This window comes from Taudactylus pleione, unplaced genomic scaffold (genome assembly GCF_031769625.1).
Source record: "Taudactylus pleione unplaced genomic scaffold, aTauple2 ptg000125l, whole genome shotgun sequence".
NCBI lineage: Eukaryota > Metazoa > Chordata > Amphibia > Anura > Myobatrachidae > Taudactylus > Taudactylus pleione.
In genome coordinates, this window is record NW_028284527.1 from 11,440,367 (window position 1) to 11,728,724 (window position 288,358).

Below are 288,358 nucleotides of genomic sequence, written 5' to 3' on the forward strand. Positions count from 1 at the left end.
GCCGTGGTACCCCAAGCACCGTTGCAGACCGCTGTACTGGGATCAGATTGTATCCAGTTTGCCAAGTTTGCAGACAGCAATGGGGACATTGATGGACATTTGCAAGTATTTGAAAGGACTTGTAAACTACACGATTTACCCAAGCAGGAGTGGGTCAGACACCTGGTGCCCACACTGCATGGAGAGGCCCTGGAGGCCTATCAAGGAGTGGCCACCGAGGACTGCGGTGACTATGACGAAGTCGTAAGGGCCCTCCTACAGCGATACTTTGTCACTCCTGAGTCCTACAGGAAAAAGTTCCGGGACTTGTCCAAGAACCCTACTAGCACCCATGAGCAGTTCACCACCCAGCTGAGGCAGTACATGGTGAAGTGGGTGAAGGGATCTGGTGCTACTACTTAGGACACACTGATTGATCTGCTATGCCAAGAGCAGTTCTACCGCAAGTGTGCCCCAGAGGTGAAGGAGTGGGTGCTAGACCGGGAGCCACCAAGCTTGAAGATGGCGGCCCAGTTTGCAGACAAGTATGTGGCAATTCGGCCACAAGGGCAGAAGCGCCCAACTAGTAGCTGACCCCAATGGACTATACAACCAGGGGAACACCCCTCTTCTACTCATCACCCCCCAAAGCGGGCATCCTCCAACCCGGGTGCTCTTGGCCAGCAATCGCCGAGGGGAGAACTGCCATAGCTGCACGCTGGGGGTCGTGCTCCTGATACCCCAGTGCAGGAGGTCACACATGGGGAGACCGGAGAAGCCGGCTCCCAGTGCATCGTGACTGGCCAAGATAGGGTGCACAGGGGGCCCGGGCTAGCCGGCTCCCTGTGCAGTGTTAGAGGGTGCGCTGGGAACTGGGAGCCTAGCTCCCAGGGGCCCCAGCAGCATGGCCAAGTGGCTGCACACTGGGGGACAGGGAGAGCCAGCTCCCCGGACCCCCAGCGATGTGAGCAGGATACAGCAGAGAGCCGCAACAGTCCAGGACTGCAGGGCTAGGGGAACCCAGCGCTGAGCGCTGGGCAGTGTAAAAAATAAATATAAATGCATTCAAAATGATTTGTGCAGCACTGAGCCAGGACAGCAGGTCCTGGGCTATAGTGCTGCAGTGTGTAACAGCCTGATGCAGGGAACAGGCTTGGTGTATATGTAACAACATGAAATGTATATGTTTAATGTATAATTTAAGAAAAGTGCACTTACCTGTGAGCTGTGGAGGTCCAGGGGGATCCGGAGCTCTCTGTGGGCTGCTGGGTCACCAGGCCTCTTCCCTAGAGGAATAAAATGTTCTAATATGCAGCCTCATGCCTGGAAGTGGTATGAGGGGGTGCATAGGAAGCTGGCTAATGCAGCCAGCTAAGTGGGTTTAGGGAGCTTCAAATCGCTTCCCTTCCATGGCCAGGAAACCGTGCCCGGGGACCCTGCTTGGCCACCTCTGGAGCTCAGATTCAGGCAAGGTTAGCAAGCTCGGTCCCTTAGTAGGTTCCTGTAAGTCCATTTTTGGAGGGAGATCCTTATCTTCCCAGGCTGTATCCAGATGGAGCGGAGCCGTGGGCATTGCCCAGCTCCGAGGGTGAGCCCAGGCACAGGGTAGTCACCACTCCCCCTTGCCATAAGGGACAATGTTAAATGTGCATGTGGCCAGCACATGCACAGGTCATGCACTTATGATGATTGGTTGGAAACCACAGGGCGGGCTTACCCCCTGTGGAAATGTGTATTAGAGTGGCATAAAAGAAGGGCTTGTGCCTAGTACCATTGCCATTGTACATCCTTGTGAATCCTGTGTGGAGAAGAATTGCTGTAACATCTTGTACTGTATGTTGAAATTCCCCTTCAATCCGAAGGGAGGGTCTTTTTTAAGACTGAGAGCAATAAACAACTTTGCCTTTAAATTCTATTACATCTGTATCCTGCGACCAACAGAATTGCGCAAAACGCTATTCCGTTCTCCTGCTGTTCTGGGTAAGAGCTCCGTGTCTCCAAGTTCAAGCCCTCTGCCAAGCTACCGTGCAGACCTGGTCCATTGCGGGGATCAGGTGGGAACAGCCGACACCAAACAGGAGGTGTGTCTGCAGTTGGTCAATGCATACGCAGCAGAAGTGGTTCCAGCTGCCTAGGCAGGAGCCTGATTGTACTTAAAAAGCCGTTCCAAACGCCGATGGTTGAGTTTGGTGGCGGCAGCTTTGTGAAACGCCCACAGCGCAGTGGGCGGAGTCAGTGACAGGCGGTCACTGACGGAGAGTGGGAGTCCAAAAGCGCTAACCCGTGACCAGTGACGGCCTAGGCGAAAGGCGTCCGGTCACAGTCAGCTTATAGGAATAGGTGTAGTTAGAAATGCACTTTCGGTGGAGTAGACCATGCCCCCACAATGGCGCACAAAGTCATTTTCAAAAGTAGGCAAGTATGCACCAACATATATTTCTTCACTTGTCTCAAAATATTGCCTAGCTCATGACCCCTATTTCTGCACAAGATCTGCTTCTCTCATCCACACTCATTACTCATTACATGCTCCCATTCACAGTTACAGGACTTTATTCAGGCTGCACCCACTCTGTGGAATGTCTTTCCTCACCCACAAAACTTTCTTCCAGCCTTTCTTCTTCAAGCATTCTCTGAAAACATCAGGCAAGCTTATCAATTGCCTGAACCACCCACCAAATACATAAGCTATTCTATCCAATTAGCACATACGTTCTCTGTTTACACTCACACAACCCAATGACCCTGGCCAACATTGCTGTGTGACTGGATCATACAGCCCACCAAGAACCTCTGCAGTCTGGCTGGCTGAATTAGCAATATGTAACACTTATGCTAGGTACACACTGGCTGGCATATTGGCCGTTCAATTGAATTGATATATTGTGTGTACGTCGGTCAGTATGTACAGACAATATGTCTGTGAACTATATCGTTCACAGACATATTGCATTGGCTGTGCAGTACAGACAATGGCAGATGTGTCTGCATGTGCTGTGTGTACGGGTGGTCGACAAAAGCAGAGTTCCCGGCAGCGGAAGCCCGACAGCACTGGAAATCCTGATCGTCGCTAAGGTAAGTATAAACTAACCTAACCTAACCCCCTAACCCTCCTTAGGGGTGCCTAACCCTAACCTGCCCCCCAAGTGCTTAACCCTAACCACCCCCTTTCCCCACTGCTTAAACCTAAGTCTCCCGGGGGGATGCCTAACCCTAAGTCCCCCCCAGGTGCCCTAAACCTAACCCTCCCCCCCTGCGGCTGTCTGATCATGGCGCCCGGCATCCCTTCGATCGGGATGCCGGGCGCCTGAGTCCCGGTGTCGGGGAAATGACAGGCGTCTAGATATATGCCTGGCATTTCACCCTCGCCGGGATATGACAGTCGGGAAGCCGGCTGTCAGTATTAAGGCAGCCGGTTTCCCGATAGTATACCGTATGATGAACCGTTATCACAGATATGCAGTATCTACTGATCAGTCGATCTGCATATACATCTTTTAAGTGTGTACCCAACTTAATCCTCATGTGTCAAACTCGTATTTCCCTGTAGATTGTAAACTTGTGAGAAGGACTCTTTTACATCTTGGTATGTTATTACTAGGGGACAACAGCAGCACAGCACAACACAGCCAGCCCCTATGGACTTTGGAGAAGTGGACAGTGGACACAGCCCCTATGGACAACAGCAGCACAGCACAACACAGCCAGCCCCTATGGACTTTGGAGGAGTGGACACAGCCCCTATGGACAACAGCAGCACAGCACAACACTACACAGCCCAGCCAGCCCTAACTCCCACCCTCCCTCTTCACTATCCACAGCCGATTGAGAAAATGGCGCAGACGCGGGTATCTTATATCGAATCCAAAACCCGCGAGACCCGGAAGGCGGGATGATGATGTTTTGCCTCGATTTCAGATCCGAGTCAAGCGGGAAAAGTCGAGCCTGACTCAGATCGGGCTCGGATCGGGGGGCTCGGGGGGGTTCGGATTTCAGAAATCCGAACCCGCTCACCCCTAGTTATTACTCAGTATTATTTTATTACTGTTATTTTCCCAGGTATAAAGTGTAGAAGAATATTTTGGGGCTATATAAATAAATATTAATTAATACATATACATAAAATTGAAACTTTGTTGCAATTGCAACATTTTAGGTAGTTTGAACTTTGTTAAATATGTAGCTAAGGCGCCAGTGAGAATGCACTGTGTGCTATACTGCTGGTCAAAAAAAGCCGCACACCTATCAGGGGTCTGCCACACTCCCAACAATAAGTACCTAAAAACAAACAATAGATAGACGGCGCTAAATTAGCACAGCAGATAGCGAAAATGTGCAATATAAAATTTATTAATATTTATTTAATTAATATACACATATAGTGTGTGAATAATCCCTAAATGGGTTACCTAAACAACAATCCTATAAGAAAAAAAAAATATATATATATATTAAAAAACATATAATACAAAAAATGACAATAAATAAATAAAATAAACTATAGCAGCCGGTGGGTAATGATCTCCAATACCCTGTAATACAGGATGCCAAAGTCCTTTCCTGAATCAACTGATAAGACTGTGCACAGTATTGACTCCACATCCAGTAGTAGAAATAATGTTTCCAGTGATTGTGACACTATGTAACAAACAGGCCACAAACTAATATTATGGCAACATTGATATTAAAGCACAATGCAGGTGAGCTGAATGGAGTATATGCTGATGGTCGAGCGGTACTGGAGCAGAAATAAATGTGTATAAGGGCTCAACTGTACTCACAATCCTCCATAGGGCTAAGTCACTCCGGTAGTGATAAATAATAAGCAGCCTCCAGTATCCCGGGTAACGGAACAAATGTCCGACAGGGTCTCCCTCTCACTGAGCCGCTCAGGCGGTCAGCAATCGGTGGTATTCGGTGGTGTGACTCCCTCCTGTACTGCTTGTTGCAGTGTGAGACTTTGCCTATCTTCATCTTCACCTTTTCCCCCTCCAGCGGTGGACACGCTGATTGACCTTTTCCCCCTCCAGCGGTGGACACGCTGATTGACATACAGCAGCTTGCCGAGATCCATGCGAGCAACGCAAGTGATTTGCATCACGGTATCGGTACCTAGGAGGAGTCAGTCACTGCTTAAATTTACCTTTCAAGGAAGTCCTCACGACTAAGGAAACATTATTTCTACTACTGGATGTGGAGTCAATACTGTGCACAGTCTTATCCATTGATTCAGGAAAGCACTTTGGCATCCTGTATTACAGGGTACTGGAGATCATTACCCACCGGCTGCTATAGTTTATTTTATTTATTTATTGTCATTTTTTGTATTATATGTTTTTTATTATATATATATATATATATATATATATATATATATATTTTATTATAGGATTGTTGTTTAGGTAACCAATTTAGGGATTATTCACACACGATATGTGTATATTAATAAAATAAATATTAATAATTTTTATATTGCACATTTTCTCTATCTGCTGTGCTAATTTATCTATTGTTTGTTTTTAGTTTGAACTTTGTTGTATAGTTTATAGGATAACTAGATCTAATGTGTCATTTTTTAGAGTTTTGGTATGTCTGTCTTTTTGTTTGTTCTTGGTTAATTCAAAAACTACTGAATTGATTTTGATAATACTAGTATATTTGGTATAGGCTATATTTCATTGTGGCCATTCTTAAGAGGTGTAAGTAGTAAACAAGAAAAGCCTCAATGTGAGTGGTGAGAGCAGCCATGGCCAGCAGCAATATGTGTGTGCAGGGCTGCATTACCTCATGACAAGTTGTGGGTGAGGGCGCAACCTCCACCAGGCTGTGTAATGTTGCTGATCAATTGAAAAAATATATCGACAGAAGAGACTTCATTGTTGAGTTTGTTGTCATTCATTTTTGTCCTTAGGTATTCAAAGCAGTTAGGGCTTCAATGTATTCTCGGGGGTAAATACCTAGTCTTCCTATTTCTGTTATGGTTCTGCTCTATTAACAACTTTGGTATGGAGATCCAGCTCTAGTAGAGATGAGCCATTTGGATTTTTTGGAAACCAACTTTGGGGTTCTGTGTTAAACTGAGGCATGCCTCAGTTCCCCCAGCCAAATCTGGGTATCAAATCAAGACAACATGTAATAATCCTGAAAATGCTGGATCCTGCGTGTTTTGGATTGCATATAAATCCCTCCCAGTCTATGCCCTAGTTATTGTTCCTCCATGGAGCAGCTCTGACTTTGTTGGTAGGCTGATAGCACTGTTCAGATCAGTTTCATCTATGCAGGCTTAGTTATGTGTAGAAAAAAAATAAAATATATAGATAATTAAAAAATAAGCATGGGGTTCCCCATGAATTAATAACAGCCTTGGACCTCTAAGCCTGGGCTGGTATTGAAAAATATGGGAAAAAATAGTGTGGGGTTCCCCTTATTCTCCAATGATCAGCACCAGGCTATTTTCATTATCAGTATAGTTGTGAATGCTACAAGATGTCTCCACACAGTATTTACTGGCTTTTAAAAATCTGTATTATACTTTGCCAGTAAATATCCATAATGTTAATTTTCATCAAAAGCATAATTTTGACTATATGTTATGAGGTTACACAAGGCCAATATGTCATACTTTACCTGGATTTTGTGTAGTATAATCTGAAAAGTAAAAAGACAAAACATTAAAAGCAGAAATTGTTAAATAAAGGGATACATTTTAGAGTTGCAAATGTCCAATTGAAGGAGCACATGTAAGATTTCTAATTCATATTACTTTTTATTATTATTATTATTATTAACTATATATTTATTTTATAAGGTTTTTTACTGTGAGACTTATTTTGAGGGAACGGCTGAATGTGAAAATATGTTTGCAGTAAATAAAATTCTTACCATGTAGATGTGCCAGTCGAAAAGAAAAATGAGTTTGAGGCAACAGTTTGGGTGTGTTCCTTAGTGTGTTATAATGACAACATTCCCACTATCATGATTGGACACACTAGATCACATGACTGTTGTGCATTATTTCACAATGGCTACACACTTCCCAGCGTAACCACTCACCTGAACTACTGTCACATGGCAAACCCAACTGTAAACAACAGCATCACTCATACAAACGCTACTAACAGGAAAGTAGCACATCCCTGCTTCACTAACACTGGCACATCCCTGCCTCACTGACAGCAGCACATCCCTGTCTCACTGACAGACATATACATTTCTTCTGCCTTCCTAACCATAACAGAATGTCTTCCCCGAAGCAAAACAAAAAAAGAAAACATAAGAGCCTTACTGGAAGGTGTGAGTGATCAATGGGGCGCAACTATATGTCTCAGGCAAGAAAGAATGAAGAGTACTCGTAATGTGAGTCTCATTCCAACAACATTTACAACCAAATCAAGAGGCGCAGACACAGCCATCAGTCATCAATCTCTAGACAGTCACCTGAAATGGAGACATTGATGGCACACCTTGAAATCCCCGATTTGAACAGGGCCCTGACACCCCCCCATTTCTTAATCAGTGAGATATTAAACCAATTTGGACATCACCACTCTGAGCACTTAGCCGATTTCTGTTTGCCTAATATCTCAGATGAAGAAGAAGCAGAAGTGATTCCTCTCTTAATGGCAACTATAAGAAGACATAAACCACAGCTTCTCTGCACATTGAATACTGTTTTTTTTGTGGGTTAATACGATCTAGGCCCTCTGTCCTTCAAATGTGAGTTCTGCAGAGCTTAACATTTCGATTGCTAAAAGGTTGGTGCCAATGGTGGCTCCAGAGTTAGGGCTGCAGAGCGGTCCAATATTCAAATAGGGAAGCCACACCAACCACAAGTAATGTTTGGTAGCAGTTGAGGTGAAAGTTGGTGTGGCTCCCCTATTTGAATATTGAACCATGCTGCAGCCCCCCCTCTGAAGCTGTCACTGGTTGGCACCAAGAATAACTTTCACTTTAGTAGCTGTTGCCACAATAAGAAAGTTCTCTTGTCACCGGCTCTTTCTCACCTATTACTTGATAGATAGCCAGATAGCAGATGATGGTGGTTCAGTGTGTATGATGGGAATCGGTATGAAATATCGCCAGTTCGACTCCCGGCAGCGCCTGGCCGACAAAAGCAGAGTTCCCGGCAGCGGAAGCCCGACAGCACTGGAAACCCCGATCATTGCTAAGGTAAGTATAAACTTACCTAACCCCCTAACCCTCCTTAGGGGTGCCTAACCCTAACCTCCCCCCCAAGTGCCTATCCCTAATCCCCCCTCTAAGTGCCTAACCCTAACCCCCCCTTCCACGCTGATTAAACCAAAGTCTCCCGGGGGATGCCTAACCCTATGTCCCCCCCGGGGGTACCAAACCCTACTCTCCCACCCCCTAGCCTATCCCTAACATTCCCAGGGGTTTGTCTAACCCTAAATCCCCCCCGGGTGCTCTAAACCTAACCCTCCACCCCTGCGGCAGTCCGATCATGGCGCCCAGCATCCCTTCGATCGGGATGCCAGGCGCCTGTCTCCCGGTGTCGGGGAAATGACAGGTGTCTAGATATAGATGCCCGGCATTTCACCCTCCCCGTGATATGACAGTCGGGAAGCCGGCTGTCAGTATTAAGGCAGCCGGTTTCCCGATTGTATACCGTATGATGAACCGTCATCTACAGATATACAGCATCTACTGATCAGTCGATCTGCATATACATCTTTTAAGTGTGTACCCAACTTAATCCTCATGTGTCAAACTCGTATTTCCCTATAGATTGTAAACTTGTGAGAAGGACTCTTTTACATCATGGTCTGTTATTACTAGGGGTGTGCACTGGCCTCTTTTCGTGTTTTGTGTTTTGGTTTTGGATCTGGATCTTTCTTCGTGTTTTGGATCTGGATTGGTTTTGCCAAAACCACCCTTCCGTGTTTTGGGTTCTGGGTTTTGTGGTTTGGATCTGTATTTTTTTGGAAAAAAAAGCAGAAAAACAGCTAAAATCACAGAATTTGTGGGTTTTTCTGCTCCAATGCTATTAACCTCATTAACCTTAATTTCCACTCATTTCCATTCTATTCTGAACACCTCACACCTCACACTAGTGTTTTTATGTCCAAAAGGTTGCACCGAGGTAGCTGGATGACTATGCTAAGAGATACGAGTGGGCGGCACAAACACGTGGCCCATCTAGGAGTGACACTGCAGTGGCAGACAGGATGGCAGTTTGAAAAACTAGGCCCCAAACAGTACATAATGCAAAGAAAAAAAAAGAGATGCAAGATGGAATTGTCCTTGGGCTCTCCCACCCACCCTTATGTTGTATAAACAGGACATGCACACTTTAACAAACCAATCATTTCATCGCCAGGGTCTGCCACACGACTGTGGCTGAAATTATTGATTCATTTGGGGCCCCACAAAACAAGCTGGCAATTAATCTGTCCCTGCACAAACTTGCTCTACGGAGGCAAGATGTCATCCTCATCCTCCTCATCCACCGATTCCTCACCCTCTTCAGTGTTGTGTACATCCTCATCCTCACAGAGTATTAATTCATCCCGCTGGAATCCACCACCACAGGTCCCTCTGTACGTTCTGGAGGCTTGTCTCCCTGGAAGAGTTGATAATTCATTTTTATGAACATCATCTTCTCCACATTTTGTGGAAGCAACCTCCTACGCCTTTCGCTGACAAGGTTCCCGGCACTGGAGGTGGGCAACTCAGGTAAAATAGAGCCAGTTTGTACAGGGGCCTCCAAATTGCCTCTTGTTCCTGCCAGTACAGGTACGGACTGTCTGACATGCCTACTTGGATGCTGTCACCGATGTAATCCTCCACCATTCTGTCAATGGTAACAGTATCATATGCAGTAACAGTAGACATGTCAGAAATTGTTGCCAGGTCCTTCAGTCTGGACCAGATGTCCAAACTTGGTCCTGCCTGCCCTGCATCACCGCCAGCGGGTTGCTTAGGATACCTAAGTTTTTTCCTGGCAGCCCCAGTTGCAGGAGAAAATAAAGAAGGAGCTGTTGACGTGTCACGTTCCGCTTCAGCTGACAGTGTTTTCACCAGCAGATCTTTGCACCTCTGCAGGCTTGTGTTGGCCAGAAAGAGAGACACCACATAGGCTTTAAACCTAGGATCGAGCACGGTGGCCAAAATGTAGTGGTCTGATTTCAACAGATTGACCATCCTGGAATCCTGGCAAAGCGAATGAAGGGCTTCATCCACAAGTTCCACATGCCGAGTAGAATCGCTCCGTCTTAGCTCCTCCTTCACTTTCTCCAGCTGCTTCTGCAAAAGCCTGATGAGGGGAATGACCTGACTCAAGCTGGCAGTGTCTGAACTGACTTCACGTGTGGCAAGTTCGAAGGGCTGGAGAACCTTGCACAACACGGAAATCATTCTTCACTGCGCTTGAGTCAGGTGCATACCCCCTCCTTTGCCTATGTCATAGGTGGATGTATAGGCTTGAATGGCCTTTTGCTGCTCCTCCATCCTCTGAAGCATATAGAGGGTTGAGTTCCACCGCATCACAACCTCTTGCTTCAGGTGATGGCGGGGCAGGTTCAAGAGTGTTTGCTGGCGCTCCAGACTTTGGCATGCAGTCGCTGAATGGCGAAAGTGGCCAGAAATTTTTCGGGCCACCCAAAGCGTCTCCTGCATGCCCCTGTCGCTTTTCAGAAAATTCTGCACTACCAAGTTTATTGTGTGAGCAAAACATGGGACGTGCTGGAATTTGCCCAGATGTAATGCCCGCAAAATATTGGTGGCATTGTCAGATATCACAAATCCCCAGGAGAGTCTAAGTGGGCTAAGCCACTTGGCGATGATTTCCCTCAGTTTCTCTAAGAGGTTGTCGGTGGTGTGCCTCTTACTGAAACTGGTGATACACAGCGTAGCCAGCCTTGGAACGAGCTGGCGTTTCTGAGATGCTGCTACTGGTGACGCTGCTGTTGTTGCTGCGTAAGATGATACATCTACCCAGTGGGCTGTCACAGTAATATAGTCCATAGTCTGCCCTGTTCCACTTGTCCACATGTCCATGGTTAAGTGGACATTGGGTACAACTGCATTTTTCAGGACACTGAGGACACTTTTTGTGACGTTTCTGTACAGTCTCAGTATCGCCTGCCTAGTGAAGTGGAATCTAGACGGGATTTGGAACCCGGGACACACTACCTCCATCAATTGTCTAAATCCCACTGCACTAATGGCAGATACCGGATGCACGTCTAACACCAACATAGCAGTCAAGGCCTCAGTTATACATTTTGCTTCAAGATGACTGCTGTCATACTTCATCCTCCTCGCTAAGGACTGTTGGAGGGTCAATTGTTTAGTAAAAGTAGTGGTGTTACTACTTCCTCTCTGAGATGATGAACGACTCCCAGCAGCAGCGGCAGCAGTAGGCGTACCAATGCAGGATCCTCCGGAGGAATCCCAGATAGGAGAGTCAGTCATGCTAGTGACTTGGCCTGCAGGACTACTTCCGATCCTGACTAAGGAGGAAATTGACGAGGAGGGAGTTGACGGTGTGGTTTGCAGGTGCTTGGATACAACAGGACAACGGGATATAGGTGTCCCTGGACTGCTTATGGTGTTAGCCAAAGTTTCTGAACTTGACAGTAACTTTTTATGAATGCGCTGAAGGTGCCGTATAAGGGAGGATTTTCCTAGGTGGTTAACGTCCCTACCCCTACTTATTCCACCTTTACATATGGTACATATGGCAAGACAGTTGTTGTCCGGATTTGGATAGAAATATGGCCAGACCAAAGAGGTGGAATGTTTGGTCTTCTGCCCAGGCATGACCGTGATGGGCTTTTTCATCCAACGGACAACTGTCTCCCCCCAAGCCTGATTTAAACAAACCACATCACCACCAGAATCCTCCTTGCCAACTTCCTCCTCAGCGCCAGCTACACCAGTATCCTCATCCTGTTGTACTTCAACAGTGACATCTTCAATTTGCATATCAGCAAGTGGACTGTGGGTGCTCCTTTCAGCACTTGCAGGGGGCATGCAAATGGTGGAAAGAGCCACCTCTTCCCGTCCAGTGCTGGGAAGGTCAGGCATCACACTTGGACTCTCCTTGGGGATTTGTGGTATCTTCTTAGAACGCACAGTTCTTCGCTGTGCTTTTGCCAGCTTAACTCGTTTGATTTTTTTAGCGGGAGGAGGGCTTCCATTGTCATGTGAAGCTGAACCACTAGTCATGAGCATAGGGAAAGACCTTAGCTGTTCCTTGCCACTCCGTGTCGTAAATGGCATATTGGCAAGTTTACGTTTCTCCTCAGATGATTCAAATGTTTTTTTTAAGGTCATTTTCCTGAACTTTGTCATTTGGGATTGTATGTGCCCTCTACTATGACATTGGGCATCGGCCTTGGCAGATGACGTTGATGGCATGTTATCGTCTATGTCATGACTATTGGCAGCAGCTTCAGCACTAGGAGGAAGTGGTTCTTGATCTTTCCCTATTTAATTTTTATCGCAGAAAGTTTGGTCCTCCATTTATGTTATATTGATATATACGTGCGGCTAAGGCGCACACAAACACAGAAAATATTTTTTTATTTTTGTTGGAGACTAGTGCACTGTGTGGGTTACACCACCCGTTAAGAAATGAGCCACCCGGCTCTTTACTTATGGGACACAGGCGCACGCTTGGCGCTGCTCCTTTGTTGATGCACATGCAGCTACAGCGCACACAATTCACAAAGACAGGAAAAAAAAGATTTTTTTATTTTTTGTGGAGCGCACTTTGAGGGTTACACCACCCTTTAACAGACAGACGCACGCTAGCCGCTGCTGCTTTGAGGATGCAGGTGCGGCTATAGCCCACACAATTCACTAAGACAGAAAAAAAAGATTTTTTTATTTTTTGTGGAGCACACTTTGGGGGCTACACCACCCTTTAACAGACAGACGCACGCATGTCGCTCCTGCTTTGAGGATGCTGGTGCGGCTACTGCGCATACATTTCACACACAAACACAGAAAAAAAGATTATTTTATTTTGGTTGGAGCGCACTTTGGGGGTTACAGCACTCTTTAACAGACAGACGCACGCTTGTCGCTGCTACTTTGAGGAAGCAGGTGCAGCTACAGCCCAAACAATTCACAAAGACAGAAAAAAAAGGAGAATTTTTTATTTTATGTGGAGTGCACTTTGAGGGTTATACCACCCTTTAACGGACAAACCAGCCAGCCCTTCATTTATGACACAGGCGCACGCTTGGCGCTGCTCCTTTGTTGATGCACATGCAGCCACAGTGCACACAATTCACAAACACAGAAAATATTTTTTTATTTTGTTTGGAGTGCACTTTGGGGGTTACAGCACCCTTTAACGGTCAAGCCAGCCGGCCCTTTACTTATGACACAGGCGAACGCTTGGCGCTACTTTGTTGATGCACGTGTGGCTACTGTGCACATAATTCACAAACACAAAAAATATATATTTTTTTATTTTGTTTGGAGTGCACTTTGGGGGTTACAGCACCCTTTAACGGCCAAGCCAGCCAGCCCTTTACTTATGACACAGGCGCACTCTTGGCGCTACTTTGTTGATGCACGTGCGGCTACTGCGCACACAATTCACAAACACAGAAAAAATATTTATTTTTTTTGCACTTGGGGGGAGCACCCCTGATGGACAGAGCACCCCCTGGACAACACTACAGCACCCCTTTAGGACTGGGACACTGCACAGGACTTTGGAGTAGACACAGCCTCTATGGACAACTGACTGCACAACACAGTCCAGCCAGCCCCTATGGACTTTGGAGGAGTGGACACAGCCCCTATGGACAACAGCAGCACAGCACAACACAGCCAGCCCCTATGGACTTTGGAGGAGTGGACACAGCCCCTATGGACAACAGCAGCACAGCACAACACAGCCAGCCCCTATGGACTTTGGAGTAGTGGACACAGCCCCTATGGACAACAGCAGCACAACACTACACTACACTACACAGCCCAGCCAGCCCTAACTCCCATCCTCCCTCTTCACTGTCCACAGCCGATTGAGAAAATGGCGCTGACGCGGGTACCTTATATAGAATCCAAAACCCGCGAGACCCAGAAGGCGGGATGATGATGACGTTTTGCCTCGATTTCAGATCCGAGTTAAGTGGGAAAAGTCGAGCCTGACTCAGATCGGCCTCGGATAGGGGGGTCTCTTGGGGGTACGGATTTCAGAAATCCGAACCCGCCCACCCCTAGTTATTACTCAGTCTTATTTTATTACTGTTATTTTCCCAGGTATAACGAGTAGCAGAATATTTTGGGGCTATATAAATAAATATTAATTAATACATATACATAAAATTGAAACTTTGTTGCAATTGCAACATTTTAGATAGTTTGAACTTTGTTGTATAGTTTATAGGATAACTAGACCTAATGAGTAATTTTTTAGAGTTTTGGTATGTCTGTCTTTTTGTTTGTTCTTGGTTAATTCAAAAACTACTGAATTGATTTTGATAATACTAGTCTATTTGGTATAGGCTATATTTCATTGTGGCCATTCTCAAGAGGTGTAAGTAGTAAACAAGAAAAGCCTCAATGTGAGTGGTGAGAGAAGCCATGGCCAGTGGCAATATATGTGTGCAGGGCTGCATTACCTCATGACAAGTTGTGGGTGAGGGCGCAACCTCCACCAGGCTGTGTAATATTGCTGATCAATTGAAAAAATATATCGACAGAAGAGACTTCATTGTTGAGTTTGTTGTCATTCATTTTTGGTCCTTAGGTATTCAAAACAGTTAGGGCTTCAATGTCTTCTGGGGGGTAAATACCTAGTCTTCCTATTTCTGTTATGGTTCTGCTCTATTAACAACTTTGGTATGGAGATCCAGCTCTAGTAGAGATGAGCCATTTGGTTTTTTGGAAACCAACTTTGGGGTTCTGTGTTAAACTGAGGCATGCCTCAGTTCCCTCAGCCAAATCTGGGTATCAAATCAAGACAAAATGTAATAATCCTGAAAATGCTGGATCCTGCGTGTTTTGGATTGCATATAAATCCCTCCCAGTCTATACCCTAGTTCTTGTTCCTCCCTGGAGCAGCTCTGACTTTGTTGGTAGACTGATAGCACTGTTCAGATCAGTTTCATCTATGCAGGCTTAGTTATGTGTAGAAAAAAAATAAAATATATAGATAATTAAAAAATAAGCATGGGGTTCCCCACAAATTAATAACAGCCTTGGACCTCTAAGCCTGTTCTGGTATTGAAAAATTTGGGAAAAAATAGTGTGGGGTTCCCCTTAATCTCTAACGATCAGCACCAGGCTGTTTTCATTTACAGTATAGTTGCGAATGCTACAAGATGTCTCCACACAGTATTTACTGGCTTTTAAAAATCTGTATTATACTTTGCCAGTAAATATCCATAATGTTAATTTTCATCAAAAGCATAATTTTGTCTATATGTTATGAGGTTACACATGTCCAATATGTCATACTTTACCTGGATTTTTTGTAGTGTAATTTGAAAAGTAAAAAGACAAAACATTAAAAGCAGAAATGGTTAAATAAAGGGATACATTTTACAGTTGCAAATGTCCAATTGAAGGAGCACATGTAAGATTTCTAATTCTTAATAATTTTTATTATTACTATTATTAACTATATATTTATTTTATAAGGTTTTTTACTGTGAGACTTATTTTGAGGGAACGGCTGAATGTGAAAATATGTTTGCAGTAAATAAAATTCTTACCATGTAGATATGCCAGTCGAAAATAAAAATGAGTTTGGGGCAACAGTTTGGGCGTGTTCCTTAGTGTGTTATAATGACAGCATTCCCACTACCATGATTGGACACACTAGATCACATGACTGTGCATTATTTCACAATGGCTACACACTTCCCAGTGTAACCGCTCACCTGAACTACTGTCACATGACAAACCCAACTGTAAACAACAGCATCACTCATACAAACACTACTAACAGGAAAGTAGCACATCCCTGCTTCACTAACAGCGGCACATCCCCTGCCTCACTGACAGCAGCACATCCCTGTCTCACTGACAGACATATACATTTCTTCTGCATTCCTAACCATAACAGAATGTCTTCCCCGAAGCAAACAAAAAAAGAAAACATAAGAGCCTTACTGGAAGGTGTGAGAGATCAATGGGGTGCAACTATATGTCTCAGGCAAGAAAGAATGAAGAGTACTCATAATGTGAGTCTCATTCCAACAACATTTACAACCAAATCAAGAGGCGCAGACACAGCCCTCAGTCATCAATCTCTAGACAGTCACCTGAAATGGAGGCATTGAAGGCACACCTTGAAATCCCCGATTTGAACAGGGCCTTGACACCCCCCCCATTTCTCAAATATCAGTGCGACATTGAACCAATTTGGACATCACCACTCTGAGCACTTAGCCTATTTCTGTTTGCCTAATATCTCAGATGAAAAAGAAGCAGAAGTGATTTCTCTCTTAATGGCAACTATAAGAAGACATAAACCATAGCTTCTCTGCACATTGAATACTCATTTTTTTGTGGGTTAATTCAATCTAGGCCCTCTGTCCTTCAAATGTGAGTTCTGCAGAGCTTAACATTTCGATTGCAAAAAGGTTGGTGCCAATGGTGGCTCCAGAGTTAGGGCTGTAGAGCGGTCCAATATTCAGATAGGGGAGCCACACCAACCACCAGTGATATTTGGCAGCAGTTGAGGTGAAAGTTGGTGTGGCTCCCCTATTTGAATATTGGACCATGCTGCAGCCCCACCTCTGGAGCTGTCACTGGTTGGCACCAAGATTAACTTTCACTTTAGTAGCTGTTGCCACAATAAGAAAGTTCTCTTGTCACTGGCTCTTTCTCACCCATTACTTGAAAAACTTCTGAAGAAAGATGGGAACTCTGAATAGCACAATTTCTTAAACAACATCAGGAAATACAACAGCGTGATGTCATTAGCTTCTTTAGGTGCAAATTAAGCTTTCTTACCTGGAGGATGTGGCCCGTATACTTTCAAGATCAATGACCAGCTTCTTTACAAATTTGGTCCTTTGCATCCCCATACATTTCTGAGCAATCTTATGCACAACTTTACATTATCAAAACTGATGAAGCAACTGAAATGAGGATTGGACAGAACTAAACCTGCTATCCTAATCTGATGGCAAAACTGCATGAAATGGTGCGCAAAGTCAACCTTTAGTCCACAAGTACAAAATGATGGCAGAAATTGAGAAGTCAGGAAACAAACTCGCACTTATTGAAGGATGTGAGCCATATGAAGTTCAAATGCTTTTACTATCAGAACAACCTGACATCCATGACCAGATCAAGAACCGATTCAATTTGCCTTCAGCAGATGTAATTGCTGCCATTTTCACTACCAAAGATGACGGATCCTCCAGGAAACTACAACTTGCAGGTCTTCCCTAATGGATCTGGGAATGAATACCTGAAAAAAATCAACTCACTGCATCAAATCACTGACCTGGTGCTAGGCCACATGAAAGACAGATTAATGCGTGTTCAGAAAAGTTACTCAATTGCAGGATGTGGCTAATAGAATGGCTATCCGGAAATAATTTTCTGTTTTAAACAACTCTGGCAAGTTGTGGCTACAGTACTCAGTCAATCAGTACATACAAGTTGAAAGTGAGCGTCTCATGTACAATAGGAGACAGCTTGAGCAAAAGAAACTCAGAGTTGAGACATTCACTGGCCTGCAAGACTATTCAATGAGACAGCCGAGCATGGACTACAACTTGGGAAAAACGTCATCTTGCCTTCTTCCTTCCAACGTTCCCCCAGGAACATGAACATGCATTACCAAGGTATGGCTTTCGTCAGATCCTTTGGCAAACCATCACTGTTTATCACATTTACATGTAATCCAAAATGGAAAGAGAACTGAGAATCTTGAATACACAACTTTGTCCAACTTCAGACCATGAACTTATTGTTCAAGTATTCATAGCAAAACTTGATGAGCTCATCTCTGATTTGACCAAGAAAGAAGTCTTTGGAATGATGATCTACTTTATTACCTATACATCATTGAATTCCAGAAACATGAACTGCCTCATTGCCACATGCTTTTCATCCTGGCAGAAGAAGATGCGATACGTGAGATTGAACATGTTCATAAACAACTTCCACCATCTGACAGGACTGTCTTGTTCAAAGTCTTGCATGATGAATGGTCCTTGTGGAGCACTCAATCCAATGTCGCCATGTATGAAAAATGTCAAATGTACAAATAATTTCCTAAAACCTTATGCAGCTGTGACAAAGGAAAACTGCAATGGTTATGCCACTTACAAGTGAAGATACGATGGCACAAACTTTCTAAACAAAGTTACTGGTCACTTTCTCGAAATCACAAGTGAGTGGGTGGTTCCATATAACCCATACTTGTGTGAGAAATTCCAGGCTTATATCAATGTTTGACATTTAAAGCAGTAAAGTACCTACATAAATATATCTATAAAGGCTATGATAGTACAAATGTCAAGACAGCAAACGTTGCCCCAGATGAACCAGCTAAATATGATGAGATTACTCGATTTATGACGACTTGGTCAAACCATCTGACCACTCTACACTGTGCATCGCTGCTTGTATGAAATTACATAGCTGCACCGTGGCTACAGAGGGACTTCCAAGCAATCACCTGTCTCCTACTACCATTTGTCACAGCACGGTCGGGAGCTATCAATACACAGAGCAGACCACGGGGCTTCTTTCTTTTCTGACGCCGGTTCGGGTAAGAGCTTTTTATCTGTACAAAGGAGAACGTGCATATCCCGTATGACTGTTATACCATTTAATGCAGATACACGATACTGGATGGGTTTTCATTTTTCATGTTGAAAATTTATTATATGAATTTATTTTTGAGGACTATATTTCCCAGAGACTGATTACATTTCAGGCATTGCTCCTCTGTTTTTATATAACTTGGACTTTCCAGGAATTTTGTAAGAGGTACTCACTGCATGCGATGAGACTTGCAGTTTCTGTGGCTGGCGAGACCTGGTTTAAATGCTGCATGACGGGCCGATGTGCGTCAATGGTACTGATATTTCACAGGAGTGTGAGGGTGGATGGATATGAGAAAACAGCAGTGGGCGTCTTTATTCTGGCTACGCTATGGCAGGCATTAGCATATTTTTGCAGCTGCATTCCATATGAAATCGCAGCTGCAATCCTAATTGCGTAAGGTACTGAATCTGGCTCTTTGACTGAATAGTGGTGTGCGTCACTAACGAAGAAACAAGTTCGAATGCCTTTTCATTTCTGGTGCTGGTGGATGTGGAAAGACTTTTTAGTATTAAGCATCATTACATTTCAAGGCATGAAATTTTCCACTGTAGCATGGACATACATCGCAGCAATGCTCCTCTTAGGAGGATGTACATCTTCAAATTTCTGGTTCCTTAGTTTGAGAATTCAGTTAGATCTTTCAAGCTGAGTTCAAAAGCTGGAAAATAACTGAAATCAACAAGGGGCTACATTTTTGATGAAGCTTCCATGATACCTATTAATGCCCTGTTGATAGTTTATTCTGCAACATCAAAAATAATGAACAATCATTTGGTGGCAAGCTCTTGATACTTGGAGATTTTCAACAAGTTCTACCCATAGTACCTCAGTCAGCACGTGGAACCATTATCGAGAACTGTCTGAAACCATGCCCAGTATGGCTATACTTCAAAAATCTCCTGACACAGGACATACATACAAACCGTAACAAGGTCGCATTCACCGAATTTCTATCTAAATTTGGTTCTGGCTGTATAATATTTCAGATTTGCCTTTCACTCAAATACCAAATGAAAAGTTATGCAAGGGTGACATTATTGAAACAATATATGGCACTAACATTCAAACCATGTCTGAATATGAACTGAAAGATAGAGCAATTTGCCCAAAGAATTCTCATTGTTAAGAGATCAACAAGATCATTGAACAACTTCCAGGCAAAGAGCGCATTTCTACTTCAGGGTCCATAGGGGGTCCACAGGGTTGACCTTGGGGTATAGCTGGATCTGGATCCACGGGCACCACGCAGTTAAAGCTTTGCTGCTCCCAGGATGCACTTGGGTCCGTCCTCCTCTATACCCCACCCCCGGCCACAGGCACCTCAGTTTTAGTTGGTGCCCCGCCGGAGTCGGGTCACCCTGTCGCAGTGGGGCTGCAGGAGCAGCCCCTAAGCTTTATTTTAAAAGAGAAAATTTTTTCTTTTTTTCTACTTTTTTACACTTTTAGAGCGGCAGCATTAGACTGTCCTTTAGGACGTCCACGCTGCCGCTCCTTCTCCCCGCTGGCGCCGCAACGCCAGTACAGCTCTGGGGATCGCGGCGGGACCCCAGAGCCTGTACTAGCCAGGCTCTGGGGACTCCCTTGACTGCTGCCGGATGCGACGGGGATCAGGTAAGCCGCGGGTCACCACGTGCGGCGGCCCGCGGATACTTTGTATGCAGTCAGAAGCCTCCGGTCTCTGGGGACAGACCGGAGGCGCTAGCGGTGGCGGCGGGCTCCCCCTCTATAGAGGAATACCCCACGTGTCCGCTAGACCACCAGGGTAGCAGGCTGGTAGCGGGACCGGCAACCCAGGGGTTAATTGCTAGCCAGGGGAGGCAGCCTTCCCTGTCTAGCGGCTCCTCCCCTCAGCTCAGCGCGCCTTTCAACTAGCAGTCTGGCGTCGCTGAGCTGCTCTTATCTCTCGGCCACTCCTCCTCTGAGGTCTCCGGCGGCCATCTTTACTGGCACATCGCAGACTCCCAGGTGGTATCAAGTGGACCGGTCCCCCTGTGTACCTCTCCCCTGCTAAAGGACAGTGTACACAGCGCTATAGCCCTCCCAGACACTGAATCTGGGAGGTTGATTATAGCGGAAGGTGCAGTGAGTACTAACTTTTCTGCATTGTATGTGACTATTGCTAGTGCTGCCTGTCTGTGACTTATTCTCCTTGCTGTCAGCTTATAACTATCCCTTTCCTTCTCCTACGGCCCGGCAGGTGTGTGGGGGAAGGGCGTTGTTTCTGAGACCCTCACTTATATAAAACACGTATTAGTGGGGTCAGTCACATACTGTTGTGTGCTACACAGTACCATATCTGGGCTGTTGTGTCGCATACTGGTGAGTGCGCGGGTGTTAAAACCGTAATTCCTCTGGTGATACCTATTTCTTGTGATTTACAGTATCATGTCTGATGAGGAGACTGAGCGCTCTGTGGCTCCTGTGCTAATTTCCTGCAGACGCTGTGCTGCTGGAGTTGATGGGGAGGACTTATCTCAGGATGGTCTGTGTGGGCGGTGCCAGCTGGTACAGGGCCCCTCCAACCCCCCTGTATCACAGGACCCTCCTTGGGCGATGTTTTCACAGGTGCTGGCGTCTATTGCGGACCAGTTATCGGTCCCTTCAGCGGTCCCATTTAGGGCGTTGCCGCAGCCCACCATCCCCCATTCCCCGGGTGTTCCACAAATGTCGCGGTCTCCCCCCGGGGCCCAGACTGTGGGTCCTTACTCGGGACTGCCTGTGTATGTGCAGTCTTCCCCAGGGACACGTCAGTCTGTAGTGCCTTTGCAGAGTTTTGCTCCGACGGCTCCTCCGCCTTGGGTGGATGTTCTCTCCAGCTCCGTACAGAGTCTGGCGGCTTCATCCTTGGCGTTTCAGTCCATGTTGCAAGGTGATGTGCCACCAAGGGCGTCTAAACGTCCTGTGGTGAGTTCACTAGCTGCGCAGTTGTCGGACTCAGAAGTGTCCTCAGATGATGGAGAAATCCATGAGGACTCTGACTCTGATGCCATGGGGCAGGAGGTGGAAGCTAAGTCCTCCATTAATGTTCCAGCCTTAGTTAGGGCGGTGCGGGCTATCCTACATGTTGAGGATGATGCGCCGGCTCCTAGGTCGAAGTTTCCTAATTTTAAAAAGACCAAGGTGACTTCAACTGTGTTCCCCCTGTCTGATCAATTATCGGATCATATGGCGGCGGCCTGGCAATTACCCAGTAAGAGGTTCCATCCACAGAAGAGGTTGGCGGCGAACTATCCTTTTCCTGAAGCTCATTGCAGGAAATGGGAGACTCCGCCGGCGGTGGATTCCCACGTTACCCGCTTGATCAAAAGCGCGACGCTGCCATTGCCGTCTATCTCCTCTTTGAAGGATCCCACGGATAGGAAGGTGGAGACTTGTTTAAAGTCCATTTATTCTCTTTCCGGGGCGGTGGCTCGCCCGTCCATGGCTATCTCCTGGGTGGCTAAAGCCATTGAGGCATGGGCCAATGCCTTGGAGGATACCTTTCCTGATGAGGCTCCGGATATCCAGAGAGCGTTAGTAGGACAGATGCGGGATGCAGCTTCCTATATTGGGGAAGCGTCTTTGGATGCCAGCCTGCTCACTTCTAGGGTGTCGGCTGCAGCGGTGTCTGCTCGGCGCTCCCTGTGGCTGAGGTCCTGGAGGGCTGATGCAGATTCAAAAAAGGGTCTGGAGGCCTTGCCTTTTAATGGTGATTTACTATTTGGTCCGGATTTGGACAAAATAGTGGATACTTTGGCTAAGTCCAAGTCGGCTTTCCTCCCTTCGGCCTCTGCGCCGGCTAAAGTAAGGAGCTCTGCCTTTCGGTCCTTTCGGGTTCAGGGTAAGGCCAAGGGCCAGTCCTTCCCGAGACATTCGGCAACCAAGGCCGCACCCAAGCCCAAGAAGCAAGCATGGAGTGCTCGGCGCCCTTCTTCCAAGCAGGAGGATAAACCTGCTGCCTGATGGGATGGGCCTCTCTCTGGGGGACCCCAGAGTGGGAGGCCGACTTCTCCAATTTGCCCAGTGGCACAATACCACCACGGATGCCTGGGTTCGAGAAGTAGTCTCTCAGGGGTACGCCCTGTCTTTTCGGTTCAGTCCGCCCAACCAGTTTTTCTGTACGAGTCCTTCTCTGGACAAGACCAAAGCTGGTCAGATTCAGGTAGCTATAGAATCCTTGCTACAAGCAGGGGTCATTGTTCCCATTCCGCAGTCTCAGCGCGGGACGGGGTACTATTCTACTCTGTTTCTGGTACAGAAACCCAATGGTTCTCATCGCCCTATCCTGAATTTGAAGTCTCTGAACAGATACCTCAGAGTTCCCAGGTTCAGGATGGAAACGTTACGTTCCATCATTCTGGCGATGGAACCCGGGGATTATATGGTCTCCCTCGATATCCAGGATGCCTATCTCCATGTGCCCATAACACCGGCACATCAGCGGTATCTGAGGTTTGCTATCCTGAACCATCACTACCAATTTCGGGCGTTGCCTTTCGGCCTTTCCACGGCTCCGAGGGTGTTCACCAAGGTGATGGCAGTTATGGCTGCTCACCTTCGGGGTCAGGGTCTACGTCTGTTGCCGTACCTGGACGATCTTCTGCTGCTGGCGAGCTCCCCGGAGGTGCTGCTTCGACATCTCCACCTGACCATTGCTTGTCTTCAAGCACACGGGTGGTTGATAAACTGGAAGAAGTGCTCCCTGATTCCATCACAGCGGATGGTTCATTTGGGAGCCCTGCTGGATTCTCGTCAGCAACGGATTTTCCTGACTCCAGAGAAGGTCTCCTCCCTGCAGCTGCGGATACACAGTTGCCTGAGCAGTTGCCGCCTGTCGGTCCATTCAGCTATGAGAGTTCTGGGGTCCATGGTGTCGACATTCGACATGGTGGAATTTGCCCAGTTCCATTCCCGGCCTCTGCAGGGGCTGATTCTATCGGAATGGAACGGGTTACCTCACCGGATCCGCTCTCAGATGCTGGTGTTGTCCCCGGAGGTTCGACAGTCTTTGGCTTGGTGGCTTCAGACAGCACATCTGGTCGAGGGGTGCCCCTTTTGGATCGCGGACTGGGTCCTGCTCACGACGGATGCCAGTCTCCGGGGTTGGGGGTAGTGACCGGCTCATTATCGCTTCAGGGTCGTTGGTCCGCGGAGGAAGCACTTCTCCCCATCAACATCCTGGAACTGCGGGCTGTGTACAGGGCCCTGCAGTCGTCCGGCCCCGCTCTTCACGGAAGGGCGGTTCAGGTGCAGTCCGACAATGCCACCATGGTGGTGTACATCAACCACCAAGGGGGAACTCACAGTCGGGCAGCAATGTCGGAGGAGTCTCGCATTCTTGCTTGGGTGGAGTGTCACGTTCCAGCGATCTCGGCTGTCTTCATTCCCGGAGTCCTCAATTGGGAGGCGGACTTCCTCAGCCATCACGACATGCATCCCGGGGAATGGTCGCTTCACCCAGAGGTGTTTCAGCTACTCGTGGACAGGTGGGGGCTGCCGGAGCTGGACTTGATGGCCTCCCGTCACAATCACAAGTTACCCGTTTACGGGTCAAGGACAAGAGACGCAGGCGCCTGTCTGGTAGACGCTCTGTCGGTGAAATGGACGTTTCACCTGGCGTATCTGTTTCCTCCGATATCCCTGGTTCCTCGGGTCCTGCGGAAATTCAAGCAGGACGGCGGCACGCTCATGCTGGTGGCTCCGGCGTGGCCCAGACGTTTTTGGTACTCCGATCTGAGGTGCCTCTCCATCGACGCTCCGTACCTTCTTCCTCAGCGTCGGGACCTGTTGTCTCAAGGGCCCTGCCTTTACCCGGATCTGGGTCAGCTGTCTTTGACGGCGTGGCTCTTGAGACAGCCATCTTGAGGTCTAGGGGTTTCTCCAGTTCGGTCATTGGTACCATGCTTAGGGCACACAAGCCTGCTTCCGCGCGGATTTACCACAGGGTGTGGCACACTTACTTTCAGTGGTGTGAATCCAGAAACTATGATCCGCAGGTGTTCCGGGTTTCCAGAATCTTGGAGTTTCTTCAGTCAGGTTTGGACCTCGGCTTACGCCTCGCCTCTCTGAAGGTTCATGTGTCTGCTTTGTCCGTGTGGTTTCAGCAACGGATTGCTACACTGCCAGATGTTCACACCTTTTTCCAAGGTGTTCTCAGGATCCAGCCTCCCTTCGTGCCTCTGGTGGCTCCGTGGGACTTGACGGTGGTACTGAGGGTCTTGCAGGGTCCTCCTTTTGAGCCGCTTGAGTCGGTGGAGCTCAAGTGGCTGACATTTAAGACCATTTTTCTCCTGGCAATTGCTTCTGCCAGGAGGGTTTCAGAATTGGGGGCGCTTTTCTGTCGCCCTCCTTTTCTGATTTTTCACCAGGACAGGGCAGTGCTCCGCACATGTCCTGAGTTTTTGCCCAAAGTGGTTTCAAAGTTCCACATTGATCAGGAACTTGTTGTGCCAGCTTTTCAGTCACCTGATCTTTCTGCTGGTGAGGCTTCCTTGGATGTGGTCCGGGCACTTAGAATCTATGTGGACCGGACTGCTTCGGTTAGGAAGTCGGATTCTTTGTTTGTCCTCTTCGGTTTTCACAAGAGGGGTTGGCCTGCCAACAAGCAAATGTTAGCCCGTTGGCTTCGTTCAGTTATTTATGAGGCTTATGCGCAGGAGGGTTTACCTGTGCCAGCCTCTGTTAAGGCTCATTCCACTCGTTCTGTGGGTCCCTCTTGGGCTGCTAGACGTGGTGCCTCCGCTGTTCAGCTGTGTAAGGTGGCTACTTGGTCTTCAATTCAGATGTTTTTGAGGTTTTATGCGTTTGACACCTTCGCCTCTCAGGATGCATCCTTTGGGCGCCGGGTACTCCTTTCAGCACAGGAGCGTCCCCGCCCTTAGTTGAACTGCTTTGGGACATCTCCAAGGTCAACCCTGTGGACCCCCTATGGACCCTGAAGTAGAAAACAAGAGATATGGTAAGAACTTACCTTTGTTATCTCTGTTTCTATGAAGTCCATAGGGTCCACAGGGCGCCCGCCCTGACGCACCTGGCTTCATATGGGCTGTGTGGCTGGTCACCGGTTTTCCATCTCCCATTTCTGTGAGTATGGTTTCTTGTGTGTTCCAGTCTTCCTTCTCTCTGTTTAGTCTCCTCCTCCGGCCTTAGCTGCTTACCAACTGAGGTGCCTGTGGCCGGGGGCGGGGTATAGAGGAGGACGGACCCAAGTGCATTCTGGGAGCAGCAAAGCTTTAACTGCGTGGTGCCCGTGGATCCAGATCCAGCTATACCCCAAGGTCAACCCTGTGGACCCTATGGACTTCGTAGAAACAGAGATAACAAAGGTAAGTTCTTACCATATCTCTTGTTTTTCCACAGTCTCGACACAGTTGTGGCTGAAGATGACAGTGAAAGAGTGCACTATCCAGTTGGATTTTTGCACTTGAAATGAGTGAACTTCCACCTCACATTCTACTACTGAAGAAGGGTGCAGTCATCAAGCTCATCAGGAACCTGGACACAAGGAAATGTTTAGTCAATGGCACACGTATGATCGTAAATATAATTTCTGTGGAAATTTTGTGCAGAGAACATAAGGGGTTGTTGCACACCTTGCTACGCATCCCGCTGACTCCAAGCGGCAACACTTTCTCTATTATGATCAAACAGATTAAATTTCCAATCATATTGTCCATCGCAATGACAATGAATAAGACTCTTGGCAGAATATACCTGCCAGTATTAACCCTTGACAATGAATAAGACGCTTGTCAGAATATACCTGCCAGTATTAACACTTGACAATGAATAAGACGTTTGTCAGAATATACCTGCCAGTTTTAACCCTTGACAATGAATAAGACGCTTGTCAGAATATACCTGCCAGTATTCTCACATGGTATGCAATATGTTGCCCTCTTTCAATCAAGATAAAATATTTCTGTTGCAGTAAAGATCACTCATGAAGATGCATCTAGATTACCTGCAGCAAATGGATGGACTCAAAATATTGTCTTTACTGAAGTCTTAGACAAAATTTTTTTACAAATTCTTTCAATCACATAAAGTTTACATTAGTTGCTTGATATGAATTTATTCTGTAAACAATAAATTAACCATCGATTATGATGGGTTTCTATTAGTTATTGTTATTATTATTATTATTATTATTATTATTATTATTATTATTGTCAATACAGCTGGAATGCAAGCAGTTAAACATCAGACATGTTATGTGGTGTGATTTGTATTCCAGTTGGAACAAAACTGATAAGAAAATCTGCATGGAAAAATTGGCAAATTCCAATGCTCATATGTTGAATGTGGTGAACATACCGTTACATAACATTACCGTAATACACAGTTTTGAGAGCATTAGTCATTATAACTTAATTTTGGTGTTTACTTTAACTATGAAATTTCTGATGTCCAAAAATGGACTGTGTCCAGTACACTGATTGCTTTTTAAGGTGCCTACACAGTTGGCGATGTGCTGGCGATCCGACGATGTGTACGATTTCCTTTGAAACTCTCCTGACAGTCTTTCTCATGATTTGGTACACAATTTGGTGTATGTACCAACGATACATCGTGCATCCTTTCTTTTTTTTCAGTGCATCGTGTCCCAGATTGTCAGATGTGCCCTACAGCATGGCAGATCTGAAGATGCGATGTGCGACCAGCGGGGACGCGCATCTGCATCGTGATTGTGAGTGGGGACTCACAACTAGTAAATATTTACACGATCTGTCATTCTGATGTGTCGGAATCGGCCAGATCGGGTAAAATATCGCTAAGTGTGTAGGCACCTTTAGTCTTTCCTCAGATTCCATCCATAAGCCATAAGTTCTGGCTCTTTCGGTAAATGCCTATGTACATAATTGATTGGCTTTGGTTTTTCGATACCTATATTATGCTCTTTTGAGAAGTAAAAAAAAAATTGCATTGTTTTGAAGCCGGAGGACACTGATATTCATCTGGAGCAGTGCAAACTATTATGTTTCTTTTAATTTAATACATGGGAAATAAGTGCATTCATATTATGACTTACGTGTAGACACATCTGTAACTTCATTTTGTGAGTCTAAAGTGGAAGATTATAATTGTTAAATTTAGATACCAAAATACAGTAATCATATTTATATACACATTTTTTATTTAGCTTGTTTAAAATGAATTCAATATTTTCTACAATATCAGTACATTAATTCCACTGATCATATATGACAAACCAAGAGTCAACTTTGAATGCAACCAGTGATAAGTCCATTTGACCCATACTTGCCTACTTTTAAAAAGTAGTTTGAGGGAGATCATTTCCGGAAGTAGCGAACGACACGCGCGGTGTTGGAGGGCGTGGCCAGCACCGCCCAAAAGGCATGTAGATCTATTGGTGTATCTATTACCACGCGCCCACACACACACAGTAATAGGACCCCCCACACACAAACACACACACAGTAATAGGACCCCCCCCCACACACACACACAGTAATAGGACCCCCACACACAGTAATAGGACCCCCACACACACACACAGTAATAGGACCCCCCCACACACACACACACAGTAATAGGACCCCCCCACACAGACTCACATTAATGATCCCCCCACTGACACACACACAGTAATAGGACCCCCCCACACAGACTCACATTAATGGTCCCCCCACTGACACACACACAGTAATAGGACCCCCCCACACAGACTCACATTAATGATCCCCCCACTGACACACACACAGTAATAGGACCCCCCCCACACAGACTCACATTAATGGTCCCCCCACTGACACACACACACAGTAATAGGACTGCCCCACACAGACTCACATTAATGGTCCCCCCACTGACACACAGTAATAGGACCCCCCCACACAGACTCACATTAATGGTCCCCCCACTGACACACACACACACAGTAATAGACACCCACACACACACACACTCTCTCTTTCATCCCCTCACCTGTCCTCTCCTGCAGCACCACTGACATTCATGGTTCTTGCTCGAGCTACAGTGGGCTCTGATCAGTCACACAGCTCCTCAGTCAGTTCTGCGAAGGCTCCTCCCCCAGCTGTCTGTCCTCCGTTATGGCTGGGAAGTCTGGGCTGACCAGGGAATGCTGGGAGCATCAGTCTCTCCCAGCAGTCAGTGTGTGGCCCATGTGACTGTCAGCTGTGCAGGGGGCGGACCTGGGAGGCATCTCCGCGCTCCATAGCAGACAGACTCCCTGCCCCTGCGTCTTCCTGTATACAAGCCTGGGACCCATCGCGCATGCGCAGGTAGGATTTCCAGCAGGGCAGTGGGGAAAGCGGGGGATTGCATATACATTACGGGGTAGCGGGAGCTCCCATCTTAATTCGGGAGGCTCCTGCAGAAATCGGGAGTGTAGGCAAGCATGATTTGACCTAATGTTCATATTACTTTGCAGTCAAATTCATGTGAGCATGTGGGGTATATGTTTGTCACTATTCTGCCTTTAACCAACTTCCAGGCCGTCACATATAACAGTTTGTTTGACAACATAGTTATCTCCTCTTTTAGCCTAGTAAGGTAATATAGCACATGTTATAATCGGACAATGACACCCTACATTATATTTTCAAGAGATGGAGGGTCACCCTATTTTTTTGTTAAAAAAAAACACGAATACCCTCATTTAATGCAGTAGGTTTTCTTGTTTTCAAAATGGAGTGGCTTGTTTTTCTACCATATTATTCTTCCATATTGTAGGACTTTAGGAGCTCATCCAGACCCGCCCGCTAGATGCATTCGCACGCAGCCGCTCAGCTGCTAACATATGCATAGGCTGCGATCGCACGGTAATACATTAGGACGCCCACTATGTCTTAGCATGCGAAGGCAGTGCGATCGCAAGTCAGTCTAATGATGCCCCCTTCCCTTTGTAGCACACATCATGTCCAGGAAGTGTATGCAAAAACAATAACATCGAGTGCCATCGGAGCCGCTCGCAGCACTTGTGGTTGACCCTACCCTACCGCAAGCACTGCGATCGCTGCAGTGTGAAATACAACCAGGTGATGTGTACAATGACGCTCCATGTTAATTATGCACACCCATGAAACGCCGTTAGAACGCACAGGAACAATTGTGTTCGCACATTCACTTCCCCGTTTTCATGGACCATCCCAAGTCACAACCCACAAATGGCACTATATGTCACTAATGCTAGAGAGTGGTCTATGGCTGTCGTGCAATCGCCTCCCAATCGCAGAGACTAGTTCGTGCACGTGAGCTGCGATGCGTACGCATGCGCAGATAGCAAAAATTGGCCAGCTGCGAGCTAATGCTGCCTTGCGAGCAGCATTGGCTCTGAATCAGGCCCTTAATTCAAGACAGCAAAAAACAATATGATAATTTAAAAGTGCAGAATTTAGTATGTAGAATCATCGGTATCTTTAATGGGTGCAGGTATGTGGTGTACCCAGGCCCCTGTGTCCAGGATCACACACCCTGAACTCATAGACTATACAGTACTCACCACTCTGACACCATTGTAATTATCTGGAACATGATGTTGGCACCATTTTCTCGAAGATCTGTGCATGTGCAGAAGAAATACCATAACCAGAGATCTGCACATGGAGACTTCACATGGGCCCCCTTTTCAATTATCCCGCCCCTTTATAGAATCCTGATTTTCTGGTTAAAGGGTGATGATTATAGAGTTCAAATTGTTTCACATTGCTGCATGCATATTATTATTATTATTATTATTATTATTATTATTATTATACACTTAAGTACCATAAACATGTATGTATGATATTAATAGTAAGATATATACAGTATATGTATGATATTAATGTTATATTATTCAGACTAACAGAAGCATACCTGAGCAGATGACGCTGGCATCTTCATTGTGTCCACAATTATGTATTCCCCATCCACTATGAGCACATTGGGAAAGGTAGTGTTCATAGCCAGAGCAACTCACATCATCCAGAATAATACTCCCAGTACCTTGCCCATAGTATGCATTATGAGGAGCTGATACTCCATATCCACAATTCAGCTGCCTACATACAACATGTGCATCATTGATATCCCAGCTATCATCACATACTGTTCCCCAGGCATTGCTATAGTAGATCTCCACACGTCCAGCACATCTGTTCCAGCCACCCACAAGTCGGATAGGGTTACTTCCTAAAACAAAGTAACAGGTTTTCAGTTCATAGAGTTATGAGCTGTAAGACATACTATAGCATAAAAAGTGTTTCTGATACAAAGAAATGTTCAATAGTCAAACAATGTGGTATCATTGTGCTCATCTTATTCATCTCATTGGTCATATAATTTAAAAATAAAAAGTCAAAAGCTATAAAGACATTAGGGTCATAAATAAACTCAGTTGATCAACAGCTATTAAATTGTTCAACTATTACCAGGTTTAAGGTTGTGTGTATGGTCACGTTCCGATAGGAGCATGCCCTGGTGTGCATACATCCAAGGCGCATATGTATATCAGAAAGTGACTAAGAGTGGTAACCATTTAATTAGATAATAATGTATGTGAATAAAACAATTTAATATTTTCTGCTTTATATATATATATATATATATATATATATATATATATTAGGTATTTCAAAATATGGGTGCTGTAATCCCATAGAGGAGCAATATATAAATTCTCAGTTTCAAGAGAAACCAGCACACCACCTTAAAACCCAGCACACCACCTTAATGCAAAAAATAGTAAAAATCATATTAAAAATACAGCCATGTAAAAGTTCAACACACATTGCATGTCACAATTATATTGAAGCACATGTATACTTTTAGCAGCAGCCAATAGAAAATAGAGAAAATAGGCAAAACATGATATGCAGTAAATGGCAGCACATATACTTAGCAACAGCCTGGTAACAATATGTAGTTAAGTTCAAAGGCCCGACAGCCGTTTCGGTGTTCCTACACCTTCATCATGAGCACAATCAAAGAAAAACAATGAGCCATATTTAAAGAGAAGTGGGTGCCAACCTAAAATAAAGCAATGGTACTCACCTGTGGCAAAAATCCCCTGTTGAGCGTGAGATGCCACGTCCCGTAAGTGTCACACCTGACACCAGCCGGAGACAGGCATGCTGTGCGACTGACGTCATCACACTCCAGAGACCGGCACGGCGCTGGTACCAGCGCTAGCGGAGGTCTCGGGTGCACCACATGACATCACATCACTAAGGCAACCAGTAACAACTTAAACAAAGATGGTAAATAAGATACTAACATACTCAGAACATTACCCAGCTGTTATGTATGGCAATCGGTGCCCACTGCTAATCTAGGTTATGATATTAACAAAGCAGCACACTAATTGCATTCCCATCTAAACATATTTTTACTGGTACATTAAAAGGTGAGAGTACACCATCGCTGGCCGGCACCCAACATCTCACTCAATATAATACACAATGGCAAGAAAAAGAAACCTGTGTTACAAAAAAACAAGTCAACATAGAATACTTAAATAAAGATTACCACAAGGAAAAAAGTATATCAGTTTAAAAAAGTAAAAATATAATTCTAATCAAAATAAAATCTAATAAGCATGTGTACTAAAAAAAAACATATAAATTCCAAACATAAAAACAGACAAATCTCAGGTGCACAACTCCAAATTATTAATAATATATAAATGCAATAAAATTTTGAAATCAATAGAAGTTTTTAGCATAATCTTGGCCAAGGTTACGGGCCTACCCACCAAATCCAGGTAACCTCTTTAGGGTAGGTCCCTAACATACTATGATTCAAATACAGAGCGCAGGACACCCCCAAACTAGCCCAGCTAAGCCGCCCCAGGGCACCGCCATAGTAAGAAAAGTGCAGTGTGAAAGAGATAGTTAGGAGCAGCTAAAATATTATTTCTATATATCAGCAACCAGAAATGAATTTGCTCCAGCAGCCCTCATATCACAAGATCCAATATTGGATCACAAGAAAACACCAAAGGAAATCTCCTAATTTAGACCCATAGGTTGTAATGATTAAAATCTCTAAATAAATTCACATTCCCTCTGCAGTAATTGTTTCCCCCAATCTCCACCTCTTCTAGGGGGCCTAATCTGATCCAGTGGCATGAAGCGAAAGTCCTTAATAGTATGTTCCAGTTTGTGGAAATGTTGTGCAACTGGTGACGTACTTTGGCCAACTTTAGTAGATATTTTATTAATCGATGAGCGATGCATAGCAATCCACTCTTTTAGCATTCGTGTAGTCTTCCCAATGTACAGCATTTGGCAGGGACAAATAATAAGATAGACCACAAATCTGCTCTCTCAGGTCATCCAATGTTGTAAACAATGATGTAGTCCATTAGTTGGATGTACAAACGTGTCACCTGTCATAAGGTATCGGCAGTTGACGCAGCCACTACAATGAAAAGCACCATTTTTTGGTGCAAGCCAGTTCTCATTCGGCACTCTTGGACTCACATCTGCATTTGTCACCAGGTTTTTCAAGTTGCTACTTCTATTATATTATATATAAGCTCCAAAATTACACTATATAAGTCCATTAAAATCAAGACATCGTCATAATGTCATGTAAATATCACAACTACACTTTGTAGAAGCAGCTAAAACTGTCTCTCAGGAACCATAAATGTGAATGGAGAGAAGTAGTATTAATTCAAATAGACCACAAGCTGATCACTTCAAAAAAAAGTTAAAAACCCCAAACACTTACCTGCATCCAGGGATCCTTGATCTGTGCTCCAGTGAGGTCCTTTGGGACTCCGGTCACCTAGTCTCCGGGCTCCTGCATTGTGACCCCGGTCAGATGGTCTATACAGCAGCTGGCCAGGGTCACAGTGCAGGAACCCGGAGACCAGCTGACCAGAGCCCCAGAGGACCTCACTGGAGCACCAATAACCGATCCCTGGATGCAGGTAAGTGTTTGGGGGTTTCAACTATTTTTTTAAGTGAACAGCTTGTGGTCTATTTAGACCATGAAGTTGATCACAGGGGCCAGCTCCCAGCTCTGCTCTGCCTTTTAGAGTAGGGGAAACAGGGGAACTCTGGATAATGCCATCTGAAGATTACTTTAGTATCAAAGGGCTTTCCCTGGTATTTTTTCACAATTTAATTTTTGCAAACCTTCCCATTACAAGTGTGGTAAATGTGATCTGCTTACTAAAAATAATCAAATTGAAGGGCTTGGAGTAATTTTTCAGGAAAACTGCTCCAAAAGCCCTTTAAAACAGTAATGTGATACCAACATAATGTAAAGAGTGTGTAAAAATGCCCTAATTCATATAAAAAAAATAATATTGATAAATAGGGCCCTTAGTGTGTGTATTCTATAACTACTGGGAATGTAGATGGGAGAGATGTAGATCAGCAAATGCTATAAAAGATATACATACTGTCAAAAGCAACTCTATTGTTACCCTCTTTTACACATTGAACTCCAAGTTCAATAGTAAGGACACTCGTTTAGATATGGCAATATATAGTGAACAACTACACTGATACAGGTGTATTAAAGTGTTGTTCATCTGTTTTGTAGTATCAGGCCACAGACGATTTTTAGTCAAAAAGTCTAAGGTCGATACACAGACGAGCATATGAGCATTAGGCAAAGCAAGATCCAATGACAGGTTGAATAATCTGGCACATGGGTAGGCAATAGAAACTGGCTGGTAAAAGGCAAGAGCATAAACCATAGACAAGTTTCTAGTCTGGTAAATAGTTGGAGGGGGAACAACAGAGAAAGTATAAATTGGTAAAGACTGTTTAGTTAGTAGCAGTTGTGTAGACACTTTCAAATGCTGGGAGCTGGAGTAAGTGGCACAAACTTCAAATGAGTTCTGGGATAGCACAATACAAATTGCTAACTGTTGCACAGGCATTGTTTCGTGAACAGAAGCTCAACAGGGATTAGGGCCAGAGAATGCAGATAGAGTGCAGGGGAACTCCTTTGAAGTGATTTGTGTGGTTGGAGGTAGAGGGAATGTTATGATTTGTGTATGCTTTTTGGCTGGATATCGGGGGGGGGGGGGTGTACCAAGTGCCCCTGACACAAAATGTACTATTGCTACAATTTTCTTTTTTGAGGTAGATGCCCATCTATTAAAATGCAACAATTAAAATATTAAGTTGATTAATCTTAACAGTTACATAATGTAAATATTCACTTGCTAAAATGTTTTCATTCATTTGCTTTAGTGTGTTTTTTTCCTTAGTTTTATTTGCTTTAATCTGGTTTTTCCAATTAAGTTTGAGCCTTTATACCATTAAACCTTTTTCACTGGTATTATTCACACTTCTCCTGCCTGAGAAAGCAGCCAGGTGCCATGAAATGCGTCACAGTTTAGAACGCAGTGAGATTTTGATATTTATTTTTTTTAAGTTTATGCTTTATTTTAATTTTTTTATTTTTATTTTCATATAATGTTGGTTGATACTATTTTTGGCCTATTGAGGCTGGGGCAATTTTTACAAAAGTTTTGGTTTTATATTAATTATTATGTACATTATAAATTTGATTATCCATGATAGTTATTTATGTTATCTTAATAATGAAATGCAAATGATCTATTTATGATTTTTTTTCGGTTATTGTCCATTTCTTACAAAAAATTACATTCAATGAATTTATGGTGCTTAATTTTCCACAAATTGTGATATTTAATGGAGTATATCAAAACTTTGAATTGCTCTCCTGATATGCATGATTAAGGTTTAGTTCAGTCACAGTTTCCATGTCATAGTGACCCCTTATTTTTACCCTTAGCAGTGCCGGAGAACCCGCTCTTTCCAAATACTTTCCTCTTATGGGTTGTGGGGAACACCCCCTCTCTTTAGGCTGCATATCCTTCTTATTGCCATAAAGTAAAATAAATCAGATTTTTATTCATACTGCATAACAATAAATGTTACCTAATAATACTAACCATTTGTTTTGGAAACTGCTGAAAACACCGCCAAGAATCCAGCGCGCTGTACACTATGGTCACTTATGAACTCGATGCCCATGATGTTAGATGATGAGTAGAAAGTGTCGTTTGGAGGCCTACACAACCTCGCCAACTGAGGAGAGTACTCAGGAATGCCATCATATATAGTCACCCAGTCATAGTTACAGATGGGGTGAGTTTCCAGGCTGTCCATATAAAGAATATTTTCATGAAAATAGATCTAAATCACTTCAGTAAACCAATCTTTGATTTATTACTGCAATTATATTCTTAACTAATCTATTTGGTTTTTTTTGTACATAGGAAGGGAAACACAGAAAATTAAATAGTTAATTTCAAGAAATACAGAAAATTAAATGGTTTGTACATGAGGATTGCAGGTAGATGTAGTAATATACTGACACAAGAGGTACACAGTTAGAGAAGAACATTCAAACCATAAGCCATATAGAAAAAAGGGCATTCTTCGAAATGGAAGACAGAAATGAAAAAAAAGGTATATATAGATAAATCATGATTATTAATTTAATATTAATGCTCTAAATGTTTCATTTGGAACAATAAATCAATTTAGTAATTGATTTATTTGATTTTTACTGATGATTTTAAATTCATTGCTCCACAAACCATCATACTGCAGGATGCAGGAGATGCGCCTACACTTCTGGGGGTGCGGGGGCTACCAGAAAAATCGGGAGCCTCCCGCGACTTCCGGGAGTGTAGGCAAGTATGCTTCTACATACACTATGCTAATTACATCTAGCCATAACATACAGCTGTTGCTTTTTTTGCTGTCTGTGCTGTGCAAATAGAACTAATATTTACAATACATGGGGTTCCATGGTCCATTACATAATACAGTAGCTGTGCATTGTGAATGCCATAGAAGTCATTTCTTAAACTTACTCAAAATAATGGAATGACAGCTGTACGTAATATCCTTCCGGAACACGTATATACCATGTACAGCGAGCATTAGCAGGATAATAGCTGGGGTAGAATGGGCTTGTTATATTTCCATACATTCGGGTCAACAGACCACCACAGTCTGTAAAACCTGTTGAAAAGTGAGATATAGAGAAATGGTAAAATTCATATTAATAAGTGTATTTACCATTTTATTATTATAAAAGCATAAAATATAGAGGGATAATTTACCTACCTGGTGTAAAATCTGTTGAAAAGTGAGATGAAAAGAAATGGTAACATTCATATTATAATTGTATTTACCATTTTCTCATTATAAAAGCATAAAGGATAGAATATAAATTACATACCTTGTGTGAAATCTGTTGAAAAGTGAGAAGCAAAGAAAATTGTAAAATTCATGTTAATATCTGTATTTACCCTTTTCCAATTCTAACAGCATAAAGGATAGAGGGATAAATTATGCACATTGGGCCTGATCCAGATATGTCAGAATGATTTTCTAAACCTGGCAGTGGGGCTCCGACAACCAGTAAGCTTTGGCTGAGCAAGGACAGCGACCATCGCTGGTTGTCATGGGCGTCGGAACGGGTTGCCACCCTCAAACATTTCAAAGGAACAGCGGCTGCGGACTGTCAGGACTGTGCAGCCTTATAGTAATAAGCTACACAGCATAGGCACAGCATGGAGGAGGAGGTGTAATGTGCAATCTTTAAGTTACACACCGCACATTGCACTTCCTCCTTTGTGCGGTGCAGGGGCTGTGCAGCCTATTATTATAAAGCACAGCCCATGACAGTCCGTGCCCGACCCCTTAGGTAAGATGGAGGGTGCGCCGCCGGAATGATTTTATGCCCCCTCCCAACAGAAAATCGTTCTGTCACCCCTGCTAGTTGCAAATCGAAGTAGCACCTACGGACGCTGCACTCGGATCACAGATGCATGCAGTAAGTGTCTATTTCCTACAGAGGCCTCCTGCTGCATTTGTATTTTACTTGTATGGTATTGCACAGCCGCTTCCCTGTCCACATCGGAATCATGAAATATGAGCTGCGCTCAACCAGTCAAAGAAATATGCAGTGACCCACTCAGCCTGCAATTACCGGCTGTTTCCTCATAGGTGTCACCTCTGAGGAAACAGCCGGTCATTGCAGGCTGAGAAATGCGTTCGATTTTGTTACCCCCGCTCGCTGATGTGCCCAGGACTATACTATTGCATCCATTCAGCCAACTTCGGTATTACCATCACACTATGGGATCGTTTTCCAATCATCAGGAACATCCCTTGCTGCAGCGAGCAGTGTGTTCCAATACTATAACAGCGGTCTTCCACACCACGTGTGAAGACACTTACAACGGCACACGCCAGATATTAAGGATCCCCTCACCGGACTTTTCAGGGGAGGCCTCTTCCAGATCCATGCTGTTTCAGCATTAATACGGTACCAATACTGTGTCACAATACGGAGGCTGCGTTAAGTCACAGACTGGTGGACTTTAATATATATCCCCATTTGTGATTTATTCTGCAGACTATTTTCATTATGCATTGGATGCTTTTATCTACAATTGGATAACTACATGGTTGTCTTTTTCTATTGATTCCAAGGATACATTTAATAGAGTGCAAAAAACGTTTGTGCTCTCTATGAGACATTGAACTTGATATTTTATTTATGTAGATATCAAACATAATATTTTTTAAGAATTTTTTTTTTTTGTTCTATTCTGTGGCCACAGTACTTTTTAATTGATTTTGTCTCTTTGGGATATCCCTATCTTATATATTATTTCCCAATGTGTTCGATGTAGCATGCATACTTATTTTTATTTTTATATGTTTACACTATTTATATGCACTTTATTTTAGTTAATTCTAATTGAGGTATTAAATATACTTACAAAGACTTTTAGTGCTCCCAGTTCTTTCTGTACTCTAATATAATTACTCTGACTGGTGGAGCACAGCTCATATTTCATTGCTCTTACAGTATGTTGCAAAATCACAGAAGTTGTGTTGATGAGCAGCAGCTGATCTACTCGATGTATTTTTGTAACTATATAATTTGTTTTATATTCAGTATTTTTATTTTAGCGCCACTGGTAGTGATTTAAATTGTACACAAATCTGAATCAGGCTCATTGTTTGAAATCTGGAGAACAGTGAGATGAAAAGAAAGTGATAATATTCATATTAGTAATTATATTTACCAATATTGTTATAGCAGCATCTTATTACAGTATATTATTGAATAATATGCATTAGGCAAGCAATGTTTGCACAGAAAGATTATTTAAATAAAAATGTAGTCACCTGTAATTATATTTACATTTACAAAAAACATTAATCAATGCTCATGGGCTTGTATAATTCCTGATCACTAGACATGTAGTAAAACACTTGGCAATGTGTATATTACTATTATTTTAAGAAATAGTAGAATTAAAATGGTTTTACACATGCTTATTCAGTCTGATGATCTGAAACCACTCCCTGATGTGTTCATGCTACACCTATTTCAGCGACCCATTTCCCTATTCCAGTAGGCTTCACCCCTTTTTGGTTTTTATATTCAGACTGCTGGAAGGTATAATGCAAATAATTTAGGGATGTAAGCATATATTTTTAAAAATGTTATTTTTAGAATTTAATAAACATCTGCCTTCAGTTATATTATTGCTATCCTTGGGTTCAGTTCTTTTCTGCCGTATTTTACTTACCTCCTATTGTTGTTTGGAAAGCACCTGAAAATAAGAGTTTAGATTCAGTATTAACATTAAAATGTTACATTAGTACTTAAAGATATAATAAAATCATGCTAGAGATGAATCACTGGTCCAATAATTATCAGCTATGCTCTGAAAATGAATGTATCACTGTAGAGCAGTGTTGGCTAACCTTGACACTCCAGCTGTTGTTGAACTATATATCCCAGCATGCCCTGCCACAGTTTTAGCATGCCCTAATAGCAAAACTGTAGCAGTGCATGCTGGGTTATGTAGTTCCATAACAGCTGGAGTGTCAAGGTTAGCCAACACTGCTGTAGAAGCATGCTCTAAATAGAACGTGAATTATGTGTCACATAACAAATTGACAAATTGTAATAAGATCATGTCGATATTCTGAATGCTGTTATGAATGTATACCATTGGCAGCATCAACCTAAAAATGCCTGTACATTAATTCCAAAAAATAAATAAAGTTTTTCTATACAAATAATCGTTGGCTAGGAAACCAAGTCCCAGAAGAAGCAATGTAGAGCCAAGTGGAGATCCCAAGGATGGTGTTCCAGGGGATATTATTGGAGCTTGCAAAAGAGGCTTCACTATGCTTTCTTAAGGTATTAATTTATCCTATGTACTAAGCCTTAGATAGAGATAAAATGGATGGCGATAAAGTACCAATCAGCTCCTAACTGTCATTTTTCAAACACAGCCTGTCAAGTGACAGTTAGGAGCTGATTGATTGGTACTTTATCTCCGTCTACATTTTCTCTATCTAAAGCTAAGTACATAACTATACTCTTAAGCTTGATATTGGTTTGTGGAAAGATGCACTATTCTGTGCCCTGAGGTCCTTATACAGATTAAATGGACAGAAATTTCCCCTCAAAACATTGTAGAAAAAGATTTTGCTTGACATTTAAAACTTCTCACTGAATAAAAGTTTTCTTCTGATAAGCCTGACTAATTTGATTTTGTGGTAAAAAATGATTACACCATCTGTATTAATAAGTGGCAGTTTCATCACATGTGTAGGTAAATTGGTTGCACTTGTTTATATGTTTATATATAAATACACACACTTACAATAGCAAAGAGAGCAGTTCGCCACAACCATTTATTGGAAAGACTGACAAACTTTTCAGGGAGTGTCTAGCATTAACTACTGTTAGAGGTGACATTACTGTAAATGAATATGTTGCTGACAACCTGAAACAAAGCAAAGTGATTCTGCAAACCAGTGTAAGCTTTGTCTGACTACCATGCCTTTTACATTTTGTATCATTATGGGATGCTCGGGGAGGCAAGGTTCCACTTTCCTACACAGGAGCATATGAACATGGAGGATCTTCTGAGAGCTTGGGTAAATGTGGCCACTTCACAGCTCAAGAGCTGTGAGTCACTGTGGCTCAAGAAGAAACACAAGTCTCTTGCATAAAGAGCTTGCTCAAGTGATTGGCATTTTGTCAGAGGTAATGCTGGTGTTTCATAGCTAGCCAAACTCTCACAAGTTTTAAAAACCTGGTTGCACCCTGAAACCAATTTACTTGCCTGTGTGGTAGAAATCTTATCAATTGATCTTTGTATCCATGGCCTGGACTTGAGTATACAGAGGTGGATGCTACAAGCTGACCTTCAGAATTACGAGGAACTAGCTGTTTGTGATAGATCACTTTGCTGCACTACAAAACATCCTGACAACTAACCCACACAAGTTTGTTGCATAACCAGCCAGTCTAGGGGAGAAAATACCCTTGCCTAAATGCTTTGTATAAGGGCAAGCTAAGCATTTCCGGGATGCGTGTCCTCACTGACAGGAACCAATGGACTGTTCTTTGGTTCGGCTGAAAAATAAACATTCTAGTTGCTGGACTCCTTACATGGAATCCATTACTATTCTGAGTGATATTTCTGATAAAGCAACATATGATCTTGGCAATCGTGTCCAGTGTGGTTGTTCCCAAAGAAGTGACAGCAATACTTATCCAAGCCCTACTGGACACAGAAAATAAATAAAGAGAACTTTCATTTCAAGATACTGGTTACAAGGCCTTGTCCACAACACATCCTAAGTCTCATCCAAAGAGGCAGCAGGAACAGTTGGTGCAGGCCTTGGCCAGTGATGCTGTCAATGAGACTTCCTTGTCACCTGATGGAGGCGAGGGCTGGCTGCTCTACGAGACTTTTCTAGGTATCAGCTTAATAAAGTTGTAGGAATTTAGGTTAATAGTGTAATCAAGTCTTCCAAGCCGGAACAAGGTGTACCTTACATTTTGTTAAGGTTAAGTTATTAGATCAGATGCTGTTCACAGAAAAAATGTTAATCATTTGTTAGTACCATACCCTGTTGTTACATGTGCCCTTAATTTTAGAGGTTGCACACACACACACAGCTTTGTGATCAACATGGGAAAGAGTGATTCTTAGGTTTTACTGACTGTGTATCCTTGCAGCAGTAATATGGTATTGTGATTTCTACCCAGTATGTCAGAAAACTAATCCAACACCCAATTACCAGGCCATTATGATTTCCAATTCAGTAGTACAAATCTATTTTAAGTAATAGGTTTAGACCTGGTAAGTCTATTGAATAAGTCAACTTGTGTCTTCATAAGAGATGTGCGCCGACCCCCATGTTTTGGTTTTGGTTTTGGATCTACCCTGGTTTTGGATTGGGATTGGTTTTGCCAAACACTCACCTCCATGTTTTGTTTTCGTGTTTTGCTTTTGGATCTGGATTTTTTCTTAAAAAATCATAAAAACAGCTAAAATCACATAAAATGGGCCATGATTTTGTTCCTACAGTATAATTAACCTCAATAACATTTATTTCCAGTAATTTCCAATCAATTTTGATCACCTCACAATATTATTTGCTTCATCTAGTTAAGGCCAAAAGGTTGCATCCAGCTAGCTGGCTGACCAAGTTAAGTGACACAGTGGGTGCCACTAACATATGGCAGTTCAGTTTCTAATTTCCAACACGGATACAGTGGGTTAAACAGTGTGGGTTGGATACACCACTAGTGCACTTACTGTGACAGCAGTGTTGGCAGAGCGGGGTTGCTGACGGTGTCCTCCTCAGTACATGGAATGGCAGTGTTGCGTTGCTGGCAGTGTCCTCAGTGAAGGGTACCGGTGATGTCGGCAGTGCGGGGGTGCCAGCGGTGTCTTTAGCGCAGGTTTGCTGGCTGTGTCGGCAGTGCGGGGGTGCCAGCGGTGTCTTTAGTGCAGTTTTGCTGGCTGTGCTGGCAGTGCGGGGGTGCCAGCGGTGTCTTAGTGCAGGTTTGCTGGCTGTGTTGGCAGTGCGGGGGTAACAGTGGTGTCCTCATTGAAGGTTGCGTCGGCAGTGCAGGGGTGCTGGTGGTATCCTCAGTGTGGGAGTGTCGGCAGTGTGGGGTTCGCTGACGGTGTCCTCAGTACGTTGGGCAGCAGTGCAGGAATGTCGGAAGTGGTGGTGTCATAAGTGGGGGATGCTGCCAGTGGTGTTGGCAGCGGGGGTGCCGGCAGCGGGGGATGATGGGCGCCATCTTCTTTTCTTCTTTTGTGCTGTTTTCAATGGCATAATGTTGATTGGCTGAGAGCTGCGCTTGGATCGCCTCAGATCCCCCAAATTCGGGTGGGTTCGGATTTCTTAGATCCGAACCCGCTCATCTTTAGTCTTCATACACCAAGCTTCAATACATATGCGGCAAGAGATGCCTGGCGGGACTGAGCCATGCTGAGCAGTGAAGCGTATTGACTCTTTCTTTAAGTTTGTGTCTTATTCGCACAACAGACTCAACAAAATACCACTCAAACTGTACAGTGATGCTGAGCTGCGACTTTAACCACACAGGAATTAGTTTTAAGTATGTCCACAGTCACAGATGAAGTACAATGAAACTTAGTGTGACAATAAGCCATGGTCGCTGTATCCTAAGATTTTGTATACAGATTCACACTCATTTGCACACAAATGTACATTGTAAATTATCGCATATCAGATTAATCAGTGCAGTCTCATTGAGCAGTTTTGTTGCACCTGATTATTTCATTTGTGTGACTAAAATAGATGCGTAAGCCAAGTCAAACAACCTGGCATGTTGTGATGGGCTGTTTGGTACAAATTCGGCAGTAGTGCAAGAGGACACATCTGTACCTGTTAGTAATTATTGACTATGCTACACACTATCCAGATGTCATTTTGTTGGACAACATTAAATCAAGTACCATAGACAAGGAATTACTTCTACAGTATATATTAAAACATAGGATTGTGAAGCGCCTATAGAATTTTCCTTAAGCCCGACCCAAAGGCAGCAAATGTAGAAATGTTGCATGGAATAGAGATGTCTTTTATTTTATTCTGGGGTGTACCAAACATATTGAACATGACATTGTTACACCTAGTTGTTAATACAAAGTTTTACCATATTCCTGAGGTTAGACAGGCTACCACGAAGCAGAAAGTAGAGAATATGATGCAACTAGATGTGATTAAGAAATCCACCAGTGAGATGAACAGTCACATTATGTTGGTCCTGAAACCCAATTGGATTGAAATTTGAATTGGGTTCTGGGAAAGGGAGCCAGTCAAGGGCTCATAGGAGAGGGTATGTAGACATACTGTAGTGCATTTGGAGAGGAAGATGAGCCGAGCAGCAGAATTGAGGAAAGATTGGAGTGGATAGAGGTAGGAGACAGGGAGGCCAAATAAGAGGAGGTTACAGTAGTTCAGTTTCGAGATGACCAATGAGTGTATGAGGGTCTTAGTTGCCACCGGTGTGAGAGAGGGTCTGATCCTGGAGATATTTCTCAGATGGAAATGCAGGACTGTAAATGGTACTGAAGGTTTGAAGGAGAGGGAAAAGCCAAGGATAACTCACACTTAGAGGATATAGGAGGTGGTGGTGCTGTCAATAGGTAATGTAACCTAGTCTCAGACATGTAAAGTTTAAGAAAGTGCTGTAACATCCAGGAGGAAATAGCAGAGAGATGGCTGGAGATACAAGTGATAAGACAAGGGTAAAGGTCAGGAGATGAGAGATAGATCTGAGTAACATCAGCATAGAGATAAATTTGGAGGCTTAATGAGCAGATGAGCTCACCTTAAGAGGATATATAAAGGAAAATAATTTTGGACCAAGAGCAGAGCCTTGGGGAACACCTACAGGTAGTAGAAATGGGGTAAAAGTGGAATTATCAGAGGAGACACAGAAAAAATGGTCAGAGAGGTAGGAGGGCAGCCAGTATAATGTCTTACCATTTGGGTCACTTGGAGCACCCACTATGATCCAAAGGGTTATGGATAAACTCCTGAAGGCATATGTGGCTGCATATGTACTTCCACACCTTTTCAAAGCAGAGGCAGTCTTAGTGTCTTTGAGGACAAATGTCCTTACTGTCAATTCCCAAAAGTGTGCCTTTATCATTCAAGAGGCAATATACATGTGGTGTATAGTTGGATAAGGAAAGATCAGACCCCATATAGACAAGGTGAAGGCCATAAACAACTGTGCCAGAGAGGAAGACTCAGCTAATTTTTTTTCCTTGGTTTGTTAGTGTATTACCACCAGTTTGTTGAGAGTTTTGTCATTAGGGCTGCTCTTCTCACCGATTTACTTAAGAAAGCAAACTAATCTGGCCTACATCAGAAGAGGCTTTCTGGGAAAACCTAAAAATAGCTCTGTGTGTCACAGTGTGCTGGACTCCGAGGAGCACTTACCAGGTCCAGCGACACTGGACTGTCATGCAGTGGGCGAGGAGTTAATTGCGCATACTGCCGATGCTTCTGGCTCCTCCAGCGGCTGTGACAGGTGGCTGTGGCTCTCCTAGGAGCGAGCGTGCCGACCTGTTCTAAATTTAAGGGGGCTGTAAATCGTGTTTGGAACTGGATTTCAAGTCCTCCCTATAAGAGGGAGTCTCTGGCAGCACACAGTTGCCAGAGTATAGGCTCCATACCATACTCCAGCATTCCAGGGCTTTACCTGTTATCCTGATCTTGACCTTGGCTTGCTTGTGACTCCAAATTCGTCTGACCCTTTAGGTACCTCTTCTGATATCTGGTTCTGACCTTGGCTACCCCCTGTGACCTGTTTACATCTGCTCCCTGGTACTGTCTCGTCTGTTTGGTATTGATCTGGCCTGTTGACTACATTTATTCTTTTGCACTTCATCCATTGTTCACCAGCACCTGTATAGGGAAACCTAACCTGAGGGCCACGACCTGTGTGTCAGACGCAGTCAAGTCCATACCTTCTTGCAAGGGTCCTTGGTGAATACCGCTGGCACATTAGACTCTGCGCCTCAGGCATAGGTCTAGCCAATTCCCTAAATACGGGCCGCAATCACAATCCATCTGAGACTTTTGACAGAATACACCCAAAAACATGGATGCTGCTGGTAATCCATCATCACGAGACCTGCTTGAGAACTTACTTGCTAGAATCGAGAAGCAAGAACAAGATCAGGCTCAGATTATTCAGTGTTTGCAGACACTAATGCAGCAAGTCGGTGTCGCTCAAGCACCTCCAGTACAACCAGCTCCATCTACTACGATGACTGCACCAGCCACAGGGCCTTCCGCACTAATACGGAATACGGATTCTGAATCCAACAAAGTATGATGGGAACCCTACAGGCTGTCATGGATTCCTGAACCAGTGCTTGATTCAGTTTGAAGTCCAGGCAGCAAGCTTCCCTTCAGACAGGACAAAAGAGGCTTATATGATCTTGCTATTGTCAGGTCTAGCATTGGCTTGTGCCTCTCCATTGTGGGAAAGGAATGATCCACTTGTCAACAACAGTGCTGAGTTCCTGAGAGCCTTTCATAAGGTCTTCAATGAGCCTGGGCGAGTATCCTCCGCAGAGTCGGCCATCTTGCAGCTGAAGCAGGTCAACCAATCTGCGGGACAGTATGCTGTGCAGTTTCAAACCCTTGCTTCAGAGTTGGGGTGGAACAATGAAGCCCTGGTTGCCGCATTTATGCAGGGACTGTCGGATCAAATTAAAGATGTCCTTGCATCTAGGAAGTTGCCAACTTCCTTGGATGACTTGATCTCCTTGTGCATCCGATTAGACCATCACCACAGAAAGAGAGCACGAGAAAGGTAACAGTCTCATCACTTCACTTTTAAGCTGGCTCCACGATTCATGGCACCTACTGAGTCTCCAGAGGAACCCATGCAGATTGGGAAATCTCACCTTACTGCTGCAGAAAGAGAAAGGAGGTAAAAAAAAAAAAACTTTGTTTGTACTGTGGCGAATCAGGCTATCTTCTCTCTGGCTGTTCATAGCATCCGGGAAACGAGAAGGCCTAAATGATCAAGGGGTGGTTAGTTTAGGTGTGTTGAAACACACCCCAAAAAACAAATATACAGATTCTCAGTTTTCCATCGATGTAACCCTGGTTGTGGGAAATTCCTTTGAAGTAGTCAAGGCCTTCTTAGATTCGGGTGCCAATGGTAATTTCATCATGACTGAAAAAGTCCAAGAGTTAGGTATTGCTAGTATGTCTCTGGAAAACCCCCTTTGAATTATCGGAGTGGATGGGAATAAACTTCCTACAGCTACCATTCACTCACAGATGACGGAAGTCACCATGCAAATAGGGGCTCTTCATCAAGAGTTGATAACATTCTACATTCTCCCGTCAGCCGAGAGTCCAGTCATTCTAGGTCTCCCCAGGCTCCGCAAGCATGCTCCCATTCTAGATTGGGATTAACCTCAAATCATGTTGTTTGGTTCTCATTGCCGTGGGTTCTGGTTATCATCTGTTAAACCTCCTCACTGTGCCATTCAAAGCTCAGTCATCTCTCCAGAAGACAAACTTCCAGTTCCTTATCAATGCTTTAGAGATGTGTTCAGTAAAAAGGCAGCAGAGACACTACCTTCTCACCGAGAGTGGGATTGTGCTATATACATACTGCCTGAGAAGGTACTACCTTGTGGAATAATTTTTTCCCTTTCGCTTCCCGAGTTCCAGGTTGTTACTGAGTATGTTAAGGGAAATCTGGAGCGACTATTTATCAGGGAGTCTAAATCACCTGCTGGAGCTGGTTTGTTCTTTCGTTAAGAAGATAGATGGAGATTTGAGACCATGCATCAACTACCGGGGTTTGAATGCAATCACCATTAAGGACCGGTATCCCCTACCACTGATTTCTGAACTCTTTGATCTAATAAAAGGGGCCAAGATTTTTACCAAACTGGATCTCCATGGGGCCTACAACCTAATCAGAATCCAGTCTGGGGATGAATGGAAGATGGCTTTTAATACTCATGATGGCCACTATGAGTACTTAGTCATGCCCTTTGGATTAAGCAATGCCCCAAAGTACATGAACCATATCTTCCAGTACCTGTTATACAAGTACATGGTGGTATACTGGATGATATATTGATATTTTCAGAGGATATTGCAAGTCACCGTCAACATGTGAGTGAGGTGCTGTCATGACTCTAGGCTCATCAGCTTTTTTGCAAACTTGAGAAATGCTCAGAGCAAAAGGAACTAACATTTTTGTGGTACATAATTTCAGGTTCCTGTCTTAGAATGGATCCAGAAAAGCTTGCCACCATTGTAAACTGGCCTCGTCCAGTAGGGTTGAAAGCTATACAATGCTTCCTGGGGTTTTTCAAATTCTACTGCCAGTTCATTAGGAACTATTCTTCCATCGCAGCCCCCATCATTGCTCTTACCAAAAAGGGTCAAGACACTCGTGTATGATTATCAGAGGCAGAGGAAGCATTCACCTAACTGAAACAGTGCTTCCTTTCACCACCTATTCTGAGACAACCTAATTGTGATTTATCTTATGCTTCCACAGTTGGAGTGGGGGCAGTGCTGTTGCAGAAGGATAAAAAAAGAAGTGGTACTCCTGTGAGTTCTTCTCACAAAAAGTGCTCTGTGCCAGAAAGGAACTACATGGTCAGAGATAAGGAACTGCTGGCCATCAAGTTGGCTCTTCAGGAATGGTGATACTTGTTGGAGGGAGCTAAATTTTCGGTGACAGCTTATACCGGTCATAAGAACTTGACGTATCTCAGGACGGCCCATTGTTTAAATTACCACCAGTCTAGGTAGTCGTTATTCTTTGATCGGTTTAATCTTGTGGTTACCTATCGGCCGAGTAATAAGAATGTGAAGGCCTATGCACTATCTCGAGCATTCAGTTCTGATGAGATGGAGGAATTAAAAGAGGACAAGGCCATTCTAAATCTTGCTTGCTTCATGGCTGTTACCAACAAGGTCAAGATTCCACCAGGGAAAATATTTGTAGCACCTGAATCCTGATCCAAGTTTCTGCAATGGGCACATTCTTCATGTTTCAGTGGGCATGCAGGAGTCAATAGAACTCTGGAATTAATTATCAGGGGATATTGATGGCCAACAGCCCATCAAGATGATAAGGATTTTGTGGCAGCCTGTCAAATTTGTGCTCAGCACAAGATTCCTCTGCACTCTCCAGCTGGTCCTCTGTTGCCACTACCAGTGCCTGATTGTCCTTGGACTCACATTTCCATGGACTTCGTGACAGATCTACCAAGGGTTCAATACTATCCTGGTGGTGGTGGATAGATTCTCCAAGGCTGTTTACTTTGTTCCATTAAAAGGGCTACTCTCAGCACCTAAGTTGGCGGAAGTATTTATTGGGGAAACTTTAGGTTGCACAGGTTTTCTAAAGATATTGTTTCTGACCAAGGGGTACAATTTTCCTCTAGATTCTGGAGAACTCTACACAGGTGCTTTGGCATCAAATTAAACTTCTCTTAGGTGTAACATCCAAAGTGCAATGGCCAGATGGAACGAATAAACCAAGAATTAGAGAAGTTTATTCAAATGGATGTTTCTGCCAATGAAGATGACTGAGTTTCTCTGCTGCCTTAGGCTGAGTTTGCCCACAACAATTAGTATCATGAAGCGTCAAGACATTCCTAATTTTTTACTCAGTATGGTCTGCATCCACTATTACATGAGTTACCAGGCCTGCAGTCAGTACCGCTTCCAGCTGTGCGTGGTACAGTGAATCGGTTTTGTAATATCTGGAAGGCGGTAAATAAGATTTTGTGCAAAGCCTCTTCAAGGTATAAACTTTTTGCAGACAGAAAAAGGAGGCAAGGTCCATTGTTAAGTCCTGGTGATAAAGTCTGGCTGTCAATCAAGCTTCTGAGATTAAAAGTTCCTACTATGAAGTTTGCTCCCAGGTACATCAGTCCTTTCCAGATTCTTCAGGTGATTAATCAAGTGGCATTTCATTTAAAATTACCTGGTACACTTACAATACCTAATGTATTTAATTTATCCCTTCTAAAGCCCCTGGTGCTTAATCTTTTCTCGGTACCTCGCAGTCCTCCTTCGGCAATTTCAGTGGACCATCAGGAGGAGTATGAGGTAAAACAGATCTTAGACTCCAGACTGTCGAGGGGATCTGTTCAGTTCTTGGTTGATTGGAAGGGGTATGGTCCTGAGGTTCATTGTTGGGTCAAGGCTTCAGATATTCATGCTCCTCAATTACTTCAGAAATTCCTTCAGAAGTTTCCTGATAAACCATTTGTGGGGTATTCGTTTCCCACCCCTAGAGGGAGGGTGATGTCACAGTGTGCCGGACTCCGGGGAGCACTTACCGGGTCTGGCGACACTAGACTGTCAGGCAGCAGGCGAGGAGTTCATGGCGCCCGCTGCCGATGCTTCTGGCTCCTTCCAGCAGATGTGACAGGAGGCCGCGGCTCTCCTAGGAGTGCGTGCGCCGTCCTGTTCTAAATTTAAAGGGGCAGTTGCAGGATTTCAAATCTTCCCTATAAGAGGGAGTCTCTGGCAGCACACAGGTGCCAGAGAATAGGCTCCATACCATTCTCCAGTGTTCAAGTACTTTACCTGTTATCCTGATCTTGACCTTGGCTTTCTTGAGACTCCGAATTCATCTGGCCCTTTTGGTACCGCTTCTGATATCTGATTCTGACCTCGGCTACTCCCTGTGACAGGCTTATGTCTGCTCCCTGGTACCGTGTTGTCTGTTTGGTATTGACCCGGCTTGTCGACTACGTTTATTCTTTTGCACTTCATCCAGTGTTCACCAGCACCTGTATAGGGGAGCCTAAACTGAGGGTCGCGACCTGTGTGTCGGACGCAGCCAAGTCCATACCTTCTTGCGAGGGTCCCTGGTGAATACCGCCGGCACATTAGACTCCGCACCTCAGGCATAGGTCTAGCCAATTCCCTAAATAAGGGCCGCATCCACAATCCATCTGAGACTTGTGACACTGTGTACATCACCTGTATTACAATCACCAGATTGTAATAAACAGTTTTTCCTTTAGACTGATGCCTCTGGGTAGATATAAGTACTGTACTTGCACAAAAGGTGTAGGGGGTCTAGAAACTCATCCTGTAATTCAGTCAAAAACTTCTACCTATGGAAGAAAAGTATTCAGTAATAGAGCAAGAATGCCTTGCCATCAAGTGGGCTGTCGAAGTTCTCCAGTATTACCTCTTGGCCAGAGAGTTTACCCTGTATCATGCACTATTAAAGTGTATGCATCAAAACAAGGAAGTCAATGCTAAAGTGACCCAGTGATTCTTGGCATTGCTACCATTCCACATTAACTGGCTAGTTACTAGATAGATGATTACTGAATGATCAATGGCAGGGTCGCGGGGTTCTTTGTCAACTGCTGGAGGTGAACTTGCTATAACTGCATATGTTGTTGACTTTGCCATCTTGACATGTTGAAATATAGGGCCCGATTCAGAGCCGCGCGCAAGCACTGTGCGCTCACAAGTGGCTCGATGTTAATGCCCTGCACATGCGCCACGTCCAGCGTGTGAATGCTCAAGCCCCGCTGGGCGACTGTAGTTCAGTCGCTATGGGGCTCACAACAAGATGGGGCGGCTGTTGATGTTGATTGACAGCTTCGGGATCAGCAGACTTCTGAGTACTGTTAGTTGAATCAATATTATGTATATATGAAAATGACGATAGTCCCAAAATTCTTTCACATGTGCATTACTTATGTTATTATTTCATCACAGGCCACTCAGACTCACTGCTTACCCTAAAAAGTTCCAAGTAATCAGATCCTTACTTGCCATAAAATTGAGCCCATGTGCCCTCAGATCCCACATGTACTCCATATTGCCCCCATAGCTCCCCATAGGTCTCTAAAACTATGCAAATGCCATATTGATTTTTAATGTGTGGGAGGTGTAGTGTGAAAAGCAGCGGTTTACTTTAAACCACATGCAGTTTGATACATTACAAAATACATGCAGTTAAGGATTTTGCAATCCGCAACACACACACAATGTGGTTTCAGTAGTCTGTCTCCAAACTGCAGAATAGTAAAACTGGCATTTTGGCTCTGAAACCTGTATGCAGTATGTGTTGGTTTATAAACTACAGTACATACAAAATCACTGCTTACAAATTCCTTTTAGATTGCAAACCATACTTACCTTCTCTCCCGGTAACATTCAGGAGCATCCCAAATCTCGGGATGCTCTCCTGGACACCTTGAAGAGTAGGCAAGTCTAATTCAAGCCCAGCAGTGCCACTCACTTCTAGAGTGATGTAAGCTGTCCAGACAGCTTGATAATGTGATTTGTTACAATGCCAAGCATCACGGCTTTGTATAGCAGGGGGCGGGGCCAAGGTGATGCAATCACTGCACCACTCCCCTTCCTCCTTCCACCTTCCACCTGATTATATTACACCTTCCACATTTGTTCCTCTTGGCTGCACCCTCCTGAAAGTTTAGTAAGTATGCTTGAAAACAAATATCTTGGACATTTAATTATGACATTTGATGAAGTCTTAAAATGTACACTTTACTCTAGTTTCCTCAGCTGTTTGACATGTTTTGTAAATCTCTTGATGGAAGAACAGGTACAATAATGATGAGTGTAATAAAATGTGCATTTTGAAGCCAGGAGACACATGAGGAAACCAATGATGGAAGCTCTATTGGAGATATTGATCTGCAGCCGAACAATTAATTGGTTCTTTAATTTGATTATGTAATACTTGGAAAATTAATTCAGAAAATTTGATAATTTGTGGCTTACCTGTAGAAGCTTCTTGGGTTGTGCTCTGAATCTGATCATCTGAAATTAGACATTTATTAATCAGTTCAATTCATTGCACTTGTTTGATAAATTAGATAATGTTTTGTATGGAATAGATCATAAAAGCCGTTTAATTAGATGGCTAAAATCAAGTGATACAGTTGATGCATTTTCCTTATTACTCATAATACTCTGCCACCTCATCAGATTCTATATGCCTACGTCAGATGATCTAAGTTAGCATGAAAGGTATTTGTCGGTCATTGCCATAACATTCGTTTTCATCTCATTATGTGCCTGAGTCACACACACTGCCACTGTCTGACACAGTGGAGCGACGTATTTCTATTGCACATGCATCCTGATTGTTACTGCACAGAGTGGTGGTGCTGATTCAGGTGCTCTGTGTCTGACATGTGTTATAAATGTATTGGCCCTTCCTGGGTGGTGACAGAGGGTGGCTAATCAGACCCATGGTTATGACGCATCTGGTGGACATGTAGCTGGCAGTGATTGTATAGGAAGATTCGTCATCGCTCACAATGGAGGACATGCTCAGAGAGAGAATCTGCTAAAAGGCTTATTATACTATATGAGTACCCAGAAGCAGCATTCATACATTATTAATAAACTAACCCCAAACAAATCACTCTAAGCATAATAGTATTTTCTTGATACAATTGGCCTGATTCAGAGGTGGATGGTAATAGGAGCTGCAACTACAACTTCTTACATAGCGCTACTGCGTCTTTATACTATTTCCACATCCAATGGGATGCATACAGAGATGCCCACCGGCTGCCACTCAAATACACCGCTTTGCGTAATAAGTTGCACCATCGGACACACATCGGTCTCATCATTGAATATTAGAGCAGCTCTATGGTTGCTAAGAATGTCCTTGTGAACATGGCCACCAGTGCCAGGGCAAGTGCAAAAAAAGATGCAGTCGTTGGCAGCAGCACGCCCGGGTCTAGCTATCCACCCCCCCCTGTTATCACCCAGGAACGCCCACTGATATGGTCTCTCTCTGCATGAAAATTGAAACATCGGCCACTTGCAAACAAAATCAACACTGCATCCACTTCTAAATCAGGCCCAATATAAGGTAGTAGAAATAAAATATCAATACACAACATCACGCCAATACACAAAGTTTATTATTATTATTATTAACAGTTTCTTATATAGCGCAGCATATTCCGTTGCGCTTTACAATTGTAAACATTAATAGAACAAAACTGGGTAATAACACACAGATATATAGGTAGGAAGGCCCTGCTCGCAAGCTTACAATCTAAAGTTTATAATATTAACAGAAGATATACATTATTAAATAAAGTATATAGGTGGTAATCACAACCTCTCTTAACCCTTTTTGTCATTTACTTTTGATTATATATTTTTTTTTTTATCTTTTTTGCTGATTTAGAATAATTAATAAAAGTTATATTTTATTATTTCACAAGTCAAACCCAGTGCACCTAATTTGAGGTACCTTATTTTCTTCCTTAACATTAACAGAGTAGTTGTTACTTCCCTGACCCCGGATTGTATGATTAGCAGCTAAACCTGTCTACATGGATAGTATACTGTACCTGTGAAGACTGCTTGCTGTCCCAGGACTTCAATGCAAATATTATATAGCTTCTAACAGTTTGTCCAGTTTATATAATTTAGCTTTGGCTATACTGTGTCCTCTGCTAGCTGCTGTTCTGTTCCTGTACAGTTAGTGCTGATAAGGGAGAATAGCTTTATTGGAAAGGCGACATACTATAAGTGAAGACCTCATGAAGGTGTTCTAAAAGGTTGACCAACTCTCTACTGGTAATGCCATCACAGTTAAACACAATGTTTTTTATTATTATTATTATTATTATTATTATTATTATTATTATTATTATTATATAAATTAACTTCATGCATGTGCAACAGTCATATATGCATGATACTATTACCAATATGTTCATAATAACAGTAACATACCTGAGCAGATGACGCTGGCATCTTCGTAGTGTCCGCAATCATGTATTCCCCATCCATTATGAGCACATTGGGAAAGATACTGTTCATTTCCAGAGCATCTCACATCATCCAGAAGAATACTCCCAGTACCTTGCCCAAAGTAGGCATTATGCAAAGCTGATGCTCCATATCCACAATTCAGCTGCCTACATACAACATTTGCATCATTAATGTCCCAGATATCATCACATACTGTTCCCCAGGCATTGTTATAGTAGATCTCCACACGGCCAGCACATCTGTTCCAGCCACCCACAAGTCGGATAGGGTTATTTCCTAAAACAAAGTAACAGGTACTAGACTCATATAGGATTCATACTCATGAAATGTTAAGTGAACCAAAGACAAAATAATTAAACAAATGATTTAATCAATATGGTAATGTTGTATTCATTGTATTATCTGATTGGTCCTATCATCTTGCTTAACATACAGATTGTTTCAGACAGTATTTCATTGTGAAACCGTTAATTTTAGAGTAAATTCTCAAACTAATTTTTCATTATTATTCTGCAGATTTTTTTAAAGAAAATTACGAATGAAAGATACTGCTTGCATAAGTGTTCAACCCCCATGTGCTGTGAAAGCTCCAGGTTTACACAGATGACATATTGCCCTAACAATCGTCTTTCAATTAGCCTTTACTTGTCAATCATTAGAAAATTTCAGCTTTTATGAATAAAATCCCCCCTAATTTAAATAACGTTGGTTATGATGTGAATCTGAAGAAATGTGAAGAAATACTGTGAAAGTAAATTCCAAAGAGCATTCTAAGAAAAAGAAAGATACGTAAAGTTATAAACATGCACAGATAGGGTAAGGCTACAAATAATATCCAAGTGCTTAAGTATCTTGGTGTGCACTGTTGAGTCAATTGTGAGGAAATGGAAGCTGCTTCATACCACCCAGGCACTGACTGTCATTCAACACTCAGCATCAGAGCAAGAAGGAGACTTGTGAGGGAAACCACAGAGTTACAACACAATTAGCTCTTTGAAGGAGCTACAGATTTCAGTGGCTGAAACTGGATTGAAGGCGCACCATATAAAGAGCTCTGCATACAACCTGCCTGCATGCAGGGTCAGATCTAGATTGTTCTTTTAGGGGGGTGATTTAATAATTAAGCTGACCCCTCCTTTTTTCTGTCCTGACCACTCCTCTTTCACTTCGTACCAGAAGGGTAGCAATTCTGAGTAAAGTCTGACCTTGTGTAGTTGTGCGTGAGGCTCCGATGATACTTGAAGATACTGATGGTTTAGCAGACTTACAAGGTATTACAGATGTGAGATAGGGGAATTGGGCGTCTTTATATTGGGATGTGACAGTAGTGCAATCGCAGTCATTAGCATATTTTCTCAGCAGAATTGCGTGAGCTATTGTGATTGCATCTGTGATCCATGCTGAATAAGGCCCAATGATATGAGCAGAGCTGCCTAGCACTGGCACACTGCAGGGCACCCAGCCATTGGCATCTCCCCTCCAGCTCTGTGCAAGAAGTTTCCCTCCCCAGTGCAAGGGGGACCCCTCACCAGACCCTGCTGACAGTAAGCACAAGAAGACACTATTAGCCAGGTGCCAGCCCCGGCAGATGCCCAGATGTATGGTCACTTAGGTGAGGCAGAGGGTACATGCTGTCTGGTGTACAGTGTAAGGGTGTAGTGTGGACAGTACAGAATCACACCTCCTACTGCTGGCTGCTACTACATGCCCATCTCTGCTAACTGTAGCTTGGAGCTCCTTGAATTGAGCTTTCAGCATACCCCACACTCCCTCGGCTCGTATGTGAGCTGTGTGCCGTTAGACCTGATCTAAGCTCGGAGCTGGCTGCATGGAGGATTCAGGAATAACTTTCCTGATACTGCCGCTCTCTCAGGCAACTGACCCCAGCACCTCCGGATCACATTGCATGGCTGACGGATGTACTTGAAATGCTCTCCTCAGAACTGAAGATGTACAGATAAGAGGGATGGATGTGATGGACCTCCTTAACCAATTCAGTGCAGGCAGTTTGAAATGATTGAGCCGAGGACTGACTGTGCTAGGGGGGTCGATCACTCCAATCGCCCCCCACCCCCTGGATCCACCACTGCCTGCATGGGAGGGTGGCTACAAATAAGTGGTTACTGAAGAAAACCCACAAATCACAAAACATCAGAGTGACTCAACTAAAAGTTGTCTGGTCAGATGAGACAAAATTTAAGCTTTTTGGTATCAATACAAAATGTTATGTGTGGTGCAGACCTAACACTGCTCATTCCTTAGCAAACAATAACCTAACAGTGAACTATGGGGTGGCTGCATCATGTTGTGGGTGCTTTTCCTCAGTGGGGACTGGGGATGGATTGTGCAAAATACAATGAAATACTGAAAGACAACTGCTTTAGTCTGCTAGAACACTAATGCTTAGGCTAAAGTTCACTTTTCAGCAGTCTAATGATCCCAAGTACAAGGCCAAAGCAACACTGATAAGTAGAGATGTGCACAGACCTCTGTGTTTTGGTTCTAAATCATTGTATTGTGTTTTGGTTTCGGCAAAACCATCCTCATGTGTTTTGGTTCAGTTTCGTTTTTAGTTTTGGTTTTGGATTTCTTTAAAAATGGATGAAAACAGCTAAAATCATGTAACTTGGACCTGTTTTTGTTCCTATAGTTTTATTAACATCAAGTACAATAATTTCCATTCATTTCCAGTAACTTTTTACCACCTCACACCTGAACTCATAAAAAAGGGACTTAAATGCAATCCAAATAATGCAAGATCCGTTTTATAAGATCCAAGTTCCAAACTAGCAAAAAGACCTGAGTCGGGCCTTGGTTTTACTCCAAACAATAATTTAATCCGAGACCGGTCTTGGTTAGTCTCGGAACCACAAAATGTGGGTGTGTTCAGTTACCGTGAAGATTCTACAAGGTGAAGTCAAAGTCCAGATGTTAATAAAAATGTGTCTGTGGAACTATTTGAAAATTCAGTCCACATCCAATCAACCTGAACAATATGGATCAAATCTGCAAGGAAGAATGGCCAAAAACACTCCCAAACAGTATGCAAACCTGGTAGAAACTTACCCCAACAGACTTAAAGCTGTTACTACAGCAAAATGTGGTTCTACCAACTACTAGTTTTCAGGGGGTGAATACCTATGCAAGCAGTTGTTTTTTGTTGTTTTAATTTTTTTACATTTGATGACAAATAAAGAATTATGAGTTTGAATATTCACTAAGCTATGAGCCATTAAAGTATGGTAAGGAGAAATCCTTGTTAACACACCAGAATTCATTATGCTATGGAACGTTACAATTTTATCTGCAAGTAAACAATAATTACATTCTGCATGATGCAACCTTTCAAATACAAGGCTTTGATATACAATACTAAGGACAGTCTTCATCACCAGGCTGCCAATGGGATAAACACAGCACAGACTATTCAATTTACAATTTTTCAACCTTAATACTATTGTTTTCATTCTCTTATTTTTTTTAATTTGTTTTTAATGTGCTATTCATGCATATCAACCATTCAAACGGCACTGGTGAGGCACCTATAGTCATCATTGAATTGGAAAATAAATAATTAATGACACATTGAGTTAGGTTGTCCATTATATCCTTATTACACACACCATTCATGAATTTATATACTTTTAAAAACTTTACTACACATACAAGTCAATATAGGTGGATGATGGGTATGTGTTGTAAAAGATTGTGTCCCTCTGCCTATTCGCCTATTCGCAATCAAACACATGTGTGTCTTTATCCTTTTAAGTCATGGCTATGTACTACAAATTTGAGTAGATCTGGTCACTCAGTAACCCCTGATGATGACGCACATTGTAGTTTTAGCCAACCAGATTTTTACATAATCCCAATTAATATTGTATAAAAAATTATTATTTATCATTTACAAATAATAATGACCACATGTTGGTCCATAGTACTGACCACTTTACGCCCACATTAACAGTAATTTAGGGTCAATATTTTTAAATTTTATTAGCCAAGTCTCAAACCTGTGGAGCATATAGCCCTATTTATCTTTTTTGCTAACTTTTTGTTTTTACACCCATTTCACATTATTTTAGTTTCACATAAATGCATTTAAGAGCAGTTTTCATAAAAACGACTCCAAGCCCATCAATTCGCTTATTTTTAGTAAGCAAACCGTGTTTCCCATACTTGTAATGGAAAATGTGATATGCTCAGATTTACTAAAAATAAATTGTAAAAAATACCTGGGAAAGCCCTCTGATAATAATGTCATCTTCAAATAGAGTTATGTAGGCTTTGCCCCATTTCCCTGACTCCTGCTCTGTTCTAACAGGCAGAGCAGATCTGGGAACCAGCCCCTGTGATCAGCTTTGTGTGTTTAAATAGACCACAGGCTGATCGCTTTAAAAAAAATAGCTATAAAAATCCAAGTGATTGGTGCTCTGGCGAGGTCCTCTGAGACTCTGGTCAGCTGATCTCTGGGCTTCTGCACTGCGACCCATTCAGCTACTCTATGTCAGTATCTCAGTTTACAGCATAGAACAGCTGTCACAGTGCAGGAGCCTGGAGCTCAACTGACTGGAGTCCCAGAGGAGCAGGTAAGTGTAAGCTCAGTTTTGGGGATCGCCGGGGTGGGAGTAGGGGGAGGGGGGTTATGGTGGGGTTGTGGATTGGTAACCGCCAGCATGTGTGATGAGGTTAGCAATTCCTGAGTAAGGTCAGACCTTGTGCAAGTGTGCATGAGGTTCGATGGTACTCCATGTTACCGATGGTTTCACAGACTTCCTAATTATTATGGATGTGTGTAAGGTGAAGTGGGCGTTCTTATGTTAGGAAGCGATGGCATTGCGATAGCATTCATTAGCATATTTTCGTAGTAGGACTGTGTGCGTAATTGAAGCTGCGATAGCGATCCGTAATGAACGATCCGTAATGAATCAGGCCCATTACCACAACTCATCTGCATCTTAAATGCGAATTGTGATAAATAGAGCCCTTTCTACATACAGTATGTGCTTTATAGTAAATCATTGTTGAATACATTTTTGCTTTATATTATTTTATTAGAAATAGAAATTATATTGGTACCACTCTTTTTACATTTTATATATAAAATTAATTGGTCTGTTTGTCTGTCTGGTTATGAATTCGTACACCCCTTCACTGATTGGGATGAAACCAATGCGAGGTGGTCCAGTTGGATCCTGGCCAGGTTTTTGGGGGGTTAGGGTCCTGGTCGGACCTCCATTTGGTATATGATGAGCAGAACACTGACTCTAGGAGCCTGTTTTGAGCCTTCCACTGGATGGATTTAGATGAAAACTTCACAGAGAGGTGAAAATTGGTCTTGAATGCCTAATGGAATGCTTGGGGTCCCTGTCAGACCACACAGCAGAGAGCACCGGGCAGATCTTTGACCCAGGGAGCCTGTTCTGGGCCTCCCACTGCATGGATTTGGACAACATCACATAATAATCTTAAAACAAATATAATTTAATCTTATATATAAAATTAATTGGTCTGTTTGTCTGTCCGGTTATGCATTCGAACACCCCTGCACCGATTAGGATGAAACTAATGTGAGGTGGTTCAGTTGGATCCTGGCAAGGATTTAGAGGGGTTAGGGTCCTGGTTGGACTTCCCTTTGGTGTATGCTGGGCAGAACTTTGACCCAGGAAGCCTGTTCTGAGCCATCCACTGCATGGATTTGGACAAATACTTCACAATGTGGTAACAGTTATTCCCAGAAGAAATACTAGGGGGTTGAGGTCCCACTTGGATTTTCCGTTGGTGTATGCTGGGCAGAACTTTGACCTGGGGAACCTGCTCTGGGCCTTCCACTGGATGGATTTTGATGAAAACTTCACAGAGGGGTGGCTATTGGTCTGGGAGCCTAATGGAGTGGTTGGGGTCCTGGGCGAACACGGAGTGCACCAGGCAGAACTTTCAGTGTGTTGGAAGAGCTGCTAAGCTGCTAATTAAGTTTTAAAATGTTGACAGTTACATCAAACTCATTGATACTGTAATTTAATGCCGGGTACATTAGCTAGTTGCTTAATAAATATAACTGTGTATTGTTTAAATGCAGCAATTTTTTTTCAACACTGCATGTTTGCATTCACTTTTAAAAGCAAAAGTAAAAAAATATGGTAAAAATAATAATACCTGCAACTGTTCCTGTTTGGACTATTGTTTCTGTGAAAAGAACAAAATATATAAAAATGAAATAATTAAAATGCTATGTATAAAATTACAGCATAGTAAAAATTAGTTTATATAGGATTTTATTTTAATTTTATAATTGTCTTATTTACTCAAGTAAAATAGAATGTACACTGTTTTTTTATTATGCCAGATACACTTGTCCATAGCAACACATGGACTTTACATTAAGACAAATTAATGATTTTGTCTTCTGAAATTAATATGATTCATCAATAAATTGATACAATACATTGTACAAAAGTATAATTTCAACTTAATTTAAATTAAAAATATAAACCCATACAGTACTACACAACTAAGACATTTGCTATATACATTTGAAAGGTCCAGAAAAGTATTAGAGAGCAAATGTAATGCATTATAGATACAGTTTATCATTCTTATTTTCTTATGAAACTGTCTGTATTGCACTATGGTGGTTTAAACAATATCAGTGATAGACAAGATGCCAGTTGCTCAATCAGTGTCTGATTCAAAGTTGCACACAAGTCTGTTTGTGAATAGACTTTGTGATTTTTCACACTATACATGATGCTTAACTAAGCATATGCAACGTTGGGTGACTATGGGTGATTCAGTCATACGCCTCTCAGCTGCATCTCAACTTGTAGCAGAGTAGGTATAACTGGGCGACACCTGAGTGTTCACATATAGGCTAAGTGTTTCTGGGGCATGTTTTGGGCATGTAAATGCAGGACCAGATTAAAGTTTATGGTGGCCCCAGGGCAATTAACCAATAAAACTAACAAAATGCTCATACTACCATGCCCCCACCCCACCCATGGTCTTTATGTTTTTGGCCTCAAGCTACTTCAATGGGTAGTTTACAATCACCTGACTTCTTTCCTCTCCTACCACTTCTTCCTACAATTTGGCTTTCAGTCATTTAATTTCACTGAAACTGCTCTCACCAAGGTCACTGATGACCTTCTCATCACTAAATCATTAGGCCTGTTCTCTATTTCATACTCCTTGACCACAGAGCAGCATTTGACACCATTGATTACCCTCATCTCCTGCAAACCATCTACTCGATTGGGCTTCAAAAATCCACTTTCTCCTGGTTTGCATCCTGCTTGTCCAACTATTCATTCTCTGTATCTACTAGCACCTCCTCTTTACCACAATTTTATCTTCCCATTGGTGTCCCCCAAAGATTCTGTTCTTGAGACCATTCTCTTCTTCCTCTACACATCTTTCCTCAAAACGCTTATTAGTTCCTTTGGACTTAGCTACCACCAATATGTCCATGGAACTTACATCATTCACAGACTTCTCCCACGTGTTACTTTTTGTCTGACAGCAATCTCATCCTGGAAGGAACAATGCTTCCTGAACTTCAAAAATTCCAAAAAACTACAGTACCTTGACAAGTTCAACATCATCCTTATTATCCAACACATTAATCATAATTATCCTCATAATTTTGAGATCCACAATTATCCCCCTCTTCCTATTGCACATTAGCAACATCCAAAGTAGAATTCACAATTTTTATGTATAAATTATCATAATTTCTACTCATCTTCAAATGTGTGAGAACTTGTGGAAGAGGCTGCTGTATAATTACAGTGTCATAATTGGAAATATTAGAACCCCACTTAGTAAACATGGACAACCTTAGACTGATGTTGTTGGTTTGGAGGTAACACACCTAGACTAAGAGCAAGGAAGTGGTGCACGGGAAGTTACAGAAGAAGCATTCATGTTGGGACCTGCTTTTGTACCTGCCGTTCTAAAACTGTATGTTTTAGAGGAGATTAAGGACCACTGCTAGCAAATAGTGACCATGGTTCTTTCCTTGCTGATGCGGGTAGAGTATGGGATGTTAGTTATATTCCTGCATTTTTTTGGAGGATGGATGGAAGAGTTAACAGTTCCCAGACTTTAACATTATAGCAAATCTGTACGGAAATCTCATGTAAGAAGACCTAAGAATAATTTTGAGCTAGAGAAGTTCTGCAAGAAAGATTGGGGGATAAAGTATAGAAAAACTATTTGCAAGCAGTAAGACCTATTTGGAAGTTGTGATTTCTGGGAAAGAAGATGTTACTAAGTACTCACTGACAAGGTGACCAAATAATTGCACATTCCACATTCACTTTTTTTTCAATTTGTTAAGTTCACAAATAGCAAAAGTGCATTAAAATATACAGAAATAGATTATGCGCAAGCATGAAATTGTGTTATATTGTTTTCACTTAAAGGTTCAATAAAACAATCAATTTGCTCAGATGTATCAAACTATTTATTGCATATAACAGTATATATATATTTTCAATTTTATTCTTCAATTTATAAAAACAATCAATTGTTTACCTTGTGCTATCACTGTTGTGGTCTCTGTACAATAATAACAAAGAACAAATGTCAGGTTGTATCAGCAAAATGTTGATAAGTGCAATTCCCAATATTTACATTAATTTGTCAGATTGGGTTAAAAAAAAGACACAAATCTTTAAGTTCAATCGTTTGTAAATTCTAGCTGTGTAGATCTAGAGAAAGGGAATTTTTTAAAACATATTTTGCTGCATGTTTTCTTTAAGCAATGAATTTACCTTCATTACTGCTTAAATTATAACTTCTTAAATGAGATAAGTTTACTAATACATACATATACAAATTAGAGTGCTCAGACTGTACTGTATTAAAGGGTCCAACAGATCATATCTACGCCAGTGATCATAGAAAAACTGGACACATGTGCAATCCAATAAGAAAGAAAACAAATTACCGTATATACTCGAGTATAAGCCGAGTTTTTCAGCACATAATTTGTGCTGAAAAAGCCCCACCTCGGCTTATACTCGAATGATGCTCCAGGACCAGCGGGCCACGGTGCAGACTGTGTCTCTGTGACACAGCTGCACTGCGTGTGTAGCGCTGACCGGACGGAGTTCGGTCAGCACTACACAGTGCCAAACACACAGCCGCCGGCAACTGCAGCTGTGTGTTTGTTGTAAGTAGCAGCCGATGAGAGTCTGTCAGACTCTCATCGGCTGCTGCTGCTCCCACTGCGGGAGCCATCTTCCGGCTCCCGCAGTGGGCAATGGGAGAGATGTCATGATGTCATGACCTCTCCCATAATCAATGGCAGCTCAATTAAGAGATAAGACAAGCTTTCCTTAGCATTTTCCTTAATTTTTAGATTGTCTATCTAAATGCACATTTAATTATGCTAAGCCTGCCAGGAAAAAGATGCCAATTAACCTAACAGGACATCGGGAAACTAACCCTTTTTTTATGTATGCATATAAATGAAGAAGTATGCAGTCCTGTCTGCAAAAACTACGGGTGATAAACAAAGAGCTGTTTGCTTGAAAAGGTTTTCAGGCATAAGCAGAGATCAGAGTCTCATCAATTTTTATGAGGTTTATGATGTAAAATTATTATTTCTATAATCACTAGGGGGTAAATTTACTAAAGTTCGGGAAGAGATTATTTTTTATGAATCCCTTAAATCTCCTGAGATCGAATTGAAATTGAACAGCAAAATCCCGTAGCAAATCTCAAATTTACCAATAATGGAATTTGCTTTCGATTTTCAAATTTAATTCGATCTTGTTTCAGTTTAAGAAGGGATTTGATGTTCGATTTTGCATGTTCCAAATCGAACAGCAAATCCCACTCAAAAATGAACTTCTAAGTCCCAAATGAATAGAAGAGCTTAATGCTTTCTATTTCAGCATGAGCAGTTTTATTTGACACAGATAGATGCATATATCAGGGAGATGCATGCATGTACCTTAGTGTAAAAAGTGTGTTAAGTGTTCATTTTTATTAAAAAAATGACATGTTGCCCCCCCACTAAAGGCAAAAACAGCCACGGACTTTACATAGCCAGTCCTGGTTGAGTAAATACAGGGGAAAAATTGAGTAAGGTTCCCCTGTACTTAGCACCACCAGCACCAGGCTCTGTTCCGGTCCTGGTTCTGAAATTACAGGGGAAAAAAAAACAAGCACTGGACCGTTTTTAGTGGGGGGGGGGGTAATGTCACAGTCAGGGGAATCCTATCCCTGGCCAAAACATTACCCCTGACCACTAGACAGCCCAGGCCATGGATCCCTGGGGATTTGGGGACACCCCAATGAATGGGACACCCTCTCCAGGGCACCTCAGGCCTAGGCTGATAGCCCAGGGCTATCCCTGACACCCGTGGGCGGTGGGTGCCGGGTTGATAGTGTAAAGGTGTAGTGTAATAAGAGAAGTGTAAACATTGTCTTTACCATTTGAAATGCAGGTCCCAGCAAGCCTCCCCTGCATGCTGGTACTTGGAGAACCACAAGTTCCAGCATGTGGGGCATTAAGGGCCCGCTGGTACCTGTAGTTCACCTGTAAAGAAATGTTAAAAGACAATACACACACCATGAGAGTATATGTTTAATACACACATACACACTCACACATACTCACCTACATTCCCTGGACCTGTCCTCTTCTCCCGGGAGGCATCCTTGGTCTTCGGAAAAAAACACTGAAATTACTAACCCACGAACTCAAGTACATCCTCGAAGGATGGTACCTCCTGAATGACAGGCTCAGATGCTGCATTTCCCTTTGAAGTGCCATGGCTAAACGTTCAGCCTCCCAATGAACGGCTCCCCCCATTGAAGTCAATGGTGAGAGCCGCAGGGTTACTAAAGGTTAGCCTGCGGTTCTCACCATTGAAGGGTGCCAGGGATAGCCCCAGGCTATCAGCTAAGGCCTTGGGTGTCCTGGAGAGGGTGACCCCTTTATTGGAGGGGTCCCCAACTCCCCAGGGGTCCCCGGCATGGGCTGACTAGTGGTCAGGGGTAATGTTTCGGCCAGGGAACCCAGTGATAAGGTTTCCCTGGCTGTGACATTACCTCCCCCCCGCTAGATAGGGTCCAGTGCTGGCTGTGGACATTACAGGGGAACCCTATGATTTTTTCCCCCGGTAATTTCAGAACCAGGCCCGGTACTGAGCCTGGTGCTGGTTGCGCTAAGTACAGGGGAACCCTTACACAATTTTTCCCCTGTATTTACACAACCAGGACTAGATATGAAAAGTTCAGGGCTGGTTGTGCTTTTAGGTGGGGGTCCCATGTAATTTTTTTTTAAATTAGCACTTAACAAGCTTTTTACAGTTAGATACATGCATGCATCTCACTGATGTATGCATGCATCTGTGTGAAATGGAACTGCTCATGCTGAAAATGAAAGCATGAAGCTCTTCTATTCAGGGCCGGCTCCAGGGGTAGCCGCGCCCTGTGCCGGATTCCTCTTAAGCAACTGTAAATGGGCGCATGGCCTAATCACCATAGGCCATGCCCCCTAAGTGACGTTATTTGGGGGTGTGCCCGCATGGCACGTCTCCCTTATAATGTCAGGCTGGGGGCAAGCCCAGCATTTCTTCACTAGCTGGGCTTCCCCCAGCCCTCTCCTGGCACTGAATGGATGCTGCGCGCATGCGCACAGCATCCATTCAGCTACATAGCTGCAGTAGTGGGGGACCAGACCACCCCAGGGCACTTCAGCCCACGGGTGGAACAGCGGGACAGTACTGTCCCACTGAAATTGGGATGGTTGGGAGAGCTATGCCCTCTATGGTGTGGCACCACTGTTCAACCGCACTGGTCGAAACACCCCAAGAGCCGGCCCTTCTTCTATTCATTTGGAGATTTGCAGTTCAATTTGGTGCTCAATTTTCATTCAATTTACAAATCGAACGTTAGTAAATGAAGGGATCCTGTAGTTCTCACTGGGAAAACATCAAAGATTTTCAGAAATTCGATTTAATTTGAAATTAATTCTTCTGTTCGATTTGACATTTGATTTGGGCTTTAGTAAATCCCTTCAAAAGAAAATCGAACCAAAGTTGAATGCAAAATCGAACAGAAAACAAAATCAAACTATAGTAAATATACCCCTAGGAGTATCCAAATTTCCATAAAAATATATCAGCTCTATTGCAGGTGGAGTGCAAATCACTCATAAGTATTGTTTCAGAGTTATGAAGTATCTCCCCAATACCACATCACAATGCATCATATTTAAAGTCATAATGTAAACACCTCATATCTTAGGTAGTCCTTACCCAAAGGAAGTTATGCACCTTTATTGGTATTTAAGTTAAAAGGGACATGGGTGGTCTGGACATATCTAATTAACTAAATCAACCAGTCAACACAGACTGGGTTATGACACCCCCAAAGATGGGAGCACAGGGGATAAAAGGTATTGCAGTTCTTTGTTTTGGGATCAGAATGAGAGATCAATGTCTGTGCTGAAGTTTGTAACCTGCATTTCTTACCATTCATTCTGACCAGATTTTCTGCATATTAATCTGTAAATTTTTCCTTTTTAATCTGAAAGGCAACCCATATATGTACCTTTGTAACCGTTTTCTTTGTAACATCTAACTAAGCATTGTACTCTTTTTGTAAATAAAATATTCTTTATTAGTATAAGTCATATATGCTCCAGAACCCAGTCTATGAGGAAACCTTTGGACCACTTGCAAACTGTTAATAATTGCTAGAATCAAGGGGCGACTTATTAGTGGGAATTGTGCTGTCGAGTCTGTGCAATTGTGATATAGGTTGCACTATAAACTATTAATAATTGCTAAAAACAGGAGACAACCTACTAACTCAGTGGGAATTGTGTCACCGAGCCTTCATAATTATTATAGAAGAGTGACAGGACCGGTGGCGCCTTTCATTATCACAGGTGGTGGCAGTAAGAGGAAGTGTTGTTCATTTCAGTATTCAAATTACAGTGCTCTGTCCTTAGTCCCCTTCAGAGATACCTACTGAGCTCATCGACAAATGGCATATTTTTATTGGTCAAAGTATGATAACTAAATGCCTCTAAGTGCATGATTATTCATTGAGGTTCTACACACTTTTACCTTAAAATATTTTCCCATATATTTCACATTATCAGGGGCTGCAAACTAAAATCCCCAGAAACTCCCATTGTGACCTGTAAATGAATAGCAAATTGTGGAGGCCATGGCTTTTTAGCCACATTAAGCCATTTTCGTCCAACTCACGGCTAAGTGGATCGGTCCTATAAATATTATTGCCAAAGAGGAATGGAAATTTGAACTTAATGCCTCAGGGCCTGTGGGTCCTACAGAAAATGTAATACCTGATATTGTAAAATGAATATTAGATGCTTTTTTAACACTCCTGCCACCAGCTGAGACTGAAATGTCAGGCCACTTAAAAACATATAACTTATACTTCACACTATGCATGTTGCCAGTTCATATTATATGCAACACTGTGCATGCCTCCAGTTCACATTCTATACCACACTTCATGCTGACAATTCACATTATATGCCACACTGCATATTCCCCCACTTCACATTGTATGCCACACTGCACATTCCCCAAATTCACATTATATTTCACACTGCGCATTCCCCAAATTCACATTATATGTCACACTGTGCATGCCGTAATTCACATTGTATGCCACACTCTGTATTCTTCCATTCACATTATGACACACTGTGTCCCCAATTCACATTATATGCCACACTGCCCCCCATATTATTATTTTTTTTACTGACTTGCTGATCTTAGTTTCAATGAATGCTGCAGCATCTGCAGTCCTGACTCCTGGCTTATTAATTTTTACAAGTGATGTCTCGTTATTGCCATGCAGGCCGGCGAAGGAGGAGGGAAAGGAGAGCCAACAGACGGGAGCACCACCAGTATAATTTAAAATGTTGGGCAGGGCACACCAGGCCTGGCATTGTGACTTATCTGAGATGAGTCCCATTGATTGCCAGGGGGACTCCTGTAGATTTGACTATGGCCAACATGGTGCCCCCCCTTCAACGAATGCCCCTGGCAGATGCCATCCTGGCCAACCTCTAGTTACAGCCCTGAATAGGACACCCATAGCAAATACACTATACAAACTCCTCAGAGCCATGATCGGAATTGAAACCATTGCCCCACCATGGTCAGTTGGCTATGCTAACCACTGTGTCATCATGCTCTCCATGTGTCATACCATGCCTCCAATGACACTAAACCACACCTACCACAGGCCATATAATACTTCATTCAGGGCATTAGAAATTGGAAGAAGAAGGAAACTGATATCCTAGGCCACACACTGTGGCTTGCTCATTATTTAAAGTGGAGACCTAGAAGCTGTTGGGAGCAATTACATGACTGCTTCCAGAGCTCTGGTGTGCTAATACTACCAGATTGGAACAGAACAAAACATTCTATTTCAGCACTATTTACAAAAGAGTATGTAATATTTTCCATCAGCTTTCTAATAAACCTATACAGCTGAATGGTTTATGTCTGAAAAAGAAAAAGTAGTGAGACAGAAAAAAATACTATCACTAAGCTGGACATGAACAAATATTGAGGATGGAGAATGACACACCTTTGGGGCCGTACATGCAAAAGGGAAAGTGAAAACTGAACTGCGAATGTATTAATGTAACAATAAGAAGAAAGTACAGCATTTACATTAAAAGCCCACAAGGAATGTGGTGGAATGTGTAAAGTTGATACAGGTGAAAACCGTAGCCACAGCAAATGAAGTCAAGAAGTAAAAACAATAAAAATAGGCAAGCAGAATACACCAGTTATTAAAGAAAACACAAAATACAATTTCTAGTTTAACATTTTGGGGTTTCAACCTAAAGCTTGTATATAAAAAAAATCACTATTACAATAAGTGGTCATAATTGCCACCACTACACAGGTCAACATGGATGCTACTGACATACCAAGGTCACTTGCAAAAAGCAACATGGCCACTCCACAGCGCAAATGCAGTTATCGGCCTGGTGTGCACTGGGATGTTTAGATTTACGTTTACAATGTTGCCATAAATTTGCCTCTCCGGGGTTCTCAAACTTGCTAATTATTATGGCTCATATAGCTCAGGGAGTCAGAAATTGCCCGAAGCTTTGAATCATTGGACTAGTAGTATCTTGGAATGGAACACACTGTTTTATTTGTAGCTCCATATAGTAGCCTGTGCTGACCAGCATGGGGCTGCTTTTCAATATAGAGGGATCCCCCATTCCTGTGGCCAGGTGTGGTGTGGTATGTTATGTGGTATGTTATGTTGACAGATATCATGTTGACATGCACAAGGTCAACATGAGAATGTTGACATGGTTAAAATGTAAACATGCAGCCTGTCAACATGCTTAGCATGTTGACAGTGACCATGTCGGCATTCATCATGTCTACATGGATGACATCTCAACATGATAGAATGTTGACATAAGGTCCATGGTGGCCCAACAGTCACTTACTTGGCCCTGACAGCAGCGATGTCTCCATCATTGTCTTCCAGGTCCTGACAGTCATGTGACTAGCAGTTCTGGAGCAGATGTCTAACAAGCGGCATACAGGTGAGTACAGTCTCCTATCCTTACCCCTAGTGCCTAACCATAACCTCCCCCTAGTGCCCAACCTTAACCCTTCTGGGGGCGCCTAAACCTAAGTGTCGACAATCTGAGAATGTCAACATTTCACGTCGAAAATGGCAACATGTTGAAAACTGTCAACATTCTAGTGTTCACATTGTTGTGTTGACATTATGAATGTTCACATGCTAACTGTCGACAATGTGACCAGACAGATACCGTTGTTGCCAACCTATTATAATGGAAACTCATGATGTTCAGTCACATCCTGGTAAATTAATATGTATAAAGAGTTTAAAATTTAACTACACATTTTGTTTACTGTCAATTTAAGACTGTTACATATAGATCACCTTGGTATGAATCAGTGCTTATGTAGTAGAAATCTGTTTAAAAACAAAGAGACAATAAGCAATGGCGTTAAAACCAGTCATGTCTACCAAGTAGGCAAACATACTTAAGAATGAAACTTAATTTCTGACTTGCACTTCAAATCCTAAAAGTATTTACTATTGTATACAATATGTACAAACGTTTTTAGCTGACTTAATCTATCAATCAATCAATCAATCAATCAATCTTTTGCTGCCCTTACAATGAACTAATAAGACAGGAGCATCAGTTAATCAATATCATATTAAAGTCACTAAATCTTTTCTATGCAACACATTAGTGGGCTAAGGACCTGTGTCCAGGGCCGGATTATAGGCAGGGTGACAGGGGCGGTCGTCCTGGGGCCCCCACACATAGGGGGCCCCCACACACTGTCCCTTGCCTCCGGCCACTACTTCTGCTGAAATCCGGAGTACAGCATTTAGCTGTCTCCGCTGCAGTACTCCTCGGCAGCTCAGCTGTTTTCTTTCAGCAGCCGCCGAGGAGCTTCATTACAGTCACAGTCTCGTGAGATTATGATGCCAAATCTCGCGAGACTGTGGCTGGTCGGACCAGAGCCCAAGCAGCAACCCAGGGACCAGGCTGCCTGCAGTGTGTGACAGTGGGCTCTATTTACTACAATCCGCATATTGAATGCGGATTGTAGTGTGATATTACCGAGTGAATTCGCATTGCGAATTCAGTTAATATCACAGGGATTTACTATAAATCCCTTGCAGGGACAGAGCTTGCGATAAAGCTCTGTCCCTGCGGATCCCATCCGCACTCTAGTCGCGGTATTTTCGGAAAAAATACCGCGACTAAGAGCCCGCGCATGCGCCGACCGACCACCGCTACTACCCCCCATCGACGCTAAGCCCCTCCCCCCTGCGCTAAGCCCCGCCCCCGCAATCGCAGACCCCCCCGCGATCCCCCCTCCCTTCATTACACTTACCTGCATCCTCCTGGCCTCCGGTGGTCTTCTCCGGGCTTCCCGATCAGGTGATCTCCCATACTGCACTGGGGCCCGATCACCTGATGAACGGGCCCCAGTGCACTGTGGGAGACCAGCTGACCGGAGAGGAGCCATCACCGGAGGCCCGATCACCGGTCCTTGGATTCAGGTAAGTAAAAAAAAAAATGTTGAATTTTTTTTTTCTTTTTTTTACAGCAATCAGCTTGCGGTCTGCTTAGACCACATAGCTGATTACTGGTACCGGCTCCCGCCTCTGCTCTCCCCGTTAGAGCAGAGTGGGAGCCCGGTAACCAGGGGAGACCCTGGATAACGCCACCTCCAGGTGGCGTTATTATCACAGGGCTTCCCCCGGTATTTTTATACAATTTATTTTTAGTAACTTGCACACAGATCACATTTCCCATTACAATTATGGGAAATGCGATCTGCTTCACTAAAAATAAGTGATACTGGGGGTTGGAGTAGAATTTTACTAATTCTACTCCAATTGCCCTGTAATAAATACAGATGAAACTAAAATAATGTGAAAAGGGTGTGAAAACACCCTTTTTCACATTATTTTAGTAAAAATAATGTTAATAAATAGAGCCCAGTGTGAGACAGAGCAGCTGAGTGGGACTCCAAGGTGTCATGTTACTCTGCTTCTGCCTGTCACCCAGCGTGGAGAGAGGAGAGAGCTTTTGTGCAAGTATGTAATAGTGTGTGTGTGTATATGTAGGTAATTGTGTGTGAGTGTGTATATATAGGTAATTGTGTGTCTGTATATATAGGTAATTGTGTGTGTGTATATATAGGTAATTGTGTGTGAGTGTGTATATATAGGTAATTGTGTGTGTGTGTGTGTGTGTGTGTGTGTGTGTGTGTGTGTGTGTGTGTGTGTGTGTATGTAGGTAATTGTGTATTTGTGTATATGTAGGTAATTGTGTGTGTGTATGTATGTAATTGTGTGTGTGTATATATATATATATATGTATATATATATGTAGGTAATTGTGTGTGTGTATATGTAGGTAATTGTGTGTGTGTGTGTGTGTGTGTGTGTGTATATGTAGGTAATTGTGTGTGTGTGTGCGTGTGTGTGCGCATATATGCATGTAGGTAAGTTACATGTGATTTAAATGTAATATACTGGGTGTTTAAAAAAATAAAATAAAAAAAAATTATATATATATAAAACTTATAGCAAAGTGTTGCTGTGCTATCATTTGTTGTTTGTGGAGTCTTGCAGAGTGCCGCCCCCCAGCCCTGTACTTGTGTTTATTGTCAGGAAGGGCATCAGCTTGTTTTGATACAGAGAGTGCTGGGTCCTGCTATTAGTGTGTGTGTATATATATATATATATATATATATATATATATATATATATATATATGTATACACACACAGTACATTATATATTTTTTAAACATTTGCAATATATCACTTGTATAATTTTATCGGTAGAGGCCCCAACAAGTTTGTTGCCCAAGGGCCCCCACAGACCTTAATCCGGCCCTGTCTGTGTCAGAGCTGTATGCAGTGCTGATGTTTTCGCAAATATAGCTGAGTTGCACTGTGCATGCTTCAAGGTATATTACCATAGCAGTACGCTGCAAGTCTTTATTTGCAGTATGATTGACAGGCAGGGAACGTTTGGGGGAGGCAATGAGGAAGTGTTGACTAAAAATGCAGGCATGTCTCGACCGTTTTGCAAACATGTCACATTCTGCGTCTGTGATCCCATATGCAGGAAACATGGCTCCGGCATCTCAGTTACGACGGCCATTCTGGGTGAACCTAGACTCACTCAAGGTGTCGATGTTTGAAAGATCTGCGTCTGATTCTGTATACGCAGTTGTGGGCAGCTGCGATGGCTCAGGTGGTCGTCTCCTGACCTGGTCTCCTTTTCACAAAGCTGTGGCAGCATTAGCATACAACTCTGAATCTGGACCAAAGTACATCATGAAGATAAAACACAATTTATCACACAAACAGGTGTATTATGTTCCTGATGTCACTATGTGTGTTCCTGTTTATTATGGCAGTGTCTTTGTATGTTGATATGATGGATATTCAATAAGTAAATTAAATTGGTGATTATTTGTAAAGCCAACTCTTCTTCTAGAATTCTGTTGGTTCCTAGAAATTGGAGATGAAATGAATGTTCAATATTCACACCATTGCTTATTTGGGATTGGAATTACACACATTTCTGTGGTATAACTTGGCTTTAGGTATTCTGCATGGAATTTCCTACTCCTACCTCAATCACAGAACATGACCTGTTGGTGGTACTGGAGTTGAGCACCCCTGCTATAGAGACATACAGTATGCATGCCTGTTTGTAATGCCCCTATAAATATGCAGGCATATATAGATGGGCCAAGGGTTAGGGAGTATCCAAATCATTGAATGAGTTACATCATTTTGCCATGATGAAGTTGCATTGAGCGCTGTCCACCAACATGGTAGGGCAGAAACAGTCAGAGTTTACCTTTGAAGCTGCTGATTGCTGTTCCTCCATGTTGGTGAGAGGCAGCGCTGGGCTATGACATCACAGCTTTGTGCCACATTCCTAAAAAATATAGATGCTTCCCCACCCCCTCTCCATACAAAGTAAGAAGAGTTGCAGCACCTGTTATTCAGCATCTACTAGATCAGCCATGTAGCGCCAGTCTGCACATATACAAATGACACTTGCTGCATGGCTGCACTGCAGCTAGTTCATAGGCATGCATGTCTGCAGTTTTTACGACATAAACATAAATGCACAGGCTGTGTGTTTACATACATGTTGCATGTGTGCATTTCTTCCTATAGTTCCAACTTGCTAACTCGGAAAAGGTTGGGACTTATAAAGTGGCATCAAAATATATAGACAATGTTGGATAGACTGGGGCTTATATTGTTCCAGTTTATTCATTTTAAATTCTGTTTGTATGTATCTATGGGGATGCGTTCATAATACCGAGGGCAGGGGAGGGGAGGGTTAGGTTTAGGGCGCGGGAGTTTAGGTTTAGGTACCAGGGAGGGAGCGTTAAGATACCGACCAACAGGTGTAGGTATCCTAACCCTGTCAGGATGCCTGCATCGGTATTCTGACTGCCGGGTTCCCTAGCGCCGGCATCCCGTACCCAACCCTATATATGTATGTATGTACTGTATGTATGTACTGTATGTATGTAAGTACTGTATGTATGCACTGTATGTAAATAGAAGGAGGTTTGATCAGGAGTCTGATTCTGAGTCATACCCATCTGTGGCGGCTATTCTAATGCGAGCATCTGCCCATATATAGCTTAGATGAGTGCGTCTGCATGTGGAAAACTATCCTGCCCACTGTTTTCACATCCACAGCTGTAACAGTCTGGACATTTATCTATAGAAGGCATCCAATTTCTGTCTGCATGCTACAATTAAGATGAAATCTGGCTTACACATCCATAACACTGCCATGACACTCTCACGAGAGGGAACAGTACCATGCATTTGCATGGTTGCTGCCTAGTTACCACCCAGAAAAGCATTTCAGAGAAAGTGTGGTCTGTTTTTGGAGGTATCATTCTGTACACATTAGTGATCTCCATCCGTGTGCATACGCCTGAACTGCTGAATGTACATTTGCCGATTCCTTTCCTTGGCGCATGCACAGTATGCTGGAATCCTATAGATCCCTGGACATGTCAACTCAGAATCAGTCCCAAGGCCGGCAACTGTAATAATTGCATTATGTCTGAATATTTCATGTGTGTGTCCTATATAAGAATGTCAAGTAAGTAAAACATAAATATATTTTTATTATTTTAACAATAACATGTATGTAATGTATACAAATATATGAACTAAATGCAGTATAATGCATGTCTTCATTGCAATTACATTACATCAATGGTGTTTTGCTATCAATCCATTGCAATGCAGTATATACAGTAAACTAAACCCTAATTAAATTTTATTAAAATATCATTACCTTTGTTTATTCCTGTTGGTGACTTGGAGTCTGTGCAAAAACAAATATATCATGTATAACTAGAATTCTGAATGCTACTATCTTGCAGAATCGCTATTATAAAGTTGTTTAGTTGGTGCTGTTATATTCTGAGAGCTCTTCAGGTACTGTATGTATCCTGGTTTGAGCCTTGGCATTCTAGTCATGTCTAATCAAACATAATATTTAATATTACCCAATATCATGGTTGCTTCATGGATATGCAGGTTTCCTGGTAAGATGAAACTTTGCATCTGATATATATCAAAGCTAACTAATCCTGTCACCTGAAGAATTGTATAAAGTAATTTTAGGAATAAATCTTTTTAACTGACAATTCTTACTTAGAGGAAGCGCCACTAACTCTAGATTTCCAGATTCTGTGGGCCTGCAATGTCACACATTCTATCAATATGAACACACATTTGCTGATCTATTCATATAGAAATGAGAGGTATCTAATAACATGCTTTCTCAAAACCAATTTTTTCTGCACAACCCGTATACAAAGCATTTCATGGTTACATATAGCTCAGAAAGATAGAGGTGAAAGTGACAATTCTTCATGTTTTCATACAGCATGCCAGTTTTAACAATTTGGAATTAAGGGCCTGTTTCTGACGTGAACGGTATTGCACAGCTGCAGGGAAGCGACTGTGCATGGGATGCAGTCAGGAAGCCGACGGTCGAAATGCCGACCGCCGGCATCCCGACTGTCAAATCCTGGCAGGGGTCTAATGATAGGCATCAAAATCCCGACACCTATCATTATCCCTATCCCGGGAGCCCGACGCCCTGTATATTGAATGACGGAAAGCCGGACGGCGGGCGTGGACAGCCGCAGGGGGGAGGGTTAGGTTTAGGGTTCCTGGGTGGGACATAGGGTTAGGCACCCCCCTGGGAGTTTAGGGTTAGGATAGAGGAAGGGAGGGTTAGGGTTAGGCACCCCCCCGGGGGACTTAGGTTTAGGCGGCGGGGAAGGGGGGTTAGGTTTAGGCACTTGGGGGGAGGTTAGGGTTAGGCACCTCTAAGGGCGTGTTAGGGGGTAAAATAGGGTAGAAAATACTTACCTTGGGATGATCGGGATTTTCACTGCTGCTGGGATGCCGCTGTCGGGATTTGAACCGCCGGTCAATCATACTGAATCCGGTAATACTTACCTTTATGCTCTGGCGCCGGTCAGTCCTCTTCTCCAAGTAGCATCCCATCTTGGAAAAAAAAAAATTAAATACCCGAGCCCACTGGACTTAGTACTGTACACTAAGTACAGTGCTACTTAAATAAAGCTTCAGTCGCTGTCTTTTCCATAGAAATCTATGGGCGGACTGTTGATTGGTTGAGAGAGCTGAGCCCCTGGCCTGGGCTGATTAGTGTGGGGTTGTGAATGCTTTGGTATAGGGACCCCGTCAACTGTGTCCCCCTCTTTTGGCATTACATCCCCGCTAGTTAGAGCCCTATGCTGGTTGTGGATAATATGGAAGACCCCTACTCATTCTGTCCCCTGTATTTCCACAACCAGGACCTGCTCACTAGTTTTTTGCAAGTTTAAAACTGAATATACGGGGGACCCGTACGTTTTTTTCCCAGTATTTTCATAAACAGGACTGGTTTACAGAGCCTGATGCTGGTTATGCTTTTGGGAGAAGGGGGAAATCCATTTAATTTTTTTCTATTTTTCTATCACTTTCATTTCCTTTTAACACACAGAAGCCTGCACAAATCTCACTGATCTGTGAAGGCTTCTGTTAAACACACTGTTGCTGAGGCTAAACTCGATAGCCTTAAATGAGTCAATTTGTTTGCGAGCTATTTTTTACTAGTTTTGTGTGAGTTTAATATTTGCAGCCTATTACATATGCCGAGTTGTATGTCTTTAATGGGAAAACATCTGGATGGGAGTTTAGGCCATGGGAGAAGTGGAAATGCAAGTTTAATGTGAGTTTGCATGTTCTTGCAGCCTATTACATGTGTGAGTTTGTAACATGCACATTTTTAGAGGTAAAATCACACCTTTTACATTTTGCCCCTGGTGTTTGACATATACTTGGGGCTGGTGGTACTTTTGGCGATCTTAAGGCCTGATTCAGATTTGGGTACAGAGTAAGAAAGAGCAAGTAACTCTGCATCTTTGTAAAACAATGCTGCACTGCAGGTGGGACAGATGTAAAATGTGCAGGCAGATTTAGATTTGGGAGGGGTGTGTCCAAACTGACATCTAAATTGCAGTGTAAAAATAAAGCTGTGCAACATTTGTGGACTAAATGTAAATGCAGCCAGTATTTATTCCACATGCAAAAAAATATTTTGTATTTGCACCCCTTGCATTACAACATGGTTTGTCTAGGTACACAGTTACTTGCTTTATCTTACTCTATTCCCAAATCTGAATCAGGCCTTTAATTGCTTATCTAGGGTGCCAATGGTTAGGGAATGCCTTAAATCTGAATGATTGACTTAGTTGTCACTGACCAGTATTTTTAATACCTCCGCCGTACCCCCACATGGACAACTTGCAAAAGAAACTGGGAGTTTCGTAATTGTGAAACTGGAAGCTCTTCCTCTATGGGGCATATTCAATTAGGTGCAAGAATCGCAAAAATCCTGCACCTGCAGGGTTTTTCCCACAGGTGCAGGGTTTTTCATTTTTTGAGCGGTGTAATGTTTTTTTTTCACAGCCCCAGAGCATGACCAATTTTTCCTAAAATCCATATTTTGTCAGGAATTTCTCTGAGCCCCTACGACACCCCACTAATGACTAATTAAGCAATTGGAAGTTTCCAATTAGCTTACTTTGTCAGTAATTACTTCACCTTCCTTCATCCAGGCTGTCAGGACCCAATCTTCTTCAGCAACGTGTATGGTAAGCAGTGGCAGATGTTGCCTAGGGGCTGCAGGGCTGCAGCCCCCCCCCCAGTAAATTCCGCCACCTCAGTGTAGTCAGTGCAGTCTGTGACTGCACTGGCTACTCTGTGACTGGCAGAGGCTTCCAATAAGGAAGCGCTACCTGCCAGTCACATAGACAACAGGCAGTCTCAGGGCTCCCCCTGGGACTGCCAGTCTGGACTGTTATTAGCAGAGAGCAGCTTCCAGGAGGACGCCACTTCTCTACCTTTCCGCCAGCCCTACCCAGCTCCTAGGGGCACCTGTCTTACACGGCTCCTAGTGTGTTCTAAACTGTGTCCAGTCAAAGTGCACTTAAATTAGTTGAATATGTGCAAATTATGAAAGCGGGATTCATTATTAGAGTTTGCCGGTAGTTCTTGTAAAGTATTTATCCTTATATAAGGAACAATAGTGTATTCCAGATAACGGTCCCAATAATAAGGGTTTAATCTGGATTACCTACTGTACAAACAATTCACAAATGATGTGATCTGGCTGGTAATGACCCAGTTATGCACTGAGCCCTGGAGCTGCAGTGTGCATACATTGGGTGCAAGCCTCGTAGCAGTAGTATGCCCCCCATTAGCAGGTCCCCCAGTAGTATGCCCCCCAGTAGTATTCCCCCCATTAGCAGGCCACCAGTAGTATGCCCCCATTAGCAGGCCCCCAGTAGTATGCCCCCCCATTAGCAGGCCCCCATACAATACACACATATAAAAAATAAAAACTTACCTGTATTCCCGCTCCAGCCGCCGTCCGCTCTGCTGCCACGCGACGAGGAGGGAGCCGGAAGACGGAGCTCCTGGGTGAGCTCCAGCCGGCTCCTTCCGTGCAGCAGCCAATGAGAGTCTGTGTGACTCTCATTGGCTGCTGTAACAAACACACAGCTGCCGCTGGCGGCTGTGTGTTTGTTCTGTGTAGGGCAGACCGCTATCACAGCGGTCTGCCCTACACTGGAGGAGCCCTGATGTCGGATTCTCTAGCGAGAATCCGACATCAGGTGGCCGCCGTTCGGCCCCGAATGGGGATCTGAGTCAGGCGGGGTGGACTCGGATCCCCTACGTTTGGAGTGGTTCGGATTCCACAGAATCTGAACTGCTGATCTCTAATTCAGACAAGCATTTTCTAGCCTGGTCTCACTCACTCCTCAGTGCTGGCGATAGTCTAATCTACCTTTATCAAGTGTCTTCAGCCCCTGTGCATTTGTTTGTGACCTTGGTCACCAGTTATGAATGATCGCTTTTGCAACACGATCAGGGCATGCCAGTACCACCCATGATCGCATTGAAAAATGTGATTACAGCGGCCAGATGTATCATCTGGGACATGCAGGTACACGGGCTCCGAAAGAAGCCCGTTCCTGCGATGTCTCTGGAGACATGCTGGCCAGTGCAGGGGGGGTGCTGTGTATGCGCAAACCCATGGATTATAAATGCACAGCCGTCATAGCTGGGGAGGGTTCCGGCGGATCCCTCCACTGGCTAATTATGCACAGTGTAGCCCATAGGCTATAGCAGCTAATGCCATCTTCAGTTAGCGTTAGCTGTGGGGGCCAATATCTGGAATGCATCACAATTGGTAAATTTGGCAGCATCGCATCCCCATAGAAACCTATGGGGTATGCGGCTGCCTGTGGTAATGGAGAGATCACAACAGGTATCAGAGATACCTGCTGCAGTCCCTCCTTAATATATCTGGGGGATACTTAATATTTGCTGTAAACCCCTGAAAACGTGTGTATTCGAGGATTATACCTCAAATAAACTTTGATAAATGGGCCTCCTTGTCTTTGTTAGCAAGCAGTGCTCTCCTCACTGTGCATGCATGGTGGGCAGTAGGACCCAGAGTCTACAGGGAGGTCTGTCCTTCAACCTAATGTGCTACTGCACATGTGACTGCAGCCTCCTTCGTACGGTGTGCATGACATGGTGGGAGACAGAAGTCTCCTGCTTAGTTCCATGTGAGAGACCCCAGTGTATGCCTTCATAAAGCTGTTCCAGCATCCTTCACCACTACCTGCAATTACGCTCAAGCTTTGTTCCATCACCACTGCTTAAGAACTGGGCTGTTCTTAGTTTGACTCATCCACTAGTGCAGTATATAACTCTGGAATATATCAACAACTGCACACATATAATTTCCAACATGTTATGGGGCCAGGCACCCACATACCCAGACATACAAGCCTATTAGTGACACCCAGAGCAGCATACAGACTCCATCTCAGGCACATGTGTAGTGCAGACCTCCTAAGAACACAGAGTGAGGACAACACAGTGTTCCCAGTGCAGTATAGCAGCAATGTAGCTGGTTAAAGTACAGACGCTGCACAGTCAGGTCTGTAAGAATAAATACAGGAACTACATCCATAATGGGGTCTATCAAGCTAAAAGGTGCAGAAAATTATACAACCTGGAAATTTGCTATGGAAATGCAATTAAAGAATGAAATGTTGTGGAAGGGCACTGTAGACCAGCTGTATAGGACCCCATTCTGCTCAAGCTTTGCTCCATCAGATCTGTACATGTAATGTACATGTAACAGTGAGTATGGTTATCTATCAGTAAAACAACACCACTGGTTAAGTAACTGGGCTGTACATAGTTTGATCCATTCATTGGTGTGTGTCTATATACAGTAACTCTGCAGTATCAACACCTGCACACACATCATTTCCATCAGTCTACACAGCCTGCTATAGACCTCTGTATGTTAACTGGATTTCCTCATCACCAACAACAGACCTCTCCATGTTAACCTGATTTCCTTGTATATAGCCACACACTTCTACATGTTAAGTTGATTACCTAATCTTCAGCCACATACCTCCAGCAGGTTAGCAGGATTTCCTTGTCTACAGCTACACACCTCTGCATGTTAAACGGCTTGCCTCATCTTCAACCACAGACCTCTGCAAGTTTACCAGATTTCCTGGTTTACAGCCTCACCCTTCTGCCTACTAAATTGATTGCCTTGTTGTCAATTTGCTTCCTGGTCCTTACATGTCAATCAGATGGCATTGCCTTTTCCTTGCCACTGAAATGTTCTGGTAAAAAGAAGCATGTTACAGCATAGAAGGACTACTCCCAGCAGTGATGTCAGAAGATTTTCTCTTCCAGTAAGGAAGCAGTACATAGTGTTTATGATGACCACCATGTACTATCAGTGAGGGGCAAGGAACCAACATTAGCACAGATGAGCAGTCTAAAGAAAAGAGTGCTAGTATTATTTTCTGCCAGTCATTTTAAAATGAGAGGTCAGAATAAAATGTCTCACAACTCCACCATTTTTAGTTGGTGGGTGGCTGGCAAGTAATAAATCTATGGGGTCACTGCCTACATCTACAGCAGCATATCAAAATTACTGCTGTACATCTATGCAAAGAGGTAGCAACCAGCTTGGAGATGAAGAACATTCTAGCAAGGAGAGCAATAGAAGGGGAATCGATTGAGTGATGGAGAATGTGTATTCTTGCAGGTTGTTAGCTGTACTTATCTGCAATAAATTTTTAAGCTTGATTTTAAACCTGTGATACTGTGTTTTTAAATTATTTTTAAATTATTTGTATTTTAATTTATTCTTTTAACCATTGTTGCCTAAAATAGTGAAAATGATTTTTGTTTATCTATGACAACAGTGAGTTGTAATATATTCCTATATTACTAGGCTCCAAAGTGTCACATTAAAGCTTTGATCTATAAAGTACCCTTTCTCAGTACAGGAGATATTCTCCTGTTTTCATTACATGCTTCATTTACCTAAATCGCGTTTTTCGTCTGATTTGACGTGTAAAACAACAGATGGGATGATTCAATGAACGATGGCCAGGAATGATGGACTAGGCGTAAACACTATACATTGTGCACAAACTATCGTTCCGATTCGAGTTGGGGTGATATTGTACCAGCTTTATTTTTTTACCCAAGGTTCAGTGCTCATAAACATAACATCAGATAAAGATAAGTCCTATTCCAATATGAGTGCTTACATTTGGGTTATATGATGCAGCAAAATTCTAGGAAATGATGAAAAACATCTTAGGTTTATGCATCTGAACACAAGGATGATGTGGACATGTTTAGCCTTACTGAGAGTCTTCTTTGGCATGGCTATAATCTGTCTTTAGTTTGTATAAAGTACTATCACAAAACAAATACAGTATATGCTACAGTATATGGAGTAAGTCTATAACCTGATATACAGTTTATTGGAAAATACATATTTAAGCATCAAATTGATGACCTTAAAGTGAACAAGAATTGGCCTTAAATAACTCGTCCAGGTTTAGTTACTTTGCCATTGCTCTATTCTATTCTTTAATGCACCTCATAGGTGGTAAATCTTAAATGTTGTATCTTCACTCAGTTTGTGTTCTTTCTTTCTTTGGTGTATAGATCCTGGCAAAGTCCACCAGTGGTTGGCCCAACTTTCTACAAATGACTTGTGATAACTCACTGGCACCTACTAGGAAAAGGTATGTGCCACTTGGCATTTTATGAATAGGAAGTGTAACAAAGGCCTGCAAATAGCTTTATAGATCGATCTAACCACAGACCAGAAAACATACAAAAACAATGGTACCATATTGTTGTGGAAAAAGTTTAACTGAACAATTTATTGATCACTGGATGATAACATATGAAAGAGCAATGTATAATGAGAATATCTGATAGCAGCTCTCAATGATAGAACAGTAATGACAGAAGTAGTAGATTCACAATGGCAGTATCTCTAAATAACATTCTTTTGCAAGCAGTAATTAATTCTAGGTATTTATAATGAGATTGTATGTCAATACTTTGTGAAAATAAAAAATACACTGTTGGATAAGATCATGGCCCTAACAGTGAAACACGCTTACAACAGGCGCACATTCTAATATAGCACTGTACAACTGCATACCTCCCAACTGTCCCGCATTCAGCGGGACAGTCCCATTATTCTGGGACTGTCCCGCTGTCCCACCCACGGGCCCCAGTGTCCAGCGGTGGCGGGGAACTTGGGGGAAGCATACACCGCTGCTCTGCTATGCACAACAGCGGGTATGCAGAGCAAGAATATATGCTGTGCGCATGCGTACAGCATCTATTCACAGCACGGGGGGAAGCCCGGGGGCAGCCAAGCATCTCGTAAATGCTGGGCATGCCCCTTAGTGATGTAAATGGGGGCGTGCCATTAGGCCATGCCCCTTTACTATCATACCACGTCCCCTTTTTAGGCACGTGCGCGGAGGTCCCGCATCTGCTATTGGAAATGTTGGGAGGTATGCAACTGACAGAAGGAAATTTTGAGTCTGCTAAATGAATATAATGTATTGGAGCATAACTAACACTCGGAAAACATTTACAGATTTATGATGTATAGTATGTAACTATGAAGAATAATTCCAAGTATCTTATTCATATATATGATAAAGAAGATAATTATCACTGGAGTTGAAGTTGTAGTCCCCAAAACAACTAGTATGAACAGCATGGGTAGTATATATAACATGTGTAGTAAATGGTAGAGAAAACCATCACTTAAACAACTATACAATAAGTGTAGTAAATGCAATGGAGTAGGGGCAGAGTAGTCCCTTGAGCAACAAGCACTAATAAATGCTAAGGATGTGGAAAGATGGTGTCCCTGGAGGATACGGCCGTTCAGGGATAAGTGTCTTCCTCATACAGCCTGCAGTACTGGCATGGTGAGAAGAAGGGGTTGATGCCTCAAGCAGTGAAAAGAGTGGAGCAGTGGACCAATGGAGATGTTGCCCATAGCAACCAATCAGCATTGAGGTAACATTTATCAAGTACATTCTATAAAATTATAGGTAGAAGATGATTGGTTGCTATGGACAACTTGTCCACTGGTCTACTTCTCCACTCTTTTCACTTGATGTTGCGATGCTACTACTAGAGAGGACCTGGGAGCAGCCAGAACAGCCAAAGAAGTACAGTAACTAGAAGTAGGGAAGAGATAATCTAACAGATGCCCTGAGGTAAGTAAATTTAAGCACTGAGTTGAGAGAACCTGTAAATTGTGAAGGAGAGTTGGGTGAATTTATTCATGGGGGAGGGGGCAACTGGATTTAACATGTCCCTGACTGCTATCTGCACATTGTCTTTATTAGTATTTGGGCTTTACTATATTATCACAAATTAGTATTTTTCAAATATTTCTCATAGTATAATGAAAGTCAGGGATCTCATAATCACATTTCCCTTCTTGTCAGCACACAAACACTATTTACTGTAGTATAACATGGATCTAACTGTGGCTGCTGTAACATTCAGACATTGAATCTGCCAATAATTGCATTTGGGAGACTCTGACAGGCTCCCCTAATTAAGAGGACCAAAAAAAAGGTTTTGGAAAAGATTATCTCCTCTCTATGGCTTTCTAAGCAAAAGAACTACATTATGGGGTTAATTTACTAAGATGGGAGTTTTATTAAGAAGTGTTGTTGCCCATAGCAACCAATCAGATTCCAGGTATTATCTTCTAGAAGGTGCTAGATAAATGAGAAGTAGAATCTGATTGGTTGCTATGGGCAACATCACTTCTTAAGTAGAACTCCCATCTTAGTAAATTTACCCTTATACCACAAATGAAGTACATATAGTTATATTTGGCAGGTGTGGTATGTAAAGGCACACATCCACTAGCCGATTTTTATGAGCGATTGAACGATAACGATATCGTTATTGTTCAATCACTCATGAATCGTGCATGAATCGGCCACATGCGATTTGTGCATGAATCGGCCACGGCTCCCGCTAGTCGTTTCCGATATCAGTCATCGTCCGATCATGCTGAACAACCTGACGCTAACATCAGGTTGAGCATGTTAGGGGATGATTGATGTGCCTACACTGACCAACTGCTCGTTTAGTGTAAGCACAGCACAGACTGTCAAACGACTGCACGATTACAATGTTGTAATCGTGCAGTCGTTTTTTGGTCTGCTAGTGGCTGTGTGCCTTTAGTTTTAGAGAGGTGCCTGACCTCTGTGCTTTGGTTTCATTTTTATTTTGGTTCTAATTCATTGTTGTGTTTTGTTTTTGCCAAAACCACCCTTAAGTGTTTTGGTTTTGGGTTTTGATCTGTAATTTCTGTACAAAAAATTATAAAAACAGTTAAAATCACATAATTTGGGTCTGTTTTTATTCCTACAGTAGTAACCTCAATAACAATTATTTCCAGTCATTTCCAGTAAATTTTCACCAAATTACAGCTCAAAATATTGTGTTTACTTTTCACCAAAATAGGCCAAAGGCTGCAGTGAGCTGCTGACTAAATTAAGTGACACAGCAGCGCACAAACGCACCACAGTTTAAAAGAATATAGGACCCTTATGAAACATTGCCACACAGCAGTGGCAGACAGGATGGCAGATTATAAAACTATAAACATGTTTGTCATCTATGCAAAAAGACAGATAATAATACCCAAAAGAGTGCATAATGCAAAATAAAAAGGTGCAAGATGGATCTGTCCTTGGGCCCTCCCATCCACACTTATGTTGTATTTTTAAAAAGACATGCACAGTTTAACAAACTAATCACTTCAGTGACAGGGACTGCCACTTTTCTGGCTGAAGCAATTGGTTTTATTGGGCCCCCACAAAACAAGCTACCAAAGGGCAACTAACAGTGTTGGTAATGATGAGCTTAAGGCAGCTAACAGTGTTTTTGTTAATGGGTTTACTTTAAGACAGCTAAGCCAACAGTGCTGTCAATGATCTCTACAGTAGCAAAATGTCATCATCATTATCATCCTCATCCTCAGACTCATCAGTGTTTACATCATCTTCACACAATATTAATTCATCCCCGCTGGAATCCACCATTACAGAAGTCTCTGTACTTTGACGTAATTGTCAGTAAAGGTTTTTCTCGTGGAATTTTATAGTCATTTTGATGAACATAATCTTTTCAACATTTTGAGGAAGTTGCCTCCTATGCTGATCGCTGACAAGGTTCCCGGCTATACTGAAAACATGTGTATTGTCCCGACTGTATACCATTTCTATTTGTACACTGTCATTAATATAATCGTCCACCATTCTAAGGATGGTGACAGTTTCAGATTGCACTATGGCAGAGCTGTCACTAATTTTGGGGAACTCTGTTAGACCTGACCAGATGTCAAAATGTTGTGTTGACTCATCCGCATCTTGGGAAATCACAATTATAAAGCAACAAGCTAACAGGCGCTGACCTTCCCTAGGTCCCCTAATACTTTACAAAGGGTTATAATGATCAAAAAATAATATTATTACTCTAATGACCAACAGCAGCCATCAATTTGGAGGAAATTGGACATCCCAATTAGCGTAACCACCAAAAACAAAACAATATCATGTGCTAGGTTAGTCAAGAGATTTATTTAGCAGTTTCAAGACTAATAATAGAAATACATTTTTTTTAAATAAAAAACACATGCACCATAAAATTGCACCTTCTAAATATAAATCTGAGAGCAAGTCAGCAAGACTAAACACTTCTTTATACGTATATTAGTTAGAAAGAAACATTGCTTAATATACTTTAATACTGCAAGCGATACTATATCGCGAGCTACTGTGGTCCCGCAGCAGATGTAGCTATTTGTTTCAAATTGAAATACTAGAAAAGCTATAATGATAGAGCAGCACGTTTGTAGCTTTTTTTTAGCAGAGAGACAGTTTAGAATATAAAAGGTTATTTTAATTTATCTGGTTATTTTCATGGAAGCCCGTATTAATCCTTTTATATTATGATAAAATTGTCTTTTCGGGATTGATTTGTTTAGCAAGTTACAGTTATTGGCACAGATTGCAAGCAACAGTCCTTATGTGGTTAGTATGCAGAAAGCAGGGGAGAGTTTAAAAGAGCTCATGCATGTATGCTTGTAGTTTTACTCACAACCCTGACAGGATCTACTTTTTCTGTTGTGACTCTACTGGGATACTCACTGCCCAGCTATTCACAGGCTCAGTGTATAATTGCAAATCCTGAGCAGCATGGGAGTTACCTGGGTATATTCATGTACCAGTCCTCGATTATAATAGCAAGTGGTCACCGCTCCTCCAACTATCAAACAGGCACCTCTCTATGTGTTTCTCCACCTTATGTGTATTGGCGACTTTCTCAGCTCTGTAGTCACTTAAGTCCTGCAGCATGATGGCACCCCACTGCAGCATTAGTATCATGATCCAAGATTCTGCTAAAAGTTTTAATCAAGGGATTATTGGATAATCTCTGTAAAGCGCTGCCGAATATGTGTGCGCTATATAAATAACTGGGAATAATAATAATAAAATAATCATGACACTAGTGCTGAGGTTAAGAATTCAAAATCGTTACATCCTAATTTATCAGTTGATTAGAGGAGAGCACTCCAGACTTTGAGAAAGAATGAACAGCTGATTATCCGCCTCGCAGATAAAGTGGGTGCCATCATGCTGCAGGACTTAAGTGACTACAGAACTTAAATGAATAGGCAGCTAATGGAACCGGATCTATACTGGAAATTGAGAGGGGACCCTACTCCTGTCTTTACCCAAGAATTAAAGGAATTGCTGTTTGGCAAAAGATTCATTACTGAAGAGATATACCAGATTATATTACCTGAGTTCTCAATTACACTTCTACTGTACACCCTCCCTAAGATCCACAAGGGGATTAACCCTCCCAGGGAGGTCTATAATTTTGGCTTGTGGATCCTTATTCCAACCTACAATGACTTATCTGGTTTCCATTCTACAGCCTATGATCCAAGAACATTTTCTTCTTGACACAACAATGCTACTGAATAAACTCAAGGAACTGGAAGATCTTCCGGATGGAGTTTGGCTGATAGCTGATGTCAAGAGCCTTTATACGGTGATCCCCCATTTTGAGGGACTGACATCAGTTAAAAAACTTTTATTGAGGAATGGGACATTCGATACCATGCATATAGACATTCTATTGGGTCTATTGGAACTGATCCTCACAAAAAAAAATATTCTATTTGATAAAGAGTATTTCTTTCAGACAAAAGGTTGTGCAATGGGTTCATCTGTTACACCTACCTATGCAAACATATACATGTTTGACATAGAGAGGGAGAAATTTATTGATATTGTCAATATTGCTGGTAAAGTGTTGTTCTATAAGAGATTTATAGATGACCTATTGCTTGTGTGGAGTGGTACTAAGGGGGAGCTACAGTCTATTTTTGATAATCAGAATGACACTATGTGCCTAGTAAAATTTACAAATGAACAAGAAAGAAATTGAACTCCTGGATGTTAAAATTAGTTTACAGGAATCTATAATTAATACTACGGTCTATAATAAAGACACAGACCACAACACTTTTCTTCATGCAATGCAATAAGCTGTCATCCTAGAGGTATGAAATTTGGTATCCCGTACTACCTGATGATAAGGATAAGATGTATCAATAACATTGTATCCATAGTTGAGGAACAAATTGATATTTTGTTTGATCGATCTGAGTTAAGAGGGTATGACCGCACATATTTGACATGTCAAAAAATAAAGTATTATTGTTGGATCAGCAAGGTCTTTTATAAAAAAAAACAGGTTATAACCACTCAGAAATTTCCATGGGTAATGCAATATAATGAGATATCTCCTCAGATTAATAACATCTCTAAAAAACATTGGAAATAAATACAAACTGATAATGATCTGGGTCTATCTGACTGTCCCTGGATGCCTTGTTTTTCAAGGTCTAGTAATCTTATGCCTCTTTTCCACTGCTGTAAAAACCTGATTTATTGCCGGGTCTACACGGGTCGTGGCTCAGTGGAAAATTGGCCCTAAAAATCAACCATGGAATCCAACCCAGGTAGCTGCCAGGGTTGGACCCAGGATGGACCCGGGTAATGGTGCAGTGTAAACGGCGTGACCTGGGTTATCCGACCTGGGTCATGCCTAAAATTAGCTGATTGGTGGTTGTGGAGCAGTCACCTCCCACTTTTTATGACCTCACAAGTTTAGCAGTACAGACCCGGGTTCAGTGTAAACGGGGATGACCTGGGAATAACCCAAATCGAAGGTGCAGTGTAAATGAGGTCTGACCTGGGTTGGAACCATATCCGAAAACCCAGGTCGGACCCGGGTTTTTGGTGGAAAAGGAGTATAAGGGACCTATTGGTTAAGGCTGACATTTCTGAATGTGGTTAAACAGTACCATCTAAACATTTTCTGATAAAGAAACCCAGTTGTTTTAAATGTGACTGCATCACCTGCAGATACTTACTTACAGGTGACATATATTTCCATCCTCACTCAGGCAAAAAATTGCAAATTAGACATCATTTGACTTGTGAATCTTCATTATCAGATCATGTGCCCCTGTAGCCTTACCTATATTGGGAAGACCACTAGAACATTTAAGTAAAGGATGGGGGTTCACAGATTGTCCATACGTGCTGCCCTTAAAAGCAGGACAAGCGTAGCCTATCACTTTATTGAGGCGGGTCACAACTTGGCTAGTCTCAGATCATGTATGATTGACTATGTTCCCCCTCCTAAGCAAGGCGGTGACAGAAGTAAATTGTTATTAAAATGTGAGTCATTCTGGGTACATTACTTGGAAGTGATCTCCCCTAAAGGTTAAAATGAGGTCATGTTTTTATTGAAATTGTATGTTTTCATCTCATTAGTATTATAGGTTGTATATTATGCTTTTATACTTTTTGCTGGTGTATTTATGACAGCCTTTTGATTGATCATTTCCTCCCCCTATGACTTGTCTTGCAACCTGTGTACAATGAGATTCAGTAGGTCACCTATGTATATCAGGTAATTTATGTATGGGTTTGTTTATATTGATTATACTTTGTATCCTCTTTCAGTGCTGCTGCTTATACTTCATATGTTTCTAAGGTGATTGTATACACATTGGGAGATGTGAGTTGCATCGATACACGATGACGTCATCATAGGCGCGGCTGCCTGACCCTGGGTGCTGCACATGCCGGTGAAAGGGATATAAAATATAAAGTAAGCTGTTTGTTTTATATTTTGTACTTCCTGATGAAAATCTAAAAAGATTTAAACATTGAAGTTAATCTTCTGTGTTCTGGTGATTTCTTCTTTATGCCGAGAGTGGCACACACCTGTGGATATATATATATATATATATATATATATATATATGTGTCAGTGTGATGCACCCCCTGGCCGATGACACGTGGTCTGGGCCGGCGGTGCCAGAAGTGGTGTCGCGGCGGGGAAGATCCGAGTTCATATCCATTGGATTGCTGCATCAGGGTAAGTAGTCAGCCAATGTTGTGCCTTAATTGCTTATTAACTTTAAGTGGGAGGAGTATTTATTAGGGGACCCGCGAGACTGCAATTAGTGTTTTCAATGTGCTGAGTTGTTACTTGATGCCGTTGCCCCGGTTGGACTTATATTGCCTTGCTGATCTTGGACTGCTTGACCTTGATAATGGTCTCTATGTAGACCGAAACGTCGGTATTTCTACTCTCTAGCACTCCTGAACTTGTGAACTGATGCTGCAATAAACTAACTGATCCTTTACAAAGTGGTGAGTGCTCTCATTCTGCATTTTGTGTGTGGTTTGGATATATATATATATATATATATATATATATATGTAGTGACAAGGTCACTGGTATAGCGCTGGAAGGTCACTATTATTCTCCTAGATTCCTAACCTATGTGTTCTAAAAACCCCTGGAAAATGTCTGTGTTGGTAACAGCTTTGTGGGCTTTTTGACAAAGCTGGAAAAGGGTTCCTGGGGTTTATGAATGGAGAGAGAGGGTGGGCTCCATTCATTAGGCCCAGTTTGGGTTTTTAATCTTTTTGCCTCACAGAAGGCTAATTAGGGCTTTCAGCTCACTCCCTGGGAAATGACAGTCTATAGTGTCTCTATGAGAGGAAACATACTGCTGAAACCAAGTGAACTAGACCTGGTAAAAACCTCTTGTCTTTTTATTAGTGAGTTAGGACCATTCTGTGTTTATTTAGTGATGGATGGCAAGGTATTTATTTTTGATATTTTGTTTTTGTACCAGACCAATGGACTGTGTGATCCCTCAGCTGCTGCGCATTGCCATTTACCCCAGGAGATGGTACCGATTCCCTGACCAGTTATATATATATATATATATATATATAAATAATATATATATATATATATATTAAAAGCACTAATCCGCGGCACACACCATTCCTAGTTGTGGGGTGCAACATGCAATGTGACCACAATGTTTAAATAGAAATCACAGGGGCTCTGCACTCACCATAATAACTAACAATAATAATAATAATAAACATAATAAACAGTGGGGTTTTGGTTCATGAATTGATCAATGCATTTAAGCGCATTCATGAACCAAAACCCCACTGTTTATTATGTGTATTATTATTATTGTTAGTTATTATGGTGAGTGCAGAGCCCCTGTGATTTCTATTTAAACATTGTGGTCACATACCATGTTGCACCCCAAAACTAGGAATGGTGAGTGCCGTGGATTAGTGCTTTTTGTTTATTATGATTAATTTTTATAATTAATCATTTTTTTATCACATTATCTCATGCACCCCTTTTAACTAGTTATCTAACATGTGTCAGCTGTTTTCCTAGGTGCTTTGTAACAGGTGCGCTTGGTAACTGTCTCACATTTAAAAGCAAAGTTGCTGTGAGCTTTAAACCTTGATAGCATACCCTGAGTTTAACACTAATGTGATGGCTATGTCCATGTTATAATTCTGAGCAATAGAGTAGGGACTTGCAGTAAAGTGGGGTCCCGTGACGGGGGCTGCAAGCTTAAATGCATTGATCAATTCATGAACCAAAACCCCACTGTTTATTATGTTTATTATTATTGTTAGTTATTATGGTGAGTGCAGAGCCCCTGTGATTTCTCTCTCTCTCTCTCTCTCTCTCTCTCTCTCTCTCTCTCTCTCTCTCTCTCTCTCTCTCTCTCTCTCTTTCTCTCTCTCTCTCTCTCTCTCTCTCTCTCTCTCTCTCTATATATATATATATATATATATATATATATATATATATTATGCTGCATTTTTGTAAAAAACATTATAAAATTTCAATTTTAAATAGCTATTATGTACCTAATTTTATTAAATCAACATTTTTGGAAGAAAATATTGGTTAGTTAAGTGGTTGTAATTTTATGCATTATACAATTGTATAGCTGTGGACACCTTTTGGCACCATATAAGTAAAAGATAATAATAATCTATTAATGTGGCAGTGGAACAGCAGAGTGCTGTCAATTAACATAGTAAAATATTGAACATGCTTTTATCCATGATCCTGCTGTGTAAACCTGGATACAGGGACCATCTTTACCTTAACAAAAAGAAGAAGACCTGACTCACACGCCAAATATTAGCATTTTCTGGTTTGTGGCTCACAATCTGGTAGTGTTGATCAGTTGTTTTGATGTATCATGTTGGGCCTACTCGAAGGTCCTAAAATGCTTCTCCATGAACTTGACTGGAATTACAAAAAACTGCCTATGAGCATCTTTATAGGACACTTCAGGTGCAGGTGTGCAAGATAGGGACTGTAACTATTTTTTTGTGTTACATTATATTTACAAATAAATCTTGGACATTATTATTATTGGAGACTCCTACATATCTTTAAAAACGTATACTTTATCCGGCAGACTGATTAGAGTTTATGAGCATTGTCACCTGTGCAAAGATCCATATAATTTTCCCATGGGGAAACCATGTTTTCTGCATCACCAATTTAAGGATAAATGCACACATTAAAACCTTGATGTAAATTCTACTTACTGCAGCATTGTGAGTGTGGTACACCCCTTTGAATGCTTCACAATTACTAAAGATACCTTTTTATATATATAATTACTTTATCCTTTATGTGAGTGATGGTACACTCCTATCAATTGGTTCTGGTGTGGAAATCACGAGGTGTTGGTGTATTTCTTACCTTTACATGAAATACACAGGTGTCTATTCTGTGAGTAGGGTACGCACCCATCTCTATCCGAAGATCTATCTCAATTTCTAACTATTTTTCTGTGAAATATATATGAACAAACCTCTGATAAAACATCCCGTGTTTTTATGTTTTTTCCATATGTACTTTCTCCACATACGTTATAGTGAGGACTGAAGACTTATAAACATCCAGTGGAAAAGAAACAAGAAAATAGGGAAAATAGACTACATAACAGGAATGTACTGTATATATGTTAATTTGTTTATTTGTTTAGCGCCTGTGTTTGAACAACTCCATTATTTCCATTTGTCTGCATCTCTATTTTTTTACAGGGTCCTATAGATATAGTTAGAGGTGCAGTGCAGATATACGGGATGGGTATGAAGTCCCAGCGGCTATGCATAGGCCGACGCCGGCAGTCCGAAGGGAGAAGATCCTGACAGGGCAGATAAGTAGTCTAACCCTCCCTTAGTGGTGCCTAACCCTAACCTCCCCCCCTAGTGCCTAGCCCTAACTCCCCTTACCGCACCCTAAACCATCCTGGGGAGGTGCCTAACCCTAACCTTCCCCTGGAGCTGCCTAACCCTAACCACTAGGGGAGCCTGACGCTAACCCCTTCCCCATAACCTAACCCTAAACCCGCTACACTCTAAACCTAACCCTCTCTCCCCCCCCCATGCTAACGCTAAGGATGCCCCAGTTCGGGCACGCGTCCTTTGGCATTCCGGCCTCGAGATTAAGATAGTCATCTGTATTTCGACGCCTATCTTAAGTCCCTTGTTGGGATTTGGATGTCTGTATTGAGACCTCATAATTACATCCCCAGATGTACATATAAAAATGTATTACTATCCAAAACTGACATTATTTCTTTGGAATTTACAGTTATATCGAAAAACGTATTTAAAACTTTAGCATGATTTGTGTAAGCTTAAGAACTGAACTGTATTTAGCTTAGGTGATCCTTGTTTTCTTTTGTTTTTTTGTTTTCTTTGTCCTAAAGCTAAACTAGAAATAATATGTGGTGGGATGTATCTGTATATACATATTCCATTTCCTATACAGTTTATATTTATTTTTCTGTGATTTCATTTTGATACAGGTACCTTTAGGAAAGTGTGTTGTAGAAGAGGTCTCTCCTGAAAGACAAAAATGTAAAATAAAGTAAAATCTGAGTACAGTTATTATTTTTCTCTATGTACAAAGAAGCTATTCCTCAAATGAGTAAGTGTGAACCTCGTTACTGTGAAAGGTTTAGTTGAATATCTTAGTTGTTGGTGGGTTTTGCATTGTTGGACTGTACAGATTAGTGGCTGACCTTTTTGACTTCTAATTCTTGTCTCCATGTGTTTATTCTTAAATAAGTTTATTTATAGGTTGCACACACCTCAGTTGTTAGTAGGTTTAGTGCATTTGTATTTAATCATGTCTATTGGCTAAAAATGTATTTTATATCATGCTGTAAACAGTTATTGCCCTTTATATATATCCTACTGGATGTATTATCCTCACTCAACCACAACTATGTTATCTTCTATTTGCAGAGTAATCTGTGACAGCAGTCTGGCCCCATAACCTATTGTCAGAGTAAATAATTAACATGTTGCTGGAGATCTGGGCACTGAGCCTGTGACCTGGCAGCAAAGTATGAAGTGTGAGCAGATGTGCTGGGTACCGTAGTCCTCCAGACTGATTGCTATATACCTGGCCAAGGTACATGTGAGCTGATTTGTAATGCAGTTATTGGTGCTGATTGTGGTTAGTCCACATTTGGGACAGTTTAACAAGTGCTTAAATTTATTTATTGAATCAGGTAGAACACCAGTAGCATAAGACACAGATATATGTGTGTGTGTGTGTGTGTGTGTGTACACAGTGTGTGTATATATATATATATATATATATATATATACATATAGGATACTTGGAAGGACCGGAACTCGTTACTGCAAACGGAAAAGTGGTTGGGTGCCCTCAGCGCACATGAAATACACCAAAGAACAAAGCTGCGGCACTCCAAAAAAAATTGCTGTAGAAAAAGGTATATATTTGGCAATATACTTGCCGACGTTTCAGAGCTGGGCTCTTTTATCAAGGCAGCCAAATATGCAATATACACATCAATACTGACAAACACGACAAATGGACAACACTCACCTTAAATAGGAGGTGAGAGACACTGGTCTGGAGCAGACCGGGGAAAGCGCGCCCACGCTGCTGCCGGGTCCAGCCGCGATGACGTCAGACTGCCGCGACGAGGTTGCAAAGCAACTACACCTAGCTCCGGAGGCCAGGTCTCATCGCGATGACGTCAGTCCACTGTGACGGGGTTACCAAGCAACCACATAGGGACAAAATAGCGTCTCCCCGGTCTGCTACACAGACCAAAGTGATCACAAACTTAAAGAACGTCATGCTACTGTCAATAGAGGGTGCCCTAAATGCATCCAAATCAAAGGTTAGGGAAAGCATAACTATATGCATAACTGGTGTGTTGAGTATATATCTGCGCACCACTGCATACATAAGTACCAATACTCTAAAAATGCAAATAAATAAGAAAAACTTCCAATGAATGCAAATCAGGCATCTCCAATAAAGCACCATGACACTGTGCCATGCATATTAATGATACTTTACACATATATACACTAAAGAATGCCCAGCAGGTAGGGACTAGTCTGCATGAATCAAATAAAGTAATATAAGGTAATATAAAGATGAATCCTAAAACTGAAGATCTTAATCGGAGGCATCAAGGGCTAATTATAGGGTGTTCCAATTAATTTTCTCATTAAGTCCCTGAGGAGCGATGGTTCCTAGTTGATATATCCACCGTGCCTCCAGGCGCAATAAGTTATTTTCACGATCGCCTCCTCTAATGGAGCCAGGTACATGGTCTGAGGAGCCCCTATTAAATGCAAGTTTAATGGCAGGATGGTGCAGTGCCATCCTTTCTCTGAGAAAGGATGGCACTGCACCGTTCTGCCATTAAACTTGCGTTGAATAGGGGCTCCTCAGATCAACCAGTAGCCCGACACTTCTTGGAAGCTGGGCATCCATTGTCTTCACTTAAACACATGGTAATCGACCATGTACCTGGCTCCATTAGAGGAGGCGATCGTGAAAATAACTTATTGCGCCTGGAGGCACGGTGGATTTATCAACTAGGAACCATCGCTCCTCAGGGACTTAATGAGAAAATTAATTGGAACACCCTATAATTAGCCCTTGATGCCTCCGATTAAGCTCTTCAGTTTTAGGATTCATCTTTATATTACCTTATATTACTTTATTTGATTCATGCAGACTAGTCCCTACCTGCTGTCCATTCTTTAGTGTATATATGTGTAAAGTATCATTAATATGCATGGCACAGTGTCATGGTGCTTTATTGGAGATGCCTGATTTGCATTCATTGGAAGTTTTTCTTATTTATTTGCATTTTTAGAGTCTTGGTACTTATGTATGCAGTGGTGCGCAGATATATACTCAACACACCAGTTATGCATATAGTTATGCTTTCCCTAACCTTTGATTTGGATGCATTTAGGGCACCCTCTATTGACAGTAGCATGACGTTCTTTAAGTTTGTGATCACTTTGGTCTGTGTAGCAGACCGGGGAGACGCTATTTTTATCCCTATGTGGTTGCTTGGTAACCCCGTCGCGGTGGACTGACGTCATCGCGATGAGACCTGGCCTCCAGAGCTAGGCGTAGTTGCTTAGCAACCTCGTCACGGCAGTCTGACGTCATCGCGGCTGGACCCGGCAGCAGCGTGGGCGCGCTTTCCCCGGTCTGCTCCAGACCAGTGTCTCTCACCTCCTATTTAAGGTGAGTGTTGTCCATTTGTCGTGTTTGTCAGTATTGATGTGTATATTGCATATTTGGCTGCCTTGATAAAAGAGCCCGGCTCTGAAACGTCGGCAAGTATATTGCCAAATATATACCTTTTTCTACAGCAATTTTTTTGGAGTGTGCAGCTTTGTTCTTTGGTATATATATATATATATATATATATATATGCAGCTGGGCTTTGTAGTGCGCCAGGCATGACAGCGGATAGTAGCAATATCACCCCCAACTATAATGGTAGTGATACAGTATGCCTTTAGTGTCCAGTATGGGTCTGCGGCTGGTGAATCTCCTGGGTACGTCAGTCCTCATGGAACTCCAGAGTGGAAAAACATGCGATGTCGCCGTATATGCACAGTGGTCTATGTCAGGGGTTTAACCTGTCTGACTGAGCTCTAGCAGGTCTTGGTAACCACGAAGTCAGCTTACCTTCCGAGTACTGGATAGGAGTCAGCGCAATAGTGCATTCCTTCCAACAGAATGGGTGTGAAGTCCCGGCGGCTGAATATCCCAACACCAGCAGCCTGAAGGGAGAAGATCCCGACAGGGCAGGTAAGTACTCTATCCCTACCCCTCCCCCCCTCCTACCCCTTCCCTCTATGGGTGCCTAACCCTAACCTCCCCCCTAGGGGTGCCTAACCCTAACCCTGCTATGCTCCCTATAGCCAACCCTTATCCCACGCGTAAAATGCTAAGGGCACCCCGGACTTACATCATTCGGTCTGGCATCCCGGCATCGGGATTAAAATAGGAATCGGTATTTCGATGCCTATCTTAAATCCCTTGTTGGAATACAGATGTCGGTATTGAGACCGGCAGCCTCTCATAACTACATCCCCCTTCCAACACATTAGAGGATCACTCCCTCTAAAACATTTTTGTTAGATTTGGGTGGAATGTGCTTTAATGTATATGACAATATAAATATTTGAGAAGAGAAAATAAAAAAATTCACACAATCCTGATGCCGGAAAGCGGCTAAGGAGTTATGACAGGCTGCAAGACACCGACGCCTGTCATAATCCTGATGCCGGAATACAGGATGTTGTGGGCCCGATCATGGTAAGTATGGGCGCCCGTTCTCTTAGCCATGGGGGGGGTTAGGTTTTGGGCACACCGGGGGGACTTAGGGTTAGGATAGTAGAAGGGGGGGTTAGGGTTATGCAACCCCCTCGGGAGGGTTAGGTTTAGGGACTAACGGGGGGAGGTTAGGGTTAGGCACTAGGGGCGAAGGTTAGGGTTAGGGGGGACTTAGGGTTAGGCTAGTGGAAGGGGGGGTTAGGGTTAGGCACTAGGGGTTAGAAACCCCTAAAGGCAGGTTAGGGTTAGGGGGGGGGGAGAGGGTTAGAGTACTTACCTCAGCCTGTCGGTCTCTACTTGTCGGGATTTGAACCAGCGGCTAAACAGTCGCCGGTAATACAATCCCATTCCCTATCAGACATAGCAAGATTCCCAGGTTTTTGCCGGGGCTCAGCCAAACTACCTGGGTCTCGCTTATGTCTGAAAGGCACCAACCTGCTATCGACCAGGGTTTTTTTTGTGGAGTTACAAATATCTTGCCTTTTATTATATTTATAGCATATTCTCATTATTGTGGGCCAGCAAATTGAAAAAAAGCTGCTTATGTCTGAGAGGGTCCACCTGGGTATAGTGTGAAAGGGGGTCTTGAGCAAAAACCCAGGATTTTGCATCTTGAAAAACTTGAGTCTGAAAGTGGTATCAGAGGTAGTTACACTTTTTTGGATTTTCCTAAACAGTCTTGGTTATACCACTTTTACTTCTGTGTGCCTTGTTGCACCCAGGATTTTGTTCACACACCTATCCAGAGTGTGACCTGGCTGAGACTCCTTACAGACAGGTGGCCAAACCTGGCACTATGCAGTGCCCCGGGTTACCTGTTCACACTGCGTCATGAGCCGGGTTGAACACACGTTCAAACCTTCTTGTGACCAGGTTTAAAATGCTGGGTTGCTCGACCTGGCTTATTTCAATGTGGCCCTTGAACACTGCACAGTAACCCGGGTTGCTGTGTGCACACATGCAATAATCCGGTTTATTGCTGCAAATGTGGAAGGGGTATTAAGGGTTGACATGGTTTGCAGTGCTATATCACAGAAATCTAACAAATAGTGGTTCATGATACATGAATTTGTGCCCATGGAAATGATAGAATATTGTATATAACTTTGTTTGTACAGTTCTCTGCGGCAAGTCTTTACATTATTGACATGTGAACTGCAGTGCTGCTAGTAATCCAACAACCTGATTCTATAACCACCAAGATCAATTTATTCTACTATATTTCAAAAGACAATCTGTTTTTTTCAATTGCTTATTGTCACGATGGTAGTGGTATATTTACTAAAGTGTGGGTTTTTAGAAATGGAGATGTTGTCCATAGCAACCAGACAGATTCTACTTAACATTTATCTAGCAACTTCTGGAAGATAATAGCTAGAATCTGATTGATTGCTATGGACAACAAATCCACTTCTAAAAACCTGCAATACTGGAGCAGGTAACTGGAACAAACTTAAGCTGAAACATGTGCAGCAATATTGGGTCAGGTAACTGCAACAGGCTGGAGCTGAATGCTGTGAAGCAAATCTGAAGCAGGCAACTGGAGCAGACAGGAGCAGAATGCAGTGAAGCAAAACTGAAACAGAATGCAATGCAAAACAGAACCAGGAGCCAGGGTACTGATCCTCTGAGAGAGAAGTTGTACTGACAATGTGCTGCCAGCACTTACTTTTTTAAAAAGGGTGACCTAGGCACTGATAGGCTGTTCCAAACATGTGACTAAAGTTGCTGGAAACTGGTTGGCAGAACGAGTCATGCGACAGACCAATATGGTGGTGCTTATAGTTCACAACGGCAGAAACCGCTGGGAGGAAAATGCAAGCCACATTTACACTTTGGGGATGCTGCAGCCAGCCAGCGGTGATATGGATGGACACAGAGTGACACCCGTGGTCCTGGTAACTTATTTTTGTTAAAGTCAAAGTCAGGGTCTAATTTTTCGTAATAGGGTTTGGGTTAAGATTAAGTTTTGGATTTTATTCACTAGCAGGGTTAGCTTGTGGTGGAGGTTAATACAGATGTGTCCTGCTACATCTTTGCTACGTACACCACAAATTGCGCCACGCATTGCATGAGGTGTGTGCCCGCGAGCGGATACACACACTGTGTTCACACTCGCGACTTCATAGGATTGCATAGTGCGATCGCAGTGCATGCCATAGCATATTGTAGCGTACATTAGTGAGGGCAATCACATGGCCCGATGCGTGCGCCTGTTTGTAGCGCAGTTGGGCAAGGATGTAAGAGGACACATCTGTAAGTAGGTACAATATAGGCTTGGATGAGGGCCAGCTAGACTTTCCAAAACTGTAAATAAAACCCTGAACCTTTCATGTGTGTGGGAAGCTGTCTTTGGGATCATCCAGGACTATAGAGAGAGGGGTGTGGCCCAATGTAAGAAGACGACACCATGGCTCCTTACAAAAAAAGTATTTTCAGAGCCCCTCCACAGGGGGGTGCAAGAAGGTGCAGATCCAGTGGGTGGCGCAATCAGTGCAACCGCTCTCCCCCCTCCTATCAGGTACAGGCAGAGGAGACTCCAGTAAGCCCGGGTAATCGGTACCCACTCCCCCCCCCCTTCCTCTCAGCGCTCCTAGGATCATCTACATAGAAGAAATGTCTTACAAGTCTTCACTACTATAACATATACAAATCAAGAACTGCAATTGTGTTGGGCTTGGAGACTGATATATTTTATATGTACAGCTATTTGCAATAGTTCAATTTTTAGCAACCAATAATCAGCTTAATGCAATTTGAATATAAAAAAAGCTAGTTTTAATGCATGACAATGTTCGAAATGCTTTAAAATTATAAATTCCTATATTCAGAATATAGGTTAAAATATGGAAATAGTTTGAGACACGCACCATGCTAATACTATTGTAGATTCTGCCAAGTAACCATCAAAATTAACCAATTGTGTTCACTAAAAGAGAAAAAAACTTGTCATATGAATTAAATTGATTGGCGCTGCCCCTACATGTTTGCATATTTATATATAAAGATTCCTGGCATTTTATTCTGTTCTGTATTTGCAATCTATTCTTCCCGACATGTATGTGCAGGGCATACAGACTTATTAGTATGTTATTGAAGTGCTTGTGTTAAAGATTTGTCCCTAAAAATCTTTTTTTTTTTTTGTTATTTATAATTCTTCTTACTATTCTGCAGATGTTAGTAAAGAACAATATTTAAAATGCCAAAACTTTCCTATACTGTATGTGACAATGGGAATTGTGGTGCTCCAAAGTCATTACAGGTTGAGACTCCCATATCCAAATATTCCGAAATACGGAATATTTTTAGCATGACTGAGAAAGTGAAACCTTTGTTTTCTGATGGTTCAATGTACACAAACTTTATTTAAAGCACAAATTCTTAAAAATATTGTATAAAATAACCTTCAGGCTGTGTGTATAAGGTATATGTGAAACATAAATGAATTTCATGTATGTACACAAACTTTTTTTGATGCACAAAATTATTAAAAAATAGAGTATAAAATGACCTTTAGGCTATGTGTATAAAGTGTATATAACACATAAATGCATTCTGTGTTTAGATTTGGGTACCATTCCCAAGATGTTTCATTATTTTATGCAAATATTCCAAAATACGGAATATTCCGATATCCAAAATACCCCTGGTCCCAAGCATTTTGGATATGGGAGACTCAACCTGTATTGCATGTGATGCGCTCATATGCAGCTCTCGAGCATAAGTGACCCTGCAAATTATTAAAAAAATGTTGGCAAATATGCGTTAATGCTATTCAGGTTGATCATGGGATGAGGGTGGAAAGGTAATTCTTATTAAATATGCTGTAAAGAATGCCATTATTGAATCTGCAATAAAAACAAAGATTACAAATGTGTAACATGATGACATAAACCAGCATTCTTTTACAGTGAATAACAATTGTAACAATTTAAGTACAGAAAAAATCAAATATGTCCTTGTTTCAATATTTAAATATAATACACAGTGTCATCAATTCTCAGACCAAAAAATATATAAACTGATACCTGCTAAAAGGAGAAATCCAATAAGGAGACATAGTATCTGCTTCATAGTTCCTATTATGAGCCACAGGATGTCCTATTTAGTTTTCAGATGATATATATATGCACAGGAACATGTGTCACCACATGATATTGTAATCTGCCTCGCCTTTTTCTTACACAAGATAGGGCAGGTTTTATCTACCAATTGGGTTTTACCTACTATAGTTTACTGTATGATTTGCATACTTGAACTTTACACAATAGAGTAACACTCTCTACTGTATGTGTGTTTGAAACCAATTTTGTATGTAAATAAAAGTGAATACATCAATGTTCATTTATATGGAGTTTTAAGTATCAAAATGAGAAATGTCTAATCTGCTGCCTGTAAACAAAAAAAATCGACCTGCGCATAAACAAAGGGAAATAAACAGAGAACACTAGGATAACATTTCATACTGTATCAGGTAATAACAAACACATATAGCGACATGGGCTCAAATGTATAAAAAATAAAGTGAGTGCTTATGCAAACACTTTAGTTCCAGGCTCAGACCCAGCAGCAATGGCATATCTATAATGGGTACACCATACACCCTACACCCATATAACTAGTATACTTACAGTACTTCTCCAGAGTCCTGTGTTTGCCGGTTATGCTACCTTTAGTCACCGGAAAAATGGCATGGTGCCGTTTTGCCGGTGATTTGCACATGTGCAGTAGTGATGTTCCAGAGAATAAGGCACAGGCATCATGTTCCTGGAGATCTCCACATGAAAAGTAGACTTTGCCACAACGCCAGGGTCTACTGCGCTGCCGGTGAGGAAGGGGCATGCACGGGAGCTGCACACGCGCCTCCTCTCTTAAAACGCCCCTGCATGGCAGAGCTACAGTGCATGCATGGATGTCAGTCTGTTTTCTGAGGTTTTCCTGCAAAATAGATCTGATATATATGCCCCATAGTCTTGTTAGATCAACATCAACTTATTTTCACTAAATCTGCAAAGAAAATATAGCATAAATAAATTGTCAGCAAATCGCTGCTCTGTATCTATATACAGTATGTAATTTATAGTGGTTGTCCATTTTTCCAGCAATAAAACATTTATGATATCCACATAATAAGGAAACAAATTCCCTCAGGCTTCTGTTTTCTCATCCTCTATTGTAGTGCACTAGCTAGATCTAAGTGTTCAAAACAGGTAGAAACATCTATTTGGCTTTGTAGCCGAACACAAAACAAATCAGGTTCTCTCACTGATATGGATATTTTCCTCCTTTTGCTTTTCTTCTCCTCTATTCAATTAATTAATTAGAACCCCTTGAACATATATGTGGGGAGCAGAAATAAGAAAACAAAACAGAGGCTGACGCTCATGTACAGTACTATTACTTTAGAAATTCTTAAAATAAACCCCACAAAGTACACTTCCAATAATGTAATTTTTTAGGCATACAGTATAAGATAAAACATTTAAGCTGATAAAAGTCCATTTACTGTAATACAACATCTTATATAGTGTATGGGGACTACAGTACATACAATGGGTTGGGAATGAAATGCAGTCAGCCAGGAAGCTGTCTGACTAAACACCGATGCCGCAAGCCTGGACACTGAAGATTCCAACTGGGGCCAAAAGTACTCTAACCCTCCCCTCTCCCCCCCCTAAACCTCCCTTAGTGGTGCCTAACCCTAACCTCCCCCCGGGGGTGCCTAAACCTAACCTCCCCTGCCTGCACACTAAACTTAACCCTCCCGGGGTGGTGCCTAACACTAACATCGCCCGGTGGTGCCTAGCCCCTTCCCCACAGCTTGTTTGGGAAGCTGTCTGTCTAGATTCCAGTATCGGGATCTAGACGAGCATCGGGATTTTGACAGCTGTCTTTAGTCCCACGTCAGGATTTAGACGCCAGGATTTAGTCAGGCAACTTCCCGGCCGATTGCATTTTGACTGTATCCCCATACAATAGGCCAACACTTGCAAACATGAAATCATCCAAGGCCATATACATTTATTTTATTAATTCATCATGGCTATAAATTTCTAGGTGTATTAATAATTAAATATTTAGAGTGGCCTAAAGGACATAGCTTTAGCTAGAGGAATTAATTATACCAATTAAAGAATTTAATATGTATGCCCCTTAGTAGATACAGAAAATATGTATATATAAAATAGTGTAAACATTTTTGTATGTTTGTGCTTTTTAATTATATTGTAGAGCTCTATATTATTAATATAGAGTAAAGGTGCCTACACACTAGGCAATTTTTTTACACGATCTGCCGATTCCGACGCAACGGAACGACAGATTGTGTAAAATATGTCCTAAACGTGAGTGCCCACTCATGATCACGATGCCGATGCGCGTACCCACTGGTCGTACATCACATCCTTAGATCTTGCCTGCTGCAGGCAAGATCTGAAAACCTCAGTCACGATGCACTGGAATAGTTAGGATGCACGATAGATCGTGGGTCAATTTGGATATTTGTTAACACCAAATCGTGCCCACGACTGCTGTGGAGCTGTCGGGGGAGAAATCGGACCTGATAACGCATCGTGACCAGATCGCCTAGTGTGTAGGCACCTTTATGCTGGCTATATACTTGCACGATTTTGTGCTGATTGGGTGATTTTCGATGCACCATTTGATCAATCGCGTAGAAATCAGGCATTTTTCAAGTAGGATACGATCCGATGCGTGCTCCCCCTGCTCCTAAAACGGATCGTATGATCAGATGTGCAGCCCATATGTTCCATTATACTTGCATGCTGATCATGCCCTGTTTTTTCAGCATGCGATGAATCGTGTGTCCGAGCGGTGTCATTTGTTAAAAAAAAAAGACTGATGCACGCACGGGGAGATCCGTGATGCATGTATCTGACTGTAATACAATAAGCACAGATGCAGGGATGGTTCAGTGAGAACCATCTGTGCATCTGTAAAAAAAAAAAAAGTGTTTAAAATAAATGGCGCCCACCCCCAACGAGCAACCAGCCGCAGGCGTTTAGGGACTCAGTGCTGGTTGGGCAACATACGGGGGACAAATGACATAGGGGTCCCCCGTATGTAAGCACAACCAGCACCAGGCTAGTCAGAACCAGACCTAGTTGCCAAAATATGGGGGACAAATGATGTAAGGGTCCCCCGTATTCTGAACAACCAGCACTGGGCTCTGATCTTTTCCTGGTTCTGTAAATACAGGGGAAAAATGAGTAGAATCCCCCTGTATTTTCCAGAACCAGCACCGGACTTTTTCTAGCGGGGGGATAATGCCACAGCCAGTGGAGCCCTTTCACGGGGCCCCCAAATAAAGCATTAACCCTGACTGCTAGTCAGCCCAGGCCAGGGATCACTGGAGAGCTGGGGACCTCCCAATAAAAGGGTCGCACCCTCCTGGGCACCCCAGCCCAGGCTGATAGCCCGGGGCTATCCCCAGCTCCCCTGGGCGGTGGGTGCCGGGTTGATTATGTGGTGTAGTATAAATAAAGAATAGCAAACATTGTCTTTACAAGTAGAACTGCAGGTCCCAGCAAGCCTCCCCTGCATGCTGGGACTTGGAGAACCACAAGTACCAGCATGCGGGGCATTAAGGGCCCACTGGTACCTGTAGTTCACCTGTAAAGAAATGTTTAAATAAACACAGGACCCACACACTGTACACAGTATAAGTTTATTAAACATGCATGCACTCACACATGTACACACACATGTATACATACTCGACTGTGTATCCTGTAAAAAAATGATCAACGCGGACCCACGAACTGAAGTACCGTTCTATCGTATGCTACTTCCAGAATGAGAGCTTAGCTGTGAGATTTCACAATGGAAACCTAAGCGTTCATTGGCTGAGAGAGGCAAGCCCTCCGCCTCTCACTGAACCATCCCTGCATCTGTGCTTATTTTATTACAGACAGATGCATGCACCACAGATCTCCCCGTGCTTGCATCAGTATTTATTTATTTTTTACAAATGACGCCACTCAGACGACGGACACACGATGCATTGTATCATTTGATCCAAGGGAGTTCAAGGGAAAATGTAAGATGAATCTTATCTTATGCTGGTCGTACTAGTGTATGGCCTGCATAAGATCCTATAATTTCTAATTATCAATAAATCAGTAGTAATTGCACATTTTTCTTTTAAATTCAAACTCCTAATTGGTGATAGATTATCTAGAATGCTAATTTTTCATCCTATATTTAAATAATTTCTATGTTTTCAGGAAATCATTTTTTATATACAACCCACATTGTTTTATTGATGTACTATTTGTGTAGATGATGTATAGAATTAGATCATAAAACTATTTCAGTTCATAGTCTGCTCTGAGATCATCAGGTGATCTTTCTAATCTTGTTTGCAAGCATGCATTGTATATAGTTAACTCTCCAGTTTCCTTTCATCAGAGCCAGATATACTGTATACTCGTATATACAGATGTATCTTCAGTCACACCAAACAGTACCACTCTCGGCGACACAGTCCCAGGTGACTCCACTGCACAACCAAAAAACGAATATGTATGGGCGCTAGCCTATAAAAATGGTAATTGAAACTCAAAAAATCATCAAATATGTATAATGTTTGATATCCAAATTGGCTGACAGCAGCCCTTATATAGATGGGAAAATTGCTGGATTCCCATAGATCAAAGAACATACAGACAAATAATATATAGGCGCTGGTCAGTATAAAAAAGATTTAATAAATATATATGAAAGAGACAATATAAAGAAAAAATACTCTAAAAATTAAATAAAAAACATATTATAACAATAACAATTAAAAACATGGATCGAATCTCAAGTAATATATATGTTACACTGATATACACCAATATATATAGTCTATCAGTTGGGACTGTATTATTGACTGGTGCTTGTTTATGAGAAAAAAGTGTCAAACCTATAAACTGATTTACTATATGAAAATAACCACCACTGGTCTAGATGATTAGTGTCAAAGATGATATCTGATTAGTAAATTCAATTATATTGCCCATCTCAAGGGCTATTTATACCAAGATGAAAGAAAGAAAAACAAGAAGGTGTCAGAACATTGTATCAAACTAAAGGTATTTAAGAAAACCACAAATTGATAATTCGATAGTTGATACAGTGTTTAGAAAATTATTACTCCCAATATCACTTCAGCATTTGGTTAAAACTTCACAGTATCCAGAAAAATTAACAATTCATCAAACACACATCCTGCTAAAAACTGATATAAACCAAAGAAAATTATTATTACAATTATGGCGTTTTGATTCAATTTTTATAATATAGTCCATAAAAAATAATAAATGTTGAACAAAAAAATAAAATGAAGGGGGGATAAACCACAGAGAATTGATGTCACAATTGTGGCGTTTTGATTTAATTATTGTAATATTGTCCAGGAAAAATAGATAAATACTGAGCTCACTGGACCCTCATAGGTCTCCCATCCATTTGTCAGCCACCTTTATGTATGCTTAGCTATGTTGCTCTAACTCTGCCCCTGCATATATGCTACTGCAAGCAGTTTCTTAGATGTTTCTATTTCTCTGCATACAAGGGAAATACATCTGATCCAATATAGATATTGATGACTCAAGTGTTTAGTTTATGTACATAATTGTTAAAACTCCATATCACACAAAAAGAGAGTTTTATGCCCCGTTATTCTGGGGATATCAATTGGTGGAGAGTAGTGTTCTCAGGAATAGAACAAAAGGAAAAACACATGCATGCAAAAAATAGGTTATGTAACCTGTATCCTTTAGATTATATTAAATGAAATCCTTACGTGATCAGGAGAGCATCCACTCTGTCAGTAGGTACCACTTATACTGACTAGCGGCCCGACTGCTGTCCATATCTAGCAGCTACGGGACCACAATAAGGAGAAGTTTAAAAATGAATAGAAAAAATACCTCCCTCCGCAGACGGCAGATGCTAGCTATATGTCAGCCTCTTCATACAGTCAGGTGCATAAATATTGGGACATTGACAGAATTTTCATATTTTGGCCTCTATTCACCACCACAATGGTTTTGAAATGAAACAAATAAGATGTGCTTTAACTGCAGACTTTCAGATTTAATTTGAGTGTAATTACATCCAAATCAGGTGAACGGTGTAGGAATTACAACGGTTTCTATATGTGCCTCCCACTTTTTAAGGGATCAAAAGTAATGGGACAAACTAAACAATCCTAAATCTAGCTTTCACTTTGTAATACTTTGTTGCAAATCCTTTGCAGGCAATTACAGCCTGAAGTCTGGAACGCATAGACATCACCAGACGCTGGGTTTCATCCCTGGTGATGCTATGCCAGGCCTCTACTGCAAAGATCTTCAGTCCCTGCTTGTTCTTGGGGCATTTTCCCTTCAGTTTTGTCTTCATCAAGTGAAATGCATGCTCAATCGGATTCAGGTCAGGGGATTGACTTGGCCATTGCATAACATTCCACTTTTTAGCCTTAAAAAACTCTTTGGTTGCTTTTGCAGTATGCTTCGGGTCATTGTCCATCTGCACTGTGAAGCGCCGTCCAATGAGTTCTGAAGCATTTGACTGAATATGAGCATATAATATTGCTGAAACACTTCAGAATTCATTCTGCTGCTTTTGTCAGCAGTCACATCATCAATAAATACAAGGGAACCAGTTCCATTGGCAGCCATACATGCCCACGCCATGACACTACCACCACCATGCTTCACTGATGAGGTGTTATGTTTTAGATCATGAGCAGTTCCTTTCCTTCTCCATACTCTTCTCTTCCCATCACTCTGGTACAAGTTGATCTTTGTCTCATCTGTCCAAAGGACGTTGCTCCAGAACTGTAATGGCTTTTTTAGATGTTGTTTGGCAAACTCTAATCTGGTCTTCCTGTTTTTGTACCTCACCAATGGTTTACATCTTGTAGTGAAAGCTCTATATTCACTCTTGTGAAGTCTTCTCTTGATTGTTGACTTTGAAACATATACACCTACCTCCTGGAGAGTGTTCTTGATTTGGCCAACTGTTGTGAAGCGGTTTTTCTTCACCAGGGAAATAATTCTTCTGTCATCCACCACAGTCGTTTTCCGTGGTTTTCCGGGTCTTTTGGTGTTGCTGAGCTCTCCGGTGCATTCTTTCTTTTTAAGAATGTTCCAAACAGTTGATTTGGCCACACCTAATGTTTTTGCTATCTCTCTGATGGGTTTGTTTTGATTTTTCAGCCTAATGATGGCTTGCTTCACTAATAGTGACAGCTCTTTGGATCTCATATTGAGAGTCGACAGCAACTGATTCCAAATGCAAATGTCACACCTAGAATCAACTCCAGACCTTTTACCTGCTTAATTGATAATGAAATAACGAGGGAATAGCCACACCTGTCCATGAAATAGCTTTTGAGTTGATAGTCCCATTACTTTTGGCCCCTTAAAAAGTGGGAGACACATATAGAAACCGTTGTAATTCCTACACCGTTAACCGGATTTGGATGTAATTACCCTCAAATTAAATCTGAAAGTCTGCAGTTAAAGCAAATCTTGTTTGTTTCATTTCAAAGCCATTGTGGTGGTGAATAGAGGCCAAAATATGAAAATTCTGTCAATGTCCCAATATTTATGCACCTGACTGTATGTGTTGCCTCCTGTACCATAGTATTAGATGTAAATTGTGATCCTGGTAAGTATATCACCCTTTTTTCCTTCTTATGCTCCTCTCCACCACAATAGATATTAGATATTAACATGTTTCTCCACCTCTTTCAGTCATTCAGCGGCTTCCTCAGAACAGTGTGTAAGGGTCCTCTCCCATCAGCTCTTTATGAGCCCTGCTTTGCTGAGGAAGGTATTTTTTCAATTCATTTTTAACCTCTCCTTATTGCAGTCCCATAGCTGCTAGATACGGACAGCAGCCGGGCCGCTAGTCAGTATAAGTGGTCCCTACTGACAGAGTGGACGCTGAACTGAACTGCCGGAGTCAATAGGTATTTTGTAAATAGACACATATAGAACCCAGTTTATGTTTTGGATGAAACAAAGATCCTTCCGTGGATCATTTCACAGCTCCAGTCAGAAGGCAGTGCCCAAGGTGCTACTCACTGTGTGTGGCCACGTGCTGACAAGAGGCCTTCGGCTTATGGGTTAGTGTCCAGCAATGTGAGCTGCAGCTGACCAGCTTTTAGGTGTTTTTTTCCTGTTCAATGGAAAAAGGCTTCTGCGAGAGCCGTACTGACCTGGCGGGTGGTTTTCAATTGTATCGTCCAGAATAGGAAATGCAATATATTTGTCTTAGAAAGGGAAGAGTCCTGGAAAGTGAAATAAACTAATGTGTTTCTCAGCTCTTATTATGTCTGGATGTTTCCTCAGAGGTGAACAATCTCACTTCCTTTGGATATATAAATACTCTTTGTTGGGGGCACTACTTGTTATGTTTGATTTTCAATTTCTTTTTCACATTCTTCTAGTATTAATTGTCATGCTTCAGAAGGTTATTGATTAAGTCCTGCGAGCATTTCAACAGGATATTTTCCCACTCCTTCTGTAAAGATTCTGTAATTAGAAGGAATCCTGGGAAGACATTTGGTCTTAGACCCCTAGGACAGATTTTATGCTTTTTGATCATTTTCAAGCGTTGTCAAATCCCATCCAGTTCTTAGTTGTTTCTGAACAATTTTTTTAAGTTTGAAGAAATCTGTTTCCCCGCTTGGATTGGGTTCCTCAGTTGATACCTCACTCGGAAATATTTGATTAATATCTCCCAGAAGTTTTCTTCTTATGGAGAGTTCATTCATTAGACTAAAACTAGTCATATTCAAAATCAAGTTTATTCATTCTGTATCTCTGCTTTATATAGGCTGTTTGCAGCAGTTACATTTCTGTCTGTGCTGACTCCCCTAAAACTTAGAAACTAATCCAAGAAAATATATATCCAGTAAGAATAAAGGGGGGTGGGAGTCACACAGGACTGATATAAAATACCACACTAGGGTTGACAAGACCGCAGTTGGTACGTATTTCAATTTGCTAGAACCAACTACATTTGTTTAATTACCACCTTGTGGACCAATTATTGCGTTGGTGGTGCTCCCCAGAGTCAGTGAAAAATTCAAAATAGAAATTAGAGAAAAAAACAAGACTCTTTGTTGGGGGCACTCACTAATTGTTATGTTAGATGAATATTTTAAAAATTAACTTTTAATCAATTTTGTCTAAAATAAGGATTTAAACATACAATAAACATAGAACACATAATTGCCCCTTAGAAAAAGGGGAAGCAACATACAGGAAAACCACCTATATGAAATCAATGCCCTAATATGACATCATAATTGTTCAGAATCAACCTTTCAGTGCAAAATAGATAATAGTTTTATAACAATTATGTGCCTTATCAGCCTGATAATAAAACACACACAACCGCAGACAGGCAGCAGTAAGATATACACTATCTTAAATCAGCTTAATTGATGGTTAATCCTACCTACAGTAAATTACAATATTGCTGAACAAGGTATGGTAGCTGAAAAAACAGGTATATACATATGCCGTATAATTGTAAGTAGTGACTGAAAGTCAGGTACACATTTATATCATATTAATGTATGCAGCAGCTTCTTAAATCAGACCTGTATAATTATCAAAAGAGGCTACCAATTATTAACACAAAAAGTGTCTCTTATCTTAAGTCAGGATGAAAATAAATATTTTGTCACATCAACGCATATAACTACTTTGGCAACCAATGTATCAAGTATCTTGTCAAGCACCCGGATTTATATAAGGCATATGTCTAGTAAACCCAGTGATATGAGTAAATGACAGTCAGTTCCTAACACCAAAGATTGCCTCTCAAGAAAAGACTCTCAGATTGCAACATAACAGTATAAAGCTCAGGCTGCAGAGTACAGACTTAGCTACACTTAGCTTGTGCTGTGTTTCAGTGAACACTCGGCAAACGTGCTGCTGCCCAATGCAGAGATCTGTGTGTGTATATGGAAGGCACAGGTCAGAACAGCTATGGCAGCAGGAATCTCCCTCCATGCTGCATCTCAGGATGGTGCCTGGATGCTCCGTTTGCTGGCCTCGTTCAAATTCAGATGATGACATACGTTTCGCAGGAGGCGGGGCTTGATCACATTAAAGTAAAGTACGTCTGGGAACCCCTTCTTAACAGCAACCTCTGACCAATCAAAAGTGTTGGTTCAAATGATAGACATAATAAATGTCCAATTAGATCAAAGCTGAATGTAGGAGGAAACAGAAAATATAGGGAGAGACACCAAAGAGATCTGAAAAAGTAATCATTTTCCATCAATCATTAACTTATCAGAATTGTTTACAACGATGTTACATGGATGACACTAACCAGATTGTACACAGGTTCATACAGTTTAGAAAGACATGTTGGTTTATAATAAGAATATGTAACGAAAAATATTTTCCACCTTATTTAATTTTGAGCAAATTCTGTCTAGATACTACTTGGCCCTATTGTCGAATAGGTAAATAGAGACATAACTCATCATGGTGAAAAATGTATTACTCGTGTGCAGCAGTAACAGGCTGCCAATGTCATCATGAAAATGTCCAGATATATTAGTTTTAGATCCTAAAGATTATCTACCACCTCCATGTTTTCAGAATAACTCGAAGTGCATATTTATCATAGGGTAGTGGTAAGTACTCATTAAGCATTATTTTTACAGAATAACAATGGTAGCTGCTTAAAAAGCATCCCATCCTCAGTTCTGATAAGTATCCTGCTAAACACTCCTATCGTATTCAAACATATATGCAATAAGTTATTATCTCCAACCACATGTACTAAAGGTAACTGTTGGTACAGAATTACCTTTAGATACCGATCTAAGATGTAAACTTCATCAGACGTTACGCTATCATTATCATCGGATTCATTAATATACCCATACCTATTTATGTTGTCTAAAGTGATAGTCTCCGCTATCTGTATCTGCAGGGTAACTCCTAACACCTAATTAACGTATATGCATAAATTCCAGAGAGGGAAATTGAAATGCATGACTCAAAGCTCCTGTCATATTATGATATTAGATGCAGCAAAATTATAGATAATCAGTCACATCTAAGTTGCGAGAAAAGGTTATAAGAAAGGACTGTAATTCATTTATAAGAAGGGACTGTAATTGTTATACTCGTTAAGTCCACCAGGTGAGAGGGCTCCCAGCCTGAAAGTCCAAAAACTCTCACGTTTTAATAGTTCTTTTGTTATATCGACACCTCCGATCGATAGCTGTACTTGTTTCAGACCGAATGCCTTGAGATTTTTTAGATCTCCTTTGTGTTTGCAATAGAAATGTTTTGCTACTACAGTCAATAGTTTAAATTTGGTGAGATCCGAGGCAGCATTTCTCACATTACCTACATGCTCTAAGATGCGCTCTTTAAGCATACATGTCATCATAGATACACACAGTATTTCATATTGCAGGCACAAGTTATGCAATAGATTACCCCTTTTGTTCTACAGTTGATGTAGCTCATAATTTCCATATCCTTGCCATATTTGTCCGTTATTTATTTTTTCTTGATCATATATAGGCAGGCTCTGCAAGAGCCACACGGAAATTAAAATTTAACTATGGGGGTGTCTGGGTGCTGTATGTTTGTAGTGACTTTGAGGTAGTTGGTCTCATAGGTTGGGGGATCTTCTCCAACTCAGGGAAACCCTATCCCCCACATTTTTCATCAGGTCTTGATACACGTGTAGGATATGCCAATGTTTTTGAATAATATCCCTTATACTTCTGCATTCTTGGCAGAAATCTCCCATAAATCTTATCGCTTCTTCCTTATCATCTGTCTTGGTGGCTGTTTCAAAATGAGAGTATCTCTACTGGTTTTAAGGATGGATGACTTGGCTCTCTTAATACATCTATGACTGTATCCTCATTGGTTTAGTCTAGATGTAAGTGCCACACATTGCTGTTTGAACGTATCTGAATCAGAGCAGTTCTGTCCAGAGGTAGTCATATTCAGTTTTTTATATTATTCCTTCATTCTTAGCATTATCAATAATCCTTTTCAGAACATCCTTAAATATTTCTCAGGGATTTAGGAGGATCTGTTGGTAACATTGTTCATCCAATAATTGCTTATAGGTTTCTCTTGTATATTGGTCTGTAGGCCAGATGATGATGTTTTCCCCTTCATCAGAGGGCTTACTAACAATGTCTTGCCATGCCCTGATGCCCCGCCTCATGAGAAATGTACGTCATCATCTGAATTCGAACGAGGTCACCAGACGGAGCAGTCAGGCACCATCCTGAGATGCAGCATGGAGGGAGATTCCCGTTGCCGTAGCCGTTCTGACCCGTGCCTCCCATATACACACACAGATGTCCGCATTGGGCAGCAGCACGTTTGCTAAGTGATCACTGAAACACAGCACAAGCTAAGTGTAGCTAAGTCTGTACTCTGCAGCCTGAGCTTTATATTGTTACAGACCCCCCGTGCATATTTGAATCTTTGCTGCAATCTGAGTGTTTTCTTGGGAGGCAATCTTTGGTGTTTGGAACTGGCTGTCATTTACTCATATCCATGGGTTTATTAGACATATACCTTATATAAATCCAGGTGCTTGAGAAGATACTTGATACTGCACACCCTGAACATATATATATATATATATATATATATATACTTAAACAGCAGGCAGCACTCCTCGGGTTCAATAATCAGGCAAAGAGAAACTTAGTTACTGCAACGTTTCAGATGCTTTATTGCATCTTTCATCAAGGCATAAGTACAAATAGTGACAAAATCTTACCTTATAAAAGAAATTCCAGTGTCTAATGAGCCAACCAGCAAACAACGCCGGGAGTCCTCGCGCGTGGCAACACGTGACACGCACGATGACGTCATCACGATGCGGCACGCTGCCCACACAGGGACAGACCCTGCTACACCATTACTAATGGGAGACCCATGCCACGTCATCCACAAGGTCACATGACCATGCCAATCACATGACAAGGCACGTGACACCTGATGACTCGGCCCGGGCTCCTTCCACATGAAAAAGAAATACAAACCAAGCACCAGAGAACCCGTAACCAGGGAAACAGAATGCTACAAGGACATAGGGGCATAACTTATACGGACAAGCAAATAACGCTAAATTGATAAATTGCATATTAATGCACAGTACTATACATACATATTAACTACAATGATATTAACTACTTATACGATAGACATACAAGTTCATATAAAGTGTTAACAAGCACTAATAATACAATATGATACCAATATAAATAGAATGATATGTGATAGATATAGAATAATGTAGGCTAAGAACAATATATACAACACGGGTACCATATGGGAACATATATCTAACCGAGCCATACTGTAATGAAGCCTAGCGTTATTATGCATATAGCAATGCAATCAATTAATTAATAGATATAAACTAATTATCTTCATATCTTAGAAGCACGATAGACTAAGGCTTTAATTAAGCCCGAAAGGTGCAACTGTATTTAAACGATGGATCCAAGAAGATTTCCAACTGCAACAATAGCAGAGACAAAATGACCTGCAACAGGTTGATCGCAGCTTTTTCCTTCTAAGGCCAGTCTAATGGCAGACATATGTTGTGCGGCCCGTTCTCTAAACGTGCACACAGTCTTGCCCACATATGCCAATCTGCACGGGCATTTGATAACATATATGACATATTTCGTAGTGCACGTTAAGACATGATTGATGGAGATCTTACAACCAGAGTGAGGATGTGTGATGTAGGATCCAATATCCAGATGCCAACAGGTCACACAGCCTACACATCTGTAGCAACCAGGGGGCTTAGAAAGAAAATGCTGCGATTGCATAATTCATCTATCAGTTACATCATTTTTTACAAGCCAATCTTTGAGATTTCTTCCTCGCTTGTAACAATTACTGAAACGCATATCCTTCAAAGAAGGTATATTGGTATGTGAGTTAATCAAAGGCCAAAACCTTTTAGATGCCTTATTCGTGACATTACTGATAGAAGAAAAAGTGGTAACAAATGGAAAGACCGGGCATGTAGCTTTAGCTTTTGTCTTCAAACATTCACTATGTGGAATGGACAATACCTTGAGTCTGGCTGCCTCCAGTTCTACTTTAGAATAACCTCTGCCAATAAATTTATTCAGCATAGTCTGAATATCAGATTTAGCCCTACTTTCATCACTCGTGATGCGCCAAATCCTAAGGAATTGTGAAAAGGGCAACCCTTTCTTAAGTGCAGTCAGATGATTACTGCGGGCATGAAGCAATGTGCTCACGTTCGTCGGTTTGGTATAAAGACAGGTGCTTAGGGATGTATCATCACAGGAAATACTGACATCAAGATAATTCACACATTTTTCGTCACAAGTATAAGTAAATTTGATTGTACTATCAATAGTGTTGATATCATTCATGTGTGAGACAAACGCTTCACGCTCACCAGCCCATAGTACAAGAATGTTGTCTATGTAGTGACAGTAAAAAATTAAATTCTGCGAGAATAATGAATTAGATAGAAAGAGTCTTCGCTCAACCTCATACATGTAGGCATTGGCGAATGCCGGAGCCACATTCAACCCCATGGCACATCCTTGCCGTTGTAAGTAAAAACCACCATTAAAATGAAAATAATTTCTAGTTAAAGTTTTTTCTAGTAGGTCGAGGAAGAATTTTACAGAGGGACCCTTGTATAAAGGATTATTCTCCAACAGTACACCAACATACCGCAAACCCCTGTCGTGCGGTATGTTGGTGTGTAAACTAATAACGTCTATACTACATAACAAACAATTATTAGGTATATTTTTGAGATCACGTAATTTCAAAAGTAAGTCTGTGGTATCTCTCAAATAGATAGGCTCAGCCTGAACAACAGGCTGCAAAAAGAAATCAAGATACCTAGAAATTACAGAGAATTAGGAATCTCGGGTGGCAATAATCGGCCGACCGGGCGGATCAATGAGACTTTTGTGAATCTTTGGTAATGAGTACATAAGTGGCACTTTTGGATATTCCACTGTAAGAGCTTTCCTTGTGATGATATCAATAATTGCATTTTCATGAGCTGTCGCCAGTAATAGATCTATTTCATTCTTATAAGATGATGTTGGATCACCAGGTAATTTAGTATAAACATCCATGTCACTGAGTTGCCTATAGATCTCTTTCTTATAATTAGCCGTATCTAATAACACAATGGCTCCTCCATTGTCGGCACTTCTGATGGTCACAGCGTCATTGGTACTTAAGTTTCTCAAAGCTCGAAATTCTTCAGAGGAAAGATTAGAATGCTGGAGAGTATCCTTTTTATTAACATTGGCAACTGCAGAATCGAGGAGGCGTATGTAATTTTTTATAGGGGAGTTTTGTGACACTGGCTCAAACGTTGACTTAGGCCTGAAGGGATGTGTAGGGGATATCATGCTCTCCAGGAACAGGTGTATTGTCAAAGTAATGACGTAATATAAGATTGCGTTGATGTTTATGCAATTCAATTTTCCATTTAAATTCATCCCATTTGGCAACCGGAACAAAGGACAGTCCTTTCTTCAAGAGGGAATCCTCAGTTTTATTCAGAACATAAGAGGACAGGTTAACGACTACATTCGCTGCCTGTAAGGCCGTCTTCCCTTCCTTGAGCCTTTGCCCCTGGCCGCCCCGTCATGTTCTGGCTCTGTTTCTACTGCACCTTTGGCGTGGGTTAGTACCCCTAAAGGGGGCCTACGAGAGGTAGTTGCAGTGTTAGATGCACTCTCACTCTGGGAGGTGTATTCCCCTGGTGAAGAATCAAATTCAGTAGGAGTGGCTCTTGTAGGTCTATGTCTAAATTGTCTTGGTCTGTTGAGAGGTTATTTACCTATGGCCCATGCATAGACCATATGCTCCTGATAATCACGGTTGACAATACACAGCTTGTTCTTTTTAAATGCAATCAGTTCTTTTTTATATACATCTATTCTGCTATTAAAGTTATCCATTAAATTAACTGAGGTGTCATTTGTTAATAAATGTCTCGAAGAAGTTTCCAGATCTGAGATTTTATTTCTAATGTCCTTTAATTCCCTTGTGGTCTCCTCCACCACCAATAAAATTAAATCAAAACATTTATTCAAAATTGCTACCTACTTAAGACAGAAGTCGACATTATTTCTCCCAATGGTGGGTACGTTCCATATTCGAAAGCCCATCGGAATTTTACGGTCTCTATGGTAGTCTGATAACGTGATACCATGGAGAAAATGATCAGTTTCTCTCTTCTTTAATCTGAGGAGGGAATGAAAAATCTCTTCTGCAGTATCTATACCTATTGCTTCCTTAAAGGTGCTTTTAATCAGGAATGTCTCTGCCTCACAGTCCGAGTAGTTAAAAACCATGCATATAGGCAGTGTAATAGGGGCGAAGCCACTTGCTTCATTGATGTTCGCCATGTATAGACTTGCCTAGAGGTTATATATATGCAAAGTTCTCTAAAGCACACAAGGCATTAAATGGCTCACGTCCACAATAATTATTCGATGCAGGATTTAAACAACATAGAACTTCAAAAATCATTTAATAATTCATGAAAGACAAATTCCAAGAAAATCAGCACTACTGGAAATAACATAGGAAAATCAATATATTGTTCAATCACAGATAGTGAGCAACAATTCAAAAATACAGAGTTAGTATGGTGAAATATCACAACAGTTGTAGGAACTTTGTTGGATGGATAGCAATTAAAAAGATAGCACCAAAGGTGGAGGATTCATAGCACCAGAGGAATTTTTGCAGATATGTTCCAGTAAACACGTATAATCTGGCGACAGCTCATAAAGAAACTCCAAATGTGCAAAAGAGTTAAGCAGCAAAGAATGATATTAAAGTGCAAAATATAAGCATAGTAGTGAGCTTCATCAACACTGGTGAAGGAGTTCAGTTCTAATGTCCACAGGACCTATATTTAAAGGCAACAGTTCACAAAAAAATTCAATTTGTACAAAAATGACACTATAGTAGAAGCAGAGATGGTATTGAAGTGCAGGTATGAATTTGAATGTTAACTCCTTCAATGCTGTTGCAAATAAGGTAAAGTCAAATGTCCTCTTAAGTTAGTAGCCCATGTCCTCATAATAAATATATAGGGATTCAAGTAATATTCCAGGAATGTGAAAAAAGTGCAAGGTGATCATAGAATCTTCACAAGAAGAAAAAAAAAAATATTTGTTTTATATATATATATATATATATATATATATATATATATATATATATAGGTGCTCATTCGAACATCAGAAAAAGTTATGGTTGCCTTAACTTGTGTGCTGCAAGAGCCACTCCAATGCATGTAAACAGTCCAGCAACCGGGGTGCACTAATCCAGGGGGCCACGGCAAATGCAGAGACCAAATAGACATATACTTAAACAGCAGGCAGCACTCCTCGGGTTCAATAATCAGGCAAAGAGAAACTTAGTTACTGCAAAGTTTCAGATGCTTTATTGCATCTTTCATCAAGGCATAAGTACAAATAGTGACAAAATCTTACCTTATAAAAGAAACCCCAGTGTTTAATGAGCTAATCAGCACACAATGCATTAATATGCGATTTATCGTATTGTTGTAGTGTTATTTGTTTGTCCATATAAGTTATGTTCCTATGTCCTTGTAGCATTCTGTTTCCCTGGTTACGGGTTCTCTGGTGCTTGGTTTGTATTTCGTTTTCATGTGGGCAGGGCTGTCTTAACAGCAGTGTGGGCCCTGGGCAAAGCAATGCACTGGGGCCCCTACCCACCCATTCGCAGGAAAAAAATGTCCCTGAGCCTGGTACCCACACCTCAAACCACATTACATGCACAGTAGTTATGTCATTTCAGTGCACCCTCCCCATTAACACAATAATCCCCTTCATAAATGTCAGTTACCTGTTGCCTGCTTATATTGAAGACAGCTTTTGTAAATTAATATGCTGGGAATGCAACCTACCTGTTTACTATGAACCTGTCATGACTAGGACATCCTATGATAGGATAGGACCACTTACATTATCAAAAATGTCCTAGTCATGATTCCTATCACTCAGAGGAGTCCACTCCCTGCCTCCTAGTCTTACCAGCCTCCTGCCCCCTTGTTTTTACAGTTTCCTGTCCCTGTCTTTCAAGCCACCTGCACCATTTCCACCCCCTTTTCTTTCCACCCTTTGTCCCCCTCTTACCGTTTGCTGGTCCAGGACTGCTGCATAGCCAGCAGCTCTTCCCTTTGGCAGGGAGCGCAACGTGATGTCACGATGTCAGCATCGCGCTCCCAGCAGTCTTACAGGTAGGAACTGTGCCATGCCGCCGAGATCTATGATCATGCTCGGCGGCGCAGCAGCAGTTCCTGCTTTATGGTGAGATGGCGATGGATGTGCGGTGCGGGCAGGCAGCGGTGCTAGGAGCAGGCAGGGCCCCCGAGTGTCTGGCTGCTTCTCTGTAAGGGGTTGGAGCGGAAGCGTCCCTGGGCCTGTGCGTCGGCAGTGTCAAGGATTAGGAACAGGCGGCCCTCCGGAGTGTCCGGCCACGGCTGTTAGGAGGTGGAGTGAAAGGGCTTACCTGGGCCTGTAGGAGGTAGGAGTGGGCAGCAGGGGGTAGGAGCGGACAGGTGGCCCCGTCATCACGGGGGGGGATAGGAAACAGTACTTTAAAAACATTTACTAACCAGCATCGGCTGCAGGGGGGCTGGAGGGCCCCTTGAAGCTTCAGGCCCTTGGGCAACTGCCCTAAAAGCCCATTGGAAGAGACGGCTCTGCATGTGGGAGGAGCCCGGGCCGAGTCATCAGGTATCATGTGCCTTGTCATGTGATTGGCATGGTCATGTGACCTTGTGGATGATGCGGCGCGGGTCTCCCGTTAGTAATGGTGTAGTAGGGTCTGTCCCTGTGTGGGCAGTGTTCCGCATTGTGATGACGTCATCGTGCATGTCATGTGTTGCCGAGCGGCGGAGACTCCCGGCGTTGTGTGCTGGTTGGCTCATTAGACACTGGGGTTTCTTTTATAAGGTAAGATTTTCTCACTATTTGTACTTATGCCTTGATGAAAGATGCAATAAAGCATCTGAAACATTGGAGTAACTAAGTTTCTCTTTGCCTGATTATTGCTTTACTGTTTACTTGGAGTGCCGATCTACAACAACTGTATATATATATATATATATATATATATATATATAATTGGGGGTGCTACCTGTGGAGACTATTGATATGTAGACAAAAAGAAATACAACTGCACAACTCCAAATTATCTGATTTACTGGGGTGGCTTAGCTGGTCTAGTTTGGGGGTGTCCTGCGCTCTGGATTTTAACCCTAGTATGTTAGTGACCTACCCTACAGAGGTTACCCGGATGTGGTGGATAGGCCCATAAACTTGGCCAAGATTATGTAAAAAATCTCTATTTAATGAAAATATGTATTTATTTATATATAATCAGTTAAATTAGAGTTGTGCACTTGTATTTCGTTTTGTGTATATATAATTTGTCTCCATAGGTAGCACCTCCAATTATATATATATATATATATATGTGTGTGTTCAGGGTGTGCAGTCTGAGGCCCATTTTCTATATAAATCCAATCAGTGCATTGTTTTGCACACCTAAAAGCTTGAGACACTTTCCACTCAAACTAGCACCCCTACTACATTGGTTTAGAGCATGGAATCTGACATTGTAATATGCACACCAGTCAGAGGCACAATATAGGTAAGTCCTGCAAATATTTAGACTGTGTAGTGCTGCTTTGGTTATTTTTTGGGGCGTGGGTCCCCCTGGATTGCTTTGGTTGATCTGCTTCAGGGCACAGCAATATAACACATTTTACCTTCAACACATTTTAACGCTTCACTGTCTGTTTTTTATTTTTATTCTTTATATGCAGCTGCGGCTGCTCTTAACTATTTCCTTTACACTTCACTTTTCTTATTATAGCGGTGCCTTGGGGTGGCTTAGCTGGGCTAGTTTGGGGGTGTCCTGCACTCTGGATTTGAACCCTAGTATGTTAGGGACCTACCTGACAAATGTTCCCCAGATGTGGTGGGTAGGCCCATAACCTTGGCCAAGATTATGCCAAAATTGAAGATCATTGCACTGCACATGCCCAGATGTCTGTAGTACATACTGACTGTGCGGTTGAAGTTGCACACTTGCGCCACTGTCAGCGCTGTCCCAGACTTCAACACTATAGTGATTTCATGACTTCAGAAACTGGTAGTGAGTGGGCTCTGTTTGAGAGAGGTCTCTGTATTACAAACTGAGTGTGCATTTAAAAATGCAAACTTGCGCCAATGTTGGCACGTCGGTGTTGTGGTGGCTGTCAGCTCCGAGGGGTTACAATGGGATCTCTGGTGCATGCCCAGTGGAGGGTTGCAATGGGATTTCTGGCGCATGCCCAGTGGAGCCGCTCCACACGCCATGTAACATGCCACGGCATATAGAAGATCATAGCATTACGCATGCCCAGTTGTCGGTATTACATGCTGACTGTACGGTTGAAGTTACACACTTGCGCCACTGTCTGCGCTGTCCCAGACTTTTATTGATTGTTGTTTTTATGTGAAGATTTTCTATGCTTACCACAATGAATTATTAGTCACCTGTTGCCTTTTTTACTATTAAAAGTGTATTTAATTTTTTTTCCGTTCCCGATTTTACATCTGTTTTTTCCACAAGTAGTTTGCCACCCCTTCTCTGATGAGCTGCATTTAAGAGTTTCATGCTGACCCAACTGAAGCGCTCGATACATTTTCTATTACTCCCCTTTTTTTGTTGTGGCCATATTGAGCAGGATCAGTTTTTTTGGTCAGTTCGTTATTTTATTAATTATTATTCTTCATTCATTGAAGAGTTTTATTTATTTGTTAATTATTTTTTTCTTATTATAAACTGTTTTTCCCTTGTCTTAAAAATTACTTAAATTAGAAGTCTCTCAGAATGCTAAGAGCAGAGACAAAAATATCTTGAGGAAGACACGCGTTTGTTCAAAAGAAAATGATGATACAAAAACAAACATGTAAGAGCTATTTAACAAATTATAGGACTTATTTTTTTCAGAAACCAGACATTGGTGGGACCAGACATCATTAGAAAAATACCTAGACAAGGATATGATCCCGAGAGGTCTGAGGAACTTTAAATCCTGTTCATTTAAAGAAGATTCCGTATTCATTAGGGAATGGAATACAACGTTAGATCAGTGCTCTGAGGGCCTGATTCAGCGCTGTGCGCTTGCAACTGGGTCGATGGTGGACAAGTGCGCATGCGCAGGACGGAGCCGACTCCGTGGTGCGCATGCGCGAGACCCGGATAGCGACGGGCACTCCGTCGCTCTGGGTCTCGCAACAAAGGGGGCGAGCTGTCTATGTTGAGTGACAGCTCGCCCCCTTTGGTGGGCGGGCCGGGGGAGTGGCTGCCCAAACGGAGGCATTCCCATGTGAACGCCTCCATTTGGGGGCGGCCCCACTGACATCACGAGTGATGTCAGTGGGAGAGATTTCAGCTCTGTGAGAGCCAAAATCTCTCTGGGGCTTGCGGCAACGAGACCCTACCACAAGCCTGATGGTCGCGATGGTCTTGACCATCGCGACCATCTTCCTGGCCGCTCACTATAGCTGTGGGTCATCACCCACAGCGATGCAAGTGGCCAGGAGGCCGTTCTAAAAAAAAAATAGCTCTGTCAGAGCGTACGGCTCTGAATCAGGGCCTAAAGCCCTTATGTGGCTACTTATCAAATACAGAGAACAAAAGATTGTCAATATACAGAAGAACATTGAACAAGTACAACAGTCTCTTCCTGTTTTTACAAAACATCCAGACTTTGAAATTAAAGATCAGAGACTTAAAAGGAAAATAGAGGACTATAAGAAATCTCTGATGCAGGTTAAAGATAAAAATCTCAATGGAGAGGACTATTCCAAAAATCAAGTGTATAATTTTAATAGACATAGAACCTCCTCCTATCATCAGAATTCAATCTTTAATTCAAACAAATCACCAGTTAGACCAGAGAGAGAAATCATCAGAAATCCACGTATATTTTGGGAAATTTAATTTTCTGTGTAGCATGGGTTCCTTTGCAGTTTTAAATTGTGTCTATTAAGTTATATTTTAAATTTATACTTCATATGAATATCTAATTCCAGAGTGCACCAGCAACAAGCCCCCTTTTTTTCTTCCCTTTGGTGTCTTATGTTTCTTAGATGCTGCTGCTGTTGGTGGCACTGAAGGCAATACACCCACCCTGTGGGCTGTTACAGTTATGTAATCTTGTGATTTCTCTGTTCCACTTGTGTCCACATATCTGTGGTTAAATGGACAATGGGTACAACGCATTTTGGAGGTCACTAATTAAGTTTTTTTTTAACGTCTCTGTACAGGCTTGGGTTTGCTTTTCTAATGAAGTGGAATCTAGATGGGATTTAGTAGCATGGACACAGGACTTCAATTAACCATCTAAAACACACTGCACTAATGGCAGATATCGGATGCACATCCAAGGGCGTTTAAAGAGAGGAGGGGGCCCATGTGCAGCCTCCATTTGGGCCCCCTCCTCTCTGGTGATGTCTCAGCAGCTCTGAGGGCTGTAGATTTTTCATGCCTGAATCTACAGTGCATGCACGGGTCTCCGTGAAAATGGTGCCCGCACCTACTTTCCCGGGGACATCTTTTCTGCGCATGCACAGATAACTGGGAAAATGCCCGCTGCCATTTTCCCAGTGAGTGTTTGCTGCTCTATCGCACCAGTCCAGCACTGTGGAGCAGCACTTCGGGAATCGGCGGAGAGGTAAGTATAATTACCTATGGGTGCAGGGTGTGTGGTGTGGGCCCCCCTGACCTGGGGGCCCATGGGCCCTGCACACCCTGCACCTGTTATAGATATGCCCCTGTGCACATTTAATACCAGCATAGATGTTATGGGGTCAGTGATTCACTGTGCAACTGGGTGAATTCTGTCATTCTTGCTCCCCCTGGCAAAGTCAACTGTTTTTTTGAACTACTACTAGAAGTCTTTCTGGTCCCCTTCTGGGATAAAGATCCATTCCCAGAAGCAGCAGCAAGCATAGCGCTCAAGGATTCTTCTGAGGAATCCAGGATAGGGGAGGACTGAGTTAGCCTTATCAAATTGGATGCAGGACTAGTTCTGATCATGATTGAGGATATTGTTTATGAAGATGTTGGTGGTGAAGATGCCAGGTTCTCGGATCTAGCAGTGAAAAGAGAGCTAGCTGATGCTGGACTGCTTGTTATTTTTTTCGCCAAAGTTTCCGAATTTTGCAAACACTTTGGATGGATGCACTGTAGATGATTTAACAGGGAGGATGTCTCTACCTCTACTTACTCTAGCATGACAATGTGTATAGATGGCTTGACAATTGTTGTCTGGATTTGGGTAGAAATGATTCCACACATAAGAAGTGGATTTTTTTGTTCTATGCCCATGCATGACAATGGGCTTTTCGTTATCATGGGCAACAACTGTTTCCACTGTGGCCTGATTTACACAAACAACATCCTCATCATCAGCATCCGCATCATCAACATCCTTATTAGAGTCAGCTATACAAATATCCTTCTCATCCTGGTGCACTTTCACAGAAGAATCCTAAATTTCTATGTCAGCATGTTGACTTGTGCTACTCATTGAGTAAAGTTTTGGAAAGGTCGGGCTCACACATGGCACCCACTGACACACTTAGACTCTCCTCAGGGATTTGTTACATTTCTGAGCACACAGTTGGTTCCTGTGGCTTAACAATTTACATTTTTTAAAATGTCTACAGGAAGAAGGGCTTACATTATAATAAGATGCAGAAATACCAGTCATACATAAAGACAATGAATTAAAACTAGGCGCAATCTAGTGTAATTATGACTATATATTTGTTTAAATTAAAGCAGCCTCCCAATAGATGTATCTGAATTACAGTTAATAGAAAGGTGAAAATTAGATATGTCTAAATTACATATCATAGGGGGCGCTTACAAATTATTGCATGAGCACACATATATTAAGAAAATTTTATTTTAAAATTACAACCATAAGACACAAACTAGCACTTTGCTAATTGTTACTAAAAATACTCAGGAGCATCACAATGCATATATACCATCAATCCACTATAGAGATTTTAGAAATTGGAATCACTCCAAATATCAACAGCTACCAAAATTGGCAAAGTCAATTCTGTTTATAGAACAATATGTATTCAAGTGGAACATGTAGGAGCTTGTAGTTATAGAAAGGTTTTTAGTCCCATTAAGGTCAGCTGGTCAGCATCAATTAGGAATATTAATGTCCCCGGAATAAATCCCCAGCTTTCTCCCGACAATATAACTTTGAGGTGATGCTGGTCCAATCTTTACCTTGTTCTAGCTGCGACTTGTACTCCACATGTACTCCCAAGACAGATGTTATGTCTCGCTTGTTAATTGCCTCACTCAGGCTGCAGTTTGTAATCCCTGAGTGATAGTTTTAGAAACACTGTCTCCTCCGGTAGTTAAGCAGCACAGCTCCTTCTCACTTGGGGTGTGTGTAAAGAGTTACAAGTTGGAAAGAACTCTTACTGTTGCATACCCAGTGGATCGTATATCTGCAATAGTATCGATCCTTAAGAAGTGAGGCAATTAATGAGCAAGACATAAAATCTGTCTTCGGCATTACATGTGGAGTATAAGTCGCAGCTAGAACAAGGTAATGACCGGACCAGCAAAAGTTATTTTGTCGGAAGAAAGCTGGGGATTTATACCAGGACATTAATATTCCTAATTCCTAATTGGTGCTGACCAGCTGACCTTAACAGGACTAAAAACTAAGGGTGAGCGGGTTCGGATTTCTGAAATCCGAACCCCACCGAGCCCCCCCGATCCGAGGCCAATCCGAGTCAGGCTCAACTTTTCCCGCCTGACTCGGCTCTGAAATCGAGGCAAAACGTCATCATCCCGCCTTCCGGGTCTCGCGGGTTTTGGATCCTATATAAGGTACCCGCGTCGGCGCCATTTTCTCACTCGGCTGTGGACAGTGAAGAGGGAGGGTGCGAGTTAGGGCTGGCTGGGCTGTGTAGTGTAGTGTAGTGCAGAGTAGTGCTGTGCTGCGCTGTGCTGCTGTTGTCCACTACTTCAAAGTCCATAGGGGCTGGCTGTGTTGTGCTGTGCTGCTGTTGTTAATAGGGGCTGTGTCCACTACTTCAAAGTCCATAGGGGCTGGCTGGACTGTGTTGTGCAGTCAGTTCTCCATAGGGGCTGTGTCCACTCCAAAGTCCTGTGCAGTGTCCCAGTCCTAAAGGGGTGCTGTAGTGTTGTCCAGGGGGTGCTCTGTCCATCAGGGGTGCTCCACCCAAGTGCTAAAAAATAATTTTTTTTTGTGTGTTTGTGAATTGTGTGCGCAGTAGCCGCACGTGCATCAACAAAGTAGTGCCAAGCGTGCGCCTGTGTCATAAGTAAAGGGCCGGCTGGCTTGACCATTAAAGGGTGCTGTAACCCCCAAAGTACACTCCAGTCCAAACCAAAAAAAAATTATTTTCTGTGTTTGTGAATTGTGTGCGCAGTAGCCGCACGTGCATCAACAAAGTAGTGCCAAGCGTGCGCCTGTGTCATAAGTAAAGGGCCGGCTGGCTTGACCATTAAAGGGTGCTGTAACCCCCAAAGTACACTCCAGTCCAAACCAAAAAAAAATTATTTTCTGTGTTTGTGAATTGTGTGCGCAGTAGCCGCACGTGCATCAACAAAGTAGTGCCAAGCGTGCGCCTGTGTCATAAGTAAAGGGCCGGCTGGCTTGACCATTAAAGGGTGCTGTAACCCCCAAAGTACACTCCAGTCCAAACCAAAAAAATATATATTTTCTGTGTTTGTGAAATGTGTGCGCAGTAGCCGCACGTGCATCAACAAAGTAGTGCCAAGCGTGCGCCTGTGTCATAAGTAAAGGGCCAGCTGGCTTGACCGTTAAAGGGTGCTGTAACCCCCAAAGTACACTCCAAACCAAAAAAATATATATTTTCTGTGTTTGTGACTTGTGTGCCCTGTGGCTGCACGTGCATCAACAAAGGAGCAGCGCCAAGCGTGCACCTGTGTCCCATAAGTAAAGAGCCGGCTGGCTCATTTCTTAAAGGGTGGTGTAACCCACAAAGTGCACTACTCTCCAGCAAAAATAAAAAAATATTTTCTGTGTTTGTGTGCGCTTTAGCCGCACGTATATATCAATATAACATAAATGGAGGACCAAACATTCTCCGATAAAAATAAAATAGGGAAAGATCAAGAACCACTTCCTCCTAGTGCTGTTGCTGCTGCTGGGAGTTGTTCATCATCCCAGAGAGGAAGTAGGAACATCACTACTTTTACTAAACAATTGACCCTCCAACAGTCCCTAGTGATGAGGATGAAGTACGACAGCAGTCATCCTGAAGCAAAACGTATAACTGAGGCCTTGACTGCTATGTTGGTGTTAGACGTGCGTCCGGTATCCGCCATTAGTGCAGTGGGATTTAAACAATTGATGGAGGTAGTGTGTCCCCGGTTCCAAATCCCGTCTAGATTCCACCTGCATCCTCAATGCAGCTGCGACAAGCGTGCGTCTGTCTGTTAAAGGGTGGTGTAACCCTCAAAGTGCGCTCCACAAACAATAAAAATATTGTTCTTTTTTCTGTCTTTGTGAATTGTGTGGGCTGTAGCCGCACCTGCATCCTTAAAGCAGCAGCGACAAGCGTGCGTCTGTCTGTTAAAGGGTGGTGACACCCTCAAAGTGTGCTACACAAACAATAAAAATATTGTTCTTTTTTCTGTCTTTGTGAATTGTGTGGGCTGTAGCCGCACTTGCATCCTCAAAGCAGCAGCGACAAGCATGCGTCTGTCTGTTAAAGGGTGGTGACACCCTCAAAGTGTGCTACACAAACAATAAAAATATTCTTTTTTTTTCTGTCTTTGTGAATTGTGTGGGCTGTAGCGCACTTGCATCCTCAAAGCAGCAGCGACAAGCGTGCGTCTGTCTGTTAAAGGGTGGTGACACCCTCAAAGTGTGCTACAGAAACAATAAAAATATTCTTCTTTTTTCTGTCTTTGTGAATTGTGTGGGCTGTAGCCGCACTTGCATCCTCAAAGCAGCAGCGACAAGCGTGCGTCTGTCTGTTAAAGGGTGGTGACACCCTCAAAGTGTGCTACACAAACAATAAAAATATTCTTCTTTTTTCTGTCTTTGTGAATTGTGTGAGCTGTAGCCGCACTTGCATCCTCAAAGCAGCAGCGACAAGCGTGCGTCTGTCTGTTAAAGGGTGGTGTAACTCTCAAAGTGCTCCAAAAAATAAAAAACTATTTTTTTAATGTTTGTGACTTGTGTGCGATGTAGCCGCACTTGCATCCTCAAAGCAGCAGCGACAAGCATGCGTCTGTCTGTTAAAGGGTAGTGACACCCTCAAAGTGTGCTACAGAAACAATAAAAATATTCTTCTTTTTTCTGTCTTTGTGAATTGTGTTGGCTGTAGCCGCACTTGCATCCTCAAAGCAGCAGCGACAAGCGTGCGTCTGTCTGTTAAAGGGTGGTGTAACCCTCAAAGTGCTCCAAAAAATAAAAAACTATTATTTTATTGTGTTTGTGACTTGTGTGCGATGTAGCCGCACGTGCATCAACATAGTAGCAGCGCCAAGCGTGCGCCTGTGTCATAAGTCAAGGGCTGGTTTGGACATCTGGTCCAGACTGAAGGACGTGCCAACAATTTCTGACAAGTCTACTGTCACTGCATATGATACTGTTCTCAATGCAGCAGCGACAAGCGTGCATCTGTCTGTTAAAGGGTGGTGACACCCTCAAAGTGTGCTACACAAACAATAAAAATATTCTTCTTTTTTCTGTCTTTGTGAATTGTGTGGGCTGTAGCCGCACTTGCATCCTCAAAGCAGCAGCGACAAGCGTGCGTCTGTCTGTTAAAGGATTACATCGGTGACAGCATCCAAGTAGGCATGTCAGACAGTCCGTACCTGTACTGGCAGGAAAACGAAGCAATTTGGAGGTCCCTGTACAAACTGGCTCTATTTTACCTGAGTTGCCCCCCCTCCAGTGTGTACTCCGAAAGAGTGTTTAGTGCAGCCGGGAAGCTTGTCAGCGAAAGGCGTAGGAGGTTGCTTCCACAAAATGTGGAGAAGATGATGTTCATAAAATGAATTATCAACTCTTCCAGGGAGACCAGCCTCCAGAACGTACAGAGGGACCTGTGGTTGTGGATTCCAGCGGGGGCGAATTAATACTCTGTGAGGATGAGGATGTACACAACACTGAAGAGGGTGAGGAATCGGTGGATGAGGAGGATGAGGACGACATCTTGCCTCCGTAGAGCCAGTTTGTGCAGGGACAGATTAATTGCCAGCTTGTTTTGTGGCGGCCCAAACGAACCAATCATTTCAGCCACAGTCGTGTGGCAGACCCTGGCGCTGAAATGTTTGGTTTGTTAAAGTGTGCATGTCCTGTTTATACAACATATGGGTGGGTGGGAGGGCCCAAGGACAATTCCATCTTGCACCTCTTTTTTTTCTTTGAATTATGTATAGTTTGGGGCCTAGTTTTTGAAACTGCCATCCTGTCTGCCACTGCAGTGCCACTCCTAGATGGACCACGTGTTTGTGCCGCCCACTCCTATCTCTTAGCATAGTCATCCAGCTACCTCGGTGCAACCTTTTGGACATAAAAACACTATTGTGAGGTGTGAGGTGTTCAGAATAGACTGGAAATGAGTGGAAATTAAGGTTATTGAGGTTAATAATAGCATAGGAGCAGAAAAACCCACAAATTCTGTGATTTTAGCTGTTTTTATGCTTTTTTTCAAAAAAATACAGATCCAAAACACAAAACCCAGAACCCAAAACACGGAAGGGTGGTTTTGGCAAAACCAATCAAGATCCAAAACACGTAGAAAGATCCAGATCCAAAACCAAAACACAAAACACGAAAAGTGGCCGGTGCACACCCCTACTAAAAACCTTTCTATAACTACAAGCTCCTATGTGTTCCACTTGGATATGGGTGAATAAATATAGTTCTATAAACAGAATTGACTTTGTCTGCCTATTTTGGTATCTGTTGATATTTGGAGTGATTCTAAAATCTCTATAGTGGATTGATGGTATATATGCACTGTGATGCTCCTGAGTTTTTTTTTTCAGTAACAATTAGCAAAGTTCTAGTTTGTGTCTTATGGCTGTAATTTTAAAATAACATTTTTTTAATATATGTGTGCTCATGCAATAATTTGTAAGTGCCCCCTATGATATGTTATTTAGACATATCTAATTTTCACCTTAGTCATAAATAAAGGCCAAGGCCTTAGCCTTTCCTTGCCACTTTGTGTGGTGAAAGGCATATTGCTAATTTTATGTCTTTCTGCAGCTAACTTTCTCTTTGCTTTTTTTTCTTTACCACTGTAAAATATTGATTCTTTGATTTTAGGTGCCCTGAATTAAGCCCTGTATGCCCTTGGGCATCAGCTTTAGTAGATGACATAGACCGACTAGTATCGTCATGATTGATGGCACTGGCAGCTGCTCCAGCACTAGTATGTGGCTCCTGCTCTCCTCTCAACTGATCATTCTCTATATCAACAAACACAAACAAAGTGGGGTACAGTACACATGTCAATTTGTACCAATTTTAAATATTTCACTGCTGTATCAATGACCTACAGTGTCACAATATTTTTTATGAATAATATACTGTGCTACCACTTAGTGTCACATTATTTTTTATGAATACTACACTTTGCTGTCCCTTACAGTGTCATAATATGTTTTATGAATTATACACTGTTTCCTCTTACAGTGTCACCATATTTTTTATGAGTACACTGCACTAACGCTTACAATTTCTCAATATTTTTTATGAATAATATACTGCACTATCCCTTACTGTATCACAATTTATTTTATTAATATTACACTGCACATGCACTTACAGTGTCACAATACTTGTGTGGTTTTACTGACCAACAGTGTCATAATACTTGTATAAATAATATTACACTGCGGTATTACTGACCGCCAGCATCACTCACAGTACTTTACGAATTATACACTGCAGTATGATGAACCTACAGCGTCACTGACAATATGTACAGCAGCATCACAGTGCTTTAGATACACTGGGTGGGAGAGGGGGGGGGGCATGGCTACAGTGTCACAGTGCGGGGTATAGCACAAAAAAAATATTTTTAACTTTATATATATATATATTTTTTTATCTTTGTTATTTATTTATTTTTTACAGCCCCTGGATGGACAGCACAGTGGATGGAAGGCACAACTCTGAACAGCATACCCCTTGATGGACAGCACAGCACACCCCTGGATTAGCAATGAATGAAAAATAACAAGCCCCTGGACAGACCACAGCACACCCTGCCTGGATTTGACAACAAAAGAGCCCAGCACAGCAAACCCTGTGATGGGCAACACAATCCAAAACCTGCGAGAATCTGTCTGTGGGATGATGACATTTTGCCTCATTTTGAGATCCGAGTCAGGCAGAAAAACCAGAGCTGGACTCGCATCTCCTGAGAACCGGACCCTCTCATCTCTTAAAATAAACAGCTAAAATTACTTCAATTTGACCTGTTAGCATGCTGTCCAAAACCCAGGTTGGTTTTTAAAACTGAGGGCTCGATTCAGACCCAGTCGTAAGATGCGTATGCTCATTCTATGAGTAAGCAAATTTGGCCAAGTGATGGCAAGGCACATCGGGTACCATCGGATGCATTCGCAGCGCTTGTTGTTGACTATAACCTACCGCAAGAAATTCGAGCACTTCAGTGTAAAAACCAGCCAGGTGACGCTCAGACACGCCTGCGTTTGCACCTCCACTCCCCCGTTACTAGTGGCCAGCCCCTGTTACCACCAACAAATGGCTTCTTCTGTCACTCACTCTGCTAGGCTGTCTATGCTGGGCAAGCGTAGTTCGCGCACGCGCTCTGCGATGCATACGCAGAATGCAAAAATCGGCCAGCTAAGAGTAAACGCTTCTTAGCATCCAGGTCTGAATCAGGCCCTGAGTTTCAAACCGCAGGAAGAACAGAACCGGGACTCAGTTTGATTTGGTAACCCAAAGTGATTCCAACCTCAGACTCAGGGCCTGATTCGAAAGAGCACAGCGCTCGCAAGAGGGTCAATGGTCACCCACTGTGCATGCACCGCTTCTGGCGTGCTCATGCGCGAGACCCGTTCAGCGATGGCAGCTCCGTTGCAACGGGTCTTGCTAGAAGATGGGGCGGCTGTCGATGGTTAGTGACAGCTCACCCCGTTTTGTAGGCAGGGAGGGGGGGTGGCTGCACAATCGCAGGCGTTCCCTTAGGAACACCTGGCATTTGTGGGCGGCCCTACTGACATCACTAGTGATGTCAGTAGTGGACTTCCTGCTCTATTAGAGCAGGAAGTCCACTCGGGCTGGCGGGGGCCAAGACCCTACCACAGGGTCTTGTCGCAAGCCTGATGGTCATGATCATCACGACAGACTCCAGGCCACTCGCACAAGCTGTGGGTGGTCACCCACAGCTTTGCGAGCAGGCTGGAGAAACGAAACAAAAAAACACGCCCTGATTCAATGCGAGCACTCGCTAGCAGTGAGCGGCTCTGGATCAGGCCCTCAGTTCAACTTGGATCCCCTAAATTCTGTTGTTGTCAGTTCTCTGAGAACCAGACCTGTACATCTCTAATAATAATAAAGAGTATACCATTAAAGACTTTCTGACATGTAATAGCTCAATAGAATTCATGATTGCGTAAATTAAATGGATTTATAATTTAAATACATGGACCCCTGAAGGTCCAGAGCATAGCTCTAGGGGTGTTCGACCTGAGCAGTCGAACAGGGGCGCCACCCATAGAGGGCACACCCTTCCCCAGCAACATGATTTCCACCCTGTGCGGCGGCGAGCGGCATTAATTCAGTGCCGTTAGAGGGCTGGGGGAAGCCCAGCTAGTGAGGCTCCCCCAGCCTGATGTTATTTGGAGGTGTGCGATGCGGGCACGCCCCTCAGATAACGTCACATAAGGAGGTGTGGCATATGGTAATTATGGTAATTAGGCCATGCCCCCAATTTCAGTCATGCACAATAAGAAGCGCAGAGCACTCGGCCGCCACAGGCCGCTATTAGCCCTGGAGCCAGCCCTGTGAAGGTCTTAATACAGACTTTGAACTAAAATGATATCTAAAGTATGATCTATGTGTGTACAGTACAACCAGTATACAATTAGTGGATCTATAAAACCATTTAAATTGAAAGTTGAAATTGAAATTTCATTAAAACAAAAAATAATTTACAAATAGGTTGAAAATGTTTTCATTCTGGATAATGTACTACCCATTAGGAGTTTTAAAAATTATATTACTGATTTATTGATAATTACAATATAATAGCAGCCTACTATTAATATTTTGGTTATAGAAAGCATATATTAATTAATGTAGATTCATATAATTCAATTAAAAAGCACAAACTTTTAAAAGTTTCAGAATAATCAGTATTTTTCAAATTCATTCCTCACTAATACCCCTTTTACACCAGAGCAAAAACCTGGGTTTTTGCGGGGTCTACCCAGGTCGCAGCTCCGTGTAGAAGGGTCCTTGAAAAATAACCTGGGTCAAGTGACCCGGCAATCCAACCCGGGTAGCTACCAGAGTTGGACCCAGGATGGACCTGGGTAATGGTGCAGTGTAAACGGCGCAACCCGAATTATCTGACCTGGGTCATGCCTAAAATGAGCTGATTTGTTGTTGTGGAGCAGTCACCTCCCACTTTTTATGACTTCACAAGTTTAACAGGGCAGACCCAGGTTCAGTGTGAACGGAGCTGACCTGAGAATAACCCAGATCGATGGTGCTGTGTAAATGGTGTCTGACCTGGGTTGAAACCATGTCTGAAAGCTCAGGTCAGACTCGGGTTTTTGGTGGAAAAGAGGTATAATAGTGCATGGGTTCCATTTTTCCTAGTTGGTGCACAGGTGTATTCATTACTGGCTGCCACATTTTAAAAAATACACAAGTGGAGCTAATTATTTCAATTGTGATTCTGTGAGGAGATCTGCACTGTTAGTGCTCCCTGAGGAATTAAATTAATGTATTCATAAAATAAATTAATTTGGCCTTGGATGATTATGGTTATCGCAAACATTGGTATAAGAGTAAAAAGAAAATGAGCTATTCATCTGTTTAGTTCTTATTGTTTGTGTCTGTAAGATACTTGATAAACGGAGCACAAATGGAAACTCACAGACCAAAAAGACAGAACAAAACACAATGAGAATAGTCAGGGACAGTCCAAGGTCAAAAGAAAATTAAAATGGAGGATGGTCAAATGACAGCCACAGGTCTGGGCAGGATGAAGACTGGAGCAATGGTCACAAATACAGGCACAATTCAAAAAGGCATGCAGTGGTCAAAGGGTTAATCCAAAACAGAAGTACAGGTCATACACAGATGGTCCAATAATAAATTCCAAAATATAAGAACGAGAAGAAGGCTGACTAGGTAGAACCAAATAACAGCCAGGTGAGAATGGCACTAAAAGTATTTTTTGAGTCCTGGTCACTACATAATTTATAACAAGAGCAGTAAGGAAATGCTTGCCATCCTAATGAAGCATTACAGAGTGAAGGTATTTGCAGGGTTTGCCCCTATCCTGACTCTCCACAAAAACCTACATTCTATTCTAGGTTTGATGAGGTTGAACCTGTGACAGACATGATGAGAGCTATTCTTAACCAGCTTTGAGTTCTTCATAACATACCAGCCTAGATCAAGCAACATCCAGCTGTTCCCAGCTATTTTGGCTCTATCAATAAATAAGGACTTTACAGAGGCCATGGACTCATGTCTCCATTCTTTTCGCAAAGAAATATGAAAGTGCTGGTAGTAGTGGATTGCTTCTTCAAGAAATCCAATTTACACCCTTGAAAAACTACCATTGGCACTCAAATTCTTTCAGGTCTTTACCAAAAAGGTTTTCTGGCTGCACAAACTTTGAGATCTAGGTATAAAAGACAAGTAGCATACAGGCAATAGTTACCACCTTCCCTCTGGATCCACGTGTTGCTTCATATCTTCCTTCTGAAACTGATGATGTACTATTTGACTCATTTTCACGCATGAGCTCCACCTACCGGCTCCCCCTGCAGCGGGTGATGGGAGAGATGTCATGATGTCTCTCCCATCCCATAGTGCAGATTGAGAGTGGGCCCAGAGGAGTGGACAGTGGTAGACGTAGGCAGGAGTGGGGATCAGGTAAGTTGCGTTTTTGTGTGTGTGTGTAAGGGGGTGCGGAGACTGGAACAGCATGGGGGAGTGCTACTGGGGGCACTGTATAGGGCGGGACACTACTGGGGGCACTGTATAGGGGGGGCACTACTGGGGGCAATGCATAGGGGGACTACTACTGGGGGAAATGCGTAGGGGGGATTACTACTAGGGGGCACTGCATTGGGGGATTACTACTAGGGGGCACTGCATAGGGGGATTCCTACTGGGGGCAATGCATAGGGGGACTTCCACTAGGGGCAATGCATAGGGGGGACTGCTACTGGGGGCACTGCATAGGGAGACTACTACTGGGGGCACTGCATAGGGTGGACTACTACTAGCAGCAATGCATAGGGGGATTACTACTGGCAGGAATGCATAGGGGGACTACTACTGGGAGCAATGCATAGTGGCGATTACTACTAGGGGCAATGCATAGGGGGGACTACTACTGGGGGCAATGCATAGGGGGACTACTACTGGGGGAAATGTGTAGGAGGGATTACTACTAGGGGTCACTTCATAGGGGGATTACTACTAGGGGGCACTGCATAGGGGGATTACTACCTGGGACAATGCATAGGGAGACTACCACTGAGGGCAATGCATAGGGGGGATTACTAGTAGGGCACTGCATAGGGGGACTAATACTGGGGGCACTGCATAGGAGGACTACTACTGGGGGCAATGCATAGGGGGATTACTACTGGGGGCAATGCATAGGGGGATTACTACTGGGGCACTGCATAGTAGGATTACTACTGGGAGCAATACATAGGGGGATTACTACTGGAGCCACTGCATAGGGGGATTACTACTGGGGGCAATGCATATGGGTGATTACTACTGGGGGCAATGCATAGAGGGGACTACTTCTGAAGGCAATGCATAGCGGGGAATACTACTGGGGGCACTGCATAGGGGGACTACTACTGGGGGCAATGCATAGGGGGGATTACTACTGGGGGCAATGCATAGGGGGATTACTACTGGGGCAATGCATAGAGGGGGCTATTACTGGTTGCAATGCATAGGTGGGATTACTACTGGGGCACTGCTTAGGGGGGACTACTACTGGGGGCAATGCATAGGGGGATTACTACTGGGGGCAATGCATAGGGGGATTATTACTGGGGCACTGCATAGGGGGATTACAACTGGGAGCAATGCATAGGGAAGACTATTACTGGGGCCACTGCATAGGGGGGACTACTACTGGGGGCACTGCATAGGGGAGACTACTCTTGGGGACAATACATAGGGGGGACTACTACTTGGGGCACAGCATAAGGGAGGACCACTTCTGAGAGCACTGTATAATGGCACTGCAAAGGGGGACCCAAACCATATTCTTGCACCTGGGCCCAACACTCTAGTTCCACCACTGCTATGAAGATCAGTCACAATCCAAGCTGCAGATGACAGGTGGCCGTCCACAGTCAAAAATGACACCTATGCATTCTTATTTAATTACTGCAATCAACACCTTTGGTGAAGGTCAAGTATATTAGGACTTAACTGTAAGTAGCATTTATAAGGCCCTTACTCTTATCAATACTTGCATGATAAAAGTTGAAATGTTATTCCTTTGTTGGGGCTTCAAAACGTATTGTTTTGTTTGCCAGTTGCTTCACCCCTCACGATTCTACATTCTTCAACTCAACAATTTCAGTTTTGTCCTGCACAACATGTCCTCTCAGGCTATGTGACTTGACAAGTCGTGGTGCATCTCTGACAGCTACCCCAACCAAATACAGTAGTTCTCTAAAGGGAGCAATCAGTAACAATGACAGTAGAAATCAAAGAGTTTTGTACTATAAGGTTACTTTTTGATTAATAAGAAGACAGAGGGCCTGATTCAGCAGCAATCATGAAAACGCACACAATGGGCGATTATCGCAAACTGCGCATGGTCCCTGAAGAACAGAAATGACAGGATGCACGCACAAAGTCTAATTTGCATGATCGCACGTAGATATCTGCATACACAAAACCAATTGCAGCCTACAACAAAAAAAGGAGTGCTGGAGGCATGACAGTGGGACGGGTACACAATTTTTGTGATGCAGGGCATGTAAGGGGCGTGAAGCGGGCACTATCTTTGGTATATATGTGAACCACATCGCAGGAACTGCAAATGCAACAACACTTCCTGAGTAGCCGGAGAGTCATGCTGAGTACGCAATGAATGATGACATGCATATTTGCTGTGGTAAGAAGTACTTTACACTTATGTGTAGGTATGTATGTTGATATGTGGGGATGTGTATGTTAATTTTAACAGAGTGATGTGTATTAGATACAATTTGTTAAAATTGTACAAAAGTGTTATTATGAATTGTTTTCAAATGTATGTATTGTGCATAATACCTTAATGGAATAGCCGCCGGTTCATATCCCGATGCCGGCAACCCGAAGGTATAAGATCCTGACAGGGCAGGTAAGTACGCTATCCCTACCCCTTTCCCCCCTAACCCTAGCCTTCCCTTACTGGTGCCTAACCCTAACCTCCCCCACGGGGGGGTGCCTAACCCCCCCTTACCGCACCCTAAACCTAACCCTCCCAGGGAGGGTGCCTAACCCTAGCCTCCCCCCTAGGGGTGTCTAACTCTAACCTACCCCCCAAAACCAAACCCTAACCACACTAAGCTATCTAAACCTAACTCCCCAGCTAACGCTAAGGGTGCCCCGGACTTACTTCGTTCGGGCTGGTGTCCTTTGGCGTTATGGTGTTGGGATTAAGATAGGCATCTGTATATCTATGCCTATCTTAAGTCCCTTGTTGGGATACAGATTTCAGTATTGAGTCTCATAGCTACATCCCTACGTTAATACCAGCCTGTGTTTCTCAAAATAGTACAAGAGGCAAACCGTCACAGCACTGTATCTGAGCAGTGCAATTATATTAATTTTGAAACATATCTAACAGAGCTACATAAATACTGTCAAATCTTACCTATGCACAGCATTTGTGTTTAACAAATCATTATTTATTTAATAAACATAGCACAACACACATTTTAATTATTATTTTTTTTAATTTTTAATATAAAAGTTGTTATTACTATTTACATAAAGAAAATTGTTTTAAGCACAATATATTTTGTTTTATAAAAAAAAATTAACATAAAGAGAATATATTTTATATAACATAATAATTTGGGAAGCTTGAACACCCACAAAACAAAACATAACACTTTTTTAAAATCAGTAGGAAGGAACTGAACATCCTTGCTGCCATAGAGAACTGGCAACCAGGAATATGGGGGCAACAAAAGATTGCTGATGCAGTAATTTTTTTTACCTATGCTTCATTGCAAGCTGAGGGAAAAACGAAGCTGATGCCACCTGCCGGCTGGATCTACGAGTGCCCTGGCCAGAGGTGGACTGCTCATGGCCAGTGCTGGGGGATGGAACACCTGAGGTGGTGGGTCTCAATTCTTGGGACTGAAGAAAGAAGATCTCCTGCATGCCCTCCTGGATGAAGATGCTTCGCTGCTGTTCAACTTGGATGAGCTGCCGTGTGAGCTCATTCCGTTCCCGCAATAATGACACTATCTCCAAGAAGATGCGTGTATTTTCCCTGCTTTCTGCATGCATATCTCGGGGAATGTCATCATTGCTTACGAGGGGCAGCTCAGATGGTGCTTCTGTGGCTGGTGGTGATACTGACACTCCCTCCCCGGAATGAGCCCCTAGAACAGCATCATCCAGCTCTTGAGCAGCATCATCCACATCTACAATGTAAACAAATATGTCAACATCAAAATACATAGGACCCATGTTATAGCTTTGGTCAGTTATTATATAGATGGACACATGACTTTCATTATCTGCACCACTAAAGTTAGATATTGTGCTGAGCTGGTTGATCAAGTAATGTTCACCAATAAATGTAATGTAGATAGCAAATGGTTATAATGCACCTGTACAGGACTTCCATTTACACATTGGCGATTCTTCCCTCCCAGATTTAATACTAACAAACGTTACACTAAGTGGGACTAGTACCATGGTCAACTTAAACTGATCTATAAGAGCTCCACCAGCTGCAGCAGCGAAGACGGGTAGGAATACAGTGTTTTGTGTTTAAGGTCACCTGGACATTGAAATTGTTAGCTAGTTTAGTACTGTCATCATTGCTGAATTGTTTTCTTGTAGTGTGCAACCATTTGAGATAAGAATGTATGCTCAATACTGAATTTAACTGTGAATAGTAACGTAAAAGTTGTCTTACATTGTATGGTCATACTGCCGAAGTATTATTACACCAATCCGTATGGTGCCGTGCAAATGCCATTGTTTTTATGTGTAATCTCATTATTGATGTTTTTCCCACTGATGCAATACAAAGGCTGCCTCATTGAATGCGGAGTGTTATTTTTGCAAGTGCCCTGCCAACTCTCTAATAAACCTGTGTTCACAAAATAAAAACCACAAGCTGCCTCGTCACCCCTTCATGTGCTTCCATTACTCTCACCTCTCTGTAAGTCGAGTGAAGATTGAACCACAACACACAAGGTTACCTCTTTACGTACCATATAAAGTCAAGGTTACCACACAAGTGTTCCAGACTGTGGCAATTTGTAAATACCTTCTTACTTGGTGTATTCTAAGGTAAGTGTGTGTGTGTGTCTCTCCCCCTCACCTCCACTCCTATTTTCTAAGCACAACATGGGTTCACCCTGATGTGTTTCTGTATATTCTCCTTTCCTGGAGTTTGCTTCATTTTCTTTCAACCTTCATTTGGATTATCATTCGTTTGCTTTCTTCGCAGCATGTAAGTGTGTGTGCCCCACGCATTTCTTTCTTCAATGCATTCTCATTGATGTGACAAACCAGAGCTTTAACCTGATGTTTGAATGATTTTTTCTCAGTTTTTGCAGATATTACAGTTTGTGTCTTTTTGATCTCTTGTACCCTTTTGCATTCCTTCTTCTGGAAACCATAAAGTAAGTATGTGTGCCTTACCCTCTCTTCCATCCATTCAATCTCATTTAGTATTAATTATAAAAAAAATAGTATTATGTGTTGTAATGCTATTATGTCTGGATATAGCATGCTCACATTTCTTAATGGCTACCTATTATGTGTTATAACATATGATTAAAGGTATTTTTAGATCCATATTAGTAATTTTTTATACCTGTACATTTCAACCCAATTTTTAGGGAATGTATAAATACATGATTAAAATGTTACACTATGTATTATGTAAACATAATGTAATGCTAAAACAATCATGTTTATTTTCTTGAGGAATAAACACCAGTATGGCCCATATTTCACCGGTAATACAAAATCTTCATTATGTAATGATGTTACAAATAATATTTTATTTTATGGAAACCTTCATTAATGTACAGTATGATTATGTTTTTATTTATTCTATGTAGTTTTTCCTATACTGTGTTATATAGAAATCAATGGCAACAACCCCACCTTCCTCCTCATCTTCAAAATGAAAGGCAACGTAGGCATCCAAGCTACAAAATCTACCCTACCAGTGTCACCCTACTTGGTATGCCTGATGATGAGGTGTACAATAGATTTCCCCTACCACCTCATGTCATCCTGAATACTCTCCAAATAATTGAGAGTGATCTGGAAAGTCAAAGAAACCTTCCTACAGCAATTCCACAACTTACAGTTATTTTTGCACTTCAGGGTCCTTTCTGACCACTGTAGCAGTGATGGCTGGGATATCCCAGCAATCATTTGGCTGGATCCTGAAGAGTGTTTGTTCTGCAATCCTGGCTTGCTTCAGCCAGTTCATTTCCATGCCTTTAGATGAGGAGTACCTAGATGTGGGGAAGGGGCAATTTAGGGCTATTTCTGGCATGTTATAGGGGTTGTGGATGGCACTCCTATTGCTTGTCACGATCCGGTATGAGGAATTCCTCTCTGGAGGACAGAAAGTCAGGGGGTTAGGATGGCTAGGAGACAGCTAGAGGAATGACAGTACTAGTGTCCTCAATAAAGGTCAAACCCAGCTGTTCGCTAGACTTAACCAGAGGCGTGGAGTCTAACCCACTTGGTGGTCTTCACCAGTGACCCCTCCTATTGGGATTTGGGTTTTGCCGCACCAAGTGAGCAGGTCGCTGCTCACTGGTTAGGTACCTGGGAGTGACAAGGAGACTAGGGAATTACACTAATACAATTAGTGGAATGATGCACTGGTATGCTCTATGAAACATTGTAGGATTCAGAGGCAGGATACACCAGGAAGTGACACAGGAGATCCAGGCACAGAGTATTTGGGAGTGACTAGGATTAATAGTCAGACACTGGATGCTTTGGGTAACTCTGAAGATCTGGACGCAGCGTAATGTAAAGGAAGCTCAGTAATCCATACACAGAGACACTGGGTATACAGTGAACCCAGAAGCAGGGTAGTGTAAAGGCTCTCTGTAGATCCAGTCACAGAATATAAGTAACTGTAAAGGGAACTCAGATGCTGGTTAGTGAACCTGATACACTGTAGATCCAGTAATGGAATACAAGTAACTGTACAGGGAACTCAGACACGGGTTAGTGAACTTGATACTCTGTAGATCCAGTTGTGGGGATAACGGAAGGTGCTTTGTGAATACAGATGCAGGGAAAGCTGGTGAAACTAGTGCTTGGGAATTGGACAGGAGGAGACACAGGAAACTGGTAAATGAACCAAAGCTGGGTATATACAAGAGGATTAACTGAAGCAAAACTTGAGGTTAAAACAAAAGTCATTAGGAATCCAGGCACGGATATGCTCGTGATTGCACAGGTGATGGAGACGCAAGATGGCTCCAATAGTACTAAAGAGCCAGATGCAGACTAGCTGTGGGATACGCTATGAAAGTAACCTAGAGCCTGGAACAAATACTGGCATCATAGTCACTGGGAAAGCAAAGAACAACAGCAACTTCCTGGTCCTGGAGTCAGACTAAATACCCTTAGGTAGTTGGTCATTGGATCAGAAGATCAGCTGAGTGACCGCAGGACTACCTTTGGAATAGGGATGTGCAGGCTCGGATAGGTTCGAGTTTACACGTGGAGTTCGGATTTTTCTCTCCAAAAAAACGGAACTCAGAAAGAGGCAAAACGTCATCTTGCATGGACGAACATCATCATTCCTGGACAAAAGTCCAGGAATGATGATGTTCGTCCGTGCAAGATGACGTTTTGCCTCTTTCTGAGTTCCGTTTTTTTGGAGGGAAAAATCCGAACTCCACGTGCAAACTCGAACCTATCCGAGCCTGCACATTCCTACTTTGGAAGAGACTAGTCAGGTGATATGGACCAACATGGCTGTGCCCATGCCCACTACCAGTTGAACCAGGATGCACACACATAAACCCTAGCAGACCCTGGGGAGAAGACTCAGCCACCACTCACCTCCACTCCTGGTGACTTAACACCTAAGCACAAGGACGCCGGCAAAGAGGTGAGTAGCGGCCAATCCCAGGCCACATCCTGACATTGCTCTAGTGCCACCATCACATAATGAACATATTTTTAGAAATAGAAAGGATTTCCACTCACTAAATATAATGGTGTTCCAGATTCTTTCCCTGAATGCATCCTATCCAGGAAGCTCACATGATGCCTATGTGATTGGCCAATCAGGGATATGGCAGAAATTATCCGTGATGCAACGTGGAGTTGCATGGTTTCTGGGTAATTATATTTCTTTCCTATTTGAAATTATATTTAGGAAATATATGGCCATACCTTACTTACTAACAAATGTGTTCTGTTTTTGTTCACAGGAGATAGTGCCTATCCCATTTGCATCACCAACACCAAGTGCAGAATCTGATTATACCTCCGCACATACCGCCACCAGACAGGTCATTGAGCACTGCTTCAGACTTTTAAAATCTGGCTTCAGGTGTTTAGATCGCTCTGGTGGTGCACTCATGTATGCGCCGGAAATGGTTGCTAAGATTGTCGTCCTGTGTGGTGTGACATCAATCAAAGGAAACACATGCCTTGGGGATGAGAAGTTAATGGTAGGTAATGGGAATGGCTGTATGAGACTGAACATCCATCAAGAAGTAGTTAACTTCTTCAAGTAAGTATAGTTGCATATAATTTGTTATAAATAATATGTATCTGCTTCAAACTGGTTGCACTTTACCGTAAATTTAATAAGGTGTAAATTTTATGACACCGGCGGCTTTTCCGGAATAACATAAAATTATAACCTTTCGTTGTGCAAGCAGCCATGGAAGCTGAACTATTATTTTAGCCAGGCTACATAGTGTTTAGTTGCCAAAATTAGCCTTTTTCCGGCATTATTTTACAGAAAAAAACATGAGGAGGTATTGTGTATGAATACTAAATTTGCCGACACTACTACTAAAGCATTTTTTCCCTAATTGTGAGTTTCTCAAAATATAAAAGAAAGAAGAAAGAAAAAGGGAAAGGAGAAGGAGAAAAAGAAATTTGGAGGGGGAGATGGAAAAGGTCAAATACATAGACAAGCAAATGTCTTAACCAGACAATAAATTGAATTCAAAGGACTCATTCCTAGGTGGGAGCTCAAAAGGTCATCCTCATGGAAGGAGCGCCTTATAAAATGGAGTAGATTTGAATTCAATCCAGAGAGACCACAGTGCTATAAACTCAGAGTGCTTCTCAGGAGTTGCATGAAAAATATTGTCCAAAAATCAAGGCATTGACACCATACCCACACTGAAGGGGGGACCTATGAAAGCCAGTGTACAGGGAGGAAGCCCTAGCAGCATTGTTAATATGTTTGAAAAGGGATTTTTTTTGTACAGTAATCCCGGGATATTAGAATGAGAGAGTAACCAAAAATTAGGGCCCTGGGGTACTGAATAACTTACTGTTTCCGAAGCCAATGCTATAATTTTCTGCCAAAACGGGGTAATAAGGGAGCAATCCCACCATAAATTAATCTATATACTTGGCTCCTTGTGATATCGCCAGCAAAGAGGGGACCCCGAGGGGAAGAATTTGTGAAGGATTATCGGGCAATGATACCATCTAATTAAAACTTTGGATTTAGTCTATAATATCAATAAGCAAGAAGAACAAGCACTGGAAACCTGAAACACTTTTTCCTAGTTAACTTGTATTCCTCTTGTGAAAAATCTTGATCCCAAGCATCTGCAAAACTAGGATTTGCAGGGAACTGGGAATGTCATAAAATCTTATAATCGACATTTTGTCATGTGTAATACACATATGTGATTAAGGACCTGCAGACTGGAAATATCAGACAATCTTCTGATGAACTTCATACCATTGATCAGATTGCTCTAACATTTTTCATATTATATATTCTACACTTGTATAGATTTTCATTGTTTATTAAACTGAAATTGTGCATTGGCCCCGGTTGATTCTGAATCAGATTTAAAGCTATAGATATGCTCACCTAATTGCCTGACCTTTATGTATGACTATGTCAATATGTAATGTTATTATAAAGTATATTGGATCTGGACAATGTATAAATGTAACTATTGTTTTTTTTATTATTATTTTTTCTACATTTTAAGGAGGAATTAAAGATGAAAATTTTTTTACTAAGTCAAAAAACATATATGTATAAAGAGTTAAAAAATCAACAAAGTTGTGTAAACAATGTAAATAACATTTTTCTGTTCTAAACAGCTTCTTCTGACACTAGATTTAGAAACAACATAATGTGTGTGTATGTATACACAGGGCCGGCGTAACCCTCTTAGCAGATACTGCAATGCAGGGAGTTGCCAGGCTGGAGAGGCGCTCTCCCTGTAGCTGAAGCTGAGTCCATTGATGCTGCTGCAGGTTGTCACTGCGCCTATCAAGCTGTATTACATGCAGCGGCAGCCTGCTGCAGAGAAGTGTGGCTGAGCCTGCCTGAGAGGCTCATTGCAAAGTTCCACCCCCTGCTGTTTTAACATCCCCCTCCCTTCTTCCCCTCTCCTTCCTGCTCCTCCACTGCGCTGCACCTGACCAGTGACCACTCCTTCTTTGGAAGCAGGGGAAGCCTGGCTGGAAGGGCCTTGACAGTAAGCACATATTGGCGGGATTCAGGAGTCAAAGTGTCAGTGACTGCAGAGGTGCTGTGTGGATAGCGGGTGGCAGCCAGGCAGCGGGACTCCAGAGAAGATGTGGCCAGCACCTGGTGGTTCTCAGTGTGCCCCAAAAGAAAGTATAATGGAGGTAAGTCTGCCTGGCAATGGTGGAGGAGTTCTAAGTTTGTCCAGGAAAAGGGAGGGAGGTTCTAATTGCCCAGTATGGAGGAGAGGGGGGCTAAGCGTACCCAGTAAAGTAAGCGGGGGTGCTAAATGTGGCCACTAAGAGAGGGGTTGCTATGTGTGCCCAGACTGGGGGGTTAAGTGTACCCAGGGGCTAATTTTGCCTAGTAAGGGAAGTGAGGGGGTGCTAAATGTGGCCACTAAATGAGGGGTTGCTATGTGTGCCCGGTAAAAGGAGATGATTGTTAAGTGTGCCCAGTAAGGGAAGGGAGGGTGGTGCCAAGTGAGTCCAATAAGGTGGTTTCAGGCCTGGCACTGTCCTGTCTCAGTCCTGTTCCTGTCTCCCCTGTCCTGGCCCTCTTAACCCTGTCCTACCCTGCCCTCTTTGTTCTGTCACGTCTATCATGTCCCCTATTTCCTGCCTTGTCACTTCTGTCCTGGTCCTGTCACCTCTGTCCTGCCCTGACACCTCTGTCCTGTCCCTGTCACTTCTGCCCTGGCCCTATACCCTCTTTCCTGGCCCTGTCACCTCTATCCTGTCCCTGTCACCCCCTCTGCTGTCCCATCTGTTTGGTCTTGGCCCTGTCACCAATGTCCCCTCTTTCCTTGCCCTGGCCCCTCTATTCAAGTCCCTGTCACCTCTGTCCTGCCCCTGTCCCCTTTGTCCTGTCCGTCACCTTTATCCTGTCCCTGTCACCTTAATACTTTCCCTGTCACATATGCCCTGGTCCTGTCAATGCTGTCCTGGACCTTTCATCTCTATCCTGTTCCTGTCCACTTTGTGTAGTTCCTGTCACCTCTGTCATGATCCTGTCATTCAGGCCGTGCTGTCCCTTTATAAAAAATGGGAGGGTGCAAATTTTTAGTTTGCAGGGGGACCATAACACTGGCCCTGTGTACACACATATACCTTTTTTTTAAAAGTCACACTCGACAACCATAAACTCTTCTAAACTATGCAATCATTTTATGTTATTTGGAAAAAGTTTACTTTTTTTAAAATAGATAATTTTTTTACAAAAAAACATTATTTTTGGGCTTGGCTTGGGCTCAGCAGTGCGTGCTACACACATGCCACTACATCTCTCTGGAGAGAGCTACCACACTGTTGGGAGTCCAGTTCACCCAGTGGTTTCGCATCGCACAGACACGTGCATCAGTACTCCCACTCACCCCTCGGCACCCTCCAGCTGTGAACCAGCCTCCCCCACCATCAGGCACCGCATCTTTTTCTGGAGAGGTAAAACACAATGGTCGCGAGGTGAGCAAATCCACTATGAGAAGCTAATTCATAGGAGTGGTGTACATGCTACCAAGATCACTTGTCAGTTTGTTTTTAAGGGTACCCATATTAACTTCAGTTAACCAACGGCTATCAACCACTATTGATAACTCACTATCTGGAGCTGTATACCCTTCTTTGGAACAGACATTTACTTGTTCAGATACAATTATTCAATTGCTACAATTGTGGCAGCTAACACAGTTTAACATCCATATTTCCGAAAGATCATTGTTGCAGAGTTATTGCTGCATTTGCATATGTCAATCATTTTAACATTTCTTTTTTGCTTATCAGCATTGTTTATCTATTTTTAATTTATAATAAAAGGTTTATGTATTTACATATATCATATGTTTAATATGTGTATTTAGTGCCATTCCACCTACATCCATTACAGTTTTCGGGCACTTATTTGTGCTAATTGGGAGTGGTGGCTTACTCCCAGGTGGTGGGCAGCTTCCTGCACATTTTATTTTAATATCATAATAACTGGTTCACACTCCTTCTTGGCGCTTGGTATTTTTGTATACTCTAATCTGTTTAGCAGAACAGACTTTTCCTGGAGATTTAAAACACATAGGCCAAAAACCTAGGACAAACATATCTGCCATTAACCACTTTACCAGTGTTCTATCACATATCCCCCCCTTTGTTTTGATCTGTGGGCCAGAAAAATTACAGCCCCCAAACAAAACACACGAGACAAAGCATCTGCAATGGCAAGTTGGCTTCCAGGCCTGTGTTCTACTTAGAATTTAAAGTTCTGCAATGCCAAGAACCACCTGGTTATTCTTCCATTGCTCTCTTTATTCTCAGACATCCATTTCAAAAGGGCATGATCAGTGATCAACCTGAATTTCCTTCCTAGCAAGTAGCACCTGAGAGGTTCTATAGCCCACTTTATTGCCAATGCTTCTTTCTCAAACATAGCATAGTTTCTCTCATGTACATTTACCTTTCTGCCTAAATAAATAATCAGATGTTCCTCGCCTTGTTTGTTCTGGGACAGGACCTCTCCTATCCCTACACCAGATGCATCAGTTTGCACAACAAATTCCCTGTTAAAGTCAGGTGTAATCAGAACTGGTTGGGTATACAAGGCTACCTTTAACTCCTGAAAAGCTTTTTCTGCTTCAGGACTCCATTTAATCATAACTTTCTGTTTGCCTTTGGTAAGTGGGACTGCAATGGTGGCAAAATTGGGTATAAATCTTCTATAATACCCTGTGATTCCCAAGAATGCTCTCACCTGTTTCATATTTAGGGGTCGTGACCAATTTTCTATTGCCTCAACTTTATTAAGTTGGGGCTTTATCAAACCTCTGCCAATGGTGTCTCTAAATACTTTACTTCTTTCATTCCTAGACAACACTTTTTTGGGTTGGCTATCAATCCTACCTTAAGATGGAGTCTAACACTGCTTGTACTCTGGGTGAGTGAGACTGCCAATCAGGACTATAGATGATTACATAATCTAGGTAAGAAGCAGCATATTGTCTATGGGGCCTTACAATTTTATCCATCATCCTTTGTAAGGTAGCAGGTGCCCCATGTAACCCAAATGGCAGCATTTTATATTGGAACAATCCTTCTGGTGAAGAAAAATCTGTCTTTTCTTTGGCGGCCTCAGTTATTGGCACTTGCCAATACCCTTTGGATAAGTCTAGAGTGGTTAAATACCTGGCTGTTCCTAATCTTTAATTAGTTCATCTACCCTAGCATCAAACTTTGACACTGTTCAATTTACGGAAATCATTGCAGAAGCGCAAACTCCTGTCAGGCTTTGGAATAAACACAAAGGGACTTGACCACTCGCTATGCGATTCTTCAATTACACTCAATTCCAAAATTTTTTACATTTCTTTGGACACTGAGGGCCTGATTCAGAGCCGCTCGTAAGCGGCCGCTCGTTCGCTCCTAGCGATGTTCGCACAACTGCGCATGTGTATGGGTCGTAATGCGCATGCGCCAACCAGTCATTGCGGTCGGAAATCGAGCGCTCGCAAAACAGCGAGTGCCTGCTAATTTGAGTGACAGGATGAGGCGTTTGTGGGTGGTAACAGGGGAAGGTGCTTGAAAACTGGGAGTGGTGATCCGAACACAGGCGTGCCAAACGGTCAAAACAGGCGTTTTAAGGGTGTGAATAATTAACAAAGGAGCGTCATCGACCACGTCACTTGATTGTTTCTTAGCCTCAACTGTTCGCATGATTGCGGTAGGAAAATCCAACCACAAGCACTGCGAGCAGTTCAGACGCCTTTCGATGTACTCGATTAATCTAATAAATAGCAGAGATGATGTTGGATGCGAGCGGCCAGGGGGCGTCTTTACAAGATAGCGAGCGCATGTTTCGTTCGCTCGCTCAGACATAGAGGCGTCAACACATATACAAACATGCGGCGCTCATCTGTTAATATTGTATATAAATATGATTTAGACTTTAATATATATATGAGTTGAAATGCAATTATTTAATCCTGTTTAAATCTTGTAATGAAATTCAGTCTCATGTACCAAACAACTCCATTGACTCTAATCCTATTGTGAGTCCCACAGCAATCCAATTAAGAAAAAAAGTCTTGTATGATAAGAGAGTCTCGTATAATAATAATACCAGAAGTCACTGTGGTTAATCAATGTCCTTATATAAATCCCAAGATTGAAAAACTCATGCCACACTGTTCTTTCAAAGTATTTGTCCACAGGGTCCACCTTAAATACTCCTCCACAGCTCCACTTCAAAAATCAGCACCTTCAGTAATAAGGATAGGAACAGTATCACTTTCTTATAGACACAATGGCCCTCATTCAGAGCCATACGCTCTGAGCAGAGCGCACGCTCTGAGCAGAGCGCACGCTCTGAATGAGGGCCGGCCTCCATGAAAATGGAGCGTCCTCCTGGACACTCGTATAGCTGTGGGTCACCACCCACAGGCTATACGAGTGTGCAGTTTGATGGCCGCGATGGTCTTGACCATCGCGACCATCGAAACTGCGAGCCGGAGCCTGCGGTTGAGGTTTTCAACCACAAGCTCCGGAGTGATTTTGGCTCTATCAGAGCCAAAATCACTCCCACTGACATCACTAGTGATGTCAGTGGGCCGGCTTCTGACGGGAGGCGTTTCCGTGGGAACGCCCCCGTCAGGGAGGCACGCCCCCGGCACGCCTACCAAAGGGGGCGTGCTGTCAATCAACATCGACAGCACGCCCCCTTTGATCAGACACAATGAGCGAAGGACTTTCCTTCACTCGTCGCATCTGGCGCATGCTCAGTCCAGAACATCGACCCACTAGCGAGCGGACAGCCGCTCGCGAGTGGGTCTGAATCAGGCCCAATGTGTGCAGAGAGGTGATAAGAATAAACTTACCCATGGTGTCCTCTGCTGGTCTCTTCTGTCCAAATCAGCTGGTGAGTGAGTGGGGGTGTGTGTACCTCTGTGTGTATATGCGTTATATTCAGTGTGCCACATAGAATGTTGCTGGCTCAGTATACGATGCTGGCTCAGTAAAATCAATTTATTTGTAGAAGTAAATAAAAACTATATATACAATATCGAGATCAAAAGCAAAAAAACAAAACAAAACCACAGTCAATTATGTGTGTCCAATGTGTCCAACGCGTTTCATCCCATTTGCGGGACTTTTTCAAGGGTGTTACCAGACTGTAGTTCGTATGCCCTTTAAATACCTTGTTAATTACTCCCTGGACTCCGTTCGTTGTTACTTCCGGGTTCCGTCTTTAGCGCCTGCGCACTGGAGTCAGTTCGCTGTCTGGAGATAATGCGCTTGTGTGAACTTGTGTTCCACGTGTATTCTTGATGTTGCAAATCGTCCTCTATCTTTTACTGCATACCAGGACTTCTGCGCATGCGTCAAGCCTCTTCTGGGGACAAGCAAATTCCTTATGCATCATGTCTATTTGTTCCGTGTTCCCTTGCTTTATTCTTGCATGTTATATCGTTTTTTGTCTCTTATAAGCCGGCGGCCATTTTGTCGTGGTCATTTTATCATTATGCAGATGGTTATCGTATTCCACTTACAATATTTGGCTCATTTATCTCATTATTAATTGCAATCATCTTAGCTTATTCAGATGTTAAATCACATATATATTCACATATATATTCAGAAGTAAATTCAGATGTTGTTAATATATTCGTCAACAGACCGCAAAGAGCGAGCGCTCAATTTAAATATTCGGCTCCTTTTTCTGAACGAGCGAGCGCAAATAGCGTCCGGCTCTGAATCAGGCCCTTATTCCCTTTGGGCTTCTGGTAATCTATAGGGCTTTAGGTTATTATTAACCCCTGGGTCAGTGATTATGTCATGTTTAATGACTGTGGTTTTACCTGGTATGTCTGAAAACAGAACCCTATTTCTTATAAGAAATTCTTTAACTTCCTGCTGTTGAAAAGGCAACAGGGTTTTAGCTACTGTCACTTTGGAAACCAATGACCCTGGGTTTACCGGAGAGGCTTGGACAGCTGACAGAGTTGCTCTATCCTTCCAGGGTTTTATAATATTTACATGGTATATCTGTTCTGACTTTCTTTTCCCAGGCTGGTAAACTTTGTAATTAATGTCCCCCACAAGTTTGTTTTCTACCGTGGGAACCAACACCAGCACTCTGTCACCAGGAGCAAAGATGTGTAACTGGGCATTACAGTTGTACATGCACTGCTGTGCCTGTTGGGCCTGTTCCAAGTGCTCTCTCACTACCGGCACCACTGCAGCAATTCTTTCCTGTATTTGGAAAACATGCTCAATAACAGTTTTATATGGACTGGACTGCCCCTCCCATGTCTCTTTGGCAATGTCACATAATCTCCTTGGGTGTCTCCAGTACAAGAAATCAAAAGGCAAAAGCCCTGTGGGGGATTGGGGAACCTCTCTTATGGCCAACAAAAAATAAGGTAACAAGTAATCCCAATCTCTTCCATCTTTGTCCACCACTTTACTTAACATGTGTGTTAAAGTTTTGTTAAAACTCTTCACTAACCCATCGGTCTGGGAGTGATACCCAGAGGTTCTTAACTAAGCAATTTTAAACAGGCGGCATAACTCTTTCATGATTTTTGACATAAATGGGGTAACTTGGTCAGTCAGAATTTCCCTAGGTATTCCCAACCTGCTATAGACATGGACTATTTCTCTAGCAATAGTTTTTGTTAACGTATTGCGCAATGGTATCGCTTCTGGGTACCTGGTAGAATAATCCATTATCACCAGAATATACTGATGGCCCCGGGCAGATTTCATTAAACGTTCAACCAAATCCCTAGCTATTCTTTCAAACGGAACCTCAATAATGGGTAATGGGACAAGTGGACTTTTAAAGTGTGGCTTTGGAGCATGATACTGACCTTTAGGACAGGATGCACAATATTCAGATACCGCTTTATGAACCCTGGGCCAGAAAAATCTCTGTAAAATTTGCTCAGTGGTCTTCTCTATCCCTAGGTGACCTGCGGTTTTGTGACCATGAGCCAGGACTAACACTATTCTTCTATATGCCTTGAGAATTACCAATTGTTCCACAATATATTCCACTTTCTTAGTCACTTGATACAAAAGATCCTTGTGTACTGGCATGTGAGGATATGACAACTGGCTATCTGGGTCTACGGGTTTACCATCAGTCACTTTTACATTCTCCCTGGCTTTAACCAGAGTAGGGTAATTTAACTGCTCCACGGCAAAGATCTATTTTCTGACTTCAAGGTCAAGCAGACGATCAACTGGTTCAACAACATTTCCTATATCAGTGGGAGGCTCATCATGCTGCAACCCACCATCACACTCAGCATTCTCTGGTTCACCAACCATGCTATAAAAAATGAACATCTCAGACTCTGCAGAAACTCCCACTGCTACTTTATCAGTAACCTTCTCAAATGGGTTGGGTTATTTACTGCTATAACAAATAGGCTTTCCCACAACTTCCAGAAGTGAGTAAAGTCTCTCCCAATATTGCGTCATACATCAAGCCATGAACTATACCCATAGAGACTACAGCAGAACCACAATGCGTCTTTATGTTCACTTTCACAGTAACATACTACCGAGTATACCCATGTATGCAAATCACACCAACAGTTTTTCCCTTATGATTTAAGGGGTTCACCAGTTCAGCTTTCATAAGAGTAACCAGGCTACCTGAATCTAACAGAACCTCTACCTGCTTGTCTTCTATAGTACCTATACACATTTTCTTATCTGTCTCAGCCTGTCGGTCAGCAGTACAGGCTGGCTGTGCAAAGAAAGACACTCTGCAGTATCACATTGCATAGGTTCAGATGTAAGTGAACAATTAGTAGTAATATGGCACAAATCACCACATCGAAAACATTGTATCATATTATTGTCAAGTCTTTTAGGGGCTAGGAACCTAGCTGGCCTATTTCCAGGTTCCAAGCCCACAGTCTTAAGTTCATTCCACCACCCAGCACCCTTCTTCCCTGTAACAGTTTTACCAGTGATCACAGGAGATTGCTGTTGTGGAAGTGGGGCTCGTGGGGCACACAACAGTTCCTCAGCCACCACATACCTCTCCACCAGTTCAACCAATTGGTCTGCTGTTTTATGGTCTGCATGGCTCACCCACTTGCACAGAGTTGCAGGTAGAGACCGCAGATATCTATCCTTAATTATCCTTTCCACGATCTGCGGTCCTGATAAAGTCTCTGGCTGCAGCCACTTTGTGGCTAGATGGACAAGGTTATGCATTTGAGAGTGTGGAGGCTTTTCAGTTTGGAACTCCCAGAGGTGGACTTGTTGAGCATGAACAAACATCGTGACTTCAGCATGAGTTAGGCACAAGTCAAAGTGTGCTTTCTGTGGTTCTCCAGACAGGAAGGGTGCCACAAGACTTGCCCACTGCTCTTTAGGCCAATTCCCTCTTTCTGCGGTTCTTTCAAAGGCCTTAAAATATGCTTCCGGAGTAGCATAGAACCATGGCACCCGGAGAAAGTGTGTGTCACAGCGCCCCCTCCCTGTACTCAACTGTGCCAGTGGGGTATGGCCAGCCTGCAGGGCAATACTGAAATGAAGAGAAAAACAGCAAACAGTGACAGTATTACGCTGGGTATTGAGGTCCCATTAGGGGAATAGAATGCTTCAGTGATACACTATCTGACATTAAGGGGTAGATCCTTTGGCACTGTTTTATTTATGTATAGCACCTAGGATCTAACTTTTATCTAATTTGAATCATTGTTATTAGTCAATAGAGCAGATTGTATTATATATTCTGATCATTTAACTTAAATTGGCAGAATACATGTGCTAGAGTGAAATTCCACAGGGTGCACAGCTTATGACTGTGATTACTGCCCCAAGCAGTTTTTACTGGAGTGGGAACACCTATAGGAAGATCCATTCTCAGCTATTCTCCTGCTTCGCAAATATACATTGCACCTATATTAATGTGAGTACTACTAATCTTGTTCTGTCTACCACCATTATTTCAGGTCTCCTAGTACAGTTTTTTTTAAAAGACCATTCAAATAACACTTTGTGGTCATGCCTGGGAACACCTCCATTACTTTAAATAGCACAGCAGTGACTTTTTTTTTAACTCATACCTGCCAATAAGAAAAGGAGAGGATAGGGGTGGTGACAGAAGCCAATAAGAAAGGAGAGGAGAGGGACAAAGAGTTGATCAGAGAGAGGGGCGGTGACAGAAGCCAATAAGAAAGGAGTGAACAGGGGCAGAGAGCTGATCCCATGGTAGATTGGGGAGGGAATTAAAGAGGTGAGAAGTCAATCTGACAGGAAAGGGGAGGTGACAGAAGATGATCACAGAGGAGGGAGGGCCGGCATTCTGGGCAGCTTGAGGGAGAATGAAATGTGGAAATGGATCTCAGATCCGTTACTGAATTAGGATATAGAGCAAACAAACTGAGATAAAACTAACAGTCGGCCATCATACTGTGCAGTGCCCCATGAATTCCAGAAACCTGAATGGCGCCCTCTGTCCATTTTGGCGCCCAGAGCTCATGCTCCACTGGAACCACTCTTGCTACTCCCCTGCTTCCACATCATCACTCTGGGTCATCTTTTGCAGAAAGTGGCTGGCCCGTATGGAGTGAGTGCTAGCTGGAAGGTCATTGGTACCATTTCCAGACCTGGCTACCAGCTGCTGTACCACTTCTCTTAAGGCCTGGCGGGTTTCCTCTATGGTGACTTGATGATGCACCTGGGCTACTTCAAAGGCCAATAGTTGCACATTGGTGGATTCTTGCTGAGCCCTGGTAACTTCCTGCTGAGCTCTGAGAGATTCTTGCTGAATTTTGTTAGTTTCCTGTTGAGCGGCTGTAGCCTGAAGCAAGGCCTTAACAATTTCTTCAATGTTGTCTGGGTGTAGGTTGGAAGCAAAATCTGGCTTCCCTAAGCATCTGTCAATGCCACCTTCATGGATTCTACAGAACACGAGTTGATAACCAAAACAACAAATTGGTGTCTGTCACTTTAAATTTCAAATGTAAAACTTTTCATTTTGCTGCAATTTTCAGTGTGTGTGTTGCCCGCATTTTCCACCACTTGTAATAAGATCGGGTACAGGAGGTCCCTCTCCTGGGGTAGTTGGACCCTTACTTACACAGAGCAACCAGGAAACAGCATACCAGTCCAGGGTTTTAGTGCAAGCTGGCCGAAGACAGTTTTTATTGTGAAGTAATAAAATAAATGAAATCATAAAAATAAATCCTAGCCTGTCTGGGCACTAACTAAACAAATAAATCTTTCTCTCAAAGGGCAGGGCCTACTGCCCTCACCACAAACATAGGCATATGCACAGCACTTACATATACATCACAGTGTCTCTGAACAAACCTCACTGTTTGTTCTCCCCAGGTAAATGAGACCCTGACCTAAACCCTAACACAGCTTATATGAGCCTCACACAGCTGCAAGTACTAATCAGCCTGTTCTCAGGCTGAAATCCGGAAAGGTCGAAGTGGACTTGAGGATAGAGCCCTCCCTTCACTCTCACATCCACACCCCCGGACCCATTATCTGGCTTTTACCAAAAGCTGACACTCTAATCTGTTTAGCAGAACAGACTTTTCCTGGGGGTTTAAAACACATAGGCCAAAAACCTAGGACAAACATATCTGCCATTAACCACTTTACAAGAGCTTCTATCACAATATATTTATTAAAATTAAAAAAACTAGGATTATAATCGCAGGTGTACTGCGTGCACTCATCAGCACACGCACTTCTGCTGATAGCAGCACGCAACTGTGTTAGGAGCTCAGGCTGTCTCCTCTGCAGATCACTCCAGTGCCTCTCCAGTTGCACAACAGTGCGACGGGTCCCCACTGCCATGCGGATGCAGAGGCGCGCCACCCTGTATGCAGCCACTGTCATCCAATGCCGCCAGGGTCCCAGAGCAAGTCCCGCTGATTTTTCCTAAAATAACAATTTTTTGGGAAAAATCAGATGTACTCTGGAGGTGCTGAAAAAAAAACTCCCACCACTCAAAATAGAAAAATCCCTGCAACTACAGTAGTTCAATAGCAAAAATCCTGCACCTGCAGACAAAACCTCGTATGTGTGGGATTTTTGCTATTCTCGCCCCCAAATAAATATGTCCCATAGCAGTCACAGGAATTTGCATTGTGTGATTAAACTGTGAGTAAACCAAAGCCACTTTATAATGTTTCGTACAATCCTTATTCACACTTTGATTGTTTAATTGCTTACTAATTGCATATGTTCACACTGTTGTCTGCAAGGGAGTAGTTGGGATTGGAAAAGCATACACCCAGTGTGACACGTAGTTGCAATTGGGGGTATGGATTACGGACTTCGGAAGGTAGCATTTGTGATCGCAGATTGGTTGCGTATGTACGCAGTTGCGATCTTCACTGACTCACGCCCAGAGTGCCTAATTTATACAAATTCTCCTTCAGTTTAAATACTATTGAAAAGTATTTTAATAGGTTCCATTTGATATGGATCAAGTCATTTCATGTAATGTAAAGGATTGTGAATTACATATTGTAAGAAAAATATAATCTACTATAAATTGTATCTCAAAGGAAGCAATGAATGTGTTTTAAAATATCCAATAAAATTATATAACAACCAATGTCGCATCCTGTGTGATAACCAGATCTTGTTGATGCCAACTCTATTACTCAATTAGAGAGGTCATTAGTACAATAAAATAAGTTTTTCTCCCATGCCATAATAATTCTTGCCAACCTTTTATTGCGACTTCCTGTTTAATTGCTTCGATATCATTTTGAATCAGTCGTTTATTCCTTTAATTTCTTATGGTTCACACACAATATTTACAAGAAAGCAATTGATGTGTTTAAATATATATATATATATATATATATATATATATATAAATATGAATTAAAATTACATCCATTGTAACATACTGGTGCTTATTATGAGTTGGGAGCAAAGCAAAGAAATACAAATAGAAAATACCATCATACCTGGTCAAACTATGAAGGGTAAATACTGTCTGCTTTTGCATGTGGCCGACAAATGCTGGACAACTTTTTTAAAATGCAATATAGAGTTGAGTTTGGTCACACTCCTCTCAAACCTAAATCTCTCATTTCAGATTTACCCCCCCTGCAATGCAACATGCTTTTTTTTTATCAAGGTGCAAAGTTACCTGTTATTGTTTTTTTTAGCTTTTTAGCTTTGCTCCCAACTCAGAATAAGACTTTTACATTTTGTTTTTTAAATCTGTGTGTGTACAGTATATGCTATTAGCAGCTCTTATACACAGCAACCTGTACATTATGTTTAGTGATCTTTGCAGCTAATAAAAACTTGATACTATCAGTGGCATCCATCCACATGGTGACAGCCGGTACGGATCGGAATGTAGTGCGCACAGTGAAGTCATGCTTCGGCAAAAGGGGTGTGGCCTCACTGGTAGTGGTATGGTCTCACGGGTAGGGGGTGTGACCTCGCATCCCGAACCCCCATTTTAGTCACCCCGGAGTCCTGGAGATGCGGACTCCCCCTGGGGACTAGTCTGTGTGCAGTGCAGACTCCTGAAATGCTACAGTGCACCCCGGGTCCTGTCACCGAGGAGGATTCAGCACTTTGGTGTCACCCCTCGATGAGTGACACCCGGGTGCGCAATTCCGTTCTCTGCTAAAACACCCGCTTATTATTATTAGATTTAAACTTAGTAACTTTACTCTCTTTCAGTTCCTGCATGCTATACATGTTATACAATATAAATTTAAAAAACAATACATCCAGAGAATGTCACACCCTTATAATGTTTAGAAATCCAGACCATTTTTCCTGCCTGTCTCATGGGTGGCCACACAAGGAATGAGATTGGAGAGTGAGTGGGCTCCTTGGCGGGAACCGATGCTGATGTGGTGCTACTAGGGTTAATAAAGAAAGCAGTAGGGAAGGTTCCAGAAGCACTGATATTCTGGCTACTGTGGTGAGTGGCAGGTAAGCCATGACATGGAGCTGATCCAACTGGATTAGGAGACGGAGAGTGTGCTGTCCAAGTTCTGCCTTTCTACTTTCACCAAGGGCAACTGAACAGCAACAGTAAATGTGGGAGAGGTAAAAAAAACATATTTTTGAGATGTCTGATGGCTTATAAGAGCATGTGGGGACATCTAATAGACGTGTATGGGGCATGGGACTGATGACATGTGAAGGTGGCCTGATGGTATGTGGGGGCAGTCAAATAGCTTGTGGTGGCAATCTTATGGCATGTACATGGAGTCTGATGGGCATGTAAGGGGATCTTGGGAAGGTTTGATGGCAAAGAAGGGGCATGCAGCAATGTATTATGGCATAGAAGGAACACATTGTTGTGTCTGATAGGCATATGGGGATGCCTTATTGTCTGTGGGTTTATTTGATAGGCATGTCAGTGGAATTGGGAGAGGTCTAATGGCATGTGGGATGTTGATGGACAGTTAAGTGGCATATGTTTGGTGTATGATGTCATGTAAGGGGCACGTAAGGATGTCTGATGCATGTAAGAGACAAATGGGGACTTCCAATTCAGATGGCAGCAGCCTGAACCAGCTCTCCTGTGGCCATAGCTTTTTACTTCTTATGGCCACCCCACAGGTCTCCACAGCCAGGCCTTCATCACCACAGCCAAGGGGAGCCTCTCCAGTGTGCCGGGTAAATAGCAGTGCCAGCGGCTTGAGCACAAACAGCATGTATCTAAGATGGTGGCTACGGCTTCCGCTTCCTCACCCCCTGCCGCCTCCCCACTGGCGTCCTCACTAACAGCAGTTACTGCAACAGCTCTTGTCTCCACTCTAAGTATCCTGTCTAATGATAAAAATTTGTTATTTCACCTTAACCAAAGTAAAACAAGTTACCATAGCTAATTAATTTTATATCATCTCAGAATGTTACCTTAAGCTTACAGAAAAATACCAATAAATAAAATAGTACATTTCACTAGTCTTCAAAATAGTCTGTTGTTAGTTAAAAAAAAATTAAGGCAATATTGTAACACTTAAATATGACATCTGCAGTATTGCAAAATGGAGATAACCTCCTAAAGGAGCCCTTAGTAATGAATTGTACCAGCTGATGTGACAAGAAGTAGGCAACACTGCCAAGCTGTGAACTACATAAATATGGTATGTGTATAGGAAGCAATAAAGAAACTAACTAAAGATCAATTTATAAATGATAGCAAGTTTGATCAATTTGGCAATGTTATATGCAGCAACCATGAATCCCAAGATACTGCACATTACAATATTTAAATACGGGGTCTATGTATATTACTTAATTAAGTCTGAAATAGGCTTGGCTAGGGTGCTATAGTTAGGATTAGACATACTATAATATGCAAAAAAGACATAACTTGATTTATTTAGTTATTGTTGCATTTGCATATGTCAATCATTTTAACATTTCTTTTTTGCTTATCTGCATTGTTTATCTATTTTTAATTTATAATAAAAGGTTTATGTATTTACATATATCATATGTTTAATATGTGTATTTAGTGCCATTCCACCGGGCACTTATTTGTGCTAATTGGGAGTGGTGGCTTACTCCCAGGTGGTGGGCAGCTTCCTGCACATTTTATTTTAATATCATAATAACTGGTTCACACTCCTTCTTGGCGCTTGGTATTTTTGTATACTCTAATCTGTTTAGCAGAACAGACTTTTCCTGGAGATTTAAAACACATAGGCCAAAAACCTAGGACAAACATATCTGCCATTAACCACTTTACCAGTGTTCTATCACATATCCCCCCCTTTGTTTTGATCTGTGGGCCAGAAAAATTACAGCCCCCAAACAAAACACACGAGACAAAGCATCTGCAATGGCAAGTTGGCTTCCAGGCCTGTGTTCTACTTAGAATTTAAAGTTCTGCAATGCCAAGAACCACCTGGTTATTCTTCCATTGCTCTCTTTATTCTCAGACATCCATTTCAAAAGGGCATGATCAGTGATCAACCTGAATTTCCTTCCTAGCAAGTAGTACCTGAGAGGTTCTATAGCCCACTTTATTGCCAATGCTTCTTTCTCAAACATAGCATAGTTTCTCTCATGTACATTTACCTTTCTGCCTAAATAAATAATCAGATGTTCCTCGCCTTGTTTGTTCTGGGACAGGACCTCTCCTATCCCTACACCAGATGCATCAGTTTGCACAACAAATTCCCTGTTAAAGTCAGGTGTAATCAGAACTGGTTGGGTATACAAGGCTACCTTTAACTCCTGAAAAGCTTTTTCTGCTTCAGGACTCCATTTAATCATAACTTTCTGTTTGCCTTTGGTAAGTGGGACTGCAATGGTGGCAAAATTGGGTATAAATCTTCTATAATACCCTGTGATTCCCAAGAATGCTCTCACCTGTTTCATATTTAGGGGTCGTGACCAATTTTCTATTGCCTCAACTTTATTAAGTTGGGGCTTTATCAAACCTCTGCCAATGGTGTCTCTAAATACTTTACTTCTTTCATTCCTAGACAACACTTTTTTGGGTTGGCTATCAATCCTACCTTAAGATGGAGTCTAACACTGCTTGTACTCTGGGTGAGTGAGACTGCCAATCAGGACTATAGATGATTACATAATCTAGGTAAGAAGCAGCATATTGTCTATGGGGCCTTACAATTTTATCCATCATCCTTTGTAAGGTAGCAGGTGCCCCATGTAACCCAAATGGCAGCATTTTATATTGGAACAATCCTTCTGGTGAAGAAAAATCTGTCTTTTCTTTGGCGGCCTCAGTTATTGGCACTTGCCAATACCCTTTGGATAAGTCTAGAGTGGTTAAATACCTGGCTGTTCCTAATCTTTAATTAGTTCATCTACCCTAGCATCAAACTTTGACACTGTTCAATTTACGGAAATCATTGCAGAAGCGCAAACTCCTGTCAGGCTTTGGAATAAACACAAAGGGACTTGACCACTCGCTATGCGATTCTTCAATTACACTCAATTCCAAAATTTTTTACATTTCTTTGGACACTGAGGGCCTGATTCAGAGCCACTCGTAAGCGGCCGCTCGTTCGCTCCTAGCGATGTTCGCACAACTGCGCATGTGTATGGGTCGTAATGCGCATGCGCCAACCAGTCATTGCGGTCGGAAATCGAGCGCTCGCAAAACAGCGAGTGCCTGCTAATTTGAGTGACAGGATGAGGCGTTTGTGGGTGGTAACAGGGGAAGGTGCTTGAAAACTGGGAGTGGTGATCCGAACACAGGCGTGCCAAACGGTCAAAACAGGCGTTTTAAGGGTGTGAATAATTAACAAAGGAGCGTCATCGACCACGTCACTTGATTGTTTCTTAGCCTCAACTGTTCGCATGATTGCGGTAGGAAAATCCAACCACAAGCACTGCGAGCAGTTCAGACGCCTTTCGATGTACTCGATTAATCTAATAAATAGCAGAGATGATGTTGGATGCGAGCGGCCAGGGGGCGTCTTTACAAGATAGCGAGCGCATGTTTCGTTCGCTCGCTCAGACATAGAGGCGTCAACACATATACAAACATGCGGCGCTCATGTATATAAATATAAATATGATTTAGACTTTAATATATATATGAGTTGAAATGCAATTATTTAATCCTGTTTAAATCTTGTAATGAAATTCAGTCTCATGTACCAAACAACTCCATTGACTCTAATCCTATTGTGAGTCCCACAGCAATCCAATTAAGAAAAAAAGTCTTGTATGATAAGAGAGTCTCGTATAATAATAATACCAGAAGTCACTGTGGTTAATCAATGTCCTTATATAAATCCCAAGATTGAAAAACTCATGCCACACTGTTCTTTCAAAGTATTTGTCCACAGGGTCCACCTTAAATACTCCTCCACAGCTCCACTTCAAAAATCAGCACCTTCAGTAATAAGGATAGGAACAGTATCACTTTCTTATAGACACAATGGCCCTCATTTAGAGCCGTATGCTCTGAGCAGAGCGCACGCTCTGAGCAGAGCGCACGCTCTGAATGAGGGCCGGCCTCCATGAAAATGGAGCGTCCTCCTGGACACTCGTATAGCTGTGGGTCACCACCCACAGGCTATACGAGTGTGCAGTTTGATGGCCGCGATGGTCTTGACCATCGCGACCATCGAAACTGCGAGCCGGAGCCTGCGGTTGAGGTTTTCAACCGCAAGCTCCGGAGTGATTTTGGCTCTATCAGAGCCAAAATCACTCCCACTGACATCACTAGTGATGTCAGTGGGCCGGCTTCTGACGGGAGGCGTTTCCGTGGGAACGCCCCCGTCAGGGAGGCACGCCCCCGGCATGCCTACCAAAGGGGGCGTGCTGTCAATCAACATCGACAGCACGCCCCCTTTGATCAGACACAATGAGCGAAGGACTTTCCTTCGCTCGTCGCATCTGGCGCATGCGCACGACGGAGCTCCCTCCGTTGTGCGCATGCTCAGTCCAGAACATCGACCCACTTGCGAGCGGACAGCCGCTCGCGAGTGGGTCTGAATCAGGCCCAATGTGTGCAGAGAGGTGATAAGAATAAACTTACCCATGGTGTCCTCTGCTGGTCTCTTCTGTCCAAATCAGCTGGTGAGTGAGTGGGGGTGTGTGGACCTCTGTGTGTATATGCGTTATATTCAGTGTGCCACATAGAATGTTGCTGGCTCAGTATACGATGCTGGCTCAGTAAAATCAATTTATTTGTAGAAGTAAATAAAAACTATATATACAATATCGAGATCAAAAGCAAAAAAACAAAACAAAACCACAGTCAATTATGTGTGTCCAATGTGCCCAACGCGTTTCATCCCATTTGCGGGACTTTTTCAAGGGTGTTACCAGACTGTAGTTCGTATGCCCTTTAAATACCTTGTTAATTACTCCCTGGACTCCGTTCGTTGTTACTTCCGGGTTCCGTCTTTAGCGCCTGCGCACTGGAGTCAGTTCGCTGTCTGGAGATAATGCGCTTGTGTGAACTTGTGTTCCACGTGTATTCTTGATGTTGCAAATCGTCCTCTATCTTTTACTGCATACCAGGACTTCTGCGCATGCGTCAAGCCTCTTCTGGGGACAAGCAAATTCCTTATGCATCATGTCTATTTGTTCCATGTTCCCTTGCTTTATTCTTGCATGTTATATCGTTTTTTGTCTCTTATAAGCCGGCGGCCATTTTGTCGTGGTCATTTTATCATTATGCAGATGGTTATCGTATTCCACTTACAATATTTGGCTCATTTATCTCATTATTAATTGCAATCATCTTTGCTTATTCAGATGTTAAATCACATATATATTCACATATATATTCAGAAGTAAATTCAGATGTTGTTAATATATTCGTCAACAGACCGCAAAGAGCGAGCGCTCAATTTAAATATTCGGCTCCTTTTTCTGAACGAGCGAGCGCAAATAGCGTCCGGCTCTGAATCAGGCCCTGATTCCCTTTGGGCTTCTGGTAATCTATAGGGCTTTAGGTTATTATTAACCCCTGGGTCAGTGATTATGTCATGTTTAATGACTGTGGTTTTACCTGGTATGTCTGAAAACAGAACCCTATTTCTTATAAGAAATTCTTTAACTTCCTGCTGTTGAAAAGGCAACAGGGTTTTAGCTACTGTCACTTTGGAAACCAATGACCCTGGGTTTACCGGAGAGGCTTGGACAGCTGACAGAGTTGCTCTATCCTTCCAGGGTTTTATAATATTTACATGGTATATCTGTTCTGACTTTCTTTTCCCAGGCTGGTAAACTTTGTAATTAATGTCCCCCACAAGTTTGTTTTCTACCGTGGGAACCAACACCAGCACTCTGTCACCAGGAGCAAAGATGTGTAACTGGGCATTACAGTTGTACATGCACTGCTGTGCCTGTTGGGCCTGTTCCAAGTGCTCTCTCACTACCGGCACCACTGCAGCAATTCTTTCCTGTATTTGGAAAACATGCTCAATAACAGTTTTATATGGACTGGACTGCCCCTCCCATGTCTCTTTGGCAATGTCACATAATCTCCTTGGGTGTCTCCAGTACAAGAAATCAAAAGGCAAAAGCCCTGTGGGGGATTGGGGAACCTCTCTTATGGCCAACAAAAAATAAGGTAACAAGTAATCCCAATCTCTTCCATCTTTGTCCACCACTTTACTTAACATGTGTGTTAAAGTTTTGTTAAAACTCTTCACTAACCCATCGGTCTGGGAGTGATACCCAGAGGTTCTTAACTAAGCAATTTTAAACAGGCGGCATAACTCTTTCATGATTTTTGACATAAATGGGGTAACTTGGTCAGTCAGAATTTCCCTAGGTATTCCCAACCTGCTATAGACATGGACTATTTCTCTAGCAATAGTTTTTGTTAACGTATTGCGCAATGGTATCGCTTCGGGGTACCTGGTAGAATAATCCATTATCACCAGAATATACTGATGGCCCCGGGCAGATTTCATTAAATGTTCAACCAAATCCCTAGCTATTCTTTCAAACGGAACCTCAATAATGGGTAATGGGACAAGTGGACTTTTAAAGTGTGGCTTTGGAGCATGATACTGACCTTTAGGACAGGATGCACAATATTCAGATACCGCTTTATGAACCCTGGGCCAGAAAAATCTCTGTAAAATTTGCTCAGTGGTCTTCTCTATCCCTAGGTGACCTGCGGTTTTGTGACCATGAGCCAGGACTAACACTATTCTTCTATATGCCTTGAGAATTACCAATTGTTCCACAATATATTCCACTTTCTTAGTCACTTGATACAAAAGATCCTTGTGTACTGGCATGTGAGGATATGACAACTGGCTATCTGGGTCTACGGGTTTACCATCAGTCACTTTTACATTCTCCCTGGCTTTAACCAGAGTAGGGTAATTTAACTGCTCCACGGCAAAGATCTATTTTCTGACTTCAAGGTCAAGCAGACGATCAACTGGTTCAACAACATTTCCTATATCAGTGGGAGGCTCATCATGCTGCAACCCACCATCACACTCAGCATTCTCTGGTTCACCAACCATGCTATAAAAAATGAACATCTCAGACTCTGCAGAAACTCCCACTGCTACTTTATCAGTAACCTTCTCAAATGGGTTGGGTTATTTACTGCTATAACAAATAGGCTTTCCCACAACTTCCAGAAGTGAGTAAAGTCTCTCCCAATATTGCGTCATACATCAAGCCATGAACTATACCCATAGAGACTACAGCAGAACCACAATGCGTCTTTATGTTCACTTTCACAGTAACATACTACCGAGTATACCCATGTATGCAAATCACACCAACAGTTTTTCCCTTATGATTTAAGGGGTTCACCAGTTCAGCTTTCATAAGAGTAACCAGGCTACCTGAATCTAACAGAACCTCTACCTGCTTGTCTTCTATAGTACCTATACACATTTTCTTATCTGTCTCAGCCTGTCGGTCAGCAGTACAGGCTGGCTGTGCAAAGAAAGACACTCTGCAGTATCACATTGCATAGGTTCAGATGTAAGTGAACAATTAGTAGTAATATGGCACAAATCACCACATCGAAAACATTGTATCATATTATTGTCAAGTCTTTTAGGGGCTAGGAACCTAGCTGGCCTATTTCCAGGTTCCAAGCCCACAGTCTTAAGTTCATTCCACCACCCAGCACCCTTCTTCCCTGTAACAGTTTTACCAGTGATCACAGGAGATTGCTGTTGTGGAAGTGGGGCTCGTGGGGCACACAACAGTTCCTCAGCCACCACATACCTCTCCACCAGTTCAACCAATTGGTCTGCTGTTTTATGGTCTGCATGGCTCACCCACTTGCACAGAGTTGCAGGTAGAGACCGCAGGTATCTATCCTTAATTATCCTTTCCACGATCTGCGGTCCTGATAAAGTCTCTGGCTGCAGCCACTTTGTGGCTAGATGGACAAGGTTATGCATTTGAGAGTGTGGAGGCTTTTCAGTTTGGAACTCCCAGAGGTGGACTTGTTGAGCATGAACAAACATCGTGACTTCAGCATGAGTTAGGCACAAGTCAAAGTGTGCTTTCTGTGGTTCTCCAGACAGGAAGGGTGCCACAAGACTTGCCCACTGCTCTTTAGGCCAATTCCCTCTTTCTGCGGTTCTTTCAAAGGCCTTAAAATATGCTTCCGGAGTAGCATAGAACCATGGCACCCGGAGAAAGTGTGTGTCACAGCGCCCCCTCCCTGTACTCAACTGTGCCAGTGGGGTATGGCCAGCCTGCAGGGCAATACTGAAATGAAGAGAAAAACAGCAAACAGTGACAGTATTACGCTGGGTATTGAGGTCCCATTAGGGGAATAGAATGCTTCAGTGATACACTATCTGACATTAAGGGGTAGATCCTTTGGCACTGTTTTATTTATGTATAGCACCTAGGATCTAACTTTTATCTAATTTGAATCATTGTTATTAGTCAATAGAGCAGATTGTATTATATATTCTGATCATTTAACTTAAATTGGCAGAATACATGTGCTAGAGTGAAATTCCACAGGGTGCACAGCTTATGACTGTGATTACTGCCCCAAGCAGTTTTTACTGGAGTGGGAACACCTATAGGAAGATCCATTCTCAGCTATTCTCCTGCTTCGCAAATATACATTGCACCTATATTAATGTGAGTACTACTAATCTTGTTCTGTCTACCACCATTATTTCAGGTCTCCTAGTACAGTTTTTTTTAAAAGACCATTCAAATAACACTTTGTGGTCATGCCTGGGAACACCTCCATTACTTTAAATAGCACAGCAGTGACTTTTTTTTTAACTCATACCTGCCAATAAGAAAAGGAGAGGATAGGGGTGGTGACAGAAGCCAATAAGAAAGGAGAGGAGAGGGACAAAGAGTTGATCAGAGAGAGGGGTGGTGACAGAAGCCAATAAGAAAGGAGTGGACAAGGGCAAAGAGCCAATCCCATGGTAGATTGGGGAGGGAATTAAAGAGGTGAGAAGTCAATCTGACAGGAAAGGGGAGGTGACAGAAGATGATCACAGAGGAGGGAGGGCCGGCAGTCTGGGCAGCTTGAGGGAGCATGAAATGTAGAAATGGATCTCAGATCCGTTACTTATTTAGGATATAGAGCAGACAAACTGAGATAAATTTAACAGTCGGCCATCATACTGTGCAGTGCCCCATGAATTCTGGAAACCTGAATGGCGCCCTCTGTCCATTTTGGCGCCTGGAGCTCATGCTCCACTGGAACCACCCTCGCTACTCCCCTGCTTCCACATCATCACTCTGGGTCATATTTTACAGAAAGTGGTTGGCCCGTATGGAGCGAGTGCTAGTTGGAAGGTCATTGGTACCATGTCCAGACCTGGTTACCAGCTGCTGTACCACTTCTCTTAAGGCCTGGTGGGTTTCCTCTACGGCAACTTGTTGTTGTCTCTGGGATACCTCAAAGGCCAATAGTTGCACATTGGTGGATTCTTGCTGAGCCCTGGTAACTTCCTGCTGAGCTCTGAGGCCAGCCTGCAGGGGAATACTGAAATGAAGAGAAAAACAGCAAACAGTGACAGCATCACGCTGGATATTGAGGTCCCATTAGGGGAATAGAATGCTTCGGCGATACACTATTTAACATTAATGGGTTTATCCTTTGGCACTGTTTTATTTATGTATAGCACCTAGGATCTGACTTTTATCTAATTTGAATCATTGTTATTAGTCAATAGAGCAGATTGTATTATATATTCTGATCATTTAACATAAATTGGCAGAATACATGTGCTAGAGTGAAATTCCACAGGGTGCACAGCTTATGACTGTGATTACTGCCCCAAGCAGTTTTCACTGGAGTGGGAAGACCTATGGGAAGATCTATTCTCAGCTATGCTCCTGCTTCGCAAATATATATTGCACCTATATTAATGTGAGTACTACTAATCACGTTCTGTCTACCACCATTATTTCAGGTCTCCTAGTACAGTATTTTTTAAAAGACCTTTCAAATAACACTTTGTGGTCATGCCTGGGAACACCTCCATTACTTTAAATAGCACAGCAGTGACTTTTTTTTTAACTCATACCTGCCAATAAGAAAAGGAGAGGAGAGGGGTGGTGACAGAAGCCAATAAGACAAGGAGAGGAGAGGGACAAAGAGTTGATCAGAGAGGGGCGGTGACAGAAGCCAATAAGAAAGGAGTGAACAGGGGCAGAGAGCTGATCCCATGGTAGATTGGGGAGGGAATTAAAGAGGTGAGAAGTCAATCTGACAGGAAAGGGGAGGTGACAGAAGATGATCACAGAGGAGGGAGGGCCGGCATTCTGGGCAGCTTGAGGGAGAATGAAATGTGGAAATGGATCTCAGATCCGTTACTGAATTAGGATATAGAGCAAACAAACTGAGATAAAACTAACAGTCGGCCATCATACTGTGCAGTGCCCCATGAATTCCAGAAACCTGAATGGCGCCCTCTGTCCATTTTGGCGCCCAGAGCTCATGCTCCACTGGAAGCACTCTTGCTACTCCCCTGCTTCCACATCATCACTCTGGGTCATCTTTTGCAGAAAGTGGCTGGCCCGTATGGAGTGAGTGCTAGCTGGAAGGTCATTGGTACCATTTCCTGACCTGGCTACCAGCTGCTGTACCACTTCTCTTAAGGCCTGGCGGGTTTCCTCTATGGTGACTTGATGATGCACCTGGGCTACTTCAAAGGCCAATAGTTGCACATTGGTGGATTCTTGCTGAGCCCTGGTAACTTCCTGCTGAGCTCTGAGAGATTCTTGCTGAATTTTGTTAGTTTCCTGTTGAGCGGCTGTAGCCTGAAGCAAGGCCTTAACAATTTCTTCAATGTTGTCTGGGTGTAGGTTGGAAGCAAAATCTGGCTTCCCTAAGCATCTGTCAATGCCACCTTCATGGATTCTACAGAACACGAGTTGATAACCAAAACAACAAATTGGTGTCTGTCACTTTAAATTTCAAATGTAAAACTTTTCATTTTGCTGCAATTTTCAGTGTGTGTGTTGCCCGCATTTTCCACCACTTGTAATAAGATCGGGTACAGGAGGTCCCTCTCCTGGGGTAGTTGGACCCTTACTTACACAGAGCAACCAGGAAACAGCATACCAGTCCAGGGTTTTCGTGCAAGCTGGCCGAAGACAGTTTTTATTGTGAAGTAATAAAATAAATGAAATCATAAAAATAAATCCTAGCCTGTCTGGGCACTAACTAAACAAATAAATCTTTCTCTCAAAGGGCAGGGCCTACTGCCCTCACCACAAACATAGGCATATGCACAGCACTTACATATACATCACAGTGTCTCTGAACAAACCTCACTGTTTGTTCTCCCCAGGTAAATGAGACCCTGACCTAAACCCTAACACAGCTTATATGAGCCTCACACAGCTGCAAGTACTAATCAGCCTGTTCTCAGGCTGAAATCCGGAAAGGTCAAAGTGGACTTGAGGATAGAGCCCTCCCTTCACTCTCACATCCACACCCCCAGACCCATTATCTGGCTTTTACCAAAAGCTGACACTCTAATCTGTTTAGCAGAACAGACTTTTCCTGGGGGTTTAAAACACATAGGCCAAAAACCTAGGACAAACATATCTGCCATTAACCACTTTACAAGAGCTTCTATCACAATATATTTATTAAAATTAAAAAAACTAGGATTATAATCGCAGGTGTACTGCGTGCACTCATCAGCACACGCACTTCTGCTGATAGCAGCACGCAACTGTGTTAGGAGCTCAGGCTGTCTCCTCTGCAGATCACTCCAGTGCCTCTCCAGTTGCACAACAGTGCGACGGGTCCCCACTGCCATGCGGATGCAGAGGCGCGCCACCCTGTATGCAGCCACTGTCATCCAATGCCGCCAGGGTCCCAGAGCAAGTCCCGCTGATTTTTCCTAAAATAACAATTTTTTGGGAAAAATCAGATGTACTCTGGAGGTGCTGAAAAAAAAACTCCCACCACTCAAAATAGAAAAATCCCTGCAACTACAGTAGTTCAATAGCAAAAATCCTGCACCTGCAGACAAAACCTCGTATGTGTGGGATTTTTGCTATTCTCGCCCCCAAATAAATATGTCCCATAGCAGTCACAGGAATTTGCATTGTGTGATTAAACTGTGAGTAAACCAAAGCCACTTTATAATGTTTCGTACAATCCTTATTCACACTTTGATTGTTTAATTGCTTACTAATTGCATATGTTCACACTGTTGTCTGCAAGGGAGTAGTTGGGATTGGAAAAGCATACACCCAGTGTGACACGTAGTTGCAATTGGGGGTATGGATTACGGACTTCGGAAGGTAGCATTTGTGATCGAAGATTGGTTGCGTATGTACGCAGTTGCGATCTTTACTGAATCACGCCCAGAGTGCCTAATTTATACAAATCCTCCTTCAGTTTAAATACTATTGAAAAGTATTTTAATAGGTTCCATTTGATATGGATCAAGTCATTTCATGTAATGTAAAGGATTGTGAATTACATATTGTAAGAAAAATATAATCTACTATAAATTGTATCTCAAAGGAAGCAATGAATGTGTTTTAAAATATCCAATAAAATTATATAACAACCAATGTCGCATCCTGTGTGATAACCAGATCTTGTTGATGCCAACTCTATTACTCAATTAGAGAGGTCATTAGTACAATAAAATAAGTTTTTCTCCCATGCCATAATAATTCTTGCCAACCTTTTATTGCGACTTCCTGTTTAATTGCTTCGATATCATTTTGAATCAGTCGTTTATTCCTTTAATTTCTTATGGTTCACACACAATATTTACAAGAAAGCAATTGATGTGTTTAAATATATATATATATATATATATATATAAATATGAATTAAAATTACATCCATTGTAACATACTGGTGCTTATTATGAGTTGGGAGCAAAGCAAAGAAATACAAATAGAAAATACCATCATACCTGGTCAAACTATGAAGGGTAAATACTGTCTGCTTTTGCATGTGGCCGACAAATGCTGGACAACTTTTTTAAAATGCAATATAGAGTTGAGTTTGGTCACACTCCTCTCAAACCTAAATCTCTCATTTCAGATTTACCCCCCCTGCAATGCAACATGCTTTTTTTTTATCAAGGTGCAAAGTTACCTGTTATTGTTTTTTTTAGCTTTTTAGCTTTGCTCCCAACTCAGAATAAGACTTTTACATTTTGTTTTTTAAATCTGTGTGTGTACAGTATATGCTATTAGCAGCTCTTATACACAGCAACCTGTACATTATGTTTAGTGATCTTTGCAGCTAATAAAAACTTGATACTATCAGTGGCATCCATCCACATGGTGACAGCCGGTACGGATCGGAATGTAGTGCGCACAGTGAAGTCATGCTTCGGCAAAAGGGGTGTGGCCTCACTGGTAGTGGTATGGTCTCACGGGTAGGGGGTGTGACCTCGCATCCCGAACCCCCATTTTAGTCACCCCGGAGTCCTGGAGATGCGGACTCCCCCTGGGGACTAGTCTGTGTGCAGTGCAGACTCCTGAAATGCTACAGTGCACCCCGGGTCCTGTCACCGAGGAGGATTCAGCACTTTGGTGTCACCCCTCGATGAGTGACACCCGGGTGCGCAATTCCGTTCTCTGCTAAAACACCCGCTTATTATTATTAGATTTAAACTTAGTAACTTTACTCTCTTTCAGTTCCTGCATGCTATACATGTTATACAATATAAATTTAAAAAACAATACATCCAGAGAATGTCACACCCTTATAATGTTTAGAAATCCAGACCATTTTTCCTGCCTGTCTCATGGGTGGCCACACAAGGAATGAGATTGGAGAGTGAGTGGGCTCCTTGGCGGGAACCGATGCTGATGTGGTGCTACTAGGGTTAATAAAGAAAGCAGTAGGGAAGGTTCCAGAAGCACTGATATTCTGGCTACTGTGCTGAGTGGCAGGTAAGCCATGACATGGAGCTGATCCAACTGGATTAGGAGACGGAGAGTGTGCTGTCCAAGTTCTGCCTTTCTACTTTCACCAAGGGCAACTGAACAGCAACAGTAAATGTGGGAGAGGTAAAAAAAACATATTTTTGAGATGTCTGATGGCTTATAAGAGTTGGGGACATCTAATAGACGTGTATGGGGCATGGGACTGATGACATGTGAAGGTGGCCTGATGGTATGTGGGGGCAGTCAAATAGCTTGTGGTGGAAATCTTATGGCATGTACATGGAGTCTGATGGGCATGTAAGGGGATCTTGGGAAGGTTTGATGGCAAAGAAGGGGCATGCAGCAATGTATTATGGCATAGAAGGAACACATTGTTGTGTCTGATAGGCATATGGGGATGCCTTATTGTCTGTGGGTTTATTTGATAGGCATGTCAGTGGAATTGGGAGAGGTCTAATGGCATGTGGGATGTTGATGGACAGTTAAGTGGCATATGTTTGGTGTATGATGTCATGTAAGGGGCACGTAAGGATGTCTGATGCATGTAAGAGACAAATGGGGACTTCCAATTCAGATGGCAGCAGCCTGAACCAGCTCTCCTGTGGCCATAGCTTTTTACTTCTTATGGCCACCCCACAGGTCTCCACAGCCAGGCCTTCATCACCACAGCCAAGGGGAGCCTCTCCAGTGTGCCGGGTAAATAGCAGCGCCAGCGGCTTGAGCACAAACAGCATGTATCTAAGATGGTGGCTACGGCTTCCGCTTCCTCACCCCCTGCCGCCTCCCCACTGGCGTCCTCACTAACAGCAGTTACTGCAACAGCTCTTGTCTCCACTCTAAGTATCCTGTCTAATGATAAAAATTTGTTATTTAACCTTAACCAAAGTAAAACAAGTTACCATAGCTAATTAATTTTATATCATCTCAGAATGTTACCTTAAGCTTACAGAAAAATACCAATAAATAAAATAGTACATTTCACTAGTCTTCAAAATAGTCTGTTGTTAGTTAAAAAAAAATTAAGGCAATATTGTAACACTTAAATATGACATCTGCAGTATTGCGAAATGGAGATAACCTCCTAAAGGAGCCCTTAGTAATGAATTGTACCAGCTGATGTGACAAGAAGTAGGCAACACTGCCAAGCTGTGAACTACATAAATATGGTATGTGTATAGGAAGCAATAAAGAAACTAACTAAAGATCAATTTATAAATGATAGCAAGTTTGATCAATTTGGCAATGTTATATGCAGCAACCATGAATCCCAAGATACTGCACATTACAATATTTAAATACGGGGTCTATGTATATTACTTAATTAAGTCTGAAATAGGCTTGGCTAGGGTGCTATAGTTAGGATTAGACATACTATAATATGCAAAAAAGACATAACTTGATTTATTTTAGTTGTTCGAGTACTTCAGGCTTTGGCGGCATCTAATTTCCCTGCCCCAGGCTTCAGAGATCACTCACCTACCTGATGTCATAGGAATTGTACTTCTGTCATCTCTATGTATCACACTTTAGGTTTGATATCAAGCCTGTGGTTTGCTTCCTATTGAGCAACCATGTTAGATTAGTCTGATTTTCTTCCTAGTTCCTATGTATGGCTGAACAAACTATAACAAGCAAATAAACTATTGCAAAACGTCAAATCAGTCTAGCAGCTCTTTAACCAGGTGCTGGAAAGTGGCAGGGGAATATTTCATGGGGGCACTACTATATGATTTCCTTCCTTTCAAATCAAGGGGGTAACATCTGCGTATCTAAATATATTTTGGTGTAAAAGGTAAAAAAGTTCCCTGGCCCCTGATCTAGAACCTTTTAAACATTAGACAATCCCAAAAATAATAACACAAGTCTGCCCTAGGAAAGCCACATTTACTGCACCATATTCATGGAAGGAGCAGAAGCCCATTTTGAGTCACTGGGTCAGGATAGGTAAGCCCTGTGGTATATTTTCAAAAACATTTTAACATAGGTTGCAACAGGAAGAAGTTTAGAAGAAGTGGTACAAAGTAACAAATCTACAGGGAGGTGGAGGAAATGTTCCTTCCATAAGAGACAGAGAGTGGGGCTTGCAAGAAAGCATAATGGGAATATATGGATCTATGAGAGGGCGGATGAGAAAGGAATAATTTATTTAAAGGATTAGACCTGTCAGTTTTAGTGAAAGCACAAGCCACTGTATTGGCATAGTGTTGTGCATGGAGAAATGCCAACTTAAAAAGAAGTCAATGATGAGTAAACCTCACACATTTGACTACAGATCAATGGTTTTTAGCGTGACCATATATTTTCATATTATGCAGCCAGTCTTGAAGATATCGCAGTTAAGCAGCCTGATTATTGAGATCTACATTGGGCAAATTAACACCACCATTGGAATGAGGTTGCTGAAGTTTAAAAATACTTATGTGGGATTTCATATTGTCCCAAATGAAATGATGGAATCGTCAAGTCCTGACACTGGGTATCCTCAGTTAGAGGTCTAAGAGATGGGGGGTTAGGGTGAGCAGGAACCAGCAAATGGTGTGGCTGTATATATGTCTTTCTCGTAGGCCAAACCCAGGTGTTGGCGAGACCTGACCTGAGGCGCGGAGTCTAACTCACCTGGTTGTCTTCACCAGTGACCCCTCCAATTGGGATTTGGTTTTGCCACACCAAATGAGCAGGTCACGGCCCACAGACCAGGTATTGGGAATAGCAAGGAGAACAACACTGAAGAAGAGACTAAAAAGCTTCACTGGTGAAGAACGCTGAAGAATGGATTCTGCAAATGTGATTTGGTGATTAAGAGGAGGAGATGCATACACCGGTTGGTACTGTGAATAGTACTGGAGACTTGTATGCTGGTTTCCACTGTGGGTAATATGGAGGATCCGTACGCAGATATGCACCATGGGTAGTACGGAGGATCCGGATGCAGGTATGCACTATAGAAAATACTGGAGATTCTTCTCTGAAAATCAGTTCACTGATAGAGGAGGACACTAGAGAATGTCACAGGGAATCAGTACTCAGACTGTAGACTAGAGAAAATCACTGGAAATCCAGATGCAGATTTGCTCTGTGAGAGAATACTGGAGTTGATCACTAGGAACAAGCACAGCAAGGACACTGTCACAAAAAACAGTCACTGTAGTAGCAAAGTTGTACAGGCAACTTCCTGTTTCTGGAGTCCAGCTATTTACCCTTAGATAGTTGGTCATTGGAGAAAGGAATCAGCTGAGTGACTGCTGGACTACCATTGGAGGAAAGTCTGGTCAGGTGACACAGACAACATGGCTGCACTCATGACCGCAGCCACGGGAAACTCCACAATGGAGCAGACCCCGTGGAGAATCCTCAGTGCGCCACCTGCTGCTGCACCTGGTGTCTGACTGTCTGAAGGATCAGGGAAAGCCTGTGCCATGGTGAGTAGTGACCGATCCTAGGCCGCATTCTGACAGAAACCCCCCTTTCTGGGTGGACTCTGGACACCTAGGTTTATCAGGAAATTTCCTTTGGAAATCATAGATAAGCTGTGGAGTATGCACATCAGAGGCTTTGAACCATGCCCGTTCCTTTGGGCCACAGCCTTTCCAGTTACACAGGTACTGGAGATGACCAAAGTGATGTCAAGAATCAAGAATTTGCTGTACCTCAAATTCGACTCCACGTTGAGTATGAACTTGTGGAGTCTTAGGTGGAGCATGTTGAAACCGATTCAAGTACCAATCGTCGAAGTAACGAAAGATGAAATGAATTAGGTATTCTCAAATGAGGAGGTAGAGCCACTTTATTAGATACTGGATTAATGACTCTCAGAATCCGATTAGCGCACTAATGTCTCCTTATTTAACTGTAAAAGTTGCGTACTATTTAGCGCACTAATGTCTCCTTATTTAACTGTAAAAGTGCACTAATGTTTTTTGAATTTTTCAGTGTAAAATCATGCTTTACCACTAAATGTAGCGTTCTATTTTCCGAACTAATGTGTGCTCCCTTCTCTATTTTTTCGCCAAAGAAATTTGTTTACAATCAAAATTTATTAAAATAATCAGAAAAATATTTTCTACTTTTGAAATGAAGGTTGTTCTGCACATGACAAGTTCCAGGCCTGTAAGCATTTTTGGATTTCTTAGAAAAGATAAGTATATTTTTCTTTACACATTTATCTAAAACAATAACTACCTGGCTTAACATTTCAGGTTGATGTTGGTCGTATTATATTGGCCATGGTTCCAGAACCCGACCAACATCAACTTAGTAGGCCTCGTAGGCGTGCAAGGCCCCAGATATATAGAACACGTGTCACCCTTTTTGGAATGCCAGATGATGAGGTATTAAGACGATACCGTATTCCTCCACAAATCATCATAGACACTCTCTCATTAACAGAGAGTGTTCTTGAACGGCAAATTGACAGTCCTACAGCAATACCAACACTTACACAATTAATGTCGGTGTTACATTTCTGTGCCTCATGATCCTTTCAAACCACTGTGGGAATAGTTGCTGGAATCTCACAATCCTCCTTTTCAAGGATCCTGAGATCAGTGATGGAGGCCCTTTTTAAACACCTCCATCATTTTATTAAAATGCCAGTGGATATGGGTTCCCTTAGTGTGGCGAAGGCTAATTTTTACCAAATAGCTGGCTTCCCACACATCATATGGGTTGTGGATGGCACTCACATACCACTTCAGCCTCCAGCAAGGCTGGAGGCTATATTTAGGAACCGAAAGCACTTTCACTCGATTAATGTAATGGTGGTATGTGATGCCTCCCTCCAGATCCTGTCCCTGAATGCCAAATTCCCCGGAAGTGCACATGATTCCTTCGTCATCCGGCAATCAGGGATTTGGCACAAATTAAAAAACCTCCAAGTTGGTGATGCATGTCTTCTGGGTAAGTTGAAACCTTCTGTTGAAACCAATGCAAATCTTGTTACACAATGGTCCTGATGTTTTTTTACATATTTTCACAGGAGACAGTGGTTACCCTTGCACGCCCTGGCTGCTCTCTCCTTATTTGGTTCCCACACCAGGGCCACAAAGTGAGTATAATTCCGCACTTACAGCCACCAGGCAGGTAGTGGAGCACTGTATCGGCCTTTTAAAAGGCCGATTCAGATGCCTCCACCGCTCTGGTGGCAACCTCATGTATTTGCCGGATATGGTTTCGAAAATTGTGGTCCTGTGTGGGATATTTCACAACATCACCATAAGGAGTGGTGTCCCAATTCAGCCAGAGGATGCCTTGCCTGAGTATGGCCCCCCTCGAGGTTGGTCGGAGGTCAGTATGTGGGGGGGCCATACGTGATGATGTGGTGGCCAGATTTTTTAGGTAATTATTTGCAGCCAAATTTTTTAATTGCACCAATGTAGACATGTAATATTTTATTGTTCAATTTTAACTGTTTTTTTTTTTTTTTACTCCCTAAAATGACCATAAAAATCCATGCCTACTACCTGATCAAAACAAATGACTTTCTGTGGACACATTGGATATAACTTCGGGAACAATGATTTCTTCTCCTCATTGGTGGATTCATTTTGGCATGCTACTTCTTCAAACAGTTCCTGATTTTGTTTTTTTGTGGGTTTGGGTGATTTTGTGACTTGTGTGTGTTTGCAATGTTTGTATTTATTGTATCATTTCACTTGGTGTTTATTATTTGTGTGGATTAAAGTTTTTTTTTACGTTAAAAAACAATTTCCATCGTAAATTACAACCAAGTGTAACCTGTTTAAAAAAATTCAAACTTGATTACTGGCTAATCCTGTAATTTTTTAAATTGTAAACGTTTTTACCCTGCTTTGTGGCTAAAAACAAACACCAAAGGTATTATGGTGAATCAGTATGTTTGCCAATGTAGGCCTAAGCAGGATTGTTTTAATTTTTACATTACCCCCTAAAAAGAACAAACTATTTTTGCCGTTAATTCTACAAACCTATTGGTATTGTTATGTGTTTAATGTGCCATCTTACATACTTACCTGAGCTTTCTACAATCTAATTTACATTACTTAAAAACTCATGCTAAAATAGTCAACTTATGTAAGGTTCAACAATCTAAGATTTACAGACAAGGAATGAGACTTAAATAAATCAAAATATATTTTATTTTTGGCAACATTTTTTGGTAGAAAAAACAAAAATTACTGGCACAGGAGCGCCATCAGATGATCCAAGACCACTAGCATGCCTACTACATGGCCCCTCAAGCTCTGCAAGCCTGCATACATTTGTTCATTCTGCCTCTGGTCCTCTGTGGGTTGAAAAAATGTGGGGATTACTAAAATGACACCTTAATTTATATGTTACCTAACAACTTAAAAATCTGACTATCCCAAAAAATGAGAAAAAAAACATATACAAAACAAAAGTAATGCCAAACGCAAAGATTGTAGAAAAACAAACAAAAAAAAATTGGAAAACAAAATTAAAGAAAAAATAGGGACAACTACGCAAAAATACTACTTTTGTTGGTACCGTAAACAAGAAAGACACAAGTATGAGTGTTTGGACATGTGTCATATGTTTAAGGGGAAAACATCCTAGACATTGTTTCACAAAGATATATATCCCAAACCTTAGAAATAGTTTAAAATTTTGAACTGCACAGGCAAAAGGACAACATCAACAAAAAATAAAAAAATGCAAAAGCAACCATAGTTTAAAAGGGAAACATACCGGGCATAATGATGACTGGGCCTGGAGCCCCGAAATCGTCCTCCTCATAGGTGGGCCAGTGCTGCACAGATGGAGGAGGGGTGATTTGGGAGGAAGTAGAGGGTGAGGAAAAGAGAGGGGGGAGTGGAGGGGAGGGTGAGGAAAAGAGGGGGGGGTGGAGGGGAGGGTGAAGTTGGAGGGATGGGAATGTGAGGAGAGGGAGGGGCCTCACGGTTTGCCTGGTCTGGGGTGGAGGGGGAATTTGGGGAAGAGTGGGGAGAGGATGTTTGGGTGGGAGTGGGGGATAGGGGACGAGTACGCCGTCGGAGACGATGTAGACGCTGTAGTCTGCGCTCAGCCCCTAAATGATGTTGAAAAATTTATATTAGTACATATTTAATTGTTTGATTCCAAAATTTACACCCCAAAAAAAAAATAAGAAAAAATAACAGGGCTAAACGTTAAACATGCACACGCAGGTATGTCCAAAAGAAAGATACAGGGCTATACGTTAAGCATGCACACGCAGGTATTTCCAAAAGAAAGAAACAGGGCTATACGGGAAACATGCACATGCAGGTATGTCCAAAAGAAAGAAATAGGGCTATATAGGAAACATGCACATGCAGGTATGCTTACATTTGAAATAAAATACAAAAAAAAACTTACTTTCTTGGATTTGCTGGCGCAAATTGGCCAACAAGCGTGGGGATCGGCGCCGCAGATCGGACCACCTTCTCTCGAGTTGGCCGATATTCCTGTGGTAGCCGATCGTACGCAGGCGGCGCCACACCTCCGCATAGGCAAGCCGCTTGCGGAGGTTAGTGATGGGGTCCGGATGCTCCATTATTCTCCGGTCCATCACATCTGTGAGGACGGCAATGATTTTTTACAAAAATCAGTTTTAATAAAGGTCCTAGAAAAAATTTGATTGGCTAATGTACTTTGTAAATTAACAGAAACCATTCTATTGGTTAATGTATGAGTCATGTGACCTACACACTCACAAATATAATGTGAGTTATGATAGGCTTGATACAGTGACATGCGTTAGCTTATTTAAATATTAATAAAAAAGAAGAAAAATCGGCCATTCAAAAAAACGCACCACAATAGTAGCATTAAAACAAACTATTAAATTTGAACAACCATCCCCTTGGTCCAAACGTACGTATTCTGCGGAAGAAATGACACACACTAACAATAATAAAGTTTATTGACATTGAAAAAAAAAAATGGATTGCAAACATGTGAATAACAATTAAGCTAATTAATATAGTAATTGCCATTAATCGATTCAAGTATGTTTGCTGAATGAAATAGCAGGCAATCGAAAACTGACAGGGCCACTTCCGGAATTGACTTGTGCGAGCGTTCCCTGCAACAAAAGAGGAGACAGACGGTCGCTATTTTGAATGTTCGCTAGCTAGAGGAGGGGTTGGGAGACTATGGGGCGGAAGATTAGCTGCGAGCGAAAATACGAGCGAGCGCTTGAATTTACATTTTTCAGCTCGTACGGCAGACGAGGGAACGGCCACTTGCATCCGGGTCTGAATCAGGCCCACTGTTCTCTGGGACAGAAGTGTTGTTCTGCCCATAAGCATAGCACCAGACAGGGTTTAAAAAGGGGGTTTCTTGCGCCTATTGTGCAGGCAGAACCTGTGAGTGAGACTACTATAAAATGGTTGGCAGATGCCATCATGTGATTAAATCCACGATGGCAGCACCTATGTTCCGCAAACACAGAAGCCGCCAGGAGAGAATGCCAGGCCCAGATGCAGATGGACAATTCCAGCTGCGGCCAAGGGGGACACAAATAGAAAAGTGTCCAAAGTCATGCAGCAACAGGGCAAAAGATTCCACTCTATCACCAGGTCTTGTGCTACAGTAAGGTACAGTTGCAATCCTGCAACGAAGCTTAACATGAGAAAGCAAAAGAGGAAAAAGAGAGAATCCGGGAAAAAAATAGGTAGAGAATATGGGTATTGAGAAGGGAAGAGAACACACAATAGTAGGGACAGAATCAAGTAAAGAAAAATACAGAATTATGGTATAACATACCTTTAATAATTATTTTTTCTTCAATGTCCATAGGGTCCACAGCATTTACCTTGGGGTATGTAGTTGGATCGCATCCAATGCACCAAACAGCAGAGCTTTGGAGCTCCCAGCATGCACTGATCCTCCTCCCTATATACCCTCCTCCCTATATCCCTATAAAAGAGGCAATCTGTGAAAAAATGCTGAAGAACAGATCCGAACTGAGGCCAGGTGCGTCAGGGTGAGTGCCCTATGGACATCGAAAAAAATGTTATACCATAATTATATATATTGTATATCTTCTTTGGTTTCCATAGGGTCCACAGGATCTACCTTGGGGACATCCTAAAACAGTTCCCTTAAGGGTGGGGACGCTCCTGAGCAAAGAGGAGAATCCGCCACCCAAAGGAAGCATCCTGGGAGGCAAACGCATCAAAAGCATAGAATTTGATAAACGTATTAACGGAAGACCAAGTGGCTGCCTTGCAAAGCTGCTCAGCCGAGGCGACATGTCTTACCGCCCACGATGGTCCAACAGACAAAGTGGAAAGTGCTGTCTCCTTGTTAGGAACAGGGAGACCAGCCTCTGTATAGACATGAGAAAAAGTCATACGAAGCCAGTGAGCCAACATCTGTTTGTTTGCCTTGCCAACCTATTTTGTGAAATCCATATAGCGAGAGAGAGAATCTGATTTTGTAATGGAACTGGTCTGATCTATGTAAATATGAAGTGCTCGAACCACATCCAAGGAAGCTTCACCTGTAGACAGGTCTGAAAACTTGAAGGCTGGGACTACAATTTCCTCATTTATATGGAAACGGGAAACCTCCTTTGGGAGGTAGTCTGCTTTGGCACTGAGGACCACTCTATTTGGATGAAAGATCAAATATGGAGAACGACATAACAATGCTGCAAAGTCAGAAACTCTGCAAGCTGAAGAGATGGTGAGAAGAAAAAGTGTCTTCACAGTCAGCCTATCACGATCTGTGTAGTTCCTCCTCCCTACCTCTGGTGTCGCTCTTGCCTGAGGCCTGTCAAGCCTATTCCATTCTGGCTAGTGTTGATTACTCTAATCAAGCAGCAGTGGGTTGCACCTGGGAATTAGCTTTATATTCCCTTAGAACTGAGCAATCAGTGCCAGGTCATCTAGTCTACCTCTGTGAGTGTGCTCCAGGTGCCCAGATGCCCTCTGCTTGTTTACTACCTTGGATCTTGGCTTGCTACAACCAAGTTTTATTCTGCTTCCTGTGTTAGTTATCCTGGACATTATTATTATTATTACATTGCACCAACTTACCTGGACTTTGTTTATCTGTATATCAGTTACTCTGGACTTTTTATTTCTTCATCAGTATTATATTACATTGCACCAACTTACCTGAACTTGTTTAATTGCATATCCGTTACTCTGGACTTTGTTGCTATCAGCAATTACCATGTTTGCTTCACATCAGGATATATTTATGCAGTGCATTGCTACCTTGGGCTTCTATATTTAACTTTGCATATCCATTCCGGTTCCATCAAGTCCTGCCAGTTTACCTGTGTTCATAGTCTCCCTGTTAATAGTTCCATTCCAAACCCAGTAATTATCCGACTGCATTGCTCTGTTCAAACCTGACCATTTCAGCATTCATGAGTAAACCTTGTTGTTTAATAAATTATTATTTCAGTACACCTGACAGCTGTATTAACCTTATTTTCAGTACTTCATACACACGCATACACAAAGAACCCTGGATTGTGACAGTATGACCTGGCCTAAAAACATGTGCTGAAGCTTTGAGGTTAATTCAGGGTGTTATAAATATCTTCATTACAAATTAACCCTCTGTCTCCGGAGCTGATGCAATTCATGGACTCTAGATTGCTGGATGATTTTAGAGGGAAACTCTTTCAGATGCAAACCTTGTCAGCTGAAATACTTTGAATTTTTGGGGAGTAAACCAGACCCCATCAAAATGTTGTCAAGGGAAAATGTCAACTGTGAAAATGGGACTATGTACACTGGACATTCTTCTCCTGTTCAGAGTAATGGCAAGTTTAGAGCTTTTCCATGACCTAGTCTCTCTGAAGCATAACGAAACCATCGAAAGTATAACAAACTTTGTTTCTTTTGCAGTGCATTTGGACATTTTATTCAGTGGTGTCCCACTCGCAAGCCTAGGAATGGCATTCAAAACTCTGCTGTTTCTCGTGTCGCCAAAGTTACCAATGTTAGAGTGCCAACCCGAGTTTCCTGTGTTGGGGTACAATCCCCAGTCCCATGTGTCCTCAGTCCAGTCTCTATTCCAACTGGGAATTCCAAATTTGCTGGTTTCAAAGAGGGACTTTTGTGTGCTTCCTCTGAAAGGAGGCCTCACACGAATGGCATAACCCCAGGAGGTGTCATCTGTGCCAAAGTTCCAGAAGGGATCACTAGAGCCAAAGCCCCAGGAAGGGTTGCCGGTGCCAAAATCCTATGTGAGGATTCAGAGTGTCTGGCCCCAAGTGGGGGTCCCGAGCCTGTCACCCCAAGTGGAGGTTGTGAGTTTCCAGCCCCAAATGGGGGTCCAGAGCCTGTCACACTAAGTGGGAGTTCTGAGTTTCCAGCCCCAAGTGGGGGTTTGAAGCCTACCTGTCCCGAGGAGGGACTACTGTCTGCCACTCCTGTAAGGAATTCGAAACCTGATTCACCTCAGAAGTTTTAAAGCTCCAGAAGGGATCTCGAGTGCCAAAACCCCTGGAGGAGTCTCAAAAGCCAAACTCCAAAGAAGAGATTCTAGTGCCTCAGCCCTAGAGGAGGTCTACAGTGCTTTAGGCCTGGAGTTGTCTCCGAGTGCCGTGCCCCAGGTGGGGGTTTCAAGTGTCCAGCTCCAGGTGGGGGTTTTGAGCAGCCAGCCCCAAGAAAAGGTTCCAAGTCTCATACCCCAAGAGGGGGCCTCAAGTCTCTCTCTTCAAGAGGGAGTTTCAAGTTTCACATCCCAGGAGGGAATCTCAAGTCTTTCCCCTCAGAAGGGGTTTTCAGATGTTATACCCCAGAAGGGGTTTCCAAGTATTATACCCCAGGAGGGGGTCTCAAGTCTTTTGCCCCAAGAATGGGTTTCAGGTTTCGTGCCACAGGAGGGGGCTCTGAGCACAAAGTAAATTTCAGGAGGGGAGTCCAGTATCTTGGCTTCTCACAGCATGGCCTCTGCATCTGATCATGAGAACACTGCTGTACATAAGAAATTTGGCCCATGTTCCCATCAGCCTTTAGGGAATCCATCCATCACATGCGCAGACTCTCATCTGCCCATATTTTTGGAAGAGTCAACTTATCAACAGGCTGACAATTTCATCAGTATTGCCCTTGCCTTCGGGCATGAGGTCCCCATCTGCCCTTGCCTTCAGGCATGAGGTCCCCATCTGCCCTTGCCTTCGGGCATAAGGTCCCCATCTGCCCTTGCCTTCAGGCATGAGGTCCCATCTGCCCTTGCCTTCGGACATGAGGGCCCATCTACCCTTGCCTTCCGGCATGGTTTCATCTACTGTTCTGAGTGCTGCAGTGTCAGTTGCCAGTCCTTGTGCTGCTCTCTCTACTTTTTATTTTAGGGTCAACCAGTTCTCCGAGGTTCCTGCCCAGCCAGGGCCATCCAAGGTTCCTGCCCAGCCGGGACGGCTTTAGTGCACCAATGCATCAGGTACTTTCAAGAACCAACCTCAGTCTCTGTCACTCCAGCTCAAGTTAGCCAGGCAAAGACCTAAGTCTAATCCATCCTGAAGAAAACCCAGTATTCTTGATACCATGAAAACCTTAGGGTCATATTTTCTGTGGGAACACCAAAAAAAAAACGACCACCAAACTCTGTGATAGATGCAAGCAGAAGCAGTCTTCCTTGCTCTTAGAATTATCTGAAACCCCTGGCCTTTAAGATGGATGGCTCAAGAGCCATGCCATCAAAGCCAGCTGCAGTAAATCTTGGTAAAGACAGGGACCCTGCATTAGCAAATCCTGTTTTAGAGATAGACGTGTCAGATCGGAGAACCAGTGCCTCCTGGGCCAGGTAGGGACTATTATCATTCTGCCTCCCTCCTGCTTGAACTTTCTGACAACTCCTTGAGAGGAGGGAGATTGGATGAAACAGGTATGCCAATCTGAAGTTCCATCTCACCGCCACAGAATCCATGAAGGTGGCCCTGGGGCCCCTTGTTCTGGACCCGTACCTGGGGACCTTGTGGTTGTGATGTGATACCATGAGATCTACATTATGTCCTGTCCACCAAAAGTTGAAAAACAACTCCAGATGAAGAGCCCATTCTCAGACATGTATGTCCTGGGAACTTAGGAAGCCCGCCTCCCAGTTTTCGACCACCTGGGATAAATATTGTCGAGATTGCTGGAAGATGGCCCTCTGTCCACAGCAGAATCTTTGCCTTTTCCCTCATGGTTGCCGAACTTTGTGTGCCTCCTTGATGATTTATGTAGGCCACTGCTGTCACATTGTCAGACTGAACCTGGACCGGCCTGCCCTGAAGAAGGTGCTGCACCAGATTGAGTGCTTTGTGCACTGCTTGAAGCTCCAATATATTTATTGCTAGGTGACTTTCCTGGTCGGTCCACCTGAAAGGTATGATGACCCAAACTGCTCCCCATCCTCACAGACTTGCGTCCATGGTGACGAGTACCCATTCCGGGATCCATAACTGATGACCCTTGTCCAAATGAGTTTTTTTCAGCCACCAAGCAAGGGAGAGCCAAACCTCTGGTGAAATGCAAATCATCTGATGCTTTATCTGATGATATGACCATGCCACTGGGCCAGGATCCACAGTTGTAGAGACCTGGGGTGGAACTGGGCATAAGCCTCCATGTTGAATGTGGCTACCATGGAGCCCAGTATCTGCATAGCCAAGTGAACTGAGCAGACTGTGCACACGAGACTGTAGTGCTACAATCTTGTCCACTGGAAGAAGAATCCTCTGTCCCAGAGAGTCCAGCAGCACCCCCAAGTGCACCATCTGCTGAGTCAGAGAAAGAAAATACTTTTTTCCAATTGATTACCCAGCTGTGCTCCTGTAGGCAGACAATGGTCATCTGTAGATGACATTGTTACATCTCCTGAGATTGTGCCAATATCAGGAGGTCATCTAGATATGGCAGTATCCTGACTCCTTGTCTTCTGAGACAAGCCGTCATGACTGCCATTATCTTGGTAAATACCTGAGGGGCTGTGGCCAGACCAAAGGGTATAGCCAGGAACTGGTAATATTGCTGATCCACCGTGAACCTGAGAAAGGTCTGGTGGGATCTTGCAATTGGGACATGCAGATATGCATCTTTTATGTTCAGTGAGACCATGAAGTGTCCAGGCTCCAACATAATTGACCGTAGAGTTTCCATAAGGAATTTGGGCACATGTATGAATCTGTTGAGAGACTTCAGATTCAGGATAGGGCAGTGAGACCCATTGTGTTTTTGAATGAAAAATAAATTTGAGTAATAACCCCTATCCTGTTGCATCACAGGAATGGGGACTATGACTCCTGGCCTCAGAGGGCCCCAATAGACTCCCGGTAGGCCAAAGCTCTGACTGGATCTGCAGGAAGGTTTGTAGCAATAAACCTCTGAGGGGGATGTCTTAGGAATGTGATGGCATAACCCTGTGAGATCAGCTCTCACACCCAGGCATCTGTAGTTGTCTGCTGCCAGGCCTGGGAGAACTGTAAAAGTCAATCTCCAACCCTGTCATCCTCCAGGGGGAGGCCCGCCCCATCAGACAGTAGGCTTACCATCTGGCTTGGCAAATTAACGTTTACTAGACTGAGGTTTCTTGGGCTGTGGTTTCCTGTGGGACTGACTCTGTCTGGCCGAGGACTGTTTCTTTGTCCTAGCTGGTGAATGAAAGAACCGATATGACTACCTCCTAGAGGTAGACGTAGATGGAAGTTTAGCAGACTTCGGTGTTGCCAAAGAAGTCATTATGTCATCCAATCCTGGCACAAAAAGTACCTTCCTGCAAAAGGCAAAGATTCCAGAGCCTTCTTAGACCCTGTATCCACCTTCCTGGTCTTTAGCCAAAGGGTTCTTCGGGCTACAATCGAGTTAGCTGAGACCCTAGAAGCCAGGATCCCTGCATCAATTCTCGCTTCCCACATCTTGCTGAGAAGGGACTGCTGCTCTCTTGTTGGATCATCTATAGTATCCCCCAGAGATTTCGTCCACTCCTCCATAGCCTTGGCCACCCAAACTACAGCTGGCTTAGTAACAGCTCCAGATAGTGAAAACATTGATTTCAAGTGATTATCCAGTTTTCTATCCGTAACCTATTTTAAAGAGTATGCTGAAGGAATGGGCAACGTAGCGCTCATGATTAATCTCATCACATGAGCATCTATCGTTGGGGTAATTTCCCATTTATTACACTCTCCTGATGCAAATGGCTACCATGCGGTTATATTCCTTGTGGCATGAAAATGCTTACTAGAGTATCCCATGCTTCAGACATGAGATTCGACAGCTGCCCAGACTGAGGGAAATAATCCTTAGTCACTGCCTGATGCCTAAAGATTGGCTCCTTGGATGCCAACTACACCTCCTCTTCCTCCATACTGAGGACAGACCTGACTGCTCTTACTAGAGAGGGAACAGCCACCAGGGACTGAGACAGACCCAGAACTCTGAGTATCAGAGTCTGATGAGGAGGTCAAGTCAGACTCGTGAGGCAACACATGACTAGAACCTCGTTTATGCCCCAGCTTTTTTACTACCACCAGTCTATCCACCTGCAGAGAGGCTGAAGATAGCAGTACACTCTGACTAGAGTGATCAGGCAAATTTCCCCAACAGGGATTCATGGGGGGCATACACATAGGTTGATGCACATGCTGTGTGTACCCCATAGCATGAGGCGCTACAGCAGCCTGAGCCTGTACCTCCATGACCTTGGATATTAAATAGGACAAAACCTCAGGTGTAATGGCCGATGACTCTGGTGCAGGTGTACCAAATATATTGGATAGCTGTTTGCAACAGTTATTACACAATCCATACTGGTTAACATCCTGGTCAGATAAGCCTGCCGAACAGGACTTGCAGGAAATAAGCACTGGAGGGCTCCCATCCTCACCTTTACCTTCAGACATGACAATGCATAAATAGTACAAGGTATACAATATAAATGCAATGTGACTTTGTATTAATGAGACACTCCACACACCTTCAGAGGGATGAGGAGAAAAACAGAGATAGTTGTACCCAACAGTTTTGAAAAAATAGATAGTTGTACCCAACAGTTTTGAAAAAATACACGTAGCAGCCAGCATAGTCACATACAATGCATAAATACGCATATTTGCTAAAGCAATATGGACTCTGGATCAACTGAACAGCCCCGAAGGGGTAATGGTAGGATATAGAGGACCTGATTCAGACCCGCTCGCTAGGAAGCGTTTGCTCATAGCTGGCGATGTTTTGCAATGTGAGCATGTGTATGCATCACAGTGTGAGTGCTCGAACCAGTCCGAGTGATCCATTAGCGTACACTTGCCGAGCATAGACAGCCCAGCTGAATGAGTAATAGGACAAGCCGTTTGTGGGTGGTAACAGGGGCAGGAAACTAGAAACAGGGGAGTGGAGGTGCGAACGCAGGTGTGCTTGAGCATCTTAATGCCATTTCAGAGGCGTGTATAATTAACAGGCAGCATCATAATACACGTCACCTATATTTTGGGGTAAAAGGTAAAAAAGTTCCCTGGCCCCTGATCTAGAACCTTTTAAACATTAGACAATCCCAAAAATAATAACACAAGTCTGCCCTAGGAAAGCCACATTTACTGCACCATATTCATGGAAGGAGCAGAAGCCCATTTTGAGTCACTGGGTCAGGATAGGTAAGCCCTGTGGTATATTTTCAAAAACATTTTAACATAGGTTGCAACAGGAAGAAGTTTAGAAGAAGTGGTACAAAGTAACAAATCTACAGGGAGGTGGAGGAAATGTTCCTTCCATAAGAGACAGAGAGTGGGGCTTGCAAGAAAGCATAATGGGAATATATGGATCTATGAGAGGGCGGATGAGAAAGGAATAATTTATTTAAAGGATTAGACCTGTCAGTTTTAGTGAAAGCACAAGCCACTGTATTGGCATAGTGTTGTGCATGGAGAAATGCCAACTTAAAAAGAAGTCAATGATGAGTAAACCTCACACATTTGACTACAGATCAATGGTTTTTAGCGTGACCATATATTTTCATATTATGCAGCCAGTCTTGAAGATATCGCAGTTAAGCAGCCTGATTATTGAGATCTACATTGGGCAAATTAACACCACCATTGGAATGAGGTTGCTGAAGTTTAAAAATACTTATGTGGGATTTCATATTGTCCCAAATGAAATGATGGAATCGTCAAGTCCTGACACTGGGTATCCTCAGTTAGAGGTCTAAGAGATGGGGGGTTAGGGTGAGCAGGAACCAGCAAATGGTGTGGCTGTATATATGTCTTTCTCGTAGGCCAAACCCAGGTGTTGGCGAGACCTGACCTGAGGCGCGGAGTCTAACTCACCTGGTTGTCTTCACCAGTGACCCCTCCAATTGGGATTTGGTTTTGCCACACCAAATGAGCAGGTCACGGCCCACAGACCAGGTATTGGGAATAGCAAGGAGAACAACACTGAAGAAGAGACTAAAAAGCTTCACTGGTGAAGAACGCTGAAGAATGGATTCTGCAAATGTGATTTGGTGATTAAGAGGAGGAGATGCATACACCGGTTGGTACTGTGAATAGTACTGGAGACTTGTATGCTGGTTTCCACTGTGGGTAATATGGAGGATCCGTACGCAGATATGCACCATGGGTAGTACGGAGGATCCGGATGCAGGTATGCACTATAGAAAATACTGGAGATTCTTCTCTGAAAATCAGTTCACTGATAGAGGAGGACACTAGAGAATGTCACAGGGAATCAGTACTCAGACTGTAGACTAGAGAAAATCACTGGAAATCCAGATGCAGATTTGCTCTGTGAGAGAATACTGGAGTTGATCACTAGGAACAAGCACAGCAAGGACACTGTCACAAAAAACAGTCACTGTAGTAGCAAAGTTGTACAGGCAACTTCCTGTTTCTGGAGTCCAGCTATTTACCCTTAGATAGTTGGTCATTGGAGAAAGGAATCAGCTGAGTGACTGCTGGACTACCATTGGAGGAAAGTCTGGTCAGGTGACACAGACAACATGGCTGCACTCATGACCGCAGCCACGGGAAACTCCACAATGGAGCAGACCCCGTGGAGAATCCTCAGTGCGCCACCTGCTGCTGCACCTGGTGTCTGACTGTCTGAAGGATCAGGGAAAGCCTGTGCCATGGTGAGTAGTGACCGATCCTAGGCCGCATTCTGACAGAAACCCCCCTTTCTGGGTGGACTCTGGACACCTAGGTTTATCAGGAAATTTCCTTTGGAAATCATAGATAAGCTGTGGAGTATGCACATCAGAGGCTTTGAACCATGCCCGTTCCTTTGGGCCACAGCCTTTCCAGTTACACAGGTACTGGAGATGACCAAAGTGATGTCAAGAATCAAGAATTTGCTGTACCTCAAATTCGACTCCACGTTGAGTATGAACTTGTGGAGTCTTAGGTGGAGCATGTTGAAACCGATTCAAGTACCAATCGTCGAAGTAACGAAAGATGAAATGAATTAGGTATTCTCAAATGAGGAGGTAGAGCCACTTTATTAGATACTGGATTAATGACTCTCAGAATCCGATTAGCGCACTAATGTCTCCTTATTTAACTGTAAAAGTTGCGTACTATTTAGCGCACTAATGTCTCCTTATTTAACTGTAAAAGTGCACTAATGTTTTTTGAATTTTTCAGTGTAAAATCATGCTTTACCACTAAATGTAGCGTTCTATTTTCCGAACTAATGTGTGCTCCCTTCTCTATTTTTTCGCCAAAGAAATTTGTTTACAATCAAAATTTATTAAAATAATCAGAAAAATATTTTCTACTTTTGAAATGAAGGTTGTTCTGCACATGACAAGTTCCAGGCCTGTAAGCATTTTTGGATTTCTTAGAAAAGATAAGTATATTTTTCTTTACACATTTATCTAAAACAATAACTACCTGGCTTAACATTTCAGGTTGATGTTGGTCGTATTATATTGGCCATGGTTCCAGAACCCGACCAACATCAACTTAGTAGGCCTCGTAGGCGTGCAAGGCCCCAGATATATAGAACACGTGTCACCCTTTTTGGAATGCCAGATGATGAGGTATTAAGACGATACCGTATTCCTCCACAAATCATCATAGACACTCTCTCATTAACAGAGAGTGTTCTTGAACGGCAAATTGACAGTCCTACAGCAATACCAACACTTACACAATTAATGTCGGTGTTACATTTCTGTGCCTCATGATCCTTTCAAACCACTGTGGGAATAGTTGCTGGAATCTCACAATCCTCCTTTTCAAGGATCCTGAGATCAGTGATGGAGGCCCTTTTTAAACACCTCCATCATTTTATTAAAATGCCAGTGGATATGGGTTCCCTTAGTGTGGCGAAGGCTAATTTTTACCAAATAGCTGGCTTCCCACACATCATATGGGTTGTGGATGGCACTCACATACCACTTCAGCCTCCAGCAAGGCTGGAGGCTATATTTAGGAACCGAAAGCACTTTCACTCGATTAATGTAATGGTGGTATGTGATGCCTCCCTCCAGATCCTGTCCCTGAATGCCAAATTCCCCGGAAGTGCACATGATTCCTTCGTCATCCGGCAATCAGGGATTTGGCACAAATTAAAAAACCTCCAAGTTGGTGATGCATGTCTTCTGGGTAAGTTGAAACCTTCTGTTGAAACCAATGCAAATCTTGTTACACAATGGTCCTGATGTTTTTTTACATATTTTCACAGGAGACAGTGGTTACCCTTGCACGCCCTGGCTGCTCTCTCCTTATTTGGTTCCCACACCAGGGCCACAAAGTGAGTATAATTCCGCACTTACAGCCACCAGGCAGGTAGTGGAGCACTGTATCGGCCTTTTAAAAGGCCGATTCAGATGCCTCCACCGCTCTGGTGGCAACCTCATGTATTTGCCGGATATGGTTTCGAAAATTGTGGTCCTGTGTGGGATATTTCACAACATCACCATAAGGAGTGGTGTCCCAATTCAGCCAGAGGATGCCTTGCCTGAGTATGGCCCCCCTCGAGGTTGGTCGGAGGTCAGTATGTGGGGGGGCCATACGTGATGATGTGGTGGCCAGATTTTTTAGGTAATTATTTGCAGCCAAATTTTTTAATTGCACCAATGTAGACATGTAATATTTTATTGTTCAATTTTAACTGTTTTTTTTTTTTTTTACTCCCTAAAATGACCATAAAAATCCATGCCTACTACCTGATCAAAACAAATGACTTTCTGTGGACACATTGGATATAACTTCGGGAACAATGATTTCTTCTCCTCATTGGTGGATTCATTTTGGCATGCTACTTCTTCAAACAGTTCCTGATTTTGTTTTTTTGTGGGTTTGGGTGATTTTGTGACTTGTGTGTGTTTGCAATGTTTGTATTTATTGTATCATTTCACTTGGTGTTTATTATTTGTGTGGATTAAAGTTTTTTTTTACGTTAAAAAACAATTTCCATCGTAAATTACAACCAAGTGTAACCTGTTTAAAAAAATTCAAACTTGATTACTGGCTAATCCTGTAATTTTTTAAATTGTAAACGTTTTTACCCTGCTTTGTGGCTAAAAACAAACACCAAAGGTATTATGGTGAATCAGTATGTTTGCCAATGTAGGCCTAAGCAGGATTGTTTTAATTTTTACATTACCCCCTAAAAAGAACAAACTATTTTTGCCGTTAATTCTACAAACCTATTGGTATTGTTATGTGTTTAATGTGCCATCTTACATACTTACCTGAGCTTTCTACAATCTAATTTACATTACTTAAAAACTCATGCTAAAATAGTCAACTTATGTAAGGTTCAACAATCTAAGATTTACAGACAAGGAATGAGACTTAAATAAATCAAAATATATTTTATTTTTGGCAACATTTTTTGGTAGAAAAAACAAAAATTACTGGCACAGGAGCGCCATCAGATGATCCAAGACCACTAGCATGCCTACTACATGGCCCCTCAAGCTCTGCAAGCCTGCATACATTTGTTCATTCTGCCTCTGGTCCTCTGTGGGTTGAAAAAATGTGGGGATTACTAAAATGACACCTTAATTTATATGTTACCTAACAACTTAAAAATCTGACTATCCCAAAAAATGAGAAAAAAAACATATACAAAACAAAAGTAATGCCAAACGCAAAGATTGTAGAAAAACAAACATAAAAAAAATTGGAAAACAAAATTAAAGAAAAAATAGGGACAACTACGCAAAAATACTACTTTTGTTGGTACCGTAAACAAGAAAGACACAAGTATGAGTGTTTGGACATGTGTCATATGTTTAAGGGGAAAACATCCTAGACATTGTTTCACAAAGATATATATCCCAAACCTTAGAAATAGTTTAAAATTTTGAACTGCACAGGCAAAAGGACAACATCAACAAAAAATAAAAAAATGCAAAAGCAACCATAGTTTAAAAGGGAAACATACCGGGCATAATGATGACTGGGCCTGGAGCCCCGAAATCGTCCTCCTCATAGGTGGGCCAGTGCTGCACAGATGGAGGAGGGGTGATTTGGGAGGAAGTAGAGGGTGAGGAAAAGAGAGGGGGGAGTGGAGGGGAGGGTGAGGAAAAGAGGGGGGGGTGGAGGGGAGGGTGAAGTTGGAGGGATGGGAATGTGAGGAGAGGGAGGGGCCTCACGGTCTGCCTGGTCTGGGGTGGAGGGGGAATTTGGGGAAGAGTGGGGAGAGGATGTTTGGGTGGGAGTGGGGGATAGGGGACGAGTACGCCGTCGGAGACGATGTAGACGCTGTAGTCTGCGCTCAGCCCCTAAATGATGTTGAAAAATTTATATTAGTACATATTTAATTGTTTGATTCCAAAATTTACACCCCAAAAAAAAAATAAGAAAAAATAACAGGGCTAAACGTTAAACATGCACACGCAGGTATGTCCAAAAGAAAGATACAGGGCTATACGTTAAGCATGCACACGCAGGTATTTCCAAAAGAAAGAAACAGGGCTATACGGGAAACATGCACATGCAGGTATGTCCAAAAGAAAGAAATAGGGCTATATAGGAAACATGCACATGCAGGTATGCTTACATTTGAAATAAAATACAAAAAAAAACTTACTTTCTTGGATTTGCTGGCGCAAATTGGCCAACAAGCGTGGGGATCGGCGCCGCAGATCGGACCACCTTCTCTCGAGTTGGCCGATATTCCTGTGGTAGCCGATCGTACGCAGGCGGCGCCACACCTCCGCATAGGCAAGCCGCTTGCGGAGGTTAGTGATGGGGTCCGGATGCTCCATTATTCTCCGGTCCATCACATCTGTGAGGACGGCAATGATTTTTTACAAAAATCAGTTTTAATAAAGGTCCTAGAAAAAATTTGATTGGCTAATGTACTTTGTAAATTAACAGAAACCATTCTATTGGTTAATGTATGAGTCATGTGACCTACACACTCACAAATATAATGTGAGTTATGATAGGCTTGATACAGTGACATGCGTTAGCTTATTTAAATATTAATAAAAAAGAAGAAAAATCGGCCATTCAAAAAAACGCACCACAATAGTAGCATTAAAACAAACTATTAAATTTGAACAACCATCCCCTTGGTCCAAACGTACGTATTCTGCGGAAGAAATGACACACACTAACAATAATAAAGTTTATTGACATTGAAAAAAAAAAATGGATTGCAAACATGTGAATAACAATTAAGCTAATTAATATAGTAATTGCCATTAATCGATTCAAGTATGTTTGCTGAATGAAATAGCAGGCAATCGAAAACTGACAGGGCCACTTCCGGAATTGACTTGTGCGAGCGTTCCCTGCAACAAAAGAGGAGACAGACGGTCGCTATTTTGAATGTTCGCTAGCTAGAGGAGGGGTTGGGAGACTATGGGGCGGAAGATTAGCTGCGAGCGAAAATACGAGCGAGCGCTTGAATTTACATTTTTCAGCTCGTACGGCAGACGAGGGAACGGCCACTTGCATCCGGGTCTGAATCAGGCCCACTGTTCTCTGGGACAGAAGTGTTGTTCTGCCCATAAGCATAGCACCAGACAGGGTTTAAAAAGGGGGTTTCTTGCGCCTATTGTGCAGGCAGAACCTGTGAGTGAGACTACTATAAAATGGTTGGCAGATGCCATCATGTGATTAAATCCACGATGGCAGCACCTATGTTCCGCAAACACAGAAGCCGCCAGGAGAGAATGCCAGGCCCAGATGCAGATGGACAATTCCAGCTGCGGCCAAGGGGGACACAAATAGAAAAGTGTCCAAAGTCATGCAGCAACAGGGCAAAAGATTCCACTCTATCACCAGGTCTTGTGCTACAGTAAGGTACAGTTGCAATCCTGCAACGAAGCTTAACATGAGAAAGCAAAAGAGGAAAAAGAGAGAATCCGGGAAAAAAATAGGTAGAGAATATGGGTATTGAGAAGGGAAGAGAACACACAATAGTAGGGACAGAATCAAGTAAAGAAAAATACAGAATTATGGTATAACATACCTTTAATAATTATTTTTTCTTCAATGTCCATAGGGTCCACAGCATTTACCTTGGGGTATGTAGTTGGATCGCATCCAATGCACCAAACAGCAGAGCTTTGGAGCTCCCAGCATGCACTGATCCTCCTCCCTATATACCCTCCTCCCTATATCCCTATAAAAGAGGCAATCTGTGAAAAAATGCTGAAGAACAGATCCGAACTGAGGCCAGGTGCGTCAGGGTGAGTGCCCTATGGACATCGAAAAAAATGTTATACCATAATTATATATATTGTATATCTTCTTTGGTTTCCATAGGGTCCACAGGATCTACCTTGGGGACATCCTAAAACAGTTCCCTTAAGGGTGGGGACGCTCCTGAGCAAAGAGGAGAATCCGCCACCCAAAGGAAGCATCCTGGGAGGCAAACGCATCAAAAGCATAGAATTTGATAAACGTATTAACGGAAGACCAAGTGGCTGCCTTGCAAAGCTGCTCAGCCGAGGCGACATGTCTTACCGCCCACGATGGTCCAACAGACAAAGTGGAAAGTGCTGTCTCCTTGTTAGGAACAGGGAGACCAGCCTCTGTATAGACATGAGAAAAAGTCATACGAAGCCAGTGAGCCAACATCTGTTTGTTTGCCTTGCCAACCTATTTTGTGAAATCCATATAGCGAGAGAGAGAATCTGATTTTGTAATGGAACTGGTCTGATCTATGTAAATATGAAGTGCTCGAACCACATCCAAGGAAGCTTCACCTGTAGACAGGTCTGAAAACTTGAAGGCTGGGACTACAATTTCCTCATTTATATGGAAACGGGAAACCTCCTTTGGGAGGTAGTCTGCTTTGGCACTGAGGACCACTCTATTTGGATGAAAGATCAAATATGGAGAACGACATAACAATGCTGCAAAGTCAGAAACTCTGCAAGCTGAAGAGATGGTGAGAAGAAAAAGTGTCTTCACAGTCAGCCTATCACGATCTGTGTAGTTCCTCCTCCCTACCTCTGGTGTCGCTCTTGCCTGAGGCCTGTCAAGCCTATTCCATTCTGGCTAGTGTTGATTACTCTAATCAAGCAGCAGTGGGTTGCACCTGGGAATTAGCTTTATATTCCCTTAGAACTGAGCAATCAGTGCCAGGTCATCTAGTCTACCTCTGTGAGTGTGCTCCAGGTGCCCAGATGCCCTCTGCTTGTTTACTACCTTGGATCTTGGCTTGCTACAACCAAGTTTTATTCTGCTTCCTGTGTTAGTTATCCTGGACATTATTATTATTATTACATTGCACCAACTTACCTGGACTTTGTTTATCTGTATATCAGTTACTCTGGACTTTTTATTTCTTCATCAGTATTATATTACATTGCACCAACTTACCTGAACTTGTTTAATTGCATATCCGTTACTCTGGACTTTGTTGCTATCAGCAATTACCATGTTTGCTTCACATCAGGATATATTTATGCAGTGCATTGCTACCTTGGGCTTCTATATTTAACTTTGCATATCCATTCCGGTTCCATCAAGTCCTGCCAGTTTACCTGTGTTCATAGTCTCCCTGTTAATAGTTCCATTCCAAACCCAGTAATTATCCGACTGCATTGCTCTGTTCAAACCTGACCATTTCAGCATTCATGAGTAAACCTTGTTGTTTAATAAATTATTATTTCAGTACACCTGACAGCTGTATTAACCTTATTTTCAGTACTTCATACACACGCATACACAAAGAACCCTGGATTGTGACAGTATGACCTGGCCTAAAAACATGTGCTGAAGCTTTGAGGTTAATTCAGGGTGTTATAAATATCTTCATTACAAATTAACCCTCTGTCTCCGGAGCTGATGCAATTCATGGACTCTAGATTGCTGGATGATTTTAGAGGGAAACTCTTTCAGATGCAAACCTTGTCAGCTGAAATACTTTGAATTTTTGGGGAGTAAACCAGACCCCATCAAAATGTTGTCAAGGGAAAATGTCAACTGTGAAAATGGGACTATGTACACTGGACATTCTTCTCCTGTTCAGAGTAATGGCAAGTTTAGAGCTTTTCCATGACCTAGTCTCTCTGAAGCATAACGAAACCATCGAAAGTATAACAAACTTTGTTTCTTTTGCAGTGCATTTGGACATTTTATTCAGTGGTGTCCCACTCGCAAGCCTAGGAATGGCATTCAAAACTCTGCTGTTTCTCGTGTCGCCAAAGTTACCAATGTTAGAGTGCCAACCCGAGTTTCCTGTGTTGGGGTACAATCCCCAGTCCCATGTGTCCTCAGTCCAGTCTCTATTCCAACTGGGAATTCCAAATTTGCTGGTTTCAAAGAGGGACTTTTGTGTGCTTCCTCTGAAAGGAGGCCTCACACGAATGGCATAACCCCAGGAGGTGTCATCTGTGCCAAAGTTCCAGAAGGGATCACTAGAGCCAAAGCCCCAGGAAGGGTTGCCGGTGCCAAAATCCTATGTGAGGATTCAGAGTGTCTGGCCCCAAGTGGGGGTCCCGAGCCTGTCACCCCAAGTGGAGGTTGTGAGTTTCCAGCCCCAAATGGGGGTCCAGAGCCTGTCACACTAAGTGGGAGTTCTGAGTTTCCAGCCCCAAGTGGGGGTTTGAAGCCTACCTGTCCCGAGGAGGGACTACTGTCTGCCACTCCTGTAAGGAATTCGAAACCTGATTCACCTCAGAAGTTTTAAAGCTCCAGAAGGGATCTCGAGTGCCAAAACCCCTGGAGGAGTCTCAAAAGCCAAACTCCAAAGAAGAGATTCTAGTGCCTCAGCCCTAGAGGAGGTCTACAGTGCTTTAGGCCTGGAGTTGTCTCCGAGTGCCGTGCCCCAGGTGGGGGTTTCAAGTGTCCAGCTCCAGGTGGGGGTTTTGAGCAGCCAGCCCCAAGAAAAGGTTCCAAGTCTCATACCCCAAGAGGGGGCCTCAAGTCTCTCTCTTCAAGAGGGAGTTTCAAGTTTCACATCCCAGGAGGGAATCTCAAGTCTTTCCCCTCAGAAGGGGTTTTCAGATGTTATACCCCAGAAGGGGTTTCCAAGTATTATACCCCAGGAGGGGGTCTCAAGTCTTTTGCCCCAAGAATGGGTTTCAGGTTTCGTGCCACAGGAGGGGGCTCTGAGCACAAAGTAAATTTCAGGAGGGGAGTCCAGTATCTTGGCTTCTCACAGCATGGCCTCTGCATCTGATCATGAGAACACTGCTGTACATAAGAAATTTGGCCCATGTTCCCATCAGCCTTTAGGGAATCCATCCATCACATGCGCAGACTCTCATCTGCCCATATTTTTGGAAGAGTCAACTTATCAACAGGCTGACAATTTCATCAGTATTGCCCTTGCCTTCGGGCATGAGGTCCCCATCTGCCCTTGCCTTCAGGCATGAGGTCCCCATCTGCCCTTGCCTTCGGGCATAAGGTCCCCATCTGCCCTTGCCTTCAGGCATGAGGTCCCATCTGCCCTTGCCTTCGGACATGAGGGCCCATCTACCCTTGCCTTCCGGCATGGTTTCATCTACTGTTCTGAGTGCTGCAGTGTCAGTTGCCAGTCCTTGTGCTGCTCTCTCTACTTTTTATTTTAGGGTCAACCAGTTCTCCGAGGTTCCTGCCCAGCCAGGGCCATCCAAGGTTCCTGCCCAGCCGGGACGGCTTTAGTGCACCAATGCATCAGGTACTTTCAAGAACCAACCTCAGTCTCTGTCACTCCAGCTCAAGTTAGCCAGGCAAAGACCTAAGTCTAATCCATCCTGAAGAAAACCCAGTATTCTTGATACCATGAAAACCTTAGGGTCATATTTTCTGTGGGAACACCAAAAAAAAAACGACCACCAAACTCTGTGATAGATGCAAGCAGAAGCAGTCTTCCTTGCTCTTAGAATTATCTGAAACCCCTGGCCTTTAAGATGGATGGCTCAAGAGCCATGCCATCAAAGCCAGCTGCAGTAAATCTTGGTAAAGACAGGGACCCTGCATTAGCAAATCCTGTTTTAGAGATAGACGTGTCAGATCGGAGAACCAGTGCCTCCTGGGCCAGGTAGGGACTATTATCATTCTGCCTCCCTCCTGCTTGAACTTTCTGACAACTCCTTGAGAGGAGGGAGATTGGATGAAACAGGTATGCCAATCTGAAGTTCCATCTCACCGCCACAGAATCCATGAAGGTGGCCCTGGGGCCCCTTGTTCTGGACCCGTACCTGGGGACCTTGTGGTTGTGATGTGATACCATGAGATCTACATTATGTCCTGTCCACCAAAAGTTGAAAAACAACTCCAGATGAAGAGCCCATTCTCAGACATGTATGTCCTGGGAACTTAGGAAGCCCGCCTCCCAGTTTTCGACCACCTGGGATAAATATTGTCGAGATTGCTGGAAGATGGCCCTCTGTCCACAGCAGAATCTTTGCCTTTTCCCTCATGGTTGCCGAACTTTGTGTGCCTCCTTGATGATTTATGTAGGCCACTGCTGTCACATTGTCAGACTGAACCTGGACCGGCCTGCCCTGAAGAAGGTGCTGCACCAGATTGAGTGCTTTGTGCACTGCTTGAAGCTCCAATATATTTATTGCTAGGTGACTTTCCTGGTCAGTCCACCTGAAAGGTATGATGACCCAAACTGCTCCCCATCCTCACAGACTTGCGTCCATGGTGACGAGTACCCATTCCGGGATCCATAACTGATGACCCTTGTCCAAATGAGTTTTTTTCAGCCACCAAGCAAGGGAGAGCCAAACCTCTGGTGAAATGCAAATCATCTGATGCTTTATCTGATGATATGACCATGCCACTGGGCCAGGATCCACAGTTGTAGAGACCTGGGGTGGAACTGGGCATAAGCCTCCATGTTGAATGTGGCTACCATGGAGCCCAGTATCTGCATAGCCAAGTGAACTGAGCAGACTGTGCACACGAGACTGTAGTGCTACAATCTTGTCCACTGGAAGAAGAATCCTCTGTCCCAGAGAGTCCAGCAGCACCCCCAAGTGCACCATCTGCTGAGTCAGAGAAAGAAAATACTTTTTTCCAATTGATTACCCAGCTGTGCTCCTGTAGGCAGACAATGGTCATCTGTAGATGACATTGTTACATCTCCTGAGATTGTGCCAATATCAGGAGGTCATCTAGATATGGCAGTATCCTGACTCCTTGTCTTCTGAGACAAGCCGTCATGACTGCCATTATCTTGGTAAATACCTGAGGGGCTGTGGCCAGACCGAAGGGTATAGCCAGGAACTGGTAATATTGCTGATCCACCGTGAACCTGAGAAAGGTCTGGTGGGATCTTGCAATTGGGACATGCAGATATGCATCTTTTATGTTCAGTGAGACCATGAAGTGTCCAGGCTCCAACATAATTGACCGTAGAGTTTCCATAAGGAATTTGGGCACATGTATGAATCTGTTGAGAGACTTCAGATTCAGGATAGGGCAGTGAGACCCATTGTGTTTTTGAATGAAAAATAAATTTGAGTAATAACCCCTATCCTGTTGCATCACAGGAATGGGGACTATGACTCCTGGCCTCAGAGGGCCCCAATAGACTCCCGGTAGGCCAAAGCTCTGACTGGATCTGCAGGAAGGTTTGTAGCAATAAACCTCTGAGGGGGATGTCTTAGGAATGTGATGGCATAACCCTGTGAGATCAGCTCTCACACCCAGGCATCTGTAGTTGTCTGCTGCCAGGCCTGGGAGAACTGTAAAAGTCAATCTCCAACCCTGTCATCCTCCAGGGGGAGGCCCGCCCCATCAGACAGTAGGCTTACCATCTGGCTTGGCAAATTAACGTTTACTAGACTGAGGTTTCTTGGGCTGTGGTTTCCTGTGGGACTGACTCTGTCTGGCCGAGGACTGTTTCTTTGTCCTAGCTGGTGAATGAAAGAACCGATATGACTACCTCCTAGAGGTAGACGTAGATGGAAGTTTAGCAGACTTCGGTGTTGCCAAAGAAGTCATTATGTCATCCAATCCTGGCACAAAAAGTACCTTCCTGCAAAAGGCAAAGATTCCAGAGCCTTCTTAGACCCTGTATCCACCTTCCTGGTCTTTAGCCAAAGGGTTCTTCGGGCTACAATCGAGTTAGCTGAGACCCTAGAAGCCAGGATCCCTGCATCAATTCTCGCTTCCCACATCTTGCTGAGAAGGGACTGCTGCTCTCTTGTTGGATCATCTATAGTATCCCCCAGAGATTTCGTCCACTCCTCCATAGCCTTGGCCACCCAAACTACAGCTGGCTTAGTAACAGCTCCAGATAGTGAAAACATTGATTTCAAGTGATTATCCAGTTTTCTATCCGTAACCTATTTTAAAGAGTATGCTGAAGGAATGGGCAACGTAGCGCTCATGATTAATCTCATCACATGAGCATCTATCGTTGGGGTAATTTCCCATTTATTACACTCTCCTGATGCAAATGGCTACCATGCGGTTATATTCCTTGTGGCATGAAAATGCTTACTAGAGTATCCCATGCTTCAGACATGAGATTCGACAGCTGCCCAGACTGAGGGAAATAATCCTTAGTCACTGCCTGATGCCTAAAGATTGGCTCCTTGGATGCCAACTACACCTCCTCTTCCTCCATACTGAGGACAGACCTGACTGCTCTTACTAGAGAGGGAACAGCCACCAGGGACTGAGACAGACCCAGAACTCTGAGTATCAGAGTCTGATGAGGAGGTCAAGTCAGACTCGTGAGGCAACACATGACTAGAACCTCGTTTATGCCCCAGCTTTTTTACTACCACCAGTCTATCCACCTGCAGAGAGGCTGAAGATAGCAGTACACTCTGACTAGAGTGATCAGGCAAATTTCCCCAACAGGGATTCATGGGGGGCATACACATAGGTTGATGCACATGCTGTGTGTACCCCATAGCATGAGGCGCTACAGCAGCCTGAGCCTGTACCTCCATGACCTTGGATATTAAATAGGACAAAACCTCAGGTGTAATGGCCGATGACTCTGGTGCAGGTGTACCAAATATATTGGATAGCTGTTTGCAACAGTTATTACACAATCCATACTGGTTAACATCCTGGTCAGATAAGCCTGCCGAACAGGACTTGCAGGAAATAAGCACTGGAGGGCTCCCATCCTCACCTTTACCTTCAGACATGACAATGCATAAATAGTACAAGGTATACAATATAAATGCAATGTGACTTTGTATTAATGAGACACTCCACACACCTTCAGAGGGATGAGGAGAAAAACAGAGATAGTTGTACCCAACAGTTTTGAAAAAATAGATAGTTGTACCCAACAGTTTTGAAAAAATACACGTAGCAGCCAGCATAGTCACATACAATGCATAAATACGCATATTTGCTAAAGCAATATGGACTCTGGATCAACTGAACAGCCCCGAAGGGGTAATGGTAGGATATAGAGGACCTGATTCAGACCCGCTCGCTAGGAAGCGTTTGCTCATAGCTGGCGATGTTTTGCAATGTGAGCATGTGTATGCATCACAGTGTGAGTGCTCGAACCAGTCCGAGTGATCCATTAGCGTACACTTGCCGAGCATAGACAGCCCAGCTGAATGAGTAATAGGACAAGCCGTTTGTGGGTGGTAACAGGGGCAGGAAACTAGAAACAGGGGAGTGGAGGTGCGAACGCAGGTGTGCTTGAGCATCTTAATGCCATTTCAGAGGCGTGTATAATTAACAGGCAGCATCATAATACACGTCACCTGGTTGAATTTTACACTGAAGTGCTTGCAGTGCTTGCGGTAGGGTTTAGTCAAGCACTGCATTCACTTCCGATGGTACCCGATGTACCAATGGTTGCATACACTTCCTGGAGATGACGTGCGCAAGTGGGCATCTTAAGACAGGCTGGTGGGCATCTGCACACACAAAGTGATCACACACCAAGACATAATGTGGGTGCTTATGCCTTGCCATGCGATCGCCTGCCTTGCCGTCACCTAGCCAAATTTGCATGCGTATTGGGTGAGCATAAGCATTTAACGAGTTGTTCTGAATCAAGCCCAGGGTGCGCTATATGCCAAACCCAAGGGAGAGGTATATAGAGAGACAGACCAAATCTCTGAGACCAAGTGCTTCAGTGCACGGACCAATGCTAAACTGCACACGTCTCACACATGAGGTGGTCAATTATAGTAAACCAGATACGGGAATCTGGAACTGGAAGTTTGCATCTGGGGGTAGGAGTGGCAGGGGGAGCTCCTATTTCACCTAGGCTGCGATTTTGACCTCACGGCAGTAAGACGTTGACTAGGGCATTCTAGTGCGTCTTACCACCCGTCCCCGGCGACAGATGATATGGCCCCAGCTGCCTTAGTGAGGACACTTTACATGAGGCCTTCACCCGCAGCCACCTTCGATGCGTCTCAACAATGGAGGCAGGGGACTGCTTCACGCACGATTCCCAGAGAGGAATCAGTTACCTGCCATCTCCATGACCCGACTGCAGTCCCGGGCCTCAGCAAAAGCAGCTAGTCAAGCCATGCTGAGGCCTGCCAAGAACCTCAGGGCGTATAGCGGTGCTGGTGTTTCGGCATCAGCAGGAGGAGTCGCGGTGCAAGCGTTTTTCACGGTGCCTGGTACCGCTAAACTCTGAAATTCGAAAAAACTTAAGGTAAAGCATTAAAGAAAAAAGCCTAGGACTGCCTAGCAGTCTCGCTGTTATAATAGGTGCATCTTGCCATGCAAAAAACAAAAAATGAATGCCTGTGGCTGGAGGCAGGGTTTATAGGGAGGAGGACCAGTGCATGCTGGGAGCTCCAAAGCTTTTCTGTTTGGTGCATTGGATGTGATCCAACTACATACCCCAAGGTAGATCCTGTGGACCCTATGGAACGCGAAGAAGAAAGCAGAAGAATGTGACAAATGTTAGAATGGTGAGAGGCCACACAGAAAAATACTGTAGTAAAGGAGATGGGAGCAGACTGCAGAAGAGCCAACAGTCTCTGGAAGGATGGAAGAGACCAGCCTATCCCAGGAGATGCTGTGTTGATAACTGGCAAGCAGGCACTTGATTAGATGGGGCAAGGCACACCAGCAGAGCAAATCACAGCCACCTTCATGAGGTCATGAAAGGCAGGAACAGTCGGTGTATTCACAGATGGGCAGCCAAGAAGGTTAGGAACTGTGGCCCTCATTCAGAGCCGCTCGTAAGCGGCCATACGCTCGTAGCGGTCCGATGTTGTCAAACCACGCATGCGTCGCTGTAACAGTGCGCATGTGCGTACGGCTGATTGCGATAATTTTTCCAGTTGTTCTTCGAATAGCGAACAGGAAGTGACATATCAAATGTGATTGACAGAACTGTCTGTTTTGGGGCGGTGACGGGGGTGGAGATGGGAAAACGCAGGCGTGGCGAGGTGTTTTTTGGGCATACATAAATTATCTGATGCGAACGGCCAATGTGAATGGAAAAAGTGTTACGTCACTGTCTCATCAACTTTCCATTCAAACTGCTCGCTCAGCTTGTGGTCTGGTATTCTCTACCACAATGACGATGGTCTCTTCGTTCCTCCCGTGGCTCATCGATGGTCTCCCAATTTATCAATTGAGGCCTCATAAACAATCACTTTTGAATTGTAAAAATGCTTGTAAGGTGTTTAGCAAATAGCCTTTTTTTAGTAGCCAAAAACCGTACGCAGGTGAACTACTCAGCTGCTAATTTCTGGGTTATACAATCAATTAGCTTACAAATGTCTTTTAAATTTGCGTGTTTTTCATAAATTAGTTTTTTTTTTTTTCTGCCAACAATATTGTAGGTATGTTTGTTTTTTTACTTTTTTTTTTTTTAGGGGCCAACAAAACAATCGTCCTTTTGTTTTTTTGATAAGTGTTAATTAAAACTCTTAAATGGTTTTTAACCCTTGGGTTTTTAAAAAAAAATTATGTTTACATTTCCGTTGTATTGTTTGTAATTTTGTTTGTGGGATTACCTTTTAACCAGTTTTTGAATGAATTAACAATAGATTTGTTCTGATTTTCAACCTTTTTTTACACAATTTTTTTTTAGTGTGTTTTTTCATAAATAAAATATGGATAACTATAAAACAAAAAAAAAATGTTTTTAGAAACGCACAAACAAAAAAAGTGGCTTTTTTAAACCACAAACAAACAAACAAAATTTAAAAACAATTCACAAGAAAGGAGAGGGAGGTTTTGGCCATTAAGGAATATGGGGCAAACACAGAAGGAATGTGGGAAATTTAGCCAGTGCTGTCATCGCCTTTTGGCCCGTTTGGCCGGGGTAGGGAAGGAGCCTGAACGGGTCCGGGAGGTCCTTCGGCTGGCCTGTCCAGAGGCAGATGTTGAGGCCTCTGGACTAGGCATAGGGCTAGGCACATTTGGAGGGATGGCAGTTGTTGTGCCAGAGGTGGAGGATCCTGATGTTCCGGCAGGAAGGGAGCCCGGCTCCAACATCTGCTGGCTAATGAGCTGCTCCAGGGCATTTGCAATATGGACGTTGGCACCAGTATTTTCCGCCAGGGCCTTAGCAATGGTCACGTTGGCAGCAGCACTTTGCTCCAGGGCCTCCACCACCCGTAGCAGACTGCCGTCCAGCCTCACCAAAATCTCAGTGTGCTGATCCGTTTTAACATTGAGATCAGTGAGGAGGGTCACTGCCTGCGAGGGGGATTGCCCTGGACTGTCTGCCACAGGGTCCCCAGCCGGATGTACTGGTTCCTCCCCTGCAGAGCCAGCAGAAATTCTGCAGCTAAAGCTCCCCTCTGGAGCAGACTCATCCGCCTGTGTCTCTTTGAAAAAAAAGAGAAAGAGTAACATTAGAATCTAGATATTGTACAAAACACATTTCTGAGTAATTGACATTACTACATTTACCTTGGGCAACATGAGGAGCCGCAAAGTCTGGCATCCATGGTATCCATGTCCGACAAGCCAAACACCTCCTCATCCTGCACACACCCCTGTGCCATCTCCTCCAAAATGTTGAGCTCCAGTGACACAGGGGTGGGACCCCCACCTGTCCACCCTGCATGCCTAGCCCTATCAGCCAGTTCTTGCTTCAGCCGATATTTGAAATCGCTCCATCTGTGGGTTAAAAAGGTGGCATTATTCCTGCAGTATTTGGACCTGTAAACACTTTTTTATCAAATGTAGTTTGTACGTACCGGCGTTTGACCTCCCGGGTTGCTCGTTCAAACTCACCCACCCTATTGACAGCACTGGCTATGTCATCCCACATTTTCCATTTCTGGCTTGCACCCAAACTCCTTGCTGCCTGGGGCAGGTTGTCAACGCACATTTGGACCAAAACCTCCATCTCCTTTCTTGTGAATTGTGGCTGTCTTTTTTTGTTGGTTTGTTTTCTTGGCCTGCTAGGGCCAGCAGCCTCTTCTATTACATCCTCAACACCTTTTCGTAAATTGGAAATAAAATTTAGAATATAAAATGTACCTAAAATGTTGGTTCCACATAATCCTTTAGGCCCAAAAAGACAAATACTTACCTGGCGCCTCTTGGCCAGTGCTTTGCTGCTCTGTAGCCATTTTTGACTTTCAGATCTCACTACAGCAGACCGATTGGGGTTTTCAGTGACGTTTTTATACATGCGTCAGAATTATTCGGCCGCATCATTGATTGTGCGCTCCTATTGTCCTTCCTTAATTTGAGCGGGAAAATAAAGACTATTTATGGCTTGGTGTGACTCGAGTCGAGGTGGCGGGTGATGAATGTTGGAGGATTGACATAGGAGTTGTTTGTTTGCGGTTTTTGGAGTTTGGAGTTTTCTAGTGTGATCGTTTTTTTTGTTTTCTTCCTTTTTTTTTTTTTTACGTTCGCCCTTTCTTTATTGTTTACCTTTTTTTTTTGGAGTTTTTGAGTAAGTCTTTTTCAAAACCACCGTAAACAATAATAGTAAATAGTTAAAAAATGTTAGTACTTATGTGTTATTTTTTTATTTTTACAGTTAATTTGGCCTTGCCCCATTGATGTTTTTGGACTTTGGGTTATTTGTCTGTTTTTGGTAAGTGTTTTTAGTTTCATGAAGTTACAATTTTGATGTGTTGGTCTTCGCATATGTTTCGCTAAGTAATCTTTTTTTTTTTGTAGGACCAATCATGTCTTACCACTAAATATAGCGTACTCTTTTGCGAAATAATGTTTGAGTTGTTTTATTTTAAAATGAACGCACTATTTAGCACACTAATGTCTCCTTATTGAACTGTAAAAGTAGCGTAATATTTAGAGAGCTCATGTGTCTTGTTTTAACTGTAAAAAATGTGTACTATTTAGCGCACTAATGTCTCCTTATTGAACTGTAAAAGTAGCGTAATATTTAGCAAACTCATGTGTCTTGTTTTAACTGTAAAAAATGCTTACTATTTAGCGCACTAATGTGTTTTTATTATTTCAGTGTAAAATCATGTTTTACCACTAAATGTAGCGTGCGATTTTCCGAACTAATGTGTGCTCCCTTCTCTTTTTTTTAACCCTAAAAAATGTGATCACAATCCAAGTTTTCCCAATAATAACTAAATATATTTTCTACTTTTGAAATGTAGGTTGTTCTACTCATGACAAGACCCCGGCCTGTAAGCATCTTTGCATTTCTTAAAGATAAGTATATTTTTCTTTACACATTTGTCTAAAACAATAACTACCTGGCTTACCATTTCAGGTTGATGTTGGTCGTATTATATTGGCCATGGTTCCTGAACCCGACCAACCTCAACTTCGTCCCAGGCATAGGCCTCGTAGGCATGCAAGGCCCCAGATATATAGAACACGTGTCACCCTTTTTGGAATGCCAGATGATGAGGTATTAAGACGATACCGTCTTCCTCCACAAATCATCCTAGACACTCTCTCATTAATAGAGAGTGATCTTGAACGGCAAATTGACAGTCCTACAGCAATACCACCACTTACGCAATTAATGTTGGTGTTACATTTCTGTGCCTCAGGATCCTTTCAAACCACGGTGGGAATAGTTGCCGGAATCTCACAATCCTCCTTTTCAAGGATCCTGAGAGCAGTGATGGAGGCCATTTTTAAACACCTCCATCATTTTATTAAAATGCCAGTGGATATGGGTTCCCTTAGTGTGGTGAAGGCCAATTTTTACCAAATAGCTGGCTTCCCACACATCATATGGGTTGTGGATGGCACTCACATACCACTTCAGCCTCCAGCAAGGCTGGAGGCTATTTTTAGGAACCGCAAGCACCTTCATTCACTTAATGTAATGGTGGTATGTGATGCCTCCCTCCAGATCCTGTCCCTGAATGCCAAATTCCCCGGGAGTGCACATGATTCCTTCATCATCCGGCAATCAGGGATTTGGCAGAAATTAGACAACCTACAAGCTGGTGATGCGTGGCTTCTGGGTAAGTTGACAACTTCCGTTGCAACCACTGCAAAGCTTGTAACACAATGGTCCTGATGTTTGTTTTTGTTTTTTCACAGGAGACAGTGGTTACCCTTGCACGCCCTGGCTACTCACTCCTTATTTGGCTCCCACACCAGGGCCACAAAGTGAGTATAATTCCGCACAGCCACCAGGCAGGTGGTGGAGCACTGTATCAGCCTTTTAAAAGGCCGATTCAGATGCCTCCACCGCTCTGGTGGCGACCTCATGTATTTGCCGGATATGGTTTCGAAAATTATGGTCCTGTATGGGATATTTCACAACATCGCCATAAGGAGTGGTGTCCCAATGCAGCAAGAGGATGCCTTGCCTGAGGATGGCCCCCCTCGAGGTGGGTCGGAGGTCAGTATATGGGGGGGGCCATACGCGATGATGTGGTGGCCCGATTTTTTAGGTAATTATTGTAAAACATTTAGTTAATTGACACAATGTAGACATGTAAGATTTTAATGGCCAATTTTAATATTTTTTAGTTTTTTTTGTCTTTTATTCCCTAAAATTACACGAAAAAACGATGCCTACTACCTGATCCAAAAAATTGTCTTCATGTGGCCACATTGGATATAACTTCGGGAACAATTATTTCTTCGCCTCATTTGTGGATTCATGTTGGCCTGCTACTTCTTCAAACAGTTTTTTTTTGGGTGTTGGTTGTTTTTTGGAGTGTGTTTTCACTGTGTGAATTGATTGTCACAATTCACTTTCTGTTTATTATTTGTGTGTATTAAAGTTTTGCTTTACGTTAAAAAGACTTTTCCTAATGTGTTAAATTGTAAAGTATTTTAACTTGCTTTGTGGCTAAAAACAAACACCAAAGGTATTATGGTGAATCAGTATGTTTTCTAATCTAGGCCTAAGCAGGTTTGAATTAATATTTACATTACCGACCAAACCAAATATAAAAAAATGCTGGTAATTCTACAAACCCTATTGGAATTGTTAGGTGTTTAATGTGCCAGATTACTTACATACTTGAGCTTTCTACAATCTAATTTTCCTTACTTTAAAAAACATGCTCCAATAGTCGACTTATGGAAGGTTAAACAATCTAATATTTACAGACAAGGAATGAGACTTTAATAAATCAAAATATCTTTTATTTGTAACACAATTTTTAGGGGTTAATCAAATAAAAATTAGTGGTGTAGGACCGCCAACATGTGATCAAGGACCACAAGCATCCCTATGACATGGCCCCTCAATGTGTGCAAGCCCGCCTGCATTGCTTGCAGCCGCTTCTGGTCCTCTGTGGGTAAAAAAAATGTGTGGATTACTAAAATGACACCTTAAATTATATGTTACCAAACAACTTAAAAATCAGATTATACTTTACAAAAAGAGATAAAATGTTAAAAAAATACAAAATAATGGCAAATGCAACGATTGTATAAATACAAACTAAACAAATAACACATAAAAAGACAACCAAAAAAAGGGCGAAGTACGCAAAAACACTACATTTGTTGGTACCGTAAACTAGAAAGACACAAGTATGAGTGATTGGACATGTGTGATATGTGTAAGGGGAAAACATCCTAGACATTGTTTTGCCAAGATATATATCGAAAACATTAGAAATACTTAACAAATTGGAAATGCCCAGGCAAAAGGACAACATCACCCAAAACCAAAAAAATACCAAAGCAACCATAGTTTAAAAGGGAAACATACCGGTCATATTGATGCCTGGTCCTGGAGCCCCGACATCGTCCTCCCCTGAGGTGGGCCAGTGCTGGTCCGATGGAGGAGGGGTTATTTCACTTTGTGTGGATGGGGAGGAAAAGAGAGGGGTGGGTGTAGGGGAGGGTGATGAAAAGAGGGGGGGGAGGGGGGGTGAATTTTGAGGGATGGTAATATTAGGAGAGGGAGGGTCCTCACGGACTGGCCGGTCTGGGGTGGAAGGGGAATTTTGGGAAGGTTGGGGTGGGAGTGGGGGATAGGGGACAAGGCCGACGTCGTGCTCGTCTTAGACGTAGTAGTCTGCGTTCAGCCCCTAAATGATGGATTCAAAATTTTAAGCTTATTTTTTTATTTTTGAATTTGATAAAAAATTAAGCCACCAAAAAAAAAAAAAAAAAAAAAGGAAAACATGCACACGCAGGTATGTCCGAAATAAACAAAAAGGCTATACTGGAAACATGCACACGCAGGTAGGGCCAAAACAAACAAACAGGGCTATTCTGGAAACATACACACGCAGGTAGGGCCAAAAAAAACAAACAGGGCTATACTGGAAACATGCACACACAGGTAGGGCCAAAAAAAAAAAAAGGGCTATACTGGAAACATGCACACGCAGGTGTGTCCGAAATACACAAACAAGGCTATACTGGAAACATGCACACGCAGGTAGGGCTGCAAAAAATAAAAAAAACCAGACAGAAACACTTACTTTCCTCAATCTGGAGCCGCAAACATGCAAGCAGGCGTGGGGTTCGGCAGCGCAAATCCGACCACCTACGCTCCAGTTGTCCGATATTTCAGCAATAGCCAAAGGAGCGCAGGCAGGCACCTCCGCGTACGCCATATGCTTGCGGACGTTTGTGATGGGGGGAGGATGATGCGTGATCCTGTAGTCCATGACCTCTGTGAGGACCAGGAGCTCACGCCTACAAAACGCGGAGGCTCTCATGATGGCAATGATTTTTTTTAATAAAAACAGTTTTAATAAAGGCACCAGAAAAAATTTGATTGGCTAATGTAAATTAACAGAACGCATTGTATTGGTTATTGTATGAGTCCTGTGACCTATGATTTGAGTTATGATAGGCTTGATGCAGTGACATGTGTAAGCTAATTTAAATAAACAAATTAAAGTACTAAAATATGCCTATAAAAAACAATGGAAAACAATAGTATCATTCCTAAAAACATTTAATTTTGAAAAAAAAAGACCATTGGTGAAACCGTACGTATTCTGCGGTACAAATGACACACACTGACAAGAATAAAGTTTATTGACAATGAAAAAAAAAAAAGGATTGAAAACATGTGAATAGCAATTAAGGTAATTAATATATTGATTGCCATGAAACGATGAAAGTATGTTTGAAGAATGAAATAGCAGGCAATCGAAAACTGACAGGGCCACTTCAGGGATTGACTTGTGCGAGCATTCCCTGCAACCAAAGAGGAGACGGATGGTCGCTATTTTGAATGTTCACTAGCTAGAGGAGGGGTTGGGAGACTATGGGGTGGTAAATTAGCAACGAGCGAACTTACGAGCGAGCGCTTGAATTTAAATATTTCCGCTCGTACGGCGGACGAGCGAACGGCCACTTGCGTCCGGGTCTGAATCAGGCCCTGTGTACCATCCTTCAGCCAAGCTCAATTCCTGCCAGTAGAGATTACTTGCCCACTAAAAGCCTCCAGCCGAAAGAGACATTTGGATGAGGGCAGTAGGCAGAAGCAGCAACAGGGCTCTACACATGCAGATACACAGGTATTTTCCCCAGGAGAATCGCTTTCGGTGACAGGTAACAGAGAACTGATCAGAGTGGCAAAAGCCAGGAACAGCCAGACAGTCACGGGTGACAGGCATATCGATTCCTGCCTATCTATACCTTCTAAAATCGATTCCTGCCTATACCTTCTAAACAATATTCCTTCCTATACCTTCTAAAATTGTCGCTATTCAGTGTAATGAGTCGCACAAGAAATAAATGCTTTCAGACTTTGAATGTGGTTCCAAAGCACAAAAAGATATTCAATATAAAAACAGATGGTTACACGCTGTGGCAATAGATAGATAGAATCGGCGCTCGCTCCTTCTTGGGGGAATATAAATAAGCAAGGTGCTGCAGACCCAATATTAGACTACCCAAGTCTAAAACAACCAATAGTAACTACAGATGAGCCATGTGTTTATAAACACACATGTATCATAACGGGACTGCGCTCCGTGAATGGTATGAGATATTGTGTGAAATAACTGAGTCTTAAATCTCTAATAGACTTATTTTATATATTTATATTTATTTCAAAGTCTCTTAATCCCAGGTGTGATGGATCTGGGTGAGATGACTCATTAGGGGGATATTGTTTAAAAATGAGTGAAAATGAGAGGGGGGGGGAGGAGGGATCGACACCAAATGGATCGGTCAGTTCTATATGTATAGCTCAGTTGTGTCAAAATAGTGATACAGAGGGAGGGCATCCCACACCCCACTGTACCTATCAGAAAAAATAGTCAAATGGAAATAGTCAAGTAAACGTTGGTATTCACTGTCTAAGTCAAACAGACCAACAAGTAGTCTGTTGGTGGTCAGGATCCTAGTGAGGCCTCACCTTGTGTACATATATAATCCTGGTCCCGTTGCGTCCTGCCTAGGTGTCCCCCGCTGCCCTTCTAGTACCACCTATGGTAGGGCCGTATTCCGGTAACTGCCGCTCGTGCAGTTACAGGCTTGGTCCCCACAGAGTCCGTACACCAGGTCCCGTGCAGCACCACGATCTCGCGAGAGCTCGCGGGCTGTAGGGGAATCACGTGGCTCCGGACTACTGTGCGCTCGACTCGCCGTATGTGAGGAGACTGAGGCAGGTAGAGAGGGTGGGGAACTGACCTGGGTCACAGTAGATGGCGGTGCTTGGTAAAGTTGATGCAGTAGTACTCCGGTGCTCCTACGCATGTCGGCTAACAGCCTTCCTTAGGGAGTGATGGTCAGCGCCATCTTGGAGGTGGAATTTGAAGTGTTTTGGGTGGGATCAGTCTGCGATACATGCCCACGTCATAGTATAAACAAAATGTTGCCATAGTTACTGAGCACAATCGTTGGAGAAAAAACCAACAGAGGGAAAGGAAGGGGGGGGGATGGGGGGGAAGTGTGTGTATCCTGATGTACAAAATGCAGGGAGAGGAGGAGAAATTCATATATCAAATCATGTTGGTCCTGATTGGATGGTGATTAGTTACAAAGCTACACACATAGAGGGGTATTGTTAATCAATTAAAGAAATAAAATTAAATAAATGTTTATGCATCATAGGAGTTTGTATATATGAATAGGATACATGATTATTATGGTTAATACTGTGCAATTGGATAAAACTGTATCATTGAAAATAATATCAAGCTGTACTATAGACCATGAGGGAGGAGGATACATGTATCCTATTGTACTCAGAAGGGTACATGTATGTGACCTCACTGATGATATGAATAGGTTCAGTCATCTAACCGGTTATGATAGCTTTTATTTCGTTGTCTAGGTTAAGTCCATATGGGGTTAGAGTCTTGAGTTCCATAATCCATCTCAATTCTTCTTTAGTAATACATTTATCGTAGTTGCCTCCTCTCCAGTTCTTTTTGACTAGCTTAATCCCTATGAAGTATATACCTGTTGGATCCTGGTTATGTTTATCTTTAAAGTGCTTGGATAGATTATGGGATTCTAGTCCCTTTTTAATATTCCTAATATGTTCTGCTATTCTGACCTTTAGTTTCCTTGTTGTCCTTCCTACGTATTGTTCTCCACAATGACATGTGACGAGATAGATGACCCCCATGTTGTTACAGGTGAGGCGTTCTTTGATATCATAGATTTTCTGTCTCTGATTCGATCTGAAGCTACATATTTTCTTAGTGGACTGTGGGTTGAGTTTACAAAATTGGCATGTTCCACAGTAGTAAAAGCCTGAGTCTAATATGTTACCCAGAAGTGTCTTTTGAACGGCTACTTTACTCTTCACATGGTTGTGTACCAGTTTTTGTCTCAGATCTGGTGCTCTTCTGAAGATCAACTGTGATCTAAATACAATTAGCACAAATAAATCATACAGACCTAAGGTACAGTTGTTACATACGCATGCGCTCTGGGCCCAGATAATGGCATCACCATTAGAAACCTCTGTCAACAGCACAGCAAAAAGACTCAAGACTGGGGTCAGAGAGCGCACATATATACTCTTGCAGGGATAGGCAATACAATAGACAAGTTTGACATGATTCCATTGGTTCTTCTTAAAGGTGCTTTTGTTACAGGATAGTTCATAGGTCAATTCAAATAGACACAAACAGCCTCCAACCGCCCTTTGTGTCCTTTTTCCCGCTTCATGCTAATCTAAGCTGCTAACATTACAGAGTACATTATAATGTTTTAACTTTCTATAGTCCATAGTTTGCAGACGCACGTTCCGATTTTCTCACCGCTGATACCGGAAATCTGTGGAGACACAGTGTATCAGTACAACACCAAACACGGTCTGCTTACCATGTGCTAAACCTTAGATATCAAATAATCTTTATTTCACAACATTAATAATTACTGAATAAACCTTGAATACTACACTTTAATACTAGGGAACCTTTTATGTAAGTGTGCAATGTGTATGTATTGGGGAATTGGGAAAAGACGCTAGTTAGCGCTGTGCGACTATGTGTTTTGTGGCATACACCATGGAATGTGTTTTGCAGGGATAATCGTTTTATCTGTTTTAGTGACTGTCAGTATTTACATGGTGTGGACTTTTAACTTCTTTCAATTGCGTGGGAGTCGCACGACGTTAAATAATAGCATCGCCATATGTACTTATAATGGCGTGTTTCACTAAAATGGTGCTAGGCGGCCAGTCGCAAAATGGCATCTCATTGCCATTCACAAAATCTAATTTTAAACCGATCCTATCTCAGCCAATTATCCGGCTTCGACAGTCCACCCTTTGATAGTAAACAACATGCTATCATACTCTGATTTTAAAATTAATTTAGGCTTACATTATGATATATTATTTAATGTTATATTATGGGATAGCACATGGTGGTTCTTAAACCATCAATAATGTGTCTCTAGGAGGGGACATAAGACTACCCATATACGCACACCGCGGATCTTGGGAGATCATGGGAAAGATGTGGGGATGCACCAATCCTATAAAGGAAGTCTTGAGGGGGACTAGGGACTTGTGTTATTAAAATATTATTTTAATAACACATTTTATGCATATCTAAATATAATACATTATAAGATGGTATTTCCTAGTTCAGGGTTGTAATGCAGTTCTACATTTATTCATATTGTTACCACTGACTACCATCATGATTTCATTCCTTGATTCACCTTATCTTTACATTTTCCACATTCCAACACAGTAGGAACACACCTGACACATATGCCAATTACTATGAATACACCCAGTAATAGGATCAGGAGTTTACCTGTGCTCGCAATCATTTCCTGGACCCACTCTCCTAGACCTGAGAACCATTTCACTGGGTTCAACCATGAAACCCATTTCACTGAAGCATTATGGTTCTTTCGAAATTCCAATTTCAGCTGCAGAATTTCATTCAGCTTCCGATCTATCACCTCCTTGGGATCGCTGGTATCATTTGTAATGTAAGTGCAACACTTTACTCCAAATTGGGTGGCCAAAGTTGCGCAATACCCTCCAGTGACAGCTGTTAAATAATTTAACACTAGTCTGTGTTGCACCAGTTCTTTCTTGTACGCTTGCAAATCCCTACCTGTATACCTGAATGTGTCATCATACATCTCGTTGATATTATCTATTAATTTAGCAAGATCTTGGATATATCTAATATTTAGTGTACCCCGAGGGATCCTGGTGGGATCCAATGCTACTAAAACTTGAAAGCCAGTTGTCTCACTAATTAACTGAGTGGCTTTATACACATCACCAGGTATCATATTTCTTTTGTCTCTGTGTTCATACTGTGTGTGAAGATATGGTGATGGTGTGTCTTTATGAATACTAAGCATTTCACCATGTGTATTGTCATAACTTCTGGAATTACTTTTCCCAAATAACACAAACCTTCAGAACTTGGAGAGAGCCACTTATTCGCTTTCCTTCCACATATAAAATATACATCATCTGGGAGAACATCAGGAATAGAGTGCATCATAATCATCCAACACATTTCTCTAACAAATGATCCTATCTCAAGTTCTCCCATCAGGCTAATACACATTTCTGGTTGTATAACCCTGGCACAGTACCCTTCTGATACTCTGCCAACCATTTCTTTGGTGTTACTCAGTGTATATTTATACCAGAAATGTCTTCCACCTGACCTAATTGTGCGTAACAGTTCATAATTCATAGGCTCCAGGTCAGCTCTTTGTGAGAAGGTCATCGTCTGGTTATTCCCAGTCACCTCCCAACTTCCTGGTTCATTGGAGTTGGTGATGTTTAAACATATAAGTGTTCTATCTGCCTGATACTGGTGGAGCTTAAAATGGAGTGGTTTGGTATTAAGAAAATTTCCATCCAGTGTCTTCCCTTTTTGCAATTCTAAAATTTCAGAGATATTTAATGGGAATGGCACTAATCCTACATTATGCTGTCCTTGGGGTACATGAAAACACACCCAACAATCAGTTTGGTTTAAAATTTTGCCCACCATGGTGTGATAGTCCTCTAAAGGATACCCACCCCAATACTGATTATACTTAGATTGACACCGTTGGATGCAATTCCCATCAATTACGGACCCACAGAACTCACACATACAATAATCCTCAGTCGAAAGACCTTCACATCCAAAATAGCAGATCTCTTAAAAATTACAGCACTAAGATTGGTCAAACACTCCCCGGATTGGCATAGCACTCCTCCTCTCGACTCCACTCCATCAATACTGCCATTAGCTCTCATCTCCTCTATCGTCCCCTGTCACAGAAACCAGAGATCCCAGAACAAACTAGGATGATGGAAACTCTGGAAGAGAATACAAACATGAATACAGCAGTCCAGTCCATTGCCGCAGCAAGGACCTGCAAATTTCTTTAGTTTAGATATCTCACTGCAACCTTTTAACCCTCCCGGAAGAAGCTCACGATCGACAGGTCCATGTTATCAAGCCTCGTCTCCACCTTGTTTCTCCACCGGTTGGTTGACCTTCTTGCAGTGAGTAGAATGGACCCAGATATCTCTCTCTGCCACCTTCAAAGATGTGGTACTTGTCAGCAACACCTGATACGGACCTTCCCAAAGATCAGTCAAACAACCTGAATGCAAGAAATTTCTGATCATAACATATTCTCCAGGTTCAACATTCAACAGTTCGTTTCAGGCATATCATGGGACAACAATTTCAGTTTCTGCTGTTGCTGTTTTAACTGTTTACTCATTGATATACCTTACAGTTACCTCATTGTTACCTTTAAAGTCTTCCTGTGGACTTATAATCAAATGAGGTTGTCTACCAAACAGTATTTCAAAGGGGGACAGATATAGAGGGGGTCTATGAGTGGTCCTTATGCTATGTAGGACAACGGTAATGCTTCTGGCCATCCTAGTCTATTCTCTGCCATGATCTTAATTTATTTTTAATAGTACCGTTCATCCTCTCCACCTTGCCACTGGATTGCAGTCGGTAGGGGGTGTGAAGTCGACTATTAATACCCATCAGTTAACACATATTTTGAAAAACATCACCTGTGAAATGAATACTCCTATCACTCTCGATAATTTTAGGGATACCATATCTGCCCACAAACTCCTGAACAATTTTCTTGGCAGTGAACGCAGCAGTATTAGTGGCAGCTGGGTATGCCTCAACCCAATTGGAAAACACATCAGTGCACACTAATACATACTTGAGATTCCTGCAGGGTGGTAATTGGATGAAATCAATTTGTGTTACCTGGAAAGGTCCAGCAGTCAGAGGAAAGTAGGATGGTTTGGTGGGGATCATTTTCCCAATGGTTTTCTTCAAGCAGGTTAGACAGGACATTGCTCTCTTTTCTGCTTGAGAAGAAAAACCCGGTGCGCACCAGTATGCTCTCACCAATTTACACACACCTTGCTTTCCCAAATGAGTCAGAACGTGCGCTGCCTCAGCCAGGCTTGGGTAGTATGCCTTGGGAGTCACTGGCTTACCTTGTCCGTTTCTCCAGAGTCCAGAGGACTCTTGCCTACATCCCTTGGACCTCCAGACTGACTTTTCCTGGATAGAACACAAATTTTGTATCTCAATTAATTTCTGCATATCAATTGTTTGAAAAGTCATGATTTGTTCAGTTGATACATTCATTTTTAACCCTGCTGCCCATTTTGCAGCTTCGTCTGCCCTGTCGTTGCCCAGTGACACCGGATCATCCTCACATGTGTGGGCTTTACACTTAATTACAGCCTCTGCCTTTGGCAATTGGATTGCTGTTAGTAGTCCTTTTATATGTCTGGAATGTGCTGTTGGTGTGCCTGCTGCTGTCATAAATTTTCTCAGACGCCATAAGGCACCGAAATCGTGTACTACCCTGAAGGCGTACCTAGAGTCAGTGTAGATATTAGCAGATTTACCTTCCGCTAATTCACACACTCTCTTTAGTGCCACCAGTTCTGCCACTTGGGCCAAGTGTGGTGGTCCTAAAGGTTCGGCTTCTATGATGTCCTCGTCATTTACCACAGCATAACCTGTACATAACTCTCCAGTGTCAGTTTGTCAATGACAACTCCCATCCATGTAAAATGTCACATCTACATTTTCTAAAGGTGTATCCTGTATGTCAGGTCTTGCAGTAAAGGTGTAATTCAGATATTCCATACAATCATGTACATCAATATACCTGCAGAACTCACCTGTTGCCAGTGGCTCACCTCTCTCCACCCTTTGTGCATCCTGTTGCACATATGGTAAATACGTAGCTGGATTTAACGTACTGCACCTTTTGATGGTGATGTTTGCAGGTGCTATTAAGGCTAGTTCCCATTTTGTGAACCTAGCTGAGGAGACATGTCTGGTTTGGGCAGAGTTTAGCAAAGCAGATACAGCATGGGAAGTATAGACAATCATATCATGGCCTAGTACCACATCCTCACTCTTACTGACCAATAGAGCAGTTTCTGCTACACTTCTTAAACATGTTGGGAGTGATCTTGCCACAGTGTCCATTTGTGCACTGTAGTATGCTACGGGTCTACTGGCATCACCATGTTTTTGTGTGAGGACACCTGCTGCACAACCATTAGCTTCCGTACAATACAAATCAAAAGGTTTTTCATAATCAGGTATTCCCAATGCAGGTGCTATTGTCTGACTATCCTTAAGATTAAGGAAAGCCTGCTCTGATTCATCTGTGTGTATGAGATGATCGGGCTTTGAGGAAGAGACTAAGTCCTGTAATAGCAAGGCCAAAATAGAAAAACCTGGGATCCACATTCTGCAGTATCCACACATTGTTGATGCGGCAGTGTCATGCTCTGTATGGCCTGGATTCTGTCATTTGTGAGATGTTGTAACCCCTGAGTTAGGCAGTGTCCCAAATAATTAACACTGGACTGGCATGGCTGTAGTTTGTCCTTAGCAACCTTGTGTCCTGTTTGCGAGAGATGAAGCAACAAAAGTTTAGTATCATTTAAACATGACATAAACGAATCAGAACATAACATTAAATCGTTTACATATTGTATTAGAACAGATCCATTGGCGGGTTGAAAAGTTTGTAAACAGTCGTGTAAGGCCTGGGAGAAGATACTGGGGCTGTCTATGAAACCTTGGGGCAATCGTGTCCATGTGTATTGTACACCCCTTTATGTAAAGGCGAATAGGTACTGACAGTCAGGATGAAGAGGTACAGAGAAGAAAGCAGAACAGAGATCAATGACAGTGAAATGGGTTGCATTGGGTGGGATCTGCTTAAGAATGACAGCTGGATTTGGCACTATGGGAAATTTGCTCTCTACCACCTTATTAACCCCTCTAAGGCCCTGTACCAGCCTATAACCCCTCCCACCACTCTTCTTTACAGGAAAGATGGGACTGTTGGCTACACTTGGTGTACGAACTAAAATTCCCTGCTGTAACAATCACTCAATTATGGGGTAAACCCCTAATTTTACCTCCTGTTTTAATGGGTACTGGGGAATTTTAGGAGCTTGCCTACCACTCTTTAGATTTACCATTGCGGGACTTACGTTTGCCATTAATCCAGTGTCCTGTCCATCCTTGGTCCAAAGCAAATCTGGAATTTGGGATAACATCTGATCTACCTGAGATGGATTTTTACCTGAACCAGTAGAGTGATACATTATCCTTTGGGGAGTGTCCAACATATCCCTCACCTCATGCGCAACTCTCTCAGGGATATCTAGAAATACACCATCAGGTGTACAATATATGACACATCCCATCTTACATAACAAATCCCTTCCAGTAGGTTAGTAGGAGCCGCTGCTGCCAGTAGGAAAGAATGCCTGGTATGCAATGACCCGATAGTGACCTCTGTGGATTTTGTTAAAGGATAATGTTGCACTTTACCCGTTACACCCATTGATGGTACTGTCTCGCTGGTTACCTGTAAGTTAGCGGGAGATTTTATCATTGACCTGGTCGCCCCTGTGTCTACAAGAAAAGGATATTTAGTATTAGCTACATCAACCATCATTACCGGTTCCTCCCTGGTACTTCCCGTTAACCTGACTATCTGTTTGTTACAGGTATGACCTAACCCCTAGTGTTGACTCACACTCTCCAATACAGCATTTATGGCCACAATTGGAGCTGGTGACCATTGTGGGTTTCCTGTATTCTGTGTATATCCCGTATGGGGATATACAGGTATTTTCTGGTTAGTGGGTCCTACCCTCTTCACCTTACTGCTCCTACTTATGTGTCCCACTTGGTTGCAGTTGAAGCACCTTCGTGAGTGGGGTGGGTGAAAGGATTGCTGTGTGGGTTGAGTGGAAGGGGAAGATGGTGGGTGTGGGTAAGGTTATTGAGGGAAATATGGTGGTTGTGGATAGTATTGGTTTTGTGGCTGTGTGTGATGTCGGGTAAGGTTGTGTTTGAGGTGGTGCAGGATTGGTGAGGACTTGTAGCTGTGCAGGTGCATGTGTGTCTGTTGGCTGTGATGTTATAGTCATTCCTTCTAGAGCTTGAATTCTAACAGCCATTAGCTTCTTGCTCTGGGTCTCTCTCTTTTTAAGGATGTTCTTATCATGTTCAATAGTGGATTCTATGAGGGTGTCTACAGTGACTCCCCTCCAGCCAGGTTGTGAAGTCTGAACTCGGGTCTTTAGGTTCTCTTTTAGACCATCCATAAGTACAGTGACAATCATTCCCCTGTGATGAGTGCTATCTTTAATATCCTCTAACCCAGTGTACTGGGTGATAGCCTGCAGAGCTCGGTTATAATAATCCTCTGCAGATTCACTCTCTTTTTGTTTTATGGTGAAAATTTAGCTCCAGTTAACTACTACTGGAAAATATACACCCAATTGGGTTATAATGCGGGAAATGTTACCTTGGTTAATTTCGTCTGTTAAGGAAACATCTCCATCCAATACACAATCCGTGATAAACTTTGTCACGTCGGTATTGCGTGAAAGACAAGCCCTTAACACCACTCGCCAATCTTTGTTGGTTGGCTCGTGAGCACTACCCAAATTTTTCAGAAATCTTTGGCATTTGGCTAATTCCTTTTTAGGATCGGGGAAATCATTCATTATGGAGTTTAGATCCGCTCTTGTCCAAGGACCAAGCATTGCTACCTCCCTTGTGGGCACTGCACCGTTCGTATCCACATTCCCATTCGGAACAGTTATTGTCCGAATGGGATGCAGACTGGCCGCATTGCTACTTTTGACCTTGTTACCTGGCTGGGGATTTAGGACCTCATTCAGAATCGGTCGAAGCGGCCGCACGGTCGTATAGAAAAAGGGGCCGGATATGCAAATGTGGCACACGCTTGTTGCGTCCCTAAGGTCGTATCGTTAGCTGGCCGACCAAGGGGTGGAAGCGGTGGGATCGCTAAAAATACGCCCACTTCTCGTATGCATAACATGTCATCTCCGGCTACATAAGGATTAATTGCGAGCATAGTATGCCATCGAAACTGGTCCTAGAGCTAAAGGTTGACCTGACCCTCTCCTAAGCTCTACGATCATGTCAGTGTAAAACCTCCCCTGTCACGTGTGCCATGACACTACTTTGTTAATTATGCACTCCCTTAAAACACCGTTCGCATAATGAGGCACGCCTGCGTTCGGATCTCCGTTTTCAAGCACCTTCCCATGTTACCACCCACAAACACCGCAATCTGTCACTCAAACTACCGACCTGGCGGTGTTCAAGGAGAGAGAAATTTCTGATCATAGCCGCTAGTTTGCGCACGCGCATTGCGAACTGTACGCATACGCAGATCAGCGAACATCGGCTGCGTACGACCCTGCGGCCACTTCGACCGACTCTGAATGAGGTCCTTAGTCTATTACTGCTACGTATAGGGTTAACAACTTCCTCTATGGGTGCAGTGGATGTTAACACTTCCTGTACTATCACTGATGAAGATGGTGGCACCACTTGTGCTTGCATTGGTGGAGCATCTAACATGTGTACAGCATGGGAAATGGCAGACATAACAATAGGCTCATCATCCGCATCATAAACATTTTCCTTATCATTACTTAAGATAGGGTACAGGTTACTTGTTAAATTTTTATTGGTCTTTTCAACAACTGTACCTTCACCCCCATCCACATAGGGTGGCGGTGGTGCGCATGAACCACTGGCAATATCTTCCACAATGCTACCTTGCTCCACATGCGCGCCATTTCGTGGCCCGCACGAACCACAGTTTAGCACTGTGGGTGCGTTCTCCTGTAACGTGCTCGTGACGCTAGTTTACGTCGCTTGCACACCTTTAAGCTACACATCCCCCTCACGTTGCCACAATTTTAAACATCCGTTATATTTTACCTTTTTCATTCAAGAGCGCATCAAACAGATGCTATCTCGGACATTGTTCAATACCTCCTTATCAAAGCTACCAATTCTGGGAAATGGTCTAACACTCTTCATCGTCATTTTAAACCGTACATCACAGTACCTAATTGCATAAGCACCGTACTTAGTATGCATAATATGGCGTGCCGACCCAAGCGGCGCTTCCAACAGCAGCACATCATCTAACATCTCTATCATTTGCTTGGCCCCCATCTGAGAGAACCCTAAGCTTTACAATAGAGATTTAAACTGGTGAAAGACAGTCAAGATACTTTCACTTACCTGCGGACGATATTAAAAGGATGCACCCACACACCTATGGAAGAATAACCAGGCTGCTTCCATGCACCTAATTCCCTTTTTGACTACCTAATTCCCTTTTTGACTACCTTTCAACTGCTAGCATGTAGGTATTCCAATAATACTTACCCTTTTCAGTGATTTAGTCCATCCTCTACCCAGCTCACAATCACAATTTAGCCAAAACTGTGCGGTTCAATTACAATGCTCAAATAACCCTAACTGATCACTGAATACTGTAATCATACTGGGAGCCGAACCTACAACAAAGACAACAACTACACCTGCTTATGTGTTACAACGGCATCTACTACTGAGCTACTAGGCCGACATCAGGTGCCTAGCACTAATGGGTCCTACGATACCCTTAACTAGGGAACAAGTTACCCCTACCAACTCACTCACTGTTACACCCTTTTCCTGTGCAGAAAAATATAAGTTTTCCCAGACTATGGCAACACTGATCAATGTATCGCCACCGAGTGTTACCTATTGACCAGTAGCATGATAAACACTGCGAGCCCCCAACTATCGATTCCTACCTATCTATACCTTCTAAAATCGATACCTGCCCATACCTTCTAAACAATATTCCTTCCTATACCTTCTAAAATTGTCGCTATTCAGTGTGATGAGTCGCACAAGAAATAAATGCTTTCAGACTTTGAATGTGGTTCCAAAGCACAAAAAGATATTATTCAATATAAAAACAGATGGTTACACACTGTGATCTAAATACAATTAACGCAAATAAATCGTACAGATCCAAGGTACAGTTGTTACATACGCACGCGCTCTGGGCCCAGACACCGGCATCAGCATTAGAAACCTCCATCAACAGCACAGCAAGAAGATTCAAGACTGGGGTCAGAGAGTGCACATATATACTCTTGCAGGGATAGGCAATACAATAGACAAGTTTGACATTATTCCATTGGTTCTTCTTAAAGGTGCTTTTGTTACAGGATAGTTCATAGATCAATTCAAATAGACACAAACAGCCTCCAACCGCCCTTTGTGTCCTTTTTCCCACTGCATGCTAATCTAAGCTGCTAACATTACAGAGTACATTTTAATGTTTTAACTCTCTATAGTCCATAGTTTGCAGACGCTTGTTCCGATTTTTCTCACCGATGATACCGGAAATCTGTGGAGACACAGTGTATCAGTACAACATCAAACACAGTCTGCTTACCATGTACTAAACCTTAGATATCAAATAATCTTTATTTCACAACATTAATAATTACTGAATAAACCTTGAACACTACACTTTAATACTAGGGAACCTTTTATGTAAGTGTGCAGTGTGTATGTATTGGGGAATTGGGAAAAGACGCTAGTTAGCACTGTGCGACTATGTGTTTTGTGGAGTACACCATGGAACGTGTTTTGCAGGGATAATCGTTTTATATGTTTTAGTGACTGTCTGTATTTACATGGTGAGGACTTTTAACTTCTTTCTATTGCGTGGGAGTCGCACGACACTTAATAATAACATCGCCGTATGTATTTATAATGGAGTGTTTCACTAAAATGGCGCTGGACGGCCAGTCGCAAAATGGTGTCTCATTGCCATTCGCAAAATGGTGTTGCACAGATCTAATTTTAAACCGATCCTATCTCAGCCAATTATCCGGCTTCGACAGGCAACTACATGGGTGGTCATCACTGTATGTAGCAAAGCCACTGGTGATTGTCCTAGAAACCAGTGGAGCAGGTGGTACAGCAAAAAGAGGAGCAGATAAGATGGAGATAGACAGACAGGTCACACAGCAGGGGATGTAGGGGATCCCTATAGAGTTCTGAGAGAGGGAGATGAGGTGCAGCCCTACAGGTGAAGAACACACTGAAGGATGAGATATCAAAGAGGCATCGATGTTGTAGACCAGACGGGGATAAGACATTGGAGTAAGGGTCACTGGATGACCTCCAGAGGTCCAATAAAAAGACGGCTGTGTGCAAGGAGACTTTAGGGACTAGCCCAGGGGAGACAATGCTCAGGAAGTATGGTAACAGATGCTAGAGTGAGGAGCCCAGTTAAATTGTGACCACCTTGGATGCACTAGCCACAGGGAATCTCTATTATATTATCTAGCATAATAATGTGTGAAGGGACACATTATTATGTTATAAAATAATGAACAGGGGCACTATTTTACTTCTATTAATCATGGGGCAAAAATAATTATCATAAATATCATGGGGCACTACAGTATATTCGTTATTCAATGGGGTATTACATTTATTAGCTATTTAACATTGTCACTATATTTCTTAGTTATTTCATGGGGGCACTATAAAATTTAGTTTTTATTGGTTCAACACAGTTTATTTTATGATAGCATGGTGATTTGAGATTTAAATGATCTGCCATTGGTTTGTCAATTTGTGCACAGATTCAAAGCAAGATTATACCCCTTTTACACTGCCACTATAAACCTTGTTGTTGGTGGATCTACCCTGGTTGCGGCTCAGTGTAAAAGTGTCCTTGAAAAATAATCCAGGTCGAGTGACCTGGGAATTCGACCCTGGGGAGCTACCAGGATCAGACCTGGGTAATGGTGCAGTTTAAATGGCACAACCTGGATTACACCAAAAGATGCTTTTTGGTGTTTCTGGGGTGCTCTGATTTGATGTAATTTGGAAGAGCCCCACAGAGCACACACAACATGACTATCTGGACTGATATATATTTTTGAAAGAAAAACACTGTTTTTTTCAATGAAGATAACCTTAAATTAATTTGAAATACACTCTATACATTGTTAATGTGGTAAATAACTATACTAGCTGCAAACGTCTGTTTTTTAAAGGAATATCTACATAGGTGTATAGAGGCCCATTTCAAGCAACCATCACTCCAGTGTTCTAATGGTACATTGTGTTTGCTAAGCGCGTTAGAAGACAAATGGATGATTAGAAAACCCTTGTGCAATTATTTTAGCACAGCTGAAAATGGGTTTGCTCATTAGAGAAGCTATAAAACTGGCCTTCCTTTGAGCTAATTGAGTATCTGGAGTAGCACATTTGTGGGTTCGATTATACTCTCCTAATGGCCAGAAAAAAAGAACTTTAAATGTGACACTGGACAGTCTATTCTTGTTCTTTGAAATGAACGCTATTCCATGTGAGAAATTGGCAAGAAACTAAACATTTCCTACAATGGTGTGTGCTACTCCCTTCAGAGAACAGCACAAGCAGGCTCTAACCAGAGTAGAAAGAGAAGTGGAAGGCCCCGGTGCACAACTGTGCAAGAAGACAAGTACATTAGAGTCTCTAGTTTGAGAAATAGATGCCTCACAAGTCCTCAATTGTCAGCTTCATTAAATGGTACCTGCAAAATGCCAGTGTCAACGTCTACAGTGAAGAGGCAGCTCCGGGATGCTGGCCTTCTAGGCAGAGTGGCAAAGAAAAAGCCATATCTGAGACTGGCCAATAAAAGGAAAAGATTAATATGGGCAAAATATTGGAAAAAAGTGTTTTGGACAGACGAATCAAAGTTTGAGGTGTTTGGATCACACAGAAGAACATTTGTGAGACGCAGAACAAATGAAAAGATACTGGAAAAGTGCCTGATGCCATCCGTCAAGCATGGTGGAGGTAATGTGATGGTCTGGGGCTACTTTGGTGCTGGTAAAGTGGGAGATTTGTACAAGGTAAAAGGGATTTTGAATAAGGAAGGCTATTACTCCATTTTGCAAAGCCATGCCATACCATGTGGACAGCGCTTGTTTGGAGTCAATTTCCACCTCCTACAGGACAATGGCCCTCATTCAGAGCCACTCGCAAACAGCAGTACGCACGTTGCGTTCCGATGTTGACTAACCGCGCATGCGTCGGTGTAACACTGCGCATGTGCGTACGGCAGATTGCGAGTTTTTTTGGTCTCGTTCGTCAAATAGCGTACAGGAAGTGACCTGTCAAATGTGATTGACAGAACAGGGCATTTTTGGGTGTTGACGGGGGTGGAGATGGAAAAACGCAGGCGTGGCGAGGCGTTTTTGGGGCGTACATACATTAGCAGATGCGAGCGTAAAATGTGTACGGACCGACTCATACGTCACTGGATGATCCTCTTTCCCTTCAAAATGCTCGCACAGCTTAGGGTCTGGATTACTCGACCACATTGGCGATGGCCTTCACCTCCATCCCGGCACTCCTCGATGTTGCTGCGATTAATCGCGGGTGGTCTGAACAGCAATTAGTGGTGGATTGAAAACCGGCTTGGTATGTGTATTGAAAGTAGTTTTTTGTGTTAGCACAAAAGCGTACGCAGGTGGAAATCATAGCTGCTAATGTGATGATTACACAATCAATTTACGTACATTTGTGGTATTTTCTTTGTGGCTCAATTTGTTGGTTAGGGCCTATTGTAACAATAATGTCATCATGTTTTTTTGGTTTTTCCCTTTTTCTTTTGGCCTGTTGAATTTGCCTCGTTATGTTAAATTTGAAACGTTCCTTAAAGAGCCCTTTTTTGGGGGGGCATGTAAAATGTGGTTCTTGCCAGTTTGTGCCTTTTGGCCCAGGATTAAATGTAATCCATTGTGACAATAATGTGAGAATACAATGTCAGTTTTTTAATTTTTTTTTATTGCTCAAAGAAAAAATCACAATTCTAAAATTTTTGGCCAAAGTTTTTTTGCAGGGTTCATTTCCAAAGTTACAATAATTGGGCCAAAATAAAAGATTTATGAAATGTAGAACACAAAATTAAAATAAATTCACAAGAAAGGAGAGGGAAGTTTTGACCAGAAAGGAATATGAGCCAAGCACAGAAGGAGTGTGGGAAAAGTCGCCATTGCTTTCACCGTTTTTCACCGTTTGGCTGGGGGAGGGAGGGCACCAGACCGGGTCCGGGATGTCATCGGGCTTGCCTGTCCAGAGGCAGATGTTGTGGCCTCTGGACTAGGCACAGGGCTAGGCACATTTGGAGGATTGGCTGATGTTGTGCCAGAGGTGGAGGATCCTGATGTTCCGGCAGGAAGGGAGGTCGGCTCCACCATGTGCTGGCGAACGAGCTGCTCCAGGGCGTTATCGATGCGGATGTTGGCCCTGGTATTTTCCACCAGGGCCTGACCAATGGTCACGTTGGCCGCAGCATTTTGCTCCAGGGCCTCAGCCACCCGTAGCAGACTGGCGTCCATCCTCTGCAGAATCTCCGTATGGAAATCCGATTTGAAATTGAGTTCTGTGAGGAGGGCCACTGCCTGCGAGGGGGATTGCCCTGGACTGGCTTCTGCAGGGTCCTCAGCCGGATGTACTGGTTCCTCCCCTGCAGAGCCAGCAGAAATTCGGTGGCCAAGGCTCCCCTCTGGAGCAGACTCATCCGCCTGTGTCTCTGTTAGGAAAAATGAGAAAAGACTCACATTAGAATCTACATATTGGCCCACTAACATTTCAGAGTTGGTGACATCACAAGATTTACCTGGGACAACATGAGGAGCCGCAAAGTCTGGCATGTCCGTATCCATGTTGGACATGCCAAACACCTCCACAGGCTGCACACACCCCTGTGCCAGCTCTTCTAAATCCGTCAACTCCAATGACACAGGGGTGGGACCCCCACCTGTCCCCCTTGCATGCCTAGCCCTGTCCGCGAGTTTTTGCTCTAGGCGATATTTGAAGTCGCCCCATCTGTGGGATAAAATGGAAGCCATTATCCTTTTGTTTAAAATGGTGTTTGTTTTTAGGGGGGGCAAGTGTTTACTTACCGCCGTTTGACATCCCGGGCTAGACGGACATAATCACCCACCCTATTGACAGCAACGGCTACCTCTTCCCACATTCTCCACTTCTGGCTTATACTCATATTCCTGTCTGCCTGTGGCAGGATGTCCACACACTTCTGAATCAAAACCTCCATCTCCTTTCTTGTGAAATGTGGCTGCCTTTTTTTTTTGGCAGCTTTGGCCGGAATACTGGGCCCAGCAGCCTCTTCCATGTCATCCTCCTCACCTATTTGTGTAAGTATTCAGATTTCTCTAATTCACAACTTGCCCAATCTTATGTTTCAAATTAATCATTGATACAAAATGCATGAAAGACTTACCGCCTGACTCTTGGCCATTGTTTCCCTGGTCTGTAGCCTTGTCTGAGGTCCAAACAAGAAATACACCAGAATTTAAATGTGTTTTCGTGACGTATTTATACATGCGTCCTTATTTTGCGGCCGCATCATTGATTGTGCGTTCCTATGATCCCTCCTTAATTTGTGCGGGAAACGAAACACTATTTATGGCTTGGTGTGTCTCGAGTCGAGGTGGCGTTTTTGGATTGTTGGAGGTTACCTTGGTTGGAGTTTCTTGTTTGCGGATAAAGGAGTTGGCGTTTTGGAGTTTATTTTGTTTGCTAGATTTGCGTTTTTATTTTCCGTTCGCTTTTTTTTTTTTTTGGCCTCGTTTCTTGATTTGGTAAGTTTTGTGAAGTCTAACTTTGGTTCAATTGGTGTCTCATTGTGTTTCTTCTTGTTTTTAATTTTTGGATCCATAATTTCATATCTTTTAGCTTTTTTTTAATTTCGGACCCAAAGACCTTTTGATTTGGAATCTTATATATTTGCTCTTGGTAAGTCCATTTTTTATCTTGTATTTGCGAACTAATTAGCGCATTTTTCTCTGTTTGTATAGTGACTTGTATTTGCGAACTAATTAGCGCATTTTTCTCAGTTTGTTTATTAACTTGTATTTGCGAACTAATTAGCGCATTTTTCTCTGTTTGTATAGTGACTTGTATTTGCGAACTAATTAGCGCATTTTTCTCAGTTTGTTTATTAACTTGTATTTGCGAACTAATTAGCGCATTTTTCTCTGTTTGTATAGTGACTTGTATTTGCGAACAAATTAGCACATTTTTCTCAGTTTGTTTATTAACTTGTATTTGCGAACTAATTAGCGCATTTTTCTCTGTTTGTATAGTGACTTGTATTTACGAACTAATTAGCGCATTTTTAAATGCTTATTAATCCTGTAAAATTGTTTGTGGTTGCCCTTTCGCTTTTTTGGCTTACATTTCAACCCATTTTGATGTACTGTGTGCAATGTCGTTTTGCTCTTTGGCCAGATGTGTGTTTCGCATATTTTAAGTTTTGTCTAGCACAAAATTTAGACACATAAATGCACAGACTAAAATTTTTCAAATTATTTTTGGGATTAATTTCAGTTTGGACGTATCATGACAATACCCCGGCATGTAAGCAGCAATGGATGGTATCATCAAGCTAAGTTGTTCTTAACTTTCTTTTGGGGTGGGTCCAAAGCCTTACATTCCAATCTTGCCATTTCAGGTTGATCTTGGGCGGATTGTTCTGGCCATGTTCCCGGAAGCGACCAACCTCAATCTCGTCCCAGGCGTAGGCATCGTAGGCGTGCAAGGCCCCAGATATTTCGAACACGTGTCACCCTTTTTGGAATGCCCAATGATGAGGTTTTAAGACACTACCGTCTTCCTCCCAAAATCATCATAGACACTCTCTCATTAATAGAGAGTGATCTTGAGCGGCAAATTGACAGTCCAACAGCAATACCACCACTTACGCAATTTATGGCGGTGTTACATTTCTGTGCCTCAGGATCATTTCAAACAACGGTGGTAATAGTGGCGGGCATCTCACAATCCTCCTTTTCCAGGATCCTGAGGGCAGTGATGGAGGCACTTTTCAAGCACCTCCATCATTTTATTAAAATGCCTTTGGATATGGGTGCCCTTAGTGTGGCCAAGGCCAATTTTTACCAAATAGCTGGCTTCCCACACATCACAGGGGTTGTGGATGGTACTCACATACCACTTCAGCCTCCAGCATGGCTGGAGGCAATATTTCGCAACCGTAAACACTATCACTCCCTGAATGTAATGGTGGTATGTGATGCCTCCCTCCAGATCCTGTCCCTGAATGCAAAATTACCAGGAAGTGCACATGACTCCTTCGTCATCCGGCAATCAGGGATATGGCACAAATTAAACAACCTCCAAGCTGGTGATGCGTGGCTTCTGGGTAAGTGTAGACCTTTAGTACATAACAATGTTAAGCTTGATACACAGTGATCCTGATGTTGTCTACTCTTTTTCACAGGAGACAGTGGATACCCTTGCATGCCCTGGCTGCTCACTCCTTATTTGGCTCCCACACCAAGTCCACAAAGTGAGTTTAATACCGCACTTACAGCCACCAGGCAAGTGGTGGAGCGCTGTATCGGCCTTTTAAAAGGCCAATTCAGATGCCTCCACCGCTCTGGTGGCGAGCTCATGTATTTGCCGGATATGGTTTCGAAAATTGTGGTCCTGTGTGGGATCTTTCACAACATCGCCATAAGGAGTGGTGTTCCAATGCAGCCAGAGGATGCCTTACCTGAGGATGGCCCCCCCGAGGTTGGTCGGAGGTCAGTATGTGGGGGGGCCATACATGATGATGTGATGATGTGGTGGCCCGATATTTTAGGTAATTATTGACCAAACAACAGTGTGTATACCCAATGTGTTACGGTTTTTTAGCATTCATCTTTTTTTATATTAATTCTTGCACCATCTTCTGTTTGTTTGCATAATCTTTGGCACTCCCATGATGACTACTTCCTGCTACCCTTCAAAAACCTTTATGTGGAAACTTCTGGAATATATTCTGACACCAATATTGCAACGCCATATTTTTGAAATCATGTGGGCATGGACCTTCGTCAACCAGTTCTTGATTTGTTGTGTGTTTGTTTCGTGTTTTTGGTATGTCGTGTATTTCTGATTTGTTTGTGAGTGACCACTTTGTATTTTGATTTCTGTTGTGAATAAATATTTGGAGAGTGTAATTTGTTTCCTTTTTGGGCACGTTAGAAGCAAGTGCAAACAAACTCCCAAACGTTAATTTTACCTAAGGGGTAACCCAGTAATGAAGCAAGTGGAGCTAAAATGTAATATGTTTTCGGGGTACTAACCAACACACCAAGGAATCCTGCACAATCAGTTGCCTTCGTAAGATTGTCCTAAGCAGTTTGGCCACCAAATAGGAACCTGAAAAATGGTGTAAACTATCATGTTGTCCACCACAAAAAAGGAAAATGACATTGGTACTGGGAGGTATTTCTTGTGCCTGTTTGCATTCAAAATACAACACACAATCTGTAGTGAGATTCTGTGGCAATCCTTGCTGGAAGAGTCTACTTATGTCAGTGTAAAGAATCTTGGATTTACTCCAAACGCATGAGACAGAGCTTGAATTAAAACTGATTTATTTTGAAACAATTAGAAAAAAAAAAAAAACTAATTCCTAAGGAGGACCAACAGATGGTCAAGGCCCTGCAGAAGCCCGGTGACCTGCTCCCGCATACGGGCCACACAATGAAAGATTTGTGCCCGACGCCTCTGTTCCTCTGTGGGTGACAAAAGTTTGGGGATAATAAATCGATAATGAAGCAACATTCTAAAAAAACACAAAACAAGCAAACCAAAACTTAAAAGCTTGTGGGCCAAAAAAACATTACACGGATAAAACCCAGCACCCCAAAATGTTGTAGGCCAAAAATACAAGGGCCCTAAAAAAATGCACACAGGTGTGATATGTGTATGGTGACATCAGCAGGAACAGGTAAAGACAACCCCCAAAAATACCCTAAGGCGACAAAAAGCCAACAAAAATGGGGACGACACATGATTACATACAAACAGTTTGTGGTGGCCAAAAGAAAATTTAAAAACATACCGTTCTCCAAAACGCCAGAGCCAGAAGCCACTCCCTGGACCACCTCGGAGGTGGCTACATTCCCCAAACCTAGGGGCAGGGTGTTTGAGGAATCCTGGGAGGGGGTATTTGGAGGAGGGACGGATGGATGAGAGGGGGAATTGGGCTGGAGGGGAAGTAGACCTGAAATCTCGGCCACAGGGTCTGGGGAGGAGGGGGTAATTGAGGAATTGGGGGTTGGAGAGAGGGGCCGGGACCGGCGTCTTGTCTGGCGATGCCGCCGTAGTCTTTGCTGTGCCCCTAACAAAATGAAAAAAATATTGTGGTTAGTTTCAACAGGAATCCAAAATAAAAAAAAAATAAAAAAAAAAAAAACAATGACTAAATAGGACAGACATGAAAACATGCACATGCAGATATGACTACAATGACTCAATAGGACAGACATGAAAACATGCACATACAGATATGACTACAATGACTCAATAGGACAGACATGAAAACATGCACATGCAGATATGACTACAATGACTCAATAGGACAGACATGAAAACATGCACATGCAGATATGACTACAATGACTCAATAGGACAGACATGAAAACATGCACATGCAGATATGACTACAATGACTCAATAGGACAGACATGAAAACATGCACATGCAGATATGACTACAATGACTCAATAGGACAGACATGAAAACATGCACATGCAGATATGACTACAATGACTCAATAGGACAGTCATGAAAACATGCACACGCAGTTAGGGCCCACAAGATAATCTTGAAAACCACAGTCCAGAAAACTTACTTTCCGCAATCTGCATGCGAAAGCATGCCAGCAAGCGGGGCGTCCGCCGGTGCAGGTCCGACCACCTGCGCTCCAGCTGGCCAATATGTCGGCGTGAGCCGAAGGAGCGCAGGCGGCGACGTACCTCCGCATATGCGGAACGCTTTCGCCTATTTGAGATGGGTGGAGGCTGACTGGTGATCCGCCTGTCCATCTCCTCCGTCAGCACCAGCAGTTCGCGCCTGGTGAATGCGGCGGATCTCATGATAGCAATGTGTTTTTTTGGCTAAATATTTTTAATAAAGCACCCCAAAAAAATTTGATTGGCTAATGTATTTGGGAAATTAACAGGACAAATTCTATTGGTTAGTGTATGAGTCATGTGTTCGACAGGGCCACAAATCTCTTGAGAGTTATGATAGGCTTGATGCAGTGACATGCGTAAGCAAATTTAAATAAAGAAATGAACCACAGAAAATTTGTGGGGAGACAAACAAATAGAACAATTGTTTAATTGGGGCTAACATGTCTTTTGAACAATAAAAGCGAAGGTTTCAGCCGTACGTATTCTGCGAGCAAATACAAACACGGACAAGATTAAAGTTTATTGCATTGTGTTGAAAAAAAAAAAACAATTAAGCTAATTGATACATTGATTGGCATGATACGATTGAGGGAGGTAGGCAGAAAAAACGAGCAGGTCATCGGAATCTGACAGGCCCACTTCCGGTTTGTACTTGTGCGTGCGTTCCCTTCAAGCCATTTCGGGGATGTACGCTCGCTATTTGGCACGCTCGTTAGTTAGAGGAGGGGTCGGCTGAGTTTGGGGCGGTTTTTTTGCTGCGTACGAAAATACGAGCGAGTGCTTGAATTTAAATATTTTTTTACGTACGCCGAACGTACGTACGCCCAATTGCGAGTGGGTCTGAATCAGGGCCAATGACCCAAAGCACACCTCAAAAATATGCAAGAACTATTTAGGGAAGAAGCAAGCAGCTGGTATTCTGTCTGTAATGGAGTGGCCAGCGCAGTCACCAGATCTCAACCCGATGGAGCTGTTGTGGGAGCTGCTTGACTGTTTGGTGCGCAAGAAGTACCCATCAAGCCAATCCAGCTTGTGGGAGGTGCTTCAGGAATCAAGGGGTGAAATTTCTTCAGATTACCTCAACAACTTAACAGCTAGAATGCCAAAGGTCTGCAATGCTGTAATTGCTGCAAAAGGAGCATTCTTTGACCAAAGCAGTGTGAAGGACAAAATTATTATTTCAAATAAAAATCATTATTTCTAACCTTGCCAATTTCTTGATTATATGTTCTATTCATTTTGCAACTCATTTGATAACTAAATGTCAGTTTTCATGTAAAACACGAAATTGTCTGGGTGACCCCAAACTTTTGAACGGTAGTGTATCTGTCCATCGGCAAGTGTGTATGCAGCGGGACCCACGGCTGCCTGGAAAATAATGGTCATTCAGTGTATATGAACGACCATCATCATCATCACTCGATCTACAGATATATCTTTGCAGTGTGTACCAACCTTAATTTATTTTTTGTTTTTCATCTTTGCAGTATACACTGTTCTGAAGAAGAAGCTTTCCAAAACGCAACAGTAGACAAGAATGATGACTTCCACACTCATAGACGAACTCCGAAAAATTGATTCTGCTATGCAGGCCCAAAAGAGCACACACCTGCAAAGGTTTTTGGAGTCCAAAGGAAAATGTAGCAGTTGTTCATTTCACAGCTGTTGACAATTTATGAACGCATCAACAGGGAAAACCAGGAAAGATAAATGGCGTTCAAAGAATGTATGTTTGCTCGTGCCCAAGGAAACCCCACACAATCACATAAATAGGCCCCAACCTACGTAGGTCACACTTATTGCCATTATAATAGAGGGCCCAATTAGTATGACCATTACACATCTACCACCCCTCAAATTCCAGATTATGCACTATATAGACAATTGCCACAAGCATGCCTATACAGCAGGGCTTGACCAATCCCAGGGGCCAGGTCACCATAGATACCAGATTTTGCTGCCTGGCTACCAGATTTTGCAGTGAGTGAGGAAGCAGATCCTCATCAGCTCCCACGGAGATACGTGCCTATAGTATTGCAGCGTTCATATCATGCACAGGAGTGCATGTGCTGAGTGTCGTCTGCGGTGATTGCTGTGCTTGTGTCCATCGTGGCCTGTGCTGACTCCTCCTGTCCATCCCATCCTGCGCTGACTCCTCCTCTCCATCCCAGCCTGCGCTGACGACTCCTCTCCACCCTGGCCTGCTCTGACCCATGCTGTCTGTCTCAGTCTACGCTAATCCTCCTGTATGTCCCAGCTGTCTACTGTCTCCTATCTCTTGCTGCATAGAGCTCTTCGGTAATAGGGTCTATGCATGGCAAGGGATTGCGGAGCAGCTCCAGAGGGATAGTGGTGTGACCACGATGGGAGGGGGGTTCTGTTGTACTTTCTGGCACCATTGTTTTATATGAAATGTGGTCCATTATTACTGGAGGGTGGGGGGTGGAGCAGGGGAGCTGTGCAGTGCAGTGAGGGGGCCTCCATGTTACTATATCTATTCAACTGCGACCATTTTGTGGACTAGTATAGTGTGTATAACAGTTGTATAACACACAGGGCAGTGCTCCTCACTCACTCCTGTAATTTTTTGGGGGGACAGTGATCTGACTCCTACACTTTCATCCTGGCTCCTATTTTTTTATATTTTTACAAGTTGCACTTGTACATTTTTAAATGAATCTATATATGGCTCTTTATAAGGCCTATTTTGTGTATTTTTCTAGTGTGTACCTAGAGCAATGTGTCCAGGGATCTATGTACTTGATACTAGACACTATTGTTTGTAATGTTTTATACTGTGTACCATTTTAAAATGTGTACAGAGATCTCCTTCAATGTACAGACACGTGTGTACATGCTACTAGACACTTTTCTGTTTTTTTAAATGTTATGTATAGGCTTTTGTAGTTAAATACAATGCAAACAAGCAATAAGTTATAAACCAAGCACTTTATGTAAATTATTGCCATACATGATGATGATGTGTGCAAAAAGTTTAACCACTTAAACATAAAAACAATGTGAAAAAAATAAAGAAAAATTATATTTTCATCAAAAACTTGTGTGTCCTCTATTGCACCCTTGAGTGAAGGTTGGCTATGATGGTGGCCCAGATGCGTTCTGCACAGATACTACTCTGGCAGAAACTGCTCCTTTTGTATTTCACATATTATGTCAAATACAGCAGGCAATCTCTACATCTGGCATAATTTTTAAATCCACATTATTCCTTTCATTAAACAGAGCCAACTTCCTTTTAAGCAGCCACAGGCATTCTTAACAGCCATCCGGCCAGAACTAAGGGTGTGGGTGTAGGATATTTTTTCTGACATTAAGTGTAGTCCTTCATCTGCCACAATCACAAAGTAAAGCCGCATCCCCCATAAGGAATCTCCAACCCATCCACAGTCTGTGTAATCTGTAACAAAATGCAAGATTATCACAATATTGCAATGGAGGCACAAGTATATTCACATGGGGGAAATAGGTGACTAAAATCTTGTCTGTAAATCATTGCATAATATATATTATGTGTTTTCAAATAACAGTAATAGTTGTGGCTTTAGTGCACACATATTCCACAGCACTTTACACATAATATTTTGGTAATTTACAACAGTTGCTAAATCAGTTGAGCTTACAATATATCTTGGCTATTACATGGACATACACAATATACACATTATGGATATTTTGGGTACAGAAACAAATTCCCCAGAAGGGATATTACAGACTAATGGTTACAAGTCACAGCATATGCACTTGATGGCATGGTGGTTATGTTTGATTTGGTAAGTTGAAGTAATGCTATCCATCACACCAACCATGCTGACACATCTGGCGACTGGGAATAAAAAAAATTACAGGGACTGTACACACATTACCTTCTATAATACATGACTATAAGATTAAGTGATAAAATGAGAGAAAGGAAAACTTATTATCTCTCTCTCTCGAGAAAAGCCATCCATGGTGCTTCTCCTCTGCAATGTGTAATAGATCTGGACTGGCAAAAGCTATGGCATCATGTGCATGTCCAGGCCAGCCGATAAACACATCTCTGAAACTAAAACACATTTTTATTAGGTTTTTAGCCAAAAAAAAATACTTGTGCACTGGATATAAAACACACATTGGAAAAAAGTGCTTAACAGTAATTGTGGTCCACTACAGCCTGTAGAATTATCAAATGCCATCCTTTGTGGTAATAGTAATCTGCTGGGTTATCACGGGAGGCAATGATTGGGATGTGTATCTCATCAATGGAACCCACACACTGCAGATACCCATACCTCAGGAAGCATTTAATGGTGTCATCTAGGCTGTACTGCCCCGCACTACGTGTCTGACAAATTTGGAGCAGCCAGCATAACCAATACTCTATCTTCCAATAATCCAGTCAGATGTGGTCTGAAGAACTGAGTTTATTATTCGATAGAGGAACTTGCGTGGAAATGATAAGTAATGTGGTAAAACTGTAAACAAACAATAAAAAGCGATTACTACATCTACATGGGAATGCAAAGCAAACATATACATAACATGGGATATGCAAACAACATGAAACATACAGTATGCAAAGTACAGGCTGCAATGTCACATAGTACAGCTAACATGCATTACTGACTAAGCAGATCTACAATATGATGGCACAGTTGAAGCTTAGAACTCACCATCAGATGCTGTACCAGGTTGAGCATAGGTAATGATGACTGTCTGGGACCATGTGAAAAGGAAAATGGCTGCTTACAGCTCCTTTAGCCCAGAATGCATTGCTAGACTGCTATGGAATGTTAAGAAGGACAAAATAGATCAGATTTAAGATGCTATTGTCCTGACAAGTAGGTGGGGCTGCTAATATGAAATAGTGTAACATAAACCATATGCTGAAGGCAAGACATAGGCCTTGAGACAAGGAGATGAAGCCTTGGTAGAGTGTATCCAGCATTGCCTGTGTGACCTGGTACACTATTATGCAGACTTTGGGTATCCCAACTTCAAATAATCAGGAGATTATGTGGTATTCTCCCGGGGTAGCATACCACCACAGTGCAATGCAAAGTCTCCTGCTTAGCTTGATGGGTTTCCTGAAGTTGGTTGTCTGCTCAGTAAGTGCTGGGGTGAGTAGTTTCAATAGATAGTGAAATGCAGCACATAAATCTGAAAGTATGCCATCCACTGCTCCTCCTGAAAAGCTTCCACTGTCGTCATAGAGCCTGTGATCTCTGGCCCACATTTTTCAGTTTATCGCAGTGCTCATTTTAAGTATTGAAGTAATGCTGGATGAATCAAGGCTCTCCTCCTGCGCAAATATTTGCATTGAGTAGCAGCGCTCTCAGCCAAAAATTGCACCCTCCTCCCCCTGAAATATCTCTGTACTATGTCAGAAGCTGCATCATGCTCTCATTTGCTCTATCAAACAGTAGTAATGTGCAAAGACTCAGGACTTTTAAGCTACATATTGGTAACTTGCCGGATATGATTGATGCAATGCAGTGAAAAAAGGCCACTTTTAATGAGATACATTTGCAGGTCCAGTTTAACTTGGGCCGCGTAAATGGGGTATGACCTGGGTTGGAACTGTGGGCCTGATTCAGAGACGGACGCTCTGAACAAGCGCTCACTCTGAATCAGGGCATTTTTTTTTTGTTTGGCCTCCTGGCCACTCGCATAGCTGTGGGTGACCACCCACAGCTATTGCGAGCGGCCAGGTTGTGACGAGACCCTTGTGGTAATAATAGAACCGGAAGCTCTCCCACTGACATCACTGGTGATGCCAGTGGGGCCGCCCCCAAATGGCAGGCGTTCCTTCGGGAACGCCCCCGTTTGGCCAGCCACCCCCACTTGCCCGCCTACCAAACGGAGCGAGCTGTCAATCACCATCGAAGCTCGCCCCCTTTGGTGCGAGTCCCGGAGTGACGGAGCACCCGTTGCCAGCCGGGTCTCACACATGCGCACGACGGAGCCGCCTCTGTTGTGCGCGTGCCCAGTGGGCAAACATCGACCCGGTTGCGAGCGTTCAGCACTTGCGACCGGGTCTGAATTAGGCCCTGTGTCTGCAAACCCAGGGTGGACGTGGGTTTTTGGTAGAAAAGTCAGAGATATTTACAAAAATATACTGAACATTATAATCCAGTAACTAAATAAAGCAGGGTCAGGTAATGGACTCTGATAAAAATGATAACTGTGTGGAAGATGAAAGTTATATTTCATGACACCAGTCATCAAATAAAGTATAAAGAAATTAAAATAATCAGACCCACAAACAATCAGTAAAATACTTTTATATGTAAAATACACACAATGAATATAAATATACTTACTGTATCTACACAAATGACAAAAATAGTAATACATTATATAAGAATGATGGAAACATATGTAAAACATCTCTATTAGTACAGTAAATAATTTCCAATAAAAATTTATGAGAAATATTTATCTATATACTCCATGAACATATTAAATAATGCCCAGATCCTCAAATGGTAATCATAATAAAGAAGAAAGTGCCAATGTTAAATAGAATTGTATATGGATACACTGTATACATATGTGAGGAGCCAACTGTCACTTAGGGATCTGTTTAGTAAATTAAATTAAGGTTTTGCTCCAGACATTTTGCTGGAGAGAGCCTTTGATTTAGTTTCTTGCAATTTAGCATAAAAACCAAGTGCAGAGAAATCACTGATATCTCAGCCTTTTCTTTATTCTAATAGTGCCCCAATAGGTTTCAAAAAGCAGCAATGCTGTATGCTGCTTTTTGCTTTTCTATTTAGAGTCCTTAATATTAACAGAGCAAGAAATTAATTAAGAAGACCTGATTGTAGATTCAAAGTGAACTAATCCCCATTTTATGTTCAATATAAACTTAAAAAGTTGGTATTCAAATATGCATACCGACATCAACAAATGGATATTGTCTCAGAAGTGCTCTACCAGAATATGAAAACTTGTCTCCAATGTTGTTACACAATATAGCTATCCGGCATTTAAATCCAAATAATATTGTGAGTTTATTGATTTAAGTTTAGTGACTTTTCCAGAATTCTTAAAATTATGAACTTTCCATCAAATGAGTGGTAAATACACATTAATATTACTTTACTTGTGTTGGTTGTACAGTACTTTTCATTTGTGTGAAGGAGAATCTCGCACAATTACCAAGGCAATCATCTATAAGTAACCTTTGGCCTGGATATTTCTACATTATATGATTTCATCACAGTAATGCAGTGACACCAGTTTGTTGAAAACAAATCTGCAGTCGTTCCTAATAAAACCAATACTTTTGTTAATCAGTAACATTTTTTGATAAACCCAGTTTTATATGGGAACTGTAATCAATATATAATGTCAAATGATCAAGCAAACATCATGAAATTTTACACTGAACCTTCAAGGTTAGCAATAAAAGACAGTCACGGCTGTAGGTTAGTAGACAATCATGGAGATAGTGCAGGCATGTCATAATAGGAAAGAAAACAGAACATTCAGACTATAATGTTTGCCTATATATAGAGTATATGTGAGAAAAACTATGCATGAAACAGAATACTACTATAGTAGACTCCTAGTAGAATAGTTACATACAAACTGAAATAAACACATTTAGCAAAATACCATATGAAGCCAAGAATAAGAATATTTTGTGCTAAATATACTGTGGAAATATCATGCAAAAGATGCCATCTCCTGGAGTAGATGGATACACTTTCACACATCAGACAAGTAGTAACACATCAGTCCAGGGTCATGGTACAAGAGTCCACAGCAAGCATAAATAAAAAATTTTAAAAGCCTGTCCTGGAGATGAGTGGTTTGAGATTGCTTGTAATTCAAACACACCTGAATGTCCATTATCCGAGTAAATCTGAGCAATGGTCGGGTCTTGCCATCTGACTCGGATTCCACTTCGAGGCAAAATGTCATCCTCGCAGAGTCTTATTCTCACAGATTCTATATTAGGTGCAGCGAATGGTACTCTTCACCATTTCCTTGTCCGGCACGCTGCTGTATGCTGCACTGTACTCTGCTGTATAGGCTGTGTTGTGTCCAGACTCAGTAACAACTCTGTGCTGCTCTTAGTGTATTATTTTGTCTATTTGGTCTGCTTTACCCTAGTGTGCTTTGTTCACATGCATATATAAGCCATATAGTGATCTGCAAATTAAAAAATGGATAATGTTCAATCTAGAGAAGAGCAACCAAATGCTGTCACTGCAGCTGCATCCACCAGTCATGATGATGATGCTAGTCCTTCATTTAAAGTCTGTTTACACACCAACATCTGTTGCTTTAACAGCCATTAACCAGTAATATTCTAGTCAAACACTAAAGTATGAAAATTTATGCAATGAATATGCTCACAATTGTTTAGAAACTACACTCATTTTAAAGTATTATTTAAATTATCTCATAATTGTATGTGATAATTCTTACCTTTATAGAGTAGTTATAGGTATATTTATAGGTCTATGTGTATTGTGATAGGATCACTGGTAAAGTGGTCAGTGGTAGATTCATTTGTCCTAGGTTTTTGACCTATGTGTTCTAAAAAACCCCAGGAGAAAAGTCTGCAGTGTAGCAGATTTGAGTGTTGGCTTTTTGAAAAGCTGGTTTGGGTCTGGGTGGTGTGGATGTGAGGAGAGGGAGGGATCCATCCACAGGCCACTCCAGGTTTTGGCCTTTTTGGCCTGTTAGCCTGCTCATTAGGTGCTGCACCTGGAGCTGGCTGATATAGGCTGTGTGTGATTGTAAGCTAGTGTCTCATACCTGGGAGAGCAAGCAGACTGGCTGGCTCAGAGACACTTGGTGGAAACTACCTGTAAGTTTTGTGCATACGCTTGTGTTGATGGAGGAGGCAGTAGGCCCCACTATTTCTTTAGAGAGGTAACCTCTTGTCTAGTTAGCACCCAGATGGGCTAGCATTTACTTTTATATTTTGTTTTCATTTTACGTTGTACAATAAAGGCTGGTGCCGACCAGCTAGTACATGACCCCAGACTGGTGTACAATTTTTTAATAAAACTGCATGGTAAAGTTAAAAGTCCCTCATACCCCTATCTCATTGTATATTCACTTGGTGTGGTGGCAGTTACAGTAGCTAGATTTACTCCTGTCCTGGTGGAAAAGCACAAATCAATCATGTACCAGTTGACAGAAGAGTAACCAAGTACTAGTGCTGTCAGTCATAGTACTTCAGCATCTACTTTTAAAGGAGGTCTAGGGGAAAGAAGGTGTAAGTAAGGGTACCTCAGAAAATTTCCCACCACAAAACGCCATACACCATATGCAGTGGCAAGGAAAGGCTCAGAACATGGCCTACCTTTGTGAGTGATGGTCCTGCTACCACTCTTTCATGCACTAAAATGCCTATTGTGAAAGTTAGGGCCATACACAATCAGGTATTTTCCGTAACCTTGCATGCAGTTTGGTCTGAGTTTAGATGTGTCACCTCTAAAATAGACAAAACTGCACAAAAATAAAACTAAAGTTGAATAACAAACTATGGGCCTGATTCAGCATGGATCTCTATTGTGATCACAGCTGCGATTATGCACAGGGGTCTGCTGTGAAAATATGCTAATGAATGCAATCGCACAGCCAGCTTAGAGATGCTATGGGAAACATCTCCACTTCCAAAAACCTGACCTTTAGTAAATATACCCCATGAGTGCTATGTGTGAGTCTGGCATTTCTGATACTGTAATCATAGAGAGCCCTCTTTCCATAATTTCTGAACCCTCTGCAAATGTGAGGATGAGTAGCAGTAAAAGTAATGATGACAGTTTAGACAGAAATTGAGGATGCTACTTTGGAAGTGCAACAGGATGAGGGGGATAATTATGTATATGATGCTAGTGAGGATGTTGATGATGAATGTGTTTGCAGTCAGCCACCAGATACAGGAGTTTTTGCTAGTGATAAGAAAAATGACCTTGTCATACCTGGACATAAGACCAAATAAGCCACCACTTCTATGTGGAATCATTTTTACCCGAATCCTGACAACAATTGTCAATGCATCTATACTATTTGTGCTGTGAAAGTAAGTAGAGGTAAGGACGTTAATCATCTATGCACCTCCTCTCTGTTACATCATTTGCAGAGAGTTCATACAAATTATTTAGCAAGATCTGAAAATCATGTAAAATAATAACAAGCAGTCCAGCATCAGATACCAGCAGCATGGATAGATACCAACATGTACAATCTCCTCTGCCAACATATTCATCATCAACCTCCTCAATAATGATCGGAGGTAGTCCTCCTGCACCCAATTTGCAAAGGGAAACTGACTCCAGTGAGAGGCCTAAAATATTACTTAGATTGCTGAGTGTGACAATTATTGATTGGAGAGAAACAGCCAGATGTAAGGGAAAACACTAAAAACAGCAATTTTTAATTTAAAAAAAAAAATAGTTACTTCATTTTAATTTCTTCACCACTAAATTTTTTCTCACCCCTGTGCCAAGGTTATTTTGGCACTTTTCAGGCTGTTATAATTGAACATCAATATTAGTATTATATTCATGATGTGCCCACACATAATACAGTATATTGTACATTTTCTTTTTTTTAAGACTTTGAATTTTCAGAAAATAACATTGGTTTATTTATTCCCCATGACAATAGCAAATAAAATGTACCATGAATAGCAAAAAAGTATTTTTTGATAGGGAAGACTGAGTACCCTCATCCCCACATGGTGGCTACAGTGCAACTGAGTTTGCAATAGAAATATAGCAGCCACAGCTTGGGGTAGCTTTGAGTGTGATATGTATTAAGTATTGCAAGTAGATTACCATGCATCCTGCCCCTATTCTCCTGCATAACACAAGCAACTGCATCAACTGCTACTGCTAAATAATGCAAATGCCTGCAGGAGGCATCTGAAGAAAAAAGATGGATCCTGCCGGCATCGCAGATTTGATGCCTGCGTACAAAGATGCAGCATCGGATCCTCATCGCAACCATCCATTGTGATGTTCGCAGTCATCGCACATCTGAGTAAGTCTAAGCTTACTAAGAATGGGTGGGGGAACTCCACAACTGGGTTCAGGAAATCTGCCTCAGAAGACGCAGACCCTGGCCTGGCAATGCTTACAAATCGGGGGCACCACAAGCAAGATCACAGATCAGGATATGCACATGCAGAGTGTGACCGCTGCGCATGTACAGAACAGAAAACATTGCGGTATTGCGAAAACATCACAATACCATGATACTCTGAACAAGGCCCAAGACACTGTGCTAAACAACCAATTTGCTACCCATGCACACAATAGGATTGGTAACTTCTATTCAAGTTGGGTTGATACTATCCAAAACTAATTTCTATATAAACATATTCTGTATAGCTTCTTCATAGCACAAAGAACAGGGAAAATGCTTTCTTCAAGGTTACAAGATTCAACCAGACATTCACATGGCAACACAGGTTGAGGCTCCTGTATCCAAATATGCAAAAATACAGAATATTTTGAGCATCCTTTGCTTTCTGATGGTTCAATGTACATAAACTTTGTTTAATGCACAAAATTATTCAAAATATTGTATAACATTATCTTCAGGCAGTGTGTATATATGAAACATAATGCACTCTGTGTTTAGACTTGGGTCCCATTCCCAAGCTATCTCATGGTATACAAATATTCCAAAATGTGGACAAAATCTTATATCCAAAATACTTCTGGTTCTAAAACTTTTGGATATGGGAGACTCAACATCTGTATCACATTAAAATTCATGGTGACCACTTTTGTGATATCAGTAAAATATAGCTAACCAATGAGTCTCTGGTCACTCTCTCACAAATAAATACCAATAGTAGTATCTGATGATTAGATGACAACTTTTTAGGATTAAGGAAGCTGCTAACAAACTATTAACAATATATACATGTCCTGCAATCTGGGAAAATAGACAGGGGAGACCCCAAAAAGCATAATACTAGCTGTGTAGAGGATACAGCACAGAGAATCATAAAACATTGTTTCAATTTGTAGCAAAAAAGACAGTTCTGAAATTAAAAGTCACAATCTACAAAACTCTCTTAAAATGAACAAAAGCAGCTCCTCCTGGAAAAGTCCCTCCCTCACCAGACCAATGGATGAATAACAATATAATACAAATACCAAGAGGGAACTCATAATGAAGTACATTTTAAAACAGTATTAATAAGAAAAAAATTGCATATATTAAGCATACATCACATTTATTGATATAATGTTTATTTAAATGATCTTCAGATTGTCTTGGCTGCTCTTATGTGGTCACTTGACAGGCTCCAAGACGTGTGTGCAAATGTTCGACTTCTGACTTTCTACGTCAATACAAAAAGGACCTTAAGATCTGGTGATTAATCCTTTGGGGGTACCCTTCCACCAAAGGCACCCAAGAAACAATGCCCAAGGCTATTCATGGTGTTGTATAATACTGAATATACATTTAATACACTTTAAAAACACCTCAAATACTCTTACATTAAAATTACTTATTGTTAGCATATAACTGACCTCCAGCCACAACAGATGTTATCCACAATACGACCTCAAAGGGGTGCAAGCTATTTGTGGATGTGTCATTGTGGAAGTGCAGTACAGCTACCTACTGTCACACAATGCATTTCATTGAAAATTTATTTTTAAGGGGTATAGCATCATAAAAAAACAGGGTGCCCTATCATATGGTTCTCCATACACAATCAAAATAATTAATCATCACCAAAAAATACTTTTGCCAGAGATCACTATCATTATATCAATAAATCCATGTAACAGAAAAATTCCATTACATTAATAAGAAACTTTAATAACTGATGCCTCTTTGAAAAGTTAAAAATTAAACTAAGAATAGAACAACTATTTGAAATATTCCGTCTCTGCAACACATTTTGGGAAACTAATATTAACAGTTATATTGGTCCTTTTTGTTTATATTTATAAAATAATCTTTTATGAATTCTACTGGTGTCTATTGCAAATCTGTCCAGATTTGATATACCCAATTATTCAAGTTGTAATAGACCATATTAAAAAATCTGTCAAGAGATACTACAGAGCTTATAATTAAAAGCTCTAATTGAGAAAGTCACAGGCAAAACATACTGTATGTATTGAAGTTCCCAAGGAGATAACCATGGAGTATCTTTTATTGTTGTATCTAACAAAATGTAAAAGTAATTGGGCTACCACATGTATATGGAATACCTGCTCAGATTCAAGGACACTGGATTATAGCAAGCAATATATTAGCTGTCAGTTTATCTGAGAGTATTTAACCCTATAGTGTTACCAAAATAATAATTTTTCTATGAATATTTCTCAGACACATCTTGAGTTATCCTGATTCCTCCTTTTGGGATTATTCACTTATTAGTTTTATATTTACTCATTATATATGTGTGTATGCTTGAGATATACAGTATGTATGTGTTGAGTCAAATACGAACAGTCTTAGATTTCATAAATAAAAGTTAAGATTTCATTTATACTCAGACACTGTCAGAGTGCCCCTATACCTGAGAGTACTTTTTATCCTTGTTCTTTCAATGTTACTGTTTTGAGTCTCATGGGAGCACCTCTACAATGTATATCTTCCCATTTAAGGGTGACATCTATTTGTATTGTGGACCCATTCTATGTCAACTTACCAATGTCACTACCAATGACTCTCAGTGCTAAGGATCCTCCCTTCCCCTTATCCTCAATATACTGCATATATTATTAATAAGAAACTTTAGTAACTGATGCTTCTTTTGAAAAGTTAATTATTAAACTAAGATCAGAACAAATTTTTTAAATATTCAGGCTTTGTTATGCAACACATTTTGGGAAACTAATGTTAACAGCTACATTGATCCTTTTTGTTTAAATAATTAATAATACCTATATGAATTCTCCTGGGTGTCTATTGCAAATTTACCCTCCCAATGGGAAATTTGATATAACCAGTTATTCAAGATTTAATAAACCATTATATAATAAAAGAACTATCACCAGAAAGTGCAGCACATAACATCAATGAAACTTCCTAAAATAAAGTCTTTAAATCCTGGCATCCTCCAAATGTTTAGCAGTGATCACTGCTTACTTTGCAGAAATTCCTTTTAAAAGTTTGGTAAATTCTAAAACTATCTGAATATGTTGAAATTTTAATATATTATGTGTACATCAAAAAATCTCGATATATGCTGATCTGTTTGGAATTTAGATTGTGCTACTCCTGTATTGGCCTTCAAGTGATCGGCCAATATATCTGGTGCCCATCAGGCAGTGTGTACCAGCGATATGTCTGTGATCGACATTGTTCACAGATATATTGTGTTGGCTGCGTTGCACAGCTGATGGCAGATATATCTGCTGATATATCTGTCCATCGGGCAGTGTGTACAGGCGGTCTGCCAACAGCCCGTACACATGCAGCCAGGGGCTAGTTGTCAACTTTCAGTGTGGGGGCAGACACAAGCAAGTGGCCCAGTGTTTCTTCTAGTGATATGCAATGTAAAAATGGGCATGACAACAAAGCTGGTGACATGGTTTCCGTAATAAGCATGTGGTTTAAATAGCAAATTAAGTATATGAGGGTAAAATTGTTATGACAAAGAGCTATAAATAAATACCATCTATTGCGTGCTTCTCCTGGGGACTTGGTTGAGCAGCTGTGCCCGGCCCTTTGTTCCACCTTCCCCTAAAGCTCCGTCCTAGAGTGTGTGTGTCTGACCCGGAGAAGGCGGGGCGCAATTCATCAATTACAAAACGGGCAGGGTGCATTTCACAATTAACAAAATGGGCAGGGTGTAGTGTCCTGCTAAAAGTACCTAGTGGGAACACTAATATGTACATACATACAGACACATAAAGTCCACACACATGCAGGGGAATAAAATTCAAAGCAATGTTGAATAGCACCAGGAGGGAGCTCCCAAAGCTATTCAATTCAACGCTATGTCTGGTCGGGCTAAAGGATTTCATCTCGCACCCTCTTGCGGATGCGAGGAGAAATCTGACAAAAGTTCCGGGCGCGCGGCTATTTGCCAGCTTAGCACGGCGCTAACAGCTGCGCGACTGGTACTTTAGTCAGAGAATGCCGGTTCTCACCACTCAACACCCAGGTTAAGTTGTGAGAACTGGCATTCTCCGACTTAACAGCGCGCTGAATTGAATAGCTCCGGGAGCTCCCTCCCAGGGCTATTCATCATCATCATGCTAAATTGAATTTCCGACAATGAACATTATAAAGAACAAAACAACTCCCCCCAACTTGCAAAGTTTATAACTTACACATATAATTTGTATACAAGATATAATTAATAGATAGATAGAGAGAGAGAGAGAGAGAGAGATCGGTAGACAGATATACACTGTATATAAGCTCCACCCTCCATTTACCTGGTTTCTAAAAGAGTTACAAGAAAGCAGCCACAATAAGAGACTCAAACTTACAATATTGTATGGAATATTTGTATCCCTTTTAGAATTGTTGTGGCTAACCAGAAAGATACTGGAGAGGTTAACACATTATATAAAATTAACTGAATACATGTGAAATATTAATTCCTTCCCTTCCCGGTACTTAAAGAGGATTTGTACTTCCTTAATAAAATTATGAAATATTATAAATAATATATGTGGCATTTAATAATTCACAATTAGAAATAATAAGACACGAGCTAACACGGTTTAAAAAAAAAAAAAAAAAAAAACCACATCGTTATTTTCTTGTATACTTTATGTTATGTTTATTTTGCTTGCTTCTCAAATGCACTTGTATTAGATCAGAAATAATTTTTTATGTAGTAATTTATTAAAAGTTAAGTTTTAGAATATATTTGCTTTATTACCTGAGGGCATCAATAAGAGACTTATTTTTCCTCTTCCCACATTCCTTCTCAGACACAAGTCCACAATCAGCATCCCAGCTGTTGCAACAGAGGTACTATATCCCAGATACTGGCTCTCATTCCTCAGTTTCAAAGAGGAGAAAAGAAAAATATTGTTCAGGTTGCCTCAAACACACTTTATTTATTGTCAGGTGAGTTTCAGTCTATGTTATGTCCATTTTGAAAATCAGGTATTTTCTAAAGGCAAATGGACGAAAATTGACTCAAAAGCACCAACAAATACTTTAAATATGATATTGGAGCAGAAGACCCATCAGAGTGTCCCAGTGAAAACTATGACACCAGACACAGAGCCTCACTTGGGCTCATGACATCACTAATTGGACTCTGGAGGACTGGAAATATGTGGGGTGGTATGATAAATCATGGTTCCAGTTGTTTCAGGCTAATGATAGGGTTCAGGTGTGGTACAGACTTCATGAGGCCATGGACCCCAGTTGTCAGCAAGTCAATGTGCAGGTTGGTGGTGGTTCCATAATGGTGTGGGGTGTGTTCACATGGCATGGGTTGGGTCCACTGATCCACCTGAACATGTCATTGACCGGTAACATTTTATTGTTTGATGACCATTTGCAGCACTTCCAGGACTTCATGTACACCCACAATGAAGGAATATTCCAGCAGGATAATGCACTGTGTCATCGGTCCCAAGATGTCCAGAATTGGTTTGGACCATTCTGGAGCCTTCCAACGAATGGTGTGGCCACCACTTTGGCCCAACAGGAACCCAATTGAACATTCATGGGACATGTTGGAGAAGTCCATTCACATCCAAGATCCTGCACCTACAGATATCAGGGAACTGTGGGAAGCTATCCAAATGGCATGCGTGAACATCTCTCCAAAGGTCTTCCATCCACTTGTGGAAACAATGCCATGTCGAAATGCACTTTGCTGGGCTAGAAGGGATCCTGCACGATAATAGACATCTATCCCATGACTTTTGGCACTTCAGTGTACATTGTAATGAAACTGCACAAGACACTCTCTCAGACTTGAGTGTGATTAAACTCCTACTGATCCCTGTGAGCTGGATTACAGAACACCAAGAAAAACCATGACTTGCAATATGCACTACTGCACCCACAATGTCTACAGACACCAACATAAATAAACAACACAAAAAACACATGAAAGTAGAGCAAAATACACATTTGAATGCTTGTTTGCTTAGCCAACTAAACGTAAAGTAGATGTATACATGATATTTAAATTGACCATGCACTGCATGATTATCCTTATAATTTGCCAACTAAATGTTAAGTTGGAATAATGATCATGTAGTGTATTGTAGCAAATGATAATTGTCAAAAATGGTCATTCACAACTAGTTGGTTTTTCCATCATGTTGGATTTAACCAACTTCCAACCAGCTGATATCCAACTGCACAATTTTCAGTTAAAAGCTGTAGGCAGACCTGCATCTACTGTAGAAAAAAAGAAAAGGAACAACAAAGCTGGCTTAACCAGGGGAGTCACACAACAAACCAATGATCCCGGCGCTAATCTAAAGAGTCAAATTATATCAAACAATTGTGCAAAAATTATGAGTTAATAGAAAGACCAAAAATACAATTTGTATCAGACTGCGCTAATATAAAAAAATCTATTGCGAGGTAGCAGAATTCACATGCATACAAGAACCAGTCATGGCTCCAAATTGGAAAATATAAACTAATTTATTTATAAAATTTTTAGACTTTTATTATTAAGTAATAATAATAAAATATACACATTAATATAAAAATGGAGATATCTCAAAATAAATAAAATGTAAAACACATTGAAACAATAAACCTCTATTGATCATATAAATCTACACTAGAAACCACTAAACTACTTGTGCATAATATGACATCAATAGTTGAAATCCATATAAAGGTTGGATACCCAAAGCAATCCAATTGGAATGGTAATGATGTGTCCACCGCAAAGACAAATAGATGTCATACAAAATGTTGCCAGCTGGATATTTGTATATCGCTGTAATTAAATTGTACCTGTCCGTGGTAGAAATCAGGCAGTACAGCGACGCAATGTGCAATAGGAGCTGGCCTCTCCAGTTGGGGTGAGCTGATGCTACAGCTGGGCTTGCTGAGAACAGACTACCATACAAACACCCTTGGCTTCTGCTATGCTATTAGGAATGCTTGGCTGTCCATGATATAAGTCCAGCGATACAGCGCCGCTGTGTGCAGTGAGAGCCGGCTTCTCAGTCAGGGTGAGCGGGAGTCAGAGCGGGGCTAACTTTGCATCAGCAGTCCTTCAGTCTCCCTTCGTTTCTGCTTACCCAATAGCGTTGCTCAGATGGATTATTGAGGCCAGTATTTCCCTGTAGTGCCGTTGTGCAGAGAAATGTACGGTTGCCAATGGAGCAGCTTATGGATGCAATAAGGATTGTCCACAAGTAGGTGGTGCCGTGTAGTTAGGGGAAATCCACTGACGTGTTTCGCCCCTTTCAATGGGGGCTTTTTCAAAGAGTGGCTGTCAATTGATTTGAATGGGTTTATATAGCTCAGAGAGAGCTTTAATTAGGTCCAAGACTCAGGTTACTTATAGTTTCCAGGTGTGTTAAACCGGAGTTCAGGTGGAACTCTAATTGTATCCTCTAATATGCAACTCTGTCCATGCTCATATGTATTGCTCAATAGAAGGATAAGTAAATTCATTTTACAGAAATATTTAAATATGCAGTATAAAATATAATTTCAATATATAAATTCAATATATAAACAGAACTATCTATTGCCCATTTAGAGCTCATGACTGGAAATTCTTGACATAAAGCTTAAATCACATAAAATTCTAAACTATTAAAAAAAAAAAAAAATTACATATAGTTAATAACTCCATGGTTATCAGTTCTAATCCAGTCTGGGATTCAAACTCATAACCCTTCTAACAATGTTCACTAAACATTACCTCTGCACCACAGCAGTGGTATATTTACTTAAGCAATTGCACTATACCTTATCTCATTTAGTGTTCTTAATGTTTGTATACTCAATAATTACGCTTGATTCTTTGAACTGATTTCTAATTGTCATTACTTGTTGTTGTCATAGTAATATCTCAAGACTTAAAAAATAATGGATTAAATTACACACAAAAATTGTCAATGTCGTCCCAACCTGGGATTCGATCACATTACCCCAATATCACTGTCCACTAAGCATTACCTCTACACCATGGTGGTATTCCTTAGGTGTAGGTAATAAAGCCAGTCCTTATCTCATTAGTAGTTCTATACCTTCTTATAAACCCAATAATTACCCATGGCTCTTGGGGATTAACCAATATTTATATCCATTTGCTTATTATCACTAATGGAACTCATATTATGTGTAAAACACAATACTTACTCTATTTTAATTTTATTTTAATAGTTTTTATATTAATGTGTATATTTTATTATTATTTATTAATAATAAAAGACTAAAAATGTAATAAATAAATTAGTTTATATTTCCCAGTTTGGAGCCATGACTGGTTCTTGTATGCATGTGAATTCTGCTACCTCACAATAGATTTTTTTTATATTAGCACAGTCTGATACAAATTGTATTAACCAGGGGAGTCGTCAAGTACAAACTGTGTAAAATCTATTTTTTCACCACTTATTATCCCTCACTCACTGTGCATTGGGTGCTGGAAGAGTACTAGGGCTATTGACACTAGTACTGGTTATACCCAAGAGGGGGCTCACATGCATTTTTGTGGGCATGACCCCTCTGAGGAAGCCTGCAATGGTGCCAACTGGCCTAAGGCTTTTTGGAACCATGGGGGGCACACTGTGGTGCTCCCCTCTAGTGTTTTGTAATTTAAAATCAGGGATATTTGTCCCATCATTTTGTCTACTACGTTCTAAGCATAGGCTGGATAAGAATTTGAGGGGATCCCCACGCATTTTTTTCATTACTTATTTTTATTTATTTTTTTCATCAATTTGGTGGAGCTTGCTTCTTTACACTACATGCTTTTATTTAAATTCAGCTAGCAATAAACCAACATTCTGAATGCATGGGGAGAAAAGATTTATTACAAAATTACTTTTGGAGACAAAATATTGGGCAAATATGATGAAAACATTGGTAGTATAGATATATAGAAATATGGTCAGGTTAAAACACTATGGGCCATATGATGGGTGAAGGCTGACTGTTGCAACGTTATTTAATAATTGTATCTAAACTGGTATTTTAAGGGAAATAGAAACTGAACCGTACTGCAACCAACAAACATAATGTAGATAAAGTTTAATATGCTATGTCATTTGAATTTCTTCTAAGGAATCTATATGGTAAAATACATAATTGTTTTATTTATAAACATTGCAGGACATAAAAGAAAAAAATAAAATATGTTTCCTTTCTTTTTCTGCAATAGAATTGTGTTGCAAGGTACAATACTAGGAAAAAATATATATTTAAATATTGTTTATTGTTGTTTGTTTGCTGCTACCAATTTTAACTAAATTGAATACAAGTTACATTTTAATACTTATAACTTTGCATAAATAATGCCCCCAGAAAAGGAGTTTATTTTTATCTCTCTGCAACTGGCAGGGACCAGACAGTTTTGCTAAACAATATATATGGCTCCAGCCAAAGGCATATGTGACTTATGAATAATCGACCAGGTTAAGGATGGAAACCACTGCTGGATAACATTTTTCAATTCTAGGAAATGAAGGCTTCACTTGTGCAATGAATCCATAAAAAAATATTTTCACTTTAACACAGCAACATTATTACATAATTGTCTGTTATAGAAATTGTTATATTTCCTTGATTCTGACATAACACCCTGTTTTGCTGGAAGAACACTACACATTATAGACATAATCTGAAAACATTTTTTATTGCTCAGCCTGTAGAACAAAGAGATATGAATGTGCTGGCAGTATTGCCTAACAATCTAAGAAAGGTAATCACATTTGTTAATATAGTAATAAAATGTGTAAGAAAGGAAATAAGGAAGTAGAACATAAAATTGTATCACACAACTGATTTACAAATTAGTCATCATGACATTTGTGCATATCTTGTGTACATATGTGATAGACATGTAATCACCATTTATTACTTCAGACACAGAGGTGAAATAAAACATTGCTGGTTTGTAACCTATAAGGATGAAATCATTTTGCAGCTCCAATCATTTTTTTTTACTTTACATTTTTGAAATTTTTCATATGTCAGAGAAACCAACTCCAGATCCCGTCACCTGCCTCTCAGGGAGTTATTGTGGCTGCACAGGAGGGTTCCAGCTTCCGCCCATCCTGTGGCCATGTCAGCTATGACTATTCAGATTCCCTGCTGCTGCTTCCTGTGTCCTGGGAAAGCAGGGACTCCTTGCATTCCACGTGTATCGGCTCCCACAAAATCTGGCTGCAGGGTGCAGCCATATTGGTCCCGGTCAGGTGAACACAGTGCCACCAATTACAGTTCACTTCACAAACACCTGATGTTGGCAACCAATCGTCAGCGGGCAACTACTATAAATGAATTTTCTGTGATATCAGCAGGTTGCCAGTTTAATGTTGCTCACAGTTCTTGCTGTGTGCAGAGACTCTGTGCTCCTCAGTGTGTAAATCCTGTGTCTGCCTTAGGGAGATTCTGTATTCTTTCTAAGCCATACAGCAATTCCAGTTCCAGCCCGGATCCAAGAAATTCTGGTTCCAGCCTGGATTCAAGCAATTGCTATTCCAGCCAAGATCCATGCAATTCCAGTTCCAGCCTGGATTCATGCAATTCTGATTCCAGTCCGGATCCAAGTAGCTCATCTCGCTAACAAACCCAAATTCAAGTCCTTCTGGTCATCAGGATTCCAGCTTCTGCAGTTCGAGCCAGATTCAAACGTCTGATAATTCTTAGTCTTCTTTATCTGGTCCAGTCTTTTACTTTGGTGTTCCTACAGTTCCTCAGATTCCAGTTCATGAAAATGAACTTCATCAGGCCACCTAGCTTGCTGCATTCTGCTTCAAACCATCATCAAACCTCATTTTCCAGTCCGGGTTCACAGACTTCTATTCCCATCATGACAGATTATGAGAAATGGCATTAAATGTAGTAATTTTTTTCCAATAAATAAGCAAATAAATGAGCAAATAAATGTACTGGACCCCTCCATTACTCTCAGTAGGGGTGCCACTCTCTTTCTCACAGTTTGCCATTACCATAGAGCCATTGGTTTGTTCTATTTAGACGTCTTCCTTGATCAGGGGTCTGTTGGTCACTGGTCTCGAAGTGAAGATCATGCTGTATGCTAACAACATGTTATAATTTTTGTCTGGAATGGAGCATTCTTTACCAGCATTCTAGCATAGGTGAATATTATCTGGGGTGAAAATCAATTGGAATTAACCCTCAGTTTTTTCAGTTCTTTCAATTTTTGTTATATACTCACATATTATGATATTACACTGAAGGGGTGTACCAATTTAAATTATTTAGGTATTCATGTTACTAATAAACCTTTAGACTGTCTGTCTCTTAATTAGTTTCTATTTACCTACCTTAAACAAAAGTCACAGACCTGGCAAAACTTCCCTATTTTTTTAACAGGCACAGTGAACTTTTTGTATGCTCTTCAGCACTCACCAAATTATCTTCCATTATCCCTTTACTCTTCTGTGGCTAGCTACGTGTCTTGTTTCGTTTCTGGTGCTAAGGGCACCCATATTAGCTTTAAGACTTTGTGTAGGTCTCAGAATGAGGGTAGTCTGGTGCTCCCTGACATGGAGTTTTATTATCTGGCTGTTCAGTTTGTCCATCTTAATGATTGACTTTTTGTGATAGAATAAGGTGATTCCTCCTTGCCATGGATTGAACCGGATGGATTTTGCTTCACTCCACTCCAGTTTCCGTTGGTTATGGGCTGTCCTCCTCTATTAGTGAAGGAATGTAAAGTTTGGCGCTCAGATGTACAGATCCTGGGTGGTCCAGGAATTGATCCATATGCTCCCTTGTGGGTTAAAAATTGATTTCTAGACTTAAGGTATTGGAAGGGGAGTCAAATTAGGTTATTACTGTAGGTCAATTGTATAGATTTGACGTTGAAATCCTTTGCCCAGCTTGGTGCTGATTTTCACCTCCCTGATACCATGTTTTATAGGAATTTGCAACTCTGTCATGATCTCTGTGCACAGTGGAAGGACAGCATTCCTCAAATTTTAGTATCGTCTGTTTGTATTTTGTTGACTTACCTCTTTCAACTCTATTCTTGATTCCTACATTAATGTAGTGGTGGTGCACTGCAGGCTCTTAGATTAACCTGGGAGTCTGATTTAGGGCCCTTATTAGATGAAGACTGGGCTTTTATAATAAGGCAAAATCCTAAGCTCAGTATCAGCAAATACATTTTTATATGTTACATTGAGTATACTGGTTCCTGGTGAGACTGATTAAGTTGGGAAATATAACGTCTACTTCATGTTGCAAATGTGGTACTGTTTACAAGACACAGAATTTTAGCACTAAGGCCCTGATTCAGAGCCGGACGCTCTGACCAGAGCGCTCGCTCTGAATCAGGGCCCACCTCCATTAAAATGGAGCCTCCTCCTGGATGCTCGTATAGCTGTGGGTCACCACCCACAGCATATACGAGCGTCCAACAAGATGGTCGCGATGGTCTTGACCATCGCGACCATCGGACTTGCGAGTGAAACACTGTGGTCGGGTTTTTCAACCGCAATGCCAGGAGTGATTTTGGCTCTATCAGAGCCAAAATCACTCCCACTGACATTACTAGTGATGTCAGTGGGGCCGGCTTCAGACGGTAGGCGTTGCCATAGGAACGCCTCTGTCTGGCAGGCATGCCCCCGGAACTCCCACCAAAGGGGGCGTGCTGTCAATCAACACCGACAGCACGCCCCCTTTGGTGCGAGACCCGGAGCGATGGAAAGTCCTTCGCTCACCGGGTCTCATGCATGCGCACGACGGAGCTCCCTCCGTCGTGCGCATGCGCAGTGGGGACCATCGACCCACTTGCGAGCGTACTGCCGCTCGCGAGTGGGTCTGAATGACCCCCTAAGTGCGGTCTTGTCCCATGATAGATATGTTCTGGTCCCAGGTTGTGCACTGTATTAGTAGAATTGGAATTTGTAACCATCTGCTAGTTCCTGGGACATGTGTATTTGGTCTCCACATTAACTACCATTGTTTTTCAATATGCCTGGTACTGATTTGTTCTCATGTTTGTTCTTATTCAGCACATGTAACGCATCTGTTTGATGTCTCCTGTTATTGTTACTTATTCCTTGGATCCTACAATTCATTTTGCATCTTTTATTTTCACTGTTTTGTTTATTTATGTGCATTCAAAACTGTTCAATACAAATGCACAATACAAAAAAAGTGTCTTGCACCCAAAGGTGTTACCAGCTAGGTTATGAAAGGATGTGCTGATGACATTATCACAGGGGAACTATCAGTATGAAATCTTTTGATGCCAACTAACCCTAGTCTATTCTGCATGTGACTGAATTCAATAGAAGAATCAGGCCTATACCACAGAAAACCCACCTAACTAAATACTGCAAAATGGTGCGCGTCGGTCAGGTACTGCACCAGCATCTCCTGCTTGCTTAACTCAGACTTCTGTTCCTCCAGCGGCTGCTCAGGGGCTGTCCCGTGAATCTAAATGACTAGATTCTAGTAGGCAAGATGGTAAGGTGGCACCTGTAACTACATTCAAACACAATTAGCTAAGGCTTCATTGTGATACTTATAAACATGTACAAAAGCAAGTGTAATACTTATGCAATATGTTTCTTACTTTAGTTGTGCAGTACTGCACCACCTGACTGTAAGGAGCTAGGAGACAGAACATGAAGAGCACCAGCAGCTGCATGAGATACCATGTAACCTAAGTAGGCCAAGTTTTTGGAAGACGAGGTCATACAGATGTTCTAGCTCAACTATATAAACTTGAATATTCAATATGATATTGCCAATAAACATCTTGATCCAGACACAGCAAGATCAAGATTAGTCTTAGGCTACATGAGCTGCTGAGTATTCTCTTATTCTGCTGCCCCACCCAGGACTCACAATGACATCAGCTAATGGCAGCTACAGTATTTATAGCTTTGCGGGCGTGTCTTTTGTCCTGGGAGCTATAGACTACACACATATTGGGCTAAGATCATGACCACAGAGGGCTGAAGTTTTCATAAATAGGTATCATGCCTATTCAATTAATGCGCAGGTGGTCAGTGATGGGAAAATTAAAATAATGAGTGCTGTATCTACTACTCTAGCACATCTCATATTGTCTTTATCCCAAGGCAGTCATCCCTACATCATAGGATGAATTAATATAAGAAGTATGTTGTTGATTATGTGTATATTACACTTTTTGGGGGTGCAGAAAATTGCCTTTGATAATGAAAGTGATTCAAGCTATGCTTGTAACTCCTGGCTACTGATACCTCTGTTGCTACTGAAGGCTCCAAATGTCCATAAATATAATGAGGCATATAGAGCCACTATTTGTGTGATAGCACACACATTGGACTATTCACATGTAAGTATACTTGCCCTTTTTGTGTAATAATGACAAGTACAAACATATCAATATAAAATCCAATAGAAATGATTACCAAGAAGATATAATTTGGGATACTTGATGTTTCTATGGCAAATTGTGTGTTGTAACAAAATAATTAACAATGTTATTTATCTTTTATGAAAGGAAGAATGTGAGCAATCTTCAGGGAGATTTAAGACATGTAAATTTAGCCTAAGAACTGTCTCCTCTTGCCTCTCCACACGACTGCAGTGCAAAGATATACAACAAAAGCATAGTGTGAATATGAGCATTTTAAAGTTTAAAAGAAGCATTAAAGTTTGAAAACTTTCATTGTTTTTTTTTTCTTTTTGTAAGACCAAAAAATGTTTCTTTAAAAAAAATGCCTTACCTAAGTAAAAAACAATTTTTTTTAAATAAATAAAAATCCCATAAAGTAAAGTAAACTACACATTTTAATGCTTGTTTGTTTGGCCAACTAAACATAAAGCTGATGAGTGCATAAGATTTAAGTTGGCCATGCACTGCATAATTATGCTTTCAACTTGCCAACTAAATGCAAAGTTGGAACAATAATCATGCAGTATATGGTACTGTAGCAAACAACAATTAGCAAAAAACAGTCATTCACAATTAGTTGGTTTTTCCAATATGTTGGAGTTAGCCAACCTCCAAACAGCTTATATCCAACTGCACAATCTTCATGTCACTGCAGTAGACAGACCTATTTAGACTGAAAAAAATACATTAAATACTTTTTTAACAATATTTAGGTAACCAGCACTAAGCTTTAGCAACCTGAGCTTGTGGAACCATAGATGGGAGACCTGCAGTGTGGGTTCACCCCACCATAGTTCAAGGGAAGTCACCAAGGACAAAGTGTGTAAAATCTAATTTTCCACCACTTATTACCCCTCACTCAATGGGCATTGGGTATTGTAATAGCCCTAGTGCTATTGATACTAGTCCTGTTTATACCCAGGATGCATGCAATTTTGTAAGCCAGTCCCACCTGGGGAAAACTGCAAAGGTGCCAACTGGCCTGGGGCTGGTTGGAACTATGGTTAAGGACTCGCACATTGTGGGGTTCCCTTCAATATTTGCTCCAGCTCAGGCTGGCAAAGAATAGTGGTGGTTATCGGAACATCATGGGGACCCTGTGCTTTTTGGGAATCCCCAGGGATACTAATACCCCATATAAATGGATTGCCCCCTCATCATGGTCAAACAGTCCCGGGATGCAACTCTTCCTTTTCTCATTTATCCAATTGTGTCGTTATATAGCCAAACACCCCATTAATGTAAACTTCCCCATGGCTGTATTGTTTTTTTAATTCTTCTATTAGTTACTGCTTGTGGAAATAATTGGCTGCTAGTATCAATTAGCTAAGACAGTGGTTCTCAAACTCAGTCCTCAAGGCACCGTAACAGTCCAGGTTTTCAGAATATCCATGCTTGAGCACAGCTGACTTAATTAGTACCTCGGCTAATTTGATTAAACCATCTGTGCTCAAGCATGGATATCATTAAAACCTGGACTGTTAGGGTGCCTTGATGACTGAGTTTGGGATCCTCTGAGCTAAGATAACAATTTTACCCCTTTTATGGTAAATTATACAATTTTTTACTAGCATGCTTGTCTTTGTCCCTTCTGACAGAAAGCTGACAGTAGCTTCACCCCTTGGTATCTTTACCAAATAATATAATTAAAGAGATTCATTAAATTATTATATCTATTCCAAACTATTGAAGACAATGATTCTTCATCTTTAACCTCATTGTTGCTGCATTGTTTACACACCCATGTGATGACCCTATTTTGGCACTTTTCATGTTGGTAACATTCCTGCATAAATATCAGGAATTATTTTATAACACAAATTATACCTTGTTTTACAGAATGCTTTTAATTTTCAGAAAATAATATTATTTGTTATTTCATCCTGACATGGCAAACAAAATCTCCCAATGTTTTCAAAAAAAGGTTTTGCATTAAAGTGAAAGAAAAGCAAATTTGCATATTTTTTAATTAAGCATTATTAAGAAATACTATGTACAATTTTTATTATCATTAATTAACCTTTTCAAAAGAGTAAAATGGCAGAATCTTCATGTAGATTTTCATAATAAAATCTGCATTTGAAAATGATAGTGCATATTTTTCATTTTTACTAGTTAAAAGGAAAAGCAAAACATGTGAAAGAATAATATGGTAGCCCAATAATCTATAGCATTTTCAAAAGTAAACAACCTAAGACATGGAATCAGGGCATTAATAAGTTTATTAAAGTCAGGAAGCCTGATATATGGGCATTAATATCTAGGCACAGGGGCATAACTAGACCTAGTGGGCCCCATAGCAAAATTTTCACCAGATCCCCCTAGGTCTCTGCCCCCCCTTCAGTCCACAGCCCCCCCTCTGCACTTCCCCCTCCCGTCTCCTCTCTCCCTGACTTACTTCTGGTTGTCACGTCCTCCAGCAGTGTGCTGCGCAGGGCAGGCACACCTCTTCTCCCGGTTGGCTCCATCTCTCCTCACTGACTGATGCTGGGAGGAGGCAGTCAAGCCTTCTACCAGTATCAGTCAATGAGGAGAGCCAGAGGTGGAGCCGACTGGGAGGGCAGATGTGCCTGCCTTGTGTAGCACACTACTGGAGGACACAACCACGGCAGCGTTTGGCCTGGCACCTTAGGTGCAGGGAGAGAGTCGGGTCCTGGGTCGGTCTGGGCCCCATAGCAGCCACACCCCCTGCACCTACGGTAGTTACGCCACTGTCTAGGCATTATAATTCTAGGCAATATAGAATGGTGTAATGCCACATGACTGATAATGCCACATGCTGTTAAGACACGTGATATGAAAATGAGAAATTATTTGAGCCAGCTATGGACTGTGTCATCCAGTCTAGAGAAATACTTCAGGCACTCTTGGCCTGATTCAGATATGTATGCAAATGCAATCGCTGCTGAGATCCCATACGTAGCTGCTGTACAAAAATATGTTAATGCACGCAGCAGCCTGTTAATGTACTGAAGTGTCCACCAGTGGCTTTAGAGTTTCAAGCAAGTGTGAACCAACATACAGCAGGGGTCACATATCTTTTGATAATCGACCACTTGAGTAATTATATGGTTATGCAAAATGGGTGCTGGAACTGAGCTAAACGCACTATATTTTCAGCATACAGGAATGCAGAAGTAGGACAGAACATACAAAGTACTGGTTAGCATTACTGCCTCACAGCACTGAGGTCGTGGGTTCAATTCCCATCATGGCCATACCTGTGTAGAGTTTGTATATTCTCCCTGTGAGTGCGTGGGTTTTCTCCGGGTACTCCAGTTTCCTCCCACACTCCAAAAATATACAGGTAGGTTAATTGGCTCTGAACAAAAATTAACCCCAGTGTGTATGTGTGTGTGAGCATGTGGTAGGGAATATAGATTGTAAGCTCCACTGTTGCAGGGACTGATGTGAATGGCTACATATTCTCTCTATAAAGCTCTGTGGAATACATGTGCACTATATAAATAACTGGTAATAATAATAATGTAGGCAGATACTCTACCGAAAATGGTCATGACACACATGTGATTTTACCACTGATCCCTGTTACTGCCCACCAAATGGCATCTGTCTGTCAACCACTTACATATAAATCCTCACTACAACCACACTAACATTTGAACGCAATTCAATCGCATTGCATGTTGGCCGTTAACCACTCAACTGCATAAATATTGGCATTGCGCACAGATCTGAATCAGGCCCTCTTATTAGAATCACATTGTCCTCAGTGTCATATGCTGCAGAGAAGTAAAAAATCACAAATGCATCAGAACTGTTCATTACTGTGTAATGTGCTGAAGCATGGCTGAAAATAAATCATAACTATGGGTAGACAGATGGGTTTCCATTTGTTTTGCAACCACAATCTCAATTACCTTCGATAGAAATAGAAAGTTTGATATCAAGTTAGTAGTGAGTTATACAGTCTGGGTCTAAAGGAGAATTTTTAGAAGAGGGCATTGTCTTACGACTGCTTCCTTTAGAGGTTCAATGAAAATGAAAATACATGTATCTGCTTCCAAAGAGTATTGTCATATTTTGGAAAATACTTGATCCAGATAACATGTGGTGGGACACAACACTAGGGCAATTTAAACAATGCCTTCTACATCCAGGGGTCAAAGCTAAAAGAGACAGACAGTTCACTATCACAAGCTTGGAATTTTGCCACTAATTTGAAAGCACTGTTAACATTCCAGTCAGGACCTTATCAGCAATAAAGATTAAAAAATGATTGTACCTTGATTTAGGGAAGGTTCCATCAGTCTGCAGACATGCTGCGCTACAAAGACTCTCAACTGTATGCAAAAGCTGAGCTGTTCTTTTGTTTTCTCCCATAATCTCACTTCTCACTAAACTCAGACTTCTGATGGGTGATTGTAGCTTGATATACATCAGTATGCTACATTAGCTACATTAGGATAACGTTCTGGCAGCCTCTTCAATGGGGCCGCAGAATGCTATTTTAGTGTGTTGTATTTAGTTTGCTAGTGTCTTCTCATCCCCTGCCCTCCCTTTTTTGCCCCTAATGTTATTATTTTGGACTTTACATGCTTTGTTCCATTTGCTCCACTTGCAACATACTAATTCAGAACTATCACTTATTTCTGCTTTCATTCGGTTATACTTTTACTTACCTTGTGCTGAAACTGCCACCAACTGTCTCTCCACCTCAACTGCTCATTCTCTTGCTGCAATCTTCCACTGTGTGGTGCAATTCTATGGACTAGTCATCCTGCCCACTGTAACCTATGTAGCGCACCCTAAATGGCTGCCTCACCTATTACTTTCAAGGGTAGGATGGGCAACCATGGAATTGTTTATGTACTGGGTATTTTGTCGGTTCACTGTTCATTTTATCCTTGTATGCTCTTTTTCCATGTATTGCTTATTCATACGTTGTGACCAATGTAGTTCACCCAACATGGCTGCCTTGCCTGGTGGTCTATGTAGAACGGGAAAAAAAGCATGATACTCACAAGAATCTTGCCGTTTAACTTTCTCTCACTCATTATCTATTATCAGTTCTGGGTTTTGCCTGTTCTGACAAGTGTAATCCTATGTAGTGTACCTAAAATTGCTGCTTCACCAGGATCCCTTTGTTAGTAGAATAAATAATCCTGTTTATTGATGACTCAAAATGGCAGCCACACCCTTCGTAGTAATTCCATGGTATCAGTATTTCTTGGAAAGCTAATCCCCTATATTGTTTTCAATGACTTTGTATTGTATTTTGTTTCAACAATTTGTTAAGAGCCTTGAGTCCTATTGGAGAAAGAGCGCTATATAAATAAAATTATTATTATTATTATTATTATTATTAGTTTCATCTTATAATCTGTTGTGCACATTTTCCCTCAAATATCATTACTGCGCTCACATTCTTTTTTTATAGTAACAGCCAATTGAACAAGGTACCAATTACACCAAAAAGATCCAGATTTGCAGTCAGAGACTGCAAAGTTCTATCTTATGGGGTTAACACTAAGGTGTAAACTTTCTAAAGTGAGTTTTAGAAGAGATATTGGTCATAGCAACCAATCAGATTCTACTTAACATTTAACTAGCACCTTCAAGAATATAATAGCTAGAATCTGATTGGTTGCTATGGGCAACATCTCTTCTAAAACTTACTTCTAAAAACTCTCACTTTAGTAAATTTACCCCTAAAGGTAGTATTTACTAACCATCTTTTTGAGTGTCTATTGAATTTCGATGGCTTTTTTTTTAATCTAAAATTCCACTGGATTGCTAGTTTACTATAGACTCCGCAGTCAAGAAGATGTGTGAAATCAATAAAAATCAACAGAAGCCGACAAACACTTTCTATCATTTTAGTAACACATGACCTGTAGTGTCTTTAGATAGAAGGAGTTGATACTTGTTGGAGTTGCTTTTTGTTGTTTTGTGGGTCTATTTTTCTGTGATTTTGGCTTTAAGTAGTCTTTTATCTTGTCATTCTTTATGTGTAGCTGGGGTGTATTTGTGGTGAGTGTGTGCTTAGTGTTAGGTTAGGTTTTAGTTTTCTGTTTTTATCTTTATTTGTGTATTTTTGTAATGAAAGGGTGGAAGAGCAAGAGATGGGAGGAGGAGGTCTGGACAGAGCTAGAAGAGAAAAAAGCAAAGCAGGGTGGGTTAGACTTAGAGAAGGAGGATGAAGATGATAAATCCACCCAGATACAAAAAACAAAGCTGAACAGAATATTCATGTCACGCCTGAGGGTTGGTTTGGGTAGGAAAATGCATGGGAGGCTAAAGGGGAGTTCAGAGATGCGTGAAGGAACTTGGGTGGCTTGAGCAAGGACTTCCTCATGTAATGATGTGAGGAGATAGTGATACGGTAGTGGATGATGGGCCCAAAGGCGAGGACAGAAATAGAATGTTTTTATTAAACCACAGAAAAAAAAGGGATTCCCTCCAGCTCACTGCAGCAATATCAACAAAAAATACTTAAATCCTACATGATAATAGAGATTCAGAGGTATTAGTTACATACATTTGCAAATATATGAATAAGCGCTAGGCCATCATCAAGGCTCCTCTATACTGGCGTCCCTAACATTAAGGGGTTCACGTCCAAGAAGCAAGGTACCCCAAAAAATTCCAGCCAAGGACCATCCCCAGGGCATCACACGAAAAGGGGAAAAAAGGTGATAGTGAAGTGTAAAGAATAGATGTGTAAAGATAAATCAATATGTGTTAATGAAATGAGAAAGAATTAAAATGACAGAAATAATAAACAAACAATTAGAAAAGTGATAAAAAAATCTATGTGAATTAAGTGGTGATGCCCTGAAAGAGGTCCAGTCAGAAAAACTCTGGGGGCCCCACTCCCAAATGCTCACCCCAAAATAATTATTGCTACATAATAGTAGCACCCACTCTGGGTCATATAATTACAAATTAGTGTACTGCATAATAACAGCACATGTATAAGCTGAGAGCTGACTCACCTTGGAGGTACCCCAGAAACCTCCACATGGCAATATAAGGACAGCACATCCTCCCAATGCTGGCTCCCTTCATGCCTCTCAAGACTGCAAACAAAAAGTATGGCGGTCGCTCATATCAGCTTAATGACTATGCACAGGTGCTTGTAAAGGGCGGGGTTTACACTGAACCACAGAAAAAAAAGATTCCCTCCAGCTCACTGCAGCAATATCAACAAAAAATACTTAAATCCTGCATGATAATAGAGATTCAGAGGGAATGCATATGTGCAAAGTCATTAAGCTGATATGAGTGACCACCATATTTTTTGTTTTTATTAAACATCAGGTTGAATTGAGAACTGGAGATTATAATACTGAATGACATACACATGAAGTTACATATGTAAAGAAGCTGTTGTCGGTGAAGTTTTTTTGGACATAGAAACAACTACAATGGCAATTGAACAACATTATGTGTATTTCAGCAAACATTCCAAACAGCTGGTCATATTAAGAGAGGAGGGGGCCCGTGTGCAGTCTCTCCATCCGAGCCCCCTCCTCTCTATCTGGCACTGCAGTGCATTAATGAGCACTAGTAGACTCTAGCACTGTGCCAGAGTCTATTGCACCATTTCCTGTTGATTTTCCTAGATTTGAGAACTGGACATGATAATACTGAATGAATGAGCAGAATCAGATTGGGACCGATGATGCTTGATTGAGAGCTGGATCAGTTTGAGACCGATTTTGATGATTTGAAGAACTTGATGGATTTGAATCCGATGTTGAAGAATTGATGAACTTGATCGGTTTGAGACCGATGTTGAAGAATTTAAGAACTTAATTGATATGAGTCCAATATTAATGAATTGACTAACTTGATCACATGGGACCAATGTTAATGGATTGAAGAACTTAATTAATATGAGTACAATGTTGGAAGCATCGGATGAGACCGATGGTTGGAGGTATCGGCTGGAACCGATGGTGGCTGTAAGAACTCTCTAAAAACCGGACTGGTGTCCAAGATGGCATAGGAGACTTGATTACCAGATATAGGAACTGGATATAATGGGCTGGGAGCTCAGCACTGAGCTGTAACTTTAGCTAGAAGCGACATTGTACTGGCAACAGAAGCGAGTCTGGAAATGGAATTTATATGGGAGAATCCCCAGGGATTTGATGCTGTGATCAGCTGGTCTGGGAGCAGTGCTCTGAGTGGAGGAAGAGTGTCAGGTGACAGTCCAACATGGCTGCGCCCATAGTTGTAATAGCCCAGAGCGTGACAATTCACTTTAATATAAAATTAAAATGTTGCACTACTAGCTGGCATAAAAAACAACTTTGGAATGTCGGTAAATGCAGCTGGACATATCAAGAACGATATTGAACCAAGTAAAAAGTAGTTTAGTGCATAAAGCGCAGAGGGAAGGATAAAATGGGGATAGAGAGTAAGGCTGACATTCAGACAGGGGATGGTTCCACTCTTACAATGAAATATCTTGAATATGAAGAACCATTGTGGACCACCAACTGAATTTATATGGGACTTCCATGTCCATAATAGTGATGCCCCACCTCAGCCTGGTGAGTGTCCATTTTGTATGATCTAATCACTTTCTTCTGTGTCGTTTTGGCATACATTTGTCCAATATAATTGTGTTTCATTCTTCCTTACTTTAAAGTTCCATTGCTGTATTGTAATGTGACTGTTCATCAGTGGATAATCTATAATATGTGCAGGGTGTGCAGTGGACATGGGCCCTGGGCTACAAGGCGACCCACACAACTCACCCTGCACCCATTTCTTCAATATTCACCCATCGGCAGTGACAGTGCTGCAGGATCACCGAGAAAATGACACGATGGTAATTGTCTCAGCATTTGCGCCTGTGCTGTAGGAAATTCTGCAATAGACTCTGGCACAGTGCTAGAGTCTATAAGTGCTCATTAATGCACTACAGTGCCGATAGAGAGGAGGGGGTTCGGATGGAGAGACTGCACACGGGCCCCCTCCTCTCTTAATGCGCCCCAGCTGTTCAGGAATGTTTGTTGAGATACACATAATGTTGTTCAATTGCCATCGTAATTGTTTCTATGTCCAAAAAAACTTCACCGACATATGTAATTTCATGTGTATAAACATGGTTTTTGCTTATTTTACAAAATAGTATATTTCCTTACATTAAATAAGTCAAACATGTTGTGTGTAATGGAAATTGTATTGTATTATATGCATGTTTTTAACAAATTCACAGCACAACCCAAAAAATCATTCAAAGCATGCACTGTGGTCATTGTAGATGATGAGGTTGCAGGTAATGTTACATTTCAAATGTATTTGCCATAGTGTTCACAGTAATAAGGTTTTGCTTGTAATATTAAAAATGAATATATATTCTGTGGGGGCATCATCTACAGCTCCAGCTAGACTCCTCCTTTAGAGCGGAGCCAACTTTGCCAGTCACTCAGACTTCAGGGGATACAAATATTTCTCCATCAGCACTGCCAGTAGGTGAGTAACTGTTAACAGGGTCGGCTCCAGGACTAGTAACAACTTTTGCAAGAATATTTGGAGCTCCCTTCTCTCCCCTTAACTTAGCATCAGATATAGACAGACAGACAGACAACAGACAGATAGATAGATAGATAGATAGATAGAAAAAAGACACAGCAGCAGTCTTAAGCAAAGAATATTATGTATACTGCATACCAACATTGGTATGCTGGATACATAATATACTGACTTTTATTAAACTCTGAGTGCCGCTGTACCTTTTTCCATTATCTGTATTGTATGAGAGAAGGGCACCGGAGAGCTCAGCGCATGACTCCGAACTGCTAGCACAGACTATATATATATATATATATATATATATATATATAGTCCCACACATTCAGCACTCCTGTATCAATAATGCATCTACCTGGGTGCCTTTGCAATTCCCAGTGATAGCACTATATCAGCACAAAACGAGCGTGGCACTCCAGGGTATTTTCAAAAATTATATTCAATAATGCTCAAGATATTTGATCCAAGGAGAGGGACCCTATTTTGGGGGGTACCCAACTTTAAGGATTACCAGACCTAGAATGACCAGTTTGTGGCTGGAGAATTGTTTGGCAGGGAGATTCCACGCTGTAAGTGCCATTACCAGCCTGGCTGGTTCAGCCCAGTGATGATCATAGAAAAATAGAGGCACATGCACATTGGATGCATTGAGACCTCTGGGTCATTTCGATTGAACCAGCTAAGCTCTATGTTCTGTTCTTAGATGTATGTTTTAGATACTTTTTTATTAAATGTGATTTTTTTATTATACTTCTCATTGGTACCTATGTTCCCTTGTTTATACCGTAAATCTATATGAGTGACAGTGTGGACATCAGGACAAATCCGTCCATTGGTACGAGCACATGCACTTTATTACATTATCTTTTATGGTTAGGGGTATTTATTGTTCTAAAGGTACATATATTGGAGAATTGGCACAAGCATGGTGCACTTTTTTGTCTTGCTGTGAATTACTGCACTTTTTTGAGTGACTTGCACTATTGCACTTTGTTGCACCTGTAAAGGTGGTGTTTATTTGCTCAAAATACATTCCATATCAATTGACACATTACTTATGCTATTATTTTATCAATTATTTCACTATATCTATCTTCCGTAGTTGGAAAGAAGACCTTATACTTCGGTACAACTGCAGAGTTTTGATACTGATACACTAGATGGCGCTGTTGTTTCAGTATTGTTGAATTATTATTTCTTGAACTCTTTGAGCAACGGTCCTTTGCTGAAAACGTTGAAGCTGCTACTCGATACAAATGAGGAGTGTACCCCATTTCTTTCCTGAGTGTGGGACTAAAAGAAAGACATTATTTTTTCTTGACTTCCACTGTTGTTTTAGCGCAGTTTACCATCAGTATTTTATTTTGTATTGTGTTGCTCTATAGCAGTGATTCCCAACCTCGATCCTCAAGGCACACTAACAGTCCTGGTTTTGGTGATATCCATGCTAAAGCACAAATGGTTTAGTCAAAATAACTGCGGTACTAATTAAGTTGCCTGTGCTCAAGTATGGCTATCCTTAAAACCTGGACTGTTAGTGTGCCTTGAGGACCGTGTTTGGGAACCACTGCTCTATAGGGTGAATTTGCTGCTTTGTTTTATAACCTGGTCTGCTCATTAATAGGAGAAATTAGCCTTTTTAGAATACATGGGGGTAGAAATATTAAGAGATCAGATGCCATTCAAAGGATTTTTAATGAGGACCAGAGTTACCCCCCTGAAAATCCCAATAAGAATTTGGATTATCTTTTTTGGGATTTAGAAAAATTATTGACTAAAGAAGTTAAATTATGGTGGGATGTAGTAAGTCTGGAACAATATATTAAGGTAAATAGAGTACCTAGAGGAATAAGGATCCTAAAAAAACTACTTTTCATACAATGACCAATTCCAAAAGGATTGGGATCTGGTGCTCCATGATGGTTCCATCAAGTTGATGCAAATAATCACATGGGAGAGAAAAAGGGAACTAGATCAATTTGAAAAAGAAATTAAAATAAAGGAAAATTGTTTAGAACCATCTAAAAACAGTGAGGAGTTTAAGGCCAATGAAATTGTTTTGTGTAAAAAGATTGAAAAATTAGAGGAGATCAAACTCACTAAAGAGAAAAAAAAATCAATGACAAATTAGATTACAGTAATAATAAGGTAAAACAGTGGAATAAAAATTCTACAAGACAAAATAATATGTAAGAACAAACCAAACCAAGGAAATATAATGAGTGGATGACTGTACCATTAAACCTAAGAGACATCTTGATCAAAGTGTAATGACCCCCTAGGATTAGAACATCCAATAGATTTACAACCTTAGGAAGATTAGGATCAAACACTAATAGTGAGTTTTTTTTCCCAGGAACTCCTTTCATAAGGAAAAAACATATTTTGCTGAGAGCAGATCAGTACAAAACATCTCCTCTAAAAAAAGGTTTCTCAGAAGATGAGGAAGTAGAGTAGAAAAAAACAGGTTACAACATAAAAAGGAGAAGGAACATGCGACATCAGTAGATGAGAATGAACCTAAAAAACATGGTATTTTTAATCTATCTAAGAAGCAAACACAGGATTTTAAGGGGGGTTTCCATATTTTTTTGTAATATGTATACATACAGTATATATAAATAAATGTGAGATACACCCCCATTTTTAGTCATGCTGGGGGCGAGCCCAGCTCGTTGAAAATACAAGCCAGATCCACATATAATACACTGAAACAACCAAGATCCACATAACATACACTGAAAAGGCCACTTCAGCATAAAATATACTGCAACAAGCCACTTCTTCATAAAAAAAGCCAGAGCCACATAAAATATGTTTTAAAAACCACATTCAAATAAAATACATATTGAAATCCAGAACCACATAAAATACATTGAAAAAGCAAGATTCACATAATACTGCACATACTTCAGCTCCTCCATGTGTCACTCCAGCCCCCTCCCTTGCCATTCTAGCCCAATGTGTCATTGCAGCCCCTCCATGCCACTGCAGCAGTCGCTCATGTGTCACTCCTGCCACTCCCACCCCCCCTGTGTTATCTCAACAGCCCCACTCTGCCCCCATAAGCATGAAAGTAGGCATCATCCACCCAGCTCTCAGCCTAAACCCTCCCACTGGCTCTCAGGCAATAGTGCTTATTATGCTGTGCCCCCTGTACTTGTCCCCACATGCTGTGCCCCCAGTAGTTGTGTCCCATATGCAGTGCCACCTGTATATGTACCCCTTATCCAGTGGCCCCTGTAGTTTTGCAGCTTATCCAGCACCCCCTGTATTTGTGCCCCTTATGCAGTGCCCCCTGTAGTTTTGCCCTTTATCTAGTGCCCCCTGTATTTGTGTCCCTTATGCATGGCCCCCTAAAGTAGTGCCCCATATGCATGGCCCCCTAAAGTAGTGCCCCATAAGCAGGGCACCCTAAAGTAGTACCCCTTATGCAGTACCCCCCTAAAGTAGTGCCCCATATATAGGGCCCCCTATAGAAGTGCCCCTTATGCAGTGCTCCTTAAAGTAATGCCCTATATGCAGGCCTCCCCCAGCCCAGTACTTACCTCACCATGCTGGCTCCCATTCCCACTGGTTCCCACTCCTGTGGCACCGCTGCCTCTGCTCTGACTGGATCTTTCTAGATCCAGAAGACTAGCAGGACAGGCTCATCACATCACGAGTGACATCATGATGTCACCCGCACAGTACATCAGTGGAAATACTGGCCTCTGAAGCAATTGGAGGCTCCTTTAGCAGAAGTTGGAGATGGAGCCCTGTCTCCATCTCTGAAAAAATAAATTGGTTCATCAGGGGGGGTTTCTGGGTACTACAAAAAAAACCTTCATGCGCTTCAGTAGCTGAACAATTATTATTTCAATCTGAAGTATCTCTTTTAAAAAAAGGTTTTTCCCTTGCGCCTATGGCACAACCCAATAGTTTCAATTATTTACAGATTTAAATAAATTTATCCGTAAATTTACTCTAAAGAAACATTTTTTTTTTAAAAAGACTCAGGAATTATAAAAAATTATAATAATACCTCTAAATCTTGTTTGAAACCTGTATCAAAATATTACCCACAGGAATCAAGGAGTAGCCATATTGATACATTTTATGAGATGGTCAAAAAAGATCTATGTAAGGATAATTCTAAGAACCCTAATAAAAGTAATTTGAGTAACATTCCCTCAAAATATTAAAATCTAATGATAATTTAGTTTTTAAACAGGAAGATAAAGGTGGGGGCCTAGTGATCATGAACAACACAGACTATGAGAAGGAAGCTTTTAGATTACTCGGAGATATAAATTCCTACCAATTATTATTAAAAGACCCTACTAATGATTTTTTAGATGAATTAAAACCCCTTTTAAACAATGGCCTAAAATATAAGATTATTAATAAGGATGAATATGACTTTTGAATTAAAATGTTATCCAGTTGTCTCCCGACTTTCTATTACTTACCAAAGATCCATAAGCAACTAAAAAGGGGTTTCATCATGTAGGGAATTTTTAAATCATGATCTCACATTAAGTGATGAACATAAGAATTTTATTTGTAATTTGATTCATTTTATTCTCAAACATAATTATTTAACATTTTTGGAAAATTTTTATTTACAAGTCTTTGTATTGGAAGCTGGGAGTGAAGATATATTTATGGAGACAACCCCTTCAAAATAACATTGTTTTATACAAAAGATACATAGATGATGTTTAAATAGTTTGGGAGGGTTCCCCTGATCTTTTTACAGATTTTATGACTTATCTTAGTAACAATGAATATAACCTCACTTTTACATCTTATTTAAAAAATAACTCAATATAATTTTTAGACCTAACTTTGTCCTCAAATAATAATGCTTGAGCCATCTATCCTTATATTTATAGAAATGTGTCCTAGACAAAATGGCTGCCACTTTATAATCTATGGACTTTTAAAAAATGTCCGTCATCTATGGAGATTATTACTTGCTGTTAACATCATGCCCCATGTAGAGAAGTAGCTCTATGTTTTCTTAAGAAAGAGCTGGTGCTAGCAAATTTAGTTAGTTTCACGACATAAATACCGGACTGCGATCTCAGTAAGGATCGCGATGCCAGTTTGTGACCTTCTCCCCATTGTCACGCTTCGCGTCATGGAGTCCCCTACTGAGGGGCTGAAAGTTGTGGTCCTGGGTTAAGGAAGAAATCAGGGGCTAGTGGCCTGGACGTTCCTTCTCCCCATCCACAAGCATTGGATGTTGACGAGACCTGACCAAGGGTGTGGAGTCTAACCTTCTGGGAGGTGTTCACCAGTGACCCCTCCAAGTGGGATATGGGTTTCAGCTGCACCTGGCAGGCAGGTCGTGGTCCCATTGGTCATAGATCCAATGCGAGTGGGAATGGAGAAAGACACACCACTATAGCCCACTGGTATTAAAACTCTGTACCAGTAGTTCAGAGTAAGCACAATGGAAATAGTTCCTGAAGTGATACTGTGGGAGAGAATGGGAATCCACTGAGGAGTAGGTTTTGTAGCTAATACTAGAGAAAAGTGAGGATATGCTGCTCACACGAGGAGGATGAGGATGAGGATACTGAAGGAGAATGAGGATGAGCTGCTGACACTAAAAGAGAATGAGGATCCATACTTGTACACTACCGTGCATACCGAGTACACAGCATTTGAATCCAGACACACCAGAGAGTGGTTCAGTATTTGTACATGATCATGCATACAGAATACACTGCGTGTGAAGCCAGACACACTGGGGAGTGGTTCAGTGTGTGTACACAATTGTGTGTACAGAATACACAGCATGTATGCACCAGTAGAGATGACATTCCAAGAACAGACTGAAGATCCAAATGCAGGGTGAACACTGTAACCAGGCACTAGGGCTCAGTTCTTAGATTATATGCTGAGTACACTCTGGGGTTTTTGTCACAGGGCAAACACCAGAGTAGTGCTCCTAAAATCTGTACTGGGAGATGTTCAGGGAACAGACTGGAATCTGAGTATAGGGTAAGCACTGTAACTAGCCACTAGGACTCAGTACTTAGGTAATGTACTGAGTACACTCTGGGATTCTTGTCACAGGGCAAGCACCAGAGTAGTGCTCCAGGAATCTGTACTGCGAGATGTACAGAGAACAGACTGAAATCTGAGTGCAGGGTGAACATTGTAAATAAACTCTAGGGCTGAGTACATAGGTGATGTACTGAGTTTACATTGGAAATAATGCTGTGACTTCTATTTGTGTGTTCAGCCATGTTTTGCAGATAGATTTGTGCTTTTACACCCATGTTTACCTGTAGTAAATCTCTGTGTTTGAAAATCAGTGGAATGCTTAAGGGAATGCTAACTCAGACAGACATGATTCTTAGTAAATTTTCTGCATGGGTGTGATGTGTGAGTCTGATATTTCTTACACTGTAATCATAGTGAAGCCTGCTTCCACCATTTCTGAACCCTCTGCAAATGTGAGAATGAGTAGTAGTAAAAGTAATGATAATGTTATGGATTTGAGGATGCTACAGTGGAAGTGCAACAGAATTAGTCGGATACTTGTGTATCTGATGCAAATGAGGATGTTGATAATTAATGTGTTAGATAAGGAGAAGTTGATAGAATTCAAGATGATGTTGGTTGTGTCATTTCTGGGCATAGGACCAAAAAAGCTACCTCTTCCATGTGGACATATCTTTACCCAAATACTACCAACATTTGTCAAGAAATCTGTACCATTTGTGAGACCAAAGTAAGTAGGGGCTACTGCTGATGTTGATTAAATATATAACACCATAGTTGATGCTGGTGGCCGTTAGTCCATGCGTGGTATGCTCAATCAGTTCTTATCATATATCAGGTAGAACAACAGGAAGCATGTGGCACAGGGAATTACACAGGTGTTACAGTGGAAGATGTAATAGACTGTTTGTGGCAGCCTGGAGCTCAGGGTATTGCTGAGCGTTATAGTGTGCAGGGCATGATTGCAGTTTTCATGCCGTTGGCTAATGGCACTGGTGGTAAAGTGTAATTATGGGCATACAACAGGGCACTGTAGGGCTCTTTTGTGATGAAAGTCTCTTTTCAAACCTGCTGTCATAGTTGCTGTGGAGTACAGATGCATGGATATGCCGCGCATGCATAGTAGCACATGAGAGTAGAGTCCCAGTAGACAATAGAGTCCCAGTGGGTCCTTGTGACCACCGTCTTTCTTATACCTGCAGAGTGCTGAATGGAGGCAGCATAAGAATGCTCTCCTTTCAACCTTGGGGGTGTAATGGGGGTGGCTAGCCATACGCGGATGTGTTAAGGGCCTGTCATGGTCATCGACTGCATCCAAAGACACATGGACACCAGTAGCCATGTTTTGATGGTGAAATTGCACCTGTACCATGACTGATGGTGCAATGATGGTGCATTTTATAGATGTGGTGATTGGATAATGCTGCTGACAGTGGGTGTCTGAGTAGAGTTTAGGTCACAGCATATACATAAAGATGCAGATGTGGAATGGACTGTCAGGGAGCAGGGTAATTCACTGGTGTGCCCCACTGATTTCAGGCCACATCCCTTACTTTGAGTGGTCAGGGATTCCCGGGCTGTGATTGGGGACTTCATTGACATGATCAGGGGAGGGGGGGACTGGGGGATTGCTGCTCAGCATGTATGTCTGCCCTTCTAGCCCCTTCCATCCCAGCCATTCATCAGCGCAGTGCAATCTTTGAAGGGTACAGTGTGATCTATGAAGGGAGGGCAGTGTGATCTGTGAGTGAGAGCTGTGGGATTGGTGAAGGTTGGGCCAGTGTTTGGGGGCAGTATGGTCTGTAAGGGGGAAAGCCTGTGTGTGGGGTTAGTGTGGGGTTAGTTTGATGGGATATGTTTAATATCCCAACAGCGGGATTCTGGTGGTCACAATGCCAACACTGGAATCCCGACACTTATCAGAATACTGGCGCTGGCATCCCGACCGCCGGAATCCCAAAGGTAAGTAATGGCGTTGGGGGGAGAGTTAGGGGTTAGGCACTAGGGGGAAGGTTAGGTTTTGGGCCTTGGGCAGGGATGGTTAGTGTAGGTTTAGGGATTAGGTTAGAGATACATACCTTCAGCCATCAAGATGCAAACCTAGTTGGGATTCCGGCATCTTGATTCTCACCATCGGGATCCCGAATGCCAGCATCATGTACCCAACCCAGTGTGATCTGTGAGAAAGGCTGTGAGGTGGGGGAGTGTGATATGTGTGGAGGTACTGTGTGTGGGAGTAGTGTTATATATGAGGGGAACCTGTGTGTGGGGGCTTTGTGATCTCTGAGGGGGGCCTGTGTGTGGAAGTAGTGCAATATATGAGGGGAACCTGTGTGTGGGAGCTGTGTGATCTCTGAGGGGGGTTTGTGTTTTGGGGCAGTAATATCTATAAGTTGGTGGCCTGTGTGTTGGGGCAGTGTAATACGTGAGAGGGGTCAGTGTGATCTCTGAGAGGAGGCCTGTTTTGAAGGGAAATGTGAATTGTGAGGAGGGCCGGTGTGTTTGGGCAGTGTGATCTCTGAGGGGGACCTGAGTGTGGGAGCAGTGTGATCTCTGTGGTGGGGAGGCATGACCTATGAGAAAATTCCTATGTCTGTGGGCAGTGTGATCTGTGAGGGGGTTCCAGTATGTCGGTGCAGTGTGATCTGTAAGGGTGGGCCTTTGTGTGAGTGTAGTGTGATCTGTAAGGGGGTATCTGTGTGTAGTGGCAGTGTGATCTGTGAGGGGGCATTGTATGTGTGATGCTATTGGACAGTGTGTGTTTGAGGCTATGGTGGAAGCATGTGTGTGAGGCTGAGGCAGTGTGTGTGTTTGAGGCTGTGGGTGCAGCATGTGTGTGTGAGAGGCTATTGGGACATTGTGTGTGTGAAGCAAGGGGACAGAGAGTGCATGGGGGAGCGGGCCACAACAGGAAATTCTCGCCCTGGGCACCACATGGTCTAGAACTGGCCCTGCTATTAAACAACCCCTTGCTGTCATTTGGGAAGTGACAGCTGTGGGACTAGAGCTTCTGGTCCCACAGACAGCAGGGAGCAGGAGTCCAGAATGCAGGGGAATGGGCCACCAAAGGAAATTATCACCCTGGGCTCCACATGGTCTAGAATTGGCCAATCACAGCTCGCGTACCGGCAGCCAATCAGGAGAGGCCTCTCCTGATTGGCTGCCAGGTCACAAGCAGCCAATCAGCAGCAGCCTCTCCTGATTGGCGGCTGGTCCGCGAGCTGTGATTGGCTATGGCCAACGCCGTATTTAAAATTATGCCGGCGCGGTTTCTTCTCCCTGGCTGCTGATGCAATCCACAATGCTGACATCCAGACCCGGTTTCCTCCATGCCTGACTGGCTGCCAGTTACAGGTAAGCATACTGACCCTTCCCTGCACTCGCTTTATAGTCCAGCCAGACTTCCCTGTGCACCCTTCCCTGTCCAGCCATCCTGTCTGTCCTTTCCCCCCTCTACTCCAGCCAGCCTTCCCTGCCCTATGCCCCCCATAGTCTAGCCATTCTTCCCAGCCATGTGCCTGCTCCTAGTCCAGCCAGCTTTCCCTGCCCTGTGCCCCCCCTTTTCCAGCCAGCCTTCCCAGCCCTGTGCATTCCCGATTCCAGTCAGCTTACCCAGCCCTGTAACCTCCCCTGATCCAGCCAGCCCTGTGCCCCCCCTAGTCCATCCAGCCTTCCAGCCCTGTGCCCCCCCACCTAGTCCAGCCAGCCTTCCCAGCTCTGTGCCCTCATTACATGGAGTGAGGCCCTGCCTATTTTGTCAGTACCAGGCCCCATCATTTCTGATGGCAGCTCTGCTCCCTATGATGCATGCATTCCCTTGTGTGTATGCACAAATGCCCTGTTGTGTGCGAGGCTGCTGTCATTAGAAATGACAAGTCAAAACCATGGGTGTTCTTGGGTGGTGACTGGGAGGTGGCATGAAGTGAACACAAAAAAAGGCTGCCTCATGGGCATGTTATGGGAGTGTCACGTATGTGTCAGTGAAAGTAGCTGCATTTTCAGATGCATAGCAGCTTCCACAGAGGCTATTTCACAGAGACATGCGTGCGGCATCCATTCCTCTTCTCCGGCTGTGGCAGTGGAGGTGCCCTGCTTCACGACCGCCTGTGGGACACTTTTCCCTGTTGGTGGAATAGCCGGCAGTGCCCAAAAAATGGGACTGTCCCGCTAAAATCGGGAATGGTTGGGATGGGTGTGCCCTGTATTGGGTGGCACTCCTGTTCGACCGCACTGGTCGAACATGCCTCGAACGGGCCCTGTTCAGATGGAGAAACTGCACCTGTCATAGGCATATGCAATTGAAGGTGGACATGATGATGTGCCAAGAGTGGTCTGTCTAGAACTACCAGCGGAATTACACCATATATGGGATTTGGAAGTGGGCATCTCAGTGCTTGCACATTCCGGCCCATGGTAGTACACAAGTGGAAGGCTGAAAGTAGCATTCGCGTATTATCAGCAGTGCAACATCACAAAAAGCCGCAGGTGTGCATATCTGAATCAGGCTTAAATTCTATTATGCAGATGGGTTTTGCATATTTTAGCAGTGCAGATGCTCTGCAGCCAAGCACAACCATTGGACCTGATTTAGGTTGGATCGTAACTGCGATTATGTACACAAATGGCCATTTGTTGTGTTCTGCGCATACGTATGCATCTCATTGCGCGTGCGTGAGCAGTAATTACGCAAACCCATTGCATAGTGATTGACAGGAAGTGCCATTTGTGGGAGGTGATAGGGGTGGTTGGCAAAATGCAGACGTGCCAATGCTTTCACACGCTGTTGCAGGGGCATGCATAAATTTGCCACTGCGATGGCATATGCAGCCTGAGCTCTCAATGTGTACCGGAAGGTTAGCAATTTCTGAGTAAGCTCAAAGCTTGTGCAAGTGTGCATGGCTCGCATGGTGCTCGAAGTTACCTATTGTTTTGCAGCCTTGCACAGTATTACTGATGTGTGTAAGGTAAGGTTGGCATACTTATGTAGTGTTGTGACGCAATGTAGTGTAGTGTCGCAATGGATTAGCATATCATCACAGCCAGTCTGCATGCATAATCACAGCCGAGATCGCAGTTGCTATCTGTAGTGAATCAGGCCCATTGTGGAGTACATTTACTAAGCTGCATGTTTGGCCGAATTTGCATTAATGGGAGTATTTAGCCATTTTTACAAACACGGCAATTACTATGGCAAAAACAGGGGTATTTTCTGTATATTTAGAGGTGAACACAACTGAGCAGCATATCTAGCAGAAACATACACAGATCAGTGTGATCCGTGTATGTTTCCACCTTTATTTAAAAATAAGGGTTAATAAAAAGAAAAAAAATTTACGTGGGTTTCCACCCCCCCCCCCCCCAAGCATAACCAGCCCCAGGTTCCTAAGCCAGTTCTGGTTCTAAAAATGTGGGGGGAAAAAGTGAAGTGTTCCCCCATACTTTAGGAATCAGCACTGGGCTCTGGTTTTAAAAATTGGGTAACAAAATGGTGTGGGGTTCCCACTATTTTTAAAATCAGCACTAGACTCAAACCTAGTCGGGGTGTAATGTCACAGCCAGGGGACCCTTTTACCCCAAAAAAGGGCTCCCCCCTCTCCCGAGCACCCCAGGTTTAGGCTTAAGCCCAGGGCTCTTCCCTGCACCTATGGCCGGTGGGTGCAGGGGTAATAATTTGAATTATAGGTAAGTACTATTGTTTTTTTACAGTGGAACAACAGGTGCCAGTGTGCCTGCCCTTTGGCACTTGTGTAACTACAAGTGCCAGTAGGCAGCAGTCACCCGTACCCACACTGTAAAATTAATAGTAAAATAACGACATGACACACACACATTGTAGAAAGTAAAAATGTATTGCATACAAAACACACTCACACATACTTACCTTCTATCAGATATTCGGTCCTCTTCTCCTGTAAAATTTCCACGGTTTACCTGTGGAAAAAAAAACAATACTCATCTACCTCCTGGCATAGCATCTATCCCCTTCTCCAGTAGGTTCCATGGGACTTGGCAAAACAAAAAAATTACTATTTTTAAAACCAAGACTGGCTGTCAGAACCCAATGCTGGTTCCTAAAATACGGAGGAACCCTACACCTTTTTTCCCCTTATTTTTAGAACCAGGACTGGCTTAGGAGCCCAGGCTGGTTATGCTTTGGGGCAGACCCTACATATTTTTATTTTAATATTTAACCATTTAATCACTTGCAAACACACAAGTAGCCTGTACATATCTAACTGAAATGTGCAGACTGCTTGTTCGGGAGGGAAACAAGGGCAGGAAACACGGGGATTAAACATGTTTAGGAATGATCACATACACCATCGGGAAACACAATCCTGACAAACACGGGAGCTTGGTAAATTCCCGATTTTATTTTTTTAAAAACCTCCCGATTCTGATCGTTTAAAAATGGACAGACACGTGCAGGACACGGAGCTTCATAAATTTACACCTTAGAGTTGTACGCCAGTCAGTCTCATCTTATGGCTGAAGGGATGTAACTGGGTGGTAACAGGGCATTTGCACATAGGCTAAGTTTAGCAAGTGCTTGTAGATTTAATACAGAGTTGTGCATATCCTGAAATATATGAAACCAGAAATATATGAAATGGATAGCAGCAGTGCATTCACATAGATGTTTTTTCCACTACATGCAATACAGATGCAAATGCAGACATCTGGCTTAGCACTATACATGGGCTCCGAAAACTAGGTAACACCTTTCATGTCTTCTAGAATGTCTTTGACATAATTGTAAATATTATTTGAATATTAAATAAAAGTGACAGTGATTTTTCAATAGATAATTAGACGAAAAATCCCAATAAAACAAATACTGAATTAATAAACATAGAGAGCACTTATAGCTGCAGAAATATACACAGTGCTACCTCAGTCCTCTTTCAGTAACTTCATTAATTTCTTTTGACTGGAATGACAGCTGCTATAATAAACCTGCAAATCACTTTAGTCATTATTTCTCAATTCATAGCTCCAATATTCTACAGTGTGCCGTTAAAAGGATCAGTAACACTGGGGGAGGAGGTGGTAGATCTTTTTCATTTCTATGATAATGTTCACTTGTGGCAGAAAACACTGCATTATTTGTATGAATGTATCTCATTTACCACCCAATACAACATGGTGCTTCTATTCTCTGTGATAGTACAGGACTCTTAAGAAATGTTAAAATTGTTGAAATGTGTATTCTCCAGTACTTTGTATATATGATAGGATAGCATCAATATACTACATTTCATTAATTCAGACCATTATAATTATATCATCATTTATTTATATGGCGCCACAAGTGTTCCGCAGTGCCTTACAAAGTACATGAACAAATAAGTAACCAGTGACTTACAATACAATACAAAGCAGGACATAGGAAGAATAGAATCTCCTAATTAGTATCACACTGTATCTCCGTTGAGACATATACTTAGATGATTTGTGTTGAAAGCTAAAACTGGGACTTGCAATATATCATACTTGCGTTAAGATTTGTGTCCACAGGTCTAGGCGGAAATAATAGCCGGGACAAGTGGGGATAACATATACAATTCGAGTAACCATAATACCGGAGTATCAATGTACAACACAAATAATAGGGGATTATCACTGCTATAAATAAGCAGCCATTTGCAAATGAAAGCCAGGATTGTAATCTTATAACTAGTGACAAAAGAAAAACTATAACAAGCACTGGCAAAACTAAGTCGGGATATAAAATACTCATTCATCATACTTTTGCAACTATAATCACATCTCTTGCACATTTATCATAAGTGATACAGGACGCTGTAATCACTGATTTGATTCTTATACAAGTCCTTATAATTGCTTTAATTTATGAATAGGACTAATCGACAGTGTAATTATATACAGTGATCAGTGGTGAAAAGGGAATTTTAAATAAAAATTTCTAAAAAACTATAAAAAAATATACATTTTCACACTTCAACTTTTTTGCACTATCTATCATTATTTTATCAATACTTCGCCTAATTGTTGAACACATTTATTTTAATAGATGAAATTAATAAAGATTGATTCATTTTAATTACTACTTGACAGCATATGAGTATAATATTGATCCTAAGTGCACCAAACAAAAAAACTCTGCCTTTTTCTTGTTTTTCTAATAAACAAGTGTACTGAATTCAGAGTTTAAGGTGGCACCTCAAAATAAGCCATTATTATAATGGAAAGCACACGAGTTTATGATCAATTCAAATGATATTGATAATTCCTTTGTCATACAAATAATAAGTAATACAAAATAAATACTGGTGCGGGACAACAGTGGTAAATATGTTCAAAGAGTTTGGAGGCAAAAGGGAGGAGAGAGATTGGTCGGTAGTTAGAGAAAATGGAGAAAGGTTAGGTTTTTTTAGAATGGGGAGACAAGGGCATGCTTGAATGCAGAAGGAACAGTGCCAGAAGAGAGGGAGAGATTAAGGAGGTGGGCAAGATGGGAGCAGGCGGAAGGAGAGAGGTAGCGGAGGAGGCAGGAGGGGATAGGGTCGAGGGGAGAGGTGGAAGGGGGTGAGGACTGGATAAGGGCCTTAACTTCCTCTCCAGTCTCTGGGGAGAAGGATGTCAGAGTCAGTAAAATTGATGGGGAGGGGAGATCCAGGACAGGAGGAGGTGGAGAGCTGGGGGACTGGTTGGATATGATGTCCTGACGTATGGAATCAATTTTAGATGTAAAATAGGTAGCAAAGTCAGTGGCAGAGAGCAAGGAGGGGAGACAAGGAGGGGGTGGGCAGAGGAGGGAGTTGAAGGTGGAAAAGAGAAGCTGGGGATTTGAGGACTGGGAGCCTAATATTAACTGTGAGGTCAAGTCGCAGAGCTTATTGTGCTGTATTATTGTTATGACAAAAGCATTCAAGTCCATACTATAGTATTATAAATACAATTTGAATGTATCAAAATAAAACAACTTTGAATGGATGTGACTCTAGATATTGAACAGATTTAATGGGCAATAAATTGAAACTAACATCAGTGTTTTGATATTTTTATGCATAACCATGTCACAGTATAAGCTGATGCAGGCTGCATTTTATACTAAATGGAATGATTCAGGTAACCTGTGTTAGTGCAGTGATGTGACCATCAGTATTTTCTGCTTGATGGAGAAGCTCTGGCATTGTAAGATCCGGTTCACCTCTCATACAGCATTCCTAACATTACAGGAAGTGCCTGCTATCTTATAACATTGTTGAAGGGTAGATTTAGTACATTTGTCTAGACAGGATGTATGGACAATGATTCTGGCCATTTTCTAGTTGTAATACCGATTTTTAAGGCTTTTACTTGACCAATCTTTAATACCTTATTTCCCACGGTCACTGTAATGTTGCTTCTTGGGGTGTATGGATCCTCAGAAGTTCTGTTTGCTGTGATTTGACTGAATTGTGGTTCAAATTGCACAACCCATGGCATAGTTGGTGTTTTTAAAATATTAGAGATGTGTGGGGTTCTATGTGTTTTGGTTTTAATTAGAATCATCTTCGTGTTTAGGAATTGATTTTGGTTTTGGCATAGCCAACTTGTTTTGGTTTGAATTTCATAAAAAAAAGTAAAAAAACAGGCAAAATCATTTACTTGGAGGTGTTATTTTGTCCTACATTAGTATTTATGCCATTAACATTTGTTTACAATTATTTACTGCAAATTTCCTAATGACCACCTCACAACATTTCTCCTTACCCGGGCCGTAGGGAGGGCGGTGCGGATGGTGCCTCCACACAGGGCGGTATCCTCGAAGGTCACCGGCTGCAGACTGTCTGGCTCCGGAGGTCTCAATAAAGAGACCTCGTGCAGTGCTACTCGGCAGTGCTGAGGAAAATTCCCACCCTCCACCCAACCACAGGCATAAATAGTATGTTCTCAGAGGGAGGAGGGCCGGGGCAAGTGAGAGGGGCAGCCGTGACAGTCCAGTACAGGGTACACTGTCATCATGATACAACACTGCTCATTAAAACTTCTCTTGCAGACCGTCCTTGGACTCTCTGCCCCTGGACTCCACTCCTCCATAGTTTTAGTTTCTTCTAGATCTATTATCTGCACCCACGCTAATATGCACCAGTTTCAGCTTACGCTGACTACTTCCCATTGCACCCATTGCATCAGTGGCTGTGTTAAGAGTTGTACAGTAGTGCTGATTGTTACTTCTCTACTGTATTGTATTATATGTCTTATTGTTCTGCCCTCTGTATGGAGCTGTGGACCACTTGTGGTGCCCTATAAATAAAGTTAATAATAATAACTGTGAATATTTTCAGTAAATTAGTAGAACCTCTACTAGTGAAAATATTATGTGGGAAAAAGAAAGGATTCCCATTACACACAATGATTGACTAGTCAAAGAAAACATTAGCTCTTGATTTAAGAACAAAAGAAATGCAAGTGATGAAATTAATGATTCGGAAATTTTAAAAAAAGATAATAGATAACATACCATACACCACCACAGTGGCGAGGAAAGGCTCAGACACTGGCCATTTATTTGCTGGCGTGGTCCAGCTACTCATGTTATAAAACCCAATAGAAAAGCATGTGCTCAACTTGTGTAATGTCCCATGCACCAACATCTTGCTCTGAACCTAGGTGAATAACCTCCAACTACATCAGTGCTTGAAATAAAGGAAATTAGGCTGAAAAAGAAATGGAGTATTCACAGAATCTCGAGGAAAGTCTAATGGTGTCTGTCAATGAGTGTGGGTCTCACATTGTAATTATAGAGAGCTTCCTTCCACAATGTCTGAACAATTTGGACATTTGAGTGTAAGTAGAAATGATGATGATTTAGACATAGACTTGAAGCTGTTACTTTGGAAGTTGCTAATGTGTAAGGATGAAGGGAATATTGGTCGGAGTGACAATAATGATGATACAATGATGAATGTGCTTGACTTGAAGACAATAATGAGTTGATGGTGTCAAAGAAAGGCAGCCACTAGTGATACCACCCCATGCTACTGATAAACGCATAGGGCCTGATTCAGAGTTGTACACTTTGCCAATGTTTTTGCAGTTGACCAGTTATTGGCCATCTGTGTTCATGACTGAGTCGCACTTCACATGTTTCAAGGTACATTATCATAGCTGCATTCAGCGAGTATTTATTCGCACTGTGATTGACAGTCAGGGAGTGTTAGGAGGTGGTAACACAACACAGGTGAGTTGCAACTGTTTTGGGGTCATATCATATCCTGCGTCTGTGATCCCGTTCACATGAAATATGACTCCGGTATCTCGGTTCCAGCCGATATTCTGCGCCACCATCAGGGGCGAATTGGGCTGCCGGGACAGCGGGAGAGTTCCCGCTGGGCCGGCCTCATAAACCCCTTTGGTGGGCTGCCCGACAGTGCCACCCTGGCAGGGCTGACACTGCCTGATTGGTGCTGTGCTTCAAGATTTGAGTTCCGCTATTGAACACAAACTGGAAGCTCCAGGCTCCAAGATGAATGTGCGGTGTTCCTCACCTCCCTCAGCCTGCGCCGCCTGCCATCAGCTCCCTTTTCTCTGTGGGATGGTTGGAGCCAGGCCTGGCTGCTGCAGGAAATGAGCCAGTGAGACGTGCAGCTGGGATGGAGTAGTGGGACACAGATGGCAGGGGCTTACTCTGGCTGTGAGGCTGCTGTCGGTGGAGTGCAGAGAAATGGACAGCGGCCGGGACCCATGAAATGCGGTAAGCTGAGGTGATCCACTCCTATCCTGCCCGCTTATTCCCACCACACCACTACTCCCATCCTGCCCCCTACACTGCACTACAACTCTCATCCTACACCACACTACTACCCCATCCTGCCCCTTACACCACACTACTACTCCCATCCGGCCCCCTACACTGCACTACAACTCCAATCCTACACCACACTACTACTCCCATCCTGCCCCTTACACCACACTACTACTCCCATCCTGCCCCTTACACCACACTACTACTCTCATCCT

The 288,358-nt window shown here is 42.3% G+C and overlaps 1 protein-coding gene and 1 long non-coding RNA gene across 3 annotated transcripts; one reads left to right on the forward strand and one right to left on the reverse strand.

Moving 5' to 3' along the window:
- Positions 1–4,876: 4,876 nt before the first annotated feature.
- On the reverse strand, positions 4,877–36,729 carry LOC148523941 (scavenger receptor cysteine-rich domain-containing protein DMBT1-like). The gene is made up of 6 exons (XM_088472532.1): positions 36,575–36,729; positions 35,645–35,853; positions 30,577–30,891; positions 27,767–27,799; positions 6,607–6,627; positions 4,877–5,091 (listed from the first exon to the last, which is right to left on the reverse strand). The coding sequence occupies exons 1-6, from the start codon at positions 36,691–36,693 to the stop codon at positions 4,877–4,879; spliced, it is 912 nt and encodes a 303-aa protein (XP_088328658.1). The 5' UTR covers positions 36,694–36,729.
- A 634-nt stretch (positions 36,730–37,363) lies between these two features.
- On the forward strand, positions 37,364–133,391 carry LOC148523942 (uncharacterized). Of its 2 annotated transcripts, none has more exons than XR_015878409.1 (5): positions 37,364–37,542; positions 69,915–69,972; positions 82,580–82,659; positions 131,543–131,648; positions 132,356–133,391. It is a non-coding gene; the product is annotated as an uncharacterized LOC148523942 (long non-coding RNA). The 2 variants fall into 2 exon arrangements; XR_015878410.1 differs by lacking the exon at positions 37,364–37,542 and adding an exon at positions 37,862–38,037.
- Positions 133,392–288,358: the final 154,967 nt, after the last annotated feature.

Bases quoted from the DNA above. Each gene is read 5' to 3' on its own strand.
- LOC148523941 (XM_088472532.1), bottom strand. From the start codon at position 36,693: ATGTATGGAAATATAACAAGCCCATTCTACCCCAGCTATTATCCTGCT. The intron at 6,628-27,766 runs GTAAGTCATAAT...TTTACTTTTCAG, and splicing joins AGTTACAGATGTGTCTACAC to ATTATACTACACAAAATCCA. The intron at 5,092-6,606 runs GTAAAGTATGAC...GACTCCTCCTAG, and splicing joins TTATACTACACAAAATCCAG to GTACCGATACCGTGATGCAA.